The sequence below is a fragment of the Loxodonta africana genome, chromosome 18 (assembly GCF_030014295.1).
Source record: "Loxodonta africana isolate mLoxAfr1 chromosome 18, mLoxAfr1.hap2, whole genome shotgun sequence".
In the NCBI taxonomy this organism is placed as follows: domain Eukaryota; kingdom Metazoa; phylum Chordata; class Mammalia; order Proboscidea; family Elephantidae; genus Loxodonta; species Loxodonta africana.
The window spans coordinates 40,545,440-40,825,108 of record NC_087359.1 but is presented as its reverse complement, the minus strand read 5'-3'; the positions used below and the strand labels follow the sequence as shown (position 1 = coordinate 40,825,108).

General features: G+C 41.0%; 4 protein-coding genes and 1 long non-coding RNA gene across 19 annotated transcripts; 2 read left to right on the top strand and 3 right to left on the bottom strand.

The window, feature by feature from the left end:
- Positions 1–116,392: 116,392 nt before the first annotated feature.
- On the bottom strand, positions 116,393–158,869 carry UTP18 (UTP18 small subunit processome component). Its single transcript, XM_003414612.4, has 14 exons — positions 158,531–158,869; positions 156,800–156,912; positions 154,635–154,733; positions 153,372–153,439; positions 149,491–149,579; positions 147,692–147,817; positions 147,419–147,593; positions 139,999–140,099; positions 139,687–139,777; positions 136,408–136,531; positions 126,565–126,739; positions 120,345–120,487; positions 118,978–119,016; positions 116,393–117,574 (listed from the first exon to the last, which is right to left on the bottom strand). The coding sequence occupies exons 1-13, from the start codon at positions 158,867–158,869 to the stop codon at positions 118,992–118,994; spliced, it is 1,668 nt and encodes a 555-aa protein (XP_003414660.1). The 3' UTR covers positions 116,393–117,574; positions 118,978–118,991.
- Positions 158,870–158,996: 127 nt separating this feature from the next.
- On the top strand, positions 158,997–233,228 carry MBTD1 (mbt domain containing 1). Of its 15 annotated transcripts, none has more exons than XM_064271248.1 (18): positions 158,997–159,337; positions 160,218–160,281; positions 184,287–184,488; positions 187,652–187,791; positions 189,098–189,212; positions 190,255–190,340; positions 200,278–200,395; positions 214,053–214,187; positions 214,601–214,689; positions 214,922–215,156; positions 215,771–215,826; positions 216,156–216,260; positions 220,424–220,571; positions 221,350–221,432; positions 221,835–222,069; positions 222,738–222,815; positions 226,384–226,575; positions 231,605–233,228. In XM_064271248.1, the coding sequence occupies exons 3-18, from the start codon at positions 184,335–184,337 to the stop codon at positions 231,721–231,723; spliced, it is 2,088 nt and encodes a 695-aa protein (XP_064127318.1). In that variant the 5' UTR covers positions 158,997–159,337; positions 160,218–160,281; positions 184,287–184,334; the 3' UTR covers positions 231,724–233,228. The 15 variants fall into 15 exon arrangements, 14 of the variants coding, with proteins under 14 accessions (XP_064127318.1, XP_064127319.1, XP_064127316.1 ...); XM_064271246.1 differs by lacking the exon at positions 158,997–159,337 and adding an exon at positions 159,404–159,621; XM_064271249.1 differs by lacking the exon at positions 160,218–160,281.
- Positions 233,229–238,249: 5,021 nt separating this feature from the next.
- Positions 238,250–243,340, bottom strand: NME2 (NME/NM23 nucleoside diphosphate kinase 2). Its single transcript, XM_010594317.3, has 5 exons — positions 243,235–243,340; positions 242,678–242,807; positions 241,107–241,208; positions 239,505–239,617; positions 238,250–238,512 (listed from the first exon to the last, which is right to left on the bottom strand). The coding sequence occupies exons 2-5, from the start codon at positions 242,801–242,803 to the stop codon at positions 238,395–238,397; spliced, it is 459 nt and encodes a 152-aa protein (XP_010592619.1). The 5' UTR covers positions 242,804–242,807; positions 243,235–243,340; the 3' UTR covers positions 238,250–238,394.
- Positions 243,341–246,776: 3,436 nt separating this feature from the next.
- On the bottom strand, positions 246,777–254,031 carry LOC100664957 (nucleoside diphosphate kinase A). The gene is made up of 5 exons (XM_003414614.4): positions 253,921–254,031; positions 252,432–252,561; positions 249,689–249,790; positions 248,545–248,657; positions 246,777–247,868 (listed from the first exon to the last, which is right to left on the bottom strand). The coding sequence occupies exons 2-5, from the start codon at positions 252,555–252,557 to the stop codon at positions 247,751–247,753; spliced, it is 459 nt and encodes a 152-aa protein (XP_003414662.1). The 5' UTR covers positions 252,558–252,561; positions 253,921–254,031; the 3' UTR covers positions 246,777–247,750.
- Positions 254,032–254,078: 47 nt separating this feature from the next.
- On the top strand, positions 254,079–263,965 carry LOC111751773 (uncharacterized). The gene is made up of 3 exons (XR_002786850.2): positions 254,079–254,304; positions 259,567–259,720; positions 260,815–263,965. It is a non-coding gene; the product is annotated as an uncharacterized LOC111751773 (long non-coding RNA).
- The last annotated feature ends 15,704 nt before the right edge of the window (positions 263,966–279,669 follow it).

The window sequence follows — 279,669 nt, the reverse complement described above, 5'->3', positions numbered from 1 at the left end:
TTAACTCCAAGGCTTTTTTGTTGTTGTTTTATAAGCCCTAGTTGAAGGTTTACAGAACAAATTAGTTTCTCATTAAACAATTAATACACGTTGTTTTGTGACATTGGTTGCCAACACACAACATGTTCAATATTATCCCCTTCTTGGGTTCCCCATTTCGATTCCTCCAGCTTTCCTGTCCGCTCCTGCCTTCTCATCCTTACCCCTGGGCTGGTGTGCCCATTTAGTCTCATATATGTGGTTGAGCTACCTTTATTATTTTTTATTTTATGGACCTGTCTAAACTTTGGCTGAAGGGTGAACCTCAGGGTGACTTCAGTACTGAGTTAAAAGGGTGTCCAGGGGCCATACTCTGTAGGTTTCTCCAGTCTCTGTTAGACCAGTAAGTCTGGTCTTATTTTGTGAGCTAGAATTTTTTTCTACATTTTTCTCCAGCTCTATCTGGAAGTTTCTAATGCAATCCCTGTCAGAGCAGACGGTGGTGGTAGCTGGGCACCATCTAGTTGTGCTGGATTCAGTCTGGTGTAGGCTGTGGTAGTGGTGGTCCATTAGTCCTTTCAACTAATCTTTTCCTTATGTCTTTGGTTTTCTTCATTCTCCCTTGCTCCAGACAGGGTGGGACCAGTAGGGTATCTTAAATTGCCGCTCACAACCTTTTAAGACCCCAGACGCTAACCACCAAAGTAGGATGTAGAACACTTTCTTTACAAACTATGTTATGCCAATTAAGCTAGATTTCCCCAGAGACCATAGTCCCCAGCCCTCAGCCCAGTAACTCGGTCCCTCAGGGAGTTTGGATGTGTCTATGAAGCTTTCATGGCCTTGCCTTGGTTAGGTTGTGCTGACTTCCCCAGTATTGTGTACTGTCTTACCCTTCACCAAAGTTACCACTTATCAACCAGTTAGTGTTTTTCCCTCCCCACTTTGTTTGCTTCTTTCATTTTTGTAGATTTTATGTTTACTGAGACTTTGTTTTTCTTCTTTATTTTGATGAGTAGGTTTGTTAACTTTCTTTGTGGTTACTTTGAAATTTACCCCTATCTTCCAGAGTTTAAACCAGTCTTTTATTACTTGATGTCCCCTTGACTTCCTCTCCATTTGAAAGTTCCACACCTACACTGTTTATTCCCTCTTTCATTATTCTGACATTGTTGTCATTTACAGATTGACCTCTCTGGTTCCCTGTTGTAAATCTTTTAGTTTTGTTTTATCCTTGAGAGTTCATTACCTGGGTTGGTATCTGGCTGATGTTGTCCTATGTCCTAGATTCAGATTGTTGTCTGATGTTGTTAGTTCTCTAACCAAAGGACTCCCTTTAATAATTCTTGTAAGTTTGGTTTGGTTTTTACAAATTCCCTTAATTTCTGTTTATCTGAAAATATCCTAATTTCATTTTTCTCAAGCTGCTCTCTGGATTCTTTCTTTGGTTTTGGTGAGTGTGATTATGATACGTCTTGGTGACTTTCTTTTGGGGTCTATTCTATATGGGATTCACTGAGCTTCTTGGACACTCAGCTTTTCATCTTTCATGATACTAGGGAAGTTTTCTGTCAGCAAATCTTCAATGCCCTCTCTGTGTTTTCCATTTTCTCCCCCTCTTCTGGAACTCCAATCACATGCAAATTTTTGCCTTTGAGTATATCCCACATAGTTTTCAGGTATTCATTTTTCTTCATTCTTTTCTGAATTTTTCCTCAAAGTGGTATCCAAAGATTTGTTTTCAATTTCACTGATCCTGTCTTCCATCATTTCAAATTTGCTCCTAAAACCTTCTATTGCACTATTTCTGAAATTTTGTTTTATTTTGGATTTCTAATTGCTGTTTTTGTGTGATTCCTAGTAGTTTATTTTGACATTTTGTTCTTGTATTATTTTCCTGAATTCTTCCATTGCTCTGCATTTTCCATGATTTTGTCGGTATTTTCCAAGATTTTGTCTATTTTTTTCCTTCTTTTTGTCTTCATTTTCCTTCATCTCTTTCCTAATCCCTTGGAAAGCCCTGACTATGAGACTTTTGAATTCCCTATCAGGTAGTTCCAGTACCTTTTCTTCTACCAGAAGTCATCTGCTGTTTTATTCTGGCCACTTTCTGGAGCCATCCTGTCCTTTTTTAAATATGTTTTGATATTGTCTACTGTCCCTCGGACATTCAGGGACTATTTCCTTTGTTATTGACTGCAGATTTGTTTGTTCCATCATGCTTTCTTGTTTTATTTGTTTACGTCTGGGCAGACAGGTTGGGTGTGTTTTGTTGCTTGCTCGTCTGTGGGCACAATACTTCTCATCACCTTGTCCAGTTGGGCAGGGCTGGTCACTCAGCTGTGGTGCAGCAGGGCAGGTCCAGTGGGGAGGAGGATTGGGGATGGGTCATTGCAGCACAAACTGGGGCCATCAGGGTGGGACCAAGGGGCAGTTCAGGGCAGGGTCCAAGGATCTGCACTGGTGTCACTCAGGGATGCGGTGATTAGCACACAGTGCAGATAGGCAGGAGGGAAAAGAAAGGATGTTATGTGCAGAGTTAAGTGGGTAAGAGAAAGAAGAGAGTAACAGAAGCAAAAAGAAAGCCAAAAACAAAAAAAAAAAAGGAAAAAAGAAAAAATAATTAAAATGGCAGTGTAGTAGGATTCAGCAGGTGGGGGCAGGGTAGACCCAGGGAGGCCATGTGCTCTATAGCTGAGCGGTGTGGTTTGCCTGTTGAGAAGGGGCATGTGCAGTGCACAGGGCTAGGCAGGTGGGAGAATAGAAAGAAAAGGGAAAGACAGAGAAGAAACAAAAAATAAATCAATAAATATGGTGCTGAGGGAGCTGGCTGTTGGGGGGGAAGAGCAGAATTAGAGTGGCGATGAGCTGATGTCTCTCATCGGAGGGCATGAGACAGCCCGTCAGGAAGGGGCAGAGGCAGCGCAGGGCCTAGGTGGAAGGAAGAAGGAAAAGGGAGAAGGGGAAAGATCAAGAAAAATTAAAAATATGGCAGAGAGAGAGCCAGTCTGTGGGGGTGGTGCAGACCTAGGGAGGCTATGAATCAGAAAGGAAGGAAGGGAGAGAGAGAACAAAAATAGTCAAAATAACAACAACAAAAAGATGGCACTGAAGGAGCCAGCTAGTGGGGGCAGGGTGAACCCAGGGGGCAGGGTGAACCCAGGCAGCAGTGAGCTGATGTCTCTCTGGCTGAGCAACTGTGGCCCTTTGGAAAGAGACGGGGGCTGCATTGAGGTAGAAAGGTGGGGGGTGAGAAAGCATATATCCCCAATTACCAGGTGCTCCATCTCCTGTTGGGAGCTCCATGAAGTTGCCTTCCCTTACTCCCTGTCTATGTTCCTTGGTGGCTGTAGTCCAACATGGCAAATCTGTGCCATGTTAGCTGGTAGGGGTCTTCACTTCGTAGAGCTTCTCATTCTCTGTTCTGTCAGTTTCTTATTCCATTTCATGCTTGATCAAGTTCTTTATCTCTTCGTTTGACATTTAGTGCTCTAGGATTGACATCTGTATCTGTTTTACTTAGTTTTTTTGGTCTTTGCTGCAGAGGGATGGCATGGTGCTTTTGCCTATAGCACCATGTCGGCTCCACCTCTTCCTCCAAGGGTTTTGAAGACATTCAACACCAGGTTCAAATCCTGGCTCCTCCTCTTAATTAGATGCCTAACTTTTGGCAAGTTACTTAACTTCTCCTATTTTTAGTTTCTGCATCTGTAAAAGAGGATAAGAATATCTATCTCATCACATTGTGTGAGCATTAAATGAAATAATGTGTATAAAGCATTCAGCACAGGGCCTGAAACAGCAAACATTCAATAAACAGTAGCTGTTACTTTTAGGCACTCACCAAATGTTACAGAACAAATGATAACACTTCTCTCACTGTTGCTACTGAGATGGCTCCTTCTTTATTCTTCTTCTGTCATCCCCTTTAATCAATAGCTCTCCACCTTAGCTCGGAAGCTTTAAGAATTCAGTTGCCCAAGCTGCTTTCCAGGCCAATGAAATCAGAATCCCCAGGTGTGAAACTCAGGCATCGGGGCGTTTAAAGTCTCCAGGTGATTCCAACGTGCAGCATAGGTTGAGAAACACTCCCTTAAATAGAGGTATTTCTCAAGCACCAGCGCTTTGTTCTCTTCCTGATCTGCACTATCTCCCTGTGGGATCCCACCTCCACTCACTGCTTCACTACCTTCCTCGGCTGGTGATTCTCAGGACTCTACTTCCAGACCTATCTTCTCTCCTAAGCTCCAAGCATGCACTTCCATCTACTTCTCGGCCCTTTCATCTGGACAGCTTGCAAAGCTTTGAATCAAGAAATCTAAAACAAGTTTGTATCACTTATCCTTGCCCTCAGTCTAACCTCTTCCTGGGTCTCCCATTTCACTGAGTGGCAGGAGCACCTTTCCAAATTCTCAAGCTTTCCAAATTCTCAATCTCAAATGTACAACTTACTCCTTACTCTCTCCGGCCCCACAAAAATCAATCATCCAAACATATCAGCTCCATCTTCACATTGTCTTTGCATCATATTCATCTTTTTACTTAAGTTGTCTTTGTCCTAAATCAAACCTCAATGTGGTCCACAGGATAAACAGTCTACACAAACCATGGCTTCAGCTACCCTGAGACCAGAAGAACTAGATTGTGCCCCACTACCACTACCAACAGTTTTAATGAGAACCATAATAGGTGAACCTTGATAGAATGGGAGAAAAATGTAGAACAGAACCTCAAATTCCTAAAAGAAGTAAAATTAAAACAAGACCTACTGGACTGGTTGGGACTAGAGGACTCCCTGGGACTATTGCCCTGAAATACTCTTCGAACCTTGAACTGAAACTAACCCCTTAGGTCACCTTATAACTAAATAACAAATTGACTCAAAAAAATAATTAGTATCACCCATAAGTAGCATACTCCTTAAAAAAGAAAAAAAATCACCTATATGAGACTAAACAGTTAACAATTTAAAACAAAGATGAGAATGCAAGGGGGCAGGGAAATTAGATTAATGGAAATAAAGCCAGACCAAAAATAATGAGGATGTTCACATAATGTGAAGAATGTAACCAACGTTACTGAACAACTTGTGTAGAAATTGTTGAACAGAAACCTAAACTACTGTGTAAACCTTCACTGAAAAACTTTTTTTAAAAATCTCTCAATGTGACATGTGTATCTCCACCATATTAGGCTCTGTGTGTGCAGTGGCTCCCCCATTCCAATGACAGGTAGTCTGTAAGTGTGTCCACAATGAGGAACTCAGTGAAGAGGAGCCCCTTCAGCTCTTCCACCTGACTTCTTGTTCAAACCTAAGTGTACACTCCATGGCTTTACTCCATCTTTCTTGGTTGCACCAGTGTGTAGCCGGAAGCAGCCATTGGCAAAACCCAGCACTGTAGTCTTGCCTCTGGCCTCAGATCGGATGCCTGGCACATAGGCCAACTCTCCAAGAGGAAAGCCCATCCTCATCTTCAGAACTCCAACCAAGGCAGAGCAATTAGCCCATCTTAACTCGTATCAGTACATCCCAACAAGTGGGAAAAGCTGATGGGGAATTCATTTCTTGCTGAAAACACAGTCCTCTCTTAACCCTGCTTCATCTCCCTTCCAGCCTGCCCTCCCAATCCTCCAAGTTCAGTCATTTAATGAGAAAAGAACTGAAATAACAGGAAACAGAGCTGCCTGTTTGTTTGCAGTAAACACAATGAAATCTTACTCCAAGAACAAATTCGGGAGCAGTCACAACTATGAGACACGCCTACTGATGAAGCACCTCCCTCCCAAGTATAGCAACAATGCCTCTCTGAGACCAGCAGAGAGATGCTGAGAAGGCACACCAATTCTGCACTGCAGGTGAGTATTGGTTGTCAGCTCAGCCTCCTCTCTGTCAGATAGAAAACATCAGAGGAGATCAAATGCTTCTGTCGGCTTTGGGCAAGTTATTTAACCTCTCTCTGCCTCAGTTCCTCATTGGTAAAGTTGAGGTAATGGGGGAGGGGTGAGAGTGGCAGCCCAATGGTAGGATTCTTGCCTTCCATGGAGGAGACCCAGTTTCTATTTTTGGTCAATGCATCTCAAGCACAGCCACTTCAGTGGAGGCTTACATGCTGCTATGATGCTGACAGGTTTCAGCAGAGCTTCCAGACTAAGATGAACTAGGAAGAAAGTCCTGGTGATCTATTTCCAAAAATCTGCCAATGAAATCCCTATGGATCATAGGTTCAATCTGCAACAGGTCACAGGGATGGCACAGGACCAGGCACCATTTCATTACATTATACATGGGGTTGCTATGAGTCGGGGGTCGGCTTGATGACAGCTAACAACAACAACCATACAAGGTCGTTGTGAGGATTAAATGAGCTAATACACAGAATGCTTAGGACGGTACCTGGGACATAGTAGGTGCCATATAAATGTGTGCTAGTACTATTGTTACTGTTACTATTCTCAGTCTCTGTTCCTAGTTATTTGAGCACAGATGAGATTCAACATAGCACCATAATTTGTCCAAGCTTTCATGATTATAATCACAATCAGAGATAATGTTTATTGAGCTCTTACTAAGTATATTTTCTTTAATCTTTATAACCATTCTATGTGGCCAATATTATTATACCCATTTTATAGACAAGAAAATTGAGACTTAGAGAGGCTCAGAGTTATCCAAGGACACAAGGTAGCAAAGGAGTCACTAGATGTCCCACTCAGTTTGGCTTAGGTCGTGTTACTCCAGAGCCTGAATATTGCTGAGTGACTGGGCCCTCCTGGAAATATCTGAAATGCAGAGCAATTATTCTTGCCACAAACTTACATTTAAGTCTAACGGAAAATTCTTCAATATTTACAGACCTTTGGTTACAAACAACAGAAATTGATTTTGCCTAATTTAAACAACGGTGATATCACAGAGTGCTTAATCTTGGGAGTAACAGAGCTAAAAAAGAATCATAATTTGCTAGATTTGGAAGGGATATTAAACCAAAAAACCAGGCATGTTGCCATCAAGTCGATTCCGACTCATATTGACCTTATACTTACTAATCTCCCACCACCACCTTTTCTTTTTTAACAAAGAAGAAAACTAAAGCTTAGGATGGGTAGTGAGTAGCATAAAATCTCACTAGCTGTTAGTGGCAGAGCCAGGATTAACAAAGGACTCTCCAGCCCATCCAGTACTTCTTTTACTAAAACAGTGAAGATCTCTCCAGAAGCATCGTCACCCATTCCAAAGGCCAAGTCAGGCCCCCATCCCAGTCCTAGAGATCTTTCTAGGATCTGGAAAATTAGGACAATCATCTACATTGGAGTTTGTAGAGCCTCCCTCTGCTGAATTGCCAGCCTGTAGGGAAAATAGAGAACCACAAAGAATGGGGAATCTCACTAGCCACAAAACACACATTGGGTCTGAAAGGTAAGAGGAGTTGCTACTTGTCCCTTTTCCTTTCTCCATAGCACTCCCAAGTTCATATGATCTTTCTTTGCTGTATCCTTCCACCATTTTCCCTTTCAGAGGGCCCTTGATATTTGCTGTAACCTAACCAGATCCTGATTTGGGAAAGACTGGGGATGCCCTAAGTGAGATACCCCCAGGCCCCACACTCAGATAAGGATGATCCTGTTGGTACTTGCAAATATATTCTTTGTCACCAAAGGGATTGTGGTGAAGTCTGGGCTGCCATTGGTTGTTGCCTTAATTTAGATGCTGCCTCCCTGCAGAGGTACAGGTAAAGGCGCCCAGAGGAGATATGCATACCCAGGTGGTCCCTGCAAAGATGCTAGTCTCTGCAAATTCTAGCACAGGTTTGCAGCCTATAGGGCAAGTAGGTATATCATATATAACTTTGCCCAGGGACATTATTAACTTGTCTACTCCATGCACTCCCAGCTCATGTTCTAAGTTAGAGTCACCGAGATAAAAAAAATTAAATACCCCTAATCAAGCTTCTGAATGGGGAATAAAATCTATTGCCCCAAATGCTTTTTAAATAATCTTCTGGGAATGTTGATGGCTCCACCAGAAAAATGGTTTAGATGAGATTTGCACTGAGAAGGCAGAAAATATTTAACAAATTGTTCTTCCCCCTTTCTAAATTCAGGAAAGTTCACATTCTCCTAAATTAAAATGGAGCACTCTTCAAAACTTTCAAGATCATGAAAAGCAAGGAAAAGCAAAGAAATTTTCACAGATGGTAGAAGGCTAAGGACACATGAAGACTAAATGCCGTGTAGTATCCTGAATTGGGTCCTGAAACAGAAATAGGACATTAGTGCAAAACTGTGAAATCTGAAGTCAGTAGTTTAGTTAATAGTAGGGTACCAATGTAAACTTGTTAATTTTGACAAATGCTCCACGGTTATATGTTAACATTAAGGGAAACTGGATGAAGGATATTTAGGAACTCTCTGTACTATCTTTACAACTTTTCTGATAATCCAAAATAAAAAGGTAACTGGTAGAGCCAAAGATGTACTGTCCCTTGGTGCCGAGCTCAACAAGAGTAAAAGGAAGCCTCAAGTGAGGCTAAGAGCAAATCTAGCTCAACTTCGCTTAGGCTTGAGCATGCAGTAACAATCTGGCAGAAACACCAGAGGAAGAAAGCAAAAGAGAAAGCTGAAAGATACTGGAGTTAACAAGCAACACCAGCAAAAAAAAAAAAAGCCAGGTGAGGTCAATTGGCCATCTCTCCCTGCCACAAAGATTTCTCTCATCCTTGTGAAAAAGAGAAAGCAAACATCCGAGCTGGCCCAGCTTGGGTGCTAAACGCCAAGAAAAAAAAAAAAAACCAACCCCTGTGCTTTTTAATAAAGGAAAACTTTAAAATTTTAAACTAGCATTAAAAAGGGAGCCCAGGGGTCAGGCAAAAGCAAAGTGGGGCGGGAACAAAGAGAACCACAAAGTCTTCCCATCTCAGGAAAGCTGAAATCAATTTGACCGTGCAAACTCACTGGAAACTAAGCACACCCTGGACAAGCTCCAAAGTCACTGGATTGACTCCTGGTAAATATTGCAGGACAGCACATGCTGGCATCCCACATGGTGAGCAGGCTAAGCCAGGCCTGCCTGGCTGTAAATCACTTTACCCCAAACTCTCCTCAGCACCCCCACCTCCAATCTGCAACCACCATCACCTCACTCAAAACACTTTCAGCTGAATACACTAATGTTGATTGCAGCATTATTCACAATAGCCAAAGATGGAAACAATCCACGTATCCATCAACAGGTGAATGGATAAATAAAATGTGGTACCTATGTACAATGGAATATCGCCCCACAATAAAGAAAAATGAAGTTCTGATAGATGCTACACATGAATGAACCTTAACAACATTATGCTGAGTGAAATAAATAAGTCAGAAAAAGGACAAATAAGTTGGATAATTCCACTTATAAGAAATATTCAGAATAGACAAATGCATACAGACCAAATTGATTAGAGGTTGCCAGGGATGGGTGGGAGGGATAAATGGTGAAGGACTGCTTCAGGGTGATGAAAAAGTTTTGGAAATAGTGATGATGGTAGCATGGTAGTTACATGGTGAATGTAATCTCACTAAATTATACATACAAAAATGGTTGAAATCCCAAATCTTTTGTTGTACATATTTTAACACAATAAAAATTTAAAAAAAAAAAACCTTTCAGATGAAAAGCAAAGGCAGAGAAGGCTTCAGGGAAGGGTCTTCGCATCCAGGAAACATCTTCGAGTACTTAGGCTTTGACTCTTTTTCTTCATTTCCCTCCCATCCATTTGTTCATCCAAAAATTGTGCACTATGGTCCTCAGAATTCTTGCAGATTTGATTCTCTTAACCTTATTAACTAGCCTGACAAGTTATCCCTTTTCAGAGCTGAGGAAACTAACTGGTTTGTGAGGGATATGCTTAAGCTCATGGAACTGACGAAAGGCAGAGGTGGGAAAAATTGGACTTAAACCTTAACCAGTGTCATTTCCTACATCGCACTGGCCCTTAGTGAATGATCTAGTACGTGCAAGGTTGTGGGGCATATACGAAACCTATTTTTTTAATGGTCCCTGTCCTTAAACAGGAAACCCTCGTGGCGTAGTGGTTAAGTGCTATGGCTGCTAACCAAAAGGCCAGCAGTTTGGATCCACCAGGCGCTCCTGGGAAACTCTATTGGACAGTTCTACTCTGTCCTATAGGGTCGCAATGGGTTGTAATCGACTTGACGGCAACCGGTTTGGGGTTTTTGTTTTTGTTTTTTTGGTCCTTAAACAGAGGAGCAAAGGGACCAAAATATGTAATTCAATTTAATAAACATTTATTGATAATTAAATCTAAGTAAATGATCAAAATGTGATTTAAAACTGCAGTGCAAATGTTAAAGCGTTCTTGAAATATAAGAGGCATACACTAAGAAAAAAGTTAACGTAAAACTAAAAGTTTAAATTTCAAAAAAACTAGATAGAACATGATCATCATTTCATTTTTATAACTGTTGGAAAAATATAATTTAAATATGCATATTAAATGTTTACATTTTTATGTTTTACCAGTAGAAGTATAAGTGCAATTGGAAAAACAAAATCCCATTATATGCTATTTATAAGATATGAATCTAAAACAAAATGACACAGGAAAGTTGAAAATAAATGGATGAGCAAACAGATATCAGACAAAAGCAAACAAAAAGAAGCAGGGGTAGAAATATTAAGGGCTAAGGGTAGAATGTTAGGCTAAAACTTTAAATAGTTTAAAGAGGGATTTTTTTTGAGCAATAAAAGTATACTGCAAGAAGAAGTCATGATAGGCATGAAAATTTATACACTGAACAATATAGCAAAAATTTATGCACTGAACAATATAGCAACAAAATATACGAGGCAAAATCTCTTAGAAATGCAAGGAAGATGATACCAAAAGGATAGCAAGAGTCTAAAACGCTTCTCTTCATATTTTTTAGATTAAACACACAGATAATATATAATTTTGACAACATAATTATCAACCTTGATTGAGTAGATATGTAGAAAGAGAACTACGTACACTAAAAGAGAAAATATAGTCTTCTTTATGCCCATAGAAGATTGAAAAATATCAATCACGTACTTGGCAAAAAATAGTATATGTGTTCCTTTTTTCTAAAAAGTTAAATATTTACAGACCATATTTATTGACTACCATGCTATAAAATCATAAATTAATAATTAAGAGATCAGCAAACAAACCAGTTTAACCATTGTATAAACCTGGAAACAATCCTTTAAAGGACTTCGAAATTAAAGGAATTATTAAAAAGACCAATTTAGAACTAGTAAAGCCAGATTCATCTACAGCTGTTCTACTCACCTTATCTCTGTGGTTAATAACTAATGTAAAGATCTCAGCAGAGCAGGGAATGCCCATTTTGACTCCTGGTTCTACCAGTTAATAGCTATGTAATCCAGGGCAAGTTATTTAACCTCTCTGAGCTTGTCAGAGGGACATTTCATCTGTAAAAAGGGATAATAACAGCATCACTTCATAGGGTTATTATAATATTTAATTAGTTAATTCCTTTAAGGAGTTTAGAGTTTGGTGCCTGGTACGTGCTCAGTAAGTGCTAGCTATTATTATTTCAACAAAGAAAGGAGTCCAGTGGCTGCCTGTGGCGAAGCCAGGAGATTTGATAAAGTCACGTCTTCCTGTCACGATGTACGTTGTGTAACAGATGGGACCACTTAGCAAGTAGTGTAGTCACCCACCCTCACTAAGGGACCTCTCTTCTGCCTTTTTCTATGAATAACAGAAAATGCTTCAAAGGGAATAATACCTACTAGGCCATTTAAGCCAGAAAGAAGGGCATGAAATAAATGTCCTGTTGCCATTTTCTCCAATTTCCTTTCACAAAAAGCAGCAATCTGGCTTCAAGGCTATGAGAGCAGAAGATCAATGCCCAGGGGCACTGGCAAGTTCCCTGGTCACCACTGCCTAAAATACTATCTCATCCCCTGTATTAGTTACCTAGGGCTGCCATTACCAAAAAAAAAAATCACAAATGGGTGGTTTTGAAGAACAGAAATTTGTTTTCTCACAGTTCTGGAGGGTAAAAGTCCAGGGTCTCAGCCATGTCAATACCTTCTGTGGGCCTCTCTTCTACTGTCTGATGTCTGCTGGCAGTCTTTGGTGTTCCTTTGCAATTGATGTCTGTCTTCCCCATTCGTCTCTGTGTCTGCTCTGCTCTTTTTGTAAGATGCCTTGAGAAGTGATTAGCTTTAGGATCCACCCTACTCCCTACTCTAGTATGGCCTCATTAACATAACAAAATATGCTCAAACAGGGTCATATTTACCAGGTAGATGGGTTAGGACTTCAACATAGCTTTTGGGATACACAATTTAATCCATAACACCCTCTCATCCTGTGCATTTGCCTGAAATCACTCTCTGGGAGCAGCGTCATATAGAGGAAGAAACAGGGTGGAGTCAGCCCAGGTCTGAATCCCAGCACTGCCACTTGGTTGCTGTGGGATACTGGACATGTCCCTGCATACTCAAGTGCCACTTTCCCCATTTGTAAAGCAGAAATGATCGTATGCACCTCTCAGGAGATGCTGGGAAGGTCACATGTGATGCTTTATGTACAGCAGCATTCACAACATGCAGTACCTTTTGATTCTCTTGTTTAGTCAAAGTTTTTCTTGTATACAAGCACTTACTTCGAAAATATAATTACCTGTACTGTTTGAATTTTGTTTACAATGAGCATGTATTACTATATGTCTTGTTTATCTAGTGCTGCTATAACAGAAATACCACAAGTGGATGGCTTTAACAAACAGAAATTTAATCTTTCACAGTCTAGGAGGCTAGAAGTCCAAATTCAGGGTGCCAGCTCAAGGAGAAGGCTTTCTTTCTCTGTCAGCTCTGGGGGAAGGTCCTTGTCATCAATCTTCCCCTGCTCTAGGAGATTCTCAGTGCAGGGATCCCAGGTCCAAAGGATGCACTCCTCTCTTGGTTCTTCATTCTTGGTGACATGAGGTCCCCTGTCATGGACTGAATTGTGTCCCCCCAAAATATGTGTCAACTTAGCTAGGCTGTGATTCTCAGTATTGTGTGATTGTCTAACATTTTTTCATCTGATATGATTTTCCAATGTGTTGTAAATCCTACCTCTACGATGTTAATGAGGTGGGATTAGAGGCAGTTATGTTAATGAGGTAGGACTCAATCTACAAGATTAGATCGTGTCTTAAGTCAATCCTCTTGAGATATAAAAGAGAGAAGCAAGTAGAGAGAGAGAGAGGGACCTCGTACCACCAAGAAACAAGAGCCAGGAAAATAGCATGTCCTTTGGACCCGGGGTCCCTATGCTGAGAGGCTCCTTGACGGGGGAAGATTGATGACAAAGACATTCCCCCAGAACCAACAGACAGAGAAAGCCTTTTCCTGGAGCTGGCACCCTGAATTTGGACTTCTAGCCTCCTAAACTGTGAGAGAATAAATTTCTCTTTGTTGAAGCCATCCATTTGTGATATTTCTGTTATAGCAGCACTAGATAACTAAGACATCCCCCTTTTTCTTTTCTTCTTACGTCAGATGACAAAATGGTGGACAATCACACAGTACTGGGAATCATGCCTTATCCAAGTTGACACCCATTTTAGGGGAACACAGTTCAATCCATAACACTATATAATCAGGAGAAACAAAGATACTCCCGTTATAGGAGAAAAAAAGCAATTACCCTAGAGAAATAACTTTTGAAGCCTTTATCAACTAATACCTCAAGGCAGATGGGATGAGGGGGCATGGGGTAGGCAGGAAACAAAACTTTTAACAATAGTAACATGTTATGGTTACATAACACTTTTCTATTTACAAGGCAATTTCACAATGTGATTTCAGTTCATTCTTACAACAGCACAGCACATCCTCCCCGTCCCAGATGCTTGCTCTCTCCCCTCCCTTACTCCAGGCCTCTGTCACCCTATCAGAGAGGCTCCAACACCAGCCTGGCGGCATTCAACACCACCAAACCCACTAAGCTGGGAACTCACTGCCCCATCCAGAGGTGCTTGCCCCTTTGCCCAGCAACCATCACAGGGGGTCCATAGGCTTTCAGTGCCCTCCACACCCTCCAGTCACCCACACCAGTGCCTTGCTGGCTGACCTGGTACAGCACACCCACATTAGGACAAAATGGGCAGGGTTCCCAGCTGAAGCCCATTTTCACCAGCAGCAGCCAAGTGGGAGTTGCAGATCTGTGACATTCAACACCACCCCACCCCTTAAGCCTATAGTTCTTGGTTTGGTCCGAGGTGCCTGTCCCTTAGCCCAGCCACTGGTGCAGGGGTCCATGGAATTGCAGCATAAAATTTTACCCCTGCTGATAAACCACACCAGTGCCTTGTTGCCTGACCCGGCACAGCACTCCCTCATTAGAACAAAGCGGGCAGGGTCTCTAGCTGAAGCAGATTTTCATTTGCAGCAGCCAAGTGGGAGCTGAAGATCTGTGGCATTCGATGCCACCCCACACCATAAGATGGGGCCCCAACCACCCACACGTGGGGCCTGAGGGTTGGTGATACCACCCACTCCATCCAGCCACACACAACGGGGAACTGAGAACCAGTGGTGCCCCCAATCCCTCCAGCCAATGGCACTGGATGCCCAAGAACGCTGCACTACCCCTCCCAACTAGATGTTGTAATGGACAGGGGCACACCGCCCATATGGTACCTGGGGGAAGCCAATGGCCCCATCTTGCCCCCTGCATTGCCCCCCACTGCAACCAGAGATCTCTGCCTGCTCTGAACACCCCCATGGAGCCCTGGACTATAGAAGAGAATCTCCACAACTCACCCTCAATGAATGATGACCAGGGCACTTCCTTCTGATCACTCAGCAAGCAGCAGAACACACATACAACACCAACCCAATGACCAGGGAGAACACCCTCTGCACCCACAGCCAGGTGAGCAGCAGGACAGATACATTACCTCACCAAAAACACCAAAAACCCTGCAAGAACGATGAACAGAGTCCTGGGCTCACGCACCTAGTAGCTTCTCCACCTACTTGCATACAGGAAGTAAGAGCTTCAATGTGGCCAGATTAATGACCTGAATAGCACACACACCCAGCCTACTTGGGTATATCAAAACAAAACAAAAATTCAGGATACAGGAGACAAACATACAATAAATGAATAAATATAATAACTTCTTAATATGAAAGATAAGAAGATATCTATCCAAGAAGCTCAATGAACCCCATACAGGGTAGACCAAAATAGAAAGTCACCAAGACATACCATAATCAAACTTGCCGAAAACAAAGACAAAGAAAGAATCCTAAGAGCAGCTAGGAATAAAGGAAAAGCCACCTACAAAGGAGAGCCAGTAAAGACTAACCTTCTGATTACTCAGCAGAAACCACGCAGGCAAGAAGGCAATGGGATGACATATATAAAGCCTTGAAGAAAAAAAACTGCAAACCAAGAATTATATATCCAGCAAAATTGACTCACAAATACAATGGCAAAATTAGGTCAATTCCAGATAAACAGAAATCAAGAGAATATATAAAAACCAGATAAAAATTACAAGAAATATTAAAGGGATCCCTCTGATTAGAGAACCAAGCACATCAGACAACAGTCGAAGACTAGAACACAGGACAGATCAACCAGACAGGGAATTCTCAGAAAACAAACAAAGCTAAAAGACTGAAAATATAGAAGCAGAGGTGTCAATATGTAAACGATGATAACGTCAAAACAAAAGGAAGGAATAAATGGTGTAGTCTTAGAATATCCATGTGGAGAGTAAGTCAAGGTGATATCAAGAAATAAAAGACTGCTTTAAGCTCATAAAAATAAACGTGTAAATTTCCAAGGTAACCACAAAGGAAGCTAACAAACCTACCTATCAAAATAAAAAGGAAGAAAAACATAAAGACTCAATAGCAAAAGAAGCCCAGAAGCACCAGAAGAAAGGAAATAATAAAGATTAGAGCAGAAATAAATGAAATGGAGACTAGAAAAACAATTGAAAGACAAATCAACAAGACCAAAAGCAACAAAACCAACAAACCATTGTCCAAACTGACAAAAGAAAAACAGGAGAAACAAATAACCCAAATAAGAAATGAGTTGGGTGATATCATAACAAATCCTACTGAAATAAAAAGAATAACAGAATACTATGAAAAACTGTACTCCAACAAATTTGAAAACCTAGAAGAAATGGACAAATTTCTAGAATACACTACCTACCTAAACTAACACAAACTGAGGTAGAAAAACTAAAAACAAACACATAACAAAAGAAGAGATTGAAGAGGTAAAAAAAAACCTCAACAACAAAAAAGCCCTAGCCCAGACAACTTCACTGGAGAATGCTACCAAACTTTCCGAGAAGAGTTCACACTAGTACTACTCAAACTATTTCGGAGCATATAAAAGGAAGGAACACTGCCAAATTCATCCTATGAAGACAGCATAACCCTGATACCAAAGCCAGGCAAAGACATCACACACACACAAAAAAAGCTACAGACCAACATCCCTCATGAACATAAATGCAAAAATTCTCAACAAAATCCTAGCCAATAGAATTCCACAGCATATCAAAAAAATAATACAGCATGACCAAATGGGATTCATATCAGGTATGCAAGGATGGTTTGACATTAGAAAATCAATCAACATAATCCACCACCAAAATAAAAGAATCACATGATCATCTCAATTGATGCAAAAAAGGCATTTGACAAAGTCCAACACCATTCCTGATAAAAACTCTCAGCAAAGTAGAAACAGAAAGGAAATTCCTAGACATAATAAATAGCATCTATACAAAACCAACAGCCAACATCATTCTCAATGTAGAGAGGCTGAAACCATTCCCCTTGAGAACAGAAATCAGACAACGGTGCCCTCTACCATAACTCTTATTATGGTGCTGGGAGTCCTCGCTAGAGTAATAAGACAAAAATAAAGGGCATCTAAATTAGTAAGGAGAAGGTAAAAATCTTCGTATTCGCAGATGATATGATCTTATACACAGAAAACTCCAAAGAATCCACAAGAAAACTACTGGAACTAATAGAAGATTTCAGCAAAGTAGTAGGATACAAGATTAACATACAAAAATTAGTTGGATTCCTCTACACCAACAGAGAACTCAAAAAGGAAATCACCAAATCAACAGCATTTACAATAGCCCCCAAGAAGATAAAATACTTATGAATAAATCTAACTAGGGACATGAAAGACCTATACTAAGAAAACTGCAAAACACTACAGCAAGAAACCAAAAGAGACCTACATAAGTGGAAAAACATACCATGTTCACGGATAGAAGACTTAACATTGTAAAAATGTCAATACTACCTAAAGTGATCTACAGATACAATGCAATCCCCATCCAAATTCCAACAGCATTCTTTAACGAGATGGAGAAACAAATCACCAGCTTTATACATAAAGGAAAGAGGCCCCAGATAAGTAAAACATTACTGAAGAAGAACAAAGTGGGAGGCTTCACACTACCTGATCTTAGAATCTATTATACAGCCATGATAGTCAAAACAGCCTGGTACTGGTACAAGAGACACACTGACCAATGGAACAGAATTGAGAAACTAGACATAAATCTATCCATCTATAAGCAGCTAATATTTGACAAAGGGCCAAAGTCCATCAAATGGGGAAAAGTGCTGGCATAACTGGATGTCCATCTATAAAAGTATGAAACAAGATCCATACCTCACACTATACACAAAAACTAACTTAAAATTGATCAAAGATCTAAACATAAAACCTAAAATGGTAAAGATCATGTGCCTAATACACAGCGTAAATAATACTCAGGCCATAACTAACAATGCACAAACACCAGAAGAGAAACTAGATCATTGGGAGCTCCAAAAAATTAAATGCTTACGCTCATCAAAAGATTTCACCAAAGGAGTAAAAAGAGAACCAAGGGACTGAGAAAATGTTTTGGCTATGACATATCCCACAAGGGTCTAATCTCTAAAATCTATAAGTACTTTAATACTTCATCAACAAAAAGACAAATAATCCAGTTAAAAAATAGGCAAAGGATAATGAACAGACACTTCACCAAAAAAGATATTCTGGTGGCTGATAGACACATGAGGAAATGCTTGTGATCACTGGCCATTAGAGAATGCAAATCAAACTACAATGAGATACCATCTCACCCTGACAATAACGGCACTAATCAAAAAAAACAGAAAATAACAAATGTTGGAGAGATTGCAAGGAGATTGAAACTTACGCACTGCTGGTGGGAAGGTAAAATGGTACAACTATTTTGGAAAATGATATGACACTTCCTTAAAAAGCTAGAAACAGAAATGCCATACGATCCAGCAATCCCACTACTAGTATATATACTAGTATATATACTAGTATATATACCCTAAAGAAATCAGAGCTATCACACAAATAGACATATGCATACCCCTGTTCATTGCAGGGCTATTCATAACAGCAAAAAGATGAAAACAACTTAAATATCCATCAACAGATGAGTGGATAAACAAATTATGGTACATACACACAACGGAATACTAAGCAAGGATAAAGAACAATGATGAATCTGCGAAACATCTCACAACATGGATGAACCTGGAGGGCATTATGTTGAGTGAAATAAGTCAGTCACAAAAGGACAAATATTGTATGAGATCACTATAATGAGAACTCAGAAAAAAAAACTGCAGAAAAAAAAAACATTCTTTGAGATAATTGTGAGGGTGGGGAAGGAGGAAGAGGCGAAATCACTAACTAGACAATAGTCAACTTTGATGAAGGGAAAGACAACACACAATTTAGGGGAAGTCAGCACGACTTGACCAAAGCGAAGGCATAGAAGTTTCCTACACACATCCAAACACCCTGAGGGACTAAGTTGCTGGGGCTGGAGACCATAGTCTCAGGGGACATCTAGGTCAGTTGGCATAACATAGTCCATAAAGAAAATGTTCTACATCCCACTTTGGTGAGTAGCATCTGGGTTCTCAGGAGCTTGCAAGTGGCCATCTAAGATACATCTATTGGTCCCATCTGGTCTGGAGCAAAGGATAATGAAGAAAACACACACACAAGGAAAATATTAGCCCAAGGACTAAAAGACCACATGAACCAGAGCCTCCACTAGCCTGAGCCTAGAACTAGATGGTGCCTGGCTACCACCATTAACTGCTCTGACAGGGATCACAACAGAGAGTCCTGGAAAGAACAGGAGAAAAATGTAGAACAAAAACTGAAATTCACAAAAAAACACCAGACTTACTGATCTGACAGAGACCGGAAGAACCCCCAGGACTATGGTCCCTGGAAATTAACTCAGAACTGAAACCACTCCCAAAGCCCACTTTTCAGACAAATATTAGAAAGGCCTATAAAAAACAAACAATAATACACATAAGGAACGTGCTTGCCTGACAAAGGCAAGACACGAAGGCAGGAAAGGACAGGAGCTGGATGAACGAACACAGGGAACCTGGAGTGGAAAGGAGGACAGTGCTATCACATTGTGGGGATTGCAACCAATGTCACAAAACAATATGTGTATAAATTTTTGAATGAAAAATTAACTTGAGCTGTAAACTTTCACCTAAAGCACAATAAAATTAAAAATATACATATCCCTGTAGTTAGTTATAACAACAAAAACATTTTTCATAAGCTAAACCCAGTTTACACGTATCAACGTACCCACAAGGCTAAAGCTCTGTGCTCATTTTCTTTTTGAACTAACACCCTCCAGTCAGAGCTGTCATTATTACCCAATTACCACGATGCTTCAAATCAGCCATTTTTGTCTGCACGAGCTACAAGCATGCGCTGTTGTTTTAGTTGAAGACTGTTTTTAGAGTTGCTGATTTTGTCACATTTTCTGGTATTTTCGCTAGAATATTGTGGTAATTAGTATTTGTGACCCTATATCAATAACATTTTTGAGAATGAAGCAGTAATTAAAGAAAAAGAAGGCATGATATACAGAAATTAAGATTTACGAGTAACATTAGTATAAAAAACATTACTAAGGATTCTGTACGGTCTGGTACGGGAGGAGGGCAACGGGGGGTGATAGCAACCCTAGCGACACCACTGAGGCAACACCCTGCCTTCTTGTTTCAGCTTTCATACTACGAACAAGTGTCCTTTCCAAGGTCTAGTTAGTGCCACATTTTCCCATTTTTGTGCTTTTTGTTGGTGATTTTGCTGTTTAAAATGGCCCCCAAGCATACAGCTGAAGTTCTGTCTGGTGTTCCTAAATGCAAAAAAAAAAAAAAAGTGCTTTATGGAGAAAATATGTGTGTTAGATAAGCTTCATTCAGGCATGAGCTATAGTGCTCTTGGCCATGAGTTTAATGTTTATGAACCAACAATTTGTATTAAATAAAGTATTTTTAAACAGAAACACACATAAACGAGGGTGTGTATTGATGGATTGATGAAAATGCTGTGACCAGAAGCTCACAGGAACCTAACCCTGTATTTCTCCTGGGAGCAATGGTTCAGTACTTGCTAATTCAGTGTTCACAGTGAATTTGTAGCATATTTTTGTTGTTATTGTCGTTGAGTCAGTTCTGACTCATAGGGACCCTATGTATAACAGACTGGAACACTGCCTAGTTCTGTGCCATGCTCACAATCATTGCTATGTTCGAGCCCATTGTTGCAGCCACTATGTCGATACATCTCATTTAGGGTCTTCCTCTTTTTTGCGGACATTCTACTTTACCAAGCATGACGTCTTTCTCCAGGGACTGGTCCCTCCTAAGAACATGTCCAAAGTACGTGAGATGAAGTTCATCATCCTCGAATCTAAGGAGCATTCTAGCTGTACTTCTTCCAAGGCAGATTTGTTCATTCTTCTGGCAGTCCATAGTATATTCAACATTCTTTGTCAACACCACAATTCAAAGGCATCAGTTCTTCAGTCTTCCTTATTCACTGTCTAACTTTCACAAGCATATGAGGCAATTGAAAACACCATGGCTTGGGTCAGGCACACCTTAGTTCTCAAAGTGACATCTTTGCTTTTTGACACTTAAAAGAGGTCTTTTGCAGCAGATTTGCCCAATGCAATATGTTGTTTGATCTTTTGACTGCTGCTTCCATGAGCATTGATTGTGGACCCAAGTAAAATGAAATCCTTGACCACTTCAATATTTTCCCCATTTATCATGATGTTGCTTATTGGTGCAATTGTGAGGATTTTTGTTTTATGTTGAGGTATAATCCATAATGAAGGCTGTAGTCTTTGAACTTCATCAGTAAATGCTCCAAGTCCTCTTCCTTCTCAGCAAACAAAGATGTGTCATCTGCATATCACAAGTTGTTAATGACTCTTCCCCCAATCCTGATGCTGTGTTCTTCTTCATAGATTATATGCTCAGCATACAGATTGAATAAGTATGCTGAAAGGATACAACCCTGTCACACACCTTCTATTCAAACGACTGCCTATTGGTCTAAGTACAGGTCCTGCATGAGCACAATTAAAAAAAAAAAAAAAAAAAAGAAGTGTTCTGGAATTCCCATTCGTTGTAATGTTGTCTATAACTTGTTATGACCCACACAGTCAAATGCCTTTGCATAGTCGACAAAACACAGGTAAACATCGTCCTGGTATTCTCTGCTTTCAGCCAGGATCCATCTGATATCAGCAATGATATCCTTCGCTCCACATCCTCTTCTGAATTTAGCTTTAATTTCTGGCAGTTGCCTGTCAATGTACTGCTGCAATCATTTTTAAAAAATCTTCAGCAAAATTTTATGTATGTGTAATATTACTAATATTGTTTGATAATTTCCGCATCCTGTTGGATGACCTTTCTTTGGACTGGGCATGAATATGGATCTCTTCCAGTCAGTTGGCTAGGTAGCTGTCTTCCAAATTTCTTGGCATAGACAAGTGAGCACTTCCAGCATTGCATCTATTTATTGGAACATCTCAACTGGTATTCCATCAGTTCCTGGAGCCTTGTTTTTTGCCATTACCTTCAGTGCAGCTTGGACTTTTCCTTCATTATCATTGGTTCTTGATTATCTGCTACCTCCTGAAATAGTAGAACATAACTACCACAAATAATGAAAACCAACTGTTACATCTATAGCTATTTCTCTAGCTACATAACCTATCTCCACTACTAGAATGCAAGCTCCATGAGGTGGAGAAGTCTGTCTGATCTGTGACTGCATCACCAGTGCTACAGAGTAGGTGCTTAGTAAATTTTTGTTGAATGAATGAATGTCTGTGGTAGGTTGCCTCTAAGATGGCCCCTAATGATCCCTCCTCCTGGTATTCAGGACCTTATATAATTTTCTCTCCTAGAGTATGGGATGGACTTCTATAATTTCCTAGAGTGTGGGCTGAACTTCTAACAAACAAAATATAGCAGAAGTGATTAGAAGTCACTTCCAAGATTAGGTTACAAGACTATGTCCTGATCACAAGCTGCCTTGTCATGAGAACACTCAGGCACTTGTGGGAAGGCCCATGTGGTGAGGAGCCAAGACCACATGAGTGAGCTTGGAAGCTGATCTGGTAGCCCCAGTTGAGCTTTGAGATAAGCCTTGGGCAATAGTTTGACTGCAACTTGATGAGAGACCCTAAACCAGAGGTGCCCGGATTTCTGACCAACAGAAACTGTGAGATAATAAATGCCACTAAGTTTTGGTGTAATTTATTATGCAGCAATAGGCAACAAATATAATAGTTCAACATTCTTTGAGTTAGATAGAGAGAGGCAGTATTGTCATTTACGGGTGAGGAAGCTAAGCCTCAAAGAAGTGGAATGACTTGCCTAAGGTCAAATAGTCATCAGCCTCTCAAGGGAGAGTAGAGGAAGCCAAGGACAAGCTTGGCCTTCACACAAGTTTTGCCTTGGGCTACCCTACCAGGCCTGTTCAGCTAGGGGCATCAAGATACAGAGAACATTCCTGAAATGCCCCCAAAGTGTCACTTTAATGGTCTCCTTGGAGTCCTTGCTGCCAAACATAGTTAAAAGTGATTTGGTATTTTAACAAGGTCCACTTCTGTAACCTAACCATAGGAAGTAATGAGGCCCCTTGGACATAGTCTAAGAGAATCACCTCCCTCACATCAAACAGTACGCTGTTGAGGGTCACATTAGAAAGGGACTCTAGTGTGTGGGACCTTCTCAGAAAATTATAACAGCAAAGACTTACAGAACATCTACTGTATTCTAGATAGTGCTCTAAAGATTTTATTATATTCATTTAATTCTGAGATAATTCTGTTATTATCCTTATTTTATAGATGAGGAAAGTGAGGCATAAAGGAGTTTAGTAATTTGCCTAAGGTCCACCACTAGAAAGTGATAGAACCAAGATTTAAACCTAGGTAGTTTGGCTCCAGAGCTTATGCTTTGACATATTTTCTCTAGGTTTTCACATAACTTAAAATCCAGAATATAATGGTAACTTGTTGGCAAGTCTCTTTATCCCATAGCTTTTCTAGCTGTAAAAATATCAGTGAAAAATAGTGTATATATTTTACCATAATTAAAACAAGAAAACTAAGAAACATAATCACAACACATGAAGGACATCTCACTATGCCCCCATGTAAAACATTTTAGGGGCTTCCCACTGCCTAGGTGTGGCTTATAAGGCCCACCATGCTGCAACTCCTGCCTTCTTCCCCAGCCAGTTCTCTGTATCCAGGTGCCCCTGGCTGAACAGGTCTGGGAGGGCAGCCTAAAGCAAAATTTTTGTAAAGCCCACTTTTCCCTCCTCCACACATACAGCCACCTTTCCTTCTTTGCTGTAACTCCAACAGCCTCCCACATCTCCCTGCCTTTCCACAGGTCCTGCCTGGGAAACTTTCCTAGCTTATCTCTCTTCCCAATTAAGCACTGCACATTCTTTGCCTCTTCTGGGAAGTTCCTCTGTCTCCTTCAAACCAGTCAGGTACCTTACCCTTGCCCCACTGCACCCATGAAAGCCCCTGGCCCAGCACTTGTGTTGCAACTTGCACCCTCTCTCTCCCTCTCCCACTAAACTATGATTTCTGCAAGGGCAGAAGTGCCTTTTTTGTCTTTATAGTCCCAGCAAGCTGTACAGCACCTAGCAGCTATTAAGCACTCAGTTCGCTGAATGAGCGGGACTAGCAACTTTATTTAGTTACTCACTACAGCTGTTACCAGTAGACAGTCCTGGGGCACAGAGCCATAAGAATGTTATACTGGAAGGGACCCAGGAGAGATCCAGATTTAGTCCACACCTTTCAATAAACAGATGAACAAATGAGTTGAGAAAAAAAGAATCAACTTGTCTTAACCGGTCAATGGCAGCCCTGGGAGAACAACTGGGGTCAAGGCTCACGGCATCTGAGCTCCCCAAACTCTGAAAGGCATCTATATTCATTTCCTATGGCTGCCGTAACAAATGACCACAAACTTAGCGGCTTAAAACAACACGACTTTATTATCTTATAGCTCTGAAAGCTCCAGGAGAGAATCCATTCCCTTGCCTTTGCCAGCCTTCTGAGATCACTTGCATTTCTTGACTCGTGGCCCCTTCCTTTCTCTCATTTTCAAGGCCAGCAGTGTGGCATCGTCAATTCTTTCTCCTCTCCGACTTCTACTTCTATCTCTTCTGACTCTAATACGCCTGCCTCCCTTTTTCCCCTATAAGGATCTCTGTGATTACATTGAGCTCACCTGGATAATCTAGACTACTCTCCCCATTTTGAAAGTCTTCATTTAATCACATCCGCAACGTTTTTGGCCAGGTAAGATAACATATTCACAGGTTCTGGGGGTTAGGATGTAGACAGAGATCTTGGGGGGGTGGGGGGAGTGGTCATTATTCTATCACAGTACCATAATATTTCTAATGGTAAAAATAGATTCATGATCTGACAGCATCTTCTATGGGTAGGATAGCTGAAAATCCTTCGTCAGTGTACCAGTATATTTTGTTCTCTTTTTCTGTTTCTAAATGTCTAATTTTGAAGAACTGATGAGAGAAATAGTTACCAATATATTTATATGAAACATAGTATTATGCATTAATAACTATGTATACTCTGTCATGTTTTATGCATGCATTTCTAATAGTTTGGTTCTTCTGATTGATTCCACATAAAGCCCGCTATACCTAATTTTCAAAAAGAGGGAGTGGAAGGAAGTAATGTTTAGTATCACCTGTGTGCCAGGTAGTCTAGTGTCTTTAATTTAAACTTCACAGTAGCCTTTTGAGCTTGGCTCTATTACTCCTCCTCCCCATTTCCTAGGTGAAGAAATGGACTCGTGAAGAGATGAAGTAATTTATCTAAGGCCTTCAAGCCACTAAGTGACAGAACTGAATTTTAACTCCAGGTTTATTTGGCTCTAGAACTCATGTTCTTTCCACTAGATCTTGTGGCTTCCCCCAAAAGTTCAAGTTTCTTTTAGCAGCCTGGTTTCTTGATTTAGAGAGAGAATGAAATTCACAGTGAATAAATTTGGGTGAAAATTTCCATGAGCACGCAATTTTGGGGAACCCCTTCTAAAAGCTGTATGGATGTCATCCACCAAAATCTGCAGTGAGGTCCAGGAGACTGCTGGTTGCTAGGCAACTCTTCTCTGTCAACATCCCATCCCGATCTAATTAGCAGATTTCACCTGAGTGCCAACAGTTGCTAGGTAACTCTCTGATTGGGACCTTTTCCCCTTCCCTCCAAGCCAATTCTGAGCCCAAAGGAAAAGGAGGGCATGTTTTCTCCAATATATATATGTAATTCCCCTTGTGGTTTCACTCTATCCACCAGGAGTAAGCAAATGTAGAAAATACAATTCAGTAGCACCGGCATTGCAAGAAAGAGGTCCCATGAGCCAGTGAATTGATTCTTTAGGGGCAAGAAGCTTATGTTTGGAAAAGGCCAGAGACTAGACCAACTACCTTTGAGAGCCACTTCAGAAAAGAACTCAACAGAGAGTCTGAAGGGACTGAGCCTTTGAACAACCTGAGAAGCAGGAAAGGGGACTATTATTTCATAGAGCACCTGTTGGGTACCTGACAATGGATTAGATACTTTCACAAACACCTCATTTAATCTTCATAAAATTCCAGTGAGATGGGTAAGTGTTACCATCTACGTTTAACAGATAAGAAATTGCATCTCAAAAATAGTAAGTAATTTGATCGTGATCACTTACCCAGAGGAACTGGAAGTTAAAGAAAGGATAAAAAGAAAAGAAAGGATGGTCTGGCTCAATTCCATGATCTTTCCACTCCTCCCTGCTGAGTCTCCTGCCTCCATAGGGCTATCTCCACGGGATGACAAGTGTTATCACTCATTCAGTATAACCTGAGTATTAAAACAGACTACCGAAAACCAAGATGCAAGCAGGGAAAATGTGAATTCCCTTCCCCTGTTTATTGCCAGGAGTTTAATATTACCTTAAGGCAGCAGTTCTCAAACTTTTTGGTCCCAGGACACCATTATACTCTTAAAAATAATTTTGGACTCCAAAGCTCTTTTGTTTATGTAGGTTATATCCACTAATACTTATTAGCAATTAAAACTGAGAAATTTTTTAAATATTTATGCATGCATTTTTTAAATAGCAATAATAAACCCATTACATGCTAACATAGTATATATGTGTAAAATAAGTCTTTTCAAAAAAAAAATGGCACAGTTTGAAATTTTTGCAGGCCTCTTTGATGTCTGGCTTAATAGCAGAGCTGGATGCTCGTACCTGCTTCTGCATTTGGTCTGTAGCGTTATCACACGCCAGACGGCCCCTGAAACATTTCACTCTCATTCTCCACTGTGTACTCAGGAGAGAAAGTGAGTGGAGAAGGAAAATAACATCTCAGTATTGTTATGAAAATAATTTTGACCTTGTGGACCCTCTGAAAGGGTCTTGGGGCCTCCAAGGAGTCCTCAGACCACACTAAGAGAACAACTGCCTGCAGGCAAAATAGCTTGAATGCCAGGATGCATTCAGAGTTTGACTTTGTTTCTTCTGTTTTTCCTGCCAGTTGTTTGAGAGTATCCCACATCTTTCTTGCCTGTAGCATTTTATAGTCCCTTAAAGCTCCGAACTACCCCTCTGGTATGCAATCTTTTCAATGTTATCTGTCTGCAGAAAGAAGATACAGTGGTATGGTATATATAATTTTACAACAACAGCAACCACCAAAAAATATGTGTATACGTATAAGTGAATACATGTATGTATGTTGTATGTATGTGTATATGTGTATGTATATAAATAGAGGTCATAGATACTAATACCTCATAAACATAACTAATCACCTCATGGGATTGGTTTTCTTGATTTGAGGGTTTAGGGCCATAGTCTCATGGAACGACTCAGTTAATTGGTATATTTCATGAAGTTCATGTTCTATACCCTAGTTTAGTGAGTAGCGTCTAGGGTCTTAAAAGCTTATGAATTGATAAACCATTGGCTAGACTGACTAAAGAAATACAGGAAAGGAAACAAATAACCCGAATAAGAAACGAGAAGGACCACATCACAACAGAACCAAATGAAATCAAAAGAATCATATCAGATTACTACATAAAATTGTACTCTAACAAATTTGAAAACCTAGAAGAAATGGATAAATTCTTGGAACAATACTACTTACCTAAACTAACACATTCAGAAGTAGAACAACTAAATAGACCCATAACAAAAAAAGAGATTGAAACGGTAATCAAAAAACTCCCAACAAAAAAAAGTCCTGGCCCAGATGGCTTCACTGCAGAGTTCTACCAAACCTTCAGAGAAGACTTAACACCATTACTATTGAAGGTATTTCAAAGTATAGAAAAAGACGGAATACTACCCAACTCATTCTATGAAGCTACCATCTCCCTGATACCAAAACCAGGTAAAGACATTACAAAAAAAGAAAATTTTAGACCTATATCCCTCATGAACATAGATGCAAAAATCCTCAACAAAATTCTAGCCAATAGAATCCAACAACACATCAAAAAAATAATACACCCTGATCAAGTGGGATTTATACCAGGTATGCAAGGCTGGTTTAATATCAGAAAAACCATTAATGTAATCCATCACATAAATAAAACAAAAGATAAAAACCACATGATCTTATCAATAGATGCAGAAAAGGCATTTGACAAAGTCCAACACCCATTTATGATAAAAACTCTAACCAAAATAGGAATTGAAGGAAAATTCCTCAACATAATAAAGGGCATATATGCAAAGCCAACGGCCAATATCACTCTAAATGGAGAGAACCTGAAAGCATTTCCCTTGAGAACGGGAACCAGACAAGGATGCCCTTTATCACCGCTCTTATTCAACATCGTACTTGAAGTCCTAGCCAGGGCAATTAGGCTAGACAAAGAAATAAAGGGTATCCAGATTGGTAAGGAGGAAGTAAAGCTATCACTATTTGCAGATGACATGATCGTATACATGGAAAACCCTAAGAAATCCTCCAGAAAACTACTGAAACTAATAGAAGAGTTTGGAAGAGTCTCAGGATATAAAATAAACATACAAAAATCACTTGGATTCCTCTACATCAACAAAAAGAACACCGAAGAGGAAATAACCAAATCAATACCATTCACAGTAGCCCCCAAGAAGATAAAATACTTAGGAATAAATCTTACCAAGGATGTAAAAGACCTATACAAAGAAAACTATAAAACTCTGCTACAAGAAATTCAAAAGGACACACTTAAGTGGAAAAACATACCCTGCTCATGGATAGGAAGACTTAACATAGTAAAAATGTCTATTCTACCAAAAGCCATTTATACATATAACGCACTTCCAATCCAAATACCAATGTCATACTTTAAGGGAATAGAGAAACAAATCACTAATATCATATGGAAAGGAAAGAACCCCCGGATAAGCAAAACATTACTGAAAAAGAAGAAGAAAGTGGGAGGCCTCACCCTACCTGATTTCAGAAACTATTATATAGCTACAGTAGTCAAAACAGCCTGGTACTGGTACAACAACAGGCACATAGACCAATGGAACAGAATTGAGAATCCGGATATAAATCCATCCATGTATGAGCAGCTGATATTTGACAAAGGACCAGTGTCAGTCAATTGGGGAAATAATAGTCTTTTTAACAAATGGTGCTGGCATACCTGGATATCCATTTGCAAAAGAATGAAACAGGACCCATACCTCACACCATGCACAAAAACTAACTCCAAGTGGATCAAAGACCTAAACATAAAGACTAAAACGATAAAAATCATGGAAGAAAAAATAGGATCTACCCTAGGAGCCCTAATACAGGGCATAAACAGAATACAAAACATTACCAAAAATGATGAAGAGAAACCAGATAACTGGGAGCTCCTAAAAATCAAACACCTATGCTCATCTAAAGACTTCACCAAAAGAGTAAAAAGACCACCTACAGACTGGGAAAGAATATTCAGCTATGACATCTCAGACCAGCACCTGATCTCTAAAATCTACATGACTCTGTCAAAACTCAACCACAAAAAGACAAACAACCCAATCAAGAAGTGGGCAAAGGATATGAACACACATTTCACTAAGGAAGATATTCAGGCAGCCAACAGATACATGAGAAAATGCTCTCGATCATTAGCCATTAGAGAAATGCAAATTAAAACTACGATGAGATTCCATCTCACACCAACTAGACTGGCATTAATTCAAAAAACACAAAATAATAAATGTTGGAGAGGCTGCGGAGAGATTGGAACTCTCATACACTGCTGGTGGGATTGTAAAATGGTACAACCACTTTGGAAATCCATCTGGCGTTATCTTAAACAGTTAGAAATAGAACTACCATACAACCCAGAAATCCCACTCCTCGGAATATACCCTAAAGATACAAGAGCCTTCACACAAACAGATATATGCACACCCATGTTTATTGCAGCTCTGTTTACAATAGCAAAAAGCTGGAAGCAACCAAGATGTCCATCAACGGACGAATGGGTAAATAAATTGTGGTATATTCACACAATGGAATACTACGCATCGATAAAGAACAGTGACGAATCTCTGAAACATTTCATAACATGGAGGAATCTGGAAGGCATTATGCTGAGCGAAATGAGTCAGTTGCAAAAGGACAAATATTGTACAAGACCACTATTATAAGATCTTGAGAAATAGAAAAAACGGAGAAGAACACATACTTATGTGGTTACAAAGGGGGGAGGGAGGGAGGGAGGGAGAGGGCTTTTTATTGATCAATCTGTAGATGGGAACTGCTTTGGGTGAAGGGAAAGACAACACTCAAAACAAGGAAGGTCAGCCTAATTGGACTGGATTAAAAGTAAAGAGGTTTCCGAGATAAAATGAAAGCTTCAAAGGTCAGCGAAGCAGGGGCTGGGGTCTGGGGAACTTGGTTTGAGGGGACTTCTAAGTCAATGGGCAAAACAATTCTATTATGAAAACACTCTGCATCCCACTTTGAATTGTGGCGCCTGGGGTCCTAAATGCCAACAAGCGGCCATCTAAAATACATTAATTGGTCTCAACCCACCGGAAGCAAAGGCAAAGGAAGAACACCAAGGTCACACGACAACTAAGAACCCAAGAGACAGAAAGGGCCACTTGAACCAGAGACCTACATTATCCTGAGACCAGAAGAACTAGTTGGTGCCCGGCCACAATCAATGTCTGCCCTGTCAGGGAACACAACAGACAACTCCTGAGGGAGCAGGAGACCAATGGGATACAGACCCCAAATTCTCATTAAAAGACCACACCTAATGGTATGATTGCGACTAGAGGAATCCCAGAGACAATGCTCCCCAGAACTTCTGATGGCACAGGACAGGAACCATCCCCGAAGACAAATCATCAGGCATGAAAAGGACTGGTCAGTGGGGGGGAGAGAGATACTGATGAAGAGTGAGCTAATTAAATCAGGTGGACACGGGAGAGTGTGTTGGCAACTCTTGACTGGAGGGGGGATGGGAAGATAGAGAGAGATGGAAGATGGTAAAATTGGCACGAAACGAGAGACTGTAAGGGCTGACTCAATAGGGGGAGAGCAAGTGGGAGAAGGGAGTAAGATGTATGTAAACCTACATGTGACAGACTGACTGGAATGGTAAATGTTCACTTGAAGCTTAATAAAAAAAAAAAAAAAAGCTTATGAGTCGCCATCTAAGATACAACTATCATTGTCTACTCATCCAGAGCAAAAGAGAAAAAAGAAAAGCCAAGATAAAGAGAAGAAACTAGTCTACAAGAATGATTGTCTACATAACCACCGCCCCCTCTATCCTGAAAGCAGAATAACTAGATGGTGCCCAGCTACCACTCCAAATGTTCTGACCAGGGCCATGAGAGATGGGTCCTAATAGAAAGGGAAAAAAACTTGGAACAGAACTTCACATTATCACAAAATCCAGACTTACCAGATCAGCTGAGACTACAGGAATCCCCGAGTCTGTTGCCCTAATATACTCTTTAAACCTTGAACCAAAACTATCCCCTGAAGTCACCTTTTAGTTAAATAGTACGTTAGCTCATAAAATAATGACTATTACCCGTGAGTAGTATGCTCCTTTAAAAAAGGAATCATCTGGATGAGATCAGTTGGTCAACAATTACTTTAAGGCAAAGATGAGAAGGTAGGGGGTCAGGGAGACTAAGTTATTGAAAACAGAACAACTAGAATGGAAATAAAGAGAATACTGATAAATTGTGAAGAATGTAACCAACGTCACTGAACAATATGTGTAAAAACTGTTGAATGGAAACCTGCTGTGTACACTTTCACCAAAAATACAATAAAATAAAATAACAAGATACTGATACTGGCTCCACCCTGACTAACATGGTTAGACATACCAGAATAGGTAGATTTTGTCTTCCTAGTCGTCTTTCCCAATCTCTTCTGGTTAACTGGCACAGAAAGAAATAGGAGGTCTCCTGGCCTCAGTAATCGGTAGAAGGGGTGGGCATCAGATTTAGTCAGGCTAAACAGAATTCCTACCTGAATTTTTTCACTTCTACTTGTGGTTTGTTTTTCCCCTAAGCTATTAGGATATTATACTGCATCACCAAGTTTATGTTGATGGATCTGAGTGGAGCCCAAACAAGGAATTCCTACTACAACATGTCACAAGAAAGGGAACCAGATGAAAAGCTGGTGGAGCTAGAGATGGGAGAGGTCACCAGGGGCATAGATCATCCTTTCTGTTGACCGTCTATGCCAGGACATTGTCACTCCCCTTTTACTTCAGAGGTAATTCCTAGCTCTATCCTGCTCACTATCTCTCACCGAGAGGTAGCTCAACCTTTGCATTTTCCTCTGTGGTTCTCTGGACTGTAGACTTCTCCCAGTGCAGACACGGTGCTGCTATTTTGTTTCAAGATAATAAGCTAAGACAAGAGTTGAAATTGAGGTGTGTGCCAAACCTCATCAGATCTAGTGATTCCTTCCAAAATTATTGTCCTGCTCACAGACACATGTGAATTTTCAGGTGATAACTTGTAACAGAGATCCCCTTCATTCATTCAGTTCAATGCAGCAAATACATATTGCATACTGAGGTGGAAGCATTTTGGAAATTGAAAAGCATCATACAAGTAGCAGACATTATTAACCCATATTTAAGGTGTTTTGCTGCACCCTGCCACACCTGTTCTGCCCTTTAAGAGAGCAACCCCATCCCACAGGCCATGCAGCCAGTACCATCAAAGGCAGATCCTTCACATCTGCGGTCCATTCACAGCCACAGAATTGTCTGCCCTACCCACACTACACGCCACGTTCCAACCTGCTCCAAATCCCAAGTCCTCATGACCTCATTACTCTTTCTCCTCCCCCTCTTCAGACTTGAAGCCTTCCTGGGTATGACCTTGTCTGTACTCCTGCAAGGCAAAGTCTCTTCCTGGCTACACTGTCTCAGACCACATGACACAGGGCCTCCCCTGATCTGTGGCAGTCAAACTCTCCCTTTCAAGGTGCTGTTAGTTCTGGTGTCCTCCTGACCCTAAGGCAGAAAGTGGACAGCTCTGGCCAGGTACCTGCAGAATCCTGAGCCCTGGCCTCTGAGAGGAATACAGAGACTATTTCCCAGGGTGCTGGTGATGCCCAGTGGTGGGGAAAGGGTGGTGAGATCCTGCAAGCCCCTACAAAATTCTCTTTGATTTTGAGACTTTGGCAGACCTGTCCATCTATAAACTCAGAGAGTTCTAAAATGATGGCTGATAATCTTACAATCAATTCAAGCTGTTCCAATTTGGACCAATTTGCTGCACTTCTGCATCTTCCCCTCCCTCAATTTGGATGTCATAAAGACACTAACACAAAGATTATGGGATCAAATTACCTATTTTCAAATGTGGACACTGCCTCTTACCAGCTTTGTGACCTCAAGCAATTCACTCAACCTCTCCGAGCCTCATGGGGTTAATGATTCCATTCTGTCCACCTCATAGATGTCTGAAGGTTAAGTGAGACAGAGAATAGAACACAGTAGGTGTTCAAAAAACATGTGTGCACTATTATTATCATCATTACTATTACTAAAACCCAACAGACATAAGTTCTGTTGTCCTCCCCTCCCCATGACCACACAGCAGCCCTCAAGTCACATCTTGAATGCAGCCACCTGCTCTGCCCAAACTCAAATCCCTCCCTGACCACCAGGAAACTGTTTTCCTTGTATATCCTTCTATAAAAGGATCAGCACTCAAAGCTCATCTCTCCATAGAAACCCAGAGAATAAATAGAAGCAGCAGGTTTTCAGCAGTTTCCACTCTGACTGCTTCAATTAAACAAACCCCACACAACTCTGCCATTAGCATGTGGGTGGAGAAGCTGGAGATGTCTCAGTGATCCTCATGCCATGGTTCACTTAGATCTTCCAATTATTTTCAGCTGACATCTCACCTCCTCGGCCAGGAGTGTTACAAGTAACCTGTGCCGATGTCTCAGTGAAGAGATGTGGTCAGGACAAATCTGCTGTAACCTTCACATCTCTTTGAAGTGTTTTTCCAAATCATGAAATCATTTACCAAATACTTTTTTCTCTCTCTCTCTCTTTCAGTGGGCTCTCTTTCCAATAAATACCTTTGCTCTGTCAGCAGACTCTTGGACTTATAAAAAGATAAGTGGTAGAGAAGTAGAAAAAGGAACGTTTAGCTCCATGAGAACTTACCAAATAAAAAATACAGTGTGTCTATTCAGAGTCCTATGGCTGTGCCAGCACACCACAAGTCTAAGTGTTATTTATACCCAAAAAACCCATTGCCGTCGAGTTGATTCCGACTCATAGAGACCCTATAGGACAGAGTAGAACTGCCCCGTAGTTCCAAGGAGCACCTGGCAGATCTGAACTGCCGATATTTTTTAGGTTAGCAGCGGTAGCACTTAACCACTACGCCACCAGGGCTTCCAGTGTTATTTATAGGATTCCCAAATCTTCCCCTATGGAGGCTTTCTTCAAGAGCAGGAATACAGACAGCAAGCTCTCTTGTTCACGCCAGATATAGCCAGGCAGCATGTCAAAGATGTGACTTGGCTGGCTGCAAAGGAAAGAGGTTTAACTGCAGTGAGATGAAGATCCTGGGGAGCAAGAAGAGAAACTTAGCTTTGTTGTCAGTGGCAAGATGCAGAAAGAGAAGGATGAGATGCTCAGATTCTCAGCTCAATACAGGGGAAATGGCTGTGCATTTGGATTTTGAAATCTTGAGTACGAAATAGAAGAATGTTAGTACCTCCATACTGAAGAAAACAATGCAGCAGTTTAAAAGAATGAAGCAGATCTATGTGAACTAACATGGGAAAAGCTCCAAAACAGATTGTTAAAATAAAGAAGCCAACTCCAGTACATGTACAGAATTCTTTGAATGTAAAAATACACATGCACAACAAAATATAACTATGCATTTCCATAGAAATATATTATATATGTGTACATTTGTAAAAACAAAAAAAAATGTCTACAAGATAAAATACCAAACTATTAATACCAGATACCTCTGGGGAGGAGACTGGGTTTGGAGTACAGAGGGCAGAACTTAAATCCCACCACTTGGGAACTGCCTCTTCTGCATTAGGCTCATTCTGCTTTGCCCCATTCTGCAGATGAGAATTTTGAGGTATCAAAAGGTGATCCAGAGATCCAGAGAAGTCTCAGGCCTTTTTCATAAACACTGAAATCTGTCCTTGTACAACTGAAGATAATTTCCTTTGCTCTCTATTTGCCCCCCTGTGTGTGGTATACATTGTGTGCACATGCATCCTGCTGGATGACGATTCTCAGACCCCACCATCTATATGTGTCATCCTAAGTATCATCTTCAATGACTCTTCTCTCCTCCCGTGGTAGTCCTCAACTTCAGTATACACCAGAGTCACTCGGGATCCTGTTTAAAATGCAGATTCCTGCCCCCACTTCCAAAGGTTTTGATTCAGTAGGTCCTGAATTTTTAACAAACGCCTCAGGTAATTTTGATGCAAAGGGTCTGGGATCAAACTTTGAAAAACACTAATCTTAGGCTAAAGGCAGCCCTGGTTCCTTTCCATGGCAATCAGATCACACATCACTTGATTCTCCAGCCTCAGCTTGCACCTGTTCCCTCCCCACAATTCCTTCTAGCTACACAGACCAGCTTCTTGTCCTCTACTCCCTGTTTTGGCCCTCAGTGCCCTTATTCTCAACTCTGCCCATAATGTCCTCCTTGCTCATTTGCCACCATTCTTCATCTGGCTAATGCCTACACATCCTTTAAAAATCAGCTCAAGCATCATCTCTCCCAGGAAGCCTTCTAGAACGCCCCCAGATTCCCTTACATGCCTCCATCTTGTTCTCATAGACACGATACACATCTGGCATAGTTCCTACTCCACTTTCTGGGTTTCCTGGGTTCTGAGGTCCTTGCGGCAAGACTATGTCTTATTCATCCCTTCATTTCCCTGGGAGCTAGCACAGAGCCTGGCACACTATAGGTAGTTACAAGTGTTTGCTGATGGTTGGATGAGGCCACAGTAGGGGAAGACTTTTTAGGTGATACCACCTTGATTCCACAACAGCAGGTTGCCCAACCTAACTTGTCTTTCCCATCCTCCCCACTCCATCTTCCACGGTGACCTAGTACCACAATCTGATCATGTTGCTTCCCTTCTCTGACTAAAGAGTTACATAGATTATAACTATAAATATTACTTCATAAGGTATGAAAATTCTTATGATATAAAAAATAAAAGCCATAGTGCATATAATATGCATTACATATTGTTACTATATGATATGTATTAATTTAATAACAAAAAAGAATAGATACATGTAAAAACTAGACACAAAAACATACAAATTAGCAGTTGTATTAAAGTGATGAAATTAAGTATGCCTTTTTCCTCTTATCTATTTTTCCTGATGAGATTATATTACCTTTTCAACTAAAAAAATTAATATTTTTTTTTAATTGAAACTCCGGTGGAATCTCACAGCCTATAGCAGAATTTTCCTAAGTGTATTGGGATGTTGTACTTGTTCTTATGTAAAAAAAAAAAAAAGGGAATGAATTTTGGGAATACTTGATTAAACAAAGTTGAACAGGTCTCTTTGGTACAGAACTTATTGGGGACTTTGAATTATTATTGTACAATTTGAATTTTTGAATGGAGAACTAGAGTGTACAATGATACCCAAAGTCATTTGATCTTTGAACCCTGTTTCTTCAGAACATTATCAAGGGACAGACATACTTGTGGAATCTTTGTCCTATCAGAAAAGGGAGTGTAACCTACAAAGCTTTTCTTAGCCTGGCCTTGCCCACCTTTCTGCTCCCTTCCTCATTCTCTCTTCCCCATCTATATTGGTTTCCTATTTGCTGCTGTAGCAAGTTACCACAAACTTGGTGACTTAAACAACATAAATTCATTCTTACTGGAGACAAAAAGTCCAAAATGGGTCTCACTGGGCTAAAATCAAGGCATCAAAAGGGCTGTGTTCCTTTCTGGAGGCTCTAGGGGAGAATTCATTTCCTTGCCTTTTCAGACTTCTAGAGATCACCCACATTCCTTGTCCCATGGCTGCCTTCCATCTTCAAAGCCAGCAACAGCAGGTAGAGTCCTAACATACCATCACTCCAACTCTCTTTCTTACTTCCGTCCTTCACCTTAAGGACCCTTATTACTACATTGGGCCCACCCAGATAATCCAAGCTAATCTCTCTGTGATGGTTAAGGTTGTATGTCATCATGGTTGGGCCATGATCCTCAGTGGTTTGGCAGTTATGTAATGGTATAGTTTGGCAGTTATGTAATGATGTAGTCATCCTCCATGGTGTATCTGATATGATCAGCCAATCAGTTGTAAGGGGAGTTTCCTCAGGAGTGTGGCCTGCATCCAATATATATATGGACATTCTGGCAAATTTCACTTGCTTGCTCTGGATTCTGCATCCAGCCCATCATCATCTGCCCTCTGGTTCTTGGGATTTGAGCCAGCAGCCTGCAGTATTGCCTGCTGATCTTGGTTTTTTCAGCCCCTGCAGCTACACAAGTCAGGAGAAGCCTCCACCCTGACACCTGACCCATGGACTTGGTACTTGCCAGCCTCTACAACTGTGTGAGCCATATCCTTTAAGATAAATTTCTTTCTCTTTCTCTCTCTCTATATATGTGTGTATGTATATATATATATATAAAAAAAAAAAACTTTTTTTTTATATACACACACAAATGTGAGTTTTTTGCCTCTCTAGAAAACCTAGCCTAAGACATTTGGTACCAAGAGTGGTTCTAGAGAAAGAAAATCATAAGGATGAGTTTTCTGAATGGGTTCTTAAGTCTGACTAGTGTTAACAGGTGCTTATGACTCTGCCTCCAGTAGTAAACAGGATGCTGCTAATCCATGGCATGAGGTGGCAATATTAATATAAAAAATATCACCATCAATAGATCAAATATTGGTAAAAAATGAGGCTCTGGGTGATCACATGTTTGATACTTTTCTACAATTTTATCAGAATGAGAAGCTGGTTGGTTGGTCCTACTTTCACTAGACAAAGTAGTGAAAGAAAGAAAGAAAGATGATTTCAGGGCTTCAGAGTCACATCATAAAAGACCTCAAAGTTGCCGCTTGTGCTCTGAAAGAAAGCCTTATTTCTTTTTTTTTTTTATTAACTTTTATTAAGCTTCAAGTGAACATTTACAAATCCAATCAGTCTGTCACATATAAGTTTACATACATCTTACTCCGTACTCCCACTTGCTCTCCCCCTATTGAGTCAGCCCTTTCAGTCTCTCCTAAGAAAGCCTTATTTCTTGTAGCAACAGAGCTGATATTGCCAAAAACAAAACCCATAGTCCTGTCATAAGAGTGGCTGAATTACAACAGCTGGTGGGACTCTTTGGATTTGGGAGGCAGCATATCTCTCATTTGGGTGTGCTACTCTGGTTTATTTACCAAGTGACTCAAAAAGCTGCCGGTTTGAGTGGGCCCCAGAACAAGAGGAGGCTCTGCAACACATTGAGGATGACATGCAAGCCGCTCTGCGACTTGAGCCATAACTACTTTCCTTTAGAGAAATAGCTTTTGCCTTGTTTCTGGGCCTTGGTAGAAACTGAATAGTTAACCATGGGCCACCAAGTCATCATGCAGCCTGAGCTGCCAAACATGAACTGGGTGTTGTCTCACTCACAGAGCCATAAAGTTGCACATGTACAACAGCACTCCCTCATTAAAAAGGAAGAGGTGTTTACAAGATCAGGCCCGAACAGGACCTGAAGGGACAAGTAAGTTGCATGAGGAAGTGGCCCAAATGGCCATGGTCTCCAGCCAGTCATGTTTACCTGCCCTCTCCCACTCTGTACCTATGACCTCCTTGGGAGTTCCTTATGATCAGATGACTGAGGAAGAGAAAACTCATGCCTGGTTTACAGATGGTTCTGGACAATATGCAAGCACCACTTGAAAGTGGACAGCAGCAGCACTACAGCCACTTTCTGGGACCTCCCTGAAGGACAGTGGTGAAGGGAAATCCTCTAAATGGGCAAAACTGTGAGTAGTGCACCTGATTGTTCACTTTGCTTGGAAGGAGAAATAGCCGTATGTGCAACTGTATACTGATTCATGGGCTGTGGCGAATGGTTTGGCTGGATGGTCAGGGACTTGAAGGGAAGATGATTAGAAAACAAAAGACAAGGAGGTATGAGGAAGAGGTATGTGAATAGACCTCTCTGAATGGGCCAAAGAAGTGAAGATGTTTGTGTCTCATGTGAATGCTCACCAAAGGGTGACTTCAGCAGAGGAGGATTTTAACAATCAAGTGAATAGAATGACACATTCTTTGGAAATCAGTCATACTGTTTCCCCAGCCACTCCTGTCATTGCCCACTGGGCTCATGAACAAAGTGGCTATGGTGGCAGCAATGTAGGTTATGCATGGGCTCAGCAACTTGGACCTGCACCCACCAAGGCCAACTTGGCTATAGCCACTGCTGAGTGCCCAATCTGCCAGCAGCAGAGACCAACACTGAGTCTCTGATATGGCACCATTCCTTGAGGCAATCAACCAGCAACCTGGTGGCAGTTTGATTACACTGGACCACTTCCATCATGGAAAGGGCAGCGTTTCTTTCTTACAGGGATAGACATTTACTCTGGATATAGGTTTGCCTTCTCTACACACAATGCCTTTGCCAAAACTATCATGAGTGGACTTACCGACTAACTTATCCATTGTCATGGTATCCTACATGACATCACTTCGGATCAAGGGACTCACTTCACAGCAAATGAAGTATGGCAATGGCCCCATGCTCATGGAATTCACTGGTCTTACCATGTTTTCCATTATCCTGAAGGAGCTAGCTTGATAGAATGGCCTTCTAAAGACACAATTACAGTGCCAGCTAGGCAGCAACACTTTGCAAGGTTGGGGCAATGTTCTCCAGGAGGCTATATATGCTCTAAACCAGCATCCAATATATGATGCTTTTTTTCCCATAGCCAGAATTCACAGCTCCAGGAATCAAGGGGTAGAGATGGGAATGGCACCACTCACTACTACCCCAACAGACCCACTTGCAAAATTTTTAATTCCTGACCCTGCAACCCTAGGCTCTGTGGGTCTAGAAGTCTTAGTTTCAAAGGGAGCAATGCTCCCACCTGAAGACACAACATGGATTCCATTGAACTGTAAATTAAGAATGCCACCCAGCCACTTTGGGCTCCTCATGTCTCTGGATCGCCAGGCAAAGATGGGAGTTATTAGATTGGCTAGTGTGATTGACCTTGGGTAGCAAGCGGAAATCAGATTGATGTTGCATAATGGAGGTAAAAAAGAGTATGTCTGTAATACAGGAGATCCCTAGGGTGTCTCTTAGTACTACCAGGCCCTATGATTACAGTCGATGGAAAACTACAGCAGCAACCCAATTCCAACATGACTGCTAATGCCCCAGGCCCGTCAGGAATGAATGTGTGGGTCACCCATCAGACAAAGAACTATGACCAGCTGAGGTGCTTGCTGAGGGTAAAGGGAATACAGAATGGGTGGTGGAAGAAGGTAGTTCTAAATACCAGTTATGATCACGGGGACCAGTTGGCAGAAAAAAGGACTGTAATTGTTATGTGTGCATCAAATAATTTTGTTTTCTTCACTTATAAAATATAAGATGTAAATGGGGCTAGTTCATTTTCAGCTGTAAGCATGTTAGTTGTATCTTGCTAGGCCCAAGTATGACTTTGTAATTGTCTTTATTTAGAGATTGTGCATGGTTTAAGGAGATCTGTACAGGTATCAAGTTGACAAGGGGTGGACTGCGATGGTTATGGTTGTGTGTCAGCTAGGCTGGGCCATGATTCTCAGTAGTTTGTCAGTTATGTAATGATGTAGTCATCCTCCATGATGTTATCTGATATGATCAGCCAATCAGTTGTAAGAGGAGTTTCCTTAGGGGTGTGGTCTGCATCCAATATATATATATATATATATATATATATATATATATATATATATATATATATATATATAGACGTTCTAGCAAAACTCACTTGCTTGCTCTAGATCCCGCATCCAGCTCATCATCATCTGACCTCTAGTTCTTGGGACTTGAGCCAGTGGCCTGCAGTATTGCCTGCAAATCTTGGGATTCATTAGCCTCTGCAGCCTGTGAGCAGGGGCCTACCATCTTACCTGCTGATCTTGGGATTCGTTGGCCTGCTGTCTTTCCTGCCAATCTTGGGTTCATCAGCCCCTGAAACTACGTAAGTCATGAGAAGTCTCTAGCTTGATGCCTGACCTGTGGACTTGGAACTTGCCAGACTCTACAACTGTGTAAGCCATTTCCTTGAGACAAATCTCTCTACAGTTGTCCCTCAGTATCCAAGGGGTTCCAGGACCCCCCAGGGATGTCAAAATCCACAGACACTCAAGTCCCTTATTTAAAGTGGCATAATTTTTTTTTTTAACAGAGCACAGGAATGGATGGTGTTTCACTTTTAAGTGGGATAGTGATGGTCGGGCCAGGTTAGGGCAGGCTCCTGAGGCACTGGGTCAAAGCAGGCACTTTTAAGGACAGCCATATCTGGACCCTCGTGCCACAGACTGCCCTCCAAGGCAGGGGTACTTCAGGTAGGAGGTCCTGGGTGCTTTGGACATCTACATATACATGGTGCAGAGAGTGCTAGATCGTGGACCTGTCAGTTTTGTTCTCTCCTTCCAGACCTGATACCTCTGTCACAAACATGCTCCGCCAGATCCTTGGTCAGGGCAAGAAGCACCCGAGTGTAAGTTCATAGCCCCATTCCTAGTGTCCTCACTTGTCCAAATTGTGTCAGGGTGCATATGCCTCCATCCCCCTGGGAGCTTCTTCCTTCACAGCTAATTACCATCCCTTAAGCAAAACCCTGTGTTGCCTTGTGCTGCCCTCCACATTGCCCCCAGGCCCTTCAGCTCTTTCTTTCTTTTTCCTGAATATTTTCTATCTCCAGTTGTTTGAATTCGTGGATGCAGAACCCATAGATAGGAGGACCAACTGTGTGTATGTGTGTGTATATTTATTTTTTTATACACATACCATTCACTGGTTTTGCTTCTCTAGAGAACCCAGCGTAAGACATTCCCTATTTTAAGATCTGATGATTAACAACCTTAATTCCATCTGCTTTGTAAGGTAACATATTTACAGATTCCAGGGATTGGGACACGCGTATTTTTGAGAGGCCATTATTTTGCCTACCACACAATCTTTCCCATTTCCCCTCCTTTCCCCCATAGTACCCTCTATGCTTCTAGTTGTTATTCCCAGAGGACAAAATTTATTTTCATACCCATAGTTTCCTCTACCTCTAATGCCCATCCCACCCTTGCCTTATCTATCAGGGGGATTCCTACTCATCTATCAGAGCCTTGTTCAAATCTTACATCTTCTGTGGATGTCTCCCTAAATTTCCCAGGCGCAGGTGGATACTCTGTGCTCCAATAGTATTTTGCTCATGCCACCAGGAAAACACTCATCACACTGTCATATTCATAGTAATATGACAGCTACTAAAATTAAGCACTTACCATGTGCCTGGCACTGTGCTATGTTCTTTACCTGTACTACCTCATTTACTCCTCACAGCAACCCTATCAGGTAGTCATTACTGGTTATTTATCTTCTCCTCCAGCCCCAGACTGTGGACACTTACAATGCAGAAACCACGTCATATGCCTTATTCATAGGTACATCAGCAACTTACTCAAGGTTTAGCACATAATTCAGGCTTAGCTAATTTAGATCAATTTAACTGTACTCATGGTTCTCTGAGGGGGAAAAAAATGCTTTTGGCTACCCTATTAGACAATGAAGTCAGAGCTTTCCCAAAGGTCAAACTATAGGCAGGTAATATCTGATCAGTCCCACTTCTTGGGAGTAAGGAGCAAATGTGTCTAAGCTTGGCACGTGATGGATCACAATGCAGCCCAGGTGTTCAAAGACCATTACGTGAAGCCCACAATGACCAAGAGAGAATAGCTTGCAATGCAAGTGCTGTGTCAGGAGCAGATTTCAGCTACAGCATCTGCAAACACCACTGGGGTGTCCAGCTGGTCAAGTACTCCTAAAAGAATGAGCCATCCATTACTGATGACTCATCCATGACTAGTTCTTAAACCAACCAGGTAATCAACATTTGTTAAGTATCTCCACTATGGATTAATATAAAATATATTCACTGATCAATAAATATATTAATGTATTGAATGGCAACATTTCTTCATTTAGTAAATAGTTCCTGAGGACATGTCATATTTTGGGCATAGAAGATGCATAAAACCAGGCTCCTGCCTATGAAGAGATTATGCTTCCATAGGGTTGATAGACTGGAAAACAAATCAATACAATAACTTGTGATATAATAATAGAGTCCTTGGACATTTACTTTATCTCATAAACCTCGGGTTCCTCATCTCTGAATTGGGAATAATAATAGTACCTTACCTCATAGTGTTTATGCGAGGATTATAAGAGTTAATCCATGTAAAGAGATTGGAATAGGGCCCGGCACATAGCAAAACCTGATCAATGTTAACCATAGACAAGGCACTGTGAAAATAGAGGACGGGGGCTTCCTTGGGGCTAGGGAAGTGTTCCCAGAGGTGATGACGTTAAGGCTGGGCATGGAAGGAGAAGGACACATTCACTTGCTGGGTTTTAAGTGTCAACTTGGCTAGGCTATTGTGCCCAGTTGTTTGGTCAAACGCTAATTCAGATATTGCTGTGAAAGTATTTTGCAGATGTGGTTAACATCTACAGTTAGTTGATTCTAAGTAAAGGAGTCATAATGTGGCTGGGCCTCATCTAATCAGTTGAAGTCCTTAAGAGCAAAAACTGAGGCTTCCAGGAGAGGGGATTCTGCCTCAAGACTGTAACATAGACATTCCGCCTGAGTTTCCAGCCTGCTGGCCTTCCCTACAAATTTCGGACTTGCTAGCCCCCACAAACAACCTCATAAGCCAAACTTAAAATAAAACTCTTTATATATTGTGTTAAGGCACTGATGTTTTAGGATTTATTTGTTACCATAGCAGAGCCCAGCACTACCTACTTTCACTAATACAGTATGAAACTTCAAATTGAGCTTGCAATTGTTCACTAAAATTTAGGAAATTTGTGATAGAAAAGCCTGGAAAGGTAAGTGGGGATTCAACTTGCAAAAGAAACTAAATGTTTCACTAAAGAGGATGGGAAGTTATCAAAGGGCTTTACTTAGGGGAATAGCAGAATCAAATTTGCACTTTCAGATTAGTCCAAAGGACTAGTGGATCACATCTACCATGGCCTCGGCCAGACTGAGTCCAGTACAACTAGATGGTGTCCGGCTACCACTGACTGCTCTGACAGGGATCACAATAGAGGGTCCTGGACAGAGCCCGAGAAAAATGTAGAACAAATTCTAACTCACAAAAAAAGACCAGACTTACTGGCCTGATAGAGGCTGGAGAAACTCCAAGAGTATGGCTCCTGGGCATTCTTTTAGCTCAGTAATGAAGTCACTCCTGAGGTTCACCCTTCATCCAAAGATTAGACAGGCCCATAAAATAAAACGAGACTAAAGGGGCACGCCAGCCCAGGGGCAAGAACTAGAAGGCAGGAGGGACAGGAAAGTTGGTAATAGGGAACCCAAGGTCGAGAAGGGAGAGTGTTGGCATGTCATGGGGCTGTTAACCAATGTCATAAAACAGTATGTGTACTAAATGTTTAATGAGGAGCTAGCTTGCTCTGTAAACCTTCATCTAAAGTACAATTAAAAAAAAAAATTATACTTTCAAAAGATCCACCTCGCAAACAGAGTAGAAGGAGAGATGGGTAGAGGTGAGGCTAGAATTGGAAATTCAGTTATTAAAGATCATTAGCTGGTAAGGCCATGGAGGCAAAGATTATATCTTGCTCAGCATTATGTCTCCAAACCCAAAAAACCAAACCCGTTGCTGTCAAGTTAATTCTGACTCATAATGACCCTATAGGTCAGAGTAGAACCGCCCCATAGAGTTCCCAAGGAGCGCCTCGTGGATTTGAACTGCTGACCTTTCAGTTAGCAGCCACAGCACTGAACCACTACACCACCAGGGTTTCCATTATATCTCAGGGCTTAGTTTTACTTATAAAAACTGGGTAGAAACTTCTCCTACCAAAAAGTCAACGATATTCTACACCAAGGGTCAGCAAACTTTTCCATAAAGGGTCAGATAGTAGATATTTTAGGCTTTGCAGGTCATATAGTTTCTGTCACAACTACAGGTAGTCCCCAACTTACAACATATTCAAGTTATGACCATCTTTTTTTTATGATTTGTTTATTTCTTTATGCACGTATTAAAATACATCTGTAAGTTTATATGTAATATTTCCAACCCCCAAAGACAAATAAAGATCAGATAAAAGGCAATAATAATGAATTTTTTTTTTAAATGAGGTATTCGACTTAGAACCGACTTACGACATAGTTGTCAGAAACTTCAAAAACTCTGCTGTTGAAGACAAAGGTAACCTTAGGCAATATGAAAATAAATGAGCATGGCTGTGTTCTAATAAAACTTTACTTACAAAAACAGGCAGTAGGCTGAATTAGGCTCATGGGTTTGCTGACCCCTGCTCTAGACAGACCTGAGGTCATGGAGTAGAAGCCATGTCAGGCAAGAAGAAAACCTGAGCTTTGGTCTGGCTTTACTGTGAGCAAAGCACGTAATCTCTCTCGGTCCAAGTTCAGGGGTAACAGGGCTAACAGTTCCTGGCCTGCTTGATATTGCAGATAAACAAGGAGAAGGAAACTAACTGCTGTTCAGTCCCAGCGATGCACCAGGAGCTTCACACTCCATATTTCATTTAATCCTCAGAAGAATCCTGTGATGTATTACTGTCCCTACTTTTCACATGAGAAAGCCAAGACTCAGAGAAGTTAACTGAGTTACCCAAGGTCATATTGCTAGGAAATGACAGAACTAGGATTTGAACACTGGTTGACTCAGTTCCAAAATCAAGCCCTTTCCAGAATATCACACTCTCTCCCAAGGAGAGCTGTTGCTGGGAAAGGCCAGCTGACCAGCCTTGGCCAGAGAAACCCCTTGGCCTCCCCATCACATCCCTGAGTCTGGTCCTCAGCTTGCGGGCCCAAATGCTGATTGACCAGTCACTTCTGGACAAATTCTAACTAGCCAAGCTCACAAAGGACTAGTTGTATATCAGAACGCCAGAGTCTTTCTCACTGGGGGGGGGGGGGAATAGTTTCTCTTTCCAGTAACTAGAATGTTCTAGTCCCTAACCCAGCACACCAGCACACACCCCTTCCCAATGTCAAGGCTCAGAAAGGTCAAATTGAAAGTCCCAGTGAGTGTGGAATCAGAGCCAAGGAGAGGTAGGAAGTCAAGGTGAGGTCCAGCCCATGAACCATCTCTGGACACAACACGGCCTGGAATTCTCACGGCTCCAAATTCAGGTCTCAGTTATTAGGACATTGCTGTATACTCACCTTCTGTTCTTTCTCTGGCTCCTCATTTTCCTGGGGAGACACTAAATACCTACTTTTAATGGCTTGTTCTTTCTTCCTTTAACAAATTTTATCTTATTCCAAATTTATTACAGAAAACTTCAAAAACACAGATAAGAAAAAAATAAATCATCCACTATCCCACCCCTTTGAGGTAACTAGTCAGTATTTTGGAATATAAACTTCTAATCTTTTTTCTATACATGGTAATACATATACACACACTAGCTCCTTGGAAACTCTACGGGGCAGTTCTACTCTGTCCTATGGGGTCACTATGAGTCGGAATCGACTTAATGGCAGTGGTTTTTTTTTTGGGCGGGGGGGGAATATACATATAAATGTGTGTGTTTTTGTAAAAATGAGATCATGTTATACATACTTTCTGATGACTTTTTTCTTCACTAAGTAACATGTAGTAACCAACTTTTCAAGTTGCCAAACATTCTTCTTGATCATTAATTTAATGGTTGCTTTATATGCCATAATCTATTTAAATAGTTCCCCTACTGTTTGACTCATTCTTTCTTTGGCTGCATTAATACCCACCAATTTGACTACAGGCAGTCCCCAGATTACAAATGAGTTCCATTCCTACATCTGCTTTTAAGTAGAATTTGTACGTAAGTCTTAACAATTAAGTACAGTTTATATCTAACATCGATCAAATGTTTGTCTTAGTACACAGTATACCTTTCTATGCATAAAAACATTAAAGAAACACTTCCAGATACACTAAAACATTTTTAACCTAATAATACAGTAATAATGTTTGATGTGCATTGCCAAGTAGTACCTGTATGTTATCACAAACCTTTGTATGTACCTGGAATTTTGAATATAATAGGCTTTATGGGGGCTGGTTCGAAACTACAGGTTGTATGCGAATCAGACTTTCATAACCTGGGCTGGGAGTCTCTGGGCCTCTTAATCCCTTGGCTTATTTTTATTAGTCACGCTCCCTGACTCCTCTATCTGAGCTCACTCCTCCCTCTCAGTGTGCTCTGAGGTCCAAATGAGGTATGTGCATTAAAGCCCTCTGTGTGCTGTAGAGCACAGTCCCCAAGGAAGGGATGATTGTGCCTGCATATAAGGAACCTGACAGGAGGCTGGGATGAAAGTGCCAGAGACGAAGGTGCCAGGGAGTGAGGGTAAGGAATGGCCTTGAGGCGCTGCCCCAAGGAAATGGCATTGGACAGACCATGGCCAAAGGTGCATCCATACCCAGCACTCTCAGCTGGGATGGTTCAGGACTCTCCCTTAATGACCTTGCCTGCCCGTGCACACACACATGCACACACACACATACTCATGCCCACGCACACACATCAGAGCCTGCCAAGAATAAAAAGCCCCTCAAAGTCAATGTCAAAGCAAGAGTATCCTCTTCTTCCTGTGGCTGCTGGCAGAGCAGTGCAAATTTGGGCTCTGGATTCAGACTGTCTGGGTTTCAATTCCTAGTTCAAATCCTACCAAACTAGAGACACTGCTTAACTTCCCCACTGCTCAGGGTCCTTATCTGTAAATTCGTGATAAGATAGGGTCTACTTTCAAAACCATTTAAGAAGCATGAAATAATGTACTTTAAATGTTAACACAGTAAAGGCTTAGCAGGCATGAGCTATTATTATTATTACTATTGTACTATTAAATTACTGTTGTTGTTGTTGATATAGGTCAAGTGATATCTCAGAGCCAGCTACACAGGGAAGAACCTGGGCCTTGATAAATTCCAGCTCACTGGGGCCCATAACAACTCCATTATCACAGCCATAAACCATTGGGGGCACCTTCAGCACGCTGGCTGATATAATGCTGTGTCTGGGTGACAGAGGCCAGCTCATAAATAAATCAGACCCGGCTTCAAAGCCAGGGTTCTCAGACTCCTGAAACTTAGTTGTGTGCTTCTCATCGCAGCTTATAGCATTTTCCCATCAGGAAGCTCACAGGGCCTAGGTTTCCACACCCTGTTGGTCTAATTAATGGAAGAAAGAAGGATCATTGTAGGAGAAGGCACGAACAGAACGGACAAGGCATGGTGTTATTGGGGAAGGAACTGTCTGGGGATAGACAGACAAGACAACCACATCAGCCCTCAAAAGTCTTAGGTGTGTTACTGTTCATCTCCATGGTGATCTGAACAAATAGAAAACAGACCTAGGGTCAGAGTCCTATCTGGAGTAGGCATTGAGAGGCCCCCAGGTAGAGCACAGGCCCTGGGCACAGCTTGAGATGTGGTGCCAGTGAGCAGTTTCTATTGGCCATCACAGTTTCCAAGCCAGCTATGAGAGATCATTCAGCAATTTAACACTAATTGCCCTTGGAGCTATTTTCCACAGATAGGCCCCTGCCTGGGGTGCAGCCTGAGGGATGCAAGTTAGATCTTGGACTTAACTTTCTGATTAAAAGGACAATTAAAACAGTAGACCGAGGGGTCAAAGCTAGTTTAGCGTGCCTTTCCTTAAGATATCATTAAAAGGACAAAAAGATTTGTTCATACTGGTTCAGGCCAACCATTCCCAGAGTAGGATGAGACAGGGAAGAGATGACAGTGAACAAAATGTCAGGTGTGCAACCGGTACCTGTTGGTCACATTCTCACTTTACTGGGAGATCAACTGTATAACAAGTTTGTTGTAAAGTAAATCGTAACATTAATTTGAAAATGAGATTTATTTCCTCAGCTGAGTTGAAAGTTCCGTATTGACACATGTCTGCTACTTGGCACCCTTCTTGTAAATTAATGCCTCTCTCCATCAGGTTCTGCATGGTGATGAGAGCAGGTGGTTGTAAGTAGCAGAGTCAGGCTCTGGCTGCATGGTTTGAAATTAAACTCCAAGGCACCACTTGGTCCCAGGTAAGTCACACTCCAGTCTGAGGATGCCAGCCTGAGGATGCCAACCTCCCCCCACCACCCACCTCCTCCCAGGGGCAGGCACTTTTCCTGTGCTCTGTGAGATAAGAAGGGGTTTCTCCCCCTGTTCACCTCTTGCTCTTCATTCCACACCCACCCCTTCCTGAGCAGAGTCTTAGACAAGGCAGAAAAAAAAAAAAAAACTTTGTTGGGATGATAATGACCCCAGATCCTTCTATGAGAGGCTGTCAACAATGGTAATGCCAAGGTTTGTAGTCTTGAAGTTTCCCTCCAAAGGCTCAGGGACTTTGTGGGGAGAAGAGAGAGTTTGAAAAGACCAAGAGTGTTCCAGGGTGGGAAGGAGAGAAGAGGAAGGGTGGTCAGAGAGAGAAGAGCTTCCCAGGCGTCCAGCAATAGAATTCCAATGGAGACAGTGAGGTGATCAGAGGGAGCAGCAAATAAACACTGTTATGGATGGAATTGTGCCCCCTGCCCAATTGCACTGAATTCCTAACCACTATACCTGCAAATATGACTCGGTTTGGAAATAAGGGTTTTGTTTTGTTTCTTTGTACATTAATGAGGTCATACTGAAGTAGGGTGGGTCCTAAACCTAATCCCTTCTGAGTGGTGTCTTATAAAAAGAGCAGAATGGGTACAGACACACAGGGGAAGACACTACGTAAAAACAGAGGCAGATGAATCTGCAAGCCCCGCAGCTACTAGAAGCTGAAAGAGACAAGGATCTTCCTGTACCCAACATCCTGAACTCGGACCTCTAGCATCCAGCACTTTGAGAAAATAAATTCCTGTTCTTTAAAGCCACTTACTTGTGGTATCTTTTGTTATGGCAGCACTAGGTAACTAAGACAATGGCTTACACCTCGGATGTAAACAGTAGACCAACCAGGTAAGCAGCACCTGTTACATGAGGCAGTAAGATACTGGTAGGGCCCCACATCTCCACCCACTCTTCCTGCACGTAACCTCTTACCCCTCTCTGATAGTTTCACTATATAGAATGGGAGGAGCCCATCAATTAAGCAAATATTAATTGTGAGCCTCCCATGACCTAGGCATTATCCTAGGTACCAGGGCATATGGCAGCAAATAAGAGAGTCCTGCCCTTAAGGTGCATGCACTCTAATGGGCTTGGACGAACTAATTTTGAGCAAGAAAAGAAGTGAGTGAATGGGATGAATACACCCAAAAACATGCTTTGAAAATAAAAGCCCAGATACAATTTGGGAATAAAGCAATGTTTTACAGCCATTCTATGCCAGTCTACAGGGAATGTCAGTGTTAAGTAAACCAATTTGATCATTTTAAGGTATTTTCTTTTGTGTGTGCAGTAAATCTTTCAAGGTTTAAGCTGAATACAATAAGTTGTTCCAATAAACTCGTCATAATCAGTAATTTATATCACCCATCATGAGTTCCAAATTTTTTAAAGTGGTAATATTTTAATGCACTTTGTAAAGTATGGTGCCTTCCCCAAATAATATCTAAAGTTCATGATAATTTTCAGTGACAGCATTTGTGTGTGTGTGTGTGTGTGTGCAGGTCATTCATTTATTATATATTCAACAAGCAATTATTAAGCACCTCCTCTGCGCTGGGAACTCAGCATGCAATGGCAAGAAGACAAAGAATCTGCCCTCTACAGTATATGGAGACACAGATAAGGAGCCAACAATTACAGTACAGTGTGAAACATGGCACTGAATATGGTGAGTACCCAGTACTAAGGAGGACCTAGATTTGAGGGGTAGAGAAGGCAGCATGAAAGAAGTAGTAACATCTGAACTGAGACCTGCAGGATATATAGGAACAGGCAATAAAGTACCTAAATAAAAATCACCCTCACTTCTGGAAAAAATAAAAACTCCCAGTTCTGGCCTTTTCATGAAAGTGGCACTGTAAGTGTAGAAGGAGCCTCCAGCTCTTCCCAAGTCTGAAGTCAAAGCAAAGGCTTTGAAGGCAGTGCTGAAAGGTTTCTATGACCACAAAAAAAAAAAAAGAAAACCCACATGTCACCCACTTTCCAGTGGCCCAAGATACTGCAGCTCCCCAGGCAGCCCAAATATCCTCATCAGAGTACCCCAAAAGAAACAAGCTTGACCCCTATGCAGTTATCGAGTTCTCCCTGACCACCGAGTAGGCCATAAAGAAGATGGAAGGCAACAACACATCTTGTTCATTGTAGTTGTCAAGGCCAGCCAGGATCAGATCGAACAGGTTGTGAAGAAACTCTATGATATTGACATAGCCAAGGTCAACACCCTGATCGGGCCTGATGGTGAGAAGGCCGCATACATTTGCCTGGCTCCTGACTATGATGCTTTGGAGGTTGCCAGGGAAATTGGGATAATCTAAACTGAGTCTGGCTGGCTAATTTCTAACTATAAGATTTTTTACCACACACACAAAAATATTCCAGATTGAGAGAAAAACCTAGGTTCAAATCCTAGCTTACTAGCTGGGTGTTGTCGGGCAAGTTACTTCTTGTATCTGAGCCACTGTTTCCAGATTTGTGAGATAAGCTTAGCAACGTTTACTTAGCAGGCTCAGTTTACTTGAAATTATTACTTGAAAAGTGCCTAGCACAGTGCTTGGCACACATTACGGGCTTAATAAATGGGAACTGTTGTTTTTATTTTAGTAGGCAGTCAATAAGCATTCATTCCTTTCAACTGAGCAGGAGAAACCCCGAGCTGAGAGGAAGGAGTAGCCACGGAAGACAAAGTGAAAACACTGCCATATCCCCTCATTAAAATCTGACTTCTCTTTGGAAACAGGAAGATTTTTTTCCTCCCTCTTCTTCCATACATGATGATTAACTAACCTGCTCCAAAGTGGGAGAAATGCCACTTTCCTTTCCAATAAATAATAAGGTGAAATTTTTCTACATGCTTGGGGCCACCCCGGGTCTCCTCTTTGCGAGCCAACAGGAAACCTCTCCTGAGTACTGAGAGTGACCGTAATTGAATCATTTAGCATGAAATTGGGGAATGCACCACAATAAATCAGACCCACTCTGGCATCCTGAAAGAGGCAGGTACCTAAAGAGGCTGATATGCCAGATCTAGCTGGAGGGGCGCAGCCACAGGGGCCACAAAAAGACACCTGCATTTTTATACAGAAGCCATGAAAAATATACTTACTGGCATTGTGGCATAGTGGTTAAGAGCTACAGCTTGCTAACCAAAATGTCGGCAGTTCGAATCCACCAGGTGCTCCTCGGAAACACTATGGGGCAGTTCTACTCTGTCCTATAGGGTTGCTCTGAGTCGTAATCAACTCAACAGCAATGGGTTTTGTTTTGTTTTGTCATTGTTGAAAGGTCACCTCATCTACCCTTTGGCTCCAGACAGCTCTGCATTAACCCATTGGACACAGATCAAGCCTTCGGTGTGTTCAAAGGCTTGCTTAGAAAAGAAGATTCCTCAGGCAGCAAAATCAGACAGAGGGAACAGCAGGGCTTTGAGTCCAACAGGCTTGGGAGCAAACCTGTGCTCTGTTTCTTGCTAGCTGTGTGTCCTTGGGCAAGGTATTCAACCTCACTGAGTGTCCTCATTTGAAAAGATAGGGATTATAAGAATAATGTATTAGTTGCCTATTGCTGCTGTAACAAATTACCACAGATTTAGTGGCTTAAAACAACCTAAATTTACTCTCTTACTGTTCTGGAGGACAGAAGTCTGAAATGAGTCTCACTGAATTAAAGTCAAGGTGTCTGCAGTGCTGGTTCCTCCTGGAGGCTCTGACAGGAGAATCTGTTTCCTTGTCTTTTTCAGTTTCTAGCAGCTCCCTGCATTCCTTGGCTCATGGCCCCTTCTTCTAACTTCAAAACACATTATTCCAACCCCTGTTTCTAACATCACATCACCTTCTCCTCTGTTTCCTTCTGTACCCATTTTAAAAAGAAGGCTGTAGTTACATCAGACCCACCCAGATAATCCAGGATAATTTCCCCATCTCAAGATCCTTAACTTAATCACATCTGTGAAGTTTCTTTTTCCATGTAAGGTAACATTCACAGGTTCCAGGGATTAGGACATGGATGTATTTAGGAAGTCATTATTCAGCCTACCACAATTACCAAAAGACAAAATAAGACATACATGTAAAGCACCTAACACAGTGCCTGAGACCCCGAAGGACCTCAGTAAATTCCTATTCTTTTCTCTTTCCCTCTTTGGACACTATGCCCAAAGGGTGTATTACATAGCATGCCTTCCCTGACATAAATGGTGTCTTCTGGCTCCAAGGCAGACTCATTCAGCCCATCTTCACAGTGTATCTTCACACTGACATTGACTTTTCCTGTGCTCGAAAGCCATTCTTCTAGTCAGAGGTTGTTTGCTTTCAAGGGTAAAAACTCACTCGGACTCATTCAAGTCAATGAGTGGCATCTGGGGACAGGAAACTGAGCCTTAGGGAACTGAGGATATTCTTGTAACTCTTTAGCCTGGACCACACTGTCCCTCTTCTCTGCTCCTTTTCTCCAAAGACCAGTTTCCTTAGCAAGGCTCTGGAATCTCTCCTCCATACCTCCCACTCACTCATGGTTCTGGCTGGCCTTGGCACCAACTCTGGTCCCAACACTGTGTGACCTTCCCTTGGCCAGCATCATCCCATTCAGCCATCTCTATAGCCTTTCATTCAAATCATCAGTAGAGATAATGGATCAGCTCAATATATCCTAAGTTCTCCTGAGTTAGGTGTCCAGCCCTTGTTTGATTAACTGTGGTCAAGGGGCTGAGATCACATAGTACAGACCTAGTCTCTTAGGTTCACACCTTCCAAAAAAGACAATCTGAGCTAGACATTCACCCTAAAACGTATATACTTGACAACCATCCACCTCTAAAAGAGACACAAAACTCTGTGAGACACAAAAGTAATCATTGGTTTTATTAGTGCTTGGAATACCCAAGAATCATTGATAACAAACTGTCTAATCATTAAAAATGAGAACTTCACGAATTGCTAATCATAAATTCCCACTTCCTTGTCCTACACCTGGCAGCCTAGTGTGGTAAAAGATACCAATGAGGCCCAGCATCTAATGCTGCCAGCTGCTCTGTCACTAGGAGCAAAGCTGTCTACTTCCTCCCAGGGTCTAGGAAGCCCAAAACATGGATGAGAGTGACCAATCTTAGGACATTTAGAATGTCTGTCTGAACTGTTAGGCCCAAGACAGCCACTGTCCAACAAGACAAGTAACTTAGGCCCTGTGTCTAAGCTCTAAATGATTTGTGCAAAGTTTGCTCATTTAAGGAAATACAGGGTAGAGTCTTGACTTCAAATGCCAAGGCAGGTAGAGAAAGAGAAAATCTGATCAATGAAAGACCTCAGCCATACCCCAGAATCGTGGGGAATGAGGTCACCATACCTTAAGGGTATTGATAGTGGCGTTTGTAACTAAGATCATGTGAGCCCCATGGCCATATGGCTATTCTCCCAAAAATGAAGTGGGGACCTGTATAGGTGAGCCTCTCTCAATCCTTCCAGCCCATGGGAAGGCAGTCAAATAAATGTGAGCTTGCTCTCATAGCCCCCCACCCCAGGCCTCATCTGTTTCAAACACACTGGAGAAACGGAGATAGTTTAGGATACTCTTCATTGGGACAATGGGACTCCTGCCTGTGGAGGGAGAGGAGGTGGGTGCAGGGTACCTTCTAGGCCAGAGTTGACAGGGTTCTGCTTCTCTGCTGAGCCCAGAGGAACAGAACACAGAAGGAGTGGGAGTGGGATGCGTGCTGTGTATGTTTATCAGCCCGTTTCCAACTCTGTCTGAAATCAAACAGTCAAGGATCTGCATGCTTTGAATTTTAATCTGTCCCTTTAGGGCAGTCACAGGTTATGAATATACTGAACGAATTCCAGGCACCATAAGCCAGCTCTGTACAGACATTTATCCCGTGTGTTTCCCTCTACCAAGGCCTCAGCATAGAAGTCCTGCTGGCCATAAAAATGGCCAAAATTCTTGTGCCAAAAAATAAAGAAAGAAAGAAGCCTTTTTACTTCCAGCCAATGAAGACTATCTGACTGTGCTCTGGAGGCTACAGCGTAGCTGATGAAATCTCATTTCTTCTCTCGAACAGTTATCTACTCTGACATCTCAGTTCCCAGGTGACCATGTCAGGAAAGGACATAGTTTATCACTGGAGTTTTTCCATCACTAAAATGGATTTAGTTTTTGAAAAATCGTCTCCATGATGGCAAAAAGAAACCAAATACTCATTCCATGGGGTCTCAAAATTGAAATGGAAGTTAAAATGAACATCAAAAAATAAAATGTTAGAGCTTTGTAAGTAGCCATTGATTTTAGATATTTTGAATTTATGTATTCCTTTTATGTTGCCTTATGTTATGTATCCCAATATCTCTGGCCATACTCTGCATTCTTAGAAGTTATATGCTGCTAAAGATGTGAGAGACTAAGTTCTAAATTTGGGGGGGGGGGGGCACACATTTTCTGAGTAGGAAAAGAGAATACCATGAGAAGTTTCCTATAAATAAAAGCACCTGACACTCAACTTGGACAGGAGGAGAACGACTTTCAGCCAAGTCTAAGTCCACATATTCAGCAAGTGTGTAATGAATGGCTGATCAGGATTTAATCCTATTTAACTTGCAAATATGAAGAGAGAAGGAAATTGAGTTAAGTTTCTTCAAAGCAAATTGGTTTTATTTTTTCAGAATCAAACGGCAGTGCTGCTTTCTCTTCCCCTTTCAGATTCTATTCAAGATGTCCGTTTGAATCTAATCAAAGGATTCTTCCTTTGCATACTGCATCGGGGTTTCTGAAAGTATGGATGATCCACCACCATAAAACCCAAAAAATATAAAACTGAATTTTGTTTTCACTTAAGATTTGATTTTGTAAATAGGCTAAACTATCGAGTAAGTCTACAACTTCATGTCAGCTATACGTCCTCTGGGATTGGTAAAGAAAATTTTTTAAAAAGTCCCAACCTTCCCTGGAGGGAAATCTTTGGTCATGGCGCATTTATGCAAACACAATTGTAGGAAAGAACCCCAATTTGCACGCAGACATTTATCCTTGTACCTTTCCCACTTTAACTCAGTCTCGATGCTAAATGGACCTCTGCAGTTCATTGATTTCTTTCTTTGTTGCCTTCAAGGACAAAATTTCCTAGAAACGGGGCTGGTAGGTAGACTTAACTCTGCAACGGAGATTGAAAAGCTGAGAGTAGTAGAGATTCTCCCAGAGAATGGGCACGAGACATTTGTTTGGAACCAAGAAGGTAATCCCCCCTGGAAACTGAGGAAAGACTGCAGCAGGGATTGAAGCCCCTGAAAGCTGTGGCCAGCAGCCTAAATTCTAAAGACATATTTGATCTACCCTTTGCTCTGCTTCTGGAGCCCTGGTGGCACAGTGGTTAAGACCTACAGCTGCTAACCAAAAGGTCAGCAGTTTGAATCTACCAGCTGCTCCTTGGAAACCCTATGGGGCAGTTCTAATCTGTCCTAAAGGGTCACTATGAGCCGGAATCAACTAGAGGGCAATGGGCTTTGTTTTGTTTTGTTTTTTGCTCTGCTTCTAATACCCTTCTTTAGCCTCTCCATTCATCTTTGTCAGCTGGAAAAACTCCTCATCCTTTGAGGTCCGACCAAATTGACACCTCCTCTCTAAAGCCTTATTGACCAGATAATAAAGACTTCAGAGAAGGAAGGGTTTTTTATGAGGATGGTTGAGTAATGTCTGAAAATGGCAATGGGGAGTAAGAGGAAAGCCAATACTTGCTCTATACCCCACTGAACAAGACCACAAGACTTTATCCTGACAACACCTTCTCCCCACGCCTCTTACCTGACTTAATAAGTTGTCTTCCCAGCCCTTTCCACCTCTTCCCTACTCACTCAACCCAGTGACCATGTGTTTCCCAAGGGCTGGGACTGTGTTACCAGGGCCTCACACAGAGCCTGGGATATAACTTGCTCTCAGAAAACTGTTGAATGGATGAATGATGGAGGCCATCTATCCTTAGACACAAAGAAAGATGGGCATCGGTGTTCTCTAAATTAGGAACAAATGAGCTTGGCAGGATCCAGGGGCATTCTGTAGGCAAGAACCGCTAAAGGAGGAATTGCAAAATGATTCCACAGCTCAACTACAAATCCTCCATCATGATTCACCCTTTGGGACCTAAAGTATTTTTGACCTGTTACCCAGAAATGCCTAGTCTTCTTTACTTTCCTTCTTACTGGTGCCCAACCTCACCCCCTAAACTCAAAATTATATCCAACCAACTACAAGCAAATACATATAACTATTACAATTGAAGATGGGGACCATTAAAATCTGTGTGAAGATACTGACTCTTGACTGGCCTCGCTACTGAAAAATAACATGGATATTAGTAAGTGAGAAAGTTAACCTTTCTTTTCCCATTGCTCAATGTACATCGAAGTCTTTGGGAGTCTCCAGCCTGAACCCAGTGTTCTGGGACTCCAACCCCCAGATCCTTGTGGAAAGTTGAACTTTTAAAGTAAGAAAAACAAAAAGAAAAGAATGGTTTTCACTGTCTCCACACTCCCCAAAGGAACTAATGTCAAAGGCAGCCCACAGTGGTCAGTGGGGAGGGTGAACGGAGTGAGAAGAGTCTCCCCCATCTCAGCCCTCAGAACAGTTGCATCTATCTTCTGAAGGTTTTCTCCAGCTCTTCCCTCTGCACTCTCCTTCCATTCTCTCCACAACCCCTGTCTTGCTCCAAATGTACACACACACACAAACACACACACACAGTTCTTAGCAACTCCTCCCATCCAGTGCTCCAGGTAGACAAATGTGGTGGCTCTGTTATGTGTCAACTTATCTAGGTTGAACTCTGTTTTCCAAATTCTTTTTCCCTGTGTGCTTCCTGTTAAGGTGGACCACAAGAGAGACCCTTGGAAGCTTTGGAGGGAGGGAGGCAGTGGCCATATTGTGTTTTTATATTTGGGAGTTTGGGGCAAAGTCACCAGGTGCTTTTGTAGCTCAGCAGGTTGTTGCTTATCTGCCAGCTCACCTCACTGGCATGGGACAGGTGTCAGGTTTGCAACTGACCCACCTTCCCCTGGATCCTGCTTCAGCTTCTCCTACTCCAGGTGTGTATTTAGCTCTGTGATGAGTGACTCTGGCTTCCCTTACAGGATGCCCACATCATCAAGGTCAGACACAGTGAGAACTGACACAGGTTCTAGTCTGTCCTCCTGGGTTCTCACTTGTGCTTATGTGTTTCAGCTAATTTTCCCCCACTTTAAATTCATCTTCCCGTCCTGACTGCCTACCCTGAGAACTTTGAGCTCCAGCATAAGAGAGCAGACAAAAGCCTAACAGAGGCTGTTCAATCAACTTCCACAATTAAGAAAGGCCTAATCCCTGTAACTATATCTACATCTTCTAGTTCTGCTTCTCTGACTGAATTCTGACTGATACAATACAGATGCTGAAAGACACTTCTACTCCCCAACAGTTCTACATCCCCTGGAGCTGGACTGCTGTATCCTCCCTTCATTTTCACTGCAACAAGATAAGTTTCTTTGTGGTTCCTCTGTGGTGGCTGTTATCTTTATTTGCCCCAAATTCTTTTACTTCCCATGTCTGAATTATACTCAAGTGGGCCAATAAGAGAGCCAAGGATCCCTCACCAAAAGTGACCTAAGGTGGGACCACTGGTGTCCTTTCACAGTAAAGATGACAAGAAATTCTCTCATGTTTTGAGGTCATGAAGAAAGCCCCTCTGCAGTAAAAAGGGATGAAACTAAATGAAGCCAAATAAAGGAAGGTAGAGATGAGAGATAGACTGAGAGAGAAAGAAAGTCACAGAGAAACAGAGAGATTCAGTTCCTGGAACTCTTCCTTTCATTGTGTCCCCTCCAGTGTTCCCCACCCTGCAAAAAAAAAAAAAGAAAACAATCCTGTTGTTTCTGGTCAACTCTTTTCCTTCCTGTAGACACCCACCATTATATGCCCCTGATTTCCACCATAATATTATTTGTAACAATCTGTGGACACTAGGGTGCAGGATCTGTGTCTTGGTCATCTAGTGCTGCTATAACAGAAATACCACAAGTGGATGGTATTTCTCTCATAGTCCACTAGGCCAGAAGTCCAAATTCAGGGCACCAGCTGCAGGGGAAGGCTTTCTCTCTCTGTCAGCTCTAGAAGAAGGTCCTTGTCATCAGTCTTCCCGTGGTCTGGGAGCATCTCAGCACAGGAACCTTAGGTCCAAAGGATGCGCTCTGCTCCCAGTGCTGCGTTCTTGGTGGTATGAGGTCCCCACGCCTCTCTGCTCACCTCTCCCCTCTACATCTCAAAAGAGATTGGCTCAAGACACCACCCAATCTTGTAGACCTTATCAGTATAACTGCCACCAATCCGTCCCATTATTCATAGTGACAGAATTCACAACACACAGGGAAATCACATCAGAAGACAAAATGGTAGACAATCACACAATCATACAAGGGATTCATGACTTAGCCAAGTTGTTAGGCACCCTTGGAGGACACAATTCATTTCATGACAACCTGCCTCTTCACAGCTAAGGCCTGTTCATTTTGTTTCCCTAGAACAAACACCATTTCCCAAAGACTGTTCCCCAAAACACTAATTCTTCAAGATGCCACGAAGGACTCCTACCATCGACTAAAGTAGGGAAAAACTGACCATAATGTCTCCTTGAACAGTCACAATGTGCACTAGCAAAGTAAAGGCTCTGTGAAGTCCTGCAGGAAAGATGACTGTTTACCTGTAAACTGCATTCCCCAAACTTCTGTTTCTATATGTTGCACAGAACTGCCATTATCAATACTGAACACAGAGAAAAGGCCATCTGGATATCAGTAAAAATACGTTCTTGCTCCTCAGAAATAAAGAGGTCACTATATAATTGTTGAAACCATTTCCCAAATTATGAAAAAGGAAGGATGTCATAAAAAAGTAGAAGCCTTCATGGTGTAATGATAAATGCACCAAAGTTGAAATTTAAGTTCAGATTCCATCTCTGGGACCGTGGGTAACTTCCTTCTCAGTAATCTGGCTAAATGATCTCTTTAGCTCTATTTCCTCTGAGTCATCAAATGTTGGAATTTCAGGGTTCTCAGAGGTCATCTAGTTAACTTGCCAAGGTTCCTTCCTCTTGGCTTCTAGCTTTCAGGTTCAAGTTTTCTTGTTGTTGTCATTGTTTTAAATGTGAAAGCATCCATGGTGATCTGGCTCCCAATTCTTCTCTGATATTTTCCAGGGTTTTTGATCTTTAGCTTTTTTTAATCCTTAACTTTTGTGGTGGAATAACATACACACATTTCTTTTTCCTTTGTCCTGCTCTATCCATAAATCTGAGCATTCTTTCTGTACTTACTGTTTCAAGGAAGAGATAACATAGCAAAACAGAGAGAGCAAGGGAGTCTGTTCTTGGCTTTCGAACTCAAAATCCTGAGTCCTGAATAGATTTTTGGCATAGAAGATACATGAAGAAGGAGAAGCTTCACCACTCCCAAAACTAACTGGAGATTTCCTGGGAAAACTTCTGGTTTTGGAATGGTAAAGTAAAGCTCTTACCACCCTTCTCTTCTCAAAAATTATCCCAAAATAACAAAGAGAACAAGGTACAACAACAGAGACTCCAAATTAAGAGGGATGCAAGTAATCTGTAAAGTCAAACCATGACATATAGAGATGGAGAAGGACAGAGAAATGGAAAATGGCATGGCAGAGAAAGTAGGAAGATCAAAGCTAAATGCCCAGAGAAAGAGATAACCAATGAGAAGCAAACCAGTTCACCCCTTTGACCCTCAGAGAGGTAAAAAGCATTGGAGGCAACCTAGGAAAGTGGGGCTTTAAAAATGGGGGGACTTCTTGCAAGTCTTCATAAAGAATAAATAGACTCTGTGGAAGGAACCTCTAAAATGGCCTTCAGTGACTCCACCTCTTGGTATTCACATATTTGTGCTGCCCCCTCCCACACTGTACCAAGGTCTGCAAAATCAATAGAATACAGCAGAAGCAATGGTAAGTCACTCCTGAGATTAGGTTATAAAAGACATTGCAGTTTCCATCTTGGTATCTGTCTCTCTTTTTCTCTCGTTCTTCACTGCTCGTCTCTTCTCTTTTTCTCTCTCTCATTGCTATCTCTAGGGAGCTTGGGTGGTGCCAGCTGCCATGACATGAGCTGCCCCAGAGAGAGATCCACAGAGTAAGGCACTGAAACCTTCTGTCAACACACGTAAGTAAGCTTGGGAGAAGATCCTCTAGCTCTAGTTGAGCCTTGAGATGACTGCAGTCCTGACTGACAGCTCTAACACAGCCTCATAAGAGACTCTGAGCCAGAATGACACAGTTAAACTGCTCTCAGGTTTTTAACCCTCAGAAACTATGTGAGGGTTTTTTTGTTTGTTTTTGTTGTTGTTATTTAAGCCACTAAGTTTTGGAGTAATTTGTTAAATGGCAATAGATAATTAATACAGACCTCCAGGTCCCCATCCCCTCTTGATGCAGTCAAGTGACCACCTCTCCCTTGCAGCCACAAGCATAGCCTCTGGAGAAATTGAATCAAAGAAGCTCTGGAATCAAGGACATCAGGTACAGAGTAAAGTGGGAGTGAGGCATAGAGTTGAAAACCTGAGAATTAAGCAAAAGTACACAAGTTGATTTGGAAGACACCCAGCCTTCTTCCTTTGCCTAGTCCCAGAATACTTGAACATAACTTATATCCCTCAAGGAAGGGATTGAAGGATACTTCTTTGAAGAGATTGAATCACTTCTTTTTGAGATTCCCCAACACAAAAGCTGGTCAACCACATGATCACCCTATGGTGAGGTCAAGGTCGACCAATCAACAAGCTACATCTGGAAGCACAGAGCATCTAATTAGCTTTTTAGAAACTCGTTCTTAAAAATGAATAGGAAAAAAAACTGAATAGACAGCCAAAGGCTGTCAGACAATGAGCCTCCAACATGAAAGACGGAAAGTAAATAATAAAAACTATAAATAAAAAATATATACTCAGGGGAAAAACAGGCTATTGAGGAAACAGAACAAAATTTAAGATAAACTATAGTTAATAACCTCAGAGAGATTAGAGTCAATATTGCATCCATAAAATAAGAACAAGATGCTATGTTGTTGTTGTTAGGAGCCATCCAGTTGATTCCAACTAATAGCAATCCTATGTACAATAGAACAAAACACTGCCCAGTCCTGCACCATCCTCACAATCATTCCTATGTTTGAGCCCATTGTTGCAGCCACTGTGTCAATTCATCTCATTGAGGGTCTTTCTCTTATTAGTTGACCCTCTACCAGTTCTACTCCACGGACTGATCCCTCCTAATAACATGTCCAAAGTATGTGAGACAAAGTCTCACCATCCTTGCTTCAAATGAGCATTCTGGCTATACTTCTTCCAAGACAGATTAAGTTCATTCTTCCGGCAGTCCATGGTATATTCGATATTCTTTGCCAACACCATAATTCAAAGGCATCAATTCTTCTTTGGTCTTCCTTATTCACTGCCCAGTTTTCACATGCATATGAGGCAACTGAAAAACCACAGCTTGGGTCAGACACACCTTAGTCCTCAAAATGAGAGCTTTGTTTTTTAACACTTTAAAGACACCTTTTGTAGCAGATTTGCCCAAGGCAATGCGCTGTTTGATTTCTTGACTGCTCCTCCCATTGGCGTTGATTATGGATCCAAGCAAAACGAAATCCTTGACAAACTTCAATTTTTTCTCCATTGATCATGATGTTGCTTATTGGCCCAGTCCTGAGGATTTTTGTTTTCATTATGTTGAGGTATAAACCATACTGAAGGCTGTGGCCTTTGATCTTCACAGTGCTTCAAGTCTTCTTAACTTTCAGCAAGCAAGGTTGTGTCATCTGCATATCACAGGTTGTTAATAAATCTTCCTCCAATCCTGATGCCTCATTCTTCTTCATATAGTCCAGCTTCTTGGGTTATCTGCTTAGCATACAGATTGAATAAGTATGGTGAAAGGATACAACCCTGATGCACACCTTTCCTGATTTTAAACCACGCAGTATCCCCTTGTTCTGTACACAACCCTGACGCACAGCTTTTCTAATTTTAATCCCCGCAGTATCCCCTTGTTCTGTACAAACAACTGCCTCTTGGTACAGGTTCTGCATGAGCACAATTTAGTGTTCTGGAATTCCCATTCTTGCAACGTTATCTATGATTTGTTATGATCCACACGGCCAAATGCCTTTGCATAGTCAATAAAACACAGGTAAACATCTTTCTGGTATTCTCTGTTTTCAGCCAGGACCCATCTGACATCAGCAACGATATCCCTGGTTTCACGTTCTCTTCTGAATACAGCTTGAATCTCTGGCAGTTCCCTATCAGCGTACTGCTGTAACTGCTTTTGAATGATCTTCAGCAAAATTTTGCTTGTGTGTGATATTAATGATATTGCTGCATTCTGTTGGATCACTTTCTTTGGAATGGGTACAAATATGGATCTCTTCCAGTCAGTTGGCCAAGTAGCTGTCTTCCAAATTTCTTGGCACAGATGAGTGAGCACTTCCAGCACCTCATCTGTTTGTTGAAACATCTCAGTTGGTGTTTGGTCAATTCCTAGAGCCTTGTTTTTCACCAATGTCTTCAATGCAGCTTGGACCTCTTTCTTCAGTACCGTTGGTTCTTGATCATATGCTACCTCCTGAAATGGTTGAAGGTCAACTAATTCTTCTTGGCACAGTGACTATGTGTATTCCTTCCATCTTCTTTTGATGCTTCCTGCGTCATTTAATATTTTTCCCATTGAACCCTTCAATATTGCAACTCAAGGCTTGAATTTTTTCTTCAGCTCTTTCAGCTTGAGAAATGCTGAGCGTATTCTTCCCTTTTGGTTTTCTAACTCTAGGTCTTTGCACATTTCATTATAATACTTTAATTGTCTTCTCAAGCCAACCTTTGAAATCTTCTCTTCAGCTCTTTTACTTCATTGTTTCTTCCTTTTGCTTAACTACTTGACATTCAAGAGCAAGTTTCAGAGTCTCTTCTGATATCCGTTTTGGTCTTCTCTTTCTTTTCTATAACCTCTTGCTTTCTTCATGTATGATGTCATTCGACAACTCATCTGGTCTTTGGTCATTATTGTGCAATGCATCAAATCTATTCTTGAGATGGTCTCTAAATTCAGGCGGGATATACTCAAGGTCGTACTTTGGCTCTCGTGGACTTGTTCTAATTTCCTTCAGTTTCAGCTTGAACTTGCATATGAGCAATTGATGGCCTGTTCCACAGTCGGCCCCTGGCCTTGTTTTGACTGACGATATTGAACTTTTCCATTGTCTCTTTTCATAGATGTAGTCGATTTTATTCCTGTTATTATTCTATCTGGCAAGGTCCATGTGTATAGTTGCCATTTATGTTGTTGAAAAAAGGTATTTGCAATGAGGAACTCATTGATCTTGCAAAATTCTATCATGCAATTGCTGGCATCGTTCTTATCACCAAGGCCATATTTTCCAACTATCAATCCTTCTTCTTTGTTTCTGACTTTCACATTTCCATAGCCAGTAATTATCATGCATCTTGATTGCATGTTTAATCAATTTCAGACTGTAGAAGTTGGTAAAAATCTTCATTTTCTTCATCTTGGCCTTAATGGTTAATACGCAAATTTGAATAATAGTCATATTAACTGGTCTTCCTTGTAGGCATGTGGATATTATCCTATCACTGACAGTGCTGTACTTCAGGATAGATCTTGAAATGTTTTCTTTCACAGTGAACGAGATGCCATTCCTCTTCAATTTGTCATTTCTGGCCATAGTAGACCATATGATTGTCTGATTCAAAATGGCCAATACCAGTCCATTTCAACTCACTAATGCCAAGGATATCAATGTTTATGCATTTCATTTCATTTTTGGTAACTTCCAGTTTTCCTAGATTCATACTTCATACATTCCACATTCTCATTATTAATGGATGATTGCAGCTGTTTCTTCTCTTTTTGAGTTGTGCCTCATCAGCAAATGAAGGTCCTGAAAGCTCAACTCCATCTACATCATTAAGGAAAACTCTACTTTGAGGAGGCAGCTCTTCCCCATCCACATTTTGAGTGCCTTCCAACCTTAGGGGCTCATCTTCCAGCACTATGTCAGACAATGTTCTACTACTATTCATAAGGTTTTCACTAGCCAATTTTTTTCAGAAGTAGACTGCCAGGTCCTTCTTCCTAGTCTATCTTAGTCTGGAAGTTCAGTGGAAACCTGTCCACCAAGGGTGACCCTGCTAGTATTTAAAATACCGCTAACAAAGCCTCCAGCATCATAGCAACACGCAAGCCACTATAGTATGACATGGTGACTGATACTAAAAACTCATCAAACACTTATAAGATAAAGACAAGAAAGTCTCCAAGAAAGTAGAACAAAAAGACAGAGATGAACAATAAGATAGGAAAGCAAAGAAAATTAACAGCACAACGTATAATTAATAGAAGTTCTAGAAAGAGGCAACAAAGAAAATGATGGGGAGGAAATTGGTCAAAGAAATGAGAAAATTTCCCAGAATTAAAACACTTGAGGCTCTATATTGAAATAGCCCACCAAGCATCCAGCACAATGAAAGTAAAAACACACACCAAGACTACATCATCATGAAATTTCAAAACACCAAAGGAAAGGAAAAGATCCTAAAGCCTCCTCAACAAGGGGGAAATGATCAAATACAAATAAGAAAAGCATAAGACTTTTCAACAACAACCCTGGAAGCTAGAAGATACTGAAGCAACGCCCTAAAGTTCTGACTGAAAAACTATTTTCAATCTAAAGCTCTTGCCTTGGCCAAACTATCAGTCAAGTATGAGGCTAGAATAAAGATATTTTTACATGTTCCTACACTCAAAAGTTTTACCTCCACGCACCCTTATCTCAGGTGGGGATGGGGATCAGAGGCTGTGTTCCACCAATGTGAAGGAATAAATCAAGAAAAATGGGGCCATGGGAGTGAAGAAACAGACTATTCAACCCAGGAGAGAAGCAAGGAGAACCCCAGGATGATGGCCAAGCAGTAGCCCAAGCCACCCAGGCCAGGTTGGAGGAGGACAGAGGGCTCCAAGAAGAATATCTCAAGGGGGAAAAAGATTTGACTACGTAGGAATTTGTATCTAAATTGTTTACTAAAACTATTGGAGGATATCAGGAGGCTTAGCCAGAAATGCAAATAAAACAAGCAAACAAATAAAATGCCATAATTATTACCTTTTTAAAGGAGTCGTCCAAGAAAGGAAATAGGGTCATAGTGCATTCAAAAGTGAGCAATAATTGTATATTATAATAAGGAAACACTTTGAATTGTCACAAAACTGTGATATCATTAAATTAGAAGGATGAGAGAGTTGAAGGGGCTGAACAAAAGCAACAACTTCTTATCTACCATAATAGGCATTAATGTCTAAAATGGGCAAATCAAGAGAGAGCCATCTACAGGTATTATTTATGAACCCGGGGAAAGCTTTTTAAAAATGGAAAGGGCTGCCTCGGGGAAATGAGGAAGAGTAGAGGAGGGGGAGAGGGAGGCTGGGATTGCCCTTTTTATTACAAGACTGTTAGCACCATTTATCCTTCATGGCCTAATGCCCAAAGGAAGAGGACACCTCAGAGATGACACCTTAGATGGCACCAAGTCCTCCACCAGAGACCCTGGCATTACATAAGACTCCTAGAACTTTATCCCACCACAGTAAAAGGAAGAGGGACCCTAAGCTGACTATTACGTATCCCTTACCCAGCAGAATAGGGGTTTGAAATAAAAACTAAGTTCAATCATAGAAAAATACAATTACATTTCTTAACCACTGGAGCAAATGAACTAACACTCATACCTGCTAGCAGCGCCACCCTATATGACTTTCTCTGAGGGTGGAAATGTTCTGGGCTGTCCAGTACAGCAGCTACCAACTACATGTGGCTATCAAGCACTTACAACGTAGCTAGTACATCTGAGGAACTGAATGTTTAATTATATTTAATTTTAATCAATTTAAATTGAAATCACTAGCCCATCATTCAACAAATATCAGAGGCTTACTGTGCGCACCTAACAACAACAACAACACTGTGTGTCAGGCTCTGTTCAAGGATATTGAGCAAAACATTCCTAGTCCCTTTCCTCACAGGATGTACAGGCAAGTAGGTGTGGCAGACAACCATCACTGTAATGAACATATTACTGCAAATTGCAGTAAGCACAATGGAGGGAATGGACAGGACAGTGTAAGAGAGTATAATTGTGGGACCTAACTTAGATTGGGAAACATTGGTGGTGTAGTGGTTAAGCGCTGTGGCTGCTAACCAAAAGATCAGCAGTTCGGATCAGCCAGGCACTCCTTGGAAACTCCCTGGGGCACTTCTTCTCTGTCCTATAGGGTCACTATGAGTCGGAATCAACTCAACCGCAACAGGCTTGGGTTTTTTAACTTAAGGGGGGCCCTCAGGGGTAGGGGGAAGGTCAGGAATTCAAAATCTGACCAAAGGCCAGGGTGTCCACAGCCCAGGGTTTGTAAGACGGAGGAACATGTGTTGACGCTGGAGAGATGAGCAAAGACCAGATTGTACAGGGCTTCATAAACTGAGTTGAGGATTTTATATTTTACTCTAAGTGGCGTGAGCAGAAAAGCTTTAAATAGAAGTAGCATGAATCAATATCTATTTTTAAAGATGGCTCGGTTGTTGTGTGAAGAACAAAGTGGAGAGGGCAGAGTGAAGGGGCAAAGGTCAGTGAGAGGCTGTCAAGGGGGCCGAGGGGAGAGGTGACAGTGACTTGAGCCAAGCTGGAGGCAGCTGAGGTGCAGAGATGTGAAGAGGTTCTAGATGTTTGGGGGAAAAGTCAATATACTGATGGATTGGATTTGGGAGGGAAGGGAGATGGGATGTCAAGGAGACTTCCAGGCTTCAACATAAGCCAAGGGGGTGCTGTTGCTAAGACAGGAGCACGTATGGAGGAGCCTGTGTGAGGGGCAGAAAGCAGAGGTCTGATCTCTCCAGTGACCTCTGGTCAGTGCTACTGAGTCTCAGATGCAGGCATCTGTCCTCTCACTTTGACCTGGGTCATCATCCTATCTTGGAAGGAAACGGGGAGGACAAGAGACATTCCTTTCAGTTACTTTGTGGATCCTTCAACTCTGGTGGCATAGGGGTTAAGTGCTATCTATGGCTGCTAACCAAGAGGTTGGCAGTTCGAATCCGCCAGGCGCTCCTTGGAAACTCTATGGGGCAGTTCTACTCTGTTCTGTAGGGTCACCATGAGTCAGAATCGACTCTACGGCAGTGGTTTTTTTTTTTTTTTTTGGTTCTCAAGTCCTGAGCATCTCATTCCTCAGCAACTGCACCCTCTGGTGCCAAGCTCCATTCCCACTCCCCACATACCAGTGCATGTGCTGGGTTTCACAGCAGGTCCATCCTTTGACCTGGAGATCTTGCCACCAACTAGTGTCTCTCAGGTCTCCAAGTCTCCTCCCCAAGGTGACTGCTGCATGCTTTCTAGAGCAAGGACCCATGCTGGGACTCAGAATGGGGCTGAGCATAGGAATGGGCTAGATCAGAGCAAGGAGCCTAGTGTCAATTTCCAGGATGGGACTGTGACGGAAATCCGGGGAAGAATCACATCCTCAAGTCCTCACGAGAGGGAAGAGAGCAAGAGCAGAATGGAAGGCTACAGGGACAAGTAAGGTAGAACCAGCCATTTTGGGAGGGGTGCTGGGAAGTCTCCCAGGGCAGAGGGATACAAGACAAGAGGCTTTCTATCTCCTGCCTGCGGAGCAACTCCTGGGCAGAAACAGAACTGCTAAAACTGGGTCCATTCTCCTTTACCCAGAAGAGGTACCACACCCCAAACCCAGAAAAGCCTCACTACCACAGGACTACCTGTCAGAGCACATCCATCTGAGCAAGCCAGCCTGCCTGGCTCTTTGGGACTGCATGGCCCTAACCACATTTCTCAGGTCCAGCCAGGCCACAGGCATGGTCATGACCTCAAAGACTCCCAGAGGGCTCCACTCAGGCCAGCCAGGCTCCTGGTGAACTAAATTGGTCTCTTCTCCTTCCAATAACCTCTTAAACCAGTCTGAGCTCTCAGCATACCACTCACAGGTATGTATCTTACTACAACTGGATGAGGGGCTAAACTGGGGACACCTAGAGTTTAGGCATATCTGGGAATTCTGAAGAGTCAGTAAGACTGCCCCACCAGTGATCTGTGTGCAAAGAGGAAATGGGAGCCTCCAGGGTGTAAAGGAGGGGAGGAAGTGGGGCATAGAAACTTTTTGGAAAGAGAATGGGTTTATGGGAGAAGAAGAGTTGTTTGGAATTAAAGCTCAACAACAATCTGTAATGTGGTGAGAGCAAAAGCCAGTCCTGCCTCATAGCCTGTGTCCCATGCTTTCCAGTGTGACACAGCCTCAGCATAAATGTCACCTTCTCCAGGAGGATCTACCTACCTGTAACCCAGGCTAGGAAAGTTCCCCCTGACATATGCCCCCATAGGCCGTGTGCTTTCTAACAATTACCTATTGACTTACTGGCTCCCCCCGTCCCCCACACCCCCAATATAAATGCCATGAACACAGCGACCATGTCTCTTGTTCACTGTTGTAGGCCCAGCACCTGTAACAGGGCCTGGCACAGAACCTGGCACATCGTAGTGCAAGTATAGGTACCTCCCCCATTTCAATGAGGGACCAGGTTCCTTTCTCAGGAAAGCTACATTCACCCTCCACTGCCCTCCAACCTAGAGGCTTCCTTAAGGAGTTGAAAGGAAGTCAGGAGAGCCCCTACAGTTCTGCAGGCAGGAATAAAAGCAAGGAGATACTGCATTAGTGTGCCTAAAAAAAAAAAAAAAAAATTGCCATCGAGTCAATTCCAGCTCATAGTAACCCTAAAGGACAGCCTAGAACTGCCCCCATAGGGTTTCCAAGGAGCAGCTGGTGGATTTGAACTGCCAATCTTTTGGTTAGCAGCTGAGCTCTTTAACCATCGTGCCACCAGGGCTCCATTAGTGTGCCTATTACCTTTTAATTGGCCTAGCTAAGAAACAATGAATATACACAATTGAGTATTCTAAGCAAAGAATACCACAGTCAGGGCCACATTTTTCCCATCATAGGTTAAAAATGTGGGTTGGAAGCTATTTCATATGGATGTATATTAAAGTAAAAGTTGTAATAGCAGCAACAACAACTCTTCAGCTTTACAGAAGCTGTCAAATACCACTACAATATTCATTGTCTTTTCTCCTGACTTATATCATTTCCTCAGCCATGGGGACCATCAGTTTAGAATCTGATGTACAGCTATCAGAGAGAATAACAGACACTTGCTGCTCCAACCTTGACTCCTAAAATAAGATAATAATTCTTTTCCCGCCTTGGAGAATACTCCATCAGTTGGTCAGAAATGGATGAAGTCATCTAAACATATTCTCAGGACACAGCAGGAGTTGATTTAAGCACATTTGTTTTAAAAAATTGAAGAGGGGGACGGGGGAGAAGACTGCTGATTCTTAAACCCAGAAAAGTCATGGATTTACTACTTGACCACAGGCTAAAACCTCATTAATTTTATTTCAAATGTATGTATCCAAGCTAAGAGAGGTTGTCATGAAAGGTTTAAATCTTAAATCAAATGCTCTTTCCAATAAGGTCATTAGTGACAGGCTGAAATGTTGCAAAGGATGTATTACATGATGGATGTTTGTCATTTATTCAAAGAAAAATGCTACAGTGAGTCCAAAGGGTCATTTCCCAAACCACTAGGTATTCTCAGGGGGCAAAGCTGCCAAGCGATAAAATCCAAATTGCTCTCCTCCCTCCTCTTGCCATGTTAATTACTCCTGAACTTTGCAAGGACAAGCATCCTGCTAGGGCTCGGATGTCTCCCCACGTTGTCTGGCTAAGAAACTTAGAACGAGCATCTTTGAACACATGCTCTTCAATAGATCATCATACCCCAGGAAAGGGAGAAGGAAGAGGAACCTCACACAGTCAGAAAAGTAGAGAGGTTTTTCTTGAGAATTGTGTTTCTGGACATTTCTGGATGTTTGTATTTGGTGATATCCCTAATAATCAAGGAGAGCACTGGGGCAGGTGTTAAGGGACACCTAGTCTGACATTTGCAAAGGCCCTGAGATCCTTATGAACAATCTAAGGTTCCACAGGGCATAATTCAAAACTACTAGGCAATTTGAGTTTACATGGTTGTAAGCAAGGTCAAAGCCTTTCTAGCCGAGTGGCCATGTATAAACTTTCTAGCCAAGTGGCCATGTATGAACTGGGTAACAAAGTAAATAACCTTCTCCTGGTGCCCCCAACTCCTCCCATAATCCCCTCCTTCATTCCAAAGATGGATGGTATCCTCAGTGAAAGGGTAACTGTATTAATCAACCAGCAACAGTGGTTGCAATAAGCAGAATATCTCTCATATATGTAGTGCTTTGCAGCTTCCAACACATTTTCAACATACACTATCTCACATCCTCCTCCTGACAACCTTAATGGGAGGTAGGTAGCACAGGGTTTACTATTCCCATATTATAAACCAGAAAGTTGAAGCCTAGAGAGATGAAATAACTGGACCAAAACCACACAGCAAAGAAGGGGACATGCCAGGACTAAGACTTGGACTTTCTTATCTCTAGCTCCAATGTTCTTTCCCCTACATACTGCCACCTCCTCATTCAGCACCCAGAAGCACCCACCCATCACCCAACACACACATGGGTACATCACCTGCCACAATCTACTCCAAGAGACCTGCAGCCCACTTGTGGTCCCAGGGGAAATGGCTGACAATGTCCCATGACTGTGCTGGCCTGGGTTTCATGGCGGATGGCAACTACAAGGAAATGAAGCCAGGTCTCTCTCTGGGAGAAATAGAAAGGCTTGTATAACACTCAAACCCATTTCTTGGGCATTGAAAATGGGAGTTCGTGGATGTCCATGAAAATGGTCATAACATGGTGATACATCTGCTCTGGTCAACTAGCTTCCAAAATATTGGATTTTCTATTCTGAAACTGCATGAAAAAGTAATTATAGGAGAATAATTCTCTATACTCATTGTGAAAATGAGGTAAAATTGCCAATGTGAACAAGTTATCTCTGATACCATATCGACTGGCATTTGGTGTTGAAAAAATATTTGTAATTCACAAGCCTTTCTGAACTGGCAACTTTAGGTAATTTTAGCAAAGCACAAAATCTGTGAAGTCAAATGGCAGGGCAGCCTCATTGCCTCACACATATTGAGAACACAGCTCTTCAAGCCCATTCCCTCCCTGCTTTGGTCTTTCCAGACTGCTGAAGTCAGATTCAGGAGAGACACCCTTGGTTTCTAGCAATCTTACAAAGTGATCAGCCTCGACTAGCCTTTGGTGACTCATGGTCCTTTCCCAGAGAACCCCGTGTGCATGGGCTTACCTGCCAGGAGGGACCTTGGCAGTAATCTCATCCTGCAACTTCATTTTACAATGAGAAAACTGTGGTCAAAAGAGTAGAAGCCCCTTGCCCAAAGATAATCAACAATTTAAGATATAAGCTGGGACACTGATAAAGGGAGACACTGGATGGATGAGAACAGCTGATGTTGCTGCTTGACCATGCAATAATATATTCAACAGTGTTTGTTTCTGTAGATGAACATAACTTCCTTGTGCCACCAAGCTAAGCTCTGTGCCCATATAATCTTTACATCAAGGAACAAATGAAGTATATTATTAGCCACGTTTTATATACAAGGAAGCTGAGGCCGAGTTGTCCAAGGTCACATACTCATAGGAAGCAGAACCAGAATTCAAACATAGTTTTTACTGGCTCCAAAGTACATGCTCATTCTCCTTCAACTTGTGGAGTATACAGAGGCACTCAGTTGAGTTGGTCTGGAGGCCGGAGCTTGCTTGGATTTTGGAAGCTGGGTTCCAGGCAGGCTGTTGAGCACCTGGTCCCATGCTCTCCCAACAAAGGACCCTTTATCTAGCTACTGCTGCCAGTGGAGCCAGCAGTAGCTAGATGATTACTGCCCGCCTAAAGATGCCAAAGCCATTCTCCTGACCACTGCCCAGAGGTACCTTTTATGAGCAGAGTAGCAGGGAGTTTCCATCTTTAGCCCATCACCACCATGCCTTAACCTCAAGTGCACTCTTTCTTCCCCTGGCTCGAAATTTCAAAGACTTCTGTTAGGAGAAGGACAACACCTTCTGGGCCAAGAAATTGGGCAAAGGTCTAAGAGGGGGTATGCTCTTTCAGACCCATGTGACTCAGACTGCCACCTGAAACCTGCCCCATACTAGCACAAACGCCCTCCAAATCAGGCAGACTGCCTCCCTCGGGCCCTTGACGCCATGCTTCAGGAATCTTCTCACTCAGAGGAACCGCAGGCTGCCTCTGTATGCTGGTGGGAAAAGGAAAGCAATTGATTTTGTTCGGGAGAATTTTATGTTAGTCTTTTTTATTATCTCAAGAAGGGTCATGAAATTCTCTAAAACAAAATCAATTACAGCCATGCTCCAAGAGGACAGACAGAGCAGCACTTTGGCTTACAAGCAATGGGCAGATCTCCAGATGAGCAGCCCCGGCCTTTGAGGAGCTGCTGGTCCACTCCTTGCTGGCCTGAATCTGTCACCCTCTACCCTCCAACAAATTCTTTCATCAGCTTACCAAATGGCCCTGCCTCCAGACTCTCAGTAGCTGATGGCACCAGGAGTGGGCATCTAGTTCAAGCAAGACTAATAGATTCCATCTCCCAGAAATCAGGAAGTGGCATCCAGAGTCAGTAGCTTCTGAACGTGGCTAGAACAGAAGGGATGCTAAGTTGACAGCTGGAGAGAGGGCATCTTCTGCCACATGCTCTGAAAAGCAGAGAAAGCCCATCTAGGAAGAGAAAGAAGCCAATGATGGGTGGAAAGAAGTAGAAATGAGAGACGGAGTTCTGCAAACCCTGGCAACAGACTCTCTGACTAGGCTTGGCTTCCAGAAGGTAGATTTTCTCAGTTAAGCGGGCTCAAGCTGCTTTGTGTTGTTTGCAACAATATACTGGAAGTGTTTTTTTTTTTTCTTTAGTTTGATAAATGCAAGAAAAATACTCCACCAGTTGTTTAGTTGTTTTCATTAAGAAGCAGTGTGTTATATTAAATATCCACATAGGTAAATCCACAGAGAGAGAAACAGATTGGTGGTTGCCAGAGACCTGGGGGAGGGAAGATAGGGAGTGACTGCTTAACAGGTATGGGGCTTTCTTTTGGAGTAATGAAAATGTTTTGGAACTTGATATAGTTGGTGGTTGCACACAACACTGTGAATGTGTAATACTAAATGTCACTGAATTGTATACTTGAACATGGTTAATTGTATGTTACGTGAATTTCACCTCAATTAAAAAAAAAGTATATAATACCTATAGATACCAGGAAGTTCCATTAAAGAATTTACCAATTAACTTGCTGAAGAATCTCATTCATTTGTTCATTTATTCATTTATTCATTATTCAGGAAATATGTATTAAGCACTGACAACGTGCCGAGCACTGTGCTGAGGATACTATGGTGAACAAGATGAACACAGTCCTTGCATCTCAGAGCTTAGGGTGCACAATTAACAAGCTAAAACCCACTGCCATCGAGTCAATTCTGACTTATAGCAACCCTATAGGACAGACTAGAACTGCCCCGCAGGATTTCCAAGAAGTGCCTGGCGGATTCAAACTGCCGACCTTTTGGTTAGCAGCTGTAGCTCTTAACCACTATGCCACCAGGGTTTCCAAATTAAAATACTTCAGTGGGCATTCCAGTACTCATTCCTCCCTTTCTTCTAGCAATAGAACTCCCCTTTCTAACAGAGAATGTTTTCCCTGTGGTTCAGAAAGGTTGATCTCACACACTCCTTCCAAGAGGTGGCCCAGCATCATCTTGACCACAGTGACTGGTTCGAAGATGGGCACATGACCCAAGGTGATCCAATCACAATCTCCCTGTTACTTTTCTACAAGTACTGTCAAGATGCCGTCTTTCCACTGATGTTGCTAAGCAATAGGATACAGCTATGGAATGATGGTGGCCATCCCGCTCACCACGTGAAGATAACCAGTCCAAGAAATTGAGAGAGAGAGAGATCCAGAGCCCTAAAATTAGCTGCCCCACTGATCTTTGGAATGATGGAGCCAAGAAATTCTCTTCCTTTTGGCTTAAGCTAATTTGAGCTGTTTCATCACTTTTACTTAAAAGAGTCTATCCATTGCAAGGAGGACAAGTACTGTGACAAAGGAATAACAAGTACCATGGAAGCTCATAGCAGGAGCATCTGTTAGAAGATCACAGGTTATATTAAAAAAAAATTAGGTACCTATAATTTACGTGTATATTCAAGGATTCAGTGTTGATTGACTTGGACATTTATACTCAAATTGCTATTGATGTACATCACTACATTATGCTTGCTGAAATGTTTTATGGTCATTTACACTTGGGAAATATTATAGCACAACATACTCATACTGTCTCTAAGTCCTTGGAGAAAAGTCAATAAGGGAGATATTCCTGAGGCCTCTGCGTTTCCAGAGCCCAATAGCAGGCTGAAGTCACATAATGGTTGTGGCAAATTCAGGAGTAACCCCCAGTTGCTGGCAGCCCAGAAGAGCCTGAATTGATCACGTGCATTTGGCATCCTGCATTCCATCTTTCATCTCAGCAGGACTGAGCCTGGTTCCCTAGCAACCCTGTTCCCTTCCTGTCCACCCTACCAGAATTGCAGCCTGTTCTTCCTCCCCAGGATACTAGGTCCAGCTCCCTGATGGTCTGATTCTCAAAGTCTAGTATCTTCTCCCTCCCTTAACTGGCCACCAGGAAGGGAGTGCTCACTATTCCTCACATGTGACATTTACATAGTTTTACAGTTTATAACATGCTTCTACTTACCTTTCTTCATCAGATGCTCACCGCCACCATATTAAGTAGAAATTATTCTCTCAATTTCACAGCTGAGGAAACTGAGGCTCATTAAGGCTAAGCAACTTACCTAAGGTCACACAGCTAACACATGAAGGAACCAGAGTAGGACAGCTGCAGAAGAAATTCCCCATCCCACAGACTACATGAATACTACCAAATGCTCTCCTACCCTGCTTTCTGGGCTTTGCCAGATCACTCTATTATCGGTCCCATTGACTTTGTGCCTCTTGCTGTTTTAACTGGCATGGGCCCCTGACCCTGCTCTACCTTCCTGGATGAGTTTTTCACATCCTGCCCACATTCTTGGGGACATTGAGGCTCTCACTGTTTTTCTTCTCTTCCATCATGGGCATCTCAGAAGATCACAGGGTCACAGGCATAGGACAATGGATGAAAAGCTCTGAATCCAGGAGACCTGAGAACCAGAAGGTTTAGGTGCCCCTGGGCAGTCACAACTAATACCTAAGTTGACAACAGCAATACACAAAATATTCAGGGTGTGGCTGATATTTCCAATTTTTTTTTTTTTTACTGCGGGTTTTACAGCAAAGAGAATTTGACCCCAGAAGGTCTCTGCCCTGGCTCCCTGGGGTAGACCCAGGGGCATGTTTCACCAAGTCTGGAGGTCCTATGGAGGGACCAGCAGCAAGGCAGTTTCTGCAGAAGAAGGCACTGAGTATACAGCAGAGGCTGTGCAACCCTGTACAATTCAATTTAAAATTCTGAGAAAAACTCCAAGCCATGTTGGTCACAATGTCAACCACAGCTGCTTGTGCATGACAGGGCTGGCCATTCTGAGCCAGTTTGCCAAGCCCTGGTAACAAAATCTACCTGTGCACAATGTATGTGGTTATGTGTACGTGTGTGCGTGTGTGTGTGTGCGCATGTCGTTTTGTGATTGTGGCCTTTAAAATTGCTGGTTGTGCAGGTGAAAAGCCATAAAGTATTTGGCGGTTTCATTTGATTCAACCTAATGTTTTGAAAAATGGAAGGCTCCATATTCATGGATGATTTATTCACAACCTCCTCTGAAGATTTGCTTTTCAAAACCGACAAGCAACACAAGAAACCGATTTGGTTTTTATTTGACAAGTGTTAGAGGCAGGGACCCAAGAGAGAGAGGGCCTTGCTCTTAATTATATCGTGGTACCTAGCAGCTCCACCAGGCTGCCTCACAGCTGTAGCATCGTCTACTGGAATCAAGTCAGACCCTTCTGTGTTCTGCTCTGAACCTCTGTTTGCCTCATTTGCTGGGGGAGATTATCCCGTCCTTTGCTCCTGTTTCCTGGCGAAGGATTCTAGTGCTTTCTCTGCTTCAGAGCTTGAAGGCTTCCAGGACTCTGGGCTCAGCCTGTGGTTCCGCCCTTAGCTCCTCAGACTGAATGTGTCTTTCCTTTGCTGCTCTCCCCCTCCACAGGCCCCCATCCTCCCTGGCTACCCTGATACACCATGTGTAGTACTAGCACTCCCAGGACAGCTCTTGTGAATGCTTTTAGGTGTCTGGAAAATGTATTACAATGAAAATGTTTGTCATTTTTATCCAGGTCTGTTCCCCTGAAAATGGGGGCTGCCTCAAAAAGGCAGCATGTTGTTTTCAGGGAGAAAACTCTCGGGGAGAAGCTGGGAGCCTTACAACCACTTCTGTTAAGGACCTGGGTAAAAAGAAACCTGGAAGACAGCAACTTAGCAAGGGGCAGAGTGGGCCAGAAGAAAAGAGCTGCCCAGGAGGGGATGAGCCCTGAAAGGCAACTGTAGGAGTCTTCGGGGTCTGATACGCTCCAGGCAGACTTCTCCAGGAAAAATATCCTGAAGTTGCCCACCCTGAAACTGGCAAGATCAACCCTCAGTTTAGACTTTGCTGTGGGCAGGCATGTGGGAAAGAAGGAAAGGAGGTGGGCAGAGAGAGGCAAGGGGCTGATTTTACTGGGAGTATGGTGAGGCATACCAACTACCCCCAGTGCTGTTGAGTCGATTCTGAGGGGCTTATAAGACTCCACCTCGTCTTATAAAGCAGGACATTTCACTAAAAAAGAAAAAGGTATGCTCAACAAAAGACTTCTCCAAAAGAGTCCAAAGAGAACCTACAGACTGGGAAAAAAAAAATTTGACTACAATATAGCCAACAAGGGATTAACCTCTAAAATTTATAGAAAACTTCAACATCTCAACAATAAAAAGACAAACAATCCAATTAAAAAATGGGCAAAGGATATGAACAGACACTTCACCAAAGAAGACATTCAAGCAACTAAAAAACATATGAAGAAATGCTCACAATCATAAGCTATTAAAAAAGAGGTGCAAATCAAAACTACAATGAGATACCATCTCACCCCGACATATCGGCACTAATCGAAAAAAAACAGAAAATAAAAATGTTGGGGAGGTTCTGGGCAAATTGGAACTCTTACACACTGTTGGTGGGAATGTAAAATGGTAAAACGACTTTAGAAAACAGTACGGTGCTTCCTCAAAAAGCTAGAAATATAAATACCATATGACCCAGGATTCCAACACCTAGGTATATACCCTAAAGAAACAAGTGCCATGACACAAATAGACATATGCACACCCATGTTAACTGCATCATTTATTCACAATAGCAAAAAGGTGGAAACAACCTAAGAGAAATGGCAGCAGCAGAGAAAAAATGGCAGCAGAGCCAGGAGACCAGCATAAGACAGCACTGAAGCCAACCCATGGAGCGAGACAGCTGAGTGCCTTTGCACAGCAGGCTTCCTGGTAGAGTGGGGTACCTCCAGGAACTTATTGGTGAAGCTAGGCTTGCTGACCCACGGAGCAAGAGAGCTGAGGTTTACTGGTGGAGTGGGGTGCCTCCAGGCACTTATCGGTGGAGCTGAAAACTTTGGAACACTTACCCCAGCAGGGCAAATGCAGGCTGAAAGGCCTGAGGGGCCAAGAGGCCAAGGAAGCAGGAAGCAGAAGCTGAAGAGAAAACCAAGCAGAGAGACAGGGAGACCTCATACCACCAAGAAAGTAGTGACAGAAGCAGAGTGTATCCTTTGGACCTGGGGTCCCTGTGCTGAGAAGCTCCTAGTCCAGAGGAAGATTGAGGACAAAGACCTTCCTCCAGAGCTGACAGAGAAAGCCTTCCCCTGGAGCTGATGCCCCGAATTTGGACTTCTAGCCTACTAAACTGTGAGAGAATAAATTTCTCTTTGTTAAAGCAATCTGCTTGTGGTATTTCTGTTATAGCAGTACTAGATAACTAAGACAGTGCCCATTGACGGATGAATGGATTAACAAACTGTAGTACATACACATAATGGAATACTACTCAAAAGTAAAGAATAATGACAAATCCACAAAACACCTCACAACATGGATGAATTTGGAGAACATTATGCTGAATGAAGTAAGTCAATCACAAAAGGACAAATATTGTATGAGACCGCTAATATAAAGTAACAACAAAAGGTAAAAAAAAAAAGAAAAACATACTTTGATGGTTACCAGGGGTGGGAGGGGAAGGAAAGGAAAATTACCAATTAGATAGAAGACACAAGGTAATATTGGTGAAGGGAAAAGGGAAGTCAGCACAACATGACCAAGGCATGACACTGAGAATAAAGGACAACTACAGTAACTACTATAGGTTAGACAATCCTATACCAATAGTATTAGCAAACAATAATTTACAAATGGACAAATAGGTAGGTAGATACTTCAAGAGGTGTGGGAGCATGTAAGGGAATGCACCCACCAGCAGATATAGGTTTGGTGGTAGATATTTTTACATACATGACTATAGGTGTGGTTCATACAGAGCACACGAGGAGTATAGTCAGGGAAGCCTCTTAGATATAACCAATTACCTCGAGGGATAGAAGTTCCTAGGCTAGAATACAAAGAACCATAGACCTGAGAGACACCTACGTCAATTGGCACAACATAGTACATAAAGACAATGTTCTGCATCTTACTTTGGTAAGTAGCGTCTGGGGTCTTAAAAGCTTGTGAGCGGTCATCTAAGACACAAGGATTGGTATCTTCCCATCCGGGGCAAAGGGAAGTGAAGAAAACAAAAGACTCAAGGGAGCAATTAGTCTAAACGACCAATGGACCACATGAACCATCGCCTACATGACCCTGTGACCAGAAATACTAGATGGTGCCTGGCTACCACTACCAACAGCTCTGACTAGGATCACAACAGAGGGTCCTAGACGAGAGGGAGAAAACTGCAGAACAAAAAATCAAATTCACAAAAAATACCAGATGTACTGATCTGAAACTGGAGGAACCCCTGAGACTATGACCCTAAGACACCCTTCTGACCTGGAACTGAAGCCATTCCTGGAGACCACCTCCCAGCCAAACAACAGACAAGCTCATAAAGATAAACAATAACACCCAAGAGGAACATAGTCCTTAGGTCAAAAGGGCATTGTCTGCCCAAAAGCAAAGATGAGAAGATAGGAGGGGGTAGAAAAATCAGGATGAAAGAAAATGGGGAAACCCAGGCAGAAATGGGGACAGTGCTGACACATTGCAGGGAGTGAAACCAAGGTCATAATATACTTTATGTACAAACTATCAAATGGGAAACTAATCTGGCTCTGTAAACTTTCACCTAATGCACAATAAAAAAAAAATTAGGTATAGGTAATAACAGAGCAAGACTTTGCATTGAAGACCCTTGTTGTTCTTATGATTTGCCAATTTTATTACTGTGAAGTTTAAGTTAAATAGCAGCTGCAATAACAGAGCAAATAACCATACTGATATTTATGTTATCTAATATTCATTTTTTTAATTTAAAAAATAAGGGTTGGTGAAGTTATATGAAAGGTGTGATACTTGGGATGTATTTATACTATAAAATTATCCATTGTTTTATCTGAAATTCAGATTTAATCGGGCACTCTGTATTTTGTCTGGCAGTCCTAAGGGGGTGGGGAAGCTCCCAGAAGAGATACAGTCCCAAGTACCCAGACTGTGCAGCCAGCCTACCGCAACTCTCCTTCCCAACCCAACTTCTTCCCAGAGGCTAAACTCACAAGCCTTCAAGCTTGGAGGAGTACTTAGCAAGGACAAGGTACAAGCTCACACATCAGAGGGAATCTCAGAGGGTCTCAGGATAAGTGCCACTGAGAGAAGTGGTAACTCCCCTCACAGTCCCTGCCTCCATGAGCCCCTGCTCCCACATCCAGGCTGGGCTCTGCCCCAGTTCCCAGACTAAGGGTCCAAACATAATGATTTAAGTATCTCCCCACACCTTGCCTATCACTACCAGGAGGTATTATGTCCCTCGTGACATCCTCTCCAAGGCACAGTATTCGAGCTCAGTTCTGGTCCCTACAGCAGCTTTTTTTAAGAATAACATATTTCTTAATTGTAATTATGTAAATGATAGAGGTTCGCCATTAAAAAAAAAAAAGGAAAATAGAGAAAATTCTAAATAAAAAAGCATGACACAATTCTATTATACCAATATATTTTCTTGCAGTCTTTTTGTTTGCATATATATGGAGTTCTTTTTACGGAGCTGGGATCACACTGTGTGTTCAATTTATTCTTGTTTCTCATTTGACATTACCCCACTCAATTCAATTCTATTCAATAAATATTTACCAAATGCCTACTATCTGCCCCGCACTGTGTGTAGGGCAGTAAACAAGCCTGACACAGTCTCTGCCCTATGATGCTTATGGTTCAGGGTGAGAGTCAGACGTGAACCAGAGAGATAAGAATTGAATTAAATAATCTCCTACAAAGTCCGCAGTATAATTGTACATTTTGTTTTTGTGAAAATGTGTCCCTAGAATTATAGATAGAATGTTTTAAAGGGTTATATTTTAAATGAATATTTTGTGTATGACTCTAAGTGGTAGAACGTTTAAATTAAAATAGTGTATTTCACTCTGACTCACTCCTGGAGCTTCCTGGGATTGCTATTTCATAAGCACTGTGGTGATCATAAAACCAGAACACATTCTTCTACAGCACTATTTTTGGTGGCTGCATAATATTCCTTTGTATGGGTAGACCATCATTTCTTTAATCCCTAATTGCTAAACATTTAATGTGATTCTAAATATTTATTTTTATAATAACAGAGCAATGAACATCTTTGTGCATGAATCTCTGTGAAAATCTGATTACTTCTTTGGGATAAACCCTATAATCTGGCTTTAAATAATGAGTCTTGAGGCAGAGACTAGCTAGTTATACACAAAATACATCTCTTCATCCTCCTGTGCACAGAGCTAGACCACATTTCCCAGGCTTCCTTGTAGTTAGGCATGGCATGCAATTCCGTTCTGACCTATGGGGTGGAGGCAGGACTCATGCCCCCACAACTGCTGAACCTGGCCCATAAAAGCCTCCCATGCATGATCCTCCAAGTTCTTTCCCCTTTGAAGCCATGTGTTCAAAATGGCAGAGCCCCAAGATGGAAGGAGCCTGGGTCCCTGCACTGCCTCCCACTTGCTGATCAGGATTACCCATTTTGGATATTACATGAGTAAGAAGTTAACTTCTATTGTGTTAAGCCGCTAGTAAGGATTTCAAGGTTTATCTGTTATAGTACCCAGTTCTCTTATAGTAGCTAGTGTTAACTCACACAGAAATCTTGCCCCCACTTCTTACACCTGAGTCCAATCCCTCTTGGGCATTTCAGGTGGTAGGACTGCTCTGGCCATACTCCAAGATTCCCTCCCCAGCCATCTACATACTTTCCATATGTCACCACAGGGTCAGAGCGCAGTCTTGCTCTGGGCAGTCTTCTTCCCTGGGAGTAGGAACAAAGACTGGGCTCTTCTGCCCAGCCTCAGTAGGGGCTGCCACCCAGATCCCCACCCAGAAAGACCCCAGCAAAGGCTGCCAGCTGCCTGTCCTGGGACTTGCCTTGCAGCCTCTGCACCTGGAAGGCCAGCACCAATTTTTTTTTTTCCGTGGAGCAAAACGAAGCTAAACAAGTCACAGGATAAATAACCCCACAGATTACAAATAACCCATTCTCCAGGTCTACCAACACTCGTTCTGGAAACCTCAATGTCATTAGCAAGGTCCTCTTTCATCAGAAAGCAGAATGGACACTGCAGCTCTGTTCTGGGGGAGCTATGGGTTACTGCAAATGGAAGCAACTGGATATGACTACCCAAGGCTTGGGTCCACAGGGGATGTCAGCTTTGCGGTCCCTCTTTAAAGGCCCCCTCCTTCCACTGTGCATTGAAGAGTGGCATTTGTAGTTCAGAGACACTCAGCCCTACTTTGTGGACTGCCTGTGTCTGTGGAGGCGGCAGGCTGATCCATCATTGTGCCATGATTGCCATCTTGTGGCAGGGAGAGAGAGAGGCAGCAGGGAGTCCCTGGTAGTCCTGAGAAGCTTCTGGAGAGTGTGGTGAGGGTCAAAATTAAAAGGTGCTTCCTCCAGCTGCTTCTCAAAGCCCTTTCCTTTGTCTGACAAAAAAAAAAAAAAAAACCCTGCTTCCTGTTTAACCCTGCAAATCATATGCTTTGGGGATTATCTGGAACTAGCTGTTTTAATTGATTTCATTATTCTGAAAATGGCACATGTACATTATTTAAAAATTAAAACATTACTAAAGACTTTAAAGAAGAAAGTCAAAAATCACCCCAAATTCAGCCACTCAGAAACAGTTGGCATTAATATTTGGGGCAAGTCACTGCAGATGTCTCTCTGTGCCACCCACAAGCAGAGAAGCGGCATGGCCTATAGTGGGTTCAGGACTTGGGCTCTGGTGCCAGGCTGTCGAGGTTCAGGCTGGCTCTGGCACTTGACCTTGGGCGAGTAACTTAAGCTTTCTGTGTCTCCTTTCCTCGTTTCCTGGTAGAAATTCTATCAGTCTATCAGTGCCCAGGGATCATGTGTACCACACCTCCTCTGTGCCCTTTATCCCACTGCCTAATATCTGAGTGTGATGCAGGCCTTCTCACAGGCCCAGAGGGAAACATGGACCTGCCCTGGCTCTTACTGTCCACAACCCAGAGGCTTGAAGCTGGACCCATTCTTACTCTGATCTGTGCGCAAGATGGCCAAGTGATGCAGAGCTGACTGAGAGCCAGTGTGCTTCCAGGTCCCCAGATTTCCCATTCAGGATTTGAAAGATGGGCCCAGACCATTCCTAGGAGGAAAAAGTGGTTCTGAGGACCAGTCACAGGGTGAAAGGAAAGCTCTTGCTAGGGTCTTTTCTCCCTTACCTCTGGGATCTACCAACTAGGAATGGGGCATGGAAGGCTATGTCCAATTCTCCTTGGGAAACCCACAACCCTTTGGGAAAACAGAGGTTGGCAAGTTAGGGATGTGCTCACAACCATGGCCAGCCTTGGTCAGAACCCAAGGGGCTGAGGGGATGGGCAACTCCCTAGGCGAGGGGCCACTATTGCCGTTTTGTTCTCCCTTCCCCTCCTCCAATGTGTAGAGGATGGACAATTAAGAACATCCCAGAGACAGGCACGACCATGATAAGGCACTGGGAAGGGGAAGCACAGCATGCCCAGAAATTGACCTTGGGCAGTTCCTAAATCTCTGAGCCTCTGTTTCCTCATCTGTGAAATGGAGATAATATCTCCTACCTCAGAGTTATTTAGGGATTAAAGGAGATATGATGTCTTGTAGCACAGGGCTGCCACAGGATTTGTAATCAGTAATAATAACTAATAGATGCTGAAGACTATCTAAGTGCCAGACTCTGTCTTTATCTCATCTGTACTATCTCAACAATCTAGGAGGCAGGTACTATTATTACCCCTGTTTTATAGATGAGAAAGTTGAGACACAGAGAGGCTAGGAAGTTGCCCAAGATGCCACAGCTTCTAAAATGGCAAGGTCAGATAGTGGACTCCAGAGTCCAGGCTCTTAACCACTATACTATATTGTCTCATTGAATGAGAATTTAATTTACTCCACAAGTGTGGTTTAAAAAATAAAAATTAAAAGCAGAGAAAAATAGAAAGAGACACGGTGAGGAATGGGTTGACCCAAAGTTCACTTTGCAAACCTGTCCATTTTGCCCTTTTCTAGAAACAGAGGCAGAAAAGCTGTGTCCTGAGCCCTGTGGTCCATGGAGGCTTCACATCAGCATCACCTGGAGCTTGTTAGAAAAGCAGAATCACAGGCCTCACCCCAGACCTCCTGAATCGGAATCTGCAGTTTAACCAGAGCCCCACATGATTCACATGCACAGTTAAGTTTGAGAAACACCGGTCTGGACTTTGGCTGTTTCTACCCACCACCACTCCCCATCTGTACAACCAGCAGCTGTTCACCTCCACCACCTTCCTGAGCCAGAGAGAGGAACCAAGATGAAATGCAAGCATTCTCAAGTTTAACATGCCTCAGAAGCATCTGGGCCCCGCATCAAAAATAGTTACCCAGGCCCAGGTGTGTTTAACAAACACTCCCCACCCCAGGTGCAGCTGATCCAGGTGGTCCAGTGACCTTTCCAGTGGCTGGAAAAGCTGTTATATTGGAAAGCTCACGGGCTTTGGAATCAAGTGAATTACACCCCAAATTCTGGCTCTGCCACTTGCCATCCATGTGTATTTAAAGGAATCACGAAGTTCTCTGAGCCTGTTTTCTTATCTATAAAAATCAGGACAAAGACATCTCACAGTGAGGCTCGAGAATTAAGGGAGCTAGCATGTGAGAGTTCTAAAGGAGAGTTCTCATCACGTATAGTCCGTTTTCTGGATTCCTAGTCCTTTGTCAAAAGAGCCGTGGTGGCGTAGTGTTAAGCACTTGGCTGCAAGCTGAAAGGGTGGAGGTGCCAACCCACCAGCCACTCCGAAACCACCAGCCATTCCACAGGAGAAAAGACCTAGCTATCTGCTTCTGTAAATATTATAGCCCAGGAAACTCTATGGGACAGTTCTACTCTATCCGACAGACTCATTATCAGTAGGAATCAACTCAATGGCACACAAGTCCTTTGTCAGCCCTCAAACATAAATGCATTGCAACTATCCATTCCTTCAAGCAGTTTTGGGTCCAGAGTACAGCAAACCAAAAAAAACAAAACAAAACCCGCTGCCGTAGAGTCGATCGATCCTGACAGCAGCAGGGAAAAATTCTTTAAAGGGTAACACACGAAGAAACTCAAAGTCCTTACACCGTGAGCAGCCAGACGACAGCTCTCAAATCAGGGTAATATGATCAAAACCTAACTCTGCCTCTGCGGAGACTGAAGTGGCAATAATACCCCCGTGGCCACCGCTCCTGTCAGTGGCCCAGAAGGAAGCTTTTACCCTGGCCCGCTCCCCCTCGTACCTGTACGCCCAAAGAAAAACCACAAAGGCTGGATCAAAGAACTAGTCATGCTTGGGAAATAACTTGAGAAAAGTCATAAAATCTTAAAAGGAACTTTGAGTGATGCCAACTGGATGGGGTAAAAGAGAAAGAGATACAAGGCTGGGGCTTTTTGAATATGAAAAGCAAAGAATTGCTCTTAGAATGAGTTAACACTTACAAGCTGAAACCAAAAAAAAAAAAAATCCATTGCCGTCAAGTCAATTCCAACTCATAGCAACCCTATAGGATGGAGTAGGGTTTCCAAGGCTGCAATTTTTTTTTTTTCTGTGCACTTTTTTTTTTAATGTAAAGATGAAGTTTTACAGAACAAACTAGCTTCTCATTAAACAGTTAGTACACATATTGTTTTATGACATTGGTTAACAACCCCATGACATGTCAACACTCTCCCTTCTCAACCCTGGGTTCCGTATTACCAGCATTCCTGTCCCCTCCTGCCTTGCAATCCTTGCAAGTATCGTTTTGTTTTGTGGGCCTGTCCAATCTTTGGCTGAAGGGTGAACCTCAGGAATGACTAAATTACTGAGCTAAAAGCGTGTCTGGGGCCCACACTCTCAGGGTTTCTCCAGTCTCTGTCAGGCCAGCAAGTCTGGTCTTTCTTTTTGAGTTAGACTTTTGTTCTACATTTTTCTCCAGCTCTGTCCAAGACCCTCTACTGTGATCTCTGTCAGAGCAGTCAGTGGTTGTAGCCAGGCACCATCTAGTTGTACTGGACTCAGTATGGTGGATGCCACGGTAGATGTGGTCCATTAGTCCCTTGGACTAATCTTTCCCTTGTGTCTTTAGTTTTCTTCATTTACCTTGCTCCTGAAGGGTTGAGACCAGTGGAGCAACCTAGATGGCCGCTCACAGGCATTTAAGAACCCAGATACTACTCACCAAAGTAGAATGTTGAACATTTTCTTTGTAAACTATTATGCCAATTGAGCTAGATGTTGCCTGAGACCATGGTCCCCATAGCCCTCAGCCTAGCAATTCGGTCCCTCAGGGAGTTTGGATATGTCTATGGAGCTTCCATGACCTTGCCCAAGGCTATAATTTTTACAGAAGCCGACTTCCACATCTTTCTCCCACGCAGTGGCTCATGAGTTCGAACTGCCAACCTTTCCTTTAGCAGCTGAGCACTTAACCACTGTGCCACCAGGGCTCCTTTTCACGCTGTAAGGGGACTTAAAAACCATCTCCCATCCCCGCTGTTGAGAAGGCAATGCACTAATGTGCTATCTCTGAGTCATTTTAGAGAGGGAAACTGAAGCCCAAAGACAGAAAGGGTTGCCCAAAGTTGTACTGGTAAATAAGTAACAGAGCTAGGGCCCAAGACTTCTGACTCACAGCCTAGTGCTCTTTCAACTACACTAAAATTTCCTGGGCAATGCTTCATTCATTTGCCTGTATAAGATTATTGAGTCCAAGATGGGTTGATAGTGAGTGGTTCTGTCAACCCATAAAGCTATGAGCATGTGAAAGACATCCCACAAGAATGTGGCAGCAGGGATTCTGTCATGGGTCAGTGAAAAGAGAAAAAAAAAGGGGGGGGTTCATAATAAAGAATTAAATCCAGAAATGTGAACACCCTACAGAGCAGTTCATCTGGACAGGGCTCACCTGAACCCACCTGTACACTCTGCCTTCCATTAACCACTGACTTATATCCATTCTTCTTTGGATTTCTTAATTCAAATATGAAGGAGAAGACCTAACCTCGCACGTAATCAGCATCAGCCTGTTGGGGCAAAGCTTCTATCCAGGCCACGTTAAGAGCCTATGATTGGATCAGCACAGGCTGCCAATCAACTGTGGCTGCCAATCAGCCGTGGCTGGGGAGAGGCATACACGGTATAGAGCCTCACCACTCAAAGGATGTTCCATGACTAGTGGTGGCTCCCCTTACCTGGGAGCTTATCAGAATTTGCAGTCCCTCTATGAGTCTAAATCGATTCGATGGCTACGGGTTTAGCCTTTTTTTTTTTTTTTTTTTTTTTAATGCGAGCCCTGGTGGCACAGTGGTTAGGAGCTCAGCTGCTAACCAAAAGGTCGGCAGTTCAAATTCACCAGCCACTCCTTGGAAACCCTATGGGGCAGTTCTACCCTGTCCTATAGTGTTGCTGTGAGTCAGAATCGACTATACCGCAACGGGTTTTAGGTGGTACAAATGGTTAATGCTTGGCTACTAACCAAAAGGTTGGAAGTTGGAAAAGTTTGGAACTTTGAGTCCAACCTGGGTATTGAAAGAAAGGCCTCAGAAGAAAGGTCTAGTGCTTTACTTCTGAAAAATCTTCCACTGAAAACCCTGTGAAGCACAGCTCTACTCTGACACACATGGACACATATAGGGGTCGCCAAGAGCTAGAATCGACTAGAAGGCAACTGGTGGTTGTTAGAATGCAGAATCTTGGTATTTAACAACACCCCCAGGTGATTTGTATGCACAATTAGTTTGAAAAGTGCTGATTAATTCCTGGGCAGAGGTCTGAGGTTGAGACAGTTTCCTTAGACAGTTACCAGACACCTTCACCTTCCTGCCAAGTCTTTCCAGTCTTTCCCCCTCTGCAGAATGTGCTTTAGTGGAATACACACAGACCATAGGATCAGGTTGCCCTGCACATTATTGTGCGACTTCGGGCAAATTGCTTCACCTCTCCGAACTTCATCCATAAAGTGGGGATAGCAACAGCTTCACCAGCCCATGCAGGAGATTAAAGGGATAACGTACATCATGCACCTAGCAGAGTGCCTGGCACATAGTGAGTGCTCCCTAAAGGCCAGCTCACTCCCTTTAGCCTCCTCCTACCCCAGATGGCCTGTAACTAGTCATACGCTGCTGAATCCAAAGATATGACAGTGGTCATTAAAACAAATTTGTCATTTGATTCTGTAGCCAGGTGGCACATGACAGCCATTAATTTTTCACATGAAAAATGGCTCTGCTAATTGAAAAACATCAGAAAGATTGAGGTTTACACAAATGTTCAGCTCGGTTTATTTTTTCTAATTTACTTTTCAGCACTCAGTAAGAACTTAATGAGCTCTCATTTACGGCTTCCTCCCTATTTATAGATATTAGCGCCTGTGGTGTTCTAGATGTATATACTGAAAGCATTCAGCACGGGCTACACAGCCAGTCGGGAACAGTTATAATACTCAGGTGAATTCCAGATGGGAATTATGGCTCCTCAAAAACTTAGCTCATACACAGCTTATTAGGAAAACACCTCAGCAGGTACTTTGCATCACCTGGATTCTTTTTTTCTTTTCTTGGCACAGATACTTATGACTTGAAAGTAGGCTCTTTGTCTTTTTATTGTTTCATTTGGTATGAAAATGAAAATAGGTAAACATTTATTGATCAATTAGTCTGTGCCAGACACTGTGCTGTGCACTTCGCATGGTTTATCTCATTTCATGCTCCTCATAACACTACGAGGAAAAATACCAGTTGTCGTGGAGTCAATTCTGATTCTTGGCAATCCCATGTATGTCAGAGAAGAGCTGTGCTCCACAGGGTTTCAGTGGCTGCTTTTTCGGAAGTAGACCACAAGGCCTTTCTTCTGAGGTACATCTGGGTAGACCCGAACTTCCAACCTTTTGGTTAGCAGCCAAGCATGTTAACCATTTGTACCACCCAGGGACTTCACACTATGAGGAAGGTACCATTACTGTTTACAGGTGAGAAAACTGAGGCTTTGAGAGAAAATAGAAATTTGGGACTCAGATCTAGGTTTCTCTGGGTCCACAATCCATATTTGTATCACTATGTCTACAAGGCGTATCCTCTCATCAAGAAGCAGACCACCACTGGTCATGTCTCCCCGTTTGAGGAGGGAGAAGAGGGAGAAGAAATAGCACCAGGCCAAGAGCCAGGAGGCCAGAATCTAAGTCCCACATCTGCCAAGAGCCCCATGACCTTGACCAAGCCCCTCACCCTCTCTGTCCCTAAGTTTAGAGCTTTGGGGTAAGTTTGGAAGCAGAATCTTTAACACCTACTCTTCTTTCCTTCCGGAGGACTGGCCGTCGAAGAAGACACACAAGGAGAATTAGAGTACCAGCTTTAATAATGGCCAGCTTTGCATGCAATGAATGCAATGACTCACAAAAGGTAGAGCCCACTGACAAAGCTGGGCTAGCAAACAGTGATTGGACTGAAGCCAAAGTGGAAGCCTCCTACTTTTTCCCCAAATGTAGGTCTTAGAATCATACAGCCATGAGGATGTCCCGCCTGGCCAGGCATGAGGCAAGGGCAGCTCTTTGGGTCCTGGCACAAACAGGTCAAAAAGACAGAGTGGAGCCCCTTTCCCTCTGTTGAGGCACCAGTAAAACCTGAGTAACCAGTCCTCTGATGAGGAGAAGCAAGGAAGAGAGCAGAAAAAGGGCCCAGCCCAGCTTTCACAGCAGCACTGCCTGTCTTATTCGTTTCTGTACACTCAGCACCCAGTATGGGCAGACCCTGGCACAGGCTCAATCAGTATCTGTTGAACGAGTTGGAAAATGAATAGAATGGTTGTGGTGTCAGGATCCTCAGAGGGCTGCTCTGATACTGATTCATAAACCTTATGGTGCTACAGGGATGTTAGCTTGTGTTATACCTGTTCATTTTGACTCCCAATCCCATAATTCATGGCCATGGTGGCAGCAGTCTCTATAATAGTGTTTGTGGGGAGATTATAGAAATGGAAATAATTTACTAAGGAGATCCAGCTGTGTCACAGCTCAATCACTTGCATAACCACAGACCTCAGGCCATGAGAGTATGTTAGAAATTAGTCTGGACCCCTGATCTCCTGACTCCCATTCCAATGCTCTGTCCCTACATTGGGGAGTGGAGGGCAGGGAGGGGGAGTTTGGGGGGATGGGGGTTATGGAGAAGGCAGAGTCACATGCCGTACAGGACTCTGTGAGCAGAATCCGTGAGGGCCCTTGTCTATGCCCCAGGGTAGGATCTCTTGATATGAACTGGGTTTGCCAAACACCCCTTTCCTACCTTACCATTGCCCTATAAGCACAGAATAATCACCATCCTCTTCATGGACTTCAAATGCAAGTGCCAGGTTAAACAGGAAAATGTATTTATGAGTTACCTCTTGATCTTATGTGACAACTGATCCAATGAATTCACGCAGCTAGTAAGGAGCTGAGCTGAGATGTACTCCCACCCAGATCCCGCCATGGTGAAGGTACAGAGAAAGCTTTGCCAAGGACGGGATGTTTAAGATGAGCCCTGAGAGACGAATAAGCAATAATTGGCTTGGGAAGAGAATGGGAAGGAAGCCCCTACAGGCAAAGGAAGCAGCAGTTTTGAAGTCCTTGAGGTGAGAGAGCCCATGGTTTTTCCATCAGACCACACAGCCTTGTAAAAAGCCATTCACATGAATGACAAGAGGACTTCTCCAGAATGATGGTCTTGGATCATATTTATCTAAGGACAAGAAAGAAAAAATCTCATTTTCTTTCCTGGAAATACATTGCCCTCTCTAATTGAATGTGTATGTCTGTGTGTTCAGTGTGTGTGAGAGAGAGAGGAAAAAAAGAAGGAGAAGAAGAGGACGGGAGGGGTGAGGGGAGAGGAGTTAGAACAGGAAAGGGAGTAGGAAGGGGAGAGGAGAGAAGGAAGGAAAGGAGAGAGAAAGAGAGGGAGGAAGGGAAAAAGAGAAGAAAGGAAATCTAACCCTTTCCCTTTCCAATATTCCAAAATCCTGTTCTGGAGATCACAAATCCTAGAAGATGCTCCATAAAAATAGAGTTCTGAGAACAAATAAATTTGGGAAATACCACATGCTATATTCTCCCTGACAATTCACACAGCTCGTTAACAATTTAAAGACCTTGAAAAGTCTTGCAGTAAAGAACAGGGGTTCTTCAAACTCATTTGGCTACTTTTTCACGCAATACCTATTTAACATTCCACAGAACATACGTCAGGAAAAGGCTGCCATAAATTAATTTCAACAGCCACGTGGAAAGTGCCGACTCTTACATCAGCCCCAAGGATCAGCAGCTCTTTAATATAACAGTCCATTGCTGTAAGTTTCTTATGCAGTCCCATGAGCATTGCGAATGCCCCAGTCCAGCCCCAGGCTTAAAGCGCCCATCCCCAAGACTAGGGGCATGTGGAATGAAGCACACGCTCACCATTTTATCCCAGGGAAGAAGGAGGAGGCGGCATGACTGGGCTGGCTTAACAGAGATTTACTTCCCAGGCATTCTTTGGAATGGATATCCTGCATGATTGAGCCGGGCTTTGTTCAATTCTCAAAGCAATTTGCCAGGAGTGAGAAAGGAGCGCTTAGCAAAGCAAGTGGGTCAGTCCTGGATGATTACTTCTTATTCCAAAACAATTACTATAAAGGCAAAATGAGTTATGTTGCTGTAAAAAATATGACTCTCTCCAAACAGTAACACATGAATTCCCAAGCAGAGCCATCAAGGCCATGGCCAAAAGCAAATCAGGCCTAGGAACTATGAGGAGAACACTGCTGCCCCGTCAAACAGGACTGGCTTCAAACAGAATTAAAACAGACAAGGGAGGGCAAGGAAAGTGGTTAGGGGGAGAGGATGGGGTGCCCTGGAGACAAGTACCTACTTAGCAGCCTGAACCCATCCCTAAAGAGTATCCTGGGGAGATGTCGATGACAACCATCCTGTTGCCCTCCTCTTCCCCCTGGACCCTCAGCCTCATTGAACTTCCTAAAAGAATAGGCCTAAGCAGTTTCTCAACCTTGGCTCTATTGACATTTTGAGTTGGATAATTCTTTGTTGTGGGGGCTGCCCAGTGCATTGTACGATGTTTGGCAGCATCCCTGGCCTCTACCCACTAGATGCCAATAGCAACCCTCTTTCTAGTTGTGACAACCAAAAATGTCTCCAGACATTAACAAATGTTCCGGGGTGGGGGGAGGGCAGACAAATCACCCCTTGTTGAGAACCACTGAGCCAAAGCACTATGGACATGGGGGAGGGTTCCCACTTGGTCTCTGGATCCAGCACATCTCCAAGAGAAAACTACGCTCCAGAATGGCCCTTCCCAGAAAGCAAAGGTGAATTAATTGATTCAGTGGTTGTTTCTGGGCACTAAGGGAGTAGGAGTGGCCTGAGTCCCTGGACATGCTGCCCAGTGAGTGGCATCACAGAGATGTGGCCAGCCTGCTCTGTAGAGGACAGTCAACATGGTGGCAACTCTACAGGATAGAAGTCAATAGACTTCAGAAAGCCTTCCTGACAAGCCAAGGAAGCCATTTCAGGTAACCATTCCCTCTTCCCGTGCCTGGCTTCCAGTCATTCCTGTGCTGTTTAAAGAAAGATGACTTAAAATATGAAGATGTCTTGTAAGACTAAGGGAGACCCTGTAGGAAGAGTTTGAGAACTATTCCTCAAATCCAAGGATGCTCACTGTCTCTCCCAGCAGCAACCAACAGATGGTGCTGATATATAAGGATCTGAATCCATTTCCCACAATTTTTGGTAGCTCCCATTAATATCAACCACCTTCAGATGGCAGAGGAGTCTTGCAGTGGCACAAATAGCTAAGTACTCAACCACTAGCCAAAAGGTTGGCTGTTCGAACACACACAGAGGCACCTCAGAAGATAGTCCTGTTGATCTGCTTCCGAAAGGCTGCAGCCTTGAAAATCCTGTGGAGCAGTTCTGCTCAGCTCACATGCAGTTGCTATAGTCAGAATCCACTCAACAGCAACTAACAACATGGATGGCAGTGTGCGGAGAGTGTCTTGGCTTGGAGTTAGATGTTATGACACAGGTCCTGATGCTGACGTGTACTCAAGGTTGCTTCACCTCAGCAACCCCTAGTTTTCCCTTCACCATAGCAATACCCACCTCACCAAGTTGCCATAAGGTTCAAATGTGATCATGTATGTGAAAGCACTTTGCCAATGTAAACCACTGGACAGGCTTTTTATTATCTTAAGAAGTATCATGAAAGCCACAAAGCAAAACGATATTTAATTCACTTAAAAATAGATGCCAGGCAAAAACAGAAAAAATCAGACGCTATGCAGCCATTTTAGAGGAGAAGACTGGGAAGAATGCCTGCTTTGAATAAAGTGATTAAGAGTAGCTAAGTTGGAAGAAAAACATGGGATAGTGTTAAGATTTTAAGAATGAATATTAAAGCATCTCGAAACTCTTAGGTACATAGAGAAAAAATAGCATTGCTCTTCAATGTGGTCTTTTCTGTCTCTTTTTTTCCACTTCTTTAGACCTTTATTCTCTTTTTCCCCCATTCACCTTATTCCCATTGTCACTCAGGCCTCTGAACTACACTTAATTGTCATTGCCAGCCTCATCCAGAGCCCCGTACCAGGCGTTGGTTATACCAAGAAAATTAACGTTGTTGTGGGAGGGAGAGGGTGGTAGGAAGAAAGGAGGAAGAAGGTGAGCAGAGGGGGATACTGGATCTGAGCTATCTGGGGCTTTAAATCTTAGCCTGGACATCTAAACCTGGAAGACAAAGGAGAAATTAACACCAACTGGGGGCCGAATGTGTGCCCGGGACTGTGCTCACTGCTTCATGTTGCTTATTTCCTCTAGTCATTGCAGCAATCCTGAGTAGGACAGCCTTTCCCAAAGTAATTCCCATATAATGGGAGTCCACTCCTTGACTCAGTCATTCAACCAGTACTTACTGCACTTCTTCCGTCTGCAGACACTGTTCTAGGTAATAATAAAAGAAGGTATCTATATAGTGCCTACTGTTTGCAACTGTTTTACATATATCAACTCATTTAATCACAACCACCTTATAAAGATGGTATTATGATTGTTATCCCAATTTTACAGATGAGAAGACTAAGGCACAGAGTCAAGTTATTGCCCAAAGTTACACAACTACTGTGGCAGGCTCTCAGATGATCCCCAGGGATCCTCACCTCTGTATATTCACACCCTTGAGGGTGGGCTGGCCTAGTTACTGCTTTTAACCAGTAGAACATGGTATGTCACTTCAGGAATCAGGCTACATGAAATTGTGACTTCCGTCTTGCTAATCCACTCTCTCTGTTGCTGGCTTTGATGAAGCAGGCCACCATGTTGGAGAGACCCATATGGTAAGAAACTGAGGGCAGCCTCCAGCCAACAACAGCCACAAGGAACTGTATCCTGCCAACAACCATGTAAGCTGGAAGCAGATCCTTCCCCAGTAGGGACTTCAGATGAGACCTCAGCCCTGGATGACACCTTGATGGCAGCCTTGTGAGAGACACTGTAAGTGAATGATCCAGCTAAGCTCTCCTGGATTCCTGATCCACAGAACTGTGAGATAATGAAGTATGACGTTTTTAGCTGCTGAGTTTGTGATAATCTGCTATGCAGCAGAAAATAACTAACTCGCAAATGGCAAATATAGAGCTTATACTTAGGCAAAGAAGGCCTGGTGGGACAGTGGTTAAAGCACTCGGCGACTCAAACCTACCAGCTGCTCCACAGCAGAAAGATGTACCAATCTGCTTCTATAAAGATTTACAGCCTTGGAAACCCTATGGGGCAGTTCTATTCTGACCTATAGGGTCTCTATGAGTCGGAACCAACTTGGGTTTGGTTGGTTTGGTATAATTAGGCAATCTTACTCCCAAGTCTGTATCTATGTCACCTTTCACATTTATGGGGATATTCTGCTTTTTAAAAAATTCTGTGGTAAAATGAGTTTGAAACTATTTAATATTATATGCCCCTCTTGAAGACTGACGTTACAAGAAGTCCAACAGTGAAGAAGCTTCTTCATCTTCGCTTGACCCAGTGTTACCCACGCTTATCTAATCACATAACTCTTTATCCATGTGACTCCTGTAGCATCTCACCAAACCGGGATTCCATGGAACACATTTGGGAAAATGCTGAGACAGGCATAGCTCCTGTGTTAAAGATGAGGAAACTGAGACTCGGAGAGATTAAATAATTGTCAGAGATCACACACGAAGGTGCTTAGCTTGAATTTGTGGTCTGATCTCAAGATCTACACTTTTCCACCAATCCACCCTGAAAAGGGAGGACAGACAAAACGGCCTGGTGGGTAGGGAGGCTTGAGGAGGGGGAGAAGAAATAGCCTGAAGCACGCATCACTTGCCTGCTCATGACTCGCTGCCTAAACCTCAGCATCAGAAAGCAGCCAGCTCCCCACCTGGAAGCCTTCGGTTCCCAGGTGATATCACCAGCACATTGGGAATAAGGAAGGCTCATCACCAGCCACCAGAACTACAAAATGATCGTGGTAAGAAAGAACAGGTAAGAAGGTGTAGCCTCATGAGCAGATGAGAGCACCCCCTGGAACTTGTGTCGAGGGCACATGCCTTGTTTTGTTGGTCAAACGGGTCCCAGAGCTCATAAAGTGCTGCCCAGAAAAGACTTGGAGACCTGCTGTCCTCTTACGACTAGGTGACCATCTAGAATCATGCCCTGTTTGAGAGAGCTTGGTATTATCACACCTTCAGAGCTCACTGCCATATGGCTATATTGTTCCATGCTAGATGCTGAGCCTACATTATAATATTTAATCCTCCTATAACAACCTTCTGGGGTGGTAACTCTCCCCCCTCTCCATTTTACAGATGAGAAAACTGAGGTTTACAAAGATTAAGGTATCTGCTCAAGGTGAGTAAATGGCAGAGACAAGAGCTAAGCAAAGGGCAGGGGAGTCCATTATTCATTTAAATCCCGTTTGAGGCAGGCGGAAATGCGGTAGAAGCCCTCTCTCCTCTCTCCATCTTTCATACAAAGAAAGTGAAAAATAGATGTGTTCAGAACTTCCAGAGCTTCCAGCTGTTAGAAGCCACCTCTCTCCTTAGCACATGGAACATTCAACCCTTTCCGTGTTTCCAGAAGAACTTCGTGCTAAAAATCACTTTTAGAAGGGAACGTTCTATGTACAAATGTAGAAAAACACTCTCAGGTTTAGCTTAGGATGTGGGGTTTCGGTTTCCTTTTAATGGCCATGTTTATAAATGAATGAAAGTTGCTACACTTCCTCAAATAACAGAGAGAGAGTTTTGTCATCCAGGATGTCTTGGAAGCAGCGTGACTCAGGCATAGCCAGAGTCCATCAGCGGTGGACTTGCTACAAAACCGTGATTTTGGTACTCGGTTGGCATACCAACGGCGAGCTGGATCCACAAACAGCCCTTTGTGCAGCCAGGCTGTGAAAGCAGATGTCTTAGTTAATATTCTACAGGGCTATTCCTCGGCTCACATTTCCTTCCGTGTGCGTGCGTGTGCCAGTGTGTGTATCTATGTGTGCGTGTGGCGTTTTCTCTAAGACTCAGTCACCCCTGGATGGGCAAAAAACTATGAATCGCTCCATCAATCCACAAAGGAACGCAAAGAAGGAAATTTCCATGTACTGAATTCACCCCTTGCAATTCCGCACTGGGCACTGCACATGCCTATCTTGTGTAGTGTTCAACTTACAAGATGGGCCCCTCTACCCCCACACCCCCTCCCCCGCAACCTGCTATCCCCAGTTTGCAGATGAGAAAAGGGAGACTTTGAGAGGTTAAGACATTTGTGCAAGACCACACAGCTAGTAAGTGGCCGAGCGAGGGTCTCACCCAGGTTGGTCTGGCTCCAAAGCTCACACTCATCCTGGACATCATGTTACTTTCTAAAGAAGAGACGAAGGAAAAGGGAAAGCCAAACACTAACGGGTCCCACCTGTATGCCACACACTGCCCTGGCCATTTCACGCAGCTGATGCTTTCAGTGATCCTCATTTGACAAATGAGAAAGCCAGCACTCTGAAAGGTTAAGTGAATTGCCGTAAGCGCCGTAATGTGAACCTACGTATGTCTGACTCCAAAGCCCAGGATCTTCCCTCCACTTCACAAATACTCACTGCCAACTTCTGCCGTAAGCGTAAGCCCCTGTCCTCCTGAAGCTCTGAGTCAAAGGAGGTCAAAAGAAGAGGTGGGAGCTAGACTGGTTGTTTGGGCACCAACACACAGAGTGGGTTTAGGGGACAAGGGTTTGTCCCAGTCTGAGGCTGTCAGGTCACTGTCTAGCAGTGTCCTGATATGGAGAGTAATGATAAATCCTAGGCAACAGCTAAGAATACCAGTACCAGTTGCTGTTGAGTAGACTCCAACTCATGGTGATCACACGTGTGTCAGAGTAGAACTGTGCTCCATAGGATTTTCAATGGCTCATCTTTTGGAAGGAGATCGTGAGAACTTTTTTCTGAGGTGCCTTTTTTTTGGGGGGGGGGCAGACTCTCAAGGCCAACCTATTGGTGAACAGCCAAGTTGCATTAACTGTTCGCACCAGCCAAGGACAGCTAAGAAGAGTTTTCATTTGCAGAGTGGTACATATGCACTGGACCAAGAAGGGGTTTGGGCTAAGAAGAAAACATGTGTTTGTTGCCTGTGGCCTAGTTATGTGCTCATTTAGCTTTGGTGGTCCCATCTGTTAAGGTAGGGTCACCTCAACCATCCCTGAAGGCAATTAACCCTGGAGATGTACAAGTAGCAGGAGAGGAAGTTTCTGGAGCAGCACATTGAAGTAAGTATCTTTGGGTCCAAAAGCAAAATCATTCGAGCACCAAGTGGTCAAAAGAAGTTCAAATTAGACTGTACAAACCCATCTTATATACCTGCCTTTCCTTTTCCAGTCTCTCCTCCCCTTAGTTCTGAAAGATCCATGGATGTTACATTATAATTTCTAGTTTACTTTTGCCTGGGTAGAACCAATTTGTTTTATTTTGTTTTTGTCAGATTACATTATGTGATTCCCAGTTTTTGTTCGATACATCCATTTAGAGAAGCGCATTAGAATAATGAAACATGTTTTTAAGTGAGTGTTTCAGGAATGCATCTCCATGTTCATGCAGGGATGCGTTTAGGCTTCCTTGGCAAGAGGTCTCAGCCTAGTGCTCTGCTTGTTCAGTTTTCCCTTTGATCTCTGCACATCAGGCCGCCTTGAGTTGTTACTTCGTCACATTCATCCATCCCTTCGTTCATTCTTTCATTCACTAAAATTGATTGACTGACCAAATGAACATCTACCAGGTTGTAGGTACTGTGTTGATTGCTTGGGGTTAGCAAAAAATAGACACTGTCCTTCTCCTTGTGGGGTTTAAAGTCTAGCAGAGGAGAAAGAAATTTATCAATCACATGCAAAAAAATGTATAATTACAACCCATGATGAGGGCTTTGAAGGAACAGGACATGATCCTTATAGAACAAAAAAGAGAAGGACTTGAGCTGGTCTAGGGGTTAAAGGAAGTGATGTCTGAGATGATATCTGAAGAAGGTGGCAAGAGTAGGGGCTCAAGGACATGATCAGATTTATGTTTTGAAAAGATCCCTGGCTACAGCATAGGGAACAGGTTGAGAGTGGTGGCAGCAAGAGAAGTAAAAAATTCAGACAGCAGTCCTCAAGAAGCTCATGGTCCTAGAGCAGGGAAGAAGCTAGGCAAACAGACCAGCGTCCTATGATTAGGACTGTGACCAGTGAGAGTGAGGATGAAGAGATGGCCTGAAGGATGTTTTCCCATTAGGGCGGGGAGTTTTTTCATCACAGAAGAATCAAACATTCTTGGATTGGAAAATGAGACAGCTCACTCGTGCATGTTCTTTAACACTGTGTTGCAATAAAACCAGAGGCCTGGTAACAGAAACAATGGGTTGTTTTCTTTCTTCGTTTGCGTCCCTTTTATCCAAAATGGACAAATACGATGCACATCATCAATACTTATAAATTAGCCATAAACCATAAACCAACTTTTGCGAAAGTAAACATTTTTTGCAGTAATCACACACACATGACAATCAAGAGACAAAGAAATTAGAAAACTCTTCAAAATCCCATTTCTGGCATTTACTTGAAAATATTAAGTACCTTCAGGGCAAATCATTCAAATGGCTGAGCAATCTCTACTGCAATATTTAATGATGCTTATAAATCCCAAAACCCTTACGGGGCCATTCCTGGCTGGCTATGGAACAGTGTTTGATGTTGCTGAAATTGTGACTGTTTAATTGTGTCAACGAAGCTGGTTATCGATAAAGTGTGCACCCATGTCTGAACTCAATCCCTCTTTTCCTCTGTCATTAAGTGACCAGGGAATCAGTTTCAACAGGGTCAGCAAACTTTTACTGTAAAGGGGTCCAGATGGCAAATATCTTAGGTTTTGTGGCCCTAATGTCTCAGTCAAGACTACTCAATCCTGCTGTAGTAGGGCAAAAGCAGCCATAGACAATATGTAAATGATTGAGCAGGGATGTATTCCAATAAAACTTTACTTATGGACACCAAAATTTGAATTTCATATTTCATGTGTGATGAAATAGTATTCTTCTTTTGATTTTTTTTTTTTTTAACAATTTAAAAATGTGAAAACCATTCTTAGCTCATGGGTCACATGGAAACAGGCTGCAGGCTGAATTTAGCCAAAGAGTTTTCCTTCCTTCGGCTTTGACTGAACAGTTGGGCTATGTTGAAGCAGTACAAAGAACACAAACTTTGCCTTTCCACAGTCCTTACACCTGGGCATCTGGGCAAGATACTTAACCTTTCTGGGTCCCTGTTCCCTCTCTCTAAATTACGATGAACCATTGGTGGTTCAGTGGTAGAGCTCTCTTCCGTGCAGGAGACCCCAATTCTATTCCTGGTCAGTGTATCTCACACACAGCCACCACCTGTCAGTGGAGGCTTGCGTGTTGCTATAATGCTGAACAGGTTTCACAGGAGCTTCTAGACTAAGACAGACTAGGAAGAAAGGCCTGGTGAACTACTTCCAAAATAAGCCAAAGAAAGCCATATGGATCACAACTATCTGATCCCGTCGTGCATGGGGCCGCTGTGAGTTGAGCTAATAACAACAACAAAAAGAAGATAATCAGAAGGTCTTGGTGAGGACAAAATGAGATGTATGTAGATAGTAGTTCTGGAAGAATCCATAATGGTTGAGATCAAGAGGAATTTGAATGTTCCATAAATGTTGGCTCTCTTTCCTTCCCCCTAATTATCTTACTGCCTGAGTTTTTTGTTTTTTTCTCTCTCTTTATATTTAATCTTCCCTTGCAGTGACTGATTAAGTAATGAAGCATGAGAATGGATTCACTCCCAACAGGAAGAAAACCAGCTCCCTTCCACCTGAACTTCCACTGACTTGAACTCTTCAGCCTGACCCTCTTCTTCTAGGCGTTGGTGGCCTAAGCTGGTCCCTGGAGGGCTGGGGATCAGCTACTATTAAATATCAGGGAGAGACTAATGAAGCAACAACAGATTCATCAAGCTGGATGCCATCTCCCTGTGAAGGTGTCCCATTAGAGATGCAGGGTCTCTTTGAGGGGATTTACAGCAGCAGCAAATGTCAGTGCCAATTATGTGCGTCTCATCTTTCTTAGCAGAGCTGCTACCCACTCCTCCCCCTCCTTCTGACTCCCTGAGGTTTGGGATGATCACAGCTACCAATCACAAGAACCACAGGTCAGAGCATCCTCTGCCAAGCTCAGTGTGTCCTACAGTACAGATGGGGGCAGAGAGGTGGGGGCATCTGTCCCCATCATGAAAGGAAAATGTGAGTGATGAGACTTGGAAAGAAATGAGAAGACCTGAGCCCCCTGAGAGACATGGCTTCATAAATGGAGAATGGAATCCAAGTGGAGTCTTCAGAATCACCTAAAACTGATTCTTTCCAACTGTGGAAATATCTAGAAGTTATTTTAAAGAGGCATTTTCCAACCTACTGCTTCTTAGGAAACAGGATCAGAAATTCTCCCACATCAAATGTGTTTAGTCAGATCTTAAGAATATCCAAATAAGAATGTCCCCACTGGCCAATATGTCAAAGGTGAACAAGAGTAGTTAGGAAGAGTCAGTGAGATACAGTAGAGAGGATGGGGCTTTAAAACTAGAGTTAACATTCAGATTTCTGCCACTTCCCTCTCTGACCCTCAGTGTCTGAATCTCTAAAGCCAAGGTGAAGATGATACTCAAATCAGAAAACCCATGAGATAGGACCTATTTAACTGCTGGGTTTTCCTATTAGCATTTCTTCCAAGAAGTTCCTTCGGATCATAAATTCCTCTACAAAGGTTTAGTCCTACAATGAGTTCCTTGAGAGCAGGGAGTGCCTCCTTATCTCTCACTAACCCTAGCAGCTAGCAGCTATCTGGACTTAGCAAGTGCTCAATAAACATTTGTTGACCAATTATATGAGTGCCTGGAATCTATTTAGAGAAGAAACTGAACAGCCACTCACTACATCCCCAAGCTTCCTGTATGCACTTGTCGGTTTGCTTTCCAGGATCTCCAGGCTAAGCCAAGGCTGAAGACACCAAACCTGGCCACAGCCCACCTCAGAACCTGCCATGTTCAGAAAGCCTTCCATGACTAACCAGTCCTGACTCTGGCCAGGCTTTGGTTTTGGGTTCCTGCCAACCACTCACTTTGCCTTCTGTCCACTTTCTCTTGTTCCTAGAGGCATGCAAGCATGGGCTGCTGTTAGGGCCCTACCGCAGCTGCGCCTCTGTCCCCCTTACCACGGGCAAACTCTTTACCTTCCTGAAGTCCTGTGCTCCCACCCTTGGCCCCCTGCAGCTCCACCTCTGTCCACGTCTTCAGGCTGACCCTCCTGTGCCTGGTATAAATGAATGAACACTACGCTGTCCACAGGCCCCAGCTCAAACTCTCCCTTTTAGTGCCAGGTTCCCAGCCGAGATCTCTGACATCTGCCTTGTCCCCTGCCTCTGCAATTCCTCTACTCTTTTATCTTTTGCCTAAGTACCTGCACTCTTCTGTGGCAGGATAATATTTTGAAGAATAAACTGTAGGTCTTCACATCATTTTCCCCCCATCCACTACTCACTATCGAGGCTTACCCTCTTATGCTCATCCCCCATGCTCTTCGCATCTTCCTCTACCTGGGAGGCAGTGACCACATATTCTTCCCCAATCTTTCTGTTTTACACCTGCTTCCTGTGACTCTGAAACATAATGGGTAATAAGTTGCACCTCTCTTCTGTTACTGTGATGAGCTTAGGGCAATGCTGGTCTCCTCTCTCTGGGTGAGAACGGAGGGGGCAGGAACTTCCCAGCCTCCTGGCTGAGTGTCTCTCCTGATCCTTGCGTCCTGGCCTCACAGTAACAGGTAGAGGTTCAGCCCTTGAGTTTCTGGGAACAAACACAAGGCAGGATTTTTGTGGGTGCAGGGCAGGGGCAGGCAGAGGGACAGGGGGAGCAGCAGGAAGGAGAGAGAAATGGTGCAAGGGCAATCACAGCCTGAAACAGCCAGTCAGGCATGTCCCCCAAGGGAAATACCACTCATTTCAGAGGCCACTCTGAGAGGCGAAAGGAACACTGGACTCAGAGTCAGGACACCTGGGGTCCTGCCTGCCATTTACTGGCTTTGTGACCTCAGATCAAGTCATTTAACATTTCTGAAACTCAGCCTTCCCGGGGGGTATAAAAGGGTTAATAATGCCTGCCCTGCCTACCTCCCAGGGATTCTATAAGGATTAAATGAGAAAACAGTAGCATTTATTAAATGCTTGCTCTGTGCCAGGCAGTGGGCCACTTGCTTTATATATTTTTGTGTCTCTTAATTCTCCCATCAACTCTCTGAGGAAGCCTCTACTATTATCAGATGAAGAAACCGATACTTGGAGAGTCTACATAGTTTAACCAAGTTAGAGCTGATGCTTAAACCTGAATAACTCGGAGATCTGTGCTGTTAACTAGGACGCCGTTCTGCCCCTGAACAGGTCTCTAAAAGGACACTGCACAAGCAAAACTACATACAACTGAAGACGCACAGGAGGTAACAACTACTGCCAATATGGCAATTCCACCACAAGCCAAGCTGAAGGGATGCTTCAAGAACACCTCCAAGCAAAGCTTGAGAAATGTAGGGAGATTCAGGGATATACAGACCCCTCAAGACAGGACAGACACTGGAAAACAGCAGGAGGAGGCACTGTATTCTCTCCTTCCTCCTCCACCCCGTTCCCATGAGGCAGTCAGATACTCTCTGGAGAAGAGAGTTCCTGCAAGTTTTCAGGATTGCATGAGACTGTCTACTTTGTGCAGAGGAGACAAGCAGAACCTTCTTGGAACACAGACTGCGAGCTTTGTCACCCTGCCAGAGACAAGCGATATAGAGTCACAGATGGTTCCCACAGGGAGACTGGAGGTTATGAGGTATTGTGTGTAGTACTAGAGCATTAAAGTGCAAGTCAGGACACCGTAGTTCTAGTGGCAAAACCAAGCCCAACTCTGACATGAACAAATTATGTAACCTTGGACAAATCACTCCCCCTGTCAGGAAACCAGCTTTACATTTGTAAAATAGGGCTCGACCAGATGACCTCTGAGATTCCTGTTAAACATATGGCTCCTACAGCCCTATCTTCTCTGTCCTGCCTGGGCTGTGGGGCCCAGGAGGGAGTAAGGGACTCAGCATTTATAAGTGCTTATTATGTGCAATGTACTGTCAGAGTCTTTTTAAAATAATAGCAGTGGTATATCATATATTGAGAGCTTACTCTGTGCTGGACCCAGTGCTAAAATGCTTTATAAATGTGGCAGAGTTATAATAAGAAAAATTATCAGAAAATTGGAAATGAGGCAAAATGATTAGTCTGTGCTCTTTTCACATCATATTAGAGCATTGTCTCTCACTAGCCTAAGATGGCGGAGGGGGATGTATAGAGCAGAGCCAGCAAAGAGGAGAAAAAGGTCTACTGGACAAGCAAGGGCATCAGTGACTAGGGTCCCAAATAAAGAGGAGCAGTCAGAAAAGGCACAGGGGGGAGTTTTCACAATGAGACAGGGAATTCCACAGAGCACAATGGGGGTTGGGGGAGGCCTTGGGGAGAAATAGGGTAAGGTAGGAGGAGGCAAGTATGACATGAAAGACTCCTCCTTCTGGCTAGCTCCTTGTCACCCTTTTGAACTGAGCTTAAACACTGCTTCCTCAGGGAGCCTTCCAGGACTCTTCAGACCAGGTCAGGTTTCCCTGCCTATGTTTGCAAAGCACTCTGCCCTTCCCCTTTGGTCATGCTTGTTGAACTTGTAATTATCTGTTTAATGTGTGACTTCCCCTTCATGATTGGAGAACAGTATCCATCATGGATGCTGAGAATGCAACATGAACAACATAGTGCCTGACATACGCATCTCGATTAATATTCACTGGATGGATGGGTGGGTGGGTGGATGGGTGGATGGATGTGTGGGTGGGCGGGGGGATGGGGGGATGGGTGGGTGGGTGGGTAGGTGGGTGAATGGATGCTCTGAAAATCCAGACAAGGGCAACTGGAGGCAGACACTGCATTTGAGGAAGAAAGAGTTTGGGTAAGAACAGGAGCATATAAAACTAACAGTATATCATCTTACTGGAACTTCAGAGAATTTGATTCCATTTCACTCTACCAAGCCCATGTATGCTTTCTGAAGGGGAGGCAGACTTCCAATGAGGGCGTTTTATCACCTCTTAGCTGTCAATGAGAAAACGCCTTTTTTTTTTTTTAGCTGATTCAAAGTTTCACAGTTTATTTTCTACTCATCATTTGTTTTAAAGGCTACGGACTTGAGTTCTGCCTCCAGCTACCTACAGTTCATTTCTCTTCTACCTCAACGTTTCCTCTTAAGCTCTTCTTTACAACTCAACCCAAAATAGTCCCAACTCCAAATATGCTGACCTGCTGTCTGCATAAACCATCAAAATGCCTCAGAAGTTCATCAATTTCTACATTCAGATTATATCTCCAGATCAGCGTCTCACATCTGAAAGTGGCACAAAAACCCTTAGTCAGACCAGGTAGTTCAATTTGGGATTCAGAAAATGTGCCCTTACCACATATTCATCCTTTGTTCTCTCTGTAATCAAGTCAGGTTTTTTAAGCTCATAAAATTACATATCTAATATGTGGCATAAGCATTGTACTAGGTGCTGGGGGTACAAAGATGAATAAAATGCTAGCAGGAGAGAACTATGTTAACAAACACATGCCCAGAATCTGTGTGGGAGAGGAAGGGCAGGGAACTTGGCTTTCTCTAAGGAACTAGTGCAAAGTTCTTTTATGGACAATGTAAATCATTTAACTTTTGTTGTCCTTTTTTCAGTGGATGAAATAAAAATCACAGCTCGAGCAAACTAAAAAAAAAAAAAAAGCTATCATTTTTTTACTTATTAGGTTATGAACAGTAATATTTAGTGCTGTAATTTTATCACCACTCAGCTGTCAATGAGGAAGAGGCACGTCATCACTGTTGGGGGGAATGTAATTGTCATAGCCTTTTTGGAGAGCAATTTTTATCAAGTTTTTAAATCATATTTTTATCAAAAAACTTCAATGTGTTCACTCAGCAATTTCACTTTCAGGTCTCCTCCTGGAGAAATACACGTATGCAAAGAGGCCTGTATAAGAAAATGAACTGCAACATTGTTTGCAATAGAAAAAGACAGGAAATCCCCCATATGTTCTTTGGTCAGAGAGTAGATAGATATATTTTATCCATTCAATGGAATACAATACAATATTTTCAAAGACTGAGATAAATCTTTATGTACCACATATCTGCCAGAGAAATTAAGTAAAAATAGTAAGTTGGAGAATATGACAATTTGGGCCCATCCCATTGCCATGGAGTCGATTCTGACTCATAGTGACCATACACGATTTGGGCCCATTAATGTTATAAAAAAAGTGGGGGGAGGGGGCAGCCAGGTGGCACAAGCAGTTTGCATTCAGCTGATAACCCAAATCCACCCAGCAGCTCCACAGACAAAAGGCCTAGGGAACTGTGTCCATAAAAGATTATAGCCAATAAAAACCCCTACAGAGCAATTCTACTGTGTAACACATGGGGTCACCATGACTCAGAGGCCAACTCAACAGCACCTAATAACAATGTTGTTAAAAGAAAAAAAAAAAAAAAAAAACTTACACCCATGCTCATTCAAAGACTTCACCAAAAGAGTAAAAAGATTACCTACAGACTGGGAAAAAGTTTTTAGCTATGACATTTCTGATCAGCACCTGATCTCTAAAATCTACATGATACTGCAAAAACTCAACTATAAAAAGGCAAATAATTCACTTGACAAATGGGCAAAGGATATGAACAGGCACTTCACCGAAGACGACATTCAGGTAGCTAACAGATACATGAGGAAATGCTCAAGATCATTAGCCATTAGAGAAATGCAAATCAAAACTACAATGAGATTCCATCTCACTCCAACAGGGCTGGCATTAACCCAAAAAACACAAAATAATAAATGTTGGAGAGGTTGTGGAGAGACTAGAAAACTTACACACCGTTGGTGGGAATGTAAAATGGTACAAGCACTTTGGAAGTTGATTTGGCGCTTCCTTAAAAACCTAGAAATAGAACTACCATATGACCCAGCAATCCCACTGCGCCTTAAATACTTTGAACATGTTGTCAGTAGGGATCAGTCCCTGGAGAAGGACATCATGCTTGGCAGAGTACAGGGTCAGCGGAAAAGGGGAAGACGCTCAACGAGGTGGGTTGACACAGTGGCTGCAACAATGAGCTCAAGCATAACAACGATTATAAGGATGGGTCAGGACCTGGCAGTGTTTCGTTCTGTTGTGCATAAGGTCGCTATGAGTCGGAACTGACTCAATGGCACCTAACAACAACAACAACATGTTCATTGCAGCACTGTTTACAATAGCAAAAAGATGGAAGCAACCAAGGTGCCCATCAACAGATGAATGGATAAATAAATTATGGTATATTCACACAATGGAATACTATACATCAATAAAGAACAATGATGAATCTGTGAAACTTTTCATAACATGGAAGAATCTGGAAGGCATTAGTCAAATGTTGTATGAGGCCACTATTTATAAGAACTCAAGAAACAGTTTTAACAGAAGAAAATATTCTTTGATGGTTACAAGAGTGGCGGGGGGAAGGATATTCACTAATTAGATAGTGGACAAGAACTATTTTAGGTGAAGGGAAAGACAACACACAATACAGGAGAGGTCTGCACAACTGGACTAAGCCAAAAGCAGTTTCCTGAATAAGCTGAACGCTTTGAAGGCCAGCATTGCAGGGGCTGGGGTCTGGGGACCATGGTTTCAGAGGACATCTAGGTCAATTGGCGTAATAAAATCTATTAAAAAAACGTTCTTCATCCCACTTTGGAGAGTGGCACCTGGGGTCTTAAACACTAGCAAGTGGCCACCTAAGATGCATCAATTGGTCTCAACCCACCTGGAGAAAAGGAGAATGCAGAACACCAAAGACAGAAGGTACTTATGAGCCCAAGAGACAGAAAGGGCCACATAAACCAGGAACTATACCAGCCTGAGACCAGAAGAACCAGATGGTGCCCGGCTACAACTGATGGCTGCCCTGATAGGGAACACAACAGAGAACCCGTGAGGGAGCAGGAGAGCAGTGGGATGCAGGCTCAAATTCTTATAAAATCCAGACTTAATAGTCTGACTGAGACTAGAAGGACTCCGGAGGTCATGGTCCCCAGACCTCCTGTTAGCCCAAGACAGGAACCATTCCCAAAGCCAACTCAACAGGGATTGGACTGGACTATGGGATAGAAAATGATACTGGTGAGGAGTGAGCTTCTTGGATCAAGTAGACACATGAGGCTATGTGGGCAGCTCCTGTCTGGAGGGGAGATGAGAGGGCAGAGGAGGACAGAAGCTGGCTGAATGGACACGAAAATAGAGGGTGGAGAGGAGTGTGCTGTCTCATTAGGGGGAGTGCAACTAGGAGTATATAGCAAGGTGTATATAAATTTTTATATGAGACTGACAAGATTTGTAAACTTTCACTTGAAGTGCAATAAATATTAAAAAAAAAAAAACAAACTTGCATACATGTGCCTGTGGCAAGCACTATTAACTTTCTACCCAACAGTCATTCCCTATTGCCCCTTCCTCTGTATTAACTGAATGCCTGGAGGCCTTTTCAAGCAACAGCAGATAGTCATGTGCTCAGAGACATGAATCATGATTGGTTTTACGGAAAAGGGATCCTCTTTGACAGTGATTGACCTGGAGGTGGGCCTGTGACCCTATTCTGCCAAGAAAACATAAGGGAAATACTGCAAGACTTCTGGAAAAACTTGGTGCTTTGATAAAAAGGAAAAGCCCTGGCAGGAAAGAGACTCTTTTCTCCCATCCCCTTCCTTCTAGCTGGGGGTGTTCTCATGTAGTGTGAGATGTGTGTATTAGTTTCCAAGGGCTGCTGTAACAAAGTACCACACAGTGGATGGCTTATAAGAATAGAAATGTATTATCTCACAGTTCTGGAGACTAGAAGTTCAAATCTACTTGTGGGCTGAGCTCATCTCCCTCCAAAGTCTCTAGAAGATCCTGTTCTGTCTCTTTCAGCTTCTGGCAGCCTCAGGCGTTCCCAGACTTGCACCTGCAGTGCAACCCCGTCACATGACACTCTTCCCCATCTCTGTGTCTCTTTTCCTTTTTTATAAGTATACCATTCAGACTGGACTATGATCCACCCTACACCAGTATGACTGCGTGTTAATTAATAACATCTTCAAAGGCTATTTCTAAACTAGGTCACATTCTTCACAGGCACCAGGAATTAGGACTTCAACATATCTTTGAGAGACAATTCAAACCAGTACAGCAGCCATCTTTCAGCTGTAAGACACAGATGAAAAAGAATCTGAGCAACACCAATCAGAGATGTGACACTGTTGAGCCACTGAACATTGTTCCTGTTTGCCAATGAGTCCATTCTGACTCTACAGGACAGAGTAGAACTGCCTCATCAGGTTTCCTAGGCTGAAATCTTCACGGGAGCAGACTGCCAAATCTTTCTCCTGCAGAGGGCCTGGTGGGTTTGAACTGCCAATTTTTCTGTTAGCACTCGAGCACTTAACCACTGTGCAACCAGTGCTCCTTAGCCACCTCTAGTTTTTTTTTTTTTTTTTTGTAATATTTTATTGTTTTTGGTGAAAGTTTACACAGCAAATTAGGTTCCCATCTAACAATAATGTTGTGACATTAATTACATTTTTCACAATGTGTCAGCATTCTCATTACATCCATTCTGGTTTTGTTTCCATTAATCTAGCTTTCCTGCCCCCTACCCTTACCTTCTCATCTTTGCTTTAGGGTAAATGTTGACCATTTGCTCTCATATAGATTATTTAAAGGAGCACAGCACTCATAGGTGATAGTTTATTTTATGAGCTATTCTGTTATTTGGCTGAAAGGTGAACTCCAAGAGTACCTTCAGTTCCAAGTTTAAAGGGGATCTCAGGGCAATAGTTTTGGGGGTTCCTCTAGTCTCTACCAGTCCAGTAAGTCTGGCTTTTTATAGAAATTTGAGTTTTGTTCTATATTTTTCTCCCATTCTATCCAGAGCCATCTACTGCGTCCCCGGTCAGAACAGTCAGTAGTGGTAGGAAGGCACCGTCTACTTCTTCTGGTCTCAGGATAGATGAGGCCATGGTTTGTGTGGGCTATAAGTCCTGTAGACCAGCTTCTTCTTTGAGTCTGTTGTTTCCTGCTTTCCCCTTTGCTCCAGACACACAGAGACAAATAGTTGTATCTTAGATGGCCGCTCCCAAGCTTTTAAGACCCCAGACACTACTCACCAAACTAGGACTTAGAACATTATATGTTATGCCAATTAACCAAGTTGTCCCACGAGACTAATCCCATGAGGTGTTTGATTATGTCTAGGAAGCATCCATAACTGTGTCCCCTATGTGCTTTACATGAATATATACGCAGCACACACAACACATATAGACATATACCTACACCTATTGCTGCATAGTTATATACTCACATATGCCTTCCTACACATATACATGCATACATATCTACCTATGTAACCACACACATATCTTTTGGGGGTTATTGCTTTTGTCGCAAAATCGTATGTTATAGCATTTACCAAAATTCTCTTATTCTTGTGGACTTCCTAGTGTCATCGAGTCATGCAGACTTCACCCATATTCGGGATTGCCTTTCCCATCACCAAAAATAACAAGTATCTACTATCTAGAAAGTAACTCCCCCTCCCTACCCCGGTAACCACCAAAGAACGTTGCCTTCTGTATGTATACCTATTCTTGGCTTTTTATAAAATTGAGACAATATTTGTCCTCCTGTGATTGACTTATTTCACTCAGCATTATGTCCTCCAGATGCACCCATGTTATGTTTCGAGACCTCATATTCTTTACAGCTGCATGTATCACAATTTGTTTATCCATTTGTCTTTTGATGGGCAGCACCAAACTTCTTAAATAAACAGTTAGTGTCCTTATGATTTAAGCCACTGTTTGTCAGGTTATGCTTCTTGCATCTGAAAGAATAATTGATTCTGTATATATATTTATAAATAACTTAAAAAAAAAACTATTATCAAGATATACATCAAACTGTTAATAGAAGTTCCCTTGAGTAGGGAGGAAGAGGACTTTCCCTTTTTCTTGGAATACATTTTTTACAAAAAATATATTTTTAAGTATTGCTTAGACCAAAAATCGAAGAAAAGAAAAAATAACTAGAGCTCAACTTTGGTAACCATGTATGGCCTACATATCTGTGTTCTAATTTTCCTTGTCTTATCTTCATTTCCCCAGGCCCTGATTCATTTATATGTTCTCACTTTAGTGTCTGTGTTTTGGAAAGCCACTTCAAATCTTCTGTGGAAAGGGTTGTATAGAAGTCCATCCACGTTACCATTTAGGGCAAAAACAAAAAATGTAGAGGAGGGATTCAAGCTGAGTCTTGCTAGATGAGCAGTGTTTGAAAGGTAGAAAAGGAAAAGGCAGAGAGAAAGCATCAGCAAGAGTAAAGGCATGGGGAGAAAAAAGAGCCTGGCTCATTCAGGGAAATTACAAGGAACTCAAAATTTCTGGAGCATAGGATGAGTGAGAAAGCTGGATAATGGAAAAAGTCTAAAAAACAAGCCTTTATTCCAAGCTGATAGAGGCCCTGGGTGGCACAGTTAAGTGCTCAGCTACCAACCAAGAGGCTGGTGGTTCAAATCTACTCAGAGGCACCTTGGAAGAAAGGCCTGGTAATCTACTTCCAAAAGGTCACAGCCATTGAAAACCCTACGGGGTGCAGTTCTACTCTGACACACATTGGGTCACCGTGAGTTGGAATCTACTCAGCAACTGGTTTGGTTTTTTGGTTTTTTATAGCAAGCTAAGGAGGTGGACACTATTTTTTAACTGATCATGATCATGATGATTGTGATAACAGCTGATACCCACTGAGAGCTTGCTGTGGGCCAGGCGCTGTTCTGAACCTAACCCTACAGGGCAGATTCCATTTTTACACCCTTTCTATAGATGGGGAAACTACAGACTTTGGGAGAGATGAGCTGTTAAATAATTTTAACCAAGGAGTGCATGTTGAGATTTATATTTTTAAAACACATCTCTGTACATGCTCAAATATTTACAGATGAAATGATACAGCTTGGCTTGGCTTCAAAACAACCAGAGGGCTTGTGGGAGGGGATATAAAGATCCCCAGGAGCTGGTAACTGTTGGAGTGCTGACTATATGGGGGTTTATTATACTAGTCTCTTTTATATAATGTCTGAAATTTTCCATAATAAATGATTTAAAAAAAAAAGTCTCTGGCTGCAATGTGGAGGACTGGTTGAGAAATGTGAAGTAGGAAGGAATGAGACCAGTTAGGGGACTGTTTAAGAGGTAAGAACAGATGAGTGCTAGGGAAGTGGCAGTGGAATACAGAGGACTCTTTCAGAGAAAAGAATTTTAGAATTGCTTGGTAACTATTTAGTCTTTGTGGTGGAGAGGGTGGGGACAGAGAAACAACAGAAGTTTAAAGTAAGTCTTAGGTACCTGGCTTAAGTAACTAGGCAAATGAAGATGCTGTGACTTTATTGTTGTTGTTGAGTGCTGTCGAGTTGATTTCAACTCACAGTGACTCCACATGACAGAGTAGAACTGCCACGTAGGGTTTTCTAGGCTGAAAAAAATTAAACTAAATTAAAATTAAAAAATTAAAAATAATTTTTTTTTTTAATCTTTACGGGAGCAGAATGCCAGGTCTTTCTCCTGAGGAGCCGCTGGGTGGGTTCAAACCACCAACCCTTCGGTTAGCAGCAGGGCACTTAACCGTTGCACCATCAGGGGACTATAAAAAGAGAAGTTTGGGGAAACAGTGAGGAGGAAAAGCTGTTCAGTTTTGAATGCGTCCAGTTTGGTGTGCAGTAAACACCTAGGTCAGTGGCCTGATCTGTAAAAAAACCCTCATGTATGTACACCCAACACAAGCCTATCTATAAATTATTTGCATGATGTACACAGTAAGTACATTATGACACAAAAATACTTTTTACACAGCATTAATATTTCCTTCCCAAAATCTAACAGGTTATATCTCACACCATTCGAGTATGTACACTCTACTTTGAGGACCACTGATCTACATGAAGATGGTGGTTTTAGGATTAGGATGTTCCACCTCTCTGAACCTTAATTCACGTCCCTGTAAGATGAGGCTGTCAACTTACCTGTAAAGGAATGACGACAATTACATGGGATTATAGGTGTATATTAACGACAGCATATGTCCAGCTCCAGGGGCTCCGAAATGCTATCCTCAGCCCACATTCCACCATCTCCCCACACCTCCTACCCCATTTCCTCTAGTTTACAATAACACAATAGACATACTTTATTTTTGTTTCTTATGTGATGAATTTAGAGATGCACTTAAGTGAGGCTCGAGGTAGTTTAAGAGCTCCTTGAAGGTGTGAACCACCACTTCATTTCATGGGCATTTGCTTGTTTCTATCCAATCCCCAAGACGAAGTGCAGAAATGCCGATCACAAACCCTGAAGCTGTGTGGGTTTAGAAGGGGGTTAAATACCCTCACCAGAAACACACAGACACACTTAACAGCCACTAAGGCAAGTGGCTTCTCAGACATAATTTGTTCAAACAGGGAAAATTTTAATAGACTAATTCTTCAGTTCACTATCAGAGGGGACGGAGTGACAGGTGAGTGGGATAGATGGAAGATTTCAACTTGTCGGTTCATCACTACAAGTAAATCTGGAAAACATCACCTCACAGTTCAAGACAGTCCTCTCAGATCAGGTAGATGAGACACATTCATGTTGTCTCAGCCAACAGAGACCTGTGTAAATGGTTCTCATCTCCCTGAAGAGTTGGCTTGGTACTGGTTACAGGGGGAAGCAGTGAGAGCCTGACTCAAATTTCTAACTCGCGTTGAGGGGAAAGCGATATTAAGAGGCAGGACACAGAGAGACAAATATTGATCACCTCACTTACAAAAAGACAAAGACAGGCAAAAGTATACAGACCAAAGTTTATCAGCGGTTACCAGGGGTGGGAGGGAGGAAAAACAGGAAAGGGTTATTGCTTATGGAGTACTGAGTTTCAGTTTACGGTGATGGAAAAATAATTGCATTTAAGGGCAGAGTTGCACAGCCAATTAATGTAATTGCTGTCAATAAGTTGCACACTTGTAAAGAGCTGAACTGGCAGAAGTTTTATGATAGGTATATTTACAATGACAAAAAATGTAGCTGCTGAGACTGCTTATGTAAAACTAAACACCTCATGGGATCTGGTTCCTCGGTTTGGAGGTTTAGGGTCATGGTTTCATGGGCTAGCCCAGTTAATTGGCCTAATAGCCTGTTTAGTGTTTCTGTCCTAGCTCCTAGTTCATTGCATAGTGCCTGGGGTCTTAAAAGCTTTTTGCAAGCCATTCAAGATACATCAGCCAATCTCTCTTTGCCTGGAGCAACACAGGAAGGAGCCAAGAATAGGAGAATGAAATGGAATGTGTGGCTAACTGCCACCATAGACAACTGCCTTCTTTAGCCAGGAGATCAGAACTGGAAGGTGATCGGCTACTATTACTGAACATTTTGATCAAAGGTCCTATAGAATCCTGATCAAAAGAGGGAAAATGTAGAACAAAATTTAAAATTCTCATGGCTAGGTGAATCCCTGAAACTATTGCCCTTGATATAATCTTTAAACCTTAAACCAAAAATACTCCCCGAGGTCTTCTTAAAACCACATCATAGTTTAGCTTAACTAGTAAAGAATGTTTGCCTTGGGCATTATGCTCTTTTAAGATCTATCTATATGAGATCAAAGTGACAACAAAACAAAACCACACCCATTGCCCTAGAATCCATTCTGACTCATAGTGACCCTATAGGACAGAATAGAACTGCCCCCATGGAGTTTCCAAGGAGCACCTGGTGGATTTGAACTGCTGACCTTTTGGTTAGCAGCCGTATCACTTAACCACAATCACTGCACCACCAGGGTTTCCAAAGTGACAACAGCAACTCAAAAGATTACATAGGAACCTTCCAGGGCAGTTGAGTTCATGTTAATGGGGGAGAACAATTCAGCAAAGAAGGGTGAGAATGGCTGCACAACTCAAAGAATGTACACTGCATGTCACTGAATTGTACACGCAGCAATTTGAACTGGTGTATGTTTTTGCTGTGTATATTCTCAAAAACAAAAAGTAATTTTAAAAAAAAGAAGCAGCAAGACACAGGGTTGGTAAAATTCTGCCTATAGAACAGATTGCACATTCGTCTGTCTTGGATATCAGAATTGAGAATTTACACTCTAGTAGAGTACAGAAATGATCTACGGATTTTAAGAGTTACAATTTAAACTCTGCTTCCATCATTTTCTCTACCATGAGAAATTCCTATAAATCTTCAAGCTCTTGGGGACAGAAAACCATATGTAAAATAAGCATATATAAAGCTTCATGTCCATTTGTGAGACACACAATGATTTAGCAGAAGTTAGACAAGTTGGTAAGAAGCTACAAAAAGCCTTGCCTTCAATTACTCACATAATCCAATGCTGCCCTCTAGCAACTCAAGAGCAAAACAGCAACTACAAGCCAACTGATTTCAGGAATCAGAATTTTTTTGCATTAATATTCTACTTGTAATGGAAGATACTACTGAAAGAGGGGGACATAGGAAATGACCTTTTGGAAAGATGCTGGGAGAAGTTAACACAGCCCTCACCTACTGGACTGCTCTAGGTCATCTCCAGTAGACCTGGAAGGGCCTTGAAAACACTGAAATACCCTCCACTGACCTGTTTTGTTTTGGTTTTTTTTTTGGTAATACAGTCAAGCAGGAGCTATTACTTCTCTGGGCAGAACTATTTTTTGTCACTGGAAAAACTCCCTCCCTCTACTCTTCCATGTTTTGGCAGGAAAGAAGGGTAAAAGCTATTAGACCTACTTATAGTTCTCATAACCCACTCTATTAGCCCCTTTAATACTTCTTAAATACATGATACAGTATTAGTTCTTCCTAAGAAACGTGGGGACCTAAAGCAAGGCTATAATACTATGATTAAAGAACTATGGTACCAATTGTCAACCCTGGAACGTAAATGAAATATTTAAGCTGGTGTAATGAATGTCCCCAGGAAATAGTGGCTAATAATTAGTACACCCCCACCCCCAAGTAATACTGACAATCACCTGAAGTGCTAAGCCCAGAAAAGTCCTTTCATTTCCATAATCATCTTTCCCAAAAGACTTCAAAGTTCAATATTCACTCCATGAGACCTTACCACTACCACTCGTATCAAGCCAAATGATATCCATAGCTCATCAGAGCCTATTTAGCTGACACCTTGAAACATGTAGAGATGTACGCTGGGAAAGGCAGAAATACTAACTAGGGTGAAGCATGAAGTATATCTGCCTGTATTATTTTTGGTTACAGACAGGTGTTTCCAATCTCTCATGTTTAGTCTTGAAAGGAATGGTTAGTGTGTACGTGTTTGTGTGTGTGTGTGTGTGTGTGTGTTGTGTAAGGCGGGAAGAACCACATACATCTATTTTCAAACAAAAGTTGCCATGTGTTTATTAAGACATTTCTGTTAATGTAAATAAGCGCAACTGGCTCCCAATAAGTCACTATACACATTCAGGAGATATTCTGAAAAGATGTATCAGGATGGACTTCTCTTGTGGCTCAAATGGATCTGAGGAAAGAACAGAAGAAATTACTTACCTAATTAACAGCTGCTGGTTATCAACAAACATCATGCAGTGGTGATGCAATTTGGGGAGGCAGGATAGCTGGACTGCTTTCCCTATCTGGCTAAAGCTTTGCTCAAAATTTCTCTGCCTTCAAAAATCCTTTCCCTAATTTATCTTCCTGTGCACTGAGAGTCTCTCCTTGACATTCATGCATCTCAAGGAAGAACAGACCAATTGCAAAGCTCAACCCCGTAACTACTACCGTATCTCAGGTCAATCAACCCAAGGGAAGGGAAGCCCAACTTATTATTTTAAATACTGGGCAGAAAAAAAGCCAGCTATTAACTAGCTGTGTGATGCAGGACAAGCCATTTATAATTACTCAAGAGACATACACAAAATAAGAGGGTTTTACAGTTTGGCGGTTCCTCAAAAAGTTAAAATATAGAGCTACCACATGACTCAGTAATTCTGCTCTTAGGTATATACCCAAGAGACTTGAAAACAGTGACATAAGCAGACACAAGTACACCAATGTCCACTGCAGCACTATTCACAATAGCCAAAAGGTGAAAACCCAAATGTCCATCATCAGATGAACAAATAAAATGTGATACATACATACAATGGAATTACTCAGGCAAAAAGGGAAATGAAGTCCTGATACATGCTACAACATGCGTAAATCTTGAAAATATTATGTTGAGTGAAGTAATCACAAAAGACAAATATTGTCTGATCTCAACTATATCAAATACCTAAAATAGGCAAATGTATGGAGATGAGAGTTTAACAGTGGTTACCAGATGCAGGAGGGAGGGGGATAGGGAGAATCATTGCTTAGGAAGCGCTGGGTTTGTTTATGGTGATGGAAAATTTGGCAATGGATATTGGTGATGACTGCACAACATGACTGATGTAAGCAGTGTCACTGAACTGTACACGTCAAAGATGTTGAATTGGCAAAGGTCGTGTTCTCTATTTTTACCACAATTAAAAAATGCAGAGAAAAAAGTAAACATTATTTAAAAACAAAAACAAGAGGGTTTGAGTTCAGGCAAGTTATAATGCTATCTGAAGACAGGTATCTATTAAGTCTATTCTCTTTAGTGGATTAAACACATTCGGCAATTACAATCTGGATGCCCACTATTGAACACTTAATTAGCAATATGACCTTAAAAAAGCACAGCCAGACTGTTGTGATTTGGGATTAGAAATTCCCAAGGAATATTCAAGTCCAGCTAGACGCTTCCTGATCCACTTCTATCCCACTCCCCTAACTGCAGATGCAGCAACTCAGGGACAGAGAAACAAATGTGAACTAATGTGGTCCCTTCCCCCAACTGACAGCAATGGGTGTAACCTTAAAACCTGTAGAAATAATTAAAAAGGATCTTCTTACTTCAAATAATCTCTTCAGAAGTCTGAGTAATGATGCAACCTGAAATAGTAAAGATAAGTCATCTAAACAACTTTTTAATTACAGACAGTATTGTCCATCAGATCAATGAATGGCATTTGCGAAGATTTATCCTTTTCACAGGAGCATATTATGCAAAAAAAGCTTGTAATCACAACCCTTCTCACCAGGCACCTAGGTTCAGACTCCTGAATCTGACATTCTGAAGGATCCTGACGCTTCAGATTCTAGATAAAAGCATTGAGCTTGCTCCAAAGCGTCAAACTGGAGTCTCTGAAATACCTGGTCAGCCATGTTCAACAGAAACACTGTCAGTCCAACCCACTTGCTAGCATAGCTAGGAACAGTCACACCTGAGAGCAAGGTTCTGGTGAAAAAAATCTAACAGCCTCTGGAGTTCACTTAGAGAAAAGGAAAACTCAATTATTATAATAAACCAAAGCTGCGGAAGACAATTTCTAAGTGCAATAAGAATCTGCATTCTTTCATAAAATCCTCAGATAGAGGATCGCTCGAAAACTGAAATGAGACTGACGGAATTATCAATTTCCTGGTATAGCCCATTTTCCTTTCAAAGTAAGCAGAACTTCAAACCACATTACTGTTTGCTATATTCTCTTTTCACAAATATCTACTCAAAACCAATTTAATTCCTCCTTTTTCTTCACCCCAGATTTCAGTTTGCTTTGAGAGCAGGCCTTCCCTAAAGCATATAAACATAAACACAGGGTTCTATGCAGCATTCATTATCAACACAAAAAGCCAGGGAAGGAGGCTGTGATTTGATGCACAGGTTTCCTGCTGAAAACTCTTTAGTTGTCCCCGAAGACACACCTTGTCACCTATAATCTTCTAGCAATGATAGTTAGATTTTGTTTTGTTTCTGTTTTATGGCTTAGTATGTTGGGTACAGAAAAGAAACTGGACAGAGCATATAACTTTTGGATAGTTTTGTAGTTAACATCCTTATTTATAGCTTACAGATACAGGCAAAAAACATCTTTTTAAAAAATTACTTAAACCTAGTGGAGTGAATAATGGATTGTCAAATGAACAAAAGTTAATCTAAACCCTAGTACTAAAAAAGTGGCAATATTATTAAAGCAGCTACTTCTCCTCAATCTTTCTCAAAATAAAGCTTACCAAAAAAAAAAAATTTTTCTGGTGAACTTTGTTGCTAGCAACATTTTATGATAGAAAAATGCAAATTTTGTTACATAACGAGGATGACAGTCAAGCTGAATGCTATACAACTTATTAAAGGCTAGGAATACAACAAATAGTATCTCTTCACATTCTCAAAAGCAGTTTATAAGTATCTCTGACTTTTAAACATAAATAATACCTACCGATACATCAAGGCCTTGCCCTTCTCATTGCCCAGTGCAAAATATCCACTTCTGGGAGAAAAATCCATGGTATGAACAAGAGAAATATTCTTCCTTCTAACAACTGGAAAGTTTGAAAATACTGTACAGGAAGGAAGGTGAACCTGCAGGAGATAATAAACTTCATATGGAAAATTATATTGTGCTTCCCTAAAAAGCTAGAAATACAAGTATCATACCATCCAGCAATCCCACTCCTAGGAATACATCCTAGAGACATAAGAATTGTCACACGAATAGATTTATGCACACCCATGTTCACTGCAGCATTATTCACAGTAGCAAAAAGATGGAAACAACCTAAGTGCCCACCAACAGATGAATGGGTAAACAAATTATATTACATACATACCATGGAATACTACTCAAAGATAAAGAACAATGGTGAATCCCACAAACATTTCATAACATGGATGAATTCAGAGGACATTACGCTGAGTGAAATAAGTCACTCACCAAAGGACAAATACTGTATGAGACCACAATCTTTGATGATTTTGGGAGAGCAATGGGGAAGGGAAATCACTAATAAGTGGTAACTTTTGAAAGACAACACACATTATAGGGCAAGTCAGTACAACTTGACCAAGGCAAAGTCATAGATGCTTTCTAGACACATCTGCTTTGATAGGGATCACAATAGAGGGTGCTGGACAGAGCAGGAGAAAATGCAGAACAAAATACAAATTCACAAAAATGGACCAGACTTATTGGTCTAAGACTGGAGGAACACCCATGATTACTGCCGCTGTACACCCTGGTACCTCACAAGTGAAGCCACTCCCAAAGTCTACGTTCCAAAGATTAATCCGTTCCAAACCTGTTGCTGTTGAGTCGATTCTGACTCTATAGGACAGAGTAGGACTGCCCTATTGGGTTTCCAAGGAGCAGCTGATGGATTCAAACCTTTTGGTTAGCAGCCAAGCTCTTACCCATGGTGCCACCAGAGCTCCAGAAAAAGATTAGACAGGCATATAAAGCAAGTGGTACCACAAGTGAGGAATGTGCTTCTTAGTTCTATCAAGTATACAAGACCAAATGGGCAGCACCTGCCCAAAAACAAAGAAGGCAAGGAGGGACAGGAAAACTGGACAAATGGACATAGAGAATCCAAGGTGGAAAGGGAAAAGGGGAGAGTACTGACACATTGTTGGGGCTGCAACCAATGTCACAGAAAAATTTGTATAAATTTTTGAATAAGAAACTAATTTGCACTGTAAACTTTCACCTAAAACACAATAAATTTTTTTTTAATTTAAATTGCAAGAACTAGGAATTTGTATTTCTTAAATTTTAGTCTTTATTCCATCCTTTTGCTGAATGAATTCATTTTGCAAAGTGAAATCAAAAAGTTCATTTTGATTGTGAGATATATAAAGCACAGTTCTCTTCATGTGCCAAAGCATTCCAAAATTAAATTTTTATTTTCAATGTGCTATTACTTGAGAAGAAAGGAAGGGAAGAAGTGAAGCAAGTTTTTTTGATGCTTTTAATGTGGCTCTAGCATAGTGGCTGACAGGCTCATATGTTTGCTGAATGAAGAAACTAATGTGAAAAGTCAACGGTGGTATCCACTAATGCTCTAACTTAATGACCCAGTAAAAAATTTTGATCACAGGGAAAAGATACTATGAACATTAAGAAGAAAGAAACTGATTTTATATGACTAAAGCCTAGCCAAAATCATACCAAGTCTTCTAATATTATAAAATCTTCTCTTTACACTTTCGTTTTTTGGCTAAGTGATATGCTCTTTGCCTTTTGCAATTTCTCCTTGAGAAGGGCTAAATCATGAACACTTGGTTCATCAAACAGTATCCTGATTTAGAGAGCGCCAAGCTCCCCAAAGCCAGGCCAAGTGTAAAGAAGGGCACTGTCTCTCTCCAGGAGACCCACCTTCTGGAAAAAATGGGCCCAAGTCAGACAGGTAAAACAAGTCCTCGTTCAGTTTGTCAATGAATAAAACCCAGTGGTGGAAGCAGTTATTTTAAGCAGACTAGGATGGTTACAAAAGAGCCCTGGTGGCGCAAACAGTTACACACTCCACTGCTAGCTGAAAGGCTGGCAGTTCGAGCCTACCCAGTGGCTGGGGAGGACAAAAACCTGTCGATCTGCTCCTATAAAGATTCTGTAATGGGACAGTTCTACTCTGTCACATGGGTTTGCTATGACTCAGAATCAACTCAACAACAGGATGAAAATTCTCACTTTTATATGTTCTCCAGCTCTTCCAAGAGATACAGAGTCTTCACATTCAAAAAGACACAGTTAGCATTCAGCTATTTATCTTGGTAGTCTGTCATCCTCCACACTTTCAGATTAGACTTTATTCCATTCAATCAAGGTGGTTTTCACAGACAAGTATTAGGTAAAACTCAATGCTATAAACATCTATTAAATAGGTTTCAGTCAGTCACGTATTAGGCCCAACTCCCTGTGATATACACCTATTGACTGTTTTGTCAAGAAAGTTAAGTTTACAGAGACTCTCCCAGCCATGTTCAATTATTCTCAATTCTGGCTGAAGGCAGACGTGCCTGCACAGCCTGGCATCGATGCTAAGGCATTAGTGCTAATGAGAAATGGTCTTAACCCATTTCAGCTACGAAAGTGGCAGTACCCCGATTTGATTTTAACTTTTGAAGTTCTTAAATACTCCCCTCTATACAGGTTCTGTAAGAAATTGAGTGTTAAAAATTTTTTTAAAAAGTACTTCATAAGCAGACTTTGTGTTTTATGCAGAGAAACCAGTATATGGATATCACAAAATGTATTCATACTCAGTTTGGGAATGCACATTATATGAATTTTTGACAAGTCATGTGGATTCCTAATTATGTTTCCCTTAGGTTATTATAAGTTTGCATCCTTATATAAGTAAGCATGCAACAACGAGCGATCCAAAGCATCATGGGAGCAAAACATCAGGAAACAACTATTTGTTGTGACTGCCAAGAACAGAGCTGTCCTGTGCCTTTACTTGCGTTTCCACCAGACATGCCACTGACACTCTTCAATTATGCCTCAGATATTCACTCATTAACTTTCCCAGCATGACTCTGAAGTTCAGCTAGCTGCTTTTCTGATTCTTCCAAATCAAAATACACTGCGACCAATTTTTCTACGTGATTGGCTTCAAGATAATCGTATCAAACCAATCTCTCTTATTTCCAACATAAACTGGAAAAACCCAGTCTCCTAATTTGGATTCATGTAACTTTATAATTAAGTCAATTGCTTATTACAAATAGGGAGTTCACTACAAGCAAAAATCTGAATCTAAGACACACAGCAATTTTTTAAAGCCCATTTTTATCAGAAGGAAGCTGTGGTTTTGTAGCTGAATAAGCAGAACACCAGAAATGCTATAGTAACTACGCACATTTACAAAGTCTATAATATGAATGCTGTCCCCATAGACATGGTACCTTCATGCAACAAACCTACACAACAGTACACCTGTACAGCCACGCATCACACAACACACCCGGCTGTCCCTTTTGATGGAAGATAAACACCAACTTATCAACAATGTCTTTTTAAATGTTATCCCTGCCACTGACTTGGATATCGGGGTGGGGGCGGGGAGGAAGAGGGATGTTTACAATGACCTCCTAACAGACTCAATAATATCTGCTTGCAAAGTTCTACAGTGTAATCTCTCAGGCGGTGATTCCATCTGATTAGAAACTCTGCCATGTTCAGACCTCTCTTTATGACCCTTGTATTAAAAGCTACAATTGAACTATTAATTAAGAAGCAGTTCCATACAGACCCAACTTCTTTATCTCAAAAAGTTCCCTTATCTCCATCATCATTTCTGTCACGATACTTAAGGACCAAGATACCAAGATTCAACAAGTAAAAAGCTCACTCATTCTTATTTAATGAGTAAGAAATTCCACAACTTTCTATTACATCCACGACTGTAGATGTAGTAATAATTTAACTTCTGGGTCCTCTTCTGGTGCAATGGTTTAGATTTATACCGACTGCTTTGTGCAGGGATAACAGAACCATTTGGATCATTATAAGTGCTTGTATTTGATAATACTAACATTCCTTCACTGAGACATTTTGAAGCTGCTGTGCCTGGCTTCTTTCCATTAGATATTATGGTTGACTACCATTTAAAAAATGTGATTTGGCTGTTACTAACGAATTGCTTGTGTGATTTTGCTACAATAAAAAAACATAACGGCTGTCATGATCACTGAAGCAAACTAGGCAGAACTAACTACTATACGTCTTGCAGAATATATAATGTCAACAGGAGATAGACTCCATGGTTTTCTTTAACAATTTACTACCATTAAAATGATAAAAGGTTGATATGTACTAGTACACCACCCCCAATAGAGGAATGGGGATTTTAAAATTGAGTTGAATTAAATATTCTCATTTACGAAATGATTCATTCAACAGAGAGGCAATAAAACTCAGTGCCATTTTTTTCAAATACTTTTTCCAACAGAATCCTCTCTCCCCACAAAGAAAACGTTATCCAGAATTCTAATTTATATCATGGATAAACATGAAGCTTCTATGATACAGGTAGAAGCTTAGCCTCCTCCTTGCCCTTCTTGCCATATGAAGCTCCTGGGCAGGTTCTAGGGCTCTAAGGAATTCAGTTTAAAAAACCCTTAAGTAGTAGGAAGCGTACAGAATCTAGAATCACAATTCTGTCATTTATGGAGCCGTTGCCTTTAAGTTAATCCTTTGAGGACTCCTATATGGCTCAAAAATCTTGTTGTAGAATTCTTTCTAAGTCTTTCTAACCTAAACACTATTGTACAAAGCTGATGAGGTATATACTACATGCAAGGCTCGTTGCTAAGTGAGCAAGGTAAAAATAACACAAGTCTTGGAAACACTATGGGGCAATTCTACCCTGTCCAATACCGTTGCTGAGTCAGAATCAACTCGATGGCAACAGGTTTGGTGTTTTTTTCTTTTTTTTTGTAAACTGCTACAATCTGATGGTATACACCTAACAATAACACTATGCGATACTGTTATTCAAAGTTGTATGCCTTCTGTATACCTAGTGCCCAAAGCAAATGTATGTACGTAACCAATGAATGAAGAAACTGGTTCTGCCCAAAGGGGTGGAAAAAATCAGAGATGGGGTGACACATGAGCTGAACCCCAACACTATACAGAAAGGAGTTAACAGCAAGCCTGAGACTGCTATCCTTAGAAAGGCCTCCTTACAAGGTTAGCCCTTGAATGGCATCAGAGAACTTGGCTGGTAAACAGTTCCCTACACTGATATGAAACTTTCCTTGAATGATAATGGTGACTCACTTTGCCTAAACAATGTGGTTTGTGCAAAACACCTGTATTCCTTCTGGGAGTATGGAACTTTGGTATGTGCTCGGCAGAGGGTACCTACACGACCAGCCCAAAATAAATATCTTGGACACTGAGTCTCTAATGAGCTTCCCTGGGAGACAAACTTCACATGTGTTCTTACAACTCTTTGCTGGAGGAATTAAACATGTCTGTGTGACTCCTCTGGCAGAGGCTCCTGGGAGCATGTACCAGGTTTCCCCCAGCCTTCACTCCTACAGCTTTTCCCCTTGCTGATTTTGCTTTGAAACCTCCTTGCGCTGTAGTAAATTCCAGCTGTATGATTATATGCTGAGTCCTGTGAGTCCCTCTAGAGAATCGCCAAGCCTTAGGGGGAGGTGGGATGCCTTAGGGACCCTGACACAGAAGTATATTTACAAGTGCCATCTAGCTATTCAAACTGCAATATTTTCACACAGTCTATTTTCAAGCTCGATTTATTCTCAAGATCTAAGAACTGCCTCTACTCCATAAGATAATAGGCCTTAAAAAGGTAAAAAAGGAAAGAAAACTAGAGGAACAAAGTGTTTGCCTTAAATACAACCCTTGATATATATACCAGATCTCATGCTGAAAGCAAGCCCTGAAAATGAGGATGATCGCTTAAGAGGTAACTGAGAACGAATAGCAAAGTTCTCCCACATGAACTGACTTAATGCAAATTTGGTGGCTATGTGTGTCATTTCTACAGCCACACACAAAAGCTACAATACTAATAACTTCTACTTCAAAAGAAGTCCTTCTTTTTAAAATAATCCAACACTCTCCTTTCCTGTTACTCTTCCATGTTAAAAAATTGTCAGTGATAAAAAGCGTGAGGAAACATTACCAATCTGACTGCTTCTTTCATTTTTTCTGAAGCAATTGCCAAGATTTCTGAAGTAGGATTGAAGGTCAGAGAAGTAACACCTGTAACCAAGTTCATTATAGCTTTTATCGGCTTTGGGTTTGTTTCCTGGAGACATGAATCTTGATTGTATATGTTTACCACTCCACAATTAGAACTGCAAAGAGAAAAGGGAAAAATGTAAACTGCTGAACACTATAGATTAAAAACAAGTAAAAGGGCTTTCACAACCTAAGGGAATACAGACGTTACCCTACAAGCTGATATTTGTAGGAATCATAATGGTGTTACAAAGAGACCAGCAACTAGAGAACTTATTCCAAGACAAAAGCTATAGCAGTATTCTATCAATTCTACTTCGCTCTTGCCAAACTGTTATTAAATGTAGCAGCTTCGCAACTGCAGGTCTAGCTAGAAAATACAAGAAAAGCATACAATCTCCATTACTTATTCCTTCAATAAATGTTTACTGAGTCAATTCTACTGTTGTCAAGTGTTGTCAAGTCGATTCCAACTCATACTGACCCTATATACGACAGAACAAAAACACTGCCTGGTTCTGTACCACCCTCACAATCATTGCTATGTTTGAGCCCATTGTTGCAGCAACTTTGTCAGTCCATCTCATTGAGGGTCATCCTCTTTTTCGCTGACCCTCTACCTTGCCAAGCATGATGTCATTCTCAAGGGATTGGTCCCTCCTGGTAACGTGTCCAAAGTTCGTGAGACAGAGTCTCACCATACCCGCTTCTAAGGAGCATTCTGGCTGTACTTCTTCCAAGACAGACTTGTTTATTCTTCTGGCAGTCCATGGTATATTCAATATTCTTTGCCGACACCATAATTCAAAGGCAACAATTCTTCTTTTCCTTATTCACTGCCCAGCTTTCGCATGTATATGAGGCAACTGAAAATACCATGGCTTGGGGCAGGTGCACTTTAGCTCTCAAAGTGACATTTTTGCACATTTTAAAGAGGCCTTTCACAGCAGATTTACCCAGTGCAGCACGTCATTTGATTTCCTGACTGCTGATTCCATGGGCATTGACTGTGGATCCAAGTAAAATGAAATCCTTGACCACATCAATATTTTCTGTTTATTATGATGTTGCTTACCGGTCCAGTTGTGAGGATTTTTCTTGATGTTGAGGTGTAATCCATACTGAAGACTGTAGTCTTTGATCTTCATAAGTAAGTGCTTCAAGTCCTCTTCACTTCCAGCAAGCAAGGTTGTGTCATCTGCATAATGCAGGTTGTTAATGAGTCTTTCACATTCTTCTGCATATAGTCCAGCTTCTCAGATTACTTGCTCAGCATTGACTGAATAAGTAATGGTGAAAGGATACAACCCTGACACACAACCTTTCCTGATTTTAAACCGCACAGTATCCCCTTGTTCCGTCTGAAGGACTGCCTCTTGGTCTATGTACAGGTTCCACATGAGCATAATTAAATTTTCTGGAATTCTCATTCTTCAAAATGTTATCCACAATTTGTTATGAGGCACACAGTCGAATGCCTTTGCATAGTCAATAAAACACAGGTAAACATCCTTCTGGTATTCTCTGCTTTCTGAATATCAGCAATGATATCCCTCACTCCATATCCTCTGTTGATGTATTACTGCAACCATTTTGGAATGTTCTTCAGCAAAATTTTACTTGTGTGTGGTACTAATGATACTGTTTGATAATTTCCACATTAGGTTGGATCATCTTTCTTTGGAATGGGCACAAACACAGACCTCTTCCAGTCGACTGGCCAGGGAGCTATCTTCCAAATTTCTTGGCATAGACGAGTGAGTGCTTCCAGTGTTGCATCCGTTTGCTGAAACATCTCAACTGGTGTTCCATCAATTCCTGAAGTCTTGTTTTTCATCGATATCTTCAGTGCAGCTTGGGCTTCTTCCTTCATACCATCAGTTCTTGATCATATGCTACCTCCTGAAAATGTCAAAGGTCAACCAATTCTTTTTGGTACAGTGACTGTGTATTCCATTCCTTCCATCTTCTCTGGATGCTTCATGCATCATGTAGTATTTTGCCCATAAAATCTTTCAACACTGTAACTTGAGGCTTGAATTTTTTCCTCAGTTCTTTCAACTTCAGAAATGCCAAGCATGTTCTTCCCTTTTGGTTTTATAATTCCAGGTCTTTGCACATTTTATCATAATACTCTGTCTTCTAGAGCCACTCTTTGTCCAACTCTATGCCAGGCACTATTTAGGTGCCTGGGATGCAAAGGTGAACAGAAGAGACCAAGACCTCCACTCTCACAGTGTTTATATCCTACCTTTCATTCTAATATGTAAATAATAACTGTACTTCCCCTATCTATACCTTCTCCACTTTTTATTTTATTATGTTTGTGAGAGCTTCCAAAACAGTGCTGCGCAATAGCAGTAATAGCAGACATTATATTTTTGCTTTTCTGGAAACATCTAGAGTCAAAGGTTATGAAAGTGATCATCCACTTCAAGTTTACCAGCAAAGAATCATATCCAATACTCTTAAAAACGTAAATCCTAATGACCTCATATTAGTACAGCAGAAGCATTTACACAAGAACTTTAAACTTTTTGATCCCAAAATTCAGACTACCCTAATTGTTATGGACATTATTTATAAGGTACAGGAACAAGGCACTTGTAATTCCCAAATGTTTAATACAAATTTAATTGTAATTACAATATAAGCCTAAAAGATGCAGCAAATTAAACCACAATCTCACATGGGTGTCAAACACGTATTCAGCTAAGTGCAGTCTTGTTCCTACCACTCAAAACATCTCATTTATTCACAACAACGCTTACTGATTGCCTGCAATGAGCCAGGCACAATTCAGAAACAAGATCAACTGAGTTCACATGAAAGGTCCTAGAGCTTGAAATCACAGCCAACACACGAAACAGTACGTTAGAAGTATTTAGCACTTTATAAAGTTTTCAGACTACTTGCATATACATTCTCTCATTTAATTTTAAGTTGAGCTAACTGTATGTATGCACTTCATCCTAACCACTCAAGAGAAACAGTATATATCTTTAGTTTATAAAATATCATGTTTTCCTTACATTTTTTACTTGGACCTAAAATACCTGTTCATTGTAATTTACATTACATTTCTTTTCTCGCTAAAATCTGATTTATGCCTAAATCCTCCTTGATTAAGGACAAATAGTTATAATCCATGTAACTGTCTTCTAAATATTAATTATAAAGCAAATCTTATCACCACAAACACCAATGGCTCCTTAAATAATGCCAATTAATACACATTTGACTACTGCTTAACTTAGTGGACCAAAAATGATACAAGGTAATTAAGCATTTTGATATATGTAAACTTATTCTTACAGTGGTATTTGGGCTAAAAGAATATAACTGTTGTGAGAACTCAATAAATGACACAGAATTAAAAAAAAAGAATATAACTGATTCTAATACGCTACTAGGAGTGGTCAGTGAATACTTCTTGAATGAGAGCCATATGTTCAGCAGTATGCCAAGTGTCACAGGAATATAAACTATCAGAAGAAATTTATCCCAGAAAAAAATGTACATGCATGAAATAGCCAGGGATAAAGAATACAGCACTAAGCTATATCTGTGTCCAGAACCTCAAAGAAAGGAAAGAGAGAAACATCACTATGAGATGAAGTTTTTCCAGATAAAGCTTTGTAGAAGAAGCGGGACTCAAGCCAGGGCTTGGGAAGGCAGACATTAGATGAAAAAACAGGGTATCATAGGTTAAGAGAAAGACCAGGAACAAAGGGAGAAATAAGCGTTCTTACTAACCCACCTCTATACTCCTGACTGAAGGAAGAAGGCATGTCTACCTGACTGCTGTCCCCCCATCTCCAACACAGCTGGCTGGACTAGCAGTGGGCTCTGAACCAAGTGCAGTAATCCATTAGTAGATCAACAACCATACAGTGCCCTGGTAAACAAAGTTCTTCCCAAAAGGAATGATGGCAATAAGCCAAATCAATCTCTCTCATGAACTGGGGCTAGGAAACGTGCAGATGGTGGGAATCACAGCTGAAAAGACATACAGAAACTACACAAAGGGGCCACAAATAAATTAGTATCATGAAGAAAAAGAAACTAGATAGAACAGTGGTTATCAACCAGCAGTCATGTGGCAATGTCTGAAGACATTTTTGGTTGTCATCACAAGGCAGGTGATAGGGCAGGGGGTGGGAGGGTGGTACAACTGGCATCTTGTGGCTTAACATCCTACAACACACAGGACAGCCCCCACAACAAAGAATTATCCAGCCCAAATGGCAACAGTATTGAGGTTGAGAAACCCTCAAGTACAGAAAAAATGCAGGCCAGGGACTCGTTCTCGAACTTCATAGAGTGTAAGAATCACCTGGTCTGTGAAAAAGCAGATTCCTGAGTCTCGTGTCCACCCTCACCCTGCTCCAGCAATCTGACTCATGTAACTGGGATGAAGCCCAGGAATCTTCGTTTTTAACCACTTCAGGTACACTGATGCTGGAGGAGTATCTAAGGACCATACTTAGAGAATATTCAAGGGTAAGGCAAACTGTTAAGGGCAGGACCTGTACATAAAAGCTGAGGGTGGCAGAAGCTGTAGTACCATAATGGCAGAACATAAACTGCTGCTGAGGGACTCAGACAGAGTCTAATCCCTTCCTCCTTTATTGCCATGTGAAGATACCCTAAGGAAGTCTGCTCCTCAAATTAAGAGTCTAAAACATAACCACAGCCACCTCTCCTCATAGTTACCCTACAGAACCTGAGACCAAACAAGATGAAAACAGACTCAAATTCTCTCCCTTTCTGAAGTAAGACTGACCTCTACCGATTCTCCTCTCACCCTCAGTCACCTTCACAGTCACCTCTTTCTTCACTGACTCTTGTCCTCAAGGTTCTGTTTAACTCTTCTGGGTGTTCGGCCCTGCTGCTTCAGAGTGTGACTGCTTCTCTCCCACACCTCATTTTCTAAGCAGTCACCAAGTACATTACAAACATCTTTTGCCTATTCCCCTATTCCTACTAACCCAGTGATGGCCCTCATTACCTGTTGCTGAGATTACTCAAATGATCTCAAGACTCATGTCTCTCTGCCTCTCTTTCCCTTCTAAATGCTGTCACCAGAATTATCTACTTCAAACCCTAAAATTCAGATTTGATCATGACTGTCTTGTTTAAAAACCTTGCCTACTTACCTTTGTGGCCTAACCCTAGGAGTCGCCCCATCTACACTTCACTCTCAACAGTCTTAAATTCTCTCACCTCCATACCTTTATACTTTTCACTATTTGCAATGCCTTCTCTGAATCCTAGCTGCCCTCAAAATGCCCAGCTCAAGTGCCAGTTATTTCCAAAAAAAACTCTTATAATACAAACATGTCCTGAAATGTTCTCTAGATGAATTTTTGTAAAATGAAACCCACTTTATATATCCAATGGGAGTGCTATAATTAATGGACTATTGATCCCAGACCTAAATCATAATGAATCTCAGCCCTGAAAGCATCTAATATCCTTTTAAAATCAAAATATTTGGGAGATGGCAATGTGAAAAGAACACAGAAATGGGAACCAGACAACCTGAGTTTCAGACCCAGTTCCACCAACAACCAGCTTCATGAACAACAACCAATAAACAGAAATTACCTACTTCTTAACTGTTTCCTTACCAATAAAACGGACTAGAATAGCATTATCCTATAGAACTTTCTGCAATGATGGAAATGCTCTACATCTGCACTGTCCAGTATGGCAGACACAAGTGGCTACTGAGCACTTGAAATGTGGCTAGTGTCACCACGGAACTAAATTCTTTAAGCACTTTAAATGTAAATAGTTACCTATGGCTAGTGGCAACTATAACGAACATGCAGGATTATACAACTGCTAAGAAACCATCCAGAAATTAAAATCATGTACATAACCAAATGGAGCGATAACAGAAAAAAACAATTATTATGAAAAAAAATAGATACTGGAAATGCCCTAGATACAGAGCAAACATGAAAGAGAAACTTCTTGTCTGTTAGCTTTAAGTTACCGAAGTCTAGCTTCCACATTCTCCAAATCCAAGTAGATTATGGAAATCACAAATATCTTAAAGCAAAGATTTTAAGCCAAGGGTTTACAACCCAGATATAAGTGGGAAAAATAGCAATCCAACGCACTTAGAGACTTAAAAACGTAAAAAGGTAAAACGTAAAGCTATATAAAGCTGATGCACTGAATGGTTGAAGCTGCTTTTCCAAAGGGATTAAATATGCAACATGAAAGGATTCATACTCAAGACAAACTAGACTATTAAATTTCTTTACTTCTTGGAAAGCCCCGTCCTATATTTGAAAACACAAACACACATAGGTGTACCCAGGAAATAGGCAGTACAGTGGTTAAGAGCTCAAGCTTTGGAGCCAGACTATTTGGGATATAATTCTGGCTCTACCACTTACTATTTGTATATTTGTGCAACCTTAATGAAGTTATTTAACTCACAGTGCTTCAGTTTACCCATCTATGAAGTGGGGATAATACCTATCTCATGGAATAGAAAATGAATATTAAATTATTTAATATATGAAAGGTACTTAAAACAGTGTTTGGCAAACAGTAAATGCTGAAAAAAATTTGCTATTATCAAATACTTTTTTAATTATTACTTATAGTAGTTTGAAACAATTCAGATGGAAATCATAGTAAAAAGAGTCTTTATGTATTTTTTAAGAAGCTCCTGAAGACTACAGTTAACCAATCTCTACTCACTAAATAGGGCTCTGATCAGAAAACCTTAAAATAAATACTTACATGACTGTGACCTACAGTTTTCAAATGCAAAGACCTCAAAGTGGTTTACAGCTTGCACTCCCCCTCCCCCCAGTAAAACCAGGAGCCCAAGCTTGCGACCTGTGCTGAGACTGCAGCACAAGCTGTTCCTAACTTCTTCACTGTAAGCAGAAAACATCAATAGCAACAAAACCAACAGGATTCTCCAAGTCATCTAGGACGACACATAAATTTTGGAGACCTACCTTCAGAGGTCAGTAAGGGCCTATGTACAGAAAGGGCTTTCCCATGCAAGGGAGAGGCAGCCCATGTCTCAACTCTTTCCCGTTCTTCACATACACTGCTTTGTAGTTTGTACATAGTGAGCTATCAAATGCTTTTGTCTTTTTTAAAAAATGACTGACTTCTAGACCAGATTTAAAAAAAAAAAGGTTGCTGTAGAGTCAACTCTGACTCATGGCAACCCCATGTATCGGAGTAGAACTGTGGTCCACAGGGTTTTCAGTGGCTGATTTTTCTGAAGTAAATCACCAGGCCTTTCTTCTAAGGAGCCTCTGGGTGGCCTTGAACTGTCGACCTTTTGGTTAACAGCCAAGCTCGTTAATCGTCTGCATCACCCAGGGACTTCCTAAGCCAGATAGGAAATCATAAAACGAACATTACAGAAGATCCAGCGAAGGTACAACTCAACTACACAGACTGCCTGGCGGAGTGAGAAGGGCACTGCACCTGGAAAGGCAAGACCACAGCATTCAAGATCCTACTTCGTCAGGGATTTCAGTTGTGTTTTACAGAATGTTTTGGCGCATCAGTCCCCCACCTATAAAATCAGGTTAGTCCAGAATGATTTCCCAAGTGTGTCCCAACACTGACGTTCTATGAAGTAATGTGGAAATGTCTAAAAACATACGGTGATTAGATTAACCAACCAAATCCAGTGCCATCGAGTCGATTCCAACTCACAGCGACCCTATAGGACAGAGTAGAACTGCCCCATAGAGTTTCCAAGGAGCACCTGGTGGATTCGAACTGCCAACCCTTTGGTTAGCAGCCCACCAGGGTTTCCAGATTAACCAAAGCCATAAATAATGATAATGTGAGCTCAAGGACTCTTTTATTTACAACATTCTTAGTTTCCGTATTTCCCTATCAGATCAAGATTGTAAATAGAAACATCCACTTTGAGTCAAAACAGTGGATGAGAAGAGTTCAAGATACAAACTAACAGATGAGTTTTGAGATCAAAGAAGAGTTAGTTCCCAGCAGCAGAGTCCAAAGCAGATGCGTTCCATACCAGTCCTCAGAGAGGAAGAAAGGGAAGACAAGCAGCCACTTGGTTTCAGCTTCTCCTGCTTCTGCCCTGGCTCCTCCACCACCAGTAACTCTCCCCACCTGGAGAGTTAAATTCCTCTAACAAGGATAAAGCCTTAATTTACAGGTTTAACCATAAAAACCTAGCAATGGTCTTTAACCAAGCACATCAGAATTCAATTACACTGAAGGGCAATTAAAGTCAAATGAGCTTAAGCTACTAATGCCGGATTCTTTCTTGTCTGGGTCCTTCAAAGAGGATTAGTAAAAAGTGACACAAAAAGAGAGGGCAAAGACCAGAAAAAGACTAACTTCATTGGTTTCACAAATCTGAGGGAAGGTGATTTTTGCGCAGTTATTCTTGCCCCACAGAAACAAAAGCAGTTCTGCTTAAAATCACTTGTAATTAGCTTCAACCTCAGTCTTCACTTTAAAGGAGCTTTGGTCCCAGAAGATTTGCTAATTCACATTACTCTGGCAAATGCTTAGCTCATGCTGAGCTCACCCTCCCTAAAGGTTTGGCATAGGTGTGGGGGCCAGGTGTATCACAGGAAAAAAAATTGAAAAAAAAAAACAAAAACAAACCAAACCCACTGCCGTTGAGTCAATTTCGACTTACAGCAACCCGACAGAACAGGGTAGAAATGCCCCATAGGGTTTCTATGGCTATAATCTTTACGGAAGCAGGCTGTCATCTCTTTCTCCCATGGAGCAGCTGGTGGGTTCAAACCGCTGACCTTTCAGTTAGCAGCTGAACACTTAACCATTGCTCCAACAACAAGTTACCTGTCACTGTCCTACTGCCTATGGCAGATCTACACGATGCAGGTCTGGTCTCCAAGCTCCACAGGCTGGTTCTACTTTCCTTTCTTCCCAGGCCCTAAAGGTAGGAGCTGACCAATTTCCAAGTGGTGGGGATATTTACAAGCAGTTTCCCCAACTTAACCTTAAAGGAGAGAGTGAAATGAAGAAAGAATGGAGGATATGCTATGCTTTAGACAGCAAAATTCACTTGCCCCCTCACCGCAGGGAAGATTTGGCTGAAATCGCTTTAAGATTCAATTGTGTTTGGTCTATGAAAAATAAATATCCACTTCTTGACGTTCTTAAATTACTGGGGCTGATGAGTGGTTTAGTGAGATAGTTTAGAATTACTGGTAAGTGTCCAATGCCTCCCCCTCCAACTCTGCATCTTTCAAATCAAGCAGGTAAATAAAGCCATCTTTTCCTCCATATAGTAACCAGTTTTACCAGTAAAACACAGTAATACGTGTTTTAGATAATTTTTAAAGTTTCCAAATACTAACAAACCACTTCCAAGGAACACATTCTTTGTTTATACCACCTATCTAGATGAAGGGAAAAATGCTTTTAAGTATCTTTAAGACTTAAACCCAAAGTTTAACTTCCTCATCAATGGCAAGAAGCTGAAAAGAAGAACAGGAAAACTTGATGTGATCAAATGGATATTACAGACATAGGAAAAAATACAATGGTATAAGGTAGTTCAGTATTTTCTTTGCTGAAGAGCTGATAAACTACCATTATTACTAAACATTGCATTAAGACCATAAAATGCAAAAGGCTCAACTGGGTTTACTGATTTCACATTACTAAATGGTTTATAAACAGAACTACTCACGTACCATCTAGTATAGTCTATTCTTTAATATTTTCCCATAACCACAATAAGATTAGGGTTGTATTACAAGCACCTCTCTTTACTTACCCACAAGCCACATACTGGCCATTCCTAGATGTGGCAATGCTTAATCCATATAAACTGCCTTCATCAACAAATCTGTTAAGGCATTTCCTAGAGTTCACATCCCAAACGTAAACTTCTCCATCCCCTGCATTAAAAAGACAAGATGATGGTCTACTTAATTTTGCTTTAAAACTGAAAGGCAAATGAACAGTAGAAAAAACTAAAAATAAAAACCTACTAAAAAATCTCCTAGTTCTATAAAACTAATCTAAAAGTATTTCTTATATACATTCACATATACAGAAAACTCCACCCTTAATTATTGTTGTTGTTAGGTGCTGTCGAGTTGGTTCTCATAGAGACCCTATTTACAAGAGAACAAAACACTGCCAGGTCCTGCACCATCCTCACAATCATTGCTATGTCTGAGCACACTATTGCAACCACTGTGTCAATCCATCTCACTGAGGGTCTCCCTCTTTTTTGTTGACCCTCTACTTTACCAAGCATGATGTCCTTCTCCAGGGACTGGTCACTCCTGATAACATGTCCAAAGTATGTGAGACAAAGTCTTGCCATCCTCGCTTCTAAGGAGCATTCTGGCTGTATTCCTCAATTACTCATTAATAAACAATACCTTTAGGTTTAGAGTGAAAATGACAAAGACTACTGGCTTGAGCTGACCTTATACATAAAGCTTCTATATTTCAGACAAATTACTGGAATTCAGGAAAAAGAAAAAAAAATACCCGTCAGCATAGCTCTTAACACCTATCAACAGGTATTAGACTACTTAATATGTAAGGCTAGGTGATTTAGAAGACCAAAATGACAATAATCATAACGATGGAGGAGCAAAGGAAGAACAAAATGATCCAGACCACTAGAAACTTACAATTTAATTAAGAAGGTATACATGTATTACCTTTTACCAAGTTACTTAAATATCATGAAACACTAAATGTGAGCAATAAACACAAATAGTTTAAATAAGAGTATGTACAAAATAAAATAGGATATTCAATCTAAACACGCCAAATATTTTCATGATGAAAATGTCCATCTAATCGCCAAAATCAATCCTTGTTCTTTTTTCTCTATCATTTAACAATCAATACTGACAATCACCCTCTTCCCCACACCCATAGATTCCTACAATGATCCTACACCCATCTCAAAGACAGCTCCTCGCTTACCTATCCCACCTCTTTGTTTTCTGTGGATATTGCTCCAAAGTTGACCCTTCTATACTCTTATTTTCCCAGTGAGAATTTAACGAATCTCACCATTTCAACTATCTCCTTGACAAGTAAAATGTCCTAGGCTAGGGTGCAGGTTACGTAGTAGTAAAATATATTTGGAAAAATTGAATGGGGCCAAATTAAAAAGCCCTTGCCTTATGGTTGCCTGTGGGGTAATGTTATGATAAAGGAAGGTATTTAGAGATAAGTCTAGCAATAGACTAAAACGGGAAGAGACCAAAGATGGGAACATCATTTAGAAAGTAAGGCCATAAATAGTTATGAGTTGATAAAAACACAGAGCAAAAGAGGCAATGAAAAAGAGAAAAACACTAAAATTTTGAAAAGATAAATGGTAAATTAATTCTTCAACTCTCCCTACTACCTCAAAATACTCTTTATGTGCAACAAAATAGTATGAACAATATGTTGCCAGTCGCATAAAATATGCCAGTCACATGAAGAGGCGGAGGAATGGGAGTGGAAGGAGAACAAGAATCAAAATGATAATATAAGCAATTCCTAACTTACTTTTGATTATTCTCTTCACTGCTTTTAAGACCTTTCTCATGGCAAATTAGGCCTGCACAATAGTGACCAAATTTATAAATATTTTCATCTTCACCCAATTCACTTGCCTATACTAATGCTGAATTTTCCCCTCATTTATATTCACAATGCTTTTACACTAGACATCAAATCCCCAAAAAGTTACTGAAGGACCAATGATCCTAATTTTGAAAGTTTTGGGGATAATCTTCTCAAAAGTTAAGCTTTCAACATGTCATGTCAAAGCCTAGCTCTTATTTTCCCATCACATTAAATCTAAGCTCTTGTACTTGGCTTTAAAAAGTCTTTAGTAGCCTGGCTTCCATTCCACCTAACTTCACATGGCCTAGGGAAGTTACTCATATAACCGTGACTCAGAGAAATGTTTTAAGAATTCAAAAACTGACCCAGGTAAAGAAAATGTGGCATACAGTAAACACCCCATGTTAGCAGCTGTAACTATGAATATGATTCTTCCCTCATCGTCACCCCGTGACAGGAACAGGATGCTTCAGTACCTCAGCTCACCCTCTATGTCTTCTCCCCGACTCTGGCTCTCCCAGGATCGAGGGATCATTTCATCAGGATGGTAGGGAATATTCATTCATTACCTCTCAGAAATCCTAGTATAATATAGGGAACATAAATGCTATCGATCTTATGTAAATTGATTTAAAAAAAAATACAAATGTAAACAACTCAATTTTGTGAAAGTTTGATTCTATAACAAAAATAAAACAAAGACAAATAAAAATTAATGGTTCTTTTTTTTTAATTAGTCTTTAAAAAAAAATTGTAGTATCAAAACTCTCGGTTAAAGTAAAATAAAATAATGTAAAAAAGCTCTGCATAGATTGCAGGTTAGCTCCAAAAATTGTCTGGAAAAAAAGATGAGACACTCAGAAAGGTAGAAGAGTAATAGACTGCCTGGGGAGATAAAGAACTGGACAATAGTGCTATAGAAATGTGACAGAGAATGAGATCTGAATTGCTTTCAGTCAATAATGAAAATTCAAGGTACTATCCAAGGTACTGCTGTTAAGTAAAGGGGTAATAATTCTAAGTTTAATTTTCAAAAAGACAGTAAGAAAGCTAAAATGAATCATCTTCTTAAAAACATCTTTGACCATTTTTCCCCAAACATGTTAATAGTACACGTTAACACTGTTAGCCCCTCCCTATTACTAATAAATGAAAAATCCAGTGGCAATGAAAAATGGACTTTAAAAATAAAAGTGATTTTCTTACCACAACAAAAAACCTAACCCATTGCCATCTAGTCAATTCTGACTCATAGAGACCCTATAGGACGGAGTGGAACTGCCCCATAGGGTTTCCAAGGAGTGGCAGGTAGATTTGAACTGCCAACCTTTTGGTTAGCAGCCAAGCTCTTAACTGCAGCGCCACCAGGGCTCCAGTTTACCAAAACAAGGAAGTCTAAAATCCAATCGTTTTTGGTTGAATTTGGACTATAAACACACCCAAAGCGTCTCTCATGTTGTTAACTTACCTGACGAGGCGTATATTTTCTTACTATCTGAAGAGAATGTGGATGCTGCAACCCTTCCATTAATTTTCATGCTACCAATCAGCTCTTTAGTCTAAAAGAATGATAAGCATTACTTACCAAATTGTTAGGAAGTACATGAAAGAATCACTGTGTAGAATAAACACAATCTACACCTCTATCTTCCAGCATCTATTCAACTTTTTTCCCCCTATGCTCAGAAGATCTTCCCCAACTGCCCAAAGCTTCTCCCAAAGTCCACCTGTGCCCCTCTACTTGACAGGCAGACAAAACCAGCAGTTAATAATGGTTCACCTTCATGGAAAGCAAATGAAAAAATCCAGCAACACCATTTATGAGCAAGAAGGACCCGTCTGGAGAGACTTCAAAGCTCCTTACTATCTTCTCTTGCAAACCTAAGGAAGGAGATAGATCTAATATAGATTAACATGGTTTTCAACAATCCTGTCTTTTACTGACAATTGAGAGTTTCTTAACAAAACCGAGGCTCAGACATTGAGCAATTCTGACCCTTTGCATTATTAAGCATGGCCCAATAGAAGGTCACTAAGAAAGTGCTTAGCAAATTTCTTTTTCCTGATTAACATTCATCATTTTAATTACAGGCCAGATATCCAGTCTCCACATAGTAAACATATCAACTTATTTTACCAATGTAAGCAGCAATGCCTCTAATTAATTAAAAGGACAAATTATACTTCTTAATCACGAAGTTTATTACTAGAAATGTACTACAGTTAGAGACGGCCGAAAATAATACCACCGGCAACATAACCTAGTTGCTAGCCATCTACTAAGCATTCCATGATAAATGGGAGTCTAGTTCTTAATCTTGTGTCTAAAAAAAAAAAAATCACATAGTATCAGTATGTTCAAAAGCTGATTAGCTTCTCAGGATATGAATCATGTAGCCAAGCCATATGAGCTAAATATATAAACCAGAGAATCAATTTACTTTCTTACAGAAGGCCATGTCCCTTTTCCATGCCTAAAAGGTTCATATTTGCTATGCAGGAAAACCCTTCTGATATCAGAATGCTTACGGAGCAAAGTAACTCATTAAAAAGTTGCCTAATGGAAAAGATACACAAAGAACAGGTACAACTGGTGACTTTCAGGGAAAGGAAGTAGGTACCCAAGGAGGAGGATGGGAAGAGGAAAAACATCAAAGAAAAGGGATTTAGAAAAATATCAGGAAGTACTCTTACTCCCCTAAAGAATACATCACACATTGCTCCCCTTGGAAAATGCTGGTTAAGGCTCCATACAGACCATCTCTACTCTGTTAACAGTCTTTGTTAAGATGGTTCACACCACTATAAACTGGACATCGCACTCTAGTTCTGCCTCCAAGAGACTACACTCTAGTTCCTATGACTGGACTCGTGTTCTCAAAATCTACTGAGACATGTATTTCCAATCACTGTGATTACTTCTCTTGATGACCAGCTTCCCTCTATGAATCTATTCCTATTAACGGTAATTTTAAACCCAAATTCTAGGCAAACCCTATGTACTGACTACAACATACAGGTGCAGTTCTATTGTTGTTGTTAGGTGCCGTCGAGTCGGCTCCAACTCATAGCGACCTTATGCAAAACAGAATGAAACACTGCCTGGTCCTGAGCCATCTTTACAATCGTTGTCATGCCTGAGCCCACTGTTGCAGCCACTGTGTCAATCCACCTTGTTGAGGGTCTTCCTCTTTTCCACTGACCCTGTACTTTGCCAAGCATGATACCCTTCTCTAGAGACTGATCCCTCCTGACAACATGTCCAAAGTATTTAAGACGCAGTCTCACCATCCTTGCTTCTAAGGGGCATTCTGGTTGTACTTCTTCTTACAAGACGGATATGCTCGTTCTTCTGGCAGTCCATGGTACATTCAATATTCTTCACCAACACCACAATTCAAAGGCGTCAATTCTTCTTTGGTCTTCTTTATTCACTGTCCAGCTTACACATGCATATGATGAGATTGAAAATACCATGGCTTGGGTCAGGTGCACCTTAGTCTTCAGGGTGACGTCTTTGCTCTTCAACACTTTAAAGAGGTCCTTTGCAGCAGATTTACCCAATGCAATGCATCTTTTGATTTCTTGACTGCTGCTTCCATGTCTGTTGATTGTGGATCCAAGTAAAATGAAATCCTTGACAACTTCAATCTTTTCTCAGTTTATCATAATGTTGCTCATTGGTCCAGTTGTGAGGATTTTTCTTTTATGTTGAGGTGCAATCCGTGCTGAAGGCTGTGGTCTTTGATCTTCATCAGTAAGTTCGCTTCAAGTCCTCTTCACTTTCAGCAAGCAAGATTGTGGCATCTGCATAACAGGTTGTTAATAAGTCTTCCTCCAATCCTGATGCCCAGTTCTTCTTCACATAGTCCAACTTCTCGGATTATTTGTTCAGCATACAGATTTAATAGGTATGGTAAAAGAATACAACCCTGACACACACCTTTCCTGACTTTAAACCAATCAGTATCCCCTTGTTCTGTCCGAACAACTGCCTCTTAATCTATGGAAAGGTTCTTCATGAGCACAATTAAGTGTTCTGGAATTCCCATTCTTCGCAGTGTTATCCATAGTTTGTTATGATCCACACAGTCAAATGCCTTTGCATAGTCAATAAAACACAGGTAAACATCCTTCTGGTATTCTCTGCTTTCAGCCAGGATCCATCTGATATCATCAGTGATATCCCTGGTTCCACGTACTCTTCCAAAACCAGCCTGAACTTCTGGCAGCTCCCTGTCGATATACCACCACAGCCGTTTTTGAATGATCTTCAGCAAAATTTTCCTCCCGTGTGATATTCGTATCGTTCTACAATTTCCACATTCGGTTGGATCACCTTTCTTGGAAATAGGCATAAATATGGATCTCTTCCTGTCATTTGGCCAGAAAGCTGTCTTCCATATTTCCTGGCATAGACGAGTGAGCACCATTCAGCGCTGCCATCTGTTTGTTGAAACATCTCAATTGATATTCCATCAATCCCTGGAGCCCTGTTTTTCGCCAATCCCTTCAGAGCAGCTTGGACTTCTTCCTTTAGTACCATCAGTTCCTGATCATATGCCACATCTTGAAATGGTTGAACATCTACTAATTCTTTTTGGTATAATGTCTCTGTGTATTCCTTCCATCTTCTTTTGATGCTTCCTACATCGTTTAGTATTTTCGCCATAAAATCCTTCACTATTGCAACTCGAGGCTTGAATTTTTTCTTCAGTTCTTTCAGCTTGAGAAACGCTGAGTGTGTTCTTCCCTTTTGGTTTTCCACCTCCAACTCTTTGCATATGTCATTATGATACTTTATTTTGTCTTCTCAAGCCACCCTTTGAAATCTTCTGTTCAGTTCTTTTACTTCATCAATTCTTCCTTTTGCTTTAGCTACTCAATGCTCAAGAGCAAGTTTCAGAGTCTCCTCTGACATCCATCTCGGTCTTTTCTTTCCTGTCTTTTCAATGACCTCTTGCTTTCTTCATGGATGATGTCCTTGATGTCATTCCACAATTCGTCTGGTCTTTGGTCACTAGTGTTCAATGCGTCAAATCTATTCTTCAGATGGCCTCTAAATTCAGGTGGGATATACTCAAGGTCATATTTTGGCTCTCGTGGACTTGCTCTGATTTTCTTCAGTTTCACCTTGAACTTGCATATGAGCAATTGATGGTCTGTTCCACAGTCAGCCCCTGGCCTTGTTCTGACTGATGATATTGAGCTTTCCCATTGTCTCTCTCCACAGATGTAGTCAATTGGGTTTTTGTTTGTTCCATGTGGTGAGGTTCATGTGTATTGTTGCCGTTTATGTTGGTGAAAGAAGGTATTTGCAATGAAGAAGCTGTTGGTCTTGCAAAATTCTATCATTCGATCTCCGGCATTGTTTCTATCACCAAGGCCATATTTTCCAACTACTGATCCTTCTTCGTTTCCAACTTTTGCATTCCAATTGCCAGTAATTATCAATGCATCTTGATTGCATGTTCAATCAATTTCAGACTGCAGCAGCTGATAAAAATCTTCTATTCATTTTTGGCCCCAGTGGTTGGTGCATAAATTTGAATAATAGTCATATTAACTGGTCTTCCTTGTAACTTGTAGGCATATGGATATTATCCTATCACTGACAGCTTTGTACTTCAGGAAAGATCCTGAAACATTCTTTTTGACAATGAATGCAACACTGTTCCTCTTCAAGTTTTCGTTCCCACCATAGTAGACTGTAAGATTGTCTGATTCAAAATGGCCAATACCAGTCCATTTCAGCTCACTAATGCCTAGGGTATCGATGTTTATGCGTTCCGTTTCATTTTTCATGATTTCCGATTTTCCTAGATTCATACTTTGTACATTCCAGGTTCCAATTATTAACGGATGTTTGCAGCTGTTTCTTCTCATTTTGAGTCATGCCACATCAGCAAATAAAGGTCCCGAAAGCTTTAGTCCAGCCACATCATTAAGGTCGACTCCACTTTGAGGAGGCAGCTCTTCCCCATTCGTCTTTTGAGTGACTTCCAACCGGAGGGGGGCTCATCTTCCAGCACTATATCGGACAGTGTTCCGCTGCTATTCATAAGGTTTTCACTGGCTAATGCTTTTCAGAAGTAGACTGCCGGGTCCTTCTTCCTAGTCTTAGTCTGGAAGCTCAGCTGAAACCTGTCCTCCATGGGTGACCGTACTGGTAGCTGAATACTGGTGGCATAGCTTCCAGCATCGCAGCAACATGCAAGGCCCCACAGTGTGACAAACTGACAGACACGTAGTTCTAAGTGTAAGAAAAATATCACTACATGATAGTGGAACAAAAGAGGGAGGCTAATTGTAGCACAGTGTGAGGCTAAAGCTAGAAGCCCTCTACACCTAACCTTGATAGCAAGTACTGGGCAGTGAGAACATGAGAGTGAACTGAGAAGTATTAACCTTGGAGCCTAGAGCTCTGCCCCAGTGCGGCCCTGGCAGGAATACAGACTGCACAGGTATCCTCAGAGCACCAGGGAACAAAGTTCCATCACGTTGTGTAGGGCCCGTGTGAACATAAACCCAAAGTGACAACAACATGGGCAAAGTGCCAGAGGACTCACTACACATTTCACTGTTCTCTCTGCCTGCAGTTAGCTGGATGACCTTACTCTTTTGGCCTGATAAACCTATTGTCTTTGGGCAATTCAGAAGGGGAGGTTCTCCTCAAGAAAGAAACACTTCAATTCCCACAAATGAAGACAACGGTTGCTTTAGCAGTTCATTAGAAAAATAAGATGACTGTATTTTCACCCAAAGCCTACAGTGCATACTACTACTAACATTTTGCTTTAGACAGCACAAAAAATAGTGATAGTAAACTCTAATATCAGCATTATAATTGCTCTTTACAAATGCATCAGTTAATATGACAATTCTTAAGAAATTTGTCTTGATTTGAAAAAACATTTAACAAAGGAATTTGACCATTTAGGAATCAAATCACAGTAGTTGGTCAGGCAGCCATTTTGATTTTAGGTACTTAATGTATGGTGATCTCAAAATAGGGATCAGAATAAATTTGTAATACGGCCTCAGGAAAGAAAATGCAATGTTTTAAAAACAGCAGATATATTCAATTGTGGATCAGTTTCAGGTTAACTACTGAACAATTAGTAAAAACAGGAGTGACTGATTTAATTAGAATAAAGCCTAGTTCGATAGGAAGGTAGAGTGGATTGACTGCGATCAGACAAATTTTATGTTGTTTGTAACAACGATGGCAGTTACCATTTACTGAGCATTTACCGCGTGGCATGCACTAGGTTAGGAGCTCTTTTGATATTTGACCCTCTGAGTTTATAAAGAGAAAACCAAGGCTCAGAGGTTGCCATACCTTAATGCTTACAATCAAAAGGGCTGCCTGATCAACTAACTGGATTCCTAAATGGTCAAATTCCTTTTGTTAAATGTTTATCCAGAACAAGACAAATTTCTTAACAACTGTCTTTTTAAATGATGCAACAGAAACTCGTTCTGGACTTTGAACTAGTAATCTGGGTGCTTAACCTTTTTTTCTGCCATGGACCCTTTGACAGTCTGGTGAAGCACATGATCCCCTTCTCAGAATTATGTTTGTATACACTCATAATTGAAAGAAATGTTCAATTTCAGTTAGAGATTCACAAAAATAAAAATGTAATGTTTTTCCCAATCCAACTTGACGAATCCCTGGATTAGTCAGAAAACTGCAAAGGTCCGTGGATTCCAGATTATGAGCCCCTAATGGGTTAATGGAATGCACCACTATACTCTTCTATACTCTTCGTTTTTCAAGCTAGCATTTATGATAACCAAGAGTTCACATATGTACAAGGCTTTATATCCTAACTAGTTGACAAGCTTTCCCCTTGGTGTTTTATACTGATGGGAGACTGAGAGGAGTTCTCAGTAACATACCCCCACGTAATCATTACATAATCATCACTATTATTATTATTATGCCCAAACAATGCTCACTGAGGGAACAACGAAAACATTACGAGAGAAAGATGAAAACCATGTCTCAAAAGAACCTGATACACATTCCTGTGCACGAGAAAGACCCAGGGTAAAGATCACTCACATGTACCTTGGCCAATCACTGGCTTGTCTTTCCCAAGGGGATGCAAGGCAAAGAGGGACCATAGCCCATTCCTTTTTAGTGAAATAATACGTAAAAACAACTACTACATATTGTTTTCTGCTTCAATATGGGGAGGTGGTTTAAGACTTTTCAACAAAGAGTGAGATCCAAGAACCAGTGACATCAGCATCACCTAGGAGCTTATTAGAAATACAGGATCTGGGGCCCCACCCCAGACCTCCTGAATCAGAGTCTGCATTTTAAGGAAATCCCCAGGTGATGCATCTGCACATTAAAGTTTAAGATGCCCTGGTTTGAAGCATGATTAGGTAAACTCAGCACCTACTTGGAAAGGCTCACTAAAGGTGCCAAAAAACACAGGAAAGACAAGGCTGGAAACACTGAAGATAAATATCACAATTGTTTCTAGAGTTGGCCTTATTTGCTTTCAACCAGCAAGAGAAAAATGGCTGTCCAGAGCTGCCCTTGTCCTTTACAGCCCCACACACGTGCAGTTTAATAAGGAAGCTGCCAGTAAGCTATACCATATGCTACCACTGCCTCCCAAGATTTATGACACTAACCCAGCCAACCTTGGTACAAGTGTTTTAGTTCCCAAACGATTCATGAAAGTGTCACTATATTTCGTAGTAATGGGGGGGAAGAGCGCACAGGGGAAGAACGGGCAAGGTAGAAGATAAATTTTCACCTGATAAAGTTTATTCTAAGTAGTTAGCTCTTTAGAATACATTACACAACTCCAAAAGCAATGCTTTATTTCCTTTAAATGTGAACCAAAATTCTACTATAATAACCACTAAAACTAGATAATATCCAAATTTCCTGAAGATCAGAGGTTAAACAACTTATCCAAAAAAGTGAAACCTGGGCCTTCTAGTGCCCAAGCTCATGCTCTTCCCGCTGTATCAACAGCTACTTTTACAGCCAACTATGTGCAACTATTTTCTGGTCTGGGGAACACATATTTCCATATTAAGATTTCCCGATAGTAAGTACTCAATAAGTAAGTCATTTCACCGGTTTCATTCAAGCATATTATCTCAACAACATAATGACAAAAATTTGGGCTGGGGGCAATGACTGGCTGTGTGTTCAAGAGAAACCTTACCTCTCACTTGATGCACAGGAATTAACTTTCCGACCAACATATCATAGACATAAAGGACTTTGCTGTGGGTACTCGTGGCTAAAACCTCTTCTCCATTACCACTAAAACGAGCCTTAAATACTGGAAACTTTTCCAGATAGATGCTCTGGATTTTAGGATTTGTTTTTCCATCAACCTATTAAGGAAATAAAATGTTTCTTTTGATTACTGCCATGGATGCTGTATCCTGGTAGTAAACACTTGCACTATAAATCCTCACTTAAAAATGCGTACCTGAAACAGCGACACAGCGTTATCTAACCCGGCAACCATCACAACTTGTGCACGAGGATGAAACTGCACAGATGAGATCCGAGCAGTAGTAGGACGTTCAGCATTAGCGTGCTGGCAGTTCTTCATCTATGAAAAAACAAAGCTGGAGCTGTATCTATTCAAATGGGTTACCATGTTTTCCTTAAACAATGAAAAATAAATACTATAAAGTTATTTATATTATAAAAAAGATAGTGCACTAGAATGGCAACCAGAAGACTACCACTGACACCAACTAGCAAGTCACTTTGCTATACTAGGTTCCACTTTTATCATCTGTCAAACAAAAGGTCTGAATCAGTAAGGTCCTCTCCACGTCTAGAAGTCTAGGTTTATTAAGCATTCTTAAAACACTATTATAAAGTCACTTCCCCAAGATATACTCATTTAAATTACCAGACCTTGACTTCCATAGAAATTTTACTTAAAACTCCTACTTTTGCACCTTGGCATTTATAGCACAAAAGGAGGACTACTGTGTGGTCATTGCTAGTTATGTGGCTGGATAGGGTTGCTCACATTCTCATCTCAGGGTACATGGTTGCTAGTTTAAGCAATGATAATCTCATGCATCATTTGGACTATTTTAGGGTATTTCTTTTGGTTTTATGAGTTCCTTCTCTGCATTAAAATTCCAACTACGTATAAAATATTATATGTATATGCTGATATATATATATACATGTCTTACTGATTATATATAATTTTTAATTACATTTTCAATGAAGGTGAATTTACCCTATGAGGAGCTGAATGAATTGTCCTCATAAGGTGGAAAGAGATGGAGTTACTGTCTCCTAGTAATTTAAAATAGTTGGTTCCCTCCCCATCGAGAGATACAAGCCAAACCAAAAAAAAAAAACCAAACCAGTTGCCATCAAGTCAATTCTGACTCACAGCAGCCCTACAGGACACATACCATCATTTTATAATGGGGAAAAATACCTATGTCATAGAAAGATTTCTTCATTTGACCAATTAACTGAAGCACCGTGTTAAGTAGGCACTTGGTTACCACAATGAACAAGCTAGACACAGTGATGAGTTAAAAAGTACCTAGTATAGGCCACTTTGGATATGATGGCCAGGAAAGGTGTTTCTTAAGGTGCCATTTGGGCTGAAAGATAAGAACGCGCCAGCCCATGAGCAATGCTTGAAGAACAGGCAGAAGGAACAGCAAAAGCAAAGGTTCAGAGGCAGGAAAGAACTTGGCATGTTTAAGTAACAGAAAGAAGTCCTGAGAGCCTCAAGAAGTGAAATAAGGTGGAAAGAGGTTTGAGGTGAGGTTGAAGATACAGGCACAAGTCAGACTATGAAGAGTAGTTATGGTAAAGAATTCAGAAGTTTTTCAAGAAAAATGAAAAGTGATATGACCTGATGTTTCATTTTTAAAAGATCCCTCTGACTACTAAATAAAGATCAGGCTAGGAAGAATTAAAATGGAAGTGGGGAAACCAAGTCACAAAGTTATTACAGTACATCAAGCGACAAGTGATAGCAGTATGCACTAGGGTGATGCCAATGGAAATGAGAAATGCAAAAGGAGAAATCAAACAGGATTCCTGGACAACTCCTGGGTACATAACACCTCCTAATCACTTTCACAAAAGAAATAAAAAAGTAGCAAACGTTTACAAAGATAAAATGATAGTAACGTATTTAATCCCATTGATAATAAAAACCCATATACCTACAACTGGGAACCAGACTGAATTTAGGAGGCAAGTAGCTGGACAGGCCCCAACTTCACTGGCTCTCACCTTCAAGATTCCTTTTGGAAGTGAAGTTGATGTGGATATGAAATTCCCAGTCCTTTGCAACAAGTCATCTTCATCCTCTTCACTTTCATCTAAATCAAACAAACCCACAAGGTTGATCTTTAGAATCAATGAAATTGTCCTTTTCCTACCCCAAACTTCTGTATTTCACACTTCAACTTCCCTCCCAGCCTTCCAACCCCAATCACTTCAAAAGGTGCAATTGGTCAAAGCCAAACAGCAAAATATATTCAAAAGAAAAAAAAAATGATAAAGAGCTCAACATAAATGGTTAACATTAAAACTTGACTGTGGAAAGAAAGACACACAGACACACAGCAACTAAAATAGACGAAATAAAGCTGAAATAAAGGCAGCATTTAATTTAAAAAGGGCAGTGCGTAACTATGGCAAAACTAGCAACAGGGTGGACAGCAGGTTAAGCTTAACAACACACATGACAAAGAACTAGAACTTGTGGGTAACTAAAAGACCAATGTTAGCACACAGTATACCATAACTTCAAAGATAACTAATAGGGCTGCTTCTCCTGCAGAGATAACTAACAGTTTTAGTAGAGAAGCCAAGCAGTTTTTAAAAGACTCACGAGGCTAAAGCACAAAACCTAGAGCTGGGAGCCCTCTCAGTTTGTTGAGGGGCTCTGGTAAACCACCCAGACTTTGTACTGGGGTGGCAAAATACAACACCCTAGAATTAAGGGTTAAATCAAATAATTTATAAGAAAATCTTCCAGGGACTGAGGCTCAGCTTTGAATCACCACAATTCATCACTGGATTAAGCAGCTCTGGGATTGTTAGTATCCCCTGTCCAGCCGCGTTAGCTACAAGAAAAAAACAAATACTCTCTACAGAAAGATAACATAATCCTAGGCCTCCAATTAATCAACGTATTTCTCACACGTTATGTTCAGCACTCAATGAAAAGTAACTAAGTCATCATTAATGAGATAAGCTAACTTGACTGAAAACCAACTGGAAAAGTAGATGATTCCCACAGAAGATCCAGATAATGGAGTTACCAGACAAACTTGAAAAGTATTATGCTTATTCCACTTTGGAGAGTGGCGTCTGAGGTCTTAAATGCTAGCAAGCAGCCATCTGAGATGCATCAATTGGTCTCAACTCACCTGGAGCAAGGAAAAATGAAGAACACCAAAGACACAAGGTAACTATGAGCCTAAGAGACAGAAAGGACCACATAAACCAAAGGCTACATCAGCCTGAGACCAGAAGATTTAGATGGTGCCCAGCCACAACTGATGACTGCCCTGAGAGGAAACACGACAGAGAACCACTGAGGGAGCAGGAGAGCAGTGGGATGCAGACACCAAATTCTCATAAAAAGACCAAACTTAATGGTCAGACTGGGACTACATGCACCCTGAAGGTCATGGTCCCCAGACCTTCTGTTAGCCCGAGACAGGAACCATTCCCGGGGCCAGGTCTTCGGACAAGGATTGAACTGGAACATGGGATGGAAAATGTTACCGGTGAAGAATAGGCTTCTTGGATCAAGTAGACACATGAGCCTGTGTTGGCATCTCCTGTCTGGAGGGGAGATGAGAGGGCGGAGGGGGCCCAGAAGCCGCCCGAATGGACATGAGAGAGACTGAAGGGAAGGAGTACGCTGTCTCATTGGGGGAAGAGCAATTAGGGCTGTATAGTAAGATGTGTATAAATTTTTGCATGAGAGACTGACTTGATTTGTTAACTTTCACTTAAAGCACAATACAAAATAACTAAAAATTATACACATACATAATGCTTAATGTGTTGAAAGATAACAAAAGACACAATTCGGAATTTAGCCAGAGAACTACCCGTTACCATCAGGTCAACTCTGACTCATAGTGATCCTACAGGACACAGCAGTACTGCCCCATAGGGCTTCCAAGGCTGTAATCTTTACAAAAGGAGCCCCCAGTGGTACAATGGTTAAACTCTCAGCTGCTAACTGAAAGGTTCGCAGTCCAAACTCACCCAGCAGCTCTGCAGGAGAAAGACCTGGCAATCTACTCTCATAAAGATTACAGCCTAGGAAACTCTACGGGGCGGTTCTATTCTGTCACGCGGGGTCACTGTGAGTCTAAAGCAGCTCAACAGTACCCAACGACAACCACCTTTACGGAAGCAGACCGCCTCATCTTTCTCCCAGAGTGGCTGGTGCATCTGAACTGCCGACCTTTCAATTGGCAGCTGAACGCTTTACCTACTACACCACCAGGGCTCCTCGCCAGAGAACCAGAAGTTATTAAAAAAAAGAGCTAATTGGAAATTTTAGAACTGAAAAACACAATAATTAAAATTAAGACCCCAGTGAATGGTTTTTACAGCATATCAAAATTAGCTGTAGAATCAGTGGCATGCAAAACGGATCAGAAAAATATTCAAAGAAATAAAAAAATACAAAAAAGAACACGGAGTAAGTTAAAAACACTTAACATACATGTAACTGATCTCCCAGAAAGAAAAGGACACTAGAATAGAAACATTTGAAAGGATAATAACCAAGAATTTCCAAAACTTACAAAAGACATCAAGCCAGATTTAAAAGCACTATGAAAACCGACCAGAAAACAAAGCAAGCTAAAAAAGGGATGACAAATTAACGAAGCAAGAGCAACAACAACCAATCTATGACATTAAGAAATTACCACTGATTTTTTGGACATGTGTGATGATAGTATTGCGATAATATTTAAAAGGGGGATATCAAAAACCAAAACCAAAACCATTGTCATCGAGTTGATTCCAACTCATGGTGACCCTATAGGACAAAACAGAACTGTCCCATAGGGTTTCCAAGGAGCGGCTGGTGGATTCGAACTGCTGACCTTTCTGGTTAGCAGCCGAACACCTAGCCACTGCACCATCAGGGCACCTAAAACGGGGGTTAATTCTCTTTTAAAGATACTCAAGGAGGCATTTATAGATAGAAAAACATAATACAGATAAACGTGAAGCTGGTTTGTAGTCACTATTCTGCCAATAGTAAGTGTATTTTGCACAGATTTTATTTCTCTCAACCTCACTTTCTTCATTTGTAAAATGAAGGTATTATACTAGAATATCCCAGATGATAGTAGACTGGCTAGTTGTTGATGGAATTAATTTGCTTTTTCTCCTGGGTACAAAGGCAAACTACATTTCCTGGCATCCCATGTAGTTAGTGTGGCCTTGTAATTGAGGTCTGGCCAATAAAATGTAAATATGTACAACTTCTAGGACAGACCCCTAAAAACCTCATTTGGGTGAGCCTCTCTGTCTTCTCCCATAAGCCAAATGGACGTCAAAATCTTGGGCAACTTTGGAACACCCAGCCTGAAGATGGCAGAACCTCTATAAACTTGGGTCCTGAAATAGAATACACACCACCCCAATTTTATGTGCATGAAAAAACAACTTTTGTAGAACTAAGCCATTGGTATCTGGAGATTTTTGTCTTTCAACAGCTAGCATAACCTTAACCAATAATTACACAGGCCTAAAATGTTGTGGCTCTATAGACGCTACATTCTAAAATTATCAATTTCAGACATCCAGATTAGCTGTCAATGTCTTCAGAAGGGATTCTGAATCAAGCAGGAACACCACCACCCATCTTTCCTTAATCCCATGCTGTAATGTAACATGGTTATGTTGAGGAAGAAACATAAAATCCACCCACCCTATGGTAAAGAATATGCTATTACGTAACCCTTACAAAACTGGAAAAAGGTTTCGCCCAGGGAAATACCAGATGTCAAAATCAGATAATATTTGAAAACACCAGGTTTCGAAAAGCCTCATAAGAAAGCTCAAATGATGACAGAACAGGAATAGGAATTTATTTCCTAGCTTTAAACACAGATATCGATATTTACCATCTGAAGATGTTTTCTGCCTATTAGTCTCTGCCCAGGCAGGTACTCCTCCCATTGCATGCTGAAATCTAAGTAAAGGTAGGAAAATACAATTGTGTGATACATTTAAAGAGTCTAGGTTAGATAACACTTGGAAGCATATACAGAAATCTCTTCTAAAGAAAGTATTGCCTATCAGAAAGGCTACGCGTACAGAACAGTCCCAGCCTGCCTATACTGGAAACTTTCATGAACTGCTGACCATCTAAAGTAGTCCTTCATATGTATTTATTAAATTATTTGTGTCTCATTACATGGCTCTCTTATTTGTTCTTATGAACTAATCCCAAATCTTGGGGAACAAATTAGGAAGTTTTTTCATGGTTATAAACCAACGTCATAGTACATAGAGAAATACATGACAGAACTGGTCTGAAAAAAAATTACCATGTTGCTAAGAATATACAAAACTTCATCTTTTCCAAATATAACACATGAACCCTAGGTCAACAGAAGAAATATGGACTGCCAATTAGGTATTAATTTTGTTAGGTGCGACAATGGTATTGTGGACATGAAGGAAAATACCCTTAATCTTAGACGATGTTCACTGAGGAATTTAGAGGGGAAATGTACCGTTGTCTGCATCTTACTCTCAAACAGACTGGGAAAACACACACACTCCAACTCCACATATATAAAGCAAACGTGGCAAAATATTAAAAATTAATTAATGCAGCTGGCAGGTATGTAAATTTTTTTTTAAAGTTTCACAGTATACAGTTGTAGAAAAAATGGTTCACAATAAAAAAATGAACAAGCAAATAAACAATATCATCATGTGGTTATATTGACACTAGTTTTTTTCCCAAATTTCCTTTCTGTTTGTTGTATTCTCCACCGCCCCCCCCACCAAAAAAACTGACATTTAGCGATTTCCTCCAACACCAATACTTTTACTGTGTCTAAAGAGAAATTCGACTACCCAAGTTGTTATAACCAAAGACTGTGCAAACCAAAATAAACTATTGGTTATAAACTCTGTGTGCCATCGAGACATTCCAACTCATAGCGACTATACATGACAGAGCAGAAGTCCCTCAAGGGGATTCCTGAGCTATAAATCTTTATGGAAGCAAATTGCCAGGTCTTTTCTCCCATGGAGTCACTAGAAGGTTTGAACTGCCAATCTCTCAGTTAGCAGCTGAGCGTTTAACCACTGCACCACCAGGGCACCTTTGGTTATAAATACCTCTTGGTAAATCACATTAAAAAGACACTTACTCTTCTTTAAGTCTCTTTTGAAGCTTGTCCTTTGAAAGTTTACTTTCACTAGCATTCTTCATCATATCTTTCCGGAACCGATTGTTCATCATGTCAACCCTGTAAGAGATCAAAACAGCATGCTTGTACAGAAAATCCCTGATGCAGCAGGAGAAAAGCAGGACGCAGACCTCAGATTCTAGTAAAATGACCAGACTTAATGGTCTGAGACTCGAGGGACCCCAGAGGTCAGGGCCCCCAGACTCTCTGGTAGGCCAAAACTAAAATCATTCCCTAAGTCAACTCTTCAGACAAAAATCAGACTGGTCTATAACACATAAAATGATACTGGTAAGGTGTGTGCTTCTTAGCTCAAGTAGACACATAAGACTATGTGAACAGCTCCTGTCTAGAGGCAAGATGAGAAGGCAGAGGGGGACAGGAGCTGGTTGAATGGACACGGAAAATAAAGGGTGGAAAGAAGGAGTGTGCTGTCACATTGTAGGGAGAGCAACCAGGGTCACATAACAATGTGTGTATAAAATTTTGTATGAGAAACTGACTTGAATTATAAACTTTCACTAAGAGCACAATTTTAAAAAAAGGGGCGAAAAAACAAGCTTTAAATGACTTTTACAGAGTCAACACAAATACCTGTTGCCTTTAGTATTTTGAGAGAACGTCTAATTGAACAATACATGTCAAGATTTGTAAGATGTGAAACATTTCATACACACATATGTGCGTCATTTTCCCCAAAACAGAGTCTCCAGTATTTTAAATCATCGAGTTTACCCTTGGGAGAGCTAATACTTCAAATTCATAACAGCTTATCTAGTCACAGCTTACACCATTCACTAAAATAAATCCTGGGTAAATCAAAGAATTAAACGTATAAAAGCCAAATTCAACATAGTATAAAGGGAAAAAAAGGCAAACGTTTGTCTTTTTCTAACAGATTTTACTGTTAAAAACAATGAAGAAAAAGATTCACAGATTTTATAATTTAAAACTATATATATTTTGTACTCTTAAAAAAATTACAAACAAAACTTAAAAGCCAACAGAAAGCTGGGAGAAAAATCTGCAATAAATCTAACGTATAAAGATTTGGAAGTCTCAGTACGTAAAGAGTTGATACATTAAAATCGTTAATAAACAGTCTCCCAGAGATGAGGAAAAACATAATTCTTACGAGAAAAAATACCAAGAACAAAAGCATTTTCTCAACACAAATAAAGTAAAGGTATTATTTCTCACCCATCAAACTAACCAAATCTGAAGAAAGATAAATCACTGATTCTGAGAAGACAGTGACGGACTCTTTTCAGTGAGAAGGTAACTACCTCATGGTATACAGTCTAGCAGTATTCATCAAGAGCCTTAAAAATGTTTTTTCATCAAGTAATTGATCAAACATTCTGTGCTTAAGGATTCCCACCTCAAAGAATCTTTAAGGAAATAATAAAGTAGGCAAAAATTTACGTGCAAAGATGTTTTTGTCAACATTAAAGAGCTATAAAAATTACAGTTAATTCATATAACTGACTACACTGTAACCATTGAAAACACTCATAAAAGTTTCTTTTAAAACAAGGGAAGAGATGCTTGATATGGGGAGAAATGCCTGCAATGTATCATCTAGTACGAAAAAAATCAAAAAATATACTGCAGTTTCTCAACTAATAAAACACATACTGTGCATGCTAGCTAATATTTTTCTGAGCCTTTCCTCAGTTTAGGCACTATGCTAAGAGTTCTACGTACGCTGTTTCATTTAATCCTAATAGCTTTCTGATATTGTTACTATTATTACCCCTGCTTTACAAACAGGGAAAGCTAAGTTCCAAACTTGCCCCAGGCCACATAGTTCGGATCTGGCCAAAGAAGGAGGCAAACTCAGGTCTGACCCAAACACTGTGCCCTCAACTACTCTGTACAGCATAGAAAAGAGAAGGAAAGAAGTATGCCAACATGTGGTTCTCTCTTGATCGTGACTTTTTTTCTTATTCTTCCTGTATTTTTCAAATTGATATCTTAACTCCCATAACTATATTTTATTTGTATTTATAATGCCTATATTTTTCAGATCTTCACATGATTACGTATTCATAAAAAGAATTTAAAAACCTGCAAAATAACTTTTCCAGTGTCCAGACAAATTCTGGAAAAGACATGCAACTTACATTTCCTCATCTTCATCTTCTTCATCCACCCAAACTGGCTTCTTTTGAGGGAGAAATTTATCTTTTGCTTCATTCTCCACTTCTGAGTCACCAGAGTCCTCATGTACTTGAATCTAGAGAAAACAAAACGCTCTGAAGCACTGAGCTTTTCATATCCCATGACGGTAAAGACACACACCTTGTAGTTATATGGCTTGCAAAATGTTTTGTGTTTGCAGCCGTCTGATGAAAATAACGGAATGGAATGTTGCCACTACAAGTGCTAGAGGCAGAAGCAGAAAACGAGGAGGCCAGAAAATGGCACCACAGCCTGGACAGGGCGAGCGAGGCAAGATGAATAGTTAAGGAGAGAAAGTCAAGGTACTGAAAGGAACAAATCAAGACAAGAACAATGGAAGGTTATGTTGGCAGATGAAGAGCAGGAAAAATTCCAGTACCAAAATTACAGGACTAGAGAAAGACTAGCAGTAAAGACAAAATAACGTAATTAAATGTTACAATTAATCCCCATTTCATATTTTTAGAAATACCTCTTTTCCCTTTCTCTTAACCCTTTTCAGCCCTACCTCTTTAAGAAACTTTATACTACCAAACCTAAATCTAGATCACAGAACACCCCCTGAAACAAGCTTGAGCTTTCCCCAAATCGCACGATAATTTATGACTGGCCTATGATCCTTCAAAGCCCAACAAGTCTTAACTCCACGTAGACTGTTCTTTCTCCTCACTATAGAACTGACACACTGTTGAGCATTTTTCCAGCGTTAGTGCTCTACCTTCCAAGTAGATTTCAGCAGCTTCTCCCACAGCACCAAAGGGGTTTTGAGCGTACTTAACACCTGCAGGATCAGCATTCATTTAACAAACGTCTACTGAGTAGTTTCTCAGGGAGGCTCTCCTTGGCCACTCTATAGAAAATTTCAGTGTCCTGCACAACACTTACCCCCTTCCTTGAATGCTTTATTTTTTTAATCTCTTTGGTCACCAACATACTTAAATTTTACCCATGTTTTTATCTCCTTTATCTCGTTTCTACCAATAGTACATAAGCTACAAGAAAACAAGCATTCTTGACAGTGTTAAACATTACTACGTCTCCTCCAGCACCTAGAACAATGGCTGAGCATAAAAGCCAAATACAGAATAAAAAGAATGACTTCTTTGAGCGTAAAAAATTAAAATCAATCACCCAGCCTGCCACTGCTAAAGAGTACCTGGACCCAACAGGATCACAAATACTTGCTGAATAAACGAATACACTGTACTTCTCAAAAGTTGGTGCGAGAAATAATCACCTAGAGAGGTTGCTAAAATAGATCCCCAGGAACGTGGCCACGAATTCTAGTTCCACAAACACAGTGGAACTCCGCAATCCATATTAACAAGCTCGGCAGGCGACTCAGGGAGGTGACCCACCCAGTTGGATAAAACACTGAGTTTTGGCAGAGTTAAGCAGAGCCGCGAAAGATGCTCCCGACCACGACATTCGTGTCGAGCGCCTGCCACCGGGGCGGAGAAAGGCGCGGTCTCCGCCCTCCCGGGACTTTCAGTTCGGAGCCAGGCAGGACTCGAGGTCCGCACGGAGGCGCCCCTCGGCGCCCGCCTTCTCGGCGCCCTCCCACCTGAGCGCTCCCGCCGCCGCAGGTCGCCCAGGCTCCGCCCCCGGAGCCTCACCGCCCTCCGCGCGCCCCGCCCGAGCGCGCCCAGCCCGCGCGCCGCGGCCTCCCTCACCCGCGGGCCCCGAAGACGCCGCAGCAGCGTCTCCTCGTCGTCCTCGACGTCGCCGAAGACCAGCTCCTCTAGGCACCGCTCCACGGCCGGTTTGTCCTCCTCCAACGCCAGACGGTTCTGCTGCCGGAGCCGCCTCTCCTCCTCCACAGCGACTGCTATTGTAGCGGTCGCCGCGCTCGGCCGGGCCGGTGGTTTCCGCTGGAATGAAGGGGCAGCTTTTGGGGCCGGTCCGTCCGGCCTCGCTCCGGTTCTCCGGTTCGGCTTCCTTGGAGTCTTCCGGTCTGGCTTCCCTCTGGTACGCCGGTCCGGTTTCATTCGGTTCCTTCGCTCCGGCGGCATCGTTGGGTTTCAGAAGAAACGCAGGCGCTCACGTGGAACCTCACTACGCATGCGCCGGGACGCCTTGCTTTCTGCTGCCACAGAGGCCCGGGGGAGGCCGAAAGGAGCCTGCGCAGCCTCTTAGCACGTGACCCAACACTACCTCCCTACGTAACGCCCACTCCCCTCGTGTGCCCCTCCCCCTGTGGGAGTTCCTCCGGGAGGGCCAATCTTCCGGGTGTAGGGGGAAGCGGCGTGACAGGAGTGGAAAATTTTTCCAACACAACGTTGCAGCTGCAGCACCTTGAAAGGAGTACTAGAAAGCCAGAGTATGAACTGGGATGACTGAATGAAACTTTCACTCTTGCTCTTGACTTGAAGCACCTGGCTTAACCAAAGCTCCGATTTCTTTTTCCACCCCTTCGTCTTGGTACGGCCCTTAGCGTACGGCGCCTGCAGAGGGTCCCACGCTGGAAGAGAGAAAGGAGGGTATGTAGGGAAGTGGGCCAATCGGGGCGCGGGTCACGGCGCAGGCGCGCTGCGGAGGGAGGGCTATGCTAATGTTGTTGATATCCTGGGGCCACCCGAGTTAAAGGGGGGAAATCCGGGGGCTGCCGCAGCTGCCACCGGTCTGGGCCCAGCTGGGGGCCCCTGTGGTCACTGCAGTCCCGGGTAGAGGCGCCTGCCCCCAGCGCGGGGAGGGGGCGCCGCGGGCCTGGGGAGCACGGACAACCCCTACCCATGAGGCCCTGATGGAAAACACAAAGGATCTGGTGAGAGCCGAGCGCGGCGGCCGCTTTGTGTGCAAGGTGGGGGGGACGCCTGCAGCTCTCTGACCTCAGCTCCCAGGCCTGTTTCTCCATCCCACGCCCCCTCAACCCCCGGAGTTCCCCCTCCCCCTACTGGCCGTTAAACGATTCAAGGGCTCCCCTCCCCCCCTTCTCCTCCGCCCCGGCCTCGCTGGGATTCTCTCTACCCCCTCCACTCTTTGGGAGGAAATTTGGAGAAAGTTTTTCTCTTTTTCCCCCTTTCCCCCTGTTCTGACGTGGGGGGTTGGCGGGATGGGGGACTTTTCCCTTTCTTAGCTGCCCGGGGTGGGAGAGTGGAGCCCTCATTCCCCTCGGAGGAGGCACAGTTTTAGTCCCCTGAGGGGGGAGGCGCCTATCTGCTTTGGGGTCAGTGCCGCGAGGCCTTTCGCACGTGGAGGTGGAAATATTGAAAGGGGGCGGGGTGGGCACGTGTGGGAGGGAGAGGTGGGAGTGGTGTTTGGGAAACAGCCGCCTAGGCCCTCGGCTCGAAGGGCTTTAAGTCGGTGGGCTTCTGTGACCATTGAATTCTGTTTTGTGAAATGAGAATCCTAACGTTTCAGAGTCGGAAGAGACGTTAGAGGTCACCCCAAGCAGCCGTCCCCTCTGCAGCCTCTCTGACAAGTGGTAGGTAGTCTGACCTCTGCTTAAACCCTGGGAACACCGAGCGGTCGCAACTGCCCAGGAAAGCCCGTTTCGTTTTCCAGTAGTTCTTGTTTGTGTTTGCTTGCCCTTATTAGACCCTTCAGTCTCATTCAGTGTCCTTGTTAAGTTGCTCCTTTTTTTACTTTTCAAATTTTTTCTCACATCCTCCTCACCCACCCACCGCTCATTGGCCTATATATTTTGTGTGCCAGGAAAGAACAGCAGGGAAGTAGGGGAAGGAAGGTTTGAGAGATAAGTGAGGGCCAGCCAAAAACTTCGCTGGGTCACTTTCAGGTGTCCTGGCTTACATGTCTGAAGATGATTGCTGTTTTTTTACAAAAAGCTAGAGAATTGGGCCTTTTGGGGATTTCACAGCTGTTTTCTCTGGCTAGTGCATCTTTTTAAAGTTAGAAATTTCAGCATTATCTCCGTAGTTCTCCTGTCTCAAAGCACATTTGTGTGTTGCCTAAATCCTTTTCCCTAAGGAAGCCTAAAATCGTCTATGGGGGGTAGTGGGTAGTGCTGAAGTTGTTACAAGCATCTCTTGGTAGAGGGATGTTGAGAAGAAGTGCGCCTTCTCTACCCCGACCCTTAACCTATGTGTTCCTTGCAAGCTGGCCTTCCTTCCAAGGCCCCTTCCTCTGTAGTTCATTCTTTTTTTTTTTTTTCTTAGACTGCCCTGTTTTTCATGAGATCTGGAATTGATGCAGCACTTTAATATTTGCTTAGCGTTTGCAATATTTTAAACATTCCATACAGTAGTATGACCATACGGTAGTATGACTGGTATTTATCACTTGATAGTTGCGGTAATTTGGTTTCCCGGTAGTTTGATTTAAGCTGTTGTCACTTGCAATTTTCTAATGTTTACTTTCACTTGATGAGCTATGCTGCCTCCAAAAGTAGTTTTATTGGCAAAAGGATCTTGGGGCAAATGTTTTCTCTTCCTAATATGGTAAAGTGGGAGTTAGGACATAACAGATGTAGTATAGAAGTAACGTAGCAAGTCTAAAACCTAGAGAATAAATTTTTGCTTCAGTTTAAGCTCTCCTGTCCCTGTTTAAAATGTGAGAGCACAGATATTTTCCCACCCCCCTTTCGTGACTTAAAAGAGACTGTTGCTTCTCTCTTGTGTGCTTAGACTGTGTTTTTGTTCTTGCTTACCTCAATACCAAAGAGTGTTTAGAAAGAAAATAGCTTTTTTTTTTGCACAACCTCCTTTCTCTGAATAACAAGTCACTTGTATTTGTACAGAACCCCATACTCAAGGCTTTTGGGCACCTCCCAAAATATGAGGAAAATTTTTGAGTAAGTGTTCTTAAGTATTATGTTAGACTGTTTCCTTTAACTGCCCAGTGTTTTATTTTATGGACACTTTGAAATACAATTTTTTCTCTAAATATAATTATTAGGATTTAACATGGAATTGAATACTGGATAGTGGGGGGGGGACTGTATGGTTGGGTCTTTAAAGTTTTAATTACTATGGAGTTGCACATTGTTTTCCTTTAGACATGAACTGTCATGACTTAAGTTGACTGACTTTGGAGATATTTGCATTCTGAACATACTAGACAGGAACAACTGGTTTTATTTTTAAAGACGACGCTGGTAAAATTCTGTCATGACTGGGTATATATTGGCCTGATTAGTTTTTGAACCTTCCTAGATGTTTAGGTGCTTTTAGTTCCTTAGATACATTGGAAATTAAAACAAAACTATTTTATATTGTTTAAAAACATTGTAAGGATCAAGAAAAGAAAAACTTTCAGAAATAAAAATGTTGTTAATGTTATAATACTGAACCACTGAAACACTAAAAGCCAAGGGTGTTCAATGGCCTGAATGACCACATTTGTAGGCAAGTTACTATTCTTGGGGTTGCTCTTTGTTTCTCAATTTAAAATGTTTGCTAGTATTATAAAACTTAATCTTTTCACTTATAATTTCAAGTCAGGCCAGTCAGTATATATCATTGGTTTCAGGGTTTCACATCTAAAAGGGAGATGAAACATCAGCCCAGTAGAAGAGGAAGGACGTAAAATAAATACAACAAGCTATGTCTAACACCAGGGCATTCTTAGCTGTCTAAGACTACTTTGATTTTATATAAAGAGTGCAGATTGGCTTTAAAAATCTAATCATAATTCTTGAATAAGCTGTCTGCGAGAATTTTTTTCCTCACAAATTTGGACTTTCTCTTACTTTGTGGGAAGGGAAAGGGAGAGAAGGAAACTTATTTAAATAAACCCTGAATTTGAGGTGGGACATGACAAGTAAGAGGGACACTGGCAGACTGGGGGAGAGTTGCAGTTCTGCTGCAGACTAGCTCCATGGCACTTGTTAGACAAGATCCTGTACCTCAGTTTCCTCATGTTCACAGTCGAAGGGTTGGTCTAGAATCGGCATTGCCCAATAGAACTTTCTGTACCGATGGTGCTGTCCAGCATGGTACTAGCCACCTGTGGTTGTTGGACAATTAAAACGTAGCTAGTACTGTTTAGAATAGCAAAAACGTGGAAGCAACCAAGGTGCCCATCAACGGATGAATGGATAAATTATGGTATATTCATACAATGGAATACTACACATCAATAAAGAACAGTAAGAAATCCGAAACATTTCATAACATGGAGGAACCTGGAAGGTATTATGCTGAGTGAAATTAGTCAGTTGCAAAAAGATAAATATTGTATAAGACCACTATTTTAAAAACTCGAGAAATAAGAAGAAAACATTCTTTTGTGGTTACGAGAGAGGGGAGGAAGGGAGGGTGGGAGAGGGGTATTCACTAATTAGATAGTACATAAGAACTACTTTAGGTTAAGGGAAAGACGGCACACAGTACAGGGAAGGTCAGCACAATTGGACTAAATGAAAAGCAAAGAAGTTTCCTGAATAAACTGAATGCTTCGAAGGCCAATGTAGCAGGGGCAGGGGTTGGGGGACCATGGTTTCAGGGGATATCTAAATCAGTTGACATAATAAAATCTGTTAAGAAAACATTCTGCATCCCACTTTGAAGAGTGGCGTCTGGGGTCCTAAACACTAGCAAGCAGCCATCTAAGATGCATCAGTTGGTCTCAACCCACCTGAATCAAAGGAGGATGAAGAACACCAAGGGCACAAGGTGATTACGAGCCCAAGAGACAGAAAGAGCCACATGAACCAGAGACTACATCATCTTGAGACCAAAAGAACTAGATGGTGCCCGGCTACAACTGATGACTGCCCTGACAGGGAACACAACAGAGAACCCCTGAGGGAGCAGGAGAGCAGTGGGATGCAGACCCCAAATTCTCCTAAGACCAGACTTAATGGTCTGACTGAGACTGGAAGGACCCCAGAGGTCATGGCCCCCAGACCTTCTGTTGCCTCAGGACAGGAACCATTCCCGAAGCCAACTCTTCAGACGTGGGTTGGACTGGACAATGGGTTGGAGAGGGATGCTGGTGAGGAGTGAGCTTCTTGGATCAGGTGGACACTTGAGACTGTGTTGGCATCTCCTACTTGGAGGGGAGATGAGAGGGTAGAGGGTTAGAAGCTGGCAAAAGGACACGAAAAGAGAGTGGAGGGAGAGTAATTGGGAGTGTGTAGCAAGGTGTATATGGGTTTTTGTGTGAGAGACTGACTTGATTTGTAAATTTTCCCTTAAAGCACAATAAAAAGTATTTTAAAAAAACAAAACAGAAAAAAATGTAGCTAGTGCTGCTGAGGAGCCCTGGTGGCGCGCAGTGGTTCGGTTCAGATCTACCAGCCGCTCCTTGGAAACCCTGTGGGCCAGTTCCACTCTGTCCTATAGGGTTGCCATGAGTTGGAATTGACCCAGCTCAATGGCAGTGGGTTTGTTTTGGTTTTTTTTGTTTTTGTTTTCAGTGCAACTGAGGAACTGAATTTTTTATTTTATTGTTTTAATCAACGTAAGTAGCCACGTGTGGCTGGTAGCTGCCATATTGGATATTGCAGGTAAAGAACAGTATTTCGCAAACTTAACTGCTGATGAGCATCACCTCTTGGGGCTCTGGTTAAGAATACAGTTCCTCTTCTGGAGTTTATGATTCAGTAGGTCTGCAGTGGAGCCTGAGAGTCTGTTTTTAATGCATGCCCCAGAAAAGTTTTTTTTCTCAGATTGGTCAGGGAAATGCTGCATTAGGAGATTTTTGAGCTCTCTTCTCTGAGTTCTCACTGTATTGATAATTTAGGATTTAGTAGAAATGAGCTCTGGACGAAGTCTCCAAACTGACTGGGCTCTCACTCTGGCTCTGCCACCTCCTGGCCCACGTGTGATCTTGGGCTAATTGCCTTATTTCTTGAAACCTCAGTTTCGTCGTTTAGAAAATGGGGTGAGCATTGGCCCTGCCTCCTTCGTGAGATTTATATAAATCTCCAATCAGATGTGTGATAACTGCTGTATTAAAACAATGTAAGCTACTATAATGTAAACTGCCATAATAAAAATGCTGAGATAGCTTCCCCAAATCTCCTCTTTCTCCCTTTTCACTGTTATCTAGTTCCTGCACTTACAGAACTTACTATAAACAGTATATATTCATTTGTCATTTTTCATATAGGTTTAGTTAATTTAGTACTTCTTGTTCCCTCAACTATTTGGCCAGTTTACACTCTAGTTGTAGACCAGGCATATTGAGTGTAACACTTTTTTGTATTTGTGGTGCTTAATATGTATATATTGCTCAATAAATATTGGTTGATACGATCTGTTAGATTTCAGAGCTTTGGTTTGCTAGTTACAGATTATACCCCAGAGAATAGTCCCCTTATGTATGTGTTTAATCCAATTTTGTTTCATTTTTAATATCATATAGTTATTGTTCAGTGATTACATAACTTCTGAGCAGCCAGCTCCAAATACATATTTTAAAAGATAAACAAGAGACTGTCGTCATTTTACATCAGTGTTTCTGGGTTGTATCAAATCGGTGTGCTGAATAACCAGTTTTAACTTATTTTCACTATGTTAATGTATTAATAAGCGGCCTTACTTGATGGCTCCAGTTAATTCGTTGGCTTTGTACCACAAACTGAACCTTAGAGTTCTGTTATTTGGTGTAAAATTGATAGCTTTTAATGTAAGTCTTAAAGGCCCTGTTGGATACTGTTTTGGACTTAATTTTGACGTAGTCATCTTATTTTTAATTAGCTTTTCGGGCTCATACTTAAAGATTTGTAGTTTTCTTCTGAAGAGCTGAAAACCCTTTCACGTGAAATATTTTGTCATACATCACTCGTATAGGTAAGCCGTATTTTTCTTATTTAGAAGAGAGGCGAACTCTAAGACATGAGTTAATTATTATGTCTAAAGTTATTTCAGTCATTGAATCAGAACTTAAGGCAGAAATTTGTATTTCTTCTAACTATCAAAGAATTTGCTTTATTCTCCTCACTATTGCTTTGAATCTTAGAATATCGTATCTCTCCTTTCATTCTCCTGGGTACTTTTCAGTTTCCTCATGATTGTATTATTGGCATGAATTTATTCTCCTTTCACAGTCAGCTCAGGGAAAACCAAAACCAATAATCCCAAATCCTTAGCATTTCTTTTCCTTATAATAGTAAGCTTAGAAAGAATGACAGCAGTGCTGTATAAGGCAGTGAGTTATGTCACTATGCTAGACTGTTTCCATCTTGATGGTGGAATGAGGAAGAGAGCAGCAAAAGCCAAATAGCTTTGTAGCTCCTACTGAATCCAGCCGTTATAGAGTATTAACATTTTTAACTTTATGAACTCTCTCATATAACCTTTAAACCTGTTTTTAAAAAATAAATGTTCCAGAGCTAAATATAAAACTTCCAAAATGATGTGGACCACTACTTTCTGTTGGCTTGGGGAATGAAGAGTTAGCTAACTTGGATGAGTTTGTTTCAAATTGAAACTATGCTGTTATTATCTGGTTGCTTATGTATACATCGTACATGTAGAATCTCAGATATTCTCTGTAGAATTTCTCCTAGAGAAGTTTACAGTTTTACTGGAACTTTTGTTTGATTTTATCAGTGAATTAATGATTACACCTGTTAATAATCTTGTAGATTTTGTAGGGAGGCACGTTCATCTAGTTGACAATTGCAGTAAGAAAATGAAATTCCACTGTAGTTTTTTAAGTCCTTCTTCCATTTTGTTACTATAAAAGCATTATTTATTGTTTTTTATTATAGAAGTATATTTGCTGTTAAGAAAAAAATTAAAAATATAGGAAAGTTAAAATCACCCTCCCATCCAGCTTTCAAACTGTAAGTTTAGCTGTTCCTTCTGGGACCTTTCAGAATGCATATATAAACATAGGTGTATCAGTCACCCAGCAGCTTACCTGTTGCTAATCATTCCCCTCCTGATGGTTAGATCATCTCTGGTTTTTCACTATTGCATTATCGCTACAGAAAACATTCTTCTGTACTTGTATGAACACTTTTGGAGGACCAATTCCTAGAAGTGGAATTATCTGGCTGAAAGACATTTTAAGTTTTCATACCTACAGGCAGTCCCCAGATTATAAATGAGTTCTGCTCTGAAGTCTGTCTTTAAGTCAAATTTGTACTCAAGTCAGAACAGTTAGGTACGGTTCATATCAAACATCAGTTGGTCGAATGTTTATCTTAGTATGTAGTATATCTTTCTATGCATGAAAAACATTAAACACTTCCAGATACACTAAAATATCCGTAGCATAGTAATACAGTAATAACGTTTTGGCGTGTGTCACAAAGTAGCAACCATTTGTTTTTTCAAACCATTGTACGTACCTCGAATTTTTATTATGTAATAGGTTTTACAGGGATAAGTAGGACCTTGCTAACTCAGGGACTGCCTGTAATGCCAGATTGCCATCCACAAAGGTGGCGTCAATTTTCATTCCTACCTAGAGTATGTGAGTGCGATTTCTCCCACACATGCACTTGCCAGTAAAAGCGATCACAGTCTGTTCTGTTTTTACTAATTCTATGAATGATTAAAAAAGCGTAAGGCATATACCTTATAAAAATTAATTTTTATTTTTGTGGAAGTAATGCATGTACTTCATTTTACAATGTTAAGCAGCACTGAAAGTGTTCCGAAAAGGGTTCAGACCCCATGAGACAACTACTTTCAGTTATTTTAGCTTTTCATCCAATGTCTGTCATCGTAGTTCTAAATATTAGACTTATATTACTCATTTAGTTTATGAATTTTAAAATGTATTCTGTTGACTTTGTCATGGATGAGAAGTTACCATATATGCCCCAAAATGAGGCAAGATTTCCCCACCTGCAGTCATTCCATCATCTTATGGTCAAGACCTTAAATAGTCGTGTGATGATTTTTCAGTTGCTGTATTTTGAAAAACAACGTGCTCAAAAAGTCTTGTTACCTGAAACAGTCATATTTGATGCTTGTTTTCTGTGCTTACAGAGATTAGCAGACACAGTCAGTATTAAGGAAAAAACTAAAAGTAGGTATATATTTAATACAGATTTAAAATCATTCTCTGAATTCATGTTTTTAGTGTTCATTATAGCTGTGTGTCCTTGACAAGTTGCTTAGCCTTTTTGGGCCTCTGATTCCTCATCTATAAAATGGGAGTAATAATAGCCATAAGGATTAAATGAATTACTATATATTAAATGCTTAGAATGTAACTGGTACATACTAATTATTCTTTAAAGGTTAGTTGTAGTAATAATTATAACAGACCTTTTACAGATCAGTTACAAAAAGAGTCCAATAGGAAGTTATTATTAAAATTACAGGTAGATTACTGCAGGACAAAATGGAGGTCTGAAGCAAATTACATGAAAATGAAGACTCTTTCTGGAAAACTGTTAGGTAACACAAAAGTGAATCTGATGTTGACAGATGGAGTGTTTGAGAAAACAGAAAAGGCAATATTTCTAAGATACTATAATACACTGCTTAAATAAAAATATGTACATTAAAATACACTATTTGGGAGACCTGGGTGGTACAAACAGTTAAGTGCTCAACTACTAGCCAAAAGGTTGGAAGTTCAGACTCACTCAGAGGTACCTCAGAAGACAGGCCTGGAACTCTGCTTCTGAAAGATCACACTCTTGAAAACATTATGGAGCGGTTCTCCTCTACACACCGGCATCACCATGAGTCAGAATTGACTGCAGCTAACAACAACTTAAAGATGTGTGTATAGACTTCTTAGTCTGAAGTTTAGTTAGCAGCAGCCCGATCATGATTTTTCCTACCCATCCCCCCACACACACAAAAAAAACCTGTCAACTTAACAAGGAGCACATATAGGCCACACCCACCAATGTCTTCAGCATTATTAGGAAGACAGATTACCACAACTTTCAGATTGCCTGCAAGTGGAGAAATAAACCAAGTTTTAAGAGCTCATACTGCCCATTTCTGTGGCAGTAAAGAATGGGAAAGGGACAGCTTACCTGACTCACTGAAAGAACATAAGGACCTAGAGGACTAAGATGAAGCACATATACTCAAAAATAATAATAATCACCCCCAGAAAGAGGAAATCCAATATTTAAGTTTCAGAATACTGAACACAGGTCTGGGATTTGATAGTTCACAGCACTGGCTGCAAAGAGGGACTTAAAAGTACGTAGAACCAGAATTGGCAGCCTTAAATTTCACAGGGAAGGGGTGGTCCTCCTTGGAGACATGACAATGTAGAGAAAGGAGGAAGTAAAAGGAAGAAACTAAGAATCCTACAGAAAAGAAGAGAAACTAAACTTCAAGCAGAGAGTGTTCTTGAACTTGGAACTCTGCCCATAAAATGAATAGACATCAGGAAAACCAGGGTATATCCATACAGAACTACCTTAAGGGAGGGGGGGAATGTGAATCAAACCATTTCAGCTAGTGAAATCCACCGCCCAACAAAAGAAAAACTTGAAGCAGAAAAAAACTGATAGCGCACTCTTAAGTGAAATTAAATATTCTCAAACTAGTATTTTGAGATATTAAAAGAAACGCTTGAAATACAAAACTAAGAACAGAAAAGAACAAAGAAACGAACTGAGAGTTGGTTGAACTCAAAAGAAATAGAAGGGGGAAAAAAATCGTCATACCAGAAATGAAGACAAATTTTAAGATGCCCAAGAAACAATAGATTCAAATTCAGATCTAATAAAGGGCATTGAAAAACAGCAAGAGAATGAAAATGAGTTTTTCTTTTTTTACTTCACTGTTATTGAAATGGAAAACACAGCAAAAAGGCTAAGACATGTTATTGGAATCCCTGAAGAAAAAAGAACAACTTAATATTTAAAACTAATTGAGGAAAATTTTCTGGAGGTAAAAAGAAGACTTGAATCTGTACGTTGAAAGTTCCTACCAGAAAGATAAACTCCACAAGTTATGCTAGTAAAGCTATACGACTTTAAAAATGCTAGAAAAACTGTGAGGATCTCCAGGCAAAAAGATGAAGTCACTTATAAGGGCAAGAGAATTAGACTGGTCTCAGATTTCTCAAAAGCAATATATAAAATAAGGTAGTACTGGAGCAACATAAGGAAAGAAACTGCTAACAAAGGATTTTATATCCAGCCAACTGTCCTTCAAGTATCAATACTATAGAAAAACATTTTTGACAATGCAGGAACTCAGGAATACTATACTCATGAGCCCTTCCTGGGGAAACTACTAAGTGATGAGCTTCATCCAAAAAAAAAAAAAATAGTAAAGCTGCAAAAGGACTGTGACCGTATTTCATGTTTGCTTGCTTTTGTTTTGTTTTGTTTTTTAGCTAGGATTAAAACCAAGGGTCACGAAACAGGTAGAAGAATAGTATACAAACATTGTTTTGACAAAGTAGAATGCAACTAAAAAATATGGGAGAGGACAAAAAAACTAAATTATGATTACTGGCTGTACTGTAGGTATTAGGAAAGGAGCCCTGGTTGTGCAGTGGTTAAGTGCTCATCTACTAACCAAAGGCCAGCAGTTCAGATTCCCTAACTACTCTGTGGGAGAAAGATGTGTCAGTCTGCTTCCATAAAGATTACAGTCTTGGAAACCCTGTGGGGCAGTTCTACCCTGTCGTGTAGGGTCACTGTGAGTCTGAATCAACTCGACGGCAACAGGCGTAGATATTAGGAGCGAGTTGAAGGATGCCGTCTAAAACTGAAAGAGCAGGTAAAGAACATTACATAAGAAAAAAGGAACCAACCAAAACCAAACCAAACCCAGTGCCGTCGAGTCAATTCCGACTCATAGCGACCCTATAGGACAGAGTAGAACTGCCCTATAGAGTTTCCAAGGAGCGCCTGGCAGATTCGAACTGCCAGCCCTCTGGTTAGCAGCCATAGCACTTAACCGCTATACCACCAGGGTTTTCAGAAACGAACCAGGTACTGTAAAATATAGAAAGCTAAGCACTAGAAGGAAAAAATTACAAACCTTCCAAAATACTAAAATTTTAAAAACAGCAAGAAAACCTACATGAATGGGGAGAGGAAGCCCATGGTAAATATTTAATAACATACCAGTAGTTAAAAACAATGTGACATAATTGAGATTGAACATATCAGTCATATCAAGAAATGAGGATTCCCTCGCCATTTACGAGAAAAAGATTTTCAGTTGGCTCAGACATAAAAACTCGGCTTTATAACATAGATAAAAGAGCCTCCTAACACAGTGACTGAAAAGGGGGTGAACAAAGATAAACCAGGCAAATGGAAACAATAAGGAACGGCAATGCTGGTACCAAAGTGCAAGTCAAACCAGTAAGACACATTCAATAAGATAAAGGAGGACAGTTTATAATGCTAAAAGCTATAATTCACAATGAAGATATAACAGGTTTAAATATATATACACCCCAAATAACACAGTAATCGTCTGTATAAAGCAACAACTATAGGAAATGCAAGGAGAAGTAAAAAGAAACACTGAAAATTAGGAGATTTTAATGCTCTCAGCACAAGAAAGGTTTTATTGTTAGTTGCCATCAGTCAGTTATGTCTCATGGTAACCGCATGTGTGCAGGATAGAAAAGCTCCATAGGATTTTCAAAGCTGTGACCTTTAAGAAGCAGTTTGCCAGGCCTGTCTTCCGAGGTGCCTCTGGGTGGGTTTGAACCACCAACCTCTTGATTAGTAATAAAGTGCTTAACCATTTGTACCACCCAAGTTACTTTCAAGAAAGGTGTAAAGACTATATCAAGAAAGATAAAGAACTAAACAACATTAAAAAGAGCAAATCTTCAAGAAATAACCTGAGAAGCTGGACTACGTGAAGAAGAACATAACATCTGGATTGAAGGACATCTCAACAAAACGAAAATTCTCACAACTAGAAAGGTTGGCAATATGATAAGTGGAGAAAATATCGAAGTCATCAAAGATTTCATTTTACTTGGATCAACAGTCAACAGCCATGGAAGGAGCAGTTAGGAAATCAAAGAACCTATTGCATTGGGCAAATCTGCTGCAAAAGATCTCTTTAGAGTGTTAAAAAGCAAAGATAACACTTTGAGGACTGAGGTGCACCTGGCCCAAGCCATGATATTTTCAGTCACCTCATATGCATATGAAAGCTGGACAATGAAGACCGAAGAAGAATTGACACATTTGAATTATGGTGTTGGCAAAGAATATTGAATATACCATGGACTACCAGAAGAATGAACAGATCCGTCTTGGAAGAAGTACACGAGAATGCTCCTTAGAAACGAGGATGGCCAGATTTTGCCTCACATACTTTGAACATATTATAAGAAGGGACCAATCCCTGGATAAGGATATCATGCTTCGTAGAGTAGAGGGTCAGCAAAAAAGAGGAAGACCTTCAGTGAGATGAACTGACATAGTGGCTACAACAATGGGCTCAAACATACCTGCTTTTGTGAGGGTGGCACAGGACTGAGCAACATTTTTTTCTGTTATACCTAGGACTGCTATCAGTTGGAACCAACTAGATGGCACCTAGCAACAGCATACCCTGTAATACATAATACACTTTCTTTCAAACCTACAGAATGTATTTTAGGGCACAAGTAAACATCAGTACGTTACATATAAGAAAAGCAAAAGGACACTTCTACCTGAAAGTTTAAGAGCCTGTTGTATGTTCACGGAAAGCTTTGTACAGGAATGTTCATAGCAGCTTTATTCATAGCAACCAAATCTGGAAATGGAGAAACAAAACTAGCCTGTGGTGACAGAACTCATGGGTTCCTGGGGAGGGAAGGGCAAGAGTGACTGGGAAGGGAAAGAAGGGAGTTTTTGAGAGTGACAGAAAAGTTCTGCCTTGATATGTGTTAAAAATTATACCTTTTATTTTTTTTATTAACATCTCAGGTGAACAAAAGTACAAACAAATTACAGAATTTCTGGAAAATAATAGTAGTGAAACTGTCAGAACCTGTGAAATACATTTAAAGCAGCGAGCAGAGTAAAATTCATAGCCCTAAACACCTATATCAATAAAAGAATGAAAATAAATTCCCGACTTAGGAAAAGAACAACAAAGCCAAAAGAAATAATAAAAATAGAAATTAATGAAGTAAACTGAAAAACTAGGCATGATATTAATAATCCTGGAACTTTGGGGAAAAGAAATCGAAAAATAGATAAGCCTTTCTAGCTAAATGAAGTGGGTGAGGATGGATAGATAGATGGAAGGAAGGAAAGAAGAGGGCAATGAGATAATTTCATGCTGACAAATGTGGAGGGAGTGCTAGAGGTGGAAAATTCACATTTCGCAGCATCATGTTTGTATTGGCAGGAATTATCATTGAATGCTGAGTTGAGGGGAGAATTTCAGTGAGAAACAGGGTATTCACGTGTTCTTGCTATGTCCCCAAGATTGCACATTAGTTGCAATGGCAGGTAAGGTTGAGTATACAGTGGAAAGTAGGACAATCCCATGACAGGGTGATAAATTAGCATTAGCCAAGAAACCTTCAGGTTGAAGGTTTAAAGAGTACTCAGGGCAATAGTCTCATGGAGTCCTCCAGTCTCAACCAGCCCAGTAAGTCTGGATTTTTTAAGTCCAGGCAACTCTTCAACTTAGTACTCTTTCCTTTGGTCCTTAAGATAAGGAACTACAAAGAAATCCTAAATTGTAATAAGATTTTTTTCTTTTGGTTTTCTGACTTCTTAGTGGTATGGGTGTAGCACTTCTGAAACTACTTAAATGAATAGAATAATAGGATTGAGTAAACAAGTAAATGTGTTGATTTTGTTGGGAGCCAGCGTTGTCCCTGTTGAGGAAGAGAGATACAAATAAGGTATGTGGGAAGGTAAGGGAAAGCTCCGTGGGAATGGATTGAAATTGTGGATACAAGTTTGAACTCAATGATTTCTAAAATACTTAATATGTATGTGTGTGTAATATATGTCATCACATACGTGTGTCTTAATATTCTAGCTCTGTCTACCAAAAACACCTAGAAACAAAGAGAAACCTCAGTAGCAATTAGCATACCTAGTATCTGGATCTTTATTTCTAATGTTATTCCCCCACTAGAAGAAGCCAAGGCTTTTAAGAGAGCGTTGATTCCAGGGCTGTGTCAGAGAAATGAGTATAAGATAACGCCTGGAATATCTTGTTATGCTAAAAAGTAAGGAATTGCTCAAAAAATTATAGGGGCATTAACAGTTACACAGGAGTCGGCTTCAAGGGACTCCTATTGGACAAATCTGGAATAATTTTAGCCCCCAAATAATTGAGGAAAGTAAGGAATTATAAACCATAAGAAAAAATAGGAGTCCATGAGTTAATACTCATAATAAATGGATAAATAGGAGGAAGAAAGGGGCTTTTCTTTACAGAAGAGTGCCCACTGATAAATATGGCGGGAGTGCTAGGGTCGAAAATTATCGTAGTTAAGGATTGGCTTGAGTAAGAATCATCAATGAATGTTAAATCTGGGGTGACATTTTGATGAGTAGCAGAGTATTTGCGTGATCTTTGTCTTTCCACAGTTTATTTCAAGGGAGAAAATAGTAAAAATACAGTGGAGAAACCAGTCTCTACCTAGACTAGGTCATCAAAATTAACATCACCAGTAAGAGGCAGATGAATGTCATGCCTCTAAATTTCATGCACTGTGAAGGACACACAATCAGTTATGTAGCATTTTGACTGGAGGTGTATAACCTAAATCTAATCATGAGAAAACATCGGAGCCAAAATAAGGGATTTTTATTTTTTTAAAAAAGGAACTCTCCTATGCAGAAGCATTCCATGTAATCTGTGTAGATACTCCGGCCTAAATATTGAATATTCAAGCCTGGCTTTCCACTGCTTCGGTGTGGGCTGCACATAGTCACTTCCTTCCAGAGAGTACAGTATGGAAAGGGGGAGAATAAGAGTAACTTTGCAGTGGAGAATCCTGACAGCACTGTCTCAACCAGGTGATCAAAGTCAGCATCGGCAGTGATAAGTCATTATTGATGACATATATTATCAGTATGATATAATGGAAATGGTACTTGTGAGATCCTCCTCTCAAAAACGTATAACCGCAGTCTAACCATGAGAAAGCCAGCACACATTCCCAGTAGAGAAACATTCTACAAAACAGTAATGCTCAGAACTGCTAGGGTCAATAGAAACAAGGAAAGCCTAAGAGGCTGTCACAGCTCAGAGGAGCCCAAGGAGGCATGCAGCTAAGTGTAATGTGTATTGGATAGGACCCTGGTACAGAAAAAGCACCTTAGTTAAAAATCAAGGGAATCTGAATAAAATATGAAAGTTAGATAATGATAACATACCAATATTAGTTCATTAATTGTAACATGTACTATACTTTTATAAGGCATTAATAATAGAGGAAACTTGGTGTTAGGTGCTGTCGAGTTGGTTCCAACTCATAGCGACCCTACACACAGCAGAACGAAACACTGCCCGGTCCTGCGCCATCCTTGCAATCGTTGTTACGCTTGAGCTCATCGTTGCAGCCGCTGTGTCAATCCACCTCGTTGAGGGTCTTCCCCTTTTCCGCTGACCCTGTACTCTGCCAAGCATGATGTCCTTCTCCAGGGATTGATCCCTCCTGACAGCATGTCCAAAGTATGTAAGACACAATCTCGCCATCCTTGCCTCTAAGGAGCATTTTGGCTGCACTTCTTCCAAGATGGATTTGCTCGTTTTTTTGGCAGTCCGTGGTATATTCAATATTCTTTGCCAACACCACAATTCAAAGGCGTCAACTTTTCATCGGTCTTCATTGAAAATACCATGGCTTGGGTCAGGCGCATCTTAGTCTTCAGGGTGACATCTCTGCTCTTCAACACTTCGAAGAGGTCTTTTGCAGCAGATTTGCCCAATGCAATGCATCTTTTGATTTCTGGACTGCTGCTTCTATGGCTGTTGATTGTGGATCCAAGTAAAATGAAATCCTTGACAACTTCGATCTTTTTTCCGTTTATCATGATGTTGCTCATTGGTCCAGTTGTGAGGATTTTTGTTTTCTTTATGTTGAGGTGTAATGCATACTGAAGGCTGTGGTCTTTGATCTTCATTAGTAAGTGCTTCAAGTCCTCTTCACTTTCAGCAAGCAAGATTGTGTCATCTGCATAACGCAGGTTGTTAATGAGTCTTCCTCCAATCCTGATGCCCGGTTCTTCTTCATTTAGTCCGGTTTCTCGTATTGTTTGTTCAGCATACAGATTAAATAGTTAGTATGTTGAACGAATACAACCCTGACCCACACCTTTCCTGACTTTAAACCAATCACTATCCCCTTGTTCTGTCTGAACAACTGCCTCTTGATATATGGAAAGGTTCCTCATGAGCACAATTAAGTGTTCTGGAATTTCCATTCTTCGCAACGTTATCCATAGTTTGTTACGATCTACACAGTCGAATGCCTTTGCATAGTCAATAAAACACAGGTAAACATCCTTCTGGTATTCTCTGCTTTCAGCCAGGATCCATCTGACATCAGCAGTGATATCCCTGGTTCCACGTCCTCTTCTGAAACCAGCCTGAATTTCTGACAGTTCCCTGTCGATATACTGCTGCAGCCGTTTTTGAATGATCTTCAGCAAAATTTTCCTTGCGTGTGATAGTAATGATATTGTTCTATAATTTCCACATTCGATTGGATCACCTTTCTCGGGAATAGGCATAAATATGGATCTCTTCTAGTCAGCTGGCCAGGAAGCTGTCTTCCATATTTCTTGCCATAGATGAGTGAGCACCTCCAGCGCTGCATCTCTTTGTTGAAACATCTCAATTGATACTCCATCAACTCCTGAAGCCTTGTTTTTTGCCATTGCCTTCAGAGCAGCTTGGACTTCTTCCTTCAGTACATTGGTTCCTGATCATATGCCACCTCTTGAAATGGTTGAACATCTACGAATTCTTTTTGGTATGACGACTCTGTCTTCCTTCCATCTTCTTTTGATGCTTCCTGCGTCGCTTAATATTTTCCCCATGGAATCCTTCACTATTGCAACTCGAGGCTTGAATTTTTTCTTCAGTTCTTTCAGCTTGAGAAACGCCGAGTGTGCTCTTCCATTTTGGTTTTCCATCTCCAGGAAGCTAGGTGGGGAATATATGGGAACTCTATTATCCTATCAGTTTTTCTTTAAATCTAAAACTGTTCTAAAAAACTAAGTATTAAAAATAAGGAGGGGACTGCATTCTTTAAAAATATCAAATATGGAAAAAACTCTCCTTCCAGATTAAAGAAGGGTGAGAGACATGACAAGTGAAATATGTGATCCCTGGACTGGAGAAAAAAATACCACAAAAGATATTATTCAGTCAATTGACAAAAGTAGAAATATGAATGGTAGATGAGATGAAAATATTACGTTAAAGGTAAAGTTTCTTAAAGATGGTAGCTGAGCTGTGATAATGTAAGAGAAAGTCATTATTACTGGGAAAGTCACACTGAAGTATTTAAGGCATTAGTTCTCAACCAAGGGTGATTTTGCTCCCTAGGGGACATTTTTGATTGTCACAGCTGGGGGGAAGAGGAGATGCTACTGGTATCTGGTGTTAGATGTGAGGGATGATGCTGAACATCCTGTGATGCCAAAGACAGACCCCCACAACACAGAATTCTCTGGCTGAAAATGTCAGTAGTGCTGAGGCTGAGAAACAGTGAGCTGTGTTGTTCCCTGCTTTAGAGATACAGGGGCTTGAAGTATTCAAATTATTCTCTTACTCTCACATGGTTCAGAGGGGGAAATACACACACACACGTACATATAGCTGTGTGGTATGTTTTAAACTGTGGCCCCAGATTGCGTATTGGTTGGAGGGGGAAATAAGGTGCATATCACAATCTGCGGTATGTAAATGACACAACCTTGCTTGCTGAAAGTGAAGAGGACTTGAAGCGCTTACTGATGAAGATCAGAGACTACAGCCTTCAATATGGATTACACCTAAACAAAAAACAAAAATACTTGCAAATGGACCGATAAGGAACATAGTAATAAACGGAGAAAAGATCGAAGTTGTCAAGGATTTCATTTTACTTGGATCCACAGTCAACAGCCATGGAAGCAGCAGTCAAGAAATTAAATGATGTATATCACATTGGGCAAATCTGTAGCAAAAGACCTCGTTAAAGTGGTCAAAGCAAAAAATCACTTTGAGGACTAAGGTGCCCCTGACCCAACCCATGGTGTTTTCATTTACCCCATATGCATGGGAAGGCTGGACCGTGAATAAGGATGCTCAAAGAAGAATTGATACCTTTGGATTATGGTGTTGGCAAAGAATATCAAATATACCATGGACTACAAGAAGAAGGAACAAGTCTGTCTTAGAAGAAGTACAGCCAGCGTGCTCCTTAGAAGTAAGACTTCGTGTCACATACTTTGGACTTGTTATCAGGAGGGGACAGTCCCTGGAGAAAGGACATCATGCCTGGTAGAGGGTCAGTGAAAAAGAGGAAGACCTTCAGTGAGAAGGATTGACAGAGTGGCTGCAACAGTAGGCTCAGACATAGCAACGATTGTGAGGGTGGCGCAGAACCGGGCAGCGTTTCGTTCTGTTATAGAGTCTGTTGTACTTAGGGTTGTGTGCGTTGAAATTGACTGCTGCTAACAAGAGCAACGTATGGTGGAAAACAGGACAAGCCCTCAACAGGATAGTCAATATCAGCATACCCAAGAAGCCTTTAGGTTCAAGGTTTAAAGAATGTCTCAGGGCAGTAGTCTCAGGGAGTTTTTTATAATATAAACATAATGTATTTGATATCAATTGCCCCCATGTGTGTGGAGTAGAACTGCTCCATTGGGTTTTCAAGGCTGTGACCTTTCGGAAGCAGGTGGCCAGGCCTTACTTTTAAGGAGCCTCTTGGTGACTTTGAACCACCAGCCTTTTGGTTAGTAGTCCGGTGCTTTAACCATTTGCAACACTCAGGCATTCCTGTGTATATGCAGAGAGTAATAAATGGGACAAAATTTTAACACTTGGTCAGACTAAAGGGTATTTGGGTAGTCTTTGTACTATGAGAACTTATGTAAGTTATAATTTGGAAATAAAGTCAAAAATGTATATTAAAAATATCAATTATCTACTATTACCATCCTTAAACTAGAGGAGGATATAATCTCATACTAAAGGACAGTCAATAAATTAAGCCTGTAAAAAACAAAAATGTATAACTTAGCTAATAAGTGTAAGTAGACATCTGTGTTTTTATCTCTGTCCCCCAAAATTTTTAGTCAAGTTGATTTAAAAAAAAAAAAAACTTGTTTTTGTTTTTATTATCTCATCAGGAAGTAGGGAATCATGCTTTCACACTTATCCAGTTCATTGCCTTAATTATGTCATATTATTAATCATTAGCATTTACATAGCTGTATAAATAGTATTTATTGCTGCTCAGCCATTCAGTATATTGTTTCCCTTCTGGTACTGCATTTTTTCCTGGAGTTAATAATTGATTTTTTTTTTTTTTTCCATTCAGTATTGTATGTGTCTGTTGCCTTTTTTTCAAATGGTGTAGCAAACTGTCAAACACAAAGATTTGTTTTTTCCTGGAGCCCTTCCAGAGCCATCATCCATCCTCCTGCTCTATTATACTCTGGTTGCTTTCTAGGCCCTGTATAGCTGTTATCCTGGGACATCCCTTCATCATTATCTTGGGAATTCACTTTACCTGTCTCTTAGTTTGTAAATCATCGTTGTCCTCTTTCTTGGTTACTCTGATGTTGGGAGAAAGCACATCTTCCAGTAATTTCCTGAGAAAACAAAACATGGGAACTAAGCTTTTTGAGACTTGGCGTATCTGAAATTATCTTTATTCTATCCTTAGGCTTGGTTGATAGTTGCACTGGATGTAGATTTTTTTTTTTACAGCTTTATTAAAGTAATATTGACAAAATAAGCTACACATCTTTAAAGTGTAGTTTGATAAGTTTTGACAAGAAAAGACTCGTGAAGCCATCACTGTGATCGAGATAATGAGCATACCCATCACCTCACGTTTCCTCATGCTCCTTTAAAATACCCACCCCTTTCCGGTGCCCCCATCCCCAGGTAACTACTGATCTGTTTTCTGTCATTATATATTAGTTTGCATTTTCTAGAATTTTTTATAAATGGTATCATGTAGTGTGTAGTCTTTATTTTTGTAAGGAGGGGGTCTGGCTTTCACTGAGCATAATTATTTCGATATCTGTCCATGTCATGTGTATCAATAATACATTCTTTTTTATTGCTGAGTAGCAAAATGAAATTATTTTATGGGTATACCATGATTTGTCTATTCCCTCATCTATTAATGGACATTTAGATTGTTTCCAGTTTCGGGCTGTTATGGCCAATTCACGTACAGGTCATTGAATGGACATACACTTTCAGTTCTCTTAGATAAATACCTAGGAGTGAAATGGGAGTGGTAGGTGGTTTATGTTTCGCTTTTTAAGAAACTGCCTGTTTTCCAAAATGCTTGTACCATTTCATATTTCCACCAGTGGTGTATGAGAGTTGCATTTGCTCCACTATCATCATTTTGTTTGTTTAAGTTCATTCTAATAGTTGATTAACAATACCTGGTTGTGGTTCTGATTTGCATTTTTCCAGTGACGGGTGATGTTGAGTATTTTTTGTGTGCTTATTTGCCATCGCAATATCTTTGAGAAGTGTCCATTTAGATATTTTGCCGGTTTTTATTTTGGGGTTGAGTTGTCTGTTTTTTTAAAGCTGAATTTTAAAAGTTAAACATATTCTGAATACAAATCCATTATCAGGTATATTATTTGTAAATATGTCTGTGGTTTGTCTTACCATTTTCTTAACCATGCCTTTCAAAGAGCAGAAGTGATTTATTTTCATGAAGCCCAATTTATCAAAATTTTTTTCTTTCATGTGTCATGCTTTTTGGTGTTACATCTAAAATTTTTGCCTAATCCAAGGGCATGAAGATTTTCTCTTAGGTTTTCTAAAGTTTTTGCTCTTACATTTAGGTCTATGATCATTTTGAGTTAATTTTTGTAAGTGGTGTGAAGGTGATCAAAGTTGTTAGGTTTTATTTTGCATATGAATATCTAATTGTTCCAACACCATTTGTTGAAAAGACTATCTTTTCTCTGCTGAATTGCCTTTGCACCCTTGTCGAAAATCAGTTGACCGTAGGTGTATGGGTCTAATTCTGGACCCTCTATTCTGTTCCATTGATATGTTTGTCTTAAGTATTAGAGTCTAGAAGCATAAGTGTTCTGTTTTGTTTTTGTTTTTCCAAAGTTTGTTTTGGCTATTTTACATCTTCGGCAGTTCCATATGAATTATAGAATCAGCTCGTCATTTTCTACCAAAAAGTCTGGTGGCTTTGATTGGATTTCATTGAATATGTAAATCAATTTGGGAAGAATTAGCATTTTAACAATACTGATTGATCTGATCGATGAACATGGCACATCACATCATCTACTTAGATCTTTAATTTCTCACCATAATGTTCTGAAGCATATTGAAGACTTTCTTGGAGGCCTTGAAGTAAAAACAGTTGCCCAAACTTACGTGACTGTGGCACTTTTTTTTTTTTCAGGTTTCTTTAATTTTATTTTTAATTATACTTGAGGTGAAAGTTTACAGCTTAAGTTATACAAAAATTTATACACAAATTGTGATGTTAGTTGCAATCTCCACAATGTGACAGCACACTCCTCCTTTCCACCCTGAGTTCCCTTTGTCCATTTGACCAGTTCCTGTCCCTTCCTGCCTTCTTATCCTGCTTTTGGACAGCAGCTGCCCATTCAGTCTCATGTATTCGAACTAAGACGCACATTCCTCTTTGTATTACTTTTCATTTTATACTCCTATCTAATCTTTGTCTGAAAAGTGAGCTTCGAGAATGTTTGGGTTCTGGGTTAACAGTGCATCCAGGGGCCATGGTTTCAAGGATTCCTCCAGTCTCTGTCAGACCATTAAGTCTGGACTTTTTACAGGAATTTGAGTTCTGTTCTACATTTTTCTCCTCCTCTGTCCAGGACTCTGCTGCGTTCTTTATGAGGGTGGTCATTGGTGGTAGCTGGGCACCATCTAGTTCTTCTGGTCTCAGGTTGGTAGAGTTTCTGGTTCATGTGGTCCTTTAGTCCTTTGAGCTAAAATTTTCCTTGTGTCTTTGGTTTTCTTCATTCTCCTTTGCTCCAGGTGGGATGCAACCAGTTGATGTATCTTAGATGGCTGCTGGCAAGCTTTTAAGACTCCAGATGCCACTCACCGAAGTGGGATATGTGGAACATTTTCTTAATAAACTTTGTTAGGCCAGCTGACCTAGATGTCCCCTGAAACTATGGTCCCCAGGCCGGCACTTTTTTTTCTTCTTTTTTTTAATGTTAATAGCCTATAATTACTGAAACCAAGGCTTTTATGTAATCATTAATCCCCTGAAATTTCATGGTTATACTCTCTGACAAATAGGATCAGAATTAGATATTCTGGGTTGCCATTTAAAGGCCAGTAAAATATGCATTAGCTGCTAACTGAGCTGGCTGTAAAATGGACAAGCTTTTTTGAAACCTATGAGTATAAAAGGTCACCTCTGTGTGGAGGTAGACTGTGTGAATTTATTAGAACTTACAGCTCTAGCCAGCATGTACTAAGTGTGTATACCAGGCACCGTAGTATTTCCGTAATGTTTTCCCGTTGCCCTCAGGGAAAAAACAGAGCTCAGTTCTTTACTCTGTCCTACGAGGCACTTGTGATCTAGCCACTACTTTCTCCTCTGAGCACCTGCACTTTTCACACTGAGCACCAGCCATACCGGTCTTCCTGTTCCTGTGAGGTGCCAAGTTTATTCCAGCCAGAAAGCCTTTGTCTTGCTCTTCCCTTGCCTAGAACTTTCAGCACCAAATATTCAAATTGTTTTTTACTGTCCTTCACTGAGGCCTCTCCTCACCACTGAATCTCAGTTGACTACCCCTGCCTTAGTTATTCTTCTATCACATGGCCCTGTTTGCTTTTCTTCATCATTTTTATCTCTCACTGAAGTTCTTGCCCATTTGTTTGATTATATAAGCATTACCCTGTCCCCCCAGTGAACTTTGGAGAAATGGGTCATAGCAAATTTTGATTCCTTGAAGATACATTTGATTTATAGAAATAGGTGAAAATTATTCAGAACCAATTCTAGTGAATGAGATTGATGATCAAACTAGGGAAAACTATTGGAGGAGCAGGGACTGTAAGTCTAAAGCAACCACAACAATAGGTTTTTCTTTTTAAAACTGGATGTAAAAGAGAGTTCTAGAAGAAAAGAGTACTAAAGAAAGGTCTGGGGTTGTGGCAGTGTTATTAGAGCATGTGTAGAGCCTCCCAAGGAGATTTCCTAAAAAATGGTATTCATTGGGACATTTAATATTTCCAGCGTGTGGGTTAAGGAACATTTTTCAAAGCTTTTACAGTCGTACCTGACACAATGGAAAAATCAGTTTCCTATCCAATGCAAACATTAAATATTAGCATACTGAAAATGACACAATCTCATTTTATTCCATAAAACTGAGAGATGTAGGTGGATAGTTTTGTCTTACCAAGCTTTGGGGAACATATTTCAACTTTGTTATTGGTCCTAGATGACCGTAAAGAAGATAAACTAGCAAGAAAAGAATTGTGTGTATAGTGAATCAATAAGGATAGATGCCGGATCCTAAAGGCCTTTACTTAGTGGTTTTCATCTCTGCAGTTAACTCGCAGCGTGCCTAATGATGATTCAAGTTTTTCCATTTCAGAGACCCTTCGTTCAATTTTTTTTCTCTTCATTATTTCTTACCTTCTTTTGTCTTCTCACTAAACTTGATCTTTTGGAACTTATTTTTGGGAGGGTTGGGGTAGTGATACTAGTTTTTGTTGTTTATGGATTAAGTGAGGGAACAATCATTGTAAGAGACACAGAAAATTAGCATTCACTGAAGATGGTACCATATCTTTGTACTTTCCTTCCGAAAGGGGATAGTGATAACTGATGATGAAAAAAGAGATAGTTATCATTATGTTAAAGAAAAAAATGAGTTGGGGTTATAAATGTGGAAATACTATCTCCTATAATTTTTGAAACAGTTAATATCTAAAAACTGTCTCTCAGATTTAAAATTCTCAATCCCTCCAGAACTCTTAAGCAGTAACACTCAAAATCACTGTTATTTTTAAAAGCATTTCTATTTTCTGAATAAATTAGTATAGAAATTTATAATTTTAGAGATGAAAGACAAATTAAGAAACCATCTGATCTAATCTCTCATTTTTACAGAGCAGTAAGTTTTTATAGAAATGACACAGTTTAAGGCAAAGCATAAACTGCATGATGATCTCCTGGCTCCCGTTTAGTGCTCCTGCCATTGTTGTTGTTATTCACTGTTATTTGCTTATATGGTAGCTGGTAGATTTGTGCTTCAGAGAAGTGGAAGGCTCCATTCTGAGACAGATGTTTAGCTTTTCATTATAAAATAAAATCATCATCTATCAAGGCTAGGTTTTCATTTGTCCAATCTCATTTACCAAAATTTGAGCTAAGGTCTTTTGGGGGTATACGTGAGTGCTGTGTCATGTATCATTGGTTTCTTCTACTTTTAAGACTGAACATTCTTCACGATCTGAAAGGAAAAGAAGAGACTCTTTCGGGATGTTTGACGGTTATGATAGCTGCAGTGAGGATACAAGTAGCAGCTCCAGCTCTGAGGAGAGTGAAGAAGAAGTTGCTCCTTTACCTTCTAATCTCCCAATTATCAAAAACAATGGACAGGTCTACACATACCCAGATGGTAAATCTGGTATGGGTGAGTATTTACAGTCTTCACCTTTTATATACCCTCATCTAGAAGGGCTGGGTTTTGTTTATGTTTTGATTCAATTTCTTCTGTCATTGTACTTTTAAAGAGCAGCTCACAGAGATAGAGCCTGAAGTTTAGAGTTCCAGATAAGATCCCTGGGTTTGAGTTTGATCTCTTTATTTTGTCTCCCTACCTTCTGATGGAAGGCAAGTAGAAAAAACCAAAAGCAACGGGCCATTTAGAAACTTGACCTGGACATAATTTCACTAATTAGATATTAAATCCCTACGTAACGGGAAGTGTTGAGGATCATAGACTTCTAGAGTTGAAAGAGATTTTTGAGATAGGGCTCTCTGCTTTATAACAATTTCCTATAAGAAGTTTTCTGTTTTAACACTTCCAGTGATAGGGCACTCTCTGACTCAGAAGACAATTTCCTTCTTTAGTTATCTCTAGTTGTTAGAAGGTAATTGAACCAAAATTATCCTTGCTCTGAGTTTTGTCCTTTGGTCTTAATTTTGCTATTTGATTTTGTGTATTAAAGCTGCACAGAATAAATTCCTTGTTGTAATAACATCTCCCCACAAGAGCACACTAAGCGGCCCTAGTTGCTCCAGCCGTTGCTCGTAGTATCACAGAGATTTCATTCATCAAAGTCTAGGCATACTTCAAATTATTAACCGTCCTTTTAACATGGTTCCCAGAACTGAAAGCACAACTGTGTTTTTACTCAAATAACACATGCGTTAGATGTTTTTTTGCCAACCGCGCAACACCACCTCCCCACCCCCGTGCTATTTTCCTGAGCTCGCTATACCTCGTGTTATATATGTGGGTGCATTACTTGGGAAAAATATGGTAATTTAGATGTGGTGGTAGGATAACTCATCCTGATCTTCCTGGGACTGGTCCTGGTTTCACATTGAAAATCCTGTGTTCTGGAAAACCCCTCAGTACTGGGCAAACCAGAATGGTTGGTCACCCTGTTTGATAAAATGTAGTTTGGTCTATATCTCCCTTTTTAAGGACACTGTTTTCATTCATACCACCCAAATTACTTTAACTTTTTTAAAACTAAAACCGAACTTACATATAGCTGAAACCTTTTGATGTAAAGCAGTTTTCTGGTTTATACTTTTGCAGTTGATTTTTTTTTTTAGACCCAAGGTAATAGAACTTTGAATCTTTCCATGTAACCTTTTTCTTAGCAAGTGTCAGCCTTCTTAGAAATTTTTGATTGCTGGTTCTGTCGTCTAATGTTGAATGCTGTGTCATCTCATCTTCCAGTTTTCCATCACCTGCAGATTTGATAATCATGCCCTGTAAGTACCGTTCTAGTCTTTTGATTAAAAAGTTGAACAGCACAGGGCCTGGCACAGAACTCTTCAGACCGTGTCTATAGACTTCACTCCATTTTTCAGGAACCGTTAGTGGGTTAAATAGATTTTAATAGGCTAAAATCTATTTAAGTGTCTTCTACCCCGGTTTATATTTCCCAATTCTTATTGACAAGGCTACATGAGAGATTTTATCAAATGTGTTAACTCCTTAATATATACTCCTGCCATGGGTTAGTTATAACATTTCAGTCTGATAATTTTATCACAAAAGGAAATAAGGCTTATTGAAGCTTTATATGTGCCAGCTGAGCACTGAGATTTAGGAATGAACAACACAGAAAAAGGCCCCCTGCCCTGATGGAGTGTACATCCGAGTCATGAGAATTCTACCTTGGCGTGTGTAGTTCTTGGCAAGGATTCACCCATCCTGTTGGGATCATAACTTTTTATGTAGGTGGTTACATACCTTTTTAATAATCTGTTGTAGAATTTTTACAAAAGAAATTCATTCACTTTTTTCCTCTTATTAGACAACCTTTGTTCATCTCTTGTTTTCTTCTGACATCTTACGTTTTTTCTGTGATTCCTTATTGATAATAAATATGGTTACACTGCAAGTACCTCCGGTTTAATTGTTTAGAGGGAGACTTGAACACACTCGGGCAGTTGTTTGCAGTGTTACTCTCTGGTTATCTTTTTTGAACTTCAGTTCTTCTAAACGTTGTTCTCCTGATTCTGCTTTTTAGAATAAGCACAACAGCAGTCAGAGTTCACTGCTTCTTTCTATTATTGGTTAATAATTATAGCACCTACTTCACAGTTTGAAACTATCCTTTTCTTGTTGGCCCTTGAACATAACCTAAAAAGATCCTCTTGTTATTGCCCTTAGCATTTTTCCAATTGTTGCTCTTCCGAGATTTCAACCTTCGCACTATTTTTAGACTTGTACAGTCCCAACTCTTTGTATTAATCTTTGGTTATATTGCACTTCTTTTCATCTTTTGTGTATCATCCTTTAAAGCTGGAACTCATCATACTTTCAGAAGTATATGAGGATGTCAGGCATGTGGTAAGCGCTAAAGAAATGTTAGTGTGGACTCTGACTCACATGTGTTTGTGTGTCTTTGGACCCCTTTTAAGACCCCTTTTAAAGCCTTTCAGACCTTGAGCTGGAGCTTAAGGAGCCCCCCCCCCCGCCCCCCGCCAGCCCTGGAATCATACAGCTCTTTACTCCAACTTTTGTGTAGACTTTTCCATTATATGCATAGCAGATAGAAGAAATTTTCAAGTCAGATTTTAAAATTAAAATATATAGAAAACATTCACCTAAAACCCAATAATATTTAATAATGAATGCTACACACCGATCCAAAGGAAGCTAACTGTATTTTGCGTAGATGCAAAGTAAAAGATTGAGTGCAAAAATAAATAAAACAAGCTATAGAGAAGTGTTAAGGCAGTCACATCAAGTTCCGGCTCTCACATGTTTCATTGCATGTGAGACCAAGTGGTCAACAATTACTTTAAAACAAAGATGAAAACGTAAGAGGGCAGGGAAACTAGATTAATTGAAATGGAACAACCAGAGCAAAAATACTGAGAATGTTCACACATTGTAAAGAATGTAACCAGTGTCACTAAACAAAAGTGAACAACTTGTGCAGAAATTGTTGAATGGGAATCTAACCTGCTGTGTAAACCTTCACTGAAAACCCAATAAAAGATTATTAAAACATATTTATTTATGTAAATATTTAAAGAAATTATTGAAGTGATCAGAAAAATTGATGGTATAATCATAACACCAATGTTTTTATTTTATGAATTAGCTACCTGTGAGATGTGTGGGATGGTTGGTGTGCGAGATGCTTTTTACTCTAAAACAAAGCGTTTCTGCAGCGTTTCATGTTCAAGAAGTTATTCATCAAACTCCAAGAAGGCAAGCATTTTGGCCAGACTTCAGGTAACGGTACAGAAACCTTCTTATTCTTTATATATGTTATTTCTATGGCTTTCTACCTGTCGTTTGATTGTGATTCACTGCATTCCACCCCTATTTGGCCACTTACGATTTTATACCTGCATTTTTACGGAATGTGTGAACCCCAAAGTTTGTTTGGTGTAAAAATTAAAAAATTATTATAAATAGGCAAGGCAGACAATCCAAAATGATTTTTTTTAACTCTTTGGGTAAGTGAAATAAAAATGCTTACCCATTTTCCAAATAAGTATAAAAACAATACATTCCTTTTTATATACAAAAATTGAAGTCATTTTCTTTTTTTCTCACAGTTTCTTTTGAGTTAACATCAAGGTAGAACCTTTGAACATTTGAGGAGAAACAATTTACCCTTTGGTTTTGCTTTCCTGTCATCCTTGATTTGAAGTTTTGATTACAGCTCATTTGCTACCTTGGCTAAATGTAAATTGATTAATCAGTTTTTTCTTTAAACTTTCATGATGTGGAAAAAATACCACCTTTTGTTTAAACGTAAATTAGTACCTACAAAACAACTGAAGATCTGATTATTGGACTAAGCGGTTACTGTTGTAGCATATAAACAACTTTTTAAAGGTGTAACATTAGTTGATTTTTGTAATCTGTTTTATTTGAGTGATCACATTTTTCTTACTCTCCTTGAACTTCTTGTTGTGATCATTACATAGCACTGAGAGGGCTATTTAACTCCCTCAACTTAAGGAAATACATCACTTAGATGTATTTCTATATTTCAGACAGACAGTACCTAAAGATCCTGAGCAGTGGTCTGTACCCAAATGGATGGCAGTTTGTCACTGTGAATTTGGCCCATGATCATTTTGTCATTGATCTTTTACGTTAGCACTAAAGGTATAAACCTCAGTCACTTGCTCTTTGAACATTAAATTATCTTCTCTTACCATATAAATAGCAATGCTTGGCAACCTGCATGAGTGAATAACCACTGGTTTTATCTACTGTAAAAAAGAATCAAGTTCCCACCACAACCTATATTTTAACATCTTATGGGATGTAATTTTTTATTAACATATTAATTTGCATATTGCTATTTTAGTCTACGCCAGCTCTGCTACTCATGTTAGATATCTACATTGTAGCAGAACTCAGAAAAAAATTTTCCACGTTAAAATTCCTTGTATGTTTCCTCTGCTTTAATAATTTTCTAAACCCTCAGTGTTTACTTAAACAGAATGAATAGTACGCAATCAAGTTAACTTTCAAGTGGTTGGGGGAATGGAAAAGAAGCCTATTTACTTAACTCTTCTTGTTTTAGGGTAAGCCTCCAACAAAGAAAGCAAAAGTTCTTCAGAAACAACCTTTAGTTGCTAAGCTAGCAGCATACGCTCAGTACCAAGCTACCTTGCAAAATCAAGCAAAGACTAAAGCAGGTAATATGGGTGAATGTAATAAATGCGAGCTATTCGATACGGATTTAGTATCTAGTTTTAATTAGTCACATTTTAATTTTTCATTCTATTTAAGTTATTATTAATGCCCTGTTAGTGCATTACAACACTACGCTTCCTGGTGGTGGGTTGGTTTCAATAAATTACACTGGAAGAAAATAGTTGAATTCACAAGTTCCCGTCCTCAGGTGGCAGTCTCCTTAATATAAATGTTTTTTATTTGGTTTATTTATTTTTTATGTACTGAATATGCTGTGGTGGGGAACACCGTGGAGATAATGGGCAAAGACGTAGGACATTTAGCAGGCTCCAGAGGAATTGGGGAGAGTAGAAGAGGAAGAGATTGAAGAAAGGACCATTTCTAATAGAAGATTCTTAAGGGAAGTACAAAAGCAAGGAAGTAAGAGGGAATGAGGTGGTATTAAAAACCCTAGTGGAGGCAGTAGGTAGTTGATAGCGGGTGGATACTTCACAGAAGTACACAGTTAGAGCTGGGTGGGAATTAAAGCAAAAACAGCGATAGCGGTGTTTATTCTCACGGACACACCTGCTCTAAGCCGTCTTCTTCCCATACCTGAAGAGCTTGTACTTCCGGAGAATGTGTGTGTATAGAAGACTTAAACTGCAGTTGGTTTGTAAACATGACATACGCTAAAGCTCATGTTTATTTAGAGTTCTTCAGTCTTTAAAAACAGAAAGTAAACTTCCTTTAAAAGGAACAAATTAATTTTGTGTCCTTTCATATTTTTAAATAATAAAATCAGTTGCCATCAAGTTGATCCCAACTCATAGTGACCCCATGTGTGTCAGAGTAGAACTGTGACTAATTTTCAGTGACTGATTTTTTGGAAGTAGATCACCAGGCCTTTTTTCCAAGGCACCTCTGGGTTGAGTTGAACTGCCAGTCTTTCAGTTAGCAGTCAGGCACCTTAATGTTTGCACTACCAGAGAACTCTTAAACAGTAGCCTTCTTTTAAGCTAAAGATTTGAGAGTTGTAATACACCTAAATTCATTTTGTTTCAGCAGCAGTCTCCATGGAAGGTTTCAGCTGGGGTAACTACATCAATAGCAATAGCTTTATAGCAGCTCCAGTTACCTGTTTTAAACATGTGAGTATAGAATTTCTCACCTTATTTTAAAATGCTTATTCATTATTTAAATCTGAAGGTACAGTAACATCTAAACATCTTACTCTGAGAAGGTCTTTGTTTTATGTATTGTAATGGAAATACTTTTTTTTTTATTAATTATTACAATAAATTACAAATTATTAATAGCTAAAAATTTCTGTAAGCTTTACAAGTAAAAACTTGCCACGAAGAAATTGCTATTTGAAATTCCTTCAAACAAGGAAGAGTACTAGTCTCAACCACTTTTCATATTATGTTGAACCATATGAAAATGCCGGTTTTCCATGTCAAAACAGTTGCATATTGACAATTTCATATTGTCCAACCTAATATTAGAAACCATTCTTCTTGTATATTACCTAAATCTTTGTGATTCCACCTGATAATTCAAAAAAGGAAGCACCTGGCCTGACGGACTGGAAAAATCCCAAGAGTATGGCACTCGGACACCCTCATAACTCAGTACTGAAGTCAATCCTGAAGTTCACCCTTCAGCCAAAGATCAGACAGGCCAACAAAACAATAACATACATATTTCAACCATGTACACGAGACTAAATGAGTACACCAGCCCAAAAGCAAAAACAAGGTAGGAAGGAACAGGCAAACTGGACAAATGGAAATGGGGAACCCAAGGTCCAGAAGGGGAGAACGTTGACACATTGCAGGGTTGGTAGTTTCATTATCTGCGATTAGTTCTGTTCAATCCTTTTCTAAGTAATTAAACTACAAGTTCAATTTATATTTAAAGGTTTTGTCTTCTGCTGTCCATGTATAAGAAGAAAGGAAAACTTATAAAATTAGCGAATGAAATTTTTGTTTATATCTAATGTTCTGTTAACTTAGAACTTTTAAACATCAGCATGTGAACAAAAGTGAGCTTGGGTTCCTGCTGTGGAAATCCAACTGTATTTTCATTCATTCATGGCCAGCAAGGGAACTTGATCAAAGTCAAGCGTTTTAATTCAGTGACAGAAATACCACTTATTAATTTACCAGTTTTGTTCCTGGAAGGTACAGCTGCTAAGCCCTTAGTGGCATGCTGACTGTCTGAACCAACCTAAGTGGAATCTTAAATACTGGATGTCAGTGTAACATGTGATTTATTTTGCTGTAATGATGATAGTGTTATTTCTGTGAGGTGTATTAAATACGTGCAACAGCAGCTTTAAAGAGAAATACCAAGCAAATCTTTCACTCTGTTCTCTTGGCATAGTACCTTCTGCTAAGAAGTTCAGAATTAGATTTATTGCCCGGTTACAGTAACTTTTATCCTGGAATCTTGGAACATCTGTCTGTTGCCTACTTCGGAATGGCCTTTATCTCTCTTCATATCTTTAACATTCTGGGGCTTTTTTGTTTTATCTTCATAAGCCGTGTCAGTGCATTTTATATAAGCAGTCAGAATATAAGTAGTATTTCAAAGCCCCCAAAACATAATATTTTATGTTCATGTTCTATGAATGGTAGTACTCTATTAAAGGTTTTTACAAGAAAATCTCTATAACAATAATTAAACCGAACGATTTTGTTTTCAGCTTTGCACGTATAAGATTAATACACTCTGTCATACAGTATAGGGCAGCTAGCTTAGTCATGTTACTGAGATGATAGCATAGCTCTTCCTATTTCTCACTTAAAAGTGAGGCATCTGTCTCTCAAGTATGTGGACGCAGTGTGTTCTTGCTCCACTCACTTTACTACCTCTTCCTTATCAAATAGGAATATTTTATATTGGTAATTCCTTAATGTTTTGTTACTTTAACCAACATTGTCATTTGAAGCTCTTTGGCTTAGGGGATTAAACCTCATACTAGATTTTGTCCCTTTAGAGTTGAGTCCTCATGGTTCTCCCCCCTGAGGTAGTTTTCTGAGTGCCTAAAAGTTAGTAGCTGTGACTTAAGAAAGCTTCTTGTACTACTGAGAGTGAAGAATCCTGCCTTGTATCATCTTAGTCTTCCAAGACTTGACGCCTCCTCTAACACTGGTTCATCTAGAGGGCCCCTTTTCTTCATCTTCCTTCTCTCCCACTTGAGCACAGACTGAGAGCCTTTTCTCTGCTCCTAGGGGATTTTTCAAACATAATTCACAAAAAAAAATCCAATGCAAAAAATGGAAGCAGAGCTGTTCTCTGATTGAATCAAGAACTAGGGAGAGGAAGAATGACAGAGCCTTGACTGCCTTGCTTCTTTAATTTAACCCAGCCTCTTTTCCTAGAATAAGGATCCCAGATAAACACTTTATATCTTCCAGTACTTGGATTTTAGTACAATTAGTTTTAAAATTATAGAATTTGAAGAGCACAAATTTCCTTCTTCTGTGATCTATCTTTAAACTTCTGGGAATAAAGATTCTGCGGATTATATCATAGGAATATATCCTCTTTATAATTGCTGTGATAACATGTAGTGGCTTTTACTCGTGTACAACAGTGTCTGATGATGGTTTATTTGTTCATAATTTAATCAGCAGTGGAAATCAAGCCAACAGTGCCATTTAATATTTTTGCTTCTTAGTAATCTGTATATTGTGATGAACATATATTTGGTGTATCTTTCATTTTATCTAGGTGGTAGTTTTCAGTTTTTATTCTTTTTTATAGCATTGGAAACCCCACCACCACCCCCCCCAACAAACTCTAACCCATCAGAACATAGCTAGGATAATGTTATGAATCATATTCCCCAAAAATATGTTATATAAATCCTGATCTCTTTGCCTGTGGTCATAATCCCATTTGGAAATGGGTTGTCTATTATGTTAATAAGACAGGATTAGCATAGAGTGTGTCTTGAATCAATCTCTTTTGAGATATAAAAGAAATTTAAAAAGCAAGAGAGAGAAACTGGAGAGGAGGGAGAGATTGAGGCCAAGCCACAGGGAGATCTCCAAGGAACCAGGAAACAAGCTGAAGAAACAGGGACCTTCAGCCAGAGCTGACAGAGAAAGCCGTCCTCTAGAGCTGGTGCCCTGAATTCAGACTTCTGAGCTCCTAAACTGTGAGGAAATAAATGTTTGTTTGTTAAAGCCATCCACTTGTGTTATTTCTGTTACAGCAGCACTAGATAACTAAGACAGAATTTGGTACCGAGACATGGGAGTGCTATTTTAACAGATAGCTATGTTGTGGAAGTAGTTTTGGAACTGGGTAATGCGTGAAGGCTGGAAGGGTTTTAAGGTGCCTAATAATAATAAAAGCCTAGATTGCTTTGAAGAGACTGTTGATAAAATTGTGGACATCAAAGACAATTCTGTGAGGACTGAGAAGGAAGTGAGGAGAGCTATGGAGAAAGTCTCTGTTGTCTTAGAGAATACATACAGTGTCAGCAACAGAATGTTGCTAGAAATGTCGACATTAAATGTTAACTGGTGAGGCTTTTAAAGAAAATGATGTACCTGCAATTGGACAATGGAGGAAGGGTGATACTTTTTATGCACTGGCAAAGAACTTGTCAGAATTAGATTCAAATGAATGGTGGAAGGGTAGAACTTGTAAATGATGAACGTGGATATCTGGCTGAGGAGACTTCTGAGCAAGATCTTAAAGGGACCACATGGTTTCTCCTTGTCGCTTATGGTAAAATGTGAAAGAAATGGACTTAAAAATTAACTGTGCAAAATGAAAACAGAACTTAAAGATTTGGAAAATTCTGTTGTACAGACTAAGGACATGTGTCCTAGAATGTTCACCAAGGACATGGCTGCTACACAATCTTGTTAGATATTAAGCCTGTGGCTGTTGAATCTAACTAACTACCAGAGCAGAAAACCCATCAGCTTAGACTGAAGAGGACAGAGAAAGAATGAAAGGAAAGAATGCTATTTGCCTCTTGGAATTGTACAGGCAGGAAACAGGACAAAGGAGCTACATCTGTTGTCTTCCAAGAAAAGAAAAGGACCATCCCTGAAGCAGCTCGGAGATCAGCAGAACTATTGGAAAAAGCACAGGAAGCAAGGCCCTCTTGGTTTCAAAGGGTGGGGCACAGTCTCCTGAATCTCAAAGGGTAGGGTCATAGCCTCCTAGATTTCAAAGCACAGTTTCAAACCAATTGAAACTGGTTCTGTCATGCCAATGAACCAAAAAAGGAAAAGACCCAAATTTTTTCAATTTAGATGATTCTGCATAGTAGCCAGAATGGGAAAAATTACAGGTCAGAGCCGTAGAATAGGCGACTTGGAAGAGGCGTCATGAGTCCTGTCAGGAGCCTAATGCGTGAAATTCGATTATTGGCAAGACTGTGGAGAGTGACACACATTTAAAGCGGAGCAGTTGGCCACCATCTTTGAGTGGGGCACCACTGTTTCCGGCTCTTCTCAAAATCCAATGGGTAAGAAATTTGGTTGCTGTGCAACATGTACACTGCTCTTACTTTCTAAGAAGGAGATTTAGTTCTAGCAGGGATTCGACCAATAATTTTTCCTTTTACAGTGACGCTTCCTCAGCTGTGATTAAACGGAAGAACAGGTTCAAAGCCCTGTTTTAGAGAGTCAACTTGATTCCGGAGTGTGGCACCACCATTAAAGTGTACCCAGGGAATGGGGCTGCGACCTAAAGCTAAGGGTAGGGTCACCACTCAGATGGACTAGGAGAATAGGGCTGTCCAAAGCTAAGGGAACAGAGTTGCCATCCCAGTAGGCCTGGAAGGCAGAGCTGAAGCCCAGGGCCAAGGGGTCTCCATCTAGAATCCAGAGAGCTTGGCCAGCGCACAGAGTCTGGAGGACAGGACCGTTGCCCAGACAGTCTAAGAAAAAAATTATTTTCAAACCTTAGGAGCTAATGTAATTTGTTTTGCTGAGTTTTGGACTTGGTTGGTGCCTATAATCCCTTCTTTCCCTCCAACTTCTCCCATTTGTGATAGAAATAGCTACTTCGTGCCTATTCCACCATTGTAGTTTGGAAGCAGATAATTTGTATTCTAGATTTCACAGGTTCACAGATGAAGAGGAATTTTGCCCCAGGATGGAATTTGGACTTGGAGCTGATTTAAGACTTTCAGGATAATGTGATGGGGTGCATGTGTTTTGCCTGTGGCAAGGACATCAGTTTTGGGGGGACTAAAGCGTGGAATGTTATGAGTCATGTCTCCCAAAAATATGTGGTATAAATCCTGATCTCTATGCCTGTGGTTATAATCTGATTTGGGAATGCGTTGTCTTTGTTATGTTGTTAATAAGACAGAATTAGTGTAGGGTGTATCTTTAGTCAATCTCTCTTGAGATATAAGAGAGATTAAACAAACAAAGGAAACAAGTGGGTGGGGGAGGATTGATGCCAAACATGTGGAGGTCTCCAGGGAACAGAAGCCAAAGAGACAAGGACCTTCCCCCAGAGCTGACACAGAAAGGCTTCCCTTAGAGCCAGCACCCTGAATTCGGATGTCTAGCCTCCTAAACTGTTATTAGCAGCACTAGATAACTAAGAGAAGAAGAAGCTGCATGATTGGTCTGGCAGGGGTGAGGGTAGATCAGCCAGAGCCTTAGCCCTTGCCCCTTGACTCCCCTCTTCTTAACAGTCCCTAAGGTTGGGAAACTGCTGAATTAGGTGATCTGATGAGGTTTCTCAAATCATAATACATGTGTAATCCCAGAGAAGCCTCCAGTTGATCTGTGTGTATTCAGGATATTTGGCTTTAAAACACTTAATGTTTTGTTTTTTGTTTTCTCCAAGACTAATCTTTTAAATGCAAGCACTGTTACTTCTCGTCATTTGCCTTATAAAATCAAGTAAAACATTCTTTCCTAGGCACAGGCTAAAATGTGCTGTTAAATGTACACAAAACCATGCAAAAGCTAAAATCATACTCCTTCATTTATATATTTAAGGACTTCCGATTTCTTCTTTTTGGTACCTGCACTGTGTACTCTGTATACACTGATCTGTATACTCTGCCATTGCTAAGACCAAAAATGTGGTAATCATTCTATTTTTTTTCTCCCTTGAAAATAATCATAATTTGGTACAGAAAAGTATTTTGTACACATATATCCTGGTGAATTTAAAGCTGAATTTACTACACTTTTTCATTATGTCTCCACAGATATGCCTAGTGCTACGTACATTATATAGTCCCTTTTGTGCCTGACCTGTATGGCAACTTTTTGAGAGTATTTGTATTTCTTTGCAACATGTATTACAAATGTAGATTCGGGTTTTAAGGGTAGAAAAAGAAAAAGCATTTTGTTTGTGTATGTGCAATAGTGATAGTTATAGTAAAACTTGCGATCTGTATTTCTCATGTATGTGGTTATTAGTAAAATAATCTTTTTCAAGTACATTTTTTGTTGTTGATTTTTCCCAAACCTTGAGTACACACACACACACCTCTTCAACTCTGTTGAAAGTTGAAAATAAATAATGTGATTTCATGTCCATTTGAACTAAGGTTAGACTCTTCACTATGTCATCCTAGATTGCAGAATTTCTTCCTAATGGATATTAAACTGAGATCAGTTTCTGGTACTTTTTAGTGCCCCATCAGGGTTCACTGTTAGAACTGATGCCAAGAAATAGAATCTCTGCAGGAAAGCAGTGGACTTTAATACAATAAAAATCACCTGTTTTTTGTTTTAAAGAAAGCCTAAATAAATATAGAAGTTTATTTTCTTAAGTTTGGTTTACTTTCTAAAGTAGTTTTTATCTTTGTACTAGGACATCCCAATTCTTCAACAACACTGGAATTTTTCTGGTTAAAAAAATTTTTGAACTGTTTTATATTTATGCCTTTTAAATAAGTAGCCACCGCTTTCTCTTTCTTTCTACGTGTACATAGCGTTATCTCATCCTTAATCATATTTCCACCCCAAGCATTCCATTTTCCTCTTTTACTTACTCTCTTTGCACTTCCCATCTCCCTGCTGCCACCACCCCAAAAAAGTAAATTCTGGTATCAAATCAAAGGTGAGTAGACTTTCTGGAGAAGGAGAGAGCAATTTTTTCTTCCTGTTTCTACTTCTACTGATTCCAGTAAATAGTCTTTAGGAATTCTGATTTCTCTCTAGTTAAATGTTTCCTCCCTCTCTTGGCCAAATAATGCTTCATCTTTCTCTCCTAGATACACTTTATTAATCATGCCTGTTAGTCTTAATTACTTTAATGGTGGCTTTTCATACATTTGCCATATTTATTGTCAGAATAGATGCTTTATTGGTTACTTACATGCAACTTTCAGGGCTAACCTCTTCCCACTCATACTTTTTCCTAATACTGAGATCATGTGTGGTTATTAAAAATTGCAGGTTGGCATTTCTTTGCAGAGAGATCTGTATTTCTGCAGCAAAACATAGTGTGTGCAGTGTATCAGCTGTCCAGTAGTGAATACTAGCCATCCTTGCTGTTAGACTGCCTGGGAATAGTCCTGAAGTGCAGAAAATAAGACTTCCCACCCAGTTTCATAAAGTCAGTTAGGTGGAGGTATGTCATACATTTGTGTGGGGAGCCCTCAGCATTTGGATTTGGCCGTGTGCTGCAGGACCTTCCTGATGACAGCTTACCTTGCAGGGAAGGAGAGTCGCTCCCACATAGCCCTCACGAGTGGCCCTGGAGCAGGAAGTGGTGAAGCAGATCTTCCTTGTTTGGGAGGAGCCTGAGGTGGACTTCCGTCCTGAGTCTGGAAGGTAAATTTGTTGTTACCTGTAAATTATGGTTCTGCTAGTTCATACTATGCCAATCCAGACTTTCAGAGGTATCCCTCCTGCCAGCAAGAGAAGACAGATGACTTGGATGAAGATGGCTGTCAAGCCCTGGGTCATTTAGTCTTCCACATTTACCAATATACTTATTTTAAACAAAAGGACAGATATATCTATTAAGTGAACTTATTTCAACACATTGAGCACGTACTATGCTGTAACTGTGGTGCTCTTTTTTTTTTGTTTTTGTTTCTTCACTTTTTTATCTTAGTGTGAACCATATGGATTGGTTTAAGAGGGCCTAGCAGAACCATATCTTTACAGGCAAGAACAAATGTCACTTTCTGCTACTTTCTCCTATACCAATCCAGACTGTAGGGAACAAAACATAATATCCTCAATAAAGTGAACATTATTTTTTAAATGAGCATATTGACACTTTGTTTTCTTTAGTAAAATATGATTAAAAGTAACTGTCTCAAACCAATGTTAAGGCTTAAAAAAAAGTCAGTATGCCCGATTGTCATAGCTAGCTCAAAAGGAAGTCCTGTCCAGATTTATTTAGCAACGTGCCAACCTCTAACCCCCAACTTGTCCTGCAGTACAACGTAACCATGACTCTTCTCAACAAAAAGAAACTCAATTCACAAAATGTGGCAGCCAAATGGGGGGATGGGTCCCCTGCCTTAATTTAAAGCATACATTTAACTGCATCTATCTGCTCTAATTGGTTCATCTTTACAGAAACCGTTACGTGGTTTTTCTGATAATACGTGTTAGCTTAACCTATGTTATCTATCTTCCTTCCAGCCTCTCCTTTTCTGATCATACCTGCTGGCAATAGGGATGGCCCTACAGTCTAGAATGATATAGGGGGAGATAGCAGAACCTGAAGGGTCCAATCTTTCATTTTAAAAATAGTTTTGATAGATTTTTTTTTTTTTTTTTTTTGTGCAGCTGGGGGAGATAGTTCTGTGTACCCATCCAGAATCACAGATAGCTGAGATAAGTCACTGTATCCGAGCTATTGAGGTATATTCACTGCTCACTACTTAAAGGAATAGTCATTAATTGATTCTGTTTTTGGTTTCCAGACTTATCCTAGTTCAGAATTGTTTGACATTCTCTCCTTCCCCTTCAGAAATTACATAAACTACAGAGAAGATAAGGGTTGAGTATCTTTTAGGCTAATCCTCCTGTTGGGTTAGCATCCACCAAGTATGAGGGGCCTTGCGTGGAGGACGTTTGCCCAGTATTCTAATTGGCTAGTAGTTCATGTAACTCCTTGATGTCTTTGCTCATCTTTGAGTTTTGAGGCTATTTTGTCTTTTCCTCATTTGTTCGAGTTATCAGGTCTTTTTAACCTTTCCTAATCCTTTTCTTTATGATAAAGATTCTAAATTATAGCTAACGAACTGATTATCGAGCTACAGAGACTGTCTAACATTATCAGCATTTGTATTCCTAAATGCACTTACTTGAATTAGTTAACTGTTGCACAAATTCCAAATAATCGTGAATTGCCTTGAGCTTTAAGGAGTAAAATGTAATGGAAATTGTAACTTGGGAACATATGTTAGATGTTAGAAGACTTCGTTGATGGTACTCATTTAATTGATTTTCTGAGTCCCTACCTTAACACTTGGTGCGAAGACTAACGATTACCACTTCTAACATTAAAAGTTTTCTCCTTGTTTATGGTAATTCCTGTATGGAAAATATTGAAATAATAATTTTGTTTAGTGTTTTTCCCTCATGTCCATTTTAACAGACTATTTATAGTCTATGAATTTAACATAAGTTGAAAATATAGATAAATAAGTTTTGTTTCTCCTGTTATTGGAAACCATCTTGCTGACTGGAATTATTTTTCTTTCTGTTCTTTGACTGGGTCTTTTAAAAATTAAAGATTAGCATAAAGTGTATTCGTTCAGCACATACTAAAAATAATGTTTCTTAAACCGACTTTATCCTATAAAATGTTATCAGGTTTGTAACTCAGCTTTACAAAAACTGCTGCTTAAGTCTGTTGTTCAGACAGTATTGAATATTGAAGTCAACGTGGATGTAGTTTATGTGAGTTCTCTTCATCTTGGGCTTTTATCTTGACACTGGCTTTTTCAAAATAGAATTCTGTGAAAAAAAAAATTTATATTTAGGAAAAAATGAATGAATTAAAATTGCATGTTATATGATTTCCATTACCGATGGTAATGCTTGATTTTGAGTTGTATGTTCAGACTTTATGTTAACAACAAGGTGTTAATTTAATAATTTTTATGTACAGGCACCTATGGGGACCTGCTGGGGTGATATCTCAGAAAATGTGAGAATAGAAGTTCCTAATACAGACTGCAGCCTACCTACCAAAGTCTTCTGGATTGCTGGAATTGTAAAACTAGCAGGTGAAAAGAATGCATGATAATTTACTAGAAAATGCTAATGACATTTGTAACCTTTTGTAAGAAAACATTTCTTAAAACATTGCCAAAGAAATAATGAACATATTATGACATGGCACAGGGGTTGGCATAATTTTTCTTAAAGGGCCACATAGTAAATATTTTCAGCGTTAAGAGCTGTATGTGATCTCTGTCACAACTACTCAAGTCTACCACTGGATCGCAAAGGCAGCTATAGCAGTATGTCAGTGAATGAGCGTGGCTGTGTTCCTATAAAACTTTAGTTATGGACATGAAATTTGAATTTAACATAATTTTCATGAAATACTTCTCTTCCATTGATTTTTTGTTTTCAACCATTTAAAAATGGAAAAACTATTCTTAGTTCACAGATTGGAGAGAGTCAGTTGGCTAGATTTGGCCCATGGGCTATAGTTTGCCACACCCTGTAGTAAGAAAATGCTTTGAAAAGCAATAAAAAGTTGAGCTACTAAAAACAGTGATAATGTCCATGATACCAAAAGTAAACAAGTGTTGATAATTTCATATATCTTGGGTTCCCCCTTTGTCTTTATTTCCACGGCCTCCTCATGCCCAGCCCTTGTTACCTTATTACTGGTGAAATAAACGTGTTAGGTATCTACTATGTTAGACGCTGTATGAGTGACATGCAGAACTATAAGACTTATTTTTTTGCAAACCTGGGCTTATCTACCAGAAGTTGAATAGTACCAGGTATCATGTGACAAGGGGGTCCGTGAGTAGCATAGGAGGGCAGTGTAGTAAGTTTAGAGAAGGAGCAGCCACTCAGATGAGAAAATTTGTCATTATATTACTGCAAGAGCTATGTAACTCATCCTGTTCTTTCTTGTCTCGTCTCCCAGCTGTTCTCCCCCAGAATACTCTACTCTCTTCTAAATGCGGCTGATAGACTTCATTTACCTAAAAATTATCTTAATTCCATCTTTAGTAGCTTCTTTGTCCTAATAGGTTCAGAGTAGTTTGCATTTAAGGATATTGAATTGTACCATGTGCCACTGGCCAAACTTTTTGATACTCCTCTACATGAATGGTCTGTTCTAAAGAGGCTGGACTCCCTCTTTCCTGCATACAACATGTTCTTTGCCAGGCTTGTGCCTTTGCTCACTCTTCTAAAAGTGCCCCACACTGGATACCTACCTGTGTTACCCAGTTTAATCCCTACCTTTTCCGTGAAACATTTAGCATTATCTAAACTCTTATATTATTTTCTACACCATAATTTTGAAAACAGCAACTGTTGTTTCTGTCCTAGATATTTAAGTCAGTTACATTTAAATAGCTCTAAAGATCAGTGCACTTAATATCTAAGAATTGTTTCTACCTTCTGTCTCTGATTTTCCATTTCTATGTTACCTAATTGCGTTATATCTCTTATTTTAGAACACCTTAATGCTATTTTAGAAGGAAGCCTGATGTTAGTCATGAAGTGGACTCAGCAACAGTTAGGAAACTCGTCAATTATACTTTTTTAATTATTGAATTTTAAAACTGTAGGTTTAATGCTGTAAATCCTAATGTATACTAACACATGAAAATGCTGACTAAACCTGGCTCCTGGCCTGAAATACAAGCTTCTTAAACAACAACAACAAAAAAAATACCCATTGCCTTGGAGTTGATTCAGACTCATAGTGACCCTATACAGAGTAGAACTGCCCCATAGGGTTTTCAAGGAACGGCTGGTGGTCCTTTCTTATTCCACTAAAAAGGCCTGAAATTAAACCTTAATTAACATAGGTTTATTAAATTATAAACAATATATGTTACGTACTTTTGTTCTTTAAGGCTTCCTATTCGCCTACTGCATAATAGTTTTTTAAGTGATTTCACGTACTTTTGTGTTTATTGAACTTTTTAACCTAGCATTTTCATATCTTGTTACGTTGTTAGGTGCCATCTAGCTAGTTCCAGCTCATAACAACTCTGTACAGCAGAACGAAACTGTTCGGTCCTGCACCATCCTCACTTTCGTTTCTGTTTTAGCCCGTTGTTAACAGCCACTGTGTCAGTCAATCTCATCAAGAGTCTTCGTTTTCACTGACCCTCTGCTTTTACTAAGCATAACGTCCTTCTCCAGGGACTGCCCCCCCCCCCTTTTTTCTAATTGTGCTTTAATCCAAGGTTTACAAGTGAAGTCAGTCTCTCATTAAAAAATTTATATACACGTTGCTATATACTCCTGATTGCTGTCCCCCAATGAGACAGCGCACTCCTCTCCACCCTCTATTTTCATATCCATTCAGCCAACTTCTCACCCCCTCTGCCTTCCCATCTCCCCTCCAGACAGAAGCTGCCCACATAGTCTCATGTGTCTACTTGATCCAAGAAGCTCACTCCTCACCAGTATCATTTCCTATCCTATAGTCCAGTTCAATCCCTGTCTGAAGAGTTGGTTTTGGGAATGGTTCCTGTCTTGGGCTAACAGAAGGTCTGGCGACCATGACCTCTGGGGTCCTTCTAGTCTCAGACCATTGAGTCTGGTCTTTATATGAGAATTTGAGGTCTGCATCCCACTGCTCTCCTGCTCCCTCAGGGGTTCTCTGTTGTGTTCCCTTTCAGGGCAGTCATCGGTTGTAGCTGGGCACCATCTGGTTCTTCTGGTCTCAGGCTGATACGGGACTGCTCCCTTTTGATATCATGTCAAAAGTATGTGAGACAAAGTCTTAACATCGTTGATTCTAAGGAGCATTTTAACTATACTTTTTTCAAGACAGATTTATTCGTTCTTCTGGCCGGCCCTGGTGTATTCAGTATTCTTTGCCAACACCATAATTCGAATGCATCAGTTCTTCTTTGGCCTTCCTTATTCATTGTCCATCTTTCGTATGCATATGAGGTGACTGAAAATACCATGGCTTGGGTCAGGTGCACCTTAGTCCTCAAGGTGCCATCTTTGCCTTTTAACACGTTAAAGATGCCTTTTGCAGCAGATTTGCCCAGTGAATACATCTTTGATTTCTTGATTTATGCTTCTGTGGGCATTGTTCGTGGATCCAAGGAAAATGAAATCCTTGACAACCTCAGTATGTTCTGTTTATCATGATGTTGCTTATTGGTCCAGTTTTGAGGATTTTTGTTTTCTTTATGTTTTGAAATGCAATCCATACTGAAGGCTGTGGTCTTTGATCTTCATCAGTAAGTGCTTCATGTCCTCTTCACTTTCAGCAAGCAAGGTTGTGTCATCTACATATCACAGGTTGTAATGTTTCTTTCTCTAACCGCGATGCCACACTCTTCTTCATATAATACAGCTTCTCGAATTATTGGCTCAGCATACAGATAAAGTAATTGTGGTGAAAGGATACAACCCTGACAGACACCTTTCCTGGTTTTAAACCATGCAGTATCCCATTGTTATGTTTGAAGGGGCTATTGCATAGTTTCAAATACCATCTTGGTCTGTGTACAGGTTGTGCATGAGCACAATTAAGTGTCCTGGAATTCCCATTTTTCTCAATATTGTCCATACTTTGTTGTGACCCACACAGCCAAATGCCTTCACATAGTCAATAAAACAGGTAAACATCTTTCTGGTATTCTCTCCTTTCAGCGAAGATCTGCCATGGATCAGCAATAATATCCCTCATTCCATATCCACTTTTGAATCTGGCTTGATTTTTTTTTTTTTTTTTTTAAACAGCAGAAATTAGTTTTTCATTAAAAAATTTTATACACAAATAGTTTTGTGACATTGGTCGCAGTACCTGCAATGTGTTAGCTTTCTCTCCCTCTCCCTTTCCCTTTCCACCATGGGTTCTCCATGTCCATTCATCCAGTTTTCCTGTCCCTTTCTGCTGTCTCGTCTTTGCTTTTAGGCGGGTGGTTGCACGTTTGGTCTCGTATACTTGATTGAACTAAGAAGTATTTGTTTCATAGGCCTGTCTAGTCTTTGGCTGAAAGGTGGACTTCAGGAGCGGCTTCAATTCTAAGTTAGCAGGGTGTCTGGGGGCCATAGCCTTGGGAATTCCTTCGGTAACTCTGGTCTTCGTGAACTTGTATTTTGTTCTACATTTTTCTCCTGCTCTGTCCAGGATCCTCTATCGTGTTCCCTGTCAGAGCAGTCACTGGTGGTAGGTAGGCACCATCAGTTCTTCTGGGCTCAGTCCGCTGCAGGCTGTGGCTCGTGTGGTCCATTATTAGTCCTTTGGACTAATGTTTCCCTTGTATCTTTGGTTTTCTTCATTCTCCTTTGCTCTAAATGTGATAGGACTAATTGATGTGTCTTAGATGGCCACTCATAAGCTTTTAAGACCCCAGACACTACTCACTAAAGTAGAATGTGGAACACTTTTTATGGACTATATTATGCCAGTTGACATACGTGTTCCCTGAGAACATGGTCCCCAGCCCTCAGCCCCAATAAGTTGATTCCTCAAGGTGTTTGCATGTGTCTAGGAAGCTTCTGTGACTTTGCCTTGGTCAAGATGTGCTGACTTCCCCTATATTTTGTGTTGTCTTTCCCTTCACCAGAGTTAACACTTGTCTGCTATCTAGTTAGTGATTTCCCCTTCCTACCCCTCGCTTCCCCTCCCTCATAACAATCAAAATTTTTTTTCTGTGTGTAAACCTTTCCTTGGGTTTTTATAATAGTAGTCTCATGCAATATTTGTCCTTTGGTAATTGACTTATTTCACTGAGCATAAAGCCTTCGAGATTGATCCATATTATGAGATGTTTTTGTAGTTCATCGTGTTTTTTATCATGGCGTAGTATTCCATTGTGTGTAGGTGCCATAATTCATTTATCCATTCATCTGTTGCTGGGCACTTAGGTTGTTTCTGTCTTTTTTCTATTGTGAACGATGCTGCAGTGAACATGGGTGTGCATATGTCTGTTCTTGTAATGGCTCATTTCTCTAGGAGATATTCCTACGAGTGGATTGCTGGATCATATGGTATTTCTATTTCTAGCTTTTTTAGGAAGCACAATATCATTTTCCATAGTACTTAGACCATTTTACATTCTTACCAGCAGTGCATAAGAGTTCCAGCCTGTCCACAACCTCTCTGACATCTGTTAATTTCTGGGGTTTTTTTTTGTTTTGATTCATGCCAGCAATGTCAGAGTGAGATGGTGTCTCATTATAGTTTTAATTTGCATTTCTCTAATGGCTAATGATCATGAGCATTTCCTCATGTGCCTGTTAGCCGCCTGAATGTCTTCTTTGGTGAAGTGTCTATTCATATCCTTTGCCCATTTTATGATTGGGTTATTTGCCTTTTTGTTGTTGAGGTGTCAAAGTATTCTATAGATTTTAGAGATTAGATCCTTGCCAGATATGTCATAGCCAGAAATTTTTTCCCAGTCTGTAGGTTCTCTTTTTACTCTTAGTGAAGTCTTTTAATGAGCATAAGTGTTTACTTTTTTAGGAGCTCCTGCTTATCTAGTTTATTTTCTGGTGTTTGTGCATTGTTAGTTATGGTTTGAATTCTCTTTATGTCATGCATTAGGGCCTCTAGTGTTACTCCTGTTTTTCTTCCATAATCTCTATCCTTTTAGATTTTATATTTAGGTCTTTGATGCATTTTGAGTTAGTTTTTGTATATGGTTTGAGGTATGGGTCCTGTTTCATTTTTTTTACAGATAACATCCAATTTTGTCAGCACCATTTATTAAAAAAGACTGTCTTTTCCTCATTTAATGGACTTTAGTCCTTTGTAAACAAAGATCAGCTGATCATAGGTAGATAGATTTGTATCTGGATTCTGGATTCTATTCCGTTGGTCTGTGTGTCTATCATTGTACCAGTACCAAGCTGTTTTGACTACCATGGATGTATAGTAGGTCCTGAGATCAGGTTGTGTGAGGCTTCCTACATTGTTCTCTTTCTTGAATAATGCTTTGCTTATCTGGGGCCTCTTTCCTTGCCATATAAAGTTGGTAATTAGTTTTTCGATATTGTTAAAGAATGTTGTTGGTGTTTGGATCCGGATCGTGTTATATCTGTGGATTGCTTTCGGTAGGATTTACATTTTCAGTGTTGAGTCTTCCTATCCATAAACATGGTATGTTTTTCCATTTATGTAGGTCTCTTGATTTCTTGCAATATTGTTTTGTAGTTTTCTCTGTATAGGTCTTTTACATTCCTGGTTAAATTTATTCTTATCTTTTTATGAGCTATTATAAATGGTATTGTTTTCCTGATTTCCATTTCAAAGTTCTCTTTGTTGGTGTAAAGGAATCCAACTGATTTTTCTGTGTTGATCTTGTATCTTGCTAGTCTGCTGAATCTTTCTATCAGTTCCAGTAGTTTCCTTGTGGAATCTTTGGCGTCCTCTGTGTATAGAATCATATCTTCTACAAACAGAGATAGTTTTACTTCTCCCTTCTCAATTTGGATTCCCTTTCTTTCTTTTTCTTGCCTTGTTGCTCTAAAAAAAAAACTAGTACTTTCTACACATGTTAAATAGGAGTGCTAATAAAGGGCATAATTGCCTTATTTCCATTCTCAGGAGGAATGCTTTCAGCTTCTCTCGAGAATGATGTTAGCTATTGGTTTTTTATATGTCCTTTATTATATTGAGGAATTTCTCTTCTATTCCTATTTTGTCAAGAATTTTTATCAGGAACCGGTGTTGGACTTTATCAGATGACTTTTCTGCATCAATTAAGATGATCATGTGATTCTTTTGTTCTATTTATATGGTGGATTATGTTGATTGATTTTCTAATGTTGAACTGTTCTTGCTTGCCTGGTATGAATCCCACTTGGTTGGGCCATAGTGTTTTCTTTTTTTGAAATGATGCTGAATTCTACTGGCTAGAATTTTGCTGAGAATTTTTGCACCTATATTCATGAGGGATGTTGGTATGTAGCTTTCTTTTATCGTTGTGTCTTTTACCTGGCTTTGGTATCAGGGTTATGCAGATTTCATAGAATGAATTTGGAAGTATTCCTTCCTTCTCTGTGCTCCACAATAGTTTGCATAGTACTTGTATGAGCTCTTTGAATATTTGGTGGAATTCTCCAGTGAAGTCATCAGGCCAGGGCTTTTTTGTTGGGAGTTTTTTTTATTACCTGTTCCATTTCTTCTCTTGTTATTGGCCTGTTCAGATTTTTCTATCTCAGCTTGTGTTAGTTTAGGGTAGGTAGTATATGTCTAGAAATTTGTCCATTTCCTCTAGGTTCGCAAATTTGTTGGAGCATAGTTTTTCATAGTATTCCATTATGATCCTTTTATTTTGCTTGGTCTGTTGTAATGTCCCCCATCTCATTTCTTATTTGTATTATTTGCTTCCTCTCCTGTTTTTCTTTTGTCAGTTTGGCCAGTGGTTTGTCGATTTTGTTAATCCTTTCAAAAACCAACTTTTGGTCTTGTTGAATCTTTGTGTTGTTTTTGTATTCTCTATTTCATTTGGAAACCCCGGTGGCGTAGTGGTTAAGAGCTGCGGCTACTAACCAAAAGATAGTTCAAATGCACCAGGCACTCTTTGGAAACCCTATGGGGCAGTTCTGCTCTGTCCTGTAGGGTCACTATGAGTCAGAATCGACAAGACAGCAGCAGATTTATAGGGTTTTTTTTTGTTTGTTTCTATTTCATTTATTTCTGTTCTGATTTTTATTATTTCCATCTTCTAGTGGCTGTGGGCATCTTTTGCTGTTCTCTTTCTATTTGTTCAAGTTGGAGAGCTAATGTTTTAATTTTGGCCCATTTTTCTTTTTTGATGGGAGCCATCATTGCTATAAATTGACCTCTGAGCACTGCCTTTGCTATGTCCCAGAGGTTTTGGTATGATGTGTTTTCATTCTCATTTGATCCTAGGAATTTTTTTGTTCCCTCTTTGATTTCTTCTATTACCTGTTTGTTTTTATGCAAGGTATTACTCAGTTTCTATGAATTTGATTTTTTTCCTGTTACTGATTTCTACTTTTATGGCGCTGTGGTCAGAATGTTCTGTATTATTTCGATGTTTTGGATTTTATTGAGGGTTGCTTCATGGTCTATTCTGAAGAATAAAGAATATTCCATGTCATTGAAAAAGAATGTATACTTTGATGCTGTTGGGTGGAGTGTTCTGTATATTCCTTTGAGGCCAAGTTGGTTGATTTTGGCCTTTAGATCTTCTGTATCTTGAGTTCTTTCTAGGTGTTCTGTTCCCAAGAGTGGTGTGTTGAAGTCTCCTAGTATAACAGGCATACCTTGTTTTATTGTGCTTTGCAGATAATTGCGTTTTTCACAAATTGTAGCAAGCCTGTAGCAAGCAAGTCTGTCAGCAACATTTTCCCAACAGCATGTGCTCACTTCATGCCTCTGTGTTACATTTTGGTAATTCTCACAATATCTCAAACTTTTTCATTATTATCATATCTGTTATGATGACCTATGATCAGTAATCTTTGGTTTTACTGTTGTAATTGTTTTGGGGCTCCATGAACAGCACCTGTGTAAGAGGCAAACTTAATAAATGTGTGTGTTCTGACTGCTCCACCAATCAGCCATTCCTCTTTCTTTCTCCCTCTTCTCAGGCATCGCTTTTTCCTGAGACATGACGATATTGAAATTAGGCCAATTAATAACCCTACAGTGGCCTCAAAGTTTTCAAGTGAAAGGAAGAGTTGCATACCTCTCACTTTAAATCAAAAGCTGGAAATGATTAAGCTTAGTGAGGAAGACACATCAAAAGCCAAGACAGGACAAAAGCTAGGCTTCTTGTGCCAAATAGTTAGCCAAGTTGTAAATTCAAAGGAAAAGTTCTTGAAGGAAATTAAAAGTGCTACTCCAGTGAACACATGAATGATAAGAAAGCAAAACAGCCTTATTGCTGGTATGGAGAAAGTTTTAGTGGTCTGGATGGAAGGTCAGACCAGCCACAAAGTTTCCTTAAGCCAAAGCCTAAATCGAGAGCGAGGCCCTGACTCTCTTCAATTCTTTGAAGACTGAAAGAGTTGAGGAACCTGCAAAAGTTTGAAGCTAGCAGAAGTTGGTTCGTGAAGTTTAAGGAAAGAGGCTGTCTCCGTAACATAAAACTTGGTGAAGCAGCAGGTGCTGATGTCGAGTCGCAGCAGGTTAACCAGAAGACCCGGCTACGGTAACTGATGAGGGTGGCTGCACTAAACAGCAGATGTTCAATGGCAACGGAACAGCCTCGTATCGAAAGAAGACTTTCATAGCTAGAGAGGGGATGTCAGTGCCGGGCTTCAAAGGACGGGCTGACTCTCTTGTTGGGGGCTCATGCATCTGGTGACTTGAAGTTGAAGCCAGTGCTCAACTGAAAACCTTCTGGAAAGGATTCACCATTCTAGATGCCGTTAAGAACATGGGGGAGGTCAAAATATCAACATTAGCAGAAGTTTGGAAGAAGTTGATTCCAACCCTCATGGATGACTTCGAGGAATTCAGGACTTCAGTGGAGAAAGTAACTGCGGATGTGGTGGAAATAGGAAGGTAGCTAGAATTAAACGTGGAACCTGAAGATGGGACTGAATTGCTGCGGTCTTACGATAAAACTTTCATGGATGAGGAGTTGCTTCTTAGGGATGAGCAAAGAGTGGTTTCTTGAGATGGAATCTGCTGTTGAAATCTACTCCTGTTGAAAATGCTGTGAACATTGTTGAAATGACAACAGTGGATTTAGAATTTACATAAACTTGGTTGATAAAGTAGCAGCAGGGTTTGAGAGAATTGACTCCAGTTTTAAAAGTTCTGTGGGTAAAATGCTATCAAACAACATCACATGCTACAGAGAAATCTTTCGTGAAAGGAGAGTCAGTCGATGCAGCAAACTTCATCGTTATCTTAAGAAATTGCTGCAGCTACTGCAACCTTCAGCACCTACCTCCCAGTCAGTCATCAGCCATCAACATCAAAGCAAGACTCTTCACCAGAAAAAAGATGACTACTTGCTGAAGGCTCAGATGATGGTTGGCATTTTTTAGCAATAAAGTATTTTTAAATTAAATTAAGGTGTAAACTTTTTTTTTTTAAGACATAGTGGTATTGCACACTTAATAGACTTACCAAACAAAAAAACCAAACTCATTACCTTCCAGCCGATTCCAACTCATAGCAGCCCTATAAGAGAGTAGAACTGCCCCCATAGGGTTTCCAAGGAGTACCTGGTGGATTCAAACTGCCAGCGTTTTGGTTAGCAGTCATAGCTATTAAACACTCCACCACCAGGGTTTCTTAATAGACGACAGTATAGTATAAACACAACTTTTATATGCACTGGGAAACCAAAAAAAAATTGCCTGACACTATTTATTGCAGTATTTGCTTTTTTACAGTGGTCTGGACCCAAACCCACAGTGTGTACCATGTATACCTGTGTGGTGGAGCTGTTTCTTTTTTCATGGCTGCTAGAGTTTGTTTTACGTATTTTGCAGCATTTGGTGTGTAGATATTTGTTAAGGTTATGTCTTCTTGGTGGGTTATCCCCATTAACCATTATGTGATGTCATTCCTTATCTTTCATGGTTGATTTTGTCTTAAAGTCTATTTTATCTGAGATTGGTATTGCCACTCCTGCCCTTTTTTTGGATATTTTCTGCTTGATAGTATTTTTTTTTTCTGTCCTTTGATTTTTAATGTATTTATGTCTTTGTGTCTAAGATGTGTCTCTTGTAGATAGCATATAGATGGGTGGTACTTTTTTATCCATTTTGCCACTCTCTCCTTAAACGTGCATTTAAGCCATTTACATTCCGTGTGATTATCGATAGGTATGACCTTATTGCTCTCATATTGTTGTGTTTCATGTGTATGTGGTGCTGACATTTTCTTTGTTCCTCTTGGTTTCCTGCGCTGAGTTCCTTTTGTTTGTAGATTTTCTTTTCTTTCGTTATTTACAGATTTTGTGTTTACTGAGACTTTTTTTTTTTCTTTTTATTGTGACAAGTAGGTTTGTTAGCTTTCTTTGTGGTTACCTTGAAATTTACCCTTATCTTCCTAAGTTTGAACCAGTCTTTTATTACTTGATACTGCCTTGACTTCCTCTTCATTTTAAAGTTCTATACCTACACTGCTTATTCCCCCTTTCGTTGTTTTGAGGTTGTCATCATTTACAGACTGACTTCTCTTTTTCCCTGTTGCAAGTCTTTAACTTTGTTTTATTATTGAGAGTTCTTTACCTAGGTTGGTATCTGGGTGGTGCTGTCCTGTGTCCTAGACTCCAGTTGTTGTCTGTTATTGTTGGTTCTCTAATCAAAGGACTTCTTTCATATTTCTTGTAAGTTTTGTTTTTACAAATTTCTGGGTGGAATCTTTGGGCAGTTCCTTGTTGATATACTGCTGCAACCATTTTTAAATTATCTTCAACAAAATTTTACTTGCATATGATATTAACGATACTACTCAATAATTTCTGCATTCTGTTGAATCACTTTTCTTTGAATTGGCACGTATATGGATCGCTTCCAGTCAGTTGGCCAGGCAGCTCTCTTCCATATGTCTTGGCACAGATGAATAGACACTTCCAGCGTTGCATCTGTTCATTTTGAAACATCTCAATTGGTATTCCCTCAGTTCCTGGAGTTTTCACTGGTGTCTTTAGTGCAGCTTGAACTTCTTCCTTCAATACCATCAATTCTTGATCATATGCTACCTCCTGAAACGGTTAAACGTCATCCAGTTCTTTTTGGTACAGTGACTGTGTATTCCTTCCATCTTATCTTGATGCTTCCTGGTTCATTCAGTTTTTTGCCCCTAGACTCCTTCAGTGTTGTAACTTGAGGCTTGAATTTTTTCTTCAGTTCTTTCAGCTCGAGAAATGATGGGCGCTTGTTCTTCCCATTTGGTTTTCTAACTCGAAGTCTTTGCACATTTCATTATAATACTTTACTTTGTCTTCTTGAGCCGCCTTATAAAATCTTCTGCTCAGCTTTTTATCTCATCGTTTCTTCCATTCACGTTAGCTACTGTCCATTCAACAGCAAGTTTGAATCTGTTCTGACATCCATTTTGGTCTTTTTTTTCTTTTCTGTCTTTTTAATGACTTTTTGCTTTCTTTATGTATGATTTCCTCGGTACCATCCACAACTCATCTAGTCTTTGGTCTTGAGCATTAAGTGCGTCAAATCTTTCCTTGAGATTGTCTCTAAATTCAGGTAGAATATACTCTGGGTCATTCTTGGCTCTCCTGGACTTGTTCTAATTTTCTTCAGCTTCAACTTGAACTTGCATGTGAGCAGTTGATGGTCTGTTCCACAGTCTGCCCTGGCTTTGTTCTTCCTGATGATTTTGAGCTGCATCATCTCTTTGCACAGATACAGTCACTTTAACTCCTGTGTATTCCATGCAATGAGGTCCACATGTATAGTCACCATTCATTTTGTTGAGAAAAGATACTCCCAGTGAATAAGTTGTTGGTCTTGCAAAATTCTGTGATACAATCTCTTGCATCATTTCTGTCACCAAGGCCGTATTTTCTAACTGCCAATCCCTCTTCGTTTCCAACCTCTGCGTTCCAGTCACCACTAATTATCAGTGCATTTTGATTGGATGTTTGATGAATTTCAGACTGCAGAAATTGATTTAAAAAATCTTCAGTTTCTTCATCTTTTGGCCTCAGTGGTTGATGTGTAAATTTGAATAATACTTGTATTAACTGGTCTTCCTTGTAGACATATGGATATTATCCTATCACTGACAGCGTTGTATTTGAGGATAGATCTTGAAATGTTCTTTTTGATGATGAATATGACACTGTTCCTCTAGAATTTGTCAATTCCAGCATATTAGACCATATAATTGTACCAGTCCATTTCAGCTCACTGGTACCTAGGATTTCAATCCTCAAGTGTTCCATTTCATTTTTCACAGCTTCCAGTTTTTCCAGATTTATACCTCATACAGTCCACGTTCCAATTATTATAGATATTTGCAGCTGTTTCTTCCCATTTTGAGTTGTGCTACACCAGCAAATGAAGGTCCCGAAAGCTATAGGCTATCCGTATCATTTAGGTCAGCTCTACACGAGGCAAGTTTTAGTCATATTTTGAGTGCCTTCCACCTTTTTTTTTTTTCCCACCCTGAGGGGCTCATCTTCCAGCACTGTGTCAGACAGTGTTCTACCACTATCCATAAGGTTTTCACTGGCCAGTTTTTTTATAAGTTGATCAGCAGGTACTTCATCTAAAATCAGATACTTCATCTAAAAATCTAATCTGTTGATAAAGCAGTTTTTTTGAAATATACTGTAACTGGATTTCTGCAACTTGGCAAGGTTTTACAGAGTTGCCACAACCTTTATTTTCAAAACTGCACATTCTAGTAGAACTTACTCACCAATGTTTTCACTAAGAATTTTTTTCTAGAATTTAGGAAATTGTGGGAAAAATTGCAGTATATTCAAAGGAAGAAGCAATGCTCTGGAAACAGTTAAACTAATGGCATCGTACAATAAACTAGTGGTTCTCAAAGTTTGGTCCATGGACCAGCAGCATCAGATCACCTGGGGACTTGTTAGAAATGCTAGCTCTTAGGCCCCACCCCAGATCTGCTAAATCGGAAACTCTGGAGGTGGGGCCCAGCAATCTTTTAACAAATTTGGTGGCTAATTCTCAGTGCAGATGCAAACTGAAGTTTGATAGCTGCTGCCAGAAGTTATCCTGTTTTAATTATTTTAAGTTTTCTTTTTCTGTATTGATCAATTTGTAAGTGTTGTTTGTTGGTTTCAGGTTACAATGCCCTTTTAAGATATGAAGGATTTGAAAATGACTCTGGTCTGGACTTCTGGTGCAATATATGTGGTTCTGATATCCATCCAGTTGGTTGGTGTGCAGCCAGTGGAAAACCTCTCGTCCCTCCTAGAAGTACGTAACTTAGTACTGTTGTTGTTCTTTAATTCACGCATAAACCCGTTGCCTCTGAGTTGATTGCAACTTATAGCAACCCTATAGGACAAAGTAGAACTGCTCCATAGGGTTTCCAAGGAGCAGCCAGTAGATTCTTACTGCCTACCTTTTGGTGAACAGCCAAATACTTAACCACTGTGCCACCAGGACTCCTGTTAATTCACACGTAACAACGTTAAAAGTAATACAGAAGTTAAAATAGTAATTTTTTATTTCAAGTAAGTTATACTTGTTTTCTGTATTTTTGTTACTCCTGTTCAGAACCTTAATACTGTGAATTGCAGGGAAATTTGGCACAGTTTTTTAATAAATAATTTTTGAAGCAATTTTACTTTTTGCTAAAGTGTAACTGGGTATTTCTTTTGTTTTAGCTATTCAACACAAGTATACGAACTGGAAAGCTTTTCTAGTGAAACGACTTACTGGTGCCAAAACCCTTCCGCCTGATTTCTCACAGAAGGTAAAGATGGGATCTTAGAAAGGACTTCTGCGAGAAATACAAGAACTGTCCAGTGAGAGATCCAAAAATAGGAGTAACTTAAAAGAGTTTTTAAGGAATTTTTTTAATTCAGTGAACTAGTCAATCTGTGTTAAATATTAAGGGCACTCAATATTTTTAATAGTGCAGTATTAAAATTATTTGTAGACTTTGTCATGAATTGCAAACAGTTTTTGTCTGCTTTTGTTTCAAGGTTTCTGAGAGTATGCAGTATCCTTTCAAACCTTGCATGAGAGTAGAAGTGGTTGACAAGAGGCATTTATGTCGAACACGAGTAGCAGTGGTGGAAAGTGTAATTGGAGGAAGATTAAGACTAGTGTATGAAGAAAGTGAAGATAGGACAGATGATTTCTGGTGCCACATGCACAGCCCATTAATCCATCATATCGGTTGGTCTCGAAGTATAGGCCATCGATTCAAAAGATCTGGTAAGCGCCTTACACAAAAATCCCTATTGAAAATATCATGAACCTGAATTATGCTACTTGGTTATTTTTATCTAAGAATGGCATAGATCATAAATGGCATCCTAGTTTTCTGGGCTACTTCTACCTTAATTAGTGAAGGTTCACGCCAGAATGTTAGTGTCCTAACTAAATCTATTTATTCCTTTCACTTGCTTGTGATTAAAAAGTAGTGCACTTTGGTCACAACTACAATTATTTCCTTACTCTTTCCTTGTGTGGCCAGTGCAAAAGATCTAAAGATAACCTTTTCCTTTCCATTCAATTTTAATTCAAATAGCAAGATTAAGTGTGTTTAGACTTGATACTAAACACATTAGAACATGCTTCTAAGGTAATTCCCTGACTACGGAATCACCAGCATTCTAATTGGCTGAATGTATTTAATAGCATATGCACATGTGCTCTGAAGAGAGAAAGACTATGAAAGAATATTATCACCATAAACGTAGAAGCCATGTGTTTTTGCCATGTTTTTTAGGGCATTAAATACCTTGTGGGTTTGAAACCTTCAAAAAAACGTGGTTTTTGGTCCTCTCAGAAATGCTGACAGATCAGTATGTAACTTTTCCTTGTAGATATTACAAAGAAACAGGATGGACATTCTGATACACCGCCACATTTATTTGCTAAGGTAAGAAGTTTTTGTAAGAACCCTCGTTTGTAAATTAGGTTTGAAAGAGTGTTGTGGACTCTCTCTTTCTGGATTATGGAAATCACAGTTACATGTTCACTTAAAAGGATTAAGATCTTGTAATCCATAGGTGTCACAACTACTGATTATAATTTTCCTTAAATTCTGCTTATTTGCCTATATTCTGCCTGTTCTTAAGGGAAGTTTGAGTTATAACGCTAGGTAGGAGAAGGCATTTGGCATTTTCACATGGTAAACGTTTTCAAATTGGTAATAACAATGTTATTAAAGAGGCAGCATAACAGATTTGCTTTCATATAATTCTTTAGGTAAAAGAAGTAGACCAGAGTGGGGAATGGTTCAAGGAAGGAATGAAATTGGAAGCTATAGACCCATTAAATCTTTCTACAATATGTGTTGCGACCATTAGAAAGGTAAGAGAATACATTTTTAAATGTAAAAGTGTAGTCGTAGGAACTGGGTTTAAAACCATGGAAGAAGGGGACCCCTAACAAATTCAGCGTGACATAAAGTGCCTGTGTATCTGAATCCTCACTGCGGAGAAGGTACTTCCTGGTCAAAGCTAGTCCAACACAGAATTGCAGCAAGTCAGATTTATCTTTTGAGTTTCCTGTTGTTGCCTTTTATGCGATTTTCTTCCTCTTGTAAGCATCCATTTCTTTTTTTTTTTTTTTTCTTTTCTCTCTTGTCTGACTGTTCTTCTGAAAATACTTGGAACAGTCTGAAAGACCATAGTTTTGAGGGACATCTAGGTCAATTGGCATAACATAGTTTATAAAGGAAATGTTCTACATCCCACTTTGGTGAGTAGCGTCTGGGGTCTTAAAAGCTTGCGAGTGGCCATATGAGATACATTTGTTGGTCTCATCCCACTCAGAGCAGAGGAGAATGAAGAAAACCACAGATACAAGGAAAATACTAGCCCAGAGGACTAAAAGACCAAATGAACCAGAGACTCTACCAGCCTGAGACCAGAAGAACTAGACTGTGCCCAGCTACCACCATTGACCACCCTGACAGGGAACATAACAGAGAGTCCCAGACAAAGCAGGAGAAATGTAGAACAGAATTCAAATTCATGTAAATAGACCAGACTTAACGGTCTGACAGAGACTGTGGCCCCTGGGTGCTGTATTAACTCAGAACTGAGTCCGTTCCCAAAGCCCACTCTTAGGCAAGGATTAAACTGGACTGTAAAACAAATAATACACATAAGGAATGTGCTTCTTAGTTCAATCATGTATACGAAACCAAATGGGCAGCTCCTGTCTGAAAGCAGGATGAGAAGGCAGAAAGGGACAGGAACTGGTCTAATGGACACAGGGAACCCAGGGTGGGAAGGGGGAGTGTACTGTCACATTGTGGGGATTGCAAGGAATGTCACAAAACAGCATGTGTATAAATTTTTGAGATACTAACTTGACCTGTAAACTTTCACCTAAACCACAATTAAAAAAATATCTAGAGCAGTGGTCCTCAGTTTTCAGCAGGCATCAGAATCCCCTGGGGAACTTTAAAAAACATTCAGGTGCCCAAGATCCTTCTCCCCTCAATTCTGATTTAATCAGCCTGGGTTTGGGTCTTAGTACTGGCATTTTTAAGGTCCTTCGGGTAATTGTTATGTGCAGCCGTGGTTAAGAATCACTAATGAAGAATCTGCTTACATAAAAGTGTGACTTTAAAGTGCAATTTATATTTCAACACAGTGTAAAACCATAAGCCAAAGAATTAAAAACAGTTCTAATGGCTACCACTTAGCAAGCACCTGTGTTCAAGGTCACGCAGCTAGGTAAGGCTAGCCCCAAACCATTGTTCTTCCCGTCTTTACCTTAGAACTACCTGGTCAGCCCAGATTCCCATGATCCACTCCAGACCTACCAGTTCAATCAGAATCACAAGAAATATATTGCCTCCAGATATTTGTATTTAAACAAAAAAATTTTCAAGTACTCTAGGTGATTTCGACAATCAGGCAGGTTTAGAAATCCATTCCGTTATACCATGCTTTGTTCCAGGCAATGAAAGTGAAGTGCCCAGTGAGTAGAATTTTCAAGTTTCTGAGCTTTTTATGCTAGATTTGGTTTGAACTCTGTATTCGTTTCCTAGGGCTGCTGTAATAAACAGCCAAAAATGGCTTAAAACAACAAATTTATTACCTCATAGTTCTAGAAGCTAGAAGTCCAAAATCAAAGTATCAGCAGGGCTGCACTCCCTCTAAAGACTCTAGGGAGGAATTCTTCCTTGCCTTTTCCTACCGTCTGATAGTTGCCAGCAATCCTTGGTGTTCCTTGGCTTGTAGCTGCACCACTCCAGTCTGTGCCTTCGTTGTCACCTGGCCTTCTTCCCTGTGTGTTTGTGTCAGTGTCTCTGTTTTCAAATCTCCTTGTCCTTTATAAAGGTACGAGTTACTGGATTAGGGCCCACTCTAATCCAGTATGACCTTGTCTTAACTTGATTACACCTGCAAAGATAACTGTTGCCAATTAGGTCACATTTCACAGGTTCCAGGGGTTAGAATTTGAACATATCTTTTGGAGAACACAGTTTAGCTCACAACAGACTCTAAAGAGTTCACAGTGTTTAGAACAAAGTAAAATGTACAAAATAAGTTTAATACAAGATAAACTGTGACCTAAGAGGAGGTCCAAACAAAGTACTGTTGGAATTTAAAGGAAAACAGAGATCAGATCTTCAGAGGAATCAGGGAAAGCTTTATAGAAGCATTTTCTTTATAGAAGGCACTTGAAAACTGTATTGTGAAGGACAGGAAAAACTGGACCCCACAGACATGCAGGGGGAAGCTGTGCCACTAGGAAATAATGAGTAGCTGACATACAGTACACATCAAACAGTTGCACTGGGTGTGCTAATCAAGGCCTTTTTGCTTAAAAGAACAGAAATTCACTTGAGAAGTTACTGTAGGGCTACAATGGGCAACCTCACAGGCATCCAGGGACAAAGGGAGGAGAACTAGAAAAGCACCGAAACAGTGTTGTTCTCTCCATCTCTCAGGATGCATCTCTACTCCTTTCTGTGTCTGGGCCAGTTCTCCCTGTTACTTTCTTGACTGGTCTCCTGGTCGCTCATTGGCATAGGGTGGCCCTGTTGTGTATCACAGTCTTTCAGTTCCAGCTTCCCCCATGACTTGTTTTACCAAAAAGTAAGGAAGTGCCTGAACAGTTATGAGGCCAAGTCAAAAGGGAATAGGAGCCAGGTTGAAAGGGGCTCCCCCTGGCTAAATATGATTGTAACTTTTTGAACAAAACAGGAACTCATAAGTCCATAGTGATGTAAATAAACGAAAAGAAGAGAAAGCTCTTCCCTGCAGTAGAAAGAATGACAGCATTCAAAAATCATTTGGCAACCGTGATAGTAATAATTTGTTGAAGCCAGAAACGTCAGTCAGTGCTATAACTGGTGTGTGAAAGTAGGGTGGGGAATAGATCTCCTCACAAAATGTGTATTAATTACAAAGTTGCATCCTTTTGGAGGTACAGGATAACTTTTCCCATGACTAGTGATGGTAACTTGGTTAGAATGGTAGTCTACCAGGTTTCTCCTCTGTAAATAGGATGCGATGAAAAGAACTCAACATTTGTGATATTCCAGCCAAAATTTATAAATTTATAACCTGGGTCTAATCGTGAGCAAACATTGGATCAGCCCAGATTGAGGGACGTTCTACAAAATGACTGACTTAAAATCTTCAAAGATACCAAGGTCATATAAGTGAAGGACTGAGGAACTGAACTGGTAAATCAGGCCAGAGAAACAAATGGGTACAGTGTGTGGCCCGGATTGGATCCTTAGCTATAAAAGGTATTACTAGAACAGTTAGCAGAACAGTTGAGTCTGTGGGTCAAGCATATACAGGAGTCTATTCTTCTATCTTTTCTCTAAGCTTGAAAATGTTTCAAAGTAAAATATTCTATAAGTATTTTTGACATGGTGGAAACTTGGGAGACATAAGAGATGGTGTTTGTGGAAAAGGTCCCAGTGGTAACAGGACAGGATGGAGGGCTTCTCTTGGAAAAGAAGATGGTTGCTTCTGAGAATGTTTTCTGAGGACGCTTACATGGGCCAGCCTTAGTCTGCGTCATAGAGGAGCATAGTTATCTGCAGCTAAGAGAGGTAAAGGTGGAAGCTTGAAGACATTGGAGAAGCTTGGAAAAGTTCCTGTTGACTATGAGAAATTAGCAACAGAAGAGTAAAGGCATTAGTGAGTAGGATTTATAATCTAGCTGAGACTAAATTGTGGAAAAGCAACCAGCTCTTTTACATGAGTTCACAGCAGCAGACAGCTTTAGCCATTAGCTAAGGAGCTGTTTTTCCCAGACCTCTGAAATCCTGCTTTTATTCCTGGTACATACTAGCATTTGCAGAGATTCTTCATTGTACTTTCAGTTAGTTTAACTTAATCCAATACAGTTGATAGAGCTTTTTTTTTTTTTTTTAAACCTGTAAGAGACCTTTATGTAATAGATTTTCTTTTCTAGAATGCCATTTAGTTTAAAGGATCATTTTTATAATTAGTGGTATCTAATTTCAAATACTTGGGATTCTCTTAATTTAAAAGGTGCTGGCTGACGGATTCCTAATGATTGGGATTGATGGCTCAGAAGCAGCAGACGGATCTGACTGGTTCTGTTACCATGCAACCTCTCCTTCTATTTTCCCTGTCGGGTTCTGTGAAATTAACATGATTGAACTTACTCCACCCAGAGGTACTTCATTTTTTCTAGTATTGTATCTGTTTACAACATTTAACACACACATACAGGAGCTGTGGGGTGCTCTAAAAGCATAAAGCACTGTATTCTAGCTAGTGATAGTAAATTGCATTAGTGTAGAATTTTTCCTCACCGTCTGTATATTTTATAATATGAATATAATATAGTATGAATTGGTATTACTCTAAACCCTATTGAGACAGTGATATAGGCTCAGCAGATTATTGCATACATAAACTCCTTTTTTAAATAAGATACTTTAGCCTTCGAGGGTAAGAAAGTTTCTGTCCTTAGATTACCATGTGGCTTTTTAAAGGAAAGGTATAGCTTATTTAGCTTACTTTCTTTAGAGAAAAAACCCAAGTCTCAGATACTAAAATTTGAAAACAGTCACTGGCTTCATGGCTTAACCAGTGACTGTTTTCAAATTTTAGTATCTGAGACTTGGGTTTTTTCTCTAAAGAAAAGAGGGAGAAAAGTTAAAAGAAGCCTATAAAAAGAGCATTGGCTCATCTTGTTTTCTTTCTTGCAAGGCAAGAAAAATATCACCCCAAAAAGAGAGTCACCTTGGCATTACAGTGTCTGCCTAGAAAGGGAAAGAAATCCTTATTACATGCGAAGATGATTGCTCTCAGCGGTATTAGAACATGAGTTAGAAATTTATGATGTAAGCTAAAATCTGAGATTGCAGTGTGCATCAAGTCACCTTTTATCTCTTTCATATTATGCTAATTTTGAGCGAACTGCTACTTAAAACAGTTGTATTTTTCAGGTTACACAAAACTTCCTTTCAAATGGTTTGACTACCTCAGGGAAACTGGCTCCATTGCAGCACCAGTAAAACTATTTAATAAGGTAAATTTAAATGGCAGCATAATAATTAGGTGTATTTTTTCATAACTCATAAATGCAAATTATCATTGAGCAAAAGGTCCCTGTTTTATATTAGAATTTTTTAGCAGAACTGAATACAAACAAAACATATACCAATAAAATAATATAAATGTTTCCTTAAGAATTGAAGCTTGTTTCCCAACTAGGTTTCATTTTCAGCCTGAGTAAATAGAAATAATACATTCCTACCTAGTTCTTAAATGCTTCAGCCCTCATAATATAGTTCAGTAGTTAAAGAATTATTTGAGATTTTTGGTTTAAAATATTTGGCTACGTTGCTTCGATTTTTGCTTTCTGTAACGATAAGTGGAGTTGTGCATTCTTCTTTTCACTAGTGTTAATGTTTTTGCTTCTCCGTGTCAGGATGTTCCAAATCACGGATTTCGTGTAGGAATGAAATTAGAAGCAGTAGATCTCATGGAGCCACGTTTAATATGTGTAGCCACAGTAACTCGAATTATTCACCGTCTCTTGAGGATACATTTTGATGGATGGGAAGAAGAGTATGATCAGTGGGTAGACTGTGAGTCCCCTGACCTGTATCCTGTAGGGTGGTGTCAGTTAACTGGATATCAACTACAACCTCCAGCATCACAGTGTAAGTTGGTATACAGAAAAGGTATCCTTTTGTAAAAATCAGCAATTCTCCAGAGGACTATCCCACATAAGTCATCTTGTGAGCTCACAGGACAAGAATATACCTATGTCCAATTGGTTGCCAGGTAAGATTAAGACTCAACAACAACATCAAAGTATTAGACTGTGTGTACCATGGCAGACTGAACTCAATAGTCAGTTACGTAATGACTATCCCAAAACCAAAAACCCACTGCCATCGAGTCAATTCCGACTCATAGCAACCCTATAGGACAGAGTAGAACTGCCCCATAGAGTTCCCAATGAACGCCTGGTGGATTTGAACTGCTGACCTTTTGGTTAGTAGCTGTAGCTCCTAACCATTACGCCACCAGGGTTTCCATAATGACTATAGAAACACAATATTAAGAGCACTCACCAGATTTAACTAGTCTTACTATTTCGTGAACTTGAAATTACAGGCAAAAATTTTATTGGTATATAATGCTTGTGCAAATAATGGAATTTGTCTGATGTTGAGGTTCGTAGTTTTACAGGAAAGAGCACCCTTATTTTCAAAGCGTCACATAACCTTTATAAGCATAACGGTCTTGGTAAAGACAGTTCATCTAAGTTGTATCTAGAGTTGTAAACAATGATCTGGTGCCAATTTTTCCTTTTATTTTGCAGCATCAAGAGAAAGCCAATCAGGTTCATCAAAACAGAAGAAAAAGGCTAAGTCCCAGCAATACAAAGGACATAAGAAAAGTGGGTCACCACTTGATGTTCATATACATTTCCTAGTTGTTAATTAATTGGGGCCGTGGTATCCTTGCACAGAAAATGATAGCCCTTGTTAGACGTGATGACTGTGCATTATGTATTACGCTTAAAGGTGCAGTATGCCATAAAAGGCAAACCTTTTCAATGATGAGAAACACCTATATTTTCATTGACAGGAAAAATGATTACCATGGTTTTTAGAACCTACATGGTAAAGGATAGAGCCTATAAATGATTCTTAAAAAGATACATAAACCTACCAAAGGTTAATCTGTTTTTTGTTTTTGTTTTCCTTTTTATTGAAAACAGATGTTTAATGTTTACAAAAGACTTGGAGCCTGATAAACCCCCTTTCTATAAACCAAATCTTGCTAGAATGGTACTTGTAAGAAACCCAGGTTGATGGCTAACAGACTTAGGCAAAATTTTCTGAATCTCCTTTCTATATTTTACTTTATAATAAATGATTGTCGGCATTAATAGCCAAAGTAATATTAAATACATTTATAGCTGTATTTCATTCTTTTAAAACTTTTTTTCTCCACCTTAGAAAGCCACAGGTTTTTCTCTTCATGAAACTTGTCATGGAATATTTCATTCTGAGATAAGGTTATTTATTTTAAACGATATTTTTAAAAGTAAAAAGCACATTTGAGGATTAAAACTGAAATAGTTATTTCCACCTGACTTGCCATGTGTCCAATTAAGTGCTGATCTGTCCCGTTAACAACCAAGAGACTAAAGCAGCAAGAGAAACAATTGTATCTTATTCACATCTTTCTGATTATGGTATGATGCATCGAAAAACAAATTTCCTCACAAACATAAAATCCAAGTCAACCTCACAGCAGTGATAACCTAGAGGCCTCTCTCTTGCCTTATCTTTTATGTTACAGGCATAAGCCTCCCAGAGTCCCACAATTACTTTGCCCACTAGGTGCTTGCCAGGTCTGACATTGACCTAAAAGAACTTTAGAGAGCTTTGCCAGACCAGGCAGATTCAGAATGCTTACCTCATTTACCTGGAATTTTGAGGAAGAATTCAAATGGCTATGTCAATGGACTGACATAGCAAATATGATCTCAAAGCTTCCTATAAGGTTGAATAACACAGGCTGCTTCAACTTACCCTTTTGCTTTGTGTTGGACAAGACTTGAGATTTCAGAATTATCTTTCTAAGACATAGAATTAAGAATGCTTCTTTTTTTTTTTTTTTTAATACTCCTCAGTGGCTGTATGAGGTATACTTTTTAGAACTAATTTTTGGTGTTGTGTACACAGTTCGCATGCCTCCTTCAGTTTGACTCTCTCAGGGTTTGTCTTTGGTTTATGGGTTTAATGGTTTTGAACTAACGGGCTAGGGATATATGAAGAAGAATATAACTAATGAAGTGGCAATATCAAGTACTCCAGTTTTTAGTGATATTTATCATCACCAGATCTCTGGATTAGCTGGAAAAATGACTTGAGCATATTCTTTAACTATGACATCATCTCTAATGCCTTTAAATTGTCTTTTGAACACAGAAAGGAAAAGAACTACAGATCCACAATCCCTCATTTAAAACCCCTAGGGCCAGATGTGTTTTAGAATTCAGAAGTTTTTGAATTTTAGAAAAATGATACAGTGCGTATAGCATATGTTATGTAACACCCCTTGCAGACTCTGGGGCATTTTCTGAAGCAAAATGTGTATAAAAACTTAGGTTAAATAGGTCAAATAAAGATTATAAATAGTATCACCAAATAAGGTCAGGTTTTATTACAAACATTCTGTGAAAAAACATGTTGAATTTTGGAATTGAGGATAAGGAATTGTGCTGTATTAAGAAAATGCAGTCTTCATTGTAAGGGTGCTCTCTGCTCCTTTTAATTTTTATATTACTCAGCACAGAGCTTATTAGAAATATTTCCCACAAAACTTTAATTATCAAAATGAGAAAGAACGTGGGGTCCAGAAACCTAAGTCATCCAGTGCAAGCAGATTTATATCAATAGAAGATGGGTCACAAAACATTTTGCTTTTAAGTTTGCCTGCATATTACTATATTCTGGCTCTTTGTTTCATCTCGTAGCTCTTTGGTCTTTTTGTACTTAAAATCATCCATCGTTATGTCCTTTGGTGGAGTTCATTTTTTACAGAAATAGACTCTTGGTTGATTTCATTGTGTTCCTAACAAGCTGCGTTCATGCTATCAAGGGGTGGCTGTTAAGTAGTGACTTTGAGAACAAGAGTAATGTTCTGCCAAAAGGATCACACAGACTGTTGCCTACACAGCATCTATCCAATCTCGAAAGCCTCTCTTTCTCAAGGTGTAATAATTTTAGAGCAGGAAAATCAGCACTGATTAGTGACATACTTTTCCGTATTGTTTTCGGAGGCTACTGTGAGTAGTAGAACATTAGAGATCTCCTTGCAAAGCACGGTAGGAAGGCCTGCGCGGTTGCTGCACGTGGTTTGGGCTTGGGTTTGGTGGTTGAGAGTTGAGGTTTACTTAAAAAGAGTAGTTTCCAGATCATTTTACAGAGGGATGCTGTCTGATTAGATTGATCTTTAGTCCTGATTATACGAAGCATTAATTTGTGATTGGTCTTGCTTGGGTCATTGTGTCCTCTGGAAGGAACAGACAGTTTATACTCACAAAGATATGTAAGTATCCTTCAGCTTTCAACCCGATAAATGCAACATGCTAGGTTGTCGAATATTTGGATATGATTGTGGCAAAGTGCGGAATATTTTTTTGTTGGTGGTGAAAGCGTTGAAGGCTTCCTTATGTTTGCTTATGATCCTGTAACCAAGAGTGTGAGACTTCTGTTTCAAAAGAAATCAGATTGCTTTTTAAGAATTTGTAGGCAACACGCTTTAAGTTTTGGAAGTGCTTTTCAGACTAAGAATTGTACCTTTTTTCTCAAATAGCACACCCATGTACATAACGCACCCACACGTATAATAAAACAGTTCTTGGCATAGAATGGTTGGCAAAAAGTATAATGTGCATATTATTTGCATAAAAGTACAGCGTTTTCTGAAACAGTAGATTATAAACCAAAAGTTAGAGGAGCACGTTAGTATCAGTAAAACCCTGCTACCCAGATAATACACTTAAACTATCGAGCTTTGATTTTTCCTTGAAGGCTGATTGTTTGGGCTTATGTGGGCAGTGAGATGCTACCCTAAAAGTAGGGTTTTGAGACTCTCCCTTCCATTGGGTTCTTCACCCCTCAAGCTGAGTCTGCAGGTTTTTCTTGAAGGAAATTAGCCAGCTGTTTTCTACACTAAATGTTCTCTGTAGTTCATTTTGCTTTGTTTTGTTTTAAATTGTTTGAGAGCCAGGACCAGGATTACCAGACTCTCAGAGAGTGAAGATAATCTCCCCCATCACCACACACACCCCTCGCACACACACTTTTTTGTTTTCAGAAATACAAACCCTGCATAGTTGGTTCTCTTTTCATAGTGTCCTGTGCAGCACAGCCTTTCCTAGTTATATAATGCACTTTTCTTACCACACATGTAAGTAAAAGCTTACTTTAGTCTGACTTGATATTTAGAAAGGAAGATGCCAGTTGGGAAGAAGCCTGTCAGTTTGTCGAGCCTGCCCATGACAGGTGGGGTGCGGAGGAGCTTCTCTGGTGACGAAGAGTTGACTCCTCCTCCATATCGAACCCTTCCAGCACAGACGGCCCCGGAGGCCTTCCCACCTCCCAGCACTAGCCGGGAGTTCATTCCCAGCCTCAAAACAGGTAACTAGTCACATCAGCACCTCAGGTACTTCAGAGGGTGTAAGTGCTGGGCAGGGTGGTGGGAGACGAAGCATGGTCTGGCATGACAGATGCTGACTCATTAAATTTTTCTTTTCTTTTGACTAAAAAATTCATTTTCACTAGTCCTTGATAGTCACTTCACTAGATGAATCATCAGGGAAGGACTTTTGGTTTTATATAAAACCACATCTGAGCTTCAAGTTAGGATAGAGCTACAGTTTCAGTTTATGGAATTGTGCAACCACTTGAAGGGAATATTCCTTGGTTTCATTAAAATGATTGAACATTCTGCATCATAGAATTCCACTGTGTTACTTGACCTAGGAGAGAAGTGTGTCACTAGGGACTGATCTGATGGATGAGATCCAAAGATCAGGCTTTGTTTGACAAAGGTTCACAGCATCCCATCATGTCCCCTTGGAAAGGATGTGTTTTGAGTTCCACTGTAGGTTTGGTTCTGGTAGTAACATTTACTGATATCTTAGTTGAATAACATGGACTTGGAAATATGGATACCTTTATAATTTTGGTAATTTCATAATTACATGTTTATATATGTACAGAGGCTAATCAGGTAAATAACATTTAATTTAAGCTTAATTGGTTAGGCCAAGATAGTAGATTTAAAGACACTTGTGATCGTCCTTTGTAATTGCTAAGAACGAATGTGGTGTTACCGTAGGCTCCGTCAGAAAGGTTTCACTTGAGCGTAATGAAATTGAGACTTGAGAGCTGATAGCGTTAAAGCCAAAGTTGTATCTGCCTTGGCATATGTTCTGCCATATCGTAAATACTACTTTTAAACTAAATGGTTTGTATAATCAGCATTATTTAAAATGTCTTTTGTGTGTTGAAAGCCTACATGGGACTTAGTACCTAGTTGTCTTTTCTTCTCATCCCTCTGTTTGCTAATATTTTTGCACCTGAAGTTATCATTAGCCTTTTTTTTTTTTTTCTTTTTGCCATTTTAGGGTATGTTATTTAGCTTCTACCTCCCTAATGGTGTATTAGGTCGTCTTCATCCTTCCATCCTGTTTTTCTGAAGATCACTCTTAACATCCTTTCATCTAGAGAAAATTATGATACCTGCTTCGTATGAAGAACATATTAGGACTGAAAATCCAATGTTATCTGCTCTTTAACAGAGAAACCTTCAAAGTCTGTCTAAAGAGCATTCAAGTTTCATTTCTTATTAGTATATTTGCTTTAACTTTTTGTCTTTTTGCACTTGTTGTTTATGAAATAGTCGTCTTTTACCTAAGTAATTAACTGTGGGTATTGTGAGCCCTGAATGTATTTGAATTTTTATTGGATTTTGGGTGTGTTTTCTTTAAGCATTAAACTGATTTTGGAGATGTGTGTTACATTTTGTGAGAGGTTACGGATTGGTGGGAAACAAAAGTTGGCTTCTGGGATTAACAGAACCCAAGAACTTAGAGTAAATGTACTGAATGGAAACCATGTGATCTCCTAAGTGATTTCCTTCTTCCTTCAGTGCCTGTGGTGTCTTTGGAGCTAGGGGTGCATTTGTAGGACTTGGATGTGATCTTATTTTGGGGAAACTACATAGAGACTACATTGCTACCTTAGCTATCCGGAAGCTACAGTTTGCTTAGTCGTTGAGAGAGTTTATTATTTATGGGCATTCTAGCTGGGGAAATGATTTTGGTTGATTTATTTCCTGAAATGCTAGTGATTAGAGTCAACAAAGTGACTCCCTTTCAAAAGGAGAGCTAAAAAAATACATTTGTATAGAAGGTGACATTCAGCCACAGAACCTACTCTACCTCATCTATCATTCGTTGAGAATTAGGCTTGGAAAAGAGAGATTGTTAGTGTGCAGATACCAAACAGGCCTTGTTGTAGGTTCCATGAAAATTCACATTGAACACATTCCTCATCTGAGTGAATGTTTCACCTGTATCTTGAGTGACTTTATTTTAAGCACATCACTTCCATATTTCAATATGAGTAGAAGCATAATCCAGAGATTTGTTGTTAGTAGTAAATGGATGTAGCTTCAGAGTGTGCTTTAGAATCTCAGCTTATATTTGAATTAAAAAAAAAAAAAAATTTGTTTGAATGGAACATGTTCGGATCTTGAAGCACGGTAATTCTTTTCTCATTCATTTAGCCATCTGATCATCATATAACAAGATATTGTTTTAATCAACCTTTTATTGTGGGTACTGCACCTTTAATGAAACTTGTGTTTTGTTTTCTTTTTCTTGTGTTTATTTTCATGGCATCTTTACAATGTCCTGAACACTTTATTAATGCATGTTCGTTAGATTTGAAGGATAAGAGTCATACATTTTATTGTTCTCCATAAAAGAAGTTTTATATTAAATAGGTTTGTAAAGAAAGGAAGAACTGCACAGCTTTGTTGGCTTTAGTTTGAGCAGTCTGATTTGGGGGTTATTTTGCTATTTTTACTGTAGGGAAATGTATTCACTTTTCAGTCTTTGGTATTAAATTTTTCACAAGTAACCAAAGTAAAATAAAACATTGGTACCTCTCTAAAGATTATATTTTAAATTAGTAAATAAGATGCCAAGGACCATTATTTTTAAAACTAATTTTTTATAAATAAAACAAAGACATGAAGTATTTTTCTGTGACTGTACTGTTAGATGTTAAAAATACAGCCGTTTTGATATTGTTCCACATGATGACACAGCTGAGTTACTGCTTCATGAAAAACTTGATTGGCTTACGACTTATCTAAATACTCTTTGAGTTCTAATTCTCATAAATTGATTTTTTTTTTTTCCGAGTATGAGCAGGTCCCAATTTACATTCCATCTTTATGCTTTCGCTCACCCTAGTTGTACTAAAAGGATCCATAATGGAAGAAAAAAAAACTTAGAACTTTTATTTGGAGCCAGATTACCTGCAGGGACCAGACAGTTCCCTCCGTGAGTCAGGCCACCAGCATGAGTGTGACTCACACATTGTAGGTGTGGTGAGCCACTGGAGTAGGTGGAGATCTCAGGCTAATCCTAGCCACTCAAGATTTCTAGTCTCATGTTCCTAGCTCCTCCCTAGTTTTCAGATTTTTATATGAAATGTCTCATTTCAAAATGTTTTACTCAAATATAAAAAGAACCATGGGGTACAGGCAAAGGCGTAGGGGAGCACAGTTAGTGACCTGTGCGTGCTGAAGAAACTGGAATAGAAAGTTCGTTCACATTGCTTGCCGTGGGAATAGATTGCAGTAACTGTTAGCACACAAGATTAGCTCACCTGTTTTTTAAATTATCTAAAATTTTACCGTTAAATTTTGATTGAACAGTAATTTTTTTTTTTTTTAATCTGAGTGATCAGTAGTTATTGAGGCTGGTCCTTAACACCCAGCTGAGCTCTGCTGCACAGAAGAGGGAATGAGCACTTTAATTAGAAAAGTGGAGAAGTAATTTTCTGAGGGAGGAGCTGTGTGAGAGAAAGTAGGCTTCAGGAAAATGAGTTAGGACAGTCTTAAACTACTGGGTAATCGTGTTGAGGAACAGTAACAAGTAAAGACGGGTTTATAAAAGGCAATAGGAAAACTTCATAGTTAACCTTGGCCTGAAATTTTTGCCTAGGACCAGCCTTGGTACCATGAAAAGGCAGATGAAATTCCTCTTTCTCTTCTCTTCATCCTTGCCCATGTACCATAAGAGCCCTGCTCTCACTGAAAATTCTGACTAGCATACAGCTACATTGTAGATTGAGTAGACTTCTGTGGCTATCCAGAAGCCTAAACCCACTTAAAATTGGAACCTGAAAATAGTTTTTCATAGAAATAAATAAATATAAGACCTGACCTGTTCGTAAATTGAGGATTGCCTGTGCTGTTTGTTTTCATTAAAAAGCAAGTCATCATAATGGACCACAACTAGCATGCCCTCCACCAATCTGAGTCCAAAACAACTAGATGGTGCCCAGCTACCACCTCTGACAGGGATCACAATAGAGGGTCCCCAGTAGAGCTGGAGAAAAATATAGAACAAAATACTAACTCACAAAAAAAGACCAGGCTTACTGGCCTGACAGAGACTGGAGAAACCCCAAGAATACAGCCCCAGGCCACCCTTTGAGCTCAGTGATGAAGTCACTCCTGAGGTTCACCCTTCAACCAAAGATTAGACAGGCCCATAAAACAAGACTTAAAGGGGCACACCAGCCAAAGCGCAAGGACTAGAAGGCAGGATACGGGAAAGCTGTTAATAGGGAACCCAAGGTCAAGAAGGGAGAGTGTTGACATGTCGTGGGGTTGTTAACCAGTGTCATAGAACAAAATGTGTACTGTTTAATGAGAAGCTAGTTCTGTAAACCTTCATCTAAAGTACAATTAAAAAAAAAGTCATCGAATAAGAACTCAGGCAGTATTACTACTAAGTGGATACCATTGGTAATGTTAGAGTTCTGCACCAATCTGATATTGCTGGTATCAGCAAATTCTTTTTAATGAAAATGATTACTCAGCTTTTTTTTCTTTTTTAGTTTTAAGTATAGGAGTACTCACATCATATTTTTTTATGCAAGGAATCTTTTTAATAAAGGTACTTCTTGGGAATAATAGATTATATTAAAGTCATATTTATTGCTGCTTATTAAATATTGTTCAGGACCACATAAGAAATGTGTCATTGTTTATACCAGACATTGACAGAAAAGTGAATACATAATCAGAAAAATTCTAATTAATATAGTCAAATTAGTAAGCTCTGTTATTTTGAAAATGTCCAGTGAATAATAGGCAGCATTGTTTCTTTTTTAGAATATTCCTTAATTAACTGCTGGTACCCTTTGAAGACTAAAATCAATTGATTGCTTATATTTCAGAGGTCTAATTTTAAGAGTTAATGAAGTCTTATTAAGACTTAATATTGTTATTCTTAAGGCTCATTAAGACTTAAAGAAGTCTTACTAATTATAAAGCTGGTGGAACCTGAAGATAAAAGGCACTCTGAATATTCCAGAAAGGCTTAATGACATTCTGTGTCTTTATCTCTCTTCCATACAGTGACCACACTGCAGCTGAAGGAGGAGTTGCTAGATGGAGAGGATTATAATTTCCTCCAAGGAGCATCTGATCAGGAAAGCAATGGCTCTGCCAACTTCTACATCAAACAAGAGCCATGAGGCAGCTCAGAAACGGAGGGCGGGAGGGGAAGCATTTTACACAGGACTGATTTCTAGTCAACCCAGCTGTACAGCGGAGCTATTCTACTGGGACATTTTGCTAAACAGAAGATTTTCAGTTCCAGATTTTTCAGGTGGGTGGGCAAACTATTTTAGTCTGGGGGAAATTTTTTCAATTTATAAAGATGGACAATTTTTGTGTTGTATTTGAAGCTTTTGAAAGAATTTTGTAATATTTTCCAAGTTTGGATTTATGTGCATTGTTAACAAGAACTGAAATTCTAACTTTTTGGTAAGATTAAAGTTTAGGTAGGAGGATTGAAGGAAGTGATTTAAGAAGGATATAGTTGTAAATGCAAACGAGCTGTCATTACAAATGAACCTTTTTGGTACCTGTTGGGAGATTTTGGGATATTAGAAGTTAGGCCAGTCACATCTCCAGCTCCCTTTGCTGCAGAAATATGCAACTGAACCCCACATGGCGGGTTCACCACCACATAGATCATGGAAGGGGAAATTAATTCTGCTTGTTAGCATTTTATTGCAGCCCATTTTAAATGTTTGTACAGAAATGTTTTTCATTCTGTGAAAGATTATTTGGAGTTCTATATGGAACTGGAAGAACTCTGGATACTTTTATATGTTCTCTCTTAATTTAAAAAAAAAAAATGATTAAAATTATCCTAACACTAAAGTGTTAAACTGGAATGGTTGATAAGATATACAGGATCTCAGTCTACATGTTGAGTGGTTGGAGAAAATGCAATATTGTCCTAAGTTTATTTTATTTTTCTTACTGAAATATATTCCCCAAAAGGGATTCTGTTCAGTTCTCCACCATTTCTCTCAATCTGTGAGACAATACTTGGTAAAACCACACCCCAAAACAGATGTTCTATATTACCAGGAGAATCAAAAGTTAAGGCCAAAATAAATTTAAATTGCAAAATCATTCCAGCTCTGCTTTAACTATCCTGGACTTATTAAAAAAACTAATTTGAAAAAGAATTTCTTAATTTTCTTAAAAGTCCATATATATAGTAGAAACTGTGTCTTAACTGTACTCAGAATTAATTTAAAAAAAATAACTGATTTGGACCATTTTAAACATTCCCTATTTTAAAATTGATATCGCTTCCTTAAAAAAAAGGATACAGAAAGGGTAAATTGAGGAAAAGGTTTGCTCTCTGCATCTGCTGACTTTCTACTGAGCTGTGACTGAATAAGAGAGCTCTAGCGTTTACCAGTGAGGTTCATAAAACTAAACTCTCAGGAATTAATTGCATCTGTTCTAGAAGTGCTTCTGGGTCTTAGCCTGGCCTCTTCAGAGTGGTAATACTGACCATCTCCTCTGGAATATAGGTAGGGCTAATTAGAAATTAATCAAAATGATTAACCTCTACAGTCCTTCAGTCTTTGGAATGCTTTAAAAAAAAAAAAAAAAAAAAGTTAATGGAAAGCCCCAGGAGACGATTTTAGGTAAGATTTTTGTTTGAATTTTAAAATGCATAGAAATTAAAAACCAGCAATTTATTTTCTAAAATATTGCTCTACTTTTGGGTATAATAGCATTGGTAATACACACAGGTTTACCTCATTCTATGCAAGAGGGGTTAATAACATAAGGTTTTGTAGTTGCTACTGGAAGTAAAATTTGTTACTTTATAGTGTAAGAATGTATGGAATTGCATGTCAACATTTCTTAATACTGACTCTTTGGGGGCATAAATGCAGATCATATCAACGCAAGTTGATTCGCGTGTAAAATATATGTGAATTCAGCATTAAATTACTGGATATTAAACATTGCTGAGAGGGACCTACTGTAAATGTGACATCGTCACGCTTCCCAAATCTTTAACTTTTAGGACTCTTCCCATAAATTTAAAGCCTAGATAAGACTTCCAAAGCAAGGGTTACAACAATCTTTATTCTCAGGCTTAGCAAATTAAACCTAGGACTGTGGTTCCATGATACGGGCACAAGAGGCCAGTTGTGTGGTGAACCCTACCAACACCTTGGGGCTAGGGGCTCTAGGGGGAACTGAATAAATCAAGAGGGATATGATTTGGAGCCAGTCAGTCCTGGTGATTTAGTTCTGTGAAATGCTCATTTGTAGCCAGGTTATATAAGCTTCCACTTCTACAGCAAAACCAGGCTCTGAGTGTTTTAGAATTTCCTACTCATGAAGTATTTCTTGTCTTGATCCCATGACCAACAGTTAAAAGTTGGTAAGGACTTTCTACAGTCTAAACACAGTCTGAAGCCCTCGTCATTGTTCAGGCTCTAACTCCTTCTGCTGACAAGCAGAAAATAAGTTAATGTAGAGGAGGTTTATGTCTTAGCCATAACTCAAATCGTATAACTCATTAGCCCCCATTCTCTTTTACAGTTCAAACTGTACTGCTGACCTTGGGTTTGTTTTTATTTTTTTCTTGTTAGAATTATTTGGGGACTTTTGGTAGTTTAAACTCTTTAACCTTTTCCTTGCTGTGTATGAGGAAAGCTAAAGCTGTTATCAACTTCTTATTCTACGGATACTAACACGGGTTTTCAGTGTTTGTTTGTTTTTATTATTATTAATTTTGCGTGATGTGAATACCCTCTTCCGTCAATATTTGTATTATGGTGCTATATATTTGGTAATGATTCTTTAATATTGGGGAGGGATTTTAAAAATACTGTGATTAAACTGGGTTTCTTCCTTTAATTTTCATATTTTAAATAAAGCCACAGTCATTTATACAAAAGAAAAGCATCTGTCCCTGAGCAAATCTCTTGAGGACAGAGGTCAAAGTAAAACTGCGTAAGGTTTTTACATCATTTCTGTATGTATTTGATATATAGATCAATATCTGTACAAAATTAATCTTTTATTTTCTTGGTAACTTGTGATCATTGAGAAAGCGTTTGAAACTTTCTCATGAAGTGTATATAATGGCGTGAAAAATTCCTTCAGAGAAGTTTATGTTCCTTTCATTTTTACCAAATTGCAAATTTTCAGCATGGATGTGAAAAGCATTAATATTATAACTTTGTGTACAAGATGAAAATAATTCACTAAATTTGCCCTTTTTTACACAAAATAAAATGTCAAAGTTAAGTTGTAACTTATTTGAGCGATTCTTTAATTTTTTTTGCGGGGGGGAGTGGTATTCAAAATCCTGAGTGCCTCCTATAAGCAGTCAGAGGCCCTTGTGAAAGTGAGATCACAACTCCGTCAGTGTGCTCTGATCAGGTGAAGCAAGCACACAAGTGCTATAGTCTAGCAGTTGAAGAATTCACTTCTGACTGGCAACGGAGGAAAAGAATATGGGTAGACGTGTAGACAAATGGAGTCCCAGGGCAGTGCAAACAGTTAACTCAGCTTCTAACCAAAGACTTGGAGGTTCAAGTCCAACCCCAGACACCTTGGAAGAAAGGTTGGTAGAACTGCCCCATAGGGTTTCCAAGAAGCAGCTGGTGGATTCAAACTACCAAGCTTTTCGTTAGCAGCCTCAGCTTTTAACCATTACACCAACAGGGCTCCTTGGTGATCTGCTAGTGAAAAACAGCCATTGAAAACCCTAGGGAATACAGTTTTACTCTGATGTAGGGGGTTGCCATGAGTCAGGTATGGTGACGAGGTTGCATTTGAACTGGGATTTCACAGAAAGGTGGGGCCAGAGGGAAAAGGTGACAACAGCAGCAGAGGTGAATGTGGACCATTTATAGGGGAATTAAATCCCCTTAGCTACAGCATGTTTCAGAGTTACCAGTGCCATCAAGTCGATTTCAGGGTTAGCATGTTTATTTTTAAAGAGACTTTTTGACTCCATTAACCTCAACAGCAGACAAGGTTCACAGGAGTAAATTATCCCAGCTAGCTCTTAATCTACATTAAAAGTGAATGTAAAGAACCCTTCCTTTACCAACAACTGATTATTTGTAAAATTATTAACCTTTTACTACAAAAGCGGTTTGTAGAGAATTTTAGGCATGTTAAATAATAGATGGATTGGGTCTCTCCAAACCAAAAAAAAACCAAACCCATTGCCATCAAGTCGATTCCGACTCATAGCGACACTACAAGACGGAGTAGAACTGCCCTGTAGTTTCCAAGGAGCGCCTGATGGATTTGAACTGCCAGCCTTTTGGTTAGCAGCTGTAGCACTTAACCACTAGGCCACCAGGGTTTCCTGGGTCTCTCCAGGGGTTATAAATTTCACACTTTAGAAAAATATAACAAATTTCAAGTAAAACAAAGGTAGAAACTAGTTTCTACTCTGCTTTCTGCCTTAAATGGCTGAACAATTGCTAAAAACCCCCCCAAAAAAAAAATTCATTGTGGTCAAGTCAATTTCAACTCCAAAGAACCCAAACCCACTGCATTTGAGTCAGTTCTGGCTCAGAGAGTAGAACCGTCCCATAGGGTTTCCAAGGCTATAAATCTTTATAGGGTTTCCAAGGCTATAAATCTTTACGAAAGCAGGCTGCCACATCTTTCTCCCACGGAGCAGCTGGTGGGTTTGAACTGCAGACCTTTCAGTTAGCAGCCAAACACCTTAACCATTACGCCACCAGGACTCCATAATTGCTCTAGTAGTAATTCCCAGATTGGCTCTCATTTAATATCCCGTGAGCTTTGATACATGTTTCTTTCTTTAAACTACTACATGCCTCTTGGGAAACTGGTTTCCTGCTATGCTTTACGCCCAGAATATGTTTTGAGATTAACAGATTTTCCCCAAAACAACTCTTAGCACTGTATTGTTTTTCAAGCCTTGTGAGGCAACAGGTACTTTTTAGTCTTTTACTGAAGTTTGGGTACCCTTTTTGGCCTGTTAGGAATTCCAAGCTCAAAGAGCAGGCCAAAATAGGGCTTGCCCACGTTGTGAACAGACAATTATGTAAATGCATTAAATTTTACTGAAAAGCATATAAAGGGTTCTGAATGAATTGCCCCCTTCTACACACCTAGCTCTGTAGGATTAGGTCCTAAACCCAACCTTACTCCAGGAGCAAGTACTTTTAATCTCACCGTAGTCTCCCTTCTTATTCCGCCCCACCAAATTCTAATATCTAAGGCCTTCCTCTCAGCTGTCAGTTTCAGCTTTGACTTTGCTTACCCTCCAAGCTCAGGACTTTCTTGTGTCACTTGGAAAACCGTATATAAAGGAAAAGAGCACAGCTGCTCAGGCCGGAACCAGGTTTCTTCACTTGCTAGTTACTATGTCACTTGGCTCAGTTTGTAAAGGGGGGATATTAGGCCAACCTCCTGAATTCTTTGAACAGCCCTGACAGAGACTAAACCTGACTTCACTGTGCTGCTTCTAAACCAAGGACCTCAATCAGTGTGGATAAGATATTGGGGCAGCACGTTAAAACCACAGATCGTGAGAACCTACCATTCAAACTTCATTTCTGCTTACCTGTGTGAAAAGCACGCAGTGCTCAAAGACATACATAAATTAAATTTGAAATTGAAAAATAATTTAGAAATGTTAAATTTTTTGGCAATTGTTGACCTGAAACTAAAATCCTGACATGTTTTTTGTAGTAAGCTGTGAATTACTTCTCATGTCACTGTATTTAGTATTGGAATATACATGAAAAATTCAGTTCCGAGTCTTTCATCTGGGAGTGAAATTTAGCCTTCAGCAGTCTAACAAAACTACTTGTACATTAATGTACTTCCGTAATTTTTAAGCCAGACTGCAGATGACTGGTATATATTATCTATTCGTATGGATAGGTGCTATTTGGCATTTTATAACTGCCAACCCAACAAAATTAACCATAAAAGCAGGGAATAAAAACTCACAGCTTGTTAACCCAGGAAACAGGCATAATGTCTCATCCAAGTGAAGAGTAAGAAAGGGGTGGGAATACAGGAATATTAGACCACCAGGTGTGGGCCAGGCACTAGGTTAACTATGTATATTATTTCATTTCATCCTACATTATAATGGTAGGTGTTATCCCCATTTTACAGATGTCTTTAGCCTTCCATTTCCTCATAATTGCCCGATTTGCAGTCAAAATAGATGTAAATCTGGACCACTTGATTATGTCTTTCATACTACTAAGTGTGAGCAGATCCTTCCTATAGAAATAAATGTTTCTGCATCAGCTGAAGCAGTTACTTCCTTACTAGTTTCCATAAACAACCAGCACCCCCCTGGTCCTCTCCAGCCGTCTCTGCTTGCTTTCCCTCAGAGCCTTGAAGTGTATGAAGGCACTGACGATACCATCAGATCAGTCTCCCACAATACCAAAAAAACCAAACCCAGTGACGGCAAGTCGATTCCAACTCATAGCTACCCGACAGGACAGAGCAGAAATGCCACATCTTTCTCCCACAGAGAGGCTAGCAGGTTTGAACTGTGGACCTTTTGGTTAGCAGCCAAGTGCTTAACCACTGCACCACCAGGGCTCCATTCTTCCATGATAAACAGGATTAATTAGCTATAGATAGTACTACTTAATAGCCAGAGAGCCAAGCCTCCTCTTTCAGCTTAGTATCAAGTAAGCACAGGAGATGGTGCCCAATTTCCAAAGTCTTTATTGGGAAATGTACTTTAGAAAAAAATCCTCAATGCTATTGCTTCCAAGTCTGTGGAATGCAGAGCTATGTGTAGGGGCACATAAAGCAGTGCCAAAGGGGAGGAGACTGCTGCTTTGTCCACCTCTTATTCATAGACCCAGTCGTGGGCACAAGATTTGTAGTCAATCAATTCATCAGGCTTAAACCACAAATTGATTTCTTTCTCAGCACTTTTTACTGAATCACTGCCATGAACGATGTTCCTAAGAAAGAAAACAATTACTGGTTAGCCATGTTTTAAAGTATAAACATATGTTTCATGGATAAAACAAAGGACAGACATTGCAGACCTTTTCACCCAAACTGCCACTTGAAGCAGCAGACCAATTACCCCCAAAATATTTCTCCTTAAAAGCAAAGCAACTATAAAACTAAGTGCTTGATTTAAAAACACCCTGGTTCAACTTAATTGTGCTTCCAGTTTTCCCCTCAAAACAGCAGTTGTACCCCAGGACTGCTGGTGCCACAGAACATTCCTTCTCAAGTTTTGGAGAATGCAGGAATAGCTAAACCTAACCCCAGCCTAAAGTCCTGACCAGATGTGATATATTCATTATCAATGGTCATTTCTACTGGATTTCCATACAACACTGACACAGCCCAACCAGGAAGTAGATCCCTATTAATGACAATCTCTTTAAGTGTTTTTCACACTTTATTCCATCTGAGTCTCGTAACTGTAAAGTTAACCAAACACCAAACCCAATGCCATCGAGTCGATTCCAACTCATAGCGTTCCTACAGAACAGAGCAGAACTGCCCCATAGAGCTTCCAAAGAGCGCCTGGTGGACTACAGCTGCCTGACCATTTTGTCAGCACCCGAACGCCTAACTGCTGTGCCAGTTAGCCAGGCCATTATCCTTTTTGTATAGATGGAGGAACCAAGAGGTTAAGTGACACATCCACAGAGCCAACAAGGGCAGAGCCCAGGCTAGAAACCTTCCTTTCCCCCGCACCCAACACTTTGTACTGTGCCACATAGGATCCACCACATGCAGCAATCTCGTGCAGTGTCTTGGTTAAAATTTTAAGTAGCCTAGGGAAGTAGCTATTTGAGAAAGCCTTTATCCAATGATAATTAAGGCCTAATTACAAATTTTTCTAAAATTGGGATGTGCCAAAAATGTTTGCTTTTATACCTACATTTAAATGCCTTGGAGAAAAAGTGATCCAACTCCCCCAACCAGGACTCACCTGCCAACTTGAATACAGAAGTCCCCACGAATGGTGCCTGGCTTAGAATCAGCTGGATTGGTCTCCCCAAGCATCACTCGACCTGTCTTCACCACATTCAGCCCCTCCCAGACCTTGACAGTAGAGAAAAGGAATTCCATCAGATCTGCCATCCAGGACCACTAGGGACAAATATTTACTCCTAACCAACATCACATCAATTAGATCAATCAGTGACATGATTATCGACCACAGTAGACAGTAGAGGCTTATATAATAAGCTCTATTGAGAGTGTATTGCTAGGATACAGGGAAAAAAGTCTACCCAACTTAGAGATTTCCCAGTATAGCAGAGATGGACATAAATAAGACTGAAGAATCCTTATGCAGCCACAAACACTGAGAACAAATAGTGATGGAGTAGAAAAGTGATCTGACTGGAATAGCATCAGTGGGAAGGGCTTCCCAGAAGACTTGTCAGACTGGTCTGGTCAGAGAAAGGGGAAAGTACATTCCAGTACTTTTGCTTCCAATTGGACACGAGGGCCACAAGAAGAAAAAAACAGGACTACAGACAACTTTTGCTTCCTGTGTTATATATAGTATGAATTTTTCATGAGAAAATACTTTTAAAAATACTTCTTTAATCCAGAAAATGTTAGTCTAAACTGCCTGTCAAACAGCTGAGGCAATTTGTTTTTGGGTAGGCAAAAAACTGAAGCAAGTTAGCACTTTTTTTGTTGTTGTTATTAGGTGCCATCAAGCCGGCTGCTACTCATAGCAACCCCATGCACAAGAGAACAAAACACTGCCTGATCCAGTGCAGTCCTCACAGTCGTTGATATGCTTGAGCCCACTGTTGCAGCCCCTGTGTCAGTCCGTCTTGTTGAGGGTCTTCCTTTTTTTCGCGGACCCTTTACTTTACCATGCATGATGTCCTTCTCCAAGGACTGATCCTTCCTGATAACATGTCCAAAGTATGTGAGACACAGTCTCACCATCCTTGCTTCTAAGGAGCATTCTGGTTGTACTTCTTCCAAGAAGATTTATTTGTTCTTTTGGTAGTCCATGGTATATACAATATTCTTCAACCCGAGAGAGATACTAAGGACCTTGTTGTTAGTTGCTGTTGAGTCAATTCCAACTTCAAGTATCCTTAGCTTATTTTGCTAAAGTCTGGTTTCCCTTCTTCTCCCAAGCTCCTAGTTGCTCTGTTAACTAACTTCAAACCCAAACCAAACCCGCGGCTGTCAAGTCAACCCTATAGGATAGAGAACTGCCCTGTTGGGTTTCCAACCAAGGCTGTAAATCTTTAAGGAAGCAGACTGCCACATCCTTCTCCTGTGGAGTGGCTAGTGGGTTCAAACCAAGACCTTTTGGTTAGTAGCCAAGCACTTTAACCACTGTGGCACCAGGGATCCTTAACTAAAGCCAAACCTGTTGCCATTGAGTCAATTCCAACTCGTAACTAACCCTAAGAAGCTCCAATTATAAAATAAGGAATTTGGAGTAAGTAGGAAAGAAGTCTAAAAAGAGAACAGAACAAGCAGACATTGAGTCAAGCCAGTTACATTATCAGTCCTTATATACCTTGGTTCCTGCTCATACCCCACAGGCACTCACCATGGCCACAACTGGTCCTGAGTTCATGTACTTCACCAACCCAGGGAAGAATGGGCGGTCTTTCAGATCAATGTAATGCTGCTTCAAGTGTTCCTCGGAGGCCTGGCATTGAAGAGGAAGTACCAATTAGGAAATAAGCCAAAAAGGCTCAAATATTGCTCCTCCCATCCTCAGAACCCCCCACTAACATGTTAAAAAAGGTGCTCTAAAAGTCTAGTGATGTATTTTTAGTTCATATTCATATTAAAAAATCCCACCCAAACATTAAACGGGTGCTATTTTAGCAGACCATAAAGACATCCTCATAAAGTGAGTGACCTTACGGATTTTATAATCCTAAAAAATAGGTGCTTTGAGGATCTAGATGGATTCAGAAGTTAAACATTGGCTGTCACTGAAGTACAGAAAGGAAATACACCAGAGAGGTCAATGTTGCCAGGCGGAAACCCCAGGTTCTGCTCGGTGTGACTCATCCCAGTCACCCGATAAAGGAGAGATCAAGGTGGGAGAGTGGACAGGTGCCTTTAATTCACCGCACAAGAAGCAGGGCTGCTGCCACCAAGGCTGCTCAAAGGGGGTGAGGGGGAAGGTTACTTTTAAAGGGTTTACAAGTAGAAGCTCATACAAGTTATATCAGGAACACTCAGTCATACTATGAAGGCACAATGGGATTTGCATATAACTTCATGCATGAAGTGTTCAGAAAATGCTAGTTAAATTCCACCCAGAGGAGGGGAAGTTACTATGTATGAGATCTGAAAGGTTATCCTGGATGTCAACATTGCACCTAAACTGGTTTCCACCAATTTCCTCTAGTTTGGGGGCAACTGTTAAGGAGAGGGGAACCAGGATTTTAATGTAAAGCTACCGGGCGTGCCAAGCAAGCTGCTTGAGGCAGTGCAATTTTCCCCAACCTGGGACCTCTGTCTTAACTCATATCAAACTTCTCTGGTCTACTTGCAATGCCCTTTTAAACAAACATTTTCAGATGTTAACTGAGTACTTTCTCCTGTGCTGATAAGCCTGGTTAAAATATCAGTACTTAGATCCATAACCCTTGAGTGTAGGGTACATATCTGTGCCCCAAATTTAATCTGGAAAATATACTTTAGTACCCTATGCCAAAGGGCAGAGGAGGTCCTACCTAAAACTTCAGTTATCTGGAAGTTTCAGCCTAAAGCACAAAAGGATTCCAAGACACAACCCCGTGCATGTGTGACCCACGGGCCAGGGGAAGGGAGTCTGGGGCTCAGGCTTTCTTCACTCCCTGCTTCCACCTGCGAGGGACAGGCAGGGTGGCGGGCCCACGCTTGCACGCACCCGCAAGGAAGCCAGGCTCCAGAAGCAGGAGTCACGTTACTTCTTAACCTTCCCAAGGGCGTCTGCCATCTGGCCAGAGACTGGGCCTTGGAAAAGGCAGCCCCGCCCCAGAGGGCCCCGGGGTGAAGGAATTCCCGCAGGGGCCAAATTAGCAAAGGGAACCCCGGCTCGATAAGGACTCGCGCACAAACGCCGCCGAGAGGATAAGACACCCGGGACACAGCTACTGAGTGGGGGAGGGGACTCGTTACCTGAACGAACTTCATGGCCACGAGACGGAATCCCTTCTGCTCAAAGCGCTTGATGATGTCGCCCACGAGGCCACGCTGCACGCCGTCCGGCTTAATGGCGATGAAGGTGCGCTCACTGTTGGCCATGGTCCTGCGAGCGCAGAGGTCGGGTCAGGGCCCGAAGGCGGCGAGGCACAGACCGCGCCCGGTCCCGGTCCGAGTTCCGGGTTCCGCGCCGGGGAAGCCACGTGGACGCCCACCCGCCCGGCTCGCTTAGCCCACCTCGCGCCGGCCGGGAGCGCGGGCCCCTCCGCCAGCCGCCGGGGGACACGTGGCTCCCGGCCGCTTCCGCCCGGCCCGGCCTGGAGGCCGCCGCCCCTGCGCAGATCCCGAGAGGCGCGGAGGGGACGTGGCAGGGGTCCCGGGGGAGCGCAGAGCCGGGCGGGGAAACCCGGCTCCGACACGGCGCAGGGGCCGGCAACGGAGGGCACCAGCAGACGGGGTCCACCCGTCGCGGCACAAGAGGGCCAGGGCGCCGGGAGGAGGACGCAAGGAGAAAGCGCCCCCACCCGCCTTACCGGGAAGGTGGAGGGGAGCAGGCGGCGGGTGCGCTGCTTGCGGTGCGGAGCGGAGACCTGGAGAGACCACCGGACCCGGGAACAGTCCTCGGAGGAGGGGCGCGGGGCGGGGCGGAGGGCGGCCACACCCCGAGGGCCCCGCCACCCAGCCCGCGGGGGCCGGATGCTGTCGGAGGACATTGCCCACGTTCTGCTACTTTCCAGTCCCGTTCCTTCGGTTCGCTGGTGAGGGATCCAGAGGCAGGAAGTGATTTGTTTTCCACCTGGGTGTCCCACATCCCAAGTCCAACTTCTCATCTTTTCAGCACCTCCGTCATCCCCACATGTCCCCAAGACACACACACGCACACACACACACACACACAGGAAAACCTGCTCCTGGTCTTGACTTCTTTAACTCAGTCAATACCATCTCTTTCCCCCATCCACTCGGGCACCCAGAGTAAAGCTTGACTCTCGGTCCCCCTCCTCCCACCCACAAAAACGTTAACCTACCTACGTCTGAATTCCAGCCTTCCTTTTCCATCCCCTCTGCTTGAGCCCGGATTCAAGCCCTCAACTTAACTCATCCAAATTAATGGGCAGTTTCCCAACGGCCTGACCTGTCCTTCCAAGGCCCACCTGATCCTGGCTGTCCCCTGCTTTGATGACTTCCGTGGCCTACCAGATCCCGTTCCTCGTGGTCTTCACGGTAAGCTCTGTACCCTCCCTGCCTGTCTCCCCACCTACTTTTCCAGCCCCAACTTAGCCACCCCATTCCCGCCCTGAGATGACAACGACTGGCCCACCCAGCATGATTACGTGGTCAGGTTATCCAGGTCAACCTAAGACACATTTACCCTTGTCAAGTGCACCTAGAGTCTCTCCTAGGAATCAGGTCTGCTATATTTTTGCAGACAATTCCCACCTCCTTTCTGCTTGGCAACCCCCTAGCCAACTTTAGGGCCAAGTAGTTCTAGTGTAAGGAGCCCTGGTGGCTCAATGGTTAAGTGAACTAAGCTACTAACCAAAGGGTTGGCAGTTTGAACCCACCCAGGGGCTCAAACCCAAAAACCCGTTGCTGTCAAGTTGATTCCAACTCATAGTGACACTATAGGACAGAGTAGAACTGCCCCTTATGATTTCCAAGGAGCGCCTGGTGGATTTGAACTGCTGACCTTTTTGTTAGCAGCCATAGCACTTAACCAGGGTTTCCTTCAGAGGCTGAGTGGACAAAAAGACCTCGCAATCTGCTCCTGTAAAGATTACAGCCTAGGAAACTCTATGGGAAAGTTCTACTGTGTCATACAGGGTCACTATGAGTTGGAATCAACTCAGTAGCACACAACAACAGCGGTTCAGGTGTGGCATCCTCTGTAAAGACTTGCCTGGCTTCCCTGGCGGAGTCAACAAATTCTTCCCTCAGCTTACCCAGCTCTAACACCTGTACAGCCTTATTTCCTGCTCTGAGAGGCACCGTGTCTGTCTTCCCCTCAGCAGTGTGAGCTAGCCACGGGAATCACCACATGTAATCATCCTTGCGTTCCTAGCACTGCCCTAGTAACCAGTAACTCATGAGGTGAGAACCCAGGCCTCTATGACACCTATTGGCTTTCCAGAATTCTAGCTGCGGGGGTATTTAGCAACAGTGCATTGAAAATGACTATCATTCACCCTCATTCTGGGGCATGGACACCCAGTGTTTCCTTTGGCCTCCATCTGAAGCAGACTCTCATCTGGGTTCCTTTTCTGAGTTATCAAATGTCGGCTGTGGGAAAGGGGCTGGGAACTTCACGAGATTTCTCTAGGGGGCTGCGCACGCTCCTTGGTCAGGTCACTTATACCTACTCACTGGTACAGTCAGTACCAGCTCTCTGCCTTTCACCTCTCCATTCCTTCTGTAAACATGGCGTGGTGGAGGTATCTGACCTCTTCTAACTTCACAAGGGGGAAGGAGAATCAACAGCTCAAGGTATAGGGCAGACATAACTCCTCTCTCCAACCTTTTTACCAGTTCTGACACCAGCTATCCCTCCCACAGCACTCTCTACTTCTCTGCTAGGTTCAGAAATTCGTTGCAATGGCCACACAGAACTCACAGATGATACTCACAATTATGGGGTTTATTAGGGAAGTAACAGGTTACAATTCAGTATTAGGGATGACACAGAAATACAGTTCATCGATCAGGACAGCCTCTTCTCAGCTGTGCCCACAGGCAGGCCTCTCTCTGGCCATTGGCCCTTCAGCCCCTTGGCCCCTCAGCCTTGCCTCTGCTCTGCTCAGGCATGTATTCCAAAGCTCTTTAGCTCCACCAATAAGTGCCTACAGGCATCCCACTCAACGAGTAAACCTTGGCCAGAAGGTGCTCAACTGTCTAGCTCTATAGGTTGACAAGCCTAGCTCTGCCAACAAGTGCCTAGAGGCATTCCACTCTACCAGAAAGCCTCCTGCCCAAAGGCACTCAGCTCTCTCACTTCGTGGGTCAGCACACACACTGTAACTGCCCTACTCTGTGGGCCAGGAAGCGCACTGCACTATCTCATACTGGTCTCCTGGTTCTGCTGCTTCCACTTCTGTAACACTGCTTCCTGCCATCTCGTACCATCTCCAATGTTAGAGCTGTCTCCTGGGTTTAAGATAGTCTCAGCACAGGGACCCTGGGTACAAAGGAGGCACTCCATTCTTGTCTCTTCTTGGTGGGTGGTAGTGAGGTTCCCCCCTTTCTGCCTCTGGGATGGCTCATTTGAAGCCTAGCAGAATGTCAAAGCTGACCAATCCCCTCCTTAGGGTTCCATACACCTTATTTGCATGGTCCCACCCCCACAAGGGTACCATGCACTTTACTTGCATTATTAGCAAGCGGTCCAATGCCCTTGGTGGGCCACAAGCACCTAACCTGCATAGTTCCACCCAGTCATCCAGCAGGAGTCACAAGACCATGGCAAGAAAGATCATACAAAAGTGATCCATCACACCACACCTTCCTAGAAAGGCTGACCTTAAATTAACTAGGGTAGATATAACCCTCCTATTTCATTACACACATATTCACTCCTTGCGAATCCTGGTACTCTCATCTTACCCTAGAAAACAAACAAGCCAAACTTTGTATGAAAACAGAAAATGTATCTAGTCTTTAGCTGCCCCTAAAGAAAAGGTAGCCCCATCCCAACTCTCCCCTCCTGAAAAGTCCCTACCCCTCTATTGCCTCCAAACCAAAAATAAACCCGAACCCATTGCCTTCTAGATTCTGACTCATAGCACCCCTATAAGACAGAGCAGAACTGCCCCACAGGGCTTTCAAGGCTGTAATCTCTATGGAAGCAGACTGCCACATCTTTCTCGTGTAGAGTGGCTGGTGGGTTTGAACCACTGACCTTTCGATTAGTAGCCAAGGGCTTAACTACTGCTCCACCACGGTTCCCCTATTGCCTCTACCCAGCTCCAAAGCCAGGTAAACGGAAAATACCAAGAAGGAAAACCTGCCAAAGCTTGTGGCAAAGATACATAGCTATGCCCCAATATCTAGTCATTCTCCCTTCTGAGCACATGGCTGCCAGCTAAATTTTCCAGTTTCTCTTTTTTTTTTTTTTGTAGCTGGGTACAACCATGTGACCACATTCTGACCAGTAGGATGTGAGGGGAAATAAAGGTAGTAAATTCCGGGTTGTACCCTTAAAAGGAAAATGCCCCTTCCATTTCCCTTCCCAACTTGCTGGATGGTGGCCATTGAGTGGTAATCCATCTTGGACTGGTAAGAAGGAACCTGGGTCCCTGGACAACCTCAAGAATCAGAGCCTTACCACTCCCACCCCCGTCCCCACCTACCAGCTTGGACTTTTAAATAAAAGAGAAGTAAATTCCCATCTTATGTCTGTTAAAGCAGCCAAATCAATACTTTAAGAAATCAAAGCTACTTACAGGATTTCTTCTGCTTCTTTTGAGGACATCCCAAGGACCCAGGCCTACAGTCCACATAGCTTTTCTGATTTTTAGAGTAGTTACAACTTCTCACACTTTCCCATCCACTTAAGTCCCTGAGAGCTTCTTGAGAACAGAAATTTTTTTATTTCTAAAGAATTCTCTGCACCGAGTACAGTCTTGGCAACCTAGCACATCATGGATAGATGCCTGTTGACTGGCTCAGTGCCAAGAGTGGATGGGACTGGGGTGGGGGGAGGAAGGGGGTACAAAACATGCAACACTGTATGTATCCCTCAGGCTGTTATAAATAATTTATGTATTATTTGCACTATTACCTCAGGTTATACAGAGTACATGAAAATGAAAAAATGATAATAATACAAAGCAATACAGCAATATAAAACCACCAACTCGGTGAATCAACAAATTGGGATGATACATTTTAATTTGATAGCAGCACATAACACTGTACAAGGAGCACTCACAGCTTCAAGAGTTTTCCTCCAGATACTAAGTCCCCGGAAATAGCTATCTTATTCCACAGCCTGGTCCCCTGCCTGTGGAAGAGAGGGCAAGTGGAGTGGGAAAAGCGCCGCGGTCTGCCTTTACGTCACTCATAGATCCAGTCCTGGGCACAGCTCTTGTAATCTACCAGTTCTTCAGGCTGAAACCACAAGCCAATCTCCTTCTCTGCACTCTCCACAGAATCACTGCCATGGATAATGTTCCTGGATGGGGAAAGATGGCCACATTATCAAACGCACAAAGATAAAACTGCACAGAAACTTCCCTCCAGTTGCCAGCAGAAAAAGTCAAAGCTCCATGTACATTTAAGAAACAAAACAGTTGCCATCAAGTCGAAGTCAACTGACTCATGGTGACCCCATGTGTGTCAGAGTAGAACTGTGCTCCGTACGGTTTTCAATGGCTGATTTTTCAGGAGATCGCCAAGTCTTTCTTCCGAGGCACCTCTGAGTGGGCAAGAACCTCCAACCTTTCAGTCCGCAGCCAAGTGCTTAACCATTTGTACTACCCAGAGACTCCCCATGTACATTAGACAATGGCAAAAAAGCCCAGGGCTGCCGTTAATGTAAGGATGAAGAAGGCCCTTCCCAACCCAGCATCACTGATACAGGTAGTAAGAGCCTTCAGGAAGGACTCTGGCCAGCAAAGTGCACTGTACCAGGTTCTCCACTCTCAACAGAGGCACAGCCACAGTGATGTTGATGACCAAGGGCAGGGAGCCCTCAAAGCCAAACACTGACTTACTGGGAGGAGAACAATGAACTCTCATAAAAAAATCCTCCTGCATATTACCTCATGTCCATCCCCAGCCTCAGAAACCCAAATTGTTCTGGCAGCTAACCTGGATCTTCAAAAAGGGTAATAAGCACCAAATCTCACCTGCCAACTTGAATGCAAAAGTCCCCACGGATGGTCCCAGGCTTGGAATCAGCAGGGTTGGTCTCCCCAAGCATCACTCGGCCTGTCTTTACCACATTCAGACCCTCCCAGACCTCCAAGGACAAAAGAAGATATGGTCAAGGAAGAAAATCAGTCTCAGCAGAAAACCTGGCAACTACTAATTCAGAAAAAGAAAAAGCCTGCTTAAGATGGCATTCATTCACTGAACGAATATTTGATGGAGCACTTACTTGTTCCAGCACTGGGAATACTGAGCTCCGTGCCTTCACTCTTGCCCTTCTACAGCCCATTCTTGACATGGCAGCCAGAGTAGCTGTTTTAAAATGTCAAGCGTAAAACCTCCCATAGCTTCTCAGCACACCTAGGATACATGACTCTGCTCCGGCCCCTACCCACACCTCTGAACTCATCTCTTCCTACCTTCTCTCATTCACCAGGCCTCAGCCGTTCTGACCTTCTGTATTTTAAAAAGCAAAGCTCATCCCTACCTCAGGGTCTTTGCACAAGCTGTTCTGTTGGTCAGGAATGCTCCTCACTGTGACTGGTTCCTCCCTGTCATTCAGATCTTGGCTTCAAAATCTCCTCCTTAGAGAGCCTTCCTTAACAGCCCAATCTAAAGTGGTCACTTGCTATCACATCATCCCATTTCAAATCTGTGTATATTACTAATCATTAGCTGATATAAAACCTTTTTAATTTATTTACTGACTGCTCATCACTACCCGTCGCCCTCCCCCAACCAAGAAGTGTAGGCAATGAAAGCAGATAGCTATTTTGTCTCATTTGTGACTGTATCGCAAGTGTCAAGAAGAGAGCCTGGCTCAAAGTCGACAACCAGTACATACTTGGGGAAGAATTACTACAATAAACAGGAGGCAATCTTCCTGCCCTCCAGGAGCTTACAGTCAAGCAGGCCTCTCCTGATTTCTCTCAGCCCTGGGTCTTTAGTTCAGGAAGCAAATGGACCTTGTCTTTGGTGGGTCAGAGAGCCCACCTCATATCCTATCTAATGCTCCCAGCCCCTGATTCCTATGCATCAATGAGGATCTTGCATCAGAAGCAGAAATCACATTCTCCACTCCCAACTGAGTCATTCCCATCTGCATCCCACATGCACACTCACCATGGCAACCACTGGCCCTGAATGCATGTATTTCACCAGACCGGCATAGAATGGACGGTCCTTCAGGTCAATGTAGTGTTCCTTGAGAAGGTCTTCAGAAGCCTATTCCACAGGGTAGAGAATAAGAATTGGGTCCCAAAACTACTATAGAACCAGCACTCTAGATAATGCTCACTCACTCACCCTGCTCTTAAAAACGGGAGTGCACACCTCACTGATTCTGTTAGAACCCAATTCATCCACCACGTGACCATGGGAAGCAGTGGCAGAGACTAAAAGTGCTTCTTTAGTTTTGCACCAATTTTCCCCCATCTGGCCTTGACTGATCAAAATAAAGCCATAGAATCTTAGGACTGAACTTGGCCATCTTCTTTTACATATAAAAACCGCTGTTGTTGAATCCCTTCCCACTCTGAGCGACGCTATAGGACAAAGCAGGACTGCCCCATAGGGTTTCCAAGGCTGTAAATCTTTATGGAAGCAGACTGCCACATCCTTCTCCCCTAGAGTGTTGGTGGATTTGAACCACCGATCTTTTGGTTAGAAGCTGAGTGCTTTAACCACTGTGCCACCAGGGCTCCTCATTTTACATATAGGGAAACTAATACAATAAATTTGCATTCCCAGAACAAACCCTGATTAAAATGTTAGAGGAAGGTAGTCCTGGCATTCGATAGGTAGTAAACTAAACCAGGCCACTTGGCAGGAATGTTTCACATTTATTTAGAGAATAAAGACCAGTGTAGTGACTAAGTGATTCCCACAGGTACCTGCAAGCCACCCAAAAGTGCAGAACATCTAGCAATAAATAATTTTGCTGAAGAGTGAATCAGAGTCTCTCTTACTGCAAGGCAGGTACATGGGAACGATTCAAGTTAGCTAGAGAAGAGACCATCTGCTTAGCAATTCCAGCTCAACTCGGCTGCATTCTCTCTTTGCCACTACACACGCTCTTGTTAAGGGCCTGGCAGGCCCCTTAGTTTTTCCAGTTTTGTGGAACTGCATTGTATGAGGCATACCGCACACTTCAGTGATACACAAAAACGTGGAGCTTTGCTGCTAAAAAGTCTATCTAGGACATCCTACAGCTCAGGCCCTGGTTGACCATCCCTTGCCAAAGTAAACTTATACGGCCATGTGACCACTCCATGGTAGCAATCTACCCTTTACCCTGTCCCTTCACCTCTTATAGTGGCAGTCTCCTAACACCACAGACTTCACCTTCCCTTTCCAGAATAACCTTTTAGTTCTATTAGTTGGTTCCAACTATTTTTAGTCTGCAAAGTAGTCATAGGATGGGGGGGGGGGTTGCTTTTTTTTTTTTTTGAAGGAGGGGAGGACAAAATCGGGGGGGGCTCAAGTTCTCCCTTGCCTCCCTCCTCCACATCAGATTTAAATAACTCCTTTGATTCATGGCAGCTATCCCTCCTCTCCCTCCTGTCATTTTTCACCAAATCCATGTCCTTAATAGGAAACTCAGTATAAAGGAAAAGATGTATGCACTTAGAGGTCAGAAGGACCTAGGCTAAAACCCCAGCTGCATTCCTGACAATATGCTATCAGGCGCATGACTTAACTTCACCAAGCCTCAGATTCCTCATCATTGACAACCAGAAAATCAAAAACCAAACCCAATGCCATCGAGTCTAAAGGACAGAGTAGAAATGCCCCATAGGGTTTCCAAGGAGTGCCTGGTGGATTCAAACTGCCGACCTTTGGTTAGCAGCCATAGCTCCTAACCACTACGCCACCAGGGTTTCCCTAAAAATGAGAAGAATAGGAAAACCCACCTCTCGGGGTTGTCAAGAGAGATAGGTGTGAAGGCATTTGTGAGAATGCCTCTGGCAGTGCCCCCTACAGAGTAAAATGCCTGGTCAACAATACTTCCGTTTCATTTTACCTTTAAAACCTAATATGCAAAGCCTTTGGAAAGCATTCTTTGTCCAACACCTGGCTCTAATAATCCTGTCATGCTCCCCGCTCAGCACTAACTTCCATCTCAATCTCTTTATATGAAAGCAGTTTTTCTAAAACATTACACAGGAACTAAATTGCAAATTAAACTAAATTTAAAATGCACTAGGAGATGCCAAAGTTGACACCTTTAATGGAAAAACGACTGTCCTCTAATTTATTTGCATTGGGAATTTGAATTCTCACCTCTTAGATTTGTCTGAAGAAGGGTTCTTGATCAATTAATCCTTTGCATGTATTAAAATGTTGCTTTGTAGGCGTCATGCTGTTTCAGGAGAGCCTCCCCAGGGGCAAAACCAGTTTCCCCCTCACACACTTCAATGGTGCCTAATATATGCTAGACACTAAGTGGGTGGTAATTGATGGTGGAAATATTTCCTTAGTGGACATATTTCCTTGCTGAAAAACAACCTGCCTCAGAGGATGAAAAAAAAAATGTTCTCTAAAATTATCTGCTGAGGACGCTTGAGGCCAGTAGCTCAGACGTGCCCAGCAATGACTCAGAAATTACAGTGCTGCAGTAATAGGTGGAAGTCTGCATTGCTAAAGGAAAGGAGAGACTATTTTCTAAAGCCCCAAATAACATGGTTCATTCCCAGACTGGGTCACAATGCTGGGCCACTGAGGAGTTTCCAGGTTTCTGGACATTTGTGCCCACATTACCACAGAGAAGCCTAAAAAGGAGAGGAGGAGAGAAACAGAGAACTTAACCTACAATGTTCCCCTGTACTACCAAGGAATTGAGATAGGAAGAGTGGAGTCAACTTACCTGCATGAATTTCAAAGCAACAAGGCGGAATCCTTTCTGTTCAAAACGTTTGATGATGTCTCCCACGAGGCCCCGCTGGACCCCATCAGGCTTGATGGCGATGAAGGTGCGCTCACTGTTGGCCATGGCCCTGGAGATTGGCAGGTGGATGAGTGCATCGGCACTGAATATCCTACCTACATCATTATCCTTCTCAAGCTGATTACCCATAAAGCTGGTTTAAACCCGTCATGTCAGCTCCAAGTCTCCAGTAAAATTTCAATTCCCCCCACCCCTCATCTATGAATTAATATCCCAGAATGGAGACAAGTCCAAAAACAAGGGTGGCTATTTCTATGCCATTTAATAGTGTGGCAAACTAAGGTAAGGGATGTAAAAATTAGACACTATCTTTCTCAGTAATCCAGATGGGGAACAATGATAATATGAAAATGCCATCTGGTACAGGGCAATATGAAATAAAGCTTGACTTAAGGCCACAGTCATGTTATTAGAACTGGAAGAGGTTTTAGAGACTGCTTCATTAAAACCCTTCATTTTATAGGTGGGCAAACAAGTGCAGAGTACAAGCTGGGGCCAGAATCCAGAATTCCCAGCCTCAACTTTATGCAATTATGCTACACCCTAAGATGGAGTGAATATTCTGACTACAGAACTACAGCTAATAGTAGTATCTGATATGGGACTGTAATTCCACAGATCATCATGCTGGAAGGAAGCTTAAAAACGATCTATTACAGACCTTCCCTTCACAGAAGAAATTGGACCCATGACCTGCCCTGTCTCAACACAGTGAGAAAGGAGGAGGAAGCCCCTCATCTTGGAAGACAATTCCTGGTGTGGATAGTAGCACCAATTCCTAGCTCTTAGCTCTATCTTCTTATAATTTATTTAACCTATTATAGCACCTTAATACTGTGTCTAAATTTTCCGCTTGTGTCTGTCTCACCAATGGTCTGTGACCTGCATACAGAACTGAATTACTCCGTATCTGTCCCCAGCACCTAACCACAAAGGCTAGCACTCAATATGAGCAAAGAAAATGTCTCCTCCCTCCCAGAGATAATGTGCTAGGGACTGGGTGGAAAATCCAGATTGAAGCTCGGGACAAACATGGACTGTCCACGAGAAAATGGGGCTAAAGAACCAAAAATAGCCCCTATAAGTGTTCCTTCCCTCCCACTCACAGCACATATACCTATCATTCATTCCACAAAGACTTGCTAAGCACCAACAATGTACCAGCCACTGTATTCGGCAGAAATAAACAGTTCATAATCCCTGCCCTCGAGACGGGGTAGGAAGAGCAGCCACGGACAAAGGCGAGTCCACGTGCCGTGGGACGTGCGCCGGCAGGTTTGCACCTGTCGACAGACGCTCCATGGCCCTTTCCTCCCATCCGAGCCCCTTCCCTGCCTCTCAAAGTGGAACTCTTCACCCCCGACCCCACTCCTCTTCCTTTCCTTCCAGGACTCCATGCCCTTCTTACCCCTCCAGCTGCTTGGACTTCAATTCTGGCAGCTGCCGCCGGCACCGGAAACGCGCCCCTGCCTCACGTGGTTCCCTGCACGGACGCGCGCGGAACGTTTCTGTCCAAATGGGATGCCGAAGAGCCCGTTTTGCAGAACACCACTCGGCCACGCTTCCTTTTGGGGGTAGGATGGCATTCTAGGGAGCAGCCTTCCGGTGTTTAACTTCCGGCATTAGTTTCCTGCTCTTCCGGTAGCCTGAGTCCGTTTTTTTTTCCGGTTCTGTGACTCGCTTCCTTCGTTCGCAAGCAAATTGGTTTCCCCGAGAGGGGGCGCCGAGACCTTGCATGAAGACTGAAGGGGCACCTGACAGACATGTTAACATGTAGTCGTTCCTTCTTTAGGTCAGTCATGCAATAAGTTATTTTTTGACGACAGTGGGTTTTAGTGGACCGTGTGCTATGTACCAGGCGCTATTCTGGGCACTGTGGATGTAGCAGTAAACTCTCTTGGAGCTTCTGGTGGGGTTGAGAGCAGGGAAAAACAATAGGCAAATTAATTAATATGTAATAAATGTGGTATTATATAAGTGCTGTGAAGAAAAAGGAAATCCTCGTGGCGTGGTTAAGAGCTAAGGCTGCTAACGGAAAGGTCAACAGTTCGAATCCACTAGGCTCTCCTTGGAAACCCTATGGGGCTGATGTCATCTGACATACTTTTTAAAAAATTCATTCTGACTGCTGTATGGGGAAAGAACGGAACTGGGAACAAAATTGAAATCAGGAGTCTTCTTGGCAAAGGGTGCTGAAACAATTGGCGAACTATAGGCGAAAAAAAAAACCACGACCTAAACCTCACACCATACACAAAAATTCACTCAAAGTGGATCATAGATTTAAATGGAAAATGTAAACTATAAAACATTTTTTAAAAACAGTAAAAAAAAATCTTAAAGGATCTAGGGCAAGGCAAAGAGTTGTTAGATTTGACACCAAACTCACAGTGCATACAAGGGAAAATTTGCAGCTCATGAAAATTAAAAACTTTTGCTCTGTAAACACCTATGAAGAGGATGAAAAGACAAGCACTGTTGGAGGAGAAAACATCTGCAAACCACATAGCTGATAAAGGCCCTGTATCTAGAAAATACAAAGAATTTTCAAAACTCAACAATGTTTTAAAAATCCAAGTAGAAAATGGGCAAAGACAAGGACAGACTTTTCACTGAAGAGTATATACAGATGGCAAATAATCAAAAGAAAAGATATTCAATGTAATTAACTATTGTTGTGCCCTGGAGTCAGTGCCATATGTAATAGAGTAGGACCGCGCCCTAGAGTTTCCTAGGCTGTAATCTTTACAGGAGCAGATTGCCATGTCTTTTTTCCTATGAAGCAGCTAGTGGGTTCCAGCCAACCTTTCCTTTTGGTTAGCAGTCAAGCGCTGAAGTGTCGCACCACCTGGGCTCCTTTCATTAACTATTAGAGAAGTACAAATTAAACCACAATGAAATACCTTCCATAATAGCTAAAAATATAGTGACAATACCAAATACTGTTAAGGATGCAGAGAAACTAGATCACTCATACATTTCTGGTGGGAATGCAAAATGGCACAGCCACTCTGGGAAACAGTTTGGCAGTTTCTTGTAGAACTAAACATGCACTTACCATACAATCCAGCAATTGAACTCTTGGGCATTTATCCTAGCGAAATCCAAGTTTAGGTTCTAGTCACACAAAAGCCTGTACAAAATGTTCACAGAAGCTTTATTTGTAATGGCCAAAAACTAGAAATAACCCAAATGTCCTTCAGTAAATGACTGAACAAACTGTAGTACATCCGTACCATGGAATACTACTCCACAGTAAAAAAAGAACAAACTATTGATACATGAACTTGGTTGGATCTCAAGGGAATTATGCTGAGTGAAAAAAGCCAGTATCAAAATATTATATATGATATCATTCCATTTATATAACATTCTTGAAATAACAAAATTATAGAGATGGAGAACAGATTGATGATTGGCAGGAGTCAGGGGTAGGAGGAAGGGGATAATTGTGGCTGTAAAGGGGTAACAGGAGGAAGTCTTGTGGTAATGGAACAGTTCTTTTTCTTGATTGTGGTGGCAGCTACATAAATCTACACGTGTGATGAAGTTGCATAGAACTATACACACATGCACATGAATGAGTGCATGTGAAATGAGAGATCTGAGTTAAGTTCTATGGATTGTAGCGATATCAGGTTCCTGGTTTTGATATTGTACTGTAGTGAGGGAAGATGTTGCTATGGGGAAAACTAGGGAAAGTATACATGGATTTCCCTAGGTTTTTATTTGTTTTTCTTGTAACTTCTTGTAAATTTATAGTTATTTTTAAATTAAAAATAAAATTTTTTAAGTGGAATTGAAACACGTTAAGAGTACAGTAGTAGTCCAAGGGAGAGATGATGGTGGTTTGCAATAGGTGGTGACAAAGGAGATGAAGACAAGTGGTTAGTTACAGGATATATATTTACGGCAGAATCAACAGGCTTGCTGATGGAGAGGATATGGGGTGTGAGAGAAGGAAAAATAGATGATGACTCCTAGTTTTCTTTTTTTCTTGAGAGGGTGCATTAAATGTCAGTTCAATAGAGTTATTGACAAAGCATTTTCCCAGTGGTTGGAGTCCACTATACTAGTGCTTCTCAAACTTCTGTATACAAACAAATCACTTGGGAATTTGTTAAAATGCGTATTCTGATTTAGTAAGTCTGAGATGGAGCCTAAGAATTTGCATTTCTAATAAGTTCCCTCATGATTCTCATGTGGCTGATTGGTAAACTCTGTAAAGCTATATCCTAAAACCAAAACCAAACCCGTTGCCTTCCAGTTGATTCCAACTCATAGTGACCCTACAGAACAGAGTAGAACTGTCCTATAGGGTTTCCAAGGCTGTAATCTTAATGGAAGCAGACTGCAGCATCTTTCTCCCACAGAGCGGCTGGTAGGTTAGAACTGGCAACTTTTCAGTTGGCAGCCAAGCACTTAATCACCAAGGCTCCTTATCCTAAAACTAGGTGCTTTTAAACTGATGATTTAAGCGTTACTAAGTGGGGATGATCTTGCCCAGGCAGACACTAGGGAAGGGAGTTGGGGAGTAGAAAACAGGTCACATCTCTTCTAGGAACCATGGTAATTACATGAATCCACTCTCACCCTTCTTTCTCAACGAATAACCCCCCAGGCTTCCCAAGGTAAATGTTTCTGCAAAGCAAATTATGAAACTGTCTTTGTGGAGTTCAAAGCTAGAAGAAATCTTAATAGGCATAGGGACTAATCCTGTCTCCAAAACCCTGGCAAGTGATCATCCAGCCTTGAAACCCTCAGGAATGGGAATTCACTACCTTAGGCATCAGATCATTCCTTTCCTCTGGCCCCCCATCCATTCCTTGCTAAATATACCTGCTAATTCAGTGTATTCACAGCTCAAAATAATAATAGGAGTAATGTTTAGTGAACTGCATTAACAGTATCAAACATTGTGGCAAGAGAAAGAGCAACCACTGGGCTGTCTTGATGGGGTAGGGAAAGATTTTATAGAGGTAGGATTTGGATACACAGAAAGAGGGTAGTTAGTAGATAAGGCTGTAGGTATTGGGGGATCAGGGAACTAGTCAAAAACAAAGGATGCAACCAGGAAAAAGTAGTAAATTTCTGAGAAACTAATTAGACACTCCCAACAGAATCTTATGGAACAGAGGGGATAAGGTCATCAGATTACTGACAAGCCTTGAATGCCGGCCTGGGAAGTTTAGACTTTGTTGTTTTAGGTGCTGTCAAGTTGGTTTCGACTCTTATCAACCCTGTGTGTAACAGAAGGAAAGGTGCCTGGTAAAGCACCACCCTCACAATCATTGTTATGTTTGAGCCCGTTGTTGCAGCTGCTGTGTCAATTTATCTCGTTAAGGGTTTTCCTTTTTTTTGCTGACCCCCTACTTTACCAAGCATGATGTCCTTCTCCAGGGACTTGTCCCTCCTGATAACATGTCCAAAGCACATGAGACGTAGCCTCTCCATCCTCACTTCTAAGGAATATTCTGACTGTCCTTCTTCCAAGACAGATTTGTTCATTTTTCTGGCTGTCCATGGTATGTATATTCAGTATTCTTTGCCAACACCGTGATTCAAAGGCATCAATTCTTCCTTGGTTTTCCTAATTTATTGTAGAGCTTTTGCATGCATTTGAGGCGATTGAAAATACCCTGGCTTGAGTTAGGTATGCCTTAGTCTTCAAAGTGAAATCTTTGCTTTTTAACACTTTAAAGAGATCATTTGCAGGAGATTTGCCCAATGCAATATGTATGTCGTTTGATTTCTTTTTTTTTTTTTAATTATTTTGTGTGTTTGTGTGTGCTTTAGGTAAAGGTTTACAGAGCAAATTAGTTTCTCATTAAACAATTAATAAATACATTGTTTTGTGACATTGGTTGCCAACTCCACAGTGTGTCAACACTCCTTCTTGACCTTGAGTTCCCCATTTCCATGCGTCCAGCTTTCCTGCTCCTTCCTGCCTTCTCATCCTTGACCCTTGGCTGGTGTGCCCATTTAGCCTCGTATACATGGTTGAGCTACACATATTATTGTTTGTATTATGGGCCTGTCTAATCTTTGGCTAAAGGGTGAACCTCAGGAGTGACTTCAGTACTAAGTTAAAAGGGTGTCTAGGGGCATACTCTCGGGATTTCTCCAGTGCTTCATTTACTTTCTTGACCGCTGCTTCCATGGGAATTGACTGTGGATCCAAGTAAAATGAAATCCTTGACACCTTCAGTATTTTCTCCATTTATCAGATGTTGTTTATTGGTCCAGTTGTGAAAATTTTTGTTGTATATTGAGGTGCAATCCATACTGAAGTCTTTGATCTTCATCAGTACTGCTTTAAGTCCTGTTCACTTTCAGCAAGCAAGGTTGTGTCATCTGCATATCGAAGGTTGTTAATCTTCCTTCAATCCTGATGCCACATTTAGACCTTCCCAAAAACCTTAGGCTGTAGTTAACTGGTAAACCATTGACGCTTTGGGGATAGGGTAGTGACTTATCAGCAACATTTTAGAATTCTAGAACTTGGAAGATCATTGAGGATTTAAAGCCAAACTGTTGGGCTCCTGAGCCTGGGCTGGGCTTTTAACCATGTGTATTCTGCTTTACTACACACAAGGCATTATTCATAGATCTCGCCTCAATGGGGGGATCACTATGGGGTACAAAGAAATCATACTGGGAGACAGAGACAACATAATAATTTTACAATGCACCTTAAGCCCAACAAGACATCTAGCTCTAATACTGTGCAAAGAGTGGAATTGATTCAGGTCATGACCATCCTGTTATTAATGATGTAAGGAATCAGAACAACTAATGTCTATGTGCATTATGCCCATGTGTGAGAAACAGAAAGGCATCTTGGGATATGGAGAAAGACAGAACATTCATAACTCTAACTGGGAATGAGCCCCCAAGGCCTCTTTACTGCCCACAATCAGGAATGAAGTATGAACCCTCCCACCTTTGACTGCAGAGTCAAACTACAAATCACACAGCAGGCTCATTTGGTGAAGGCAACTGCCTATGTATCACAAAACCCACACATAGTTTGTATGTCTGTTTCTGGCTTTAGAATATGCACAGAGAAACTAACTCCTCCATGCTGCTGAGGCCCTGATTCCAGATGGAGAGAAGCAGAGAGTTTAGGGAAGAACCTGCATTCTTTGCTGCTTTGGCGAAAAAAATCAAGAAGGACTCTGAACATGGTCTGGTGCACAACCATTGAGGTGTGTACTATTCTTATTCCTAATTTACAGATAGGGAAAGTGAGGCACGGAGTGATTAAATAATTTGCCCAAGGCTACAAAGCTGAATGGCAGAGCCTGGCTGTGAGTCCATCAAACTCTTGCTCCAGTGCTGACGTTCTTAACCATCATACTATGCACCGTAGACTATGATGAGCTCAGAAATCATAGATTTTTCTGGCCAAATGAGACCTTAACAATTATAACCCAACCCAGATTATAGCAGCCATCTTTTTTTCCTCTGTTCAACTTTATAGTTTTCCTTTGACACCCTGCATTTTCTGCTCTTGCCTATGAACAGTGACACTGTTGTCGGTGGCAGCCGTTGCCTTCAAGTTGATTCTGATTCATGGCAACCTTACATATGCAGAATAGAACTGCTCCATAGGGTTTTCAAGGCTGTGACCTTGCAGGTGCAGATTACCAGGACTGTTTTTCAAGGCATCTCTGGGTGGGTTCAAACCACCAACCTTTCTGCTAGTAGTGGAGCAGTTAACCATTTGTGCCACCCAGGACTCTTTAACAGTGACACTAATACTATTGATCTTTTCTCCCTAAGCTCCTAGTCCATTTTCCCATTTATTTTTATATTCTACAACCCTTCTCTTGTTTCTACTTTCTAAGCTTAGATATAATAAAACCTTTAGCAAAACCATGGGCTCTTTGCCTGTAACAGTTTCTACACTTGCCTTGACCCTGGTATAATCTTTCAGGCTAAACCTCTCTAGGGAGAAAGATTATGTGGATAAAGAGGCTCAACATTCAGAACAATTTAGCATTAATCCCCCATTTGCTTTCATGTAGTTTGACTCTTCCAAGACCCCAACTGGGAGTCTTTGCCATGGGCCTGGTATCCTTTGTCTTTACTAATGCTGATACTGGTTCAACACTTCTTTCTTTCTTCCTTCAGCCTCTCAGTTTGGGACTAAATGTCATGTAATCTATAATTTCTATCGGATTATTGTTGTAGTGCCTTTTATATTGTCAGGATAGGATAGGTTATGATGCAGGAAAAAAAAAAAAATTCCCAAGCCTGAGTACCTTAACAAAACTGAACTTTCTCTCTCACTCAACAGAAGTCCGCTGTACCTCTCCAGGGAGTTCCTTCCTGCAATCACTCTGGGAGCTCAACTGTTTCCAATTTGTGGCACTGCCATCTCAATACAAGGCCTATTTGCGGCACAACAAAGCTAGAAATTTAGCTCTTAAATGGCTTCACTTGGAGGTGACACCCATAACTTCTGCTGCCAGCCCATTGGCCAGAACTAGTCAAATGGCCCTGCCTGACTCTAAGGAATGGACTCAAACATACCAACGATCACGAAGATGGCACAGGATCAGGCAGTGTTTCATTCTATTCTACAGAAGGTCTCCATGAGCCAGAGACAACTAGACAGCAACTAAAAACAACAGCAAACTCTAAGCGAGCTAGGAAATATGGGGAACACATGGTATTTTGCAAGCAGGAAATGCCTTTGCATTTCTCTCCTTAATATATCACATACCACAGTATTGTTTCCTACTTTCCCAGTCTAGTCACAGCCCCTCCACTTGGACCTTGAACTTTAACTTTCTACCTCTAAACCCATAATTATAGTTTAACCTAATTCTTATTCTTTATTTTATCTCCTGCCAGGTGACCTTGCCACTGCTTTTTCACTTGCCTGCCTTAAGGTTGGAACGTTTTCTCCCTCATCCGCATGCCTAGCTTTGCATCTAGTCATTTTCCAGGAGTTACCCGGGTAAGAGTAGCCTGGAAGGACCCCTAAACTTTCTGTAATTGGAGTTATTAAGAGCAAGAAACACTCTTTCTCTGGAGTGGGGTGAAGAAAGGGCTGAAGGGGTAAAAGCAGATTGAACAAATTCTCTGGAAGCCGGATCCAGGAGCCATTCCTGGTCTGCGACTCATAACGACCCTATAGGACAGAGTAGAACTGACCCAGAGGGTGGCTGGTGGATTTGAACTGCCAACATTTTAGTTAGCAGCCATAGCTCTTAACCACTGTGCTACCAGGGTTTCCACTATCTGCCTAGAACAGGTTAATGCAGGTTAAATGCAAAGGCCTCTGGGAAAGGGCCCCAGTGCTCTCTGATAGAGATGAGTCTTCCTCTGTCCACAGTTCACATCCTGAACAGAATGAGCACTACTGCCATGCATTTGTTTTTAATTACACACACTATAAGAGCAGTATTTAAGGAAACGTAGAAGAAAAAAAAATCAGTCTACCAGCTTCAAAACAATTGTTGCTTGCATACTTCTTTCCAGTCTTTATTTTTTATACGTTTGTGACTATAGCAAACATACAATTAGCAAGCAAGCGTTCTCTTTTAAAGGTAAATATCCCTGGGAAAAGAACATATAAAGGTAATGACTTAGTCATTTATATCTTAGTAATAAATAGCTTGGGTAGCATTTTTTTTTCCATTTAACAACTAGTTGACATCAGGGCACTAAAGGTGAGGTACAGAAAGAGCAGTGGGGGAGCTGGTAGGCCTGTATGAAGTACTGTAGTATGAGACTTTGGGTAGCCCATGGCAACAAGCAATGCAGAAAAGAGGATCTATGGGGGCAGAATATTAGATATAGGAAAAATAGCTGAAAATGAAGAGTGGTTGGCTCCGAAAGCAAATTTGGCCAGCCTAGTGATTTTAAAGGGGTCCCTGGGTGGCACAAATGGTTTGCACTTGACCAGTAACCTACAGATTGGCAGTTCAAACCTACCCAGCAGTGCCACAGAAGATAGGCCTGCTGATGAAAAGATTATAGTCAAGAAAATCCTATGGAGCAGTTTTATTCTGTATCACATGGGGTAACCATGAGTCTGAATCAACTCATCAGCAATGGGTTTGATATATTTATATGTATATATATATATTTAAGGTATTTTAAGATCATAGATCTAGTGAGCAGGATCTTAAAATTCATCTATTGGAACTCCTATCTCGTGTTTCTCTTGACCACATCCCCGCCATGCACTGCCCAACTCCAGTGGTGGGAGACTCCACTGTTTCCCAAGACGTCTCCAGTGTGATGGATCGCATTTATATGGCCTTTCTTGCCATGGTCTTGTAACCCCTAGTAAATGACTGGGTAGGACTATACAAATAAGGTGCTTGTGGCCCACCAAGGGGGTTGGATAGCTTGTGGGGGTGGAACCATGTAAATAGGGTGGAACCATGTAAATAAGGTGTATGGAACCCTAACGAGGGGATTGGTAAGTTTTGTCATCTCATTAGGCTTAAAATGAGCCATCCCAGAGGTGGAAAGGGGGGACCTCACTACCACCAAGAAGAAGAGACAAGAGCAGAGCATGTCCTTTGGACCCAGGGTTCCTGCACTGAGGACCTCCTAGATCCAGGAGACAGCTGTAACACTGGAGAGGGTGCGAGACAGAGAGAAGCAGTGGCAGACAAGAAACAGTGGCAAAGAAACAGCAGCAGCTGAACCAGAGACTGGCAGAATGTGATGCGGTGGGCTTCCCGGCCCATGGAGTAAAGTCGCTACAGTGGGTGTCCTTACCCGTGGAGTAAGATAGCTGAGTGCCTTCAGGCAGGAGGATTGCTGGTGGTGTGGGGTGCCTCCAGGCACTTGTTGGTAGAGCTAAAGAGCTGTCCTACACTTGAGTAGGGCAGAGGCCAGACTAAAGGGCTGAGGGCTAGAGAGAAGCCTGCCTGCAGGCATGGCTGTTTTAAAAGAGGCTGTCTTGATTGAAGAACTGTATCCTGAATTGTTCCTGATCCTGAATTTTAACCTGTTACTTCCCTAATAAATCCCATAACTGTGACTATGATCTGTAAGTTCTATGTGGCCATTGCAACGAATTATTGAACCCAGCAGAGGGGTAGAGAGTGCTGTTGGAGGGGTGGCTAATGTTAGAATTGGTAAAAAGGTGGGAGAGAGGAGGTATGTCTGACTTCCATCTCATAGGAATCAGCTTTGGGCTGATGCTCACAGTGATTCTGTCTTCCCCTCGTGAAGTCACAGAAGGTCAGATGCCCGCCACGCCATTTTTACAATGTCTCTAACCATTTTTGGACAACTCCCACTGATCAAAAAAAATTTTTTTCTTATATTGAGACACAAATGCACCTGCTCCTAGCTTTGATTATAATCCTTCCTCTAGTTCTCTGTCTATATGACAGGTAATTTGAAGATAGCTTTGAGGCTGCTTTTCAATAGGGTAATCAATGTCCAGTTGTTACTTCAGGCTTTCTACCCGTGTCAAGTCTTCAAGTCCGCTCTCCAATGGGGCCGCTTTCCTTGAAACCCACCTGACATCTGTAGTTTTTAAGAAACAAAATCATCTTGCATAAACATTAAGAAGAAAATGCAAAATCATTTTGAAAGACTGGAGACACTACTACAGACACAGTGGGTATGAATTTGAAACAGTGACAGAGTAAGAAGAGATGCCCATAGGAAAGGGAGCAGAGCTTGGCTCCTTGCCTATAATTCTACACTAATTATTAATCTTTGCTTACATTTATTGAACACTTTCTTTCTGGGCACTATTCTAAGTGCTTTATGTGTATTATCTTGTTTAACCTTCACAACAGGCCTGTGAGATAGATACATTATTCTCAACCTCATCTTATAGATGAGGAAAATGAAGGCTAAGACCTCACAGTTAGTAAGTGGCAGAAGGTCAATCCAGACATCAGTAGCCAACTCCAGACCCATTGTATCCTCTCAATCACTATTGTGTATTGCCTCACACTTGGCTAAGATTTTGAATTTTAACATTTTTACAAAGCGGTAAGAATCCATTCCTCTAAGTCTTGATCTCTGATAATTTGATAATGATTGACAGAATGTTATTCCTTTATATGCAACATTTACATCACATTAGAACTGGACATCATCCCAGGATGTCCTCCTCTTCCAGATTGATGGTCCCATGCCACACATATGATATTATTTGACATTGCACTTAGGAATTTGAAAAAACAAAAGTCAAATGGGGCACTGAGCTAAGGGTCAGGAGCTCTGGTTGCTAGTTCCAAAACAGCCATAAAAATTACAGTTGACTATGGAATGGCTAAGGGACCTCCTAATGCTGAAATCTCATGTCCAAAGGAATAATTCTTCTGCCAGGAGTTTCTGGCACTTTGACAGAAGGAAAGGGCGAATATGTATCTTGAAAGAAGCAGACCCCACCAGTCACACATATCAAACTGAAATGGATAAATGAGTATTCGTTCCGTGCTTCTGGTGTGCAAGGCCTATGTTGTCAACTGGCAGTGGTTACTGTGCTTAGGTTTTCAAGTGGCTCTGTTGCCCCTACTAAAAATAAGTCACTGGTGTAAGGGCTGAGTCATTTTCATACATGACTATGTGGAGGAAGAAAGTGACAAAGGTCACAGAGGCCCTGTGCTTTATTTCCCTTCTGAGCAGACACCACACCTTATTCCCAATCAGCTACTTTTTTTCTGCTTTATTTCAGATAAGCTAGTACCTTAAATAGAGAACATACTCAACAGCATGTTATTGTGTTTTAGTTGGTCCATATCCTGTTCTCTGCTTGTGGATTGGCCTTGTCCTTAGATCTAGGGTTTTGTACTTGTCTGAAGAGTAGAGTTTGATGTTAACAACATTTGTAACTGGACTTTAGAGTTTGCAAAGTGATTTCATATGCAGTTTTGTTTTTTTTTTTAAAGACCTTGTGATTTCTTGCTAATCTTGCAATCTGGTGATCTGACAACCTGAGGATGGCTTCTTAGCGTTAGTGGGACAGGACTCACCCTGGGCAAAATTGTCATTTTGTCTTGTTTTAAAGTGGTCTTTCTATCTAGCATTTGAGAATTCTTCCCAGCTTCTGGAATCTTCATCTCCCATCCGCAGTCTGTTGCCTGAGGCCAGTACTTTCTGCTCAAAGCCTTTCACTCTTTAGGTCTCAGTCTCTTTAGCTGCAAGATGGGAGGAAAGTTGTTGTTAGGTGCTATTGAGCCAGTTCTGATTCATAGTGACTCCATGTACAACAGAATGAAACACTACCCAGTCCTGCCTCATCCTCACAATTGTTACTATATTCGAGCCCATTGTTGCAGCCACTGTGTCAGTCCATCTCATTGAGGGTTTTCCTTTTTTTTGGCTGAATCTCTACTTTACCAAGCATGATGTGCTTCTCCAGGGACTGGTCCTTTCTGATAACATGTCCAAAGTACAGGAGATGAAGTCTCGTCATCCTTGCTTCTAGGAAACATTTTGGCTGTACTTCTTCCAAGGGAGATTTGTTCTTCTAGCAGTCCATGGTATATTCAATATTCTTTGCCAAAACCATAATTCATGCATCAATTCTTCTTGGATCTTCCTTATTCATTGTCCAGCTTTTGCATGCATATGAGGCAATTGAAAATACCATGGCTTAGGTCAGGCACACCTTCATCCTCAAAGTGACATCTCTGCTTTTGAACACTTTAAAGAGGTCTTTTTCAACAGAGCTGCCCAATGCAATACGTCATTTAATTTCTTTACTGCTGCTTCCATGGATACTGAATGTGGATCCAAGTAAAATGAAATCCTTGACAACTTCTGTGTTTTCTCTGTTTATCATGATGTTGCTTATTGGCCCAGTTCTGAGGATTTTTGTTTTCTTTATGTTGAGGTGTAATTCATACTGATGATTATAGTCTTTAATATCACATGCAAGTTAAATTTTGCTGAAGATTATTTTTAAGTAATTTTTATTGTGCTTTAAGTGAAAGTTTACAATCAAGTCAGTCTCTCACACAAAAACCCATACACACCTTGCTACACCCTCCCAATTACTCTGCCCCTAATGAGACAACCTGTTCTCTCCCTCCACTCTCTCTTTTTGTGTCCTTTTTGCCAGCTTCTAACCCTCTCTACCCTCCTGTCTCCCTCTGGACAGGAGATGCCAACACAGTCTCAAGTGTCCACCTGATCCAAGAAGCTCACTCCTCACTAGCATCCCTTTCCAACCCACTGTCCAGTCCAATCCATGTCTGAAGAGTTGGCTTCGGGAATGGTTCCTGTCCTGGGGCGACAGAAGGTCTGGGGGCCGTGACCACTGGGGTCCTTCCAGTCTCAGACCATTAAGTCTGGTCTTATGAGAATTTGGGGTCTGCATCCCACTGCTCTCCTGCTCCCTCAGGGGTTCTCTGTTGTGTTCCCTATCAGGGCAGTCATTGGTTGTAGCCGGGCACCATCTGGTTCTTCTGGTCTCAGAATGATGTAGTCTCTGGTTCATGTGGCCCTTTCTGTCTCTTGGGCTCGTAATCACCTTGTGTCCTTGGTGTTCTTCATTCTCCTTTGATCCAGGTGGGTTGAGACCAATTGATGCATCTTAGATGGCTGCTTGCTAGCGTTTAAGACCCCAGATGCCACTCTTCAAAGTGGGATGCAGAATGTTTTGTTAATAGATTTTATTATTTGCTAAAGATAATTTAAAAACAGTTGCAGCAGTACATTGACAGTGAACTGCCAGAAATTCAAGCTGGATTCAGAAGAGGACATGGAACAAGGAATATCATTGCTGATGTCAGATGGATTTTGGCTGAAAGCACAGAATACCAGAAAGATGTTTACCTGTGTTTTATTGACTATGCAAAGGAATTCAGTGATGTGGATCATAACAAATCATGGATAACACTGCTAAGAATGGGAATTCCAGAACACTTAATTGTGCTTATTCGGAACATGTACGTAGACCAAGAGGCAGTCCTTTGAACAGAACAAGGGGATACTGCGTGGTTGAAAATCAGGAAAGGTGTGTGTCAGGGTTGTATCCTTTCACTATACTTATTCAACCTATATGCTGAGCAAATAATCCAAGAAACTGGACTGTATGAAGAAGAACACAGCGTCATGATTGGAGGAAGACTCATTAACAAACTGCAATATGCAGATGACACAGCCTTGCTTGAAAACCAAAAAGGACTTGAAGCATTTACTGATGAAGACCAAAGACTACAGCCTTCAGTATGGACTACACTTCAACATAAAGGAAACAAAAATCCTCACGACTGGACCAATAGGCAACATTATAATAAACAAAGAAAATATTGAAGTTGTCAAGAATTTAATTTTACTTTCAAGGAAAGTTGAGGGAAGAAAACACTGAAGTTTTCTCTCAACCCAACCTGTCTTTCTAGTAAGTAGGTAGTGACATAAACCCGAAAATTAGCTCAAGCTTCTTTCTCTTAATAAAATTCCCACTCCCTTAGGGCAGCTCATTTCAGTTGGTTATTTGGTAGAAAACAGTTGACTAAACAAAATACTAAAGAGTGGCTATTCTCTCTCTATATATATACACTTCACTGGTTTTACTTCTCCAGAGAACCCAGCCTAAGACTTTTAGTACTGAGAGTGGTTCTAAAGAAACAAAATTCTAAGGATGAGTTTTCTAAATTGGTTCTGAAGCCCAGTTAGTCTTAAAGATGCTGATGACTCTGCTTCTAGTAGTAAAGAGGGTACCACTAATCCATGGTGTGAGGTGGTGATACAAATACACAAAATATCACCACCAGTAGATCAAGTATTAGTGAGAGGTGAGGCTCTGGGTGATTGCATGTTTGATACTTTTCTATAATTTTGTCAGAACGAGAAGTATAAGGAGGCTACGTCCTCCTTTCACTACATGTAGTGGTGAAAGAAAGAGATCAGCTCAGGACTTCAGAATCATACCTCAAGTGCCTCATAAATGACCTCAAGGTTGCCAGTTGTACCCTGAAAGAAAGTCTAATTTCTTGTAGTAACAGAGCTAATATTGCTGAAAACCAAAATGGAGTCTTATCATAAGAGTAACTGAATTACAATGCCTGATAGGCCTGTTTGGATTTGGGAGGCAATATGTCCCTCATTTGGGTGTGCTACTGTGGCCTGTTTATCAGGTGACTTGAAAAGCTGCTAGTTTTGAGTGTGGCCCAGAACAAGACAAGGCTATGCAACATGTTCAGTCTGCCATGCGAGCCACTCTGCCACTTGGGCCGTATGATCTGGTTGATCCAATGGTGCTTGAAGTGTTAATGGCAGATGGAGACGTTGTTTGGAGTCTTCGGCAGGCCCCTGTTGGTGAATCACAGTGCAGACCCTTAGGATTTTGGAAGAAAGCCCTGCTATCCTCTGCAGATAACTATTCTCCTTTTGAGAAATAGCTTTTGAGTTGTTACTCAAGCTTAACAGAGACTGAATGCTTAACCATGGTCCACCAAGTCACCATGTGACCTGAGCTGCCCATCATGAACTGGGTATTCGGTGACCCACAGAGCCATAAGTTGCACATGCATGGCAGCACTCCATCATTAAATGGAAGTGGTATATACGAGGTTGGGCCTGAGCAGGACCTGAAGGCACAAGTATGTTGCATGAGGAAGTGGCCTGAATGCCCATAGTCTCCACTTCTGTCACATTGTCTGCCCTCTCCCAGTCTGTACCTATGGCTTCACGGGGAGTTCCTTTTGATCAGTTGACTGAGGAAGAGAAAACTTGTGCCTGATTTATAGATGGTTCTGCATGATATGCAGGTACCACTTGAAAATGGACAGCAGCAGTATCACATCTCCTTTCTGGGACCTCACAGAAGGACAGTGGCAAAGGGAAATCCTCCTAATGGATAGAGCTTCAAACAGTGCACCTTGTTGTTCACTTTGCTTGGAAGGAGAAATAGTCAGATGTGCGATTATATACTGGTTCATGGGCTGTGGCCAGTGGTTTGGATGGTCAGGGACTTGGAAGGAATATGATTGGAAAAATGGAGACAAGGAAGTGTGGGGAAGAGCCATATGGACAGACCTCTCTGAATGAGCCAAAGAAGTGAAGACATTTGTGTCTCATGTGAATGCTTACAAAGGAGTGACCTCAGCAAAGGAAGATTTTAACACTCAGCTGGATAGGATGATACAATTTGTAGAAACCAGTCATCCTCTTTCCCCAGCCGCTCTTGTCATTACTCAATGGGCTCATGAACAAAGTGGCCATGGTGGCAGCAATGGAGGTTATGCATGGACTCAGCAACATGGACTAGTGCATTTTCAGTTGTACACATGCTAGTTGTATCATGTAGGTGCAAGTATGACTTTGTAATTGTATTTATTTAGAGATTGTATATGGGTTAAGGAGATGTGTATGGCAGGCTGACAAGGGTTGGACTGTGATGGTTAAGGTTGTGTGTCAGCTTGGCTGGGCCATGATTCTCACCAAGGCCGATTTGGCTACAGCCACTGCTGAGTGCCAGCAGCAGAGACTAACACTGAGCCCTGATATGGCACCATTCCTCCAGGTGATCAGTCAGCAACCTGGTAACAGGTTGAGCACATTGGATCACTTCCATCATGGAAAGGGTAGCATTTTGTTCTCACTGGAATAGACACTTACTCTTGCTACAAATTTGCCTTCCCTGCAAGCAATGCTTCTGCCAAAACTGCCATCCATGGACTTACAGAATGTCATGGTATCCCCCACAGCATTACTTTGAATCAAAGGACTCATTTCACAGCAAATGAAGTGTAGCAGTGGGCCCATGCTCATGGAATTCACTGGTCTTATTATGTTCCCCATCACCCTGAAGTAGCTGGCTTGATAGAACTGTGCAATGGCCTTCTAATGACACAATTACAGCACCAGCTAGGTGGCAAAACCTTGCAGGGTTGGGGCAGTGTTCTCCAGGAGGCTATATATGCTCTAAACCGGTGTCCAATATATGGTGCTATTTCTTCCATAGCACTCATGGGTTTAGGAACCAAAGGATGGAAATGGGAGTGGCACCACTCACTATTATGTCTAGTGACCCACTCACAAAATTTTTGCTTCCTGTCCCCATGACCCTATGCTCTGCAGGTCTAGAGGTCTTAGTTCCAAAGGCAGGAATGCTCCCACCAGGAGGCACAACACTGATTCCATTGAACTGAAAATTAAGAATGCCACCTGGCCACTTTGAGCTCCTCATGCCTCTGGATCAACAGGCAAAGAAGGGAATTACTGGAATTGGCTGGTGTGATTGATCCTTGTTACCAAGGGGAAATTGGATTGATATTACATAATAGAGGTAAAGAAGAGTACAGCTGGAATATAGGAGATCCCTTAGGGTGTCTCTTAGTACTACCATGCCTTGTGATTAAAACCAGTGGAAATCTACAGCAACCCAATTTTGACATGACTGCTAATGGCCCAGACCCTTCAGGAATGAATGTGTCATACCACCAGGCAAAGAAACATGACCAGCTGAGGGGCTTGCTGAGGGCAAAGGGAATATGGAATGGGTGATGGAAGGAGGTAATTCTAAATACCAGTTATGACCACGTGACCAGTTGCAGAAGCTAGGACTGTCATTGTTATGAGTATTTCATCCTTACATGTGTGCATCAAATATTTTGTTTTCTTCACTTATAAAATATAAGATGTAAACAGGGCTAGTGCATTATCAGTTGTACACATGTTGTATCATGTAGGTGCAAGTATTACTTTGTAATTGTCTTTATTTAGAGATTGTGCATTGTTTAAGGAAATTCATATAGGTGCCAGGTTGACAAGGGTTGGACTGTGATGGTTAAGGTTGTGTGTCAACTTGGCTGGGCCATGATTCTCAGTGGCTTGACAGTTACATAATGATGTAGTTTGGTAGTTATGTAATGATGTAATTTGGCAGTTATGTAGTGATATAGTTATCATCCGTTTTGTGATACAATGTAATTTCCTCCATGATGTGATCTGATGTGATCAGCCAATCAATTGTAAGGGGAGTTTACTCAGGGGTGTGGACTGGATCCAATATGTATGGACCTTCTCACAAAGCGCTCTGTCTTTTGGTCACTATGGATCCTGCATCCAGCTCATCATCATCTGACCTCTGGTTCTTGGACTTGAGCCAGCAGCCCGCCACATTGCCTGCCAATCTTGGGTCTGCAGCCGAAGAGACAGCCTCTGTGGCCCATGAGACAGCAGCCTTCTGTCTAACCTGCTGATCTTGGGTTTGACAGCCCCTGCTGCTGCGTGAGTCAGGAGAGGTCTCCAGCCTGATGCCTGACCCTCAGAATTGGGACCTTCCAGCCTCTACAACATCGTGAGCCATTTCCTTGAGATAAATATCTCTCTCTCCCTCTCTCTCTCTGTGTGTGTGTGTGTGTGTGTGTGTGTGTATATATATATATATATATATAAGGAGCCCTAGTAGTACAGTTGTTAAGAGCTCATCTGCTAACCAAAAAGTCGGCAATTCAAATCTGAATTCACCAGCCGCTCCTTGGAAACCCTCCTGTGTCCTATAGGGTCACTATGAGTTGGAACTGACTCGACAGCACCCAACAACAACAATACATACTTTACTGGTTTTGCTTCTCTAGAAAACCCAGCTTAAGACAGAGTATTATCCACAAGTAAGAATTACATTAATAAATGAATGACTTCAAATAATTCGTCCAGCCTGTATTTTTCTTTGGGTTCCAATGCAGAAATACCTCAAACCAAAAGTGTACAAATGAATTATTTTATTTCAAAAAGGTACCTTCCTTCCTGAATTAGCTATCTTTATTGATGGTACCACCATTTCATTCATTTGCCTTACCAGAAATCTGTGAGTCCCTTTCCTTTACACCCTGTAAATCTCCCAAGTCCTGTCCACTAGATCTCTCAATACTCCTCACACCCTTTCACTGTTATTACCTTATCATGGGGTATAGGGAGGCATGGAGGGAGATCAGCCTTGATACAGATGGAATGCAGAGAGAAAGATCTATGTAAAATCAGTTTAAGCATACACACTAAGACTTTAGCCTAGCAAACCAATATTCATTTTTTTTTTAATGTTAAAGCCTCAAAACTATCACGTTTATCTTATCAAATAGCACCATGACCTGTGCTTCTCCAATATAGCCTTTATTCTCAGGAAATATTTGTACTGTTTGTGCATGCGTGTGCTTTAGATGCAGGTTTACAGAGCAAACTGGTTTCTTATTAAACAGTTAATACACATATTGTTTTGTCACATTGGTTACCAATCCCCCCCGCCTTCTCGACCTTGGGTTCCCCATTTCCATTTATCCAGCTTTTCTGTTCCCTCCTGCCTTCTTGTCCTTGCCCCTGGGCTGGCGTGTCCATTTAGTCTCATGTACATGGTTGAGCTACTTGTATTGTTTGTTTGTTTTATGGGCCTGTCTAATCTTTGGCTGAAGGGTGAATCTCAGGAATGACTTCAGTACTGAGTTAAAAGGGTATCCAGGGGCCATACTCTGGTTTCTCCAGTCTCTGTCAGGCTAGTAAGGCTGGTCTTCTTTTTGTGCAAACCAATATCTTTGATCCCAACCTTTTGCATTCCACTTCCACCACCAATTCTAGCGTATCAATAGCCTACCCTGAAGTGCTCCTTTCATGGAAAATGGAGAGAAAATACCTCTGCTCACTAATAAAATTTAGCCAGGAGATTGTGGGTGGGATAGAGGGTGAACATAGGGGAGGAAGACCTCACTTTTCAGACTGTAAGATTGTATAAGGACAAGTACAAATGGAAAATAAACAGGTAAATTCCCCAGGTGAAAACAGGGAAAGGAGCACCCTTCTTCCATTGCTTTCTTTACATTTTACTTTAGAAAACTTGTAATTATAAACTCTGTCTTTCTAGAAGGTATGTAAATGTAATTTCAGGTAATTCTTCTATACCTCCCTTTGTTCCTGGAAGGAGATCAGCATAAACTCAGGTGGCCCAGCTCCATCTCCAGCCCAGAAGGACTAGAAAAATGAACGATTATTTTTAAAATATGAATGTAACCATTGTACCCCCTTACATACATAATGGTTAAGATTTCTTTCTGTCCTCACAACCTCTTTAGCGGATTGCTGGTGATACATCACATCCTTGTTTAATAATAAAATTTTTCTTCAATTTTTGTGCAGAGGTTTTCTGGGTTGGGAGAAGATTTTGTTTTTAAGTAACTTTTCTCCAACAATTGGTAGGATGGAGGCAAAGAGAATAGAAGTGAAGAGAATGAAGTTGTTAGATATGTGTTCAGGCTTTGCCTCAGGTAGTAGATGTGTTGAGTAAGTGAAGGTAATCCCGAAGGCTCTACCCTCCTCTCATCTGGGCCTCAGAAAGATGCTGTCCTGAATACCACTCCATACTAACCTAGGGCACAGACACACCTGTGCTGTGTCATCAGATCACGGGAGATCCAGAGCTTTAGCTTTCACAAGCCTAGCCTGGGAGCGTGGGAAGTGGAAGGAAGGGGGACAGCAGGGAATGAGGTGTCTCTGAGCCAAAAGGAGGCCGAGTTAGACAGGAAGCAATGCCAAAAGAATGAACCATAAGCTCCAGGAGCTCTAAACTTCAACTTTGGAGACCAGTGTCATGGATTGAATTGTGTCCCCCCAAAATTATCTGTCGACTTGGCTAGGTCATGATTCCGAGTATTGTGTGATTATCCACCATTTTGTCATCTGATGTGATTTCCCTATGTGTTATAAATCTTATTTCTATTATGTTGATGAGATCTCTATTATGTTGATGAGATAGGATTAGCAGCAGGTATATTAATGAGACAGGACTCCATCTACAAGATTAGATTTTATCTAAGTCAATCTCTTTTGAGATACAAAAGAGAGAAGTGAGCAGAGAGACATGAGGACGTCATATCACCAAGAAAGCAGTGCTGGAAGCAGAGCATATCCTTTGGAGCCGAGGTTCCTGTGCAGAGAAGCTCCTAGACCAGGGGAAGACTGATGACAAGGACCTTCCTCCAGAGATGACAGAGAAAGCCTTCCCCTGGAGCTGGCACCCTGAATTTGGACTTGTAGCCTAGTAGACTGTGAGAGAATAAATTTCTGTTTGTTAAAGCCATCCACTTGTGATATTTCTATTATAGCAGCACTAGATGACTAAGACAGCCAGCTAGGTGTCCTGAGACCAGGCGAGCAGGAAATATTGCTTAAACACCAGAAGACAGAGAGCAGTGGTCACCACATGGATCCAAAGACCATATTCACCTTCATCCACCGTGATCAAGCGTCAGAAGCTACACTTCTCCGTGATAAGGAAGAGGTTAGCTCAAAGACTCAGAATTTTTATCCAAGAGAGACTGCACATGATCTAAAGGGGCTGTTTCAATAATCAGTTTAGACTAAGCTTTCCTTTCAACTAGGTCATTTCAGTAGTGAGGTCTCAGGAAGTAGACAAAATAAATCAATTATATTTTCTCTGCTTACCTGAGTCATGATGTGAGTTAACCACCAAGCCTCTGCCAAGATTACCATCCCTACCTTTCTATTTATTACCCCTTCCCAAACCAGCCATGTTGTAGTCATTGGTTGCCATCCATTTGATTCCAACTCCTGATGGCCCCATGTGTTTCAGAGTAGAACTGTGCTCTGGGGTTTCCAATGGCTGATTTTTGGAAGTAGATTGCTAGGCCTTTCGTCTGTGGCATCCCCGGGTGAACTCTAACCTCTAACCTTTTGTTAGCTGCAGATAGCCAAATGAGTTAACCACTGCACCACTGAGGGACTCCAAAACCAATCCTAATTTGAGTAAAATTCTCTAGGAGGCCTTCGCTTAAATGCCGTTTTTGCCATTATTGCATCTTCGCCCTCTTAATGGCCCTCTTTGCCATTATTGCACCTTGTATACACTTAGGATATACTTGTTACAATATTACATTGGATTGCAATTTATGGTTCCCAGGCCTATTTCTCTTACTAGACTGCTCCTCTTGAGAGTAGGTATTGTGCCTGATTCATCTTGGTATCCCTTGGCAGCAGAGTTGGTTGAATTACACTGAGTTCTTAAAGATAGTGGAATTTCAGAAACGATGTTTTGGGTTATTGAGATCTTTCTCCCAAATCATACACAGAAGCTAATTGGCATTTAGAAAAATTGAGTTCGTTTTCAACTTCATTCCTTTCCAAGTATGGCTATTAATGCGTGTCAAAATTAGTTTCTTAACTAGGATGAATTTGCAATGTCATCCCCAACGAAACTTATTTAAAGACCCATTTGGAAATGGGCTCTGAGTTAGTCTGTTGTTTCCTGAATACCTTATCTGTACCATTCTTTTCTATTTTAATTAAGAGACTCAAGTAGGGGGAGGGGCAGGTAACATTCAGGTTTCTTGTCCAATTTCACAGGATTCTTACTTGTTCCAGGGAAAGCAGGAGCCTTCGGATATAAACACTTGAATTCTCTCCCCCAAAGACAATGAAGACTGCCTAGATCATCTTACAAGATTATTAAATGTTAACCATGGTGATATCTGGGAGATGCGCTTATCTGGGCGATTTTAATTTTCTTCTCTCTGCTTCCTTGTATTTAGCAAATTTTCTATAATGAGTACGCATTTCTTCTATAATCAGGGGGAAAACGCCCAACCAACCCACTGTTTTGAAAACATGTCATTTATTCCAGAGTGAGCTTCAGCTGTATGTGTAAAGAGTACACTGAGAGGCAGATGATGGGCCTTCTCTTCTGTTCAACCCAAGTCAGAAAAAGGTGAGGGGAGAAAATAAACCTGAACACAAATACGACCAATAGACCTTGTTGTTGTTGTTGTTGTTAAGTGCCATTGAGTCGATTTTGACTCATAGAGACCCCATATGACGGAGTAGAACTACCCCATAGGGTTTTCTAGGCTATAATATTTATGGGAGCAGATAGCCTCAAATACAGATTCCTGCTTAGGCATATGTTCTGCCTCCTTAGAGGCAATTCCCGCTTGTCCAGAGCTTTTGGGGACACAAGAGAATACCTCTTGTCTAGAGGCCTTCTCCTGACTTCGATCTGGACACACTTACCCGTCTTGGCACCTTAAAAAGGTCTCAGGAAAAAGTGAGGACTCAGAAAAATCCTCCAGCACTTTTCAAGAGCCCTGAATTCCAAAGCTAGACTTCATTACCAAACATGTTCTAGTTCATATGGGATGATGAATCACTTATCATTTCATACTGTCATACAAGGGGGCCTGGTGCCATGGGAGCCATCTCTTCTCTTCCTCTTTCACAGACCCTCTCTCTGTTGCCAGGTGGGAAAATGTAGTTTGTGATACCAGAGCAATTGATTCACATAGAAATGACTGTAAAAGTTCCAGAAGGCTGGACAAGCAACAGGGCTAGTAATTTCTGTTTTCCAGTGATTATAGTTATTGTGCTTAGGAAGGAATTCCTCCTTTCCTGCCCTCACCAGCTCCTCCCCCCTTCTACCCCATTACTGTCCTCACTATTTTTGTAAGTCTAATGATTCTCCTAAAATGGAATTTCCTTCCTATTAGAAATCAAAAGTAAACACCTACTCTAAAGTCCACCAAGTGACCTGTTTTTCCTTAACTACTCGTAGCCTTCTACAATAATCTGAGTCCATGAGGGTTAGAGGAGGGTGTTGGGAATCCAGCCAGTTCAGTATAGAAGCTGGTATTATCTCCTACCTAATAAGGAGCTGACTAAGAGGATTCACTCTCAAGGTCTCCTCTCCTATATGTTAAAATCAACTACAAAAAGGAATCATAGGATTTTAGAATTAAAAGAAGCCTCTACAGAGTCTCTAACAGATCCCTTATTATACAGTGAAGAAGCTGAGGCTTACAGTCCTTATTGTAGTAACTGGCACCCAGTAGGTGCTCAATAAATACTTGCTTGTTTGTAAGTTGTTCAAAATTAGCACCCCATACTAGAATACAAGGTTCCCAATTTCAAAACCGTTTTCTTTCCACTCTGCCACACTGAGTTATGTACTTTTATTGGGTCTACTAGAAAGTCTTTATAGCCCTGAATTTTATTTATTTTTTAACAGCTTTATTGAGATATAATTCACATACCACACAATTCACCCACTTAAAGTGTACAATTCAATGGCTTTTAGTACATTCAGGGTTGTGTATGTATCACCACAATCAATTTTAGAACATTTTCATTATCTCAGAAAGAAACTCCATACCCACCACTCCCCATTCCCCTTCATTTCTATCAGCCCTGCCCAATTACTGATCTACTCTATGTCTATAGTTTTGCCTATTCTGGACATTTCATGTAAATGGAATCAAAGAATATGTAGTCCTTTGTGACTGTCTTCTTTCATTTAGCAAAATATTTTTAAGGTTCTTCCATGTTGTAGCATGTATCAGTACTTCATTTTTTATTGCTGAATAATATTCTATTGTATGGATATACCACATTTTGTTTATTCATCAGTTGATGGAAATTTGGCTGAATTTTATTTTAAGCAATTAAATGTTTCTGATAGCTACTAGAAGCTTAAAATCAAGACATAAATATATATCTCATATCTTTCTATGTTGAACTTATACCTAAGGAAGCATACTTACAATGAAGACTTTTAGTCTCATACTTGAAAACTGAGATTTTTTTTCTCTAAATTTTCTAATGTTTATAATAATGTAGAAAACAAAGTAAAACTGTATCCTGTTTTCCTCTCCTCTGGAAGAAGTAGGAAAAGAGAGGTACCTGTTTAGGTAGATTGACTGAGTGACAGCTCTCAGGAAAAAAAAGAAATGCAGAGCAATTATCTTTTTCTAGTTTTAAAATGTGAGGTTAAGAAGAGAAAGCGCATGTGGGGGTTTACACCGAATCAGCTGATTGGCATTCCTAAGACCCAGACATAAACACAAACAAGACAATATAAGAGTGGTGGGTGTGGGGTGGGGGCAAAAAAGGGGAACAGCACAACCCACAAATTCAATCTCGCTTCACACCTTATAAGGCTTAATATTTTCATTTTTGTCCTTCTGAGTTCATAAGGTGGCTATCACCCAAACTCCATTCTGTTTTTGTAGCTTTCTAGGTTGAGTGGGAGACGTTAGGGACTACCTAGTAACAGGAGGAAGAAGGTGGAAAAGACCAATTTCACGGTATTTATGATCCTTTTTTATGATCCGGGGAGGTGAATGATTCCTCACTAAACCCATGTTTATCCAAGTCCTGCCTTTCCTCCCCCTATTCCTAAACGAGACAGGGCTGAAGAATTCTTGAGTCACCTGCGGCGGGAAGAAAGGGTTTGGGAGTGTCTTCCGCCCCATTTAAGGCGGCTAGATGAGAACACCGGGAAGGAGTCCTTGACTCAGCCTGCCCTAGGCTTGGAAGTTGTGCCACTCCCCACACGTGATACACTCTCGGGCAGCGGAGACCTCGCACATCGTGGGACTTATTCCTCCAGTGGCTCCACCCCTTTCCTCAATTCTCCACTTCCCCGCTCCGCCCCGCTACAAGGCATGGGGAGGAGAGGGTGACTGGAGATGGGAAATGCTACCCTCCCAAGTTGGTAGTAAGAAGCGAAGAAATTCAGTGTTTGGGAAAGGGCAAAATGTGGCGTTACAGCTTCTATCCTTCAGAATGTTTTGCGTTTACTCTGTTTTAGGTTGTCCTTACCCCTCAAGTGGTTAAAAGATCGGCTGCTAACCTAAAGGCTGGCAGTTTGACTCCACCAGCCGCTCCTTGGAAACCCTATGGAGCAGTTCTACTCTGTCTTATAGGGTTGCTATGAGTCGGAATCGACTCGAGGGCAATGGGTTTGGTTTTTGGTTTATCCCTCACTGTCCCAAAACAGTTCTATCCTGTTCGAGACCACTTATCTCTTAGACCGACCCTGCCCTAGTTAAGATCGCTTCCCCTCCCCTTTTGTTTCCTACTTTTCTATGAGCCCAAAATTCTCAATCAGAATAACTGGTTTGAGCACCCACACAGCCTTGTTCCAGTTGTAGCTGAGCGACTTTGAGTGAACCACAACTTTTCAGGGCCTAGTTTCCTGGTCTGTGAACCAGGAGCTAAACGTCTATCGAGGGCGCCTGTTCTGAGGCTCAAAAGAGCGCTTTGCGAGCTGTAAAAAGCAATAGAAACGTTACTTGTGTTAATTCTGGACGGCTAGTCACTTTTCCAGAACCCCTCCCTTTCCTTTGGGACCTACCCTGCAAATCCCGCCTTGGGCGGACAGTTCTCCCCACTCTTCGTTCCCACTCTTTCCCATTGGCTAGGGCACGGTCCGCAC

Excerpts from the sequence above, each read along its gene's own strand:
- UTP18 (XM_003414612.4), bottom strand. The coding sequence starts at position 158,869 with ATGCCGCCGGAGCGAAGGAACCGAATGAAACCGGACCGGCGTACCAGA. Across the intron at positions 140,100-147,418 it reads TCCTGTGCATCAAGTGAGAG|GTTTGCAAGAGAAGATAGTA; the intron begins GTAAGGTTTCTC and ends CTCCTTCCTTAG. Across the intron at positions 139,778-139,998 it reads TTCATTTGCTTTCCATGAAG|ACTAAAGAGCTGATTGGTAG; the intron begins GTGAACCATTAT and ends TCATTCTTTTAG.
- MBTD1 (XM_064271242.1), top strand. The coding sequence starts at position 159,601 with ATGGAAAACACAAAGGATCTG. Across the intron at positions 200,396-214,052 it reads TGGAATTGTAAAACTAGCAG|GTTACAATGCCCTTTTAAGA; the intron begins GTGAAAAGAATG and ends TGTTGGTTTCAG. Across the intron at positions 222,816-226,383 it reads ATACAAAGGACATAAGAAAA|AAAGGAAGATGCCAGTTGGG; the intron begins GTGGGTCACCAC and ends CTTGATATTTAG.
- NME2 (XM_010594317.3), bottom strand. The coding sequence starts at position 242,803 with ATGGCCAACAGTGAGCGCACCTTCATCGCCATTAAGCCGGACGGCGTG. Across the intron at positions 241,209-242,677 it reads TGGCCATGAAGTTCGTTCAG|GCCTCCGAGGAACACTTGAA; the intron begins GTAACGAGTCCC and ends CTTCAATGCCAG. Across the intron at positions 239,618-241,106 it reads CAGGACCAGTTGTGGCCATG|GTCTGGGAGGGGCTGAATGT; the intron begins GTGAGTGCCTGT and ends TCTACTGTCAAG.
- LOC100664957 (XM_003414614.4), bottom strand. The coding sequence starts at position 252,557 with ATGGCCAACAGTGAGCGCACCTTCATCGCCATCAAGCCTGATGGGGTC. Across the intron at positions 249,791-252,431 it reads TTGCTTTGAAATTCATGCAG|GCTTCTGAAGACCTTCTCAA; the intron begins GTAAGTTGACTC and ends CCTGTGGAATAG. Across the intron at positions 248,658-249,688 it reads CAGGGCCAGTGGTTGCCATG|GTCTGGGAGGGTCTGAATGT; the intron begins GTGAGTGTGCAT and ends TTGTCCTTGGAG.